General features: G+C 38.6%; 2 protein-coding genes across 8 annotated transcripts; one reads left to right on the top strand and one right to left on the bottom strand.

The window, feature by feature from the left end:
* Positions 1 to 16,572: 16,572 nt before the first annotated feature.
* gabra6b (gamma-aminobutyric acid type A receptor subunit alpha6b) lies at positions 16,573 to 43,559 on the bottom strand. 4 transcript variants are annotated; one of them, XM_051877820.1, is made up of 10 exons: positions 43,333 to 43,557; positions 43,111 to 43,229; positions 42,770 to 42,837; positions 42,017 to 42,237; positions 41,631 to 41,713; positions 41,403 to 41,546; positions 40,954 to 41,106; positions 30,097 to 30,344; positions 24,226 to 24,476; positions 16,573 to 16,927 (listed from the first exon to the last, which is right to left on the bottom strand). In XM_051877820.1, the coding sequence occupies exons 1-10, from the start codon at positions 43,365 to 43,367 to the stop codon at positions 16,918 to 16,920; spliced, it is 1,332 nt and encodes a 443-aa protein (XP_051733780.1). In that variant the 5' UTR covers positions 43,368 to 43,557; the 3' UTR covers positions 16,573 to 16,917. The 4 variants fall into 4 exon arrangements, with proteins under 4 accessions (XP_051733780.1, XP_051733782.1, XP_051733781.1 ...); XM_051877822.1 differs by lacking the exon at positions 42,017 to 42,237 and having other exon boundaries at positions 43,111 to 43,248; positions 43,333 to 43,559; XM_051877821.1 differs by lacking the exon at positions 42,017 to 42,237 and having other exon boundaries at positions 43,333 to 43,559.
* A 22,363-nt stretch (positions 43,560 to 65,922) lies between these two features.
* LOC127503994 (gamma-aminobutyric acid receptor subunit beta-2) lies at positions 65,923 to 183,050 on the top strand. 4 transcript variants are annotated; one of them, XM_051878290.1, is made up of 10 exons: positions 65,927 to 67,881; positions 68,031 to 68,122; positions 68,637 to 68,704; positions 110,003 to 110,223; positions 128,468 to 128,550; positions 160,170 to 160,307; positions 161,503 to 161,655; positions 164,040 to 164,284; positions 166,602 to 166,742; positions 167,901 to 168,186. In XM_051878290.1, the coding sequence occupies exons 1-10, from the start codon at positions 67,697 to 67,699 to the stop codon at positions 168,003 to 168,005; spliced, it is 1,431 nt and encodes a 476-aa protein (XP_051734250.1). In that variant the 5' UTR covers positions 65,927 to 67,696; the 3' UTR covers positions 168,006 to 168,186. The 4 variants fall into 4 exon arrangements, with proteins under 4 accessions (XP_051734251.1, XP_051734250.1, XP_051734249.1 ...); XM_051878288.1 differs by lacking the exon at positions 167,901 to 168,186 and adding an exon at positions 174,812 to 183,050 and having other exon boundaries at positions 65,949 to 67,881; XM_051878291.1 differs by lacking the exon at positions 166,602 to 166,742 and having other exon boundaries at positions 65,923 to 67,881.
* Positions 183,051 to 262,364: the final 79,314 nt, after the last annotated feature.

Genomic DNA, 262,364 nt, shown 5'->3' with positions numbered 1-262,364 from the left:
CCTTGCCATTGTAGATTATGGACAATAAGTATGAAGTTTCAATAAAACAAAGAAAGCTACACACCATTTATTAGGCAAACACTGTTGTAGTGATTGATACTCACGTCACCAATTACATTGTGATTTTTTGGATCATACATCACTTGAGGTACATCAGATTAGTATGACCTTTCCAACGTGATTATGTAATGCATGGCGCATCGCAGAGCAGTGCAAGACGATCATTTGTGGTTAAAAAGTATATAAATTTGTATTTTTTTAGGAAATGACCGATCGTTTCGCTAGATAAGACCCTTATTCCTCGTCTGGGATCATGTAGAGCTCTTTGAAGATGCATTGAAACTGACATTTGAACCTTCAACCCGTTGAACCCCAGTGAAGTCCACTATATGGAGAAAAATCCTGGAATGTTTTCCTCAAAAACCTTCATTTCTTTTCGACTGAAGAAAGAAAGACATGAACATCTTGGATGACATGGGGGAGAGGAAATTATCAGGAAATTTGAATTCTGAAGTGAACTAATCCTTTAATAGCCTACAATGTTCTCACATTTTAAGTAGGCTACAAAGAAACATTTTAATAAAAAAGTGATCAACAATTTCTTAATTCATGGACACTTTATTTTTCTGCATGTTATGCACTGAGCTCTGTGTTGTACGGGAATAAATGTTTCAATGTGCATGCCTGACCTGTTGAAAAAGATCAGTGAATTATCAAATGTAGTTTCAAACGTTTTGTCTGCCGTCACAATATTATTTCACTGTAACAGTAGTCAAATAGCTGGAACATTAAGCACTTATATGATAAATAATTAGCCACGATTAAATATTATATTATTATTATTACCAGCAATTTATTTCATTATTTTATCTTCATTTAAAAGTACAAATGTCACAGCAGCCTTACACAATGTTGCAAACGGGCCCTTTGCACCACCTGGTGGTGATTTTGTGACAAGTGTCACATGTCATTGGGTTGTATTTGACGCTCCGGCCTCGCGGCGGCGTTACATGCAGCAGTGATAGGCATTTTGGTTGATTACCTACTGTACATTTCAACATTGTATTACACGTTTAACCATGCACCCTGCTTTACACACTGATGTTACTGATGGATACAAAAACATTGTTATTTCCTTTAATTGTTTCTGTTCTATTATTTAGTGTTGCCCTAATTTTCTGATTTAATAAAGCATTACTTTTGAGCCTATAACTTGGTTTACATGTGTCCTTTGTTTTTGTTGCTTCCCTGTTCCAAGGGTCGTAACAGGCCTCATTTGATGTCGTCGTCCCCTCATCTTGTTGTTTCTATCGATGGAGTCCCTGTGCCCCGTCTGACTAAGATGTCAAAAGCTGTATTTTGCGTTACTTTGAACTTTGGGGTCAGGAGTGGGTTAGGTAATGTCAATTGTTACAACGGCATGCTTTCAATGGCCTCACTATCCTTTATATTGGGTATATGGAGCTAGATATTGAGCTCTGTGGGCGAATAGTTGCGGGCTACAGAGTGATTGTTGTTAAAGACCCTCCTGGTGGCCTGTGCAATCAGAACCCTGGATTATTATGGATGAATGTCTTGAGACAGTGTTACCTGATGTTTCAAAAGCCCCGTGTTTGGTGTCTCAGGTGTGGTAATTTATGCTGAAAATGGGCACCATAAATGTAAGGATTTGGTTGATATGGGCACCAAATTAATATTGTGAGTTTTGGTCACGTCACTTAAACCTCTGGGGTCGATGAACGCGCCGGCGCGTTTTTTGGTGGATTTTTTTGACATAGCAGCAAAATCGACTTAAAATACTGTCATTTATGGTCATACAGATAAAAGCAATACATCATTCGAAACTGTAGTCTACTTTTATATGTGTCCACGATTAAAACAAAACATTATGCTTTTGTAAAATAAAGAAAATAAGCAGGGTGTTCTTTCTGCTGTCTTGGTCTCTGTGAACATTTTTCTGGAGCTCGTCATAAAAATGAAACAAAACTCAGCGAATACTCGTCACACAGACCTGAACAATATATCTATAGAAACATTTAAGTATCTACTTTTAAATGATCTAATTCAAAACAAAAACAAATATTCTCTGTTTATGTAATCTGTATGAAAAGAGAGAGATGTCCAGTTGTTCTCGTGTAAGCTCATTACCGTTAATGTGAACACGCCTACGGACAGCTCGTGCTATTCATATGGTAATGATCTGAGGCGATCCATGCAAACAGAGTCAGCTTCCACATCAACTCGATAAAGCGCATCAAGTTTCATCAGATTTACTAACTTCACATAGTTTTGGGACATGGTGAGGAATAATCCTGGAAGAATTTACCTCAGAAGAAGAGCACGTCTGTGTTTTTGGTTTCACGTTTAGGAGGAACTTGGTCCAGCCGAGGATATGTGGATGTGGATCTTTCTATGGAGGCCTGTATTCTATAGTATTTATTTGTGCTATCATTTGCAAATTTGTTTATTTGTTCTTATTTTGTGACTGACTGTTTACTTGTTTTTTTTGTTGTTTTTTTTTGTTTTTTTGTAAATGTAGTTAAAAATAAGCCCTCAAATAAACCCTCCCTGTTCTGTGTGTAAGCTATTACAACAAAATTACACAAATTATCAAAAATTATAAGATAACAAAATATCTGTATGGCGTTATAAATATCAGTTTTCCATGTGGTATCGAAAATGGTATTCAATATCTTATTTTTCAAGGTATTATCAAAGTTGGAAATTCCAGTATCGTGACAACACTACACAAAAATGTCAAAATGCCAATTGCCAAGTATCCTCCTAAACACGGTTGTTTAAAGTGAATGTAAACAGTTCATTTGATTACTTTATTCAGTTTCTGTTGTAGGCTATTACTTATCTGAATACCATTGTTAGTACATCTTCCTGAAAAACTTGAAGCACTGTTTATTTATTTTATATTTTTGTTCTGTTTTATTTATTTGTACAGTTTGTTTGTAATTAGTTTATTTGTTCTTATTGCATTTTTGACTGTTTACTTGTCTACCTTTTACGTTGTTACATTAGTTAACCTAATATTAGTTTTTGCTGAAGTAGCCTATCGATTATTGTGACATTTTACTGTTATGTAAAATTACTCATATTATGAAATACGACTTTGATCATATTGCCCACCAATAATCATGTTAAATAATCATGATTTCAGCATTGACCAAAATAATCTTGATTATGATTTTTGCCATAATCTAGCAGATTATGGCGCCTTGGTGTGCAGAGCCAGAGCATTGTTAAAGGCATTGTCAGTGATGAGGAAGGTTGCCATGCCGTCAGACTTCAAGAAAGCCTGCAGAAACTCCATTATGACAATCTAGATATTGAATCATGCAAAGTGTTCTCTTATTGAAAGAGTCAGCTGATGCAGCTCATGAAGAGGCATGAGGACGAATTTTCCAAGCACAAACTGGATTGCGGCAAGGCCAATGAGTTTGTCCATCAAATTAATTTATCAGATGATGGATCCGTCAGGCTCACATGCTGCCGTGTTCCTCCAGCTCAGTATCAAAAGTTGAGAAGCACTCTCTCAGAGATGAACAGAAAATTATACTCAAGTCTTTTAGTGAGTGGGCTTCACCACATTGAAGAAGAATAGAGACCTTTACATGCATATAAACTACCATTGGTTAAAGGTTTGGACTGTTAACGATGCCTACCCATGGCCTCATCAGGCTGATTGGTTAACAGCTTTGGGAGATAATGCCATCATTAATGCAAAGGGCTTATCCTCCAGGTTTTATAACATCATCATGTCTGAAGAGGACAAGAAGTTTGCTACCTTTACGACTCCCATGGGCCTGTATGAATTCAATCATCTGCCACAAAGGCTCTGTCCAGCCAGCCTCATGACCAACATTTTCGGGGATCAGAATTTCAGTCATCAACTGCAAACATAAATTAGTAAGTTCAGTTCTTGTATACTCCAAGTTCAAGTAGTAGGCCAATGCCAGGCCTAATAGTTATGAATGAATGATGTGGCATTGAAGTCTTCCTTGTAGAACTTACGCTAAAGCTGACATTTCCAGGGAATGGTGGTGTGCAATCAAAAATTCATTCAAAACTGATCCAGCATTGCAAAATCATTGTTCACCTTGACAGCTGCACCCAAAGGAAAGACAACCCCTGTAAGAGGCGTTGCATCATTTAAGAAACTGAATCCTGGTGATTGGAAGCGTGAACGTAGTGAAACGCTCCAAACGCTGATGACAGCCCTGTTGGAGTCTGTTGTGCTGGCTCATCCCAATTCAAGTTGACCATTCATTCTATCTGGATGTGTCTACACTGTAAAACCCGATAAATTCAGATTACTCAAAATTATTGTAGACACTGATTACCTCAAAAAAAAAAATGTAAGTAAAGCAACTCAAATCTTTTAAGTAAAGAATTATTATTACAATATAAATTATTACAAACTGATTTTTTTTTTTTTAATTTTAGTTTTATTTAATGTTTAAGTCCACTATACTTAAAACTATTGTTTACCATACGTAATGTTTCTTATTTTTCAATTATTTTGATGCAGTGGTTGTAAAACCCAGTAAGTTCAGAATACTCAAAACATTTAAGTAAACAACTCAAAGATTATTTAAGTAGAACATAAAAAATATTATTTTATACTACACAAATTCAGTAATTACAATGTAATTGAAATATTGAATAAACTAACACCTAATCTCTATGGTTAAGTATTAGTTAGCACCAGCATGCACTAATATAACCATCAAAGAGACTATCACTATTTACTTGCATGAACTGTTAATCAACATGCAGTATTTGTAGCCTTGAAGTTTTACAGCCCATTCTCAACCTAACCACAATCACTACTCTTCACCATGATGGTAACCCTACAAAACTTTAACATCACAACAAAAAAAAAAAAAAATACAAAATAACACTCAATTTCAACATTTATTCTCCCTGACACAAAGCATGCTGGGAACTTGAAATCTGCTGCAACTCAGTTTAATGTTGAATGGACTCAGATAATGTTGGTTACGTCCCGGGCTTGACATTAACACCTGCCAACCCACCAAATGGGTGGATTTCAGCTGTGGCGGGTAAGACAGCCACTCCCACTAGCCACTTTGGCGGGTTGAATATAATTTCAGCTTACAGCCTAATCAAAGTTAGCCAAGTTCAACGTATCACAAAATTACATTTCAATCACAATTCTTTATTGATTAACTTGCTATTAGTGAAGGTGGGATACGGAATCACGCTGAATGACACACAACAGAAGTGCTCTCTTGCGTGCGCTCTCTCTCTCTCTGTCGTGCGCACGATCAGTTCTCCTTGCGCCTGAATGGTCAAATACACGCGCACACAGAGGTCAAAATGCCCATTGTGTGGAGTATCTCGCATGAATACAGTTGGTTATGACTTAAGTGGACGTAAACAGGTGGGTGAAAACTGGATATGTGTCAGTCTATTACGTCCATGCATTCAGCAGCCCAATTAAATAGGCCTACCTGTCTGTCATTAATGTTAATCAAACAACAAAAGATGTTAAATAAATATATACATGTTAAATAAACCTACTATATCTGACTTTTTTTTTTAAATTTACTATTGTATTGGTAATTTGCTAATTTGTTTCTTTGTTCTTTTTATATAGCCTAACAAAACTAACTTATAAAATGTATCATATTATGCTCATATTGCCCACCCCTTGCCCACCATACCAGCTGATATACAATGTAGGCCTAGTCTTGATTTTGGTGGTCAGTCTGCATTTGAAAGTTTGAAAGGGTTTTAAATCTTCTGAATCAAGTAAAATTACTCAAAATTAAGTAATTTTAGCATGTCAAAGTCAACTTTAATCATATAAAATGTAATTTCCCAACAGCAAAATTGTGGCCATTGAAAATGTTGAGTGGCTAGTAACTTTGGAAAAACCACTAGCCACAGTGGCTGGTGAGCAAGGTTTTGTCGGTAACATCGGCAACAACACGATATAGATGAGGTCACTTTATATCACTCAGTAAACTTAAAAATAATAATTTAAGTATAAGGTTTACTCAAAAATGTTGAGCTACACAAAAATAAAACTAAACTCTTTGTTCAGAAAATGTAATTGTTTTAAGTTGCATCAATGATTTAACAGACTTTAATTGCAGCGTACTCAATCTTTATAAGTTAGTAGTATTGTTCGGGTTTACAGTGTATGGATCGGTTAGGAGCTGTACAGTCGCAGGTACCAGAAGGGGAATCTAAGGTATGGCCCATTGCTTTTGCCAGTAAAGCTTTCACTCGTGCACAAGCCAAATACCCTGCTCATCATCAGAGTTTTTGGCTCTGAAGTGGTCCGTCTGCAACAAGTTCAGTCACCGGTTGAAAGGATACAACTTCACTGTCTGAACTGACAACAATCACTTAACATACATTTTAACAAAGCCCAAGCTTGGCGTGTGTGAGTGGAGGTGGGTGTCTAAGCTGGCCCTCTATAGCTTTAATATTCAAGGCAGTAGAAATGTGACTCTTCATCTGTGAGTGTGTCAGTCAAAGGCTGATGTCCGAGCCGTATATAGCACTGATGGAAGAGGTGGAACAAGACAGACTGAAAGCATCTTGGATGGCATTCTCTCTAAGCTCAACAATTGTAATGTTAAACACTTCCCCTGTCAGTATAAGAATCATACTTACTCACCACTATCAAAGTGTCAGTGATCCTTGATGTTCACACAGTGTCCCCAGGTCCCAGTCCGCTGCCAGTCCTGTCATTAAGGGAGCGTCAGGACAAACAGCAAGATAATGCGAGAGTCCTGTTCTATGTGAGCACAGGAAAGAAGCCATCTAGATGTGAGAGATCTGAAGAAACACTCAAGGTACTCAAAACTTTAATGCAGTGGGAGAAGCTAAAAATGCTTGATGGAATACTGTACCAAGTGTGCAAAGGCATCCTGATGGGAAAGAAGAGATTGCAGTATCTTGCCCCAGCTTATTTGGTGAAACAGGTTCTTCGAGGCATTCATGACGAAACTGGGCAGGGTAGGACTTTGTCTCTTGCGAGACAGAGGTTCTTCTGGATCAGTTTAGAGCGGGATGTGTATTAGCATGTTAAATGTGACAAGCATTGTGTAGTGACCAAAACACCAGAACCTGAAGGAAGAGCTCCAATGGAAAGCATCAAAACATAAAGCCTGCTGGAATTAGTCTGCATAGACTTTTGGCCTGCAGAGAATTGCAGTGGTCGCAGACAGTGTGGATGTCCTGGTTGTCACATACAGACTCAGACTAAAATGACCAGGAAACAAGGTAAAACTCAAACATGGTGTTTATTAACAGTTTTGGGCACTGGTCGTGATTGTGACACTGGTCATAACAGACCACTTTACTAAGATGGCCCATGCTTTCCACTGTAGTGGCCAATCCGCAAAGCAAGTTGCGAGGCTGTTGTGGGATAGATACTTTTGCGTATATGGCTTTCCAGAAAGGATACATTCAGATCAAGGTGCTAACTTCGAGAGCTTGCTGATTCATGAAATGGAATTCACGGAATGAAAAATTCAAGAACGACTGCATATCACCCCATAGGCAACGGTCATGCCGAGAGATTTAACAGAACTCTGGGTAACACGATCAGGCACGAACACGGCCACCCAGGAACTAGAAAAAATGGCTGCAGATGTTTCAAACTTTGACCTTTGCTTAAAACTACACAGCCCATGAGTCAACTGGTTTTGCTCCATTTTACTTGATGCAGAATTCCCAAGCTCCCGGTAGATCAGCAGTGTGTAGAGGGACAATGCCATTGCTGACTATGATAGATCCGTTAGGAGGTTGAGAATTGATTTGAAGGAAGCTTTGGCTCTTGCTTAAAAGAATACTGAAGCTAGTCATTAACGGCAGGTGGACCTATACAACAAGAGGAGAAAAGGATACAAAATTTAAGTTGGGGACCAAGTCTTATTGGCCAACAAAGGCGAATGGAAATGGAAAAAATTGACGGAGAAGTGGGAATCCATTTCATATACAGTTGTTTCCCTGAATCCTAAATGTCATACTTACCACATCTGCAACACCCTCACTGGTCAGGAAAAGACTGTTCATAGGAACTTCAAGCTCCTTCAGGCTTCTTGCAGATTGAGGTTGAATAACTTGAACCCTTATTCAGTGACAACAGTGAACCTGTCGATGACAGTTGTGGAAATATATGGAAATATATTTTTCACTTTTTATTATCATTAGTGAGAGTCATCAAAACTTATTTCTATGTGTTTTATAAAATTTTGTGTTTTGAGAGTTCATACAATAAGGCACAATATATATATTTTATTAGGAACCAAGCATGCAGATATTGGTTCTAATGGGACACAAATTAGTGGTACTCCTATAAGTCCTCATGTGGTGAACTATCTGTGCTATCTTCAGAAGTGTGTTGGCTGCTGACAGGGTCAGCATGTGCAGGGTGAAGGGGAGAGACATGCATGGGATGATCCATTGTGCTGTATATGCATTTCTATCTATCTATCTTTCTATCTATCTGTCTATCTGTCTGTCTATCTATCTGCAGTTTAAAACAGTAAAGCTAAAATGAGAACACATCAAACAAGGTCATTTTTAAGTGATTTTAGTAATATTTTTAGCTAAAACTCAAGAGGGCTTTAATTAGAACATGGCTTTCCTTCTAGAATGAAACAAACAAGATTTTTTTATTTTTTTTTATTAAAATGTTAAGACACAGGTAGGTTTTTACTTAATATTAGAAAGCAGTAATTTACATAAAAGTGAAAAGAAATAGCAAAATGACATGATATGTATGTATTATATGGTATGGCCATCAAATGGATATTTATGTGGTATGGACCACAGTACCTCAGTCATTGAATCGTTGATGGTCAATGGTCAAGATGGTCAATAGAAGCCAAATGTAAGTTTGAAGGATTTTGTCCATTCATAGTGTTGATTTATTATTATTAAAGTGCCCTTATGATGATTCACAAAAACAGTTGATACTGTGGATGAAAAACAGACTCACCAACTATCTCTGTTTAATGAGCTTTTGCAGTCTTACAGGCAATAAAATATTTGATGTTTTAGCAAAAAGAAATTGAAATATTTCGAAGTACCCCTGGAATGTGCCCAAATGCCCTCTAAGGGATATATACCCCTGGTTTCAATGCACTTTTCTATTTATTTCTGAAGGACATATGTCAACATAAATACCCACACATGCTCGAAACATGATTCAACAGTGCCATATTGTTAAAAACTAATGGATGAAAGCACGTTTAGTCGTAGTCTAGTGTGGATCTGGAGTGAGCTGGATTCCACTGTGATGCTTATTTAATGACAGCTTGGCATTTGAGGGACAAGAGTCTGCCGTGATTCTGCATGAGTAATTTTCTATTTATTCACGCCTCTCTCTCCCTTTAGTCTCTTTCTCTGCTTTTACTACGTCAGAATGCAGATTGAATCACGTGTCAGTCTGCTGTTGGAACAGAGCTGAGCTAATTTTGGCAGTTTTGAATAATAATTGAATTTATAACTGAATTTAATTTTTTTTAAGAAAAGAATGTTCTTTTTTATGGTAATATTTCATGCACAGAAGATTCTGAATCAAGCCATGGTGCCTTTTGAGCCTCTTTGTCAGCCATCTCTTCCTCAAAACACACTGCTCGTCATCCCTAAACAGCACAAACTGAGCATGGGACAAAAGTTTGTTAGTTGCATACCTGCTTGGTATTCACATGTTTATTCACACATCTGACTTGGCACTAGGCAGGTGGAGGTAGAAAGGAGGAGTAAGTGCATAGGGCAGGTTACAAGCTGTGTACCAATAGGTGGCACTCTCCCCTTTTTGACTAGAAAGGGCAACCCTGAGCATTTGGGCATCGGGAGGATATGGGTCTGTAATTGGATGGAGACTTGAGTGTTTATTTGGATAATCTCAAACCATTTGGCTGTAAGAGAGACATAAGTAGACATTACAGAGATACATAGAGTAAGTAGATATTGTTCTGGGCAATATTCTCTCAGTACAAAGTCACTAATTCTGAGACATGAACCCCAAGGACAATACATTCGAGAACTTCCAGATAATGCACATGATGCATGTATAATTAAAGTGAATGAGCATTTGAACTTTTTTAACTGATTAAAAAAAAAAAAAAGATCCAAGGATGCATTCACTTTCTTGGAAAACAGTATTAAAGCTAAAGTTGGCAAAATGTGCTTGCAAATAGTGATCATTTCTGTCCATAGACACTATTTCCGGCTCAGTGTTTAAATTAGTTTTATACCAGAGAATATTATTCCATCCGCAATTAATATCACAATTTTCATCCTAATCAAATGGATTTAATGGCACAATCATGAATTGCAGGTAAAGTCCACAATGCATTGTTTTTTTCTGTTTATCTTTAAGTTGCTGAATGAAACAGTCTTGTTGCAACTAGGTTCATGAAAAAATACAATGGAACAACAAACATCACAATTTCAGAATTTAAAGAAAAAAAGTTTCATGTTAAAATAAATTTAATCTTTTTACATACTGCAACAGCATGTACAATAACAGTCTACATGCTATGTAATCAGGGCTTGTCATAGAATACCTGTAACAAAAAGGCTTTAATATAATTAACATTTGACAACATATTACATAAGCATACTAAAATTTATTTTATTGTGAAAAGACAACAACTTTACAATCAATCAGAAAGGGAAAACACATTAAAAGCTCTCATTTATTAAATAACAAAATAAACATGTTTAGTGAAAAATAAAACTCTTAGCTCAAAGAGGGACAAAAAGCCAAAATAGCTGTCATAAAAGTCAAGCATCACATGGAGACATCAGTGATGTCATATGTTGTACAGAGGGATTAGTGTGTATATATAATGTTGTGCTTATAACGTTATTTCTGCATTTGCTTAATAGCGACAGGCTCAAAACTCAACAATGATTGCTTTAAGCAATGGGAGTGAGAAGGTGCATGTGTGAGCATGTTTCTGCATGTTTCTGCTTTTGTCTGTGTTTTTTGCTCTATTCTTGACTTTTATAGTTTATTGTTTGTAGAGATTAACATAGGGTTCTGTTAAGTAGCGTGTCTTGCTTTGCACGGTTCACCTGGCATTAGCTATGGTGTCCGCATTGCCAGGTGGAAGGACACCATTATCTCTCCACAATGGTTTCAGGTGCATGCCAGAGGCGAGTGCTACAATTGAAGATGTTCTGTTAGCGGTTTGTGAGCAGATAGAACATGAAAATATCCTTTCGGCTTCAAGAATGAACAAAGCTGTAGTTGTTTTTCTCCAAACAGAAACATTGGTCAACAAGGTTAATGAAAACGGTTTGTAGGTGAAAGAAACTTTAGTTAACTCTACTCTGCTGTTTGCACCGGCAACAAAAGTGATCATTTCAAACGTCACTCCGTTTATTAAAAATAAAGCTATAGTGAGAGAACTTGCAAGATTTGGAAAAGTTGTAAGCATGGTTAAAACATTATTTCTAGGATGAAAAAATCCTGTGCTTAGACATGTGATGTCTTTTAGGAGACACGTGTTCATGTTCCTGAACTCTCCGGATAAATTGTTGGATGTTGAATTGTTGGAACCTATTAGTAGTGAGGTGGGTGGATCATTGGTGCGTAAGGATATGGAGGTCAAACAGAAACCAGGAGAGGAGAAGTCAGGCTTGGATGGAGATCGAGAACGAGTAAGGACATTGGACTGGGGGTGAGTAACTTAAACAAAAAGCCTAGCTGTAGCAGCGTAAATGGTACTGATGTGGTAAAACAGCAACTTATAGCTAATGATGTAGGCCTACATGTCAGTGGTGTGCAAGCAAGAGGAGAATGATGAGGTTTCTGACATTATGACGCAGAGTCAGAATTAAATGAAGGATGACGAGAGTTTGTAAGATATGTCAGAACTCTATAGAGCTAATGATGACTTGTATTCTGTAGAACGGACAAATGATTTTTTGGACGAGACTAAAGGGAAAAATAAATATAGGAGAATTTTTTTCTTCTGTAGTGTGGGCACGTAAAACATACAATCATACTGTTATCACAGCAGAAACGGTTCAGACTTAAGAAGTTTATAATGGCAATAAGGCAGGGTAAAAAGAATGTGAATGAAAGGAAAACCAGAGGAAAAGCTAAATAAACATTATGGCTTTACGCATGTATCTGTGCATCGTTTTCCTTTTCTTCTGTTGTTCTTTCTATCTCATGGAGTATCTTTGAATACATTCTCTAACTGTGAATGGTCTGAGGGATATGAAAAAGCTTAAAATATTAATATTAAGAATACTGCAGTAGGTTTTCTTCAAGAAAATCATAGTATTATGAGCAATGAGTTTGAAAGGGGATTGTGGTGGAAGGGAGAATATGTTTATGTCGTGTTTAAGTGTAAGTCATGGCTCTAATGTGTAGGAGTTGCGATCTTGTTTAATTCAACTTTGAAAGCAAAAATCTTATGTAGATATGATGTAGGACCTGGGAGATTACGTTTAGTAAGAGCTGAAAGATATAATTTTCATTTTCTTTTTGTTAATATGTATGCCCCTAATGGGCCTGTAGAAATCCCTGAGCCAAGAGGCCTGTGTAGACCTTAATCCACCCTGCAGGTCAGCATTGGCCGAGACCAGCGGTACTTTACCTGCCTCTTCATGAAGGGGCCAAGGATTAATTGATAAAGGATGTAGGATTGCTGCTTTTAGGCTACAAGCTGCTCAGAGGCTTTTGTATGAGAAGGATGTTAGTTGGGCTGATGTGGCTTGTGGTCTTTTGAGGAGAGGAGGACTACTGAGACTGGATCGGCAATTGTTTTTAATGAATTTAAATGATGTAGAACGATGTTGAATTAACACCTTTTTATAAGGCAGTTCTAAAATCATGGAATGTTTTGGGAATTGTTCGAGAATAAGGTATTGTAAGTGGATCATGGATCAAAGAGGAACCTCTTCTTTACAATACTGCATTAACTATAAAAATCTTGAACTCTCATTCAATGCAGGCTGCTATGGTGGAAGCCCAGTTCAGAAAAGTCCCACATTTCTGGAGTAAAGGTGAATGGTTGTCTTTGAGGGATATTTTAGTAAACTTGGGTAGTAAGTCACTCCGTGTTGTAGAAAGATTAAAGGTATCTGTATACCATCAATATTTTCAGAGTTGTTGAATCAGGAAGAAACAAAACAATATTGTATTAATGAGATGAATGAGTTTCCGAGTTTAGGGGTAAGGGCAGCAGTGGAGACATGGCCTGGGGATGAAAGAAAGTTGTTGAGTTTTAAAACTCCAGAACTTAATTTGTTTTGTAATACTGGAAAGAGAGCACTGTAGTATACTTGTGATGCATTTTGAATCATTAAAATGTGTTTCAGACTCTAAATGGAAAGGATTAGTGGGGTTTGATGTATCTCCTAAAGGTAGCTGGATGACTTTGTATAAACTCCCTATTGATAAGAGAACTGGTGACCTCCAATGGCAGATAATACACTGAGCAATAACTATTAATAGACATAGGGCACACATTGATGCAACAGTAAGGGAAGTAGGTCCATTTTGTTTTTAGTTTGAAGATATGTATCTCTTTTTCTTACAGTGCAAAAGGTTGAAGCCAATTTTTCAATTATTGGATAGAGTTAAAAAAAAAAAAAGAAAATAATTTTGAATTTACATTAAATGTTTTTTTTTTTTTTTTTTTTTTTTTTTTTTTTTTTAATGGCCTGAAATATTAGTATCAAAATAGAAAAATAGATGCGTTCATTATTTTTTTATATGGTCAAGCAAAGCTATGTGGCTAAAGCAAAAATGAATGGGGGTGTTTCTACTGATGTTAATATGACTTTAAGATGTCTGAGATCTAAAATGTTCACATATTATTAGTTAACATATTATAAAATGGTTGGAGAACTTACTTTTAAAACTTACTTGGGGTTTGAATGATGTTTGTCAATTGGAAGATGGGATTTTACAAATTAATGTATTAGGTAAATCTTATGTGTATGTAATGTCTTTTTTAATGTTTGTTTAATGAGTATATGTTATGTGTATATTTATGTATATTTGTATATTAATATATTTTGATTAAGTTGTAAGTAAATAATTGTTAAAATAAAGAGATATTAAGTCAAGTCTCTTTCTCTCTCTCTCTCTCTATCTCTCTCTCTCTCTCTCTCTCTCTCTCTCTCTCTCTCTCTCTCTCTCTCTCTCTCGAGACTTTTGTTTCACTATATTAGTGAGGACATTGCATAGACTTCCATTGATTTTATATCAGGTTAGTGATATTTTCTATCGTCTAACCCAGCCAACCCCTACTCTTAAACCCACCCATCACAGAAACATGCAAAACACTAGATTTAAATAAAAACATATTTTGGCTGATTTATAAGCCTTTTTAACTAGTGAGCACCAGTAAAATTTCCTCACTAGTCAGTTATCACCCTCACAAGTATAACCAAATCTGTAAGCACACGCACACGCACACGCACACACACACGCACACACACACACACACACACACACACACACACACACACACACACAAGCACAAACCCTCTGTATGATTATGATTCTTTTCAAATATAACACTGCATAACGTCAAAGATAAGCAGGTCAGAGAACCTGCTAATCAGTGTGTTTGCATGAGAGGCCATGCAGTCCATAACAACAAAACAGTATGATTATGTATATAAATAACCCATAGTTACACATGTACATACAGCACATTAAGCTGCTTGCATTTGGCCAGAGAAAAATGTTATGGGTGAGTCCCCATCCTCACAGTTACCCCTGATGACAGCCTCCAAATTAGCTTTTTCTTTCTTGTCTAAACTGGAAATTGCATAAATTCTTTTCTGAATTGGATTAGTTGGATCTAGTTTTTTGACTCTGTAACTTTATTATTTATTTTTTTTTATTTTAAGTGTGTTATTAAGTGTTGATGTACTTGAATTTTAAAATGCAAAAAGTGCAGTCAATAATAAGATGAGAATTGAACATCGCTTCAAGCCCATTTATAAATACATATCAAAATGTGTTCTAAAAAACAACACAAATAAATGAACTCATTTTAGAGCAGATGGACTGTTGCCAGGAAACCCTCTTCAGATGTTGGTTTCTGCCAAAGCAGACTTGGGTGGTGATGTATTTAAATATACATTTTATAATATGCTTTGATGGAGGCTAACAAATAAATCATCTTCAGTTATAATAGCACCTTGTATAAGAACAACAATTTATCAATGCCAAAAAGGACAGTAGCACTGAATCTATCTACTCCTGCACTCTTGAAAAGAGTATATCCGTAGGACTAAGAACGTATCTGTGCGTTTTTTTTTTTTTTTTTTTTAACGTGTGAATAAAACAACGCATTTGAGACATACTGTTCATAGTAATAGCTGTCAACAAGGAGTGCTGCCTTTGTCTAAAACTGCAGAGAGTTCTTAAAAAACTCCCTCTTAAAAGACCCCCATGAAATCAACGAAGCAAAAAGAGTGGGAAAAAATGATTCAAGAAAATAGCTACTGTCTGAAAATAGCACACATTCTTTGCCCCAGGTGGACTCCAGTGTCTAGAAAGACTTTTGTAGAGAAAGTGGACCAATGGCACAATAAATAAAGCATCTTAACTCTGAAAATAAAACAAAACCTATAAACGCTGTTGCAAAGTTTAATGACATTAGGCTGACTGCCAATTAGCAGTATTTGTCAGTACAAAGATATAAAGATATTGCTGAAGAATGCTAATTAGTCAGTACCCAAATTGCAGGTGCATCAGTTGCTCAAACTACAAAATTATTCAATGTGCCAAGAGGAAAATCCAGCAGTACTGTTTCACATACATACACACTATGCTATTATTATATACAGTAAATTACAATAACTGTGTGATAATTAGTTACTAACCCAAAACCTACCCCTAAACTTAACCCTAACCCATGTGGTTAACTTATTTTATTCAGTACTTTCTTAAGTACTGTGCAGTAAGTGCACGTACTAGTGTCCCCTAGGCATAGAGGGACAAAACTGACAGCTGGCAGAATAGTTGCTATATTCCAAAAAGTACAATATCAGATCCTAAAATCCATAATGTATCTCATTACCATAATGCATATTTCATCACACTGGGGGATGTGTAAGGGTTTGGCAAAGAATTAGGTCCAATGATTGTCTGCAGAGTCGTAAAGCCAAGGGACAAACAACATGAGCCATTCACAAGACCAAGAGTAACCTATGAAAAAAATAATGAATGAATGAATGAATAACATGCATCCTTCATGATGTTTTAATATTCAATGATTATAATGCACCAATTCAACAATTGTCAGTAAGTACTCAATCAACAGATGCAAAGATTTTTTTTTTTTTTTATGTAGAATGGTACACTATCCCACTACACACCGTTCTGGACCTGTTAGCCTTCGAAAATGGACTCCGTTATAGCAAAGGATGGCCTTAATTCAATTTAGTATTGCACGATGCTTCTTTTCAAAGTAAAAGTAATATGGCTGCTATAAGGCTTGTGTTTGCTGCTTGTATTCCATCTTGGAATGCTTTACCTGCACATTACTGTGAGTGTCTGCTGAGTTTGTTTTTTTTTTGTGTGTGTGTGTGTGTGTTGCGATGGATGTGTGAAGAAAGAGTGTCATAACAAGAGTGCCATAAGTGCTACTGCAACTTGAACGTCTTTAGAGATTTAGGAAAATCATTCTGTAGTCAGAGAGTTTCATGCCAGAGCAATGAGAGGTCAATACATGCTATCAGACCGACAGAGAGGGACGGGGCAAAGGTGAAGAAGATTAACACTGAGCCCTCTGAGGACAATCACAGTTAAATCTTCAGCAGCTGACCCTTATTGTTTCTCTCATTCATCTGTCCGTCCGTCCATCCGTCCGTCTGTTTATTAGGTGGTCATTGTCTTCAGTCGCCTTTCTCCATTGTTTCTAAAGGAGCTCACACTTCCCTGAAACAGAGGAAAAATGGAAAATAAGCCAAAAGAGGAAATGCAAGAACTTCAAACAGCAGGTTTTTTTTAATGTATGTTTGAAGCTAATGGTTAACAAACCTTGCTAACCGATCATGGATGCATAAACATGACATGACACTGCAGTTTAATAGTCTAAAACCTGGTTTTCAACAACGTTTCACCTTTGATATGTCTTGAAAATGACTGTGTTGACAACTATTACTAAAACTAACTGAATGTCAGCTTTTATTCCATACACAATATCGATTTTGCATCACACTGTCTAGACTTCATCGACAGGCTAAAGGTCTATCCAGGCTGAGAAGGATCTGAATACAGCAAGATTTGCTTATTTGTGTTGACAGGTTTCGGATATATACCTTTTTTGTAGCAGGCCCGGTTCTTGCCAGCCATGGCAAGCGTGATACTAGATTAAAAACCTATGATGATGTTGTTGACTTCACTTCATTTCTGATTGGGTGGGCAATACAATATTTTGGAGCCATGATTTGTAGTTTAACTCTTTTTCATGCTAAAAAACCTGTTTACTTTTTACATGTAGCTGCATAAAGATGGCTTCCTCTCCTGGAGTTAAAATATGATTTAGTTCCTGTATTGATCCATTAAGATTAGGGGTGTGCAGCAGAGCCAATATCTGTATCTGTATCAATCTCAAAATTATTTGTTTCTGTATTCAGATAAATCTGAAAGTGGGTGGGGTTTAACTGGAAGTTCATGAAATTACATAAGAAATTTAATTATTTTCCCTTCATAGTTTTCAGTTAAAAATATGTCTTGTATTACTCAAAGTAATTCTTTTTGAATTATATAATTTTTTTGAAATATCTTCTAATTAAAACAATAATACTAAATGTTAACCTTTTTCCTATGCACTACGACGCTTTGCTCAAATTATGGAAGTAACTTTAGTTACCCTGTAAACAATCAGCGAAAGGTTCGCTATGAACACAATAATAAGCATTTTTTTTTAAAAATGGGGTACAATGAGATTACATTATTCTACTCACCCTTCAACCATCAAACATTAAAAGGGAATTTAAATGTGTAAAAGCATTAACAAATTTCTACAACAGACCATGAATAACCTCAAAAAAAATCGACATATATGTCTGTATATTGTATGTTGTCTTACTAAAAAATGTTCATTACCTGAAACATTGAGTGATAATATGTAAAAATGATTTCAGTCATTTTGACAGATTTACCTGCTTTAGAAAGATTCCAGTAAACACAGCTAATAGGGATCAAAAGTGAAAAGGGGAGACAATTCCATTTTAAAGCATTCGTGTGAAAACAAACCTGGAAAGAGAGACGTGAGGATTTGGGGAGAAAAATGAGAGATTCTTATGCATTCCGGTCAATTATTGGTGGGATATATCGTAAATTAAATCGGTAGAGAAGACCACAAATGTGCAATATATGTTGTCTTTTTTTCATATTGTTACAGCAGAATGCAAAGGATAAAAATAAAAATAAAAAAACAGAAGGAAAAGAATTCGACGACTGGAAAGAGCTCTTTGCTATAGGTATTCTTGTTATACCATGTCAAATTAAAATACCAAGTGTTATGTTATTCTCCTGACATCTGAAAATAGAACATAATGGAAATTTTACATGTCATCAAACTGTCGGATAAGGATTTTTTATAGTGCAGACTTATTGACTAACAGTAGTAAATAGACAATAAACTGTTTAACTGACAATAAAGTGAATGTATTTTAACATAAAAAGTCTTACATCACCGATTCTAGCTGAGTACAGATACATTTACAGATAATGGCTTTGCTGCATCCCCCTGCTTTGTGTATGAATGAATGAATGAATGAATGAATACATTCATTCATTCATTCATTCATTCAATGAAATACTCGGATGTCCTGGAGTGCTAAATGTAACAAATGCTACAACTGTGCTATGTGAGTGTGAATCCATAAAGATATGATAAATCTGGGTCTCACATCCAACATTTCCTGACATATCTTTGGGCAGTAATTGAATGATCATTACACCAAAGTTATGGCAAAGGCCTGCGTGAAGATGGGAAAATGGAGGATTTCAGGCTGTGCTGACATTCATTGCCTTTGATTTATGAGAAAAGCACTTTCTCTCACGTCAGGCACTCCAGTGGGCAATAAAGCGAAGAGCTAATCACCATCAGGTAGCTTCTGTGAAACTGTGCATACACGTGCATGTGCCTACAAGTCAACTCAGACAATCTGCTTCTTAATGTCTGGACCTGAATGGAACTGTTCATTAAAAAGCCACCAGCAGGCTGGTAGAGCCCACTATGATTTCTTTGTCAGGCACACACCGACATACTGAACGTGTATGTATGGGAGAGAGAAGATATCTCATATTTTCCTTTTGTCTCGTGGCAGCTCTTTCAAAGGCTTTAAGACCTTTTTTTCATTCTTTTTTTTTTTTTTTTTCCTTTGGGATTTGAAAAGAGAAGGGTGATACAAGGACATGCTAAACCTGTTCAGTTTGTGAATGAAAAGCTTAATTTCATGTAAATTAACTTGTTGGAACAAAAGTCCCTCAAATTTAGGACATTGCCAAAATAGACCATTTAATATTATTATTAATATTATTATGTCTAGAATATTTTAGGGTCTTTTAGTTGCTTATTAGCACGCATATTACTAGAATATTGGCTCTTTATTAGTGCTTATTAAGCACATATTAATGCCTTATTCTGCATGATCTTATTCTACATTCTTAATCCTACCCAATACCTAACTTAACAACTAACTTACTAACTATTTATAAGCAGTAAATTAAGAGTTTATTGAGGGAAAAGTCGTAGTTAATAGTGAATATGTGTTCCCTATACTAAAGTGTTACCCAATCAATAATTAAAATGATAACTGTAACAGTAACTGTAAATATGTTATGTAATGTTGTCTCACCGGTGAATGAGACATGAGGTCATTTGAAAGTGTTCCATTCCACCCTCCACCAATGACGTTTCTTGTGTATAGTATGAATATAATCCAGACGTACAGTACTACGTTCGCAATTACTGACTATAGTAATTATAGTAATTACTTACTATAGTAATAACAGTAAATTATGCTTAATTTCAATCAACTAATCATAAACCAAACCCTAAATGCCCATTCACACCAAGAACGATAACTATAAAGATAACGATAAAGATATAGTTCTAAAAATCGTTCTAAATATAAAAGAATAGCACTGTCCTCACCACAGCTATAATGATATAGAAAAACGATATTGTTGGGATCACTTTCAGAACGATTTTTTTCCAGCTGTTGAATGATAAAACACTGAACACAGCCAATCAGAATCCATTCTAATTTTAGGGCACGCGCATTTAAAATGGCAGACAACATTGCGGAGAAGTTAATGGCCGAGGTCCGGAAAAAGCCACCACTGTTTGACAAGTCAAACCCCTTTTTCAATGATACTTTAAAGAAAATGGATATATAGAAAACAATCAGTCATACAGCTAGACTGTAACAAGGGCACCTTAAAATAAAGTGTAACCTAAATTCTGAGTTGGAATCATTAAGTTTATTAAATATCTTTACAAAAAAACCACTTTCTGACCATTAGAAATAATTGTGACTTTATTTATTTATTTATTTATTGCCTTTGTGCCTTTCAAACTTCAATGTAATTACTTTCTTTGCATGGGCAATGAACGGTAAGGACTAATAGCTATTCTACTTCCTCCTCACAGACCCTTTCACATTTCCGGGGTTCTCAGAAGCGGAAGTCAATATAAGTGAGAAACTTCTATGGTGGTGAATGGAAACTACAACAAATATATTTTACATTTCCATTTGCTCCAATAGCATATAAAAAAAAAAAATCCATGACAGCATTTCTATGACTTTCCAAGAGGAAAAAAAAAAAAAAAGTATCGAGACATTTATTACTGTGACGATCAGTGGCAGGAGGAGCAAGGTGGGGAGCACAGCCAGGACGAAGGCCCATGGTGGAGCCATGGTGGAGACATTGCAGACGAAACCAGGGGGGCGACAGACTGAGACAGAGCTGATGGAAGTGGAGATCCAGGTAAAGCCGATGAGACAATTGACACTGATGGATCTGGAGACCGAGGCAGAGCAGCAGCGACGAGCGTCCGAGGTGGAGCCAGTGTACTAAAGGACTGAGCGGAGCCAGTGAGACTGGGTTCCAGGGTGAAGCCGGAGAGAAGGCGGTAGCCCGACTGATCTGAAGGGGTAAAGGGACAAAGTGCAGCTGAAGGCCCGTAAGTCCATGGTGCAGGCAGAGCGGTGTCTGACCAAGGCAGAGCCTGAGAGATGAGGGAGCCCAGTGGAGCCGTAAGAATGACAGCCCCAGGTGGAGCAAAGGGAGGGAGGACCCAAGGTGGAGCCGACTGGTCGACGAGCTGAGTGAATGGTTTAGCGACTGAAGGGGGAGCTGGAGACTGGAAGACTCGAGGCAGATCCACGCAGCAGGGTGGAGTCAACAGGCCAAGGACTGAAAGGAGCCAGCAGAAGCGGGGCCGAAGGACTGGCTGTCTTTGGTAGAGGAGGTGGGAGAGGGAGGGAGTGGGAGTGGCATCACTGGAAATGCAGGAGACTTGGAGCTGGGCGGAATCAGTGGAGAAGGAAGACTACGGGGATAATCCTCTTCCAAATCCTCATCATAAATTGCAGAGGCTAGCTGCAGCTCACCCTCAGCGGTGGGAGGGGCTTCATTCCACACCCTCAAAATCCACAAGGACCCCCACTGCCAAGGATGATGTTGCCGGCTCACTCACCTGGTCAGACTCTCTGTGGGACTTGGCATCTTGGGCGATGATAGGCTCAGGTGTTATCTCTGGCATCGTGGCAGGCTTGGGCTCCGTGTCTGTGGTGCGCACTGGCATAGGCTCCATGAAGGGTGTGGGAGGCGGCTGGCTGGGCTCTGGGTCTGGAGTTGGGCTGGAGCAGGGATGGTGAATGGAGATCCGTTATTCACAAGCGCCCACTCCACAAATGTGGCAAAGTGTCCCAGAGGACCATCCATGGGCAAGTATGCCTTGGACCGCTCACTGAGGCTGGCGTAATAAAAAATGCAAAGCGAGCAATCCGGGTAGTGGGTGAGGCATGACCAGATATAAAAATCCCCTCATATAGTCCTCAAGGTTTTGCTCCTTCTGCTCCAAGCAGAGCAGGTGAACTGCTGGTAAGTCCATTTTGTTCTGTCACAATCAGTGGCTGTAGTAAATCGCACGAAGAAGGATATAACAAAGAATAGGTTTTAATTCAATAATCCAAAGCAGGAATACACAGGAGATAACACTGGGAGAATAACAACCACTTTAAGACATGGATGACACGGAACAATGAACAGAGGAAACTGAGGAATTAAACATATAGATAGATAACGAGGAAACTCTATGAACAACAGGTGAATGTAATAAGTAACTAAGGAAACTAAGTAGCAAACAGAACTCAGTCAAAACATGAACAGGGAAAATGAAACCAAAACACAGTGAAACTAAAAAGAACTAAACATAAGCCTGATAATTACATTTGTCATAAGAGGGAAAGATATCAAATCTTTCTGTCACTCTCTCAGCCATTTTAGTAACACTCACACAGCAGCATTAACTAGTTTTCTGTAATTGAATGACAAGGTAATGTAAAACAAAGCACACTGATATAAATGTACAAAAAAAAAAAAAAAAAAAAAAAAAGAGATAGATTTATAATGTTAATAACTGTGGAAACTGTGGGGTTCAGTACCAAGTCTCTCAAGACTCAATAGGACATTCATCAAGAGTGGCATTGTTCTTTAGACCAGCAGACAGCACTCAGACGCACACTCCACCTCAGTCTGTGACCTGCTCTTCTCTCAGTGAAGTTACAAAACAAAAAGCAACCAACTGAGTCCTGTTCCTGATATACAGTACATCTACTGCTCTGATGTAGCAGTTTTGCTTGGTTTATTAAAAGTCGTACATGGGCCAGTTTTGAACCCCAGACCACCTGTGCCAAAAGATGTGTCCCTGAGAAATCAGAGCTTGTCAAGAGTAATAACAACTAAAATACTACATCATATACATTTTCTACCATTTGATGTGTCTTTTAAATGATTTAAGCTTTGTATGATAGGATACACAAGTGAATGAAATAAGCACAGCACGATTGCAAATCAAATTGCTGCGCCAGCGTTGCCATCTTTGCGCATCTCTCAGAAACCAGCTCTGTCAAGATTAGTATAAACTAAGATAGCTGAATCATACGCATTTTCTACTAGCTACTTGATCTGTCTATTTAGATTATTTATACCTCATACAATATGATAGGCTGCATGATATTTCTCAGTCGTCCTCTCTCTCAGAGATGGCAAGCATTTAATGTATTCTTTATAATTTGTACAGATTTGCATAGTAAAAGTTGTTTAAGCAATTTTCAACCAGCAAATATTTTCTTTCAACTTCCATGCTCTCTAATCAGCTATTTTATATTTGAATCCTCTTATTTGAGGTGGATGATTGTCCTGACATATCTTGTACACAAAGTTCCTCTGGAAAATAATAATAATGTTTTTTGTTTGTTTGTTTGTCTTTTATGTAACATTTAGTATTATTGTTTTAATCTCGAAGCACTGCATGCGAGGCTATCGGCTCCAACAATTAGAAGATATTTAAATAAATGTTATAATTGTAATAAAAATAATTATTTTATGAGTTATACAAGGCATATGAAATAATAACTACGCAGGGAACCAAATCTACATTTAAAACTGTCTTCTCAAGTAATTTTGTGAGCTTCCTGTTAAAGCCCCACCCACTTCTGTTTTATTCCGAATTCAATAGTTATGTCATGACAACTCTCGGAGAGTTTGGCATGATAATGAATATGTCAATGTTAATGTATTTGGTCTTGGCCGAATGGTTCTGCTATGCTACTGCTGCAGAGCAAGTGCAGAGACTTGCTACCACTAATACATTCACAGACATTGCTGTGAACATGTAAGATATGCTGCTGCTGCACATATAATATATATGAAATAACCCCTGTAGCAGATCTATACAGGTGGAGCTGGAGAAGGAGGACTGCTAACAGCAAACACTACCAGTATTTGAATGTTGAGCCATAGCTCATTGGCCACTAATGCAACAGCAACCAATCAGCTGTGCTATGTAGATAACGATGTGATCACTACCAAATTGAGTTAAGGACCTATCAGCCTGCGCCATCTAGAGTTTCATGACAGAACTAGATATTTCTTTCTTTATATTCTTAAAAATGAAAAGGCAAGTTCCACCAAACATAGCAGATCCCTACCTGGATTCCATAGTGTCTTTGGTGAGATATACAATCCAGTAGACCAAGTTGAAGGCCCCAAAGGACAGAGGAAAGAGGATCCGTGAGTACTTGTCAATAATACTAGTTCCTATCAGCATGTTGTTGGCAGGGACAGTGGAACCTTGCTGATGGAAATCACACTGAGGCGGCCTGGGGAACCTGTCAGTAGCATCTCTTTGGGAGAGGGAGTTCAGCCTTTTCTTCAGCACACCTCCAGGGTCTAGAGGATTCTAGACACAGAGAGATTAATTTGTGACATAAGAACAGGCAAACAGTTACATTAAGATTGGACAATAGAAAACAGGGGAAACATTGCAGCTGATGTAATATGAGAATATAGAAAATTCTATTACAGTGTTTTTGTTGTTGTTGTTGCTGCTGCTCCAGTGAAACAAACAAACAAACTGTAACGAAGCGGGACTCAGGCAGGGATCCAATTGCAAAGCTTTATTAAAAGTGAGCGTGGTTGTACAGGCAGGGTCAAACAGGGACAAACAGGAACAGCAAGGGACAGGCGGAATCGTGGTCAGGATACAGGCAGAGATCAAGACAGGCAGAAATCACTCACAGGTCGGGAAACAATATACAGTCCAAAGGCAGGCAGCAGGGAATCGTAAACGGTAAACAGACAGGATCGGTAACAGGCAGACAGGTAGACGGGATAATAATCAGTAATGTACACTAGGTGAAACAAGACTTCGCAATGAGGTGGTGTGTGAGTGAGTCTTAAATAGTCCAGATAACAAGCTACAGGTGTATGTGGCAAATGATGATTGGTGTGGAGTGTGCATGTGACATGCAGGGAGGATTATGGGAAGTGTAGTCCAGACAGAAATCGTGACACAAACAAATAATATCTAATATCTAATTTAATATGTATAGTATCTATTTATTTATTTATTAGGTATTCTCAGAAAAAATAGATAAGAGGAAAGTGACAAATTTACTGTCACTCCCTCATTAGCTGTATTTCAAACAGTTCGTAAAGATGATATACAGTAGCTGAAGAAAAAAAAAAAAACCTGAAGTTAATTTGTGTCAACACTAATAAACTGTCATGTTGTGGTTGGGAGTAGGTGAGGCAGGATCTAAGTGCAGCTTTTTTATTTAAGATAATAAACAGGAAACAGAAATCAGGAGTAATCCAGGGAATAAAACACAACAAAACAGCCTAGACAATAACCAACAAAGAACTGAAGAAACTAAGGGATATAAATACACATCAGGAAGGCAGAGGGAAGGACCAAGCAGGAGACACTGGAGGGAGGAACCAGGGAATAGATTTTGGAGGAAGGAGCCAGGGAGGATATGACAGAGGGATGAGCCAGGAAGCAACCCAGAGCAGAGGCATTAGGACAAAGGGCCACGGTGGAATCGATGGAGGAAGGAGCCATGATGGAGCCAGGAGCCTGTCCGACTGAGGTGGAGCTGTAAGTGGGAGAGACCCAGGTGGAGCAGAGGAGACGAAGACCTGGGGTTACTCCATAGGACAGGAAGGCCAAGGCAGAACCAGAGAGAAGGAGGAGCCCGGCAGAGCCAGAGGGGTGGAGGGCTGAGGTGTAACCGGAGACCCGGAAGTCCGAGTCAAAGCTAGAATGACAATGGACCAAGGCAGAGGCAGAAAGACGTGGGAGCCTGGTGCAGCCCGAGGGATGGCGGACCATGGTGGAACCGAGGGAGTGTGAATCCAAGCTGGAGCCGATGGGTCAGAGAGCTGAGTCCGGGGCTCGGCGGCTCGGGGTGAAACTAGGTGGGGTCTGACTCCAAACATTTAATCCAAAACAATCTGGGTTTGCAGTGGGCTTTTTGTAGTGGGTGTGGTGAAGGGCTGGATGGGTTCTGGGTCCATGGCAGGGGTGAGCTCTGGCTATGGGTCCGAGGAACACATCACCATCAGGTAGGCAGACTCCAAACAGGTGAGGACGTACTCCCTCCAAGTGAGACTTCCCATCTCTGGCAAGTCCACCCACTAGCTCTTCTGCATGCTGACCCAATAGATAGTCTTCAGACTGGCATCATTAAACTTGGAGAAATAAGCCAACTCACAAATGTGGATGGAGTATTCCCACAGACGAAGTCCCATGTGATGACGGCTAGTGACTGCTACTTCTAGATCCATTTGTTGGGTCGGTTATTCTGTCACGTTGTGGTAGGGAGTAGTTGAGACAGGATAAATAAAGAAGTACAGCTTCTTTATTCAAGATAATAAACAGGACACAGAAATCAGGAGAAATCCAGGGGATAAAACACAACAAAACAGCCTAGTGTAACTAAGACAATAACTGAAAAAGAACTGAAGAAACTAAGGGGAATAAATACACAAGGGAAACAAGATAATGAGCAACTCAACTAGAAAAATTTAATGAACATAATCAGTAACTATGGTAACAAATAATGATTGGAACATGAAACAGGAACAGAACACATGACAAGGTGAAACAAACTAAAAATCCATAAAACAGCATGAAAATCTTACATTAACAATTTAGCTTTGTGAGCAGCACACTGATATGCACTGTTGTCATGTCATGTTGTTCTTTCCGATTCCTGTCTACTATCAATACTAAATAAAGGTTGTTTGTTCATGTATTTAAAGGTATTTAAATTCTCCAGATGGGTGACAATTAATGATATCTGTAAAATGAGTTTAAATCAGTCTTTGCTTTGAGTGAATAAGGTTATTTATGGCTTTTATTTGCAGCGCCTTAGCCCTTTCCGGCTTTGGAACGTTTTGGCATTGAGCAACTGCTTTGACTCGGTTCCATCATTGAGCAGGTTTCCAAGCTGTGAGTGTCAGCTGCAGATCACTGTGTCGCCCCTACTGCAATGTGAAATCGCCCAGGGAGCACCTGGCTCACGCTGCCATAATACCGCAGCTATTTTTGACACCGCAACAGGCAACAGCTAACTCAGGCTAAATATCCAAGGCAATGGGACATTCACGCACTTGCATCATATCCCTGGCTCTCTATATGTATTTTATAAATGTGCACAGTTGCACTGTTCTCCAAAAGAGCCGTCATATATGCACATTTAAGATTTTTTACCCCAGAAATGCTTATAGGTGAGGTGTGTAATTTCTGCGCAGTAGCGACACCACAAAGAATTGCAAAAATAGTGACTGTTATCTCAAACACACCTTACTGCTCCTTTCCCTACTGCCTCCCATTCACATTTTTTTTTTCTAGTTATGACGTATTCTTACCCCAAACTGCTGCCATTGCTTGAGCAAGAAGGTGATATGTCTGTGTTTTAAAAAAGCCACAATGTTCAGCCTCAAGAGTTAAAGGTTCCCTTTGAAATGAAGTGAGACTGATCTATTATAGTGAGACTGAAGGATGTTGTTTTGCAGTTTTCTCATTCATATCTCATGACTCACTTTTCTTACAATGTTGCTCATTAGAAGCTACTCAAAAAGGTCATGATGCCTATCCACAGTAATGTATAAAAACTAATTCTTTGTTAATCAAGATGAAAGTATCAATCTTTATTGTAAAAAAAAAAAAAAAAAAAAAAATCATGAGCACAACCATAACTTGATGAGATATTAATAATGAAAATTTTAATTCCAATATTAGCTACCTGTGAACCTTATAGGGTGGAAACATGCAAACCATTTATTCATGAGTTATAAATGTTTGTAACTTGTGAAAGTGCACCTTAAAGTGGACATAAAGTGAAGCATTTATTTATAGGATATGTGAGATTAAAATTTTACTTCAGAGCACGCTGGAACAGTCCTAACAGCGTGGCTTTACTGGATTCTATATTTATATGTGTAATCGCTGTGTTACTTCTCTTCTCACTTCTTAAAGGCTGCCTATCTGTAATCTCATTACATCCTATTGCTCACCTGATCAACAGGCTCTATTTCTCTGGGTCTGTTCCTCTATCATTAAAAACTGCTGCTGTTACTCCTATTTTGAAGAAATCAGGACTAGATTCTTCTGCTATGAATAATTTCAGACCTGTATCCAATCTACCTTTCATTTCTTTCATTTCTAGAAAAAGTTGTTGCCTCTAAGCTACAATGTCATCTTTCTGTTAACAACCTTCTTGAACCCTATCAATCTGGTTTTTGATCAGGCCATAGCATTAAAACTGCATTGCTGAAAATTGCCAATGCCTTCTCCTATCTGCTGATTCTTGCTATCTTACTGTTCACATCATGCTTGATTTAACATCAGCTTTTGACACTGTATCCCATCACATACTTATCTCTCGTTTTTCAGCTATAGGTATCACATGTAGTGCCATTTTTTTTTTGTTGTTGTTTACATCCTATCTCACAATTATTCATTGCTGTCCATAACTTCAAATCTTCCACTCTCTTAAGGTGTCCCTCAAGGCTTTGTTCTTGGACCTCTTGGACCTCCTTTTTTAAAAAGTCTGAACTGAGTTTTTGATTGATGGGGCTTTAATTCTATCTCAAAATATTAAAAACCTATGTGTTACATTTGACCCTTCACTTACTTTTCAATCTCATCTAAACTCTACTTCCAAGGCTGTATTTTAACACCTTTGCGATATTGCCCGTCTGCTCTCAGCCCCAAAGACACTGAAACTCTAGTTCATGCTTTAATAACCTCACGTCTTGACTACTGTAACTCTCTTCTTATTGGACTGCCAATAAAACAATTGCTAGATTACAATATATTAAAAATTCTGCTGCTAGAGTCATTTCTCAAGTCAAGAAGTCTGAACACATTACCCATTTGCTCTATAATCTACATGTGTTGCCTTCTCCTTTTAACTTTTAAAGGCCTTCATGATCTTGCTCCCCACTATCTGTATGAACTGTTGCATTATTATTCACTCACTCGCGTTCTTTGGTCATCTGACTTAAAACTGCTTACTGTACCTCACTTTAGTGCATCAACAATAAAATACATTTCACAAGAAAAATACCATCTCTTCTGTGTGTGCAATAATAATTAATAAATAAATTATTTGTCTGTCCACTTTACATTAAGGTGCAATTTTACAGGTTATTCATGTTTATAACTCATGAGTAAATGGTTCATAGGTGTCCACCCTACATTAAATTTCACATGCATCTAATAATGGAATTACATTTTTAATTTTTTTATACACCTCATAAAGTTATGGTTATACTCTTATGCTTTTTTAACATAAAGATTGACACTTTCAACTTGATAAACAAGAAATTAGTTTTTATACATTGCTGTGGGTAGGCAACATAGTAAGAAAAGTGACATGAGTCATGAGATATTAATGAGAAAACAACAAATGCATCCTTCAATCTCACTATAATAGTCTGTTTTTGCTGCATCATGAAATAAATCAGGAATCTGGTTTTGAGTGAAATAAGTATGAATAAATATATTTATTAAGCATTTTTAACATGTGAGTTTAAAAACGGCTCACTATTTGACAGGCATTGCATTAAATGCAGTTATAGCTGCTTATCAACAACTGATAATGCTTTTGTAAATGAGTTATTATGAATTTGGAAGCAAACAAAACTGAGCCACAGACTTTGTCATTATGCCTGTGACATCAATGACATGCAATGGAAGTCTGACTGTGACTTTACACGTTAATTTATTTACTCATGGCAAGAGTACTAAGGCATTGTGTATACCCCTAGAGCAATCAAGACACAGAGGATAGATCCCCTCGCTTTGAGCCTGGCATGCTTTCGCTTGGATGTTTTGCTACATTTAACTGATTATATAATCTGCAGCAGCAAAATTGTTGGGGAGGCCACTGGCTGTCTCCTTTCGTCTAGTGTGCTTGTTATTAGCTAAAACAAGAGAGCGAGCCATGAAAGGCAGAGAGAAGAGAGGCTGGAATGAACAGAGAAACAAAGATGTATGTAAGAATTACCGAAACAACTTCTCCATCACTTCTGGCCGCTGCTGTGGCCGCAGCACAGGCCATATTGGCCCGCCGAAGTTCCTTATTGGCCTGCAAGGTGGAGAAATAGTTGACAGCAGCAAACTCGATAAGGGCAGAAAAGACAAATGCGAAGCAGACAGCGATGAACCAGTCCATGGCGGTGGCGTAGGAGACCTTTGGTAACGAATGACGGGCGCTAATGCTCAGTGTGGTCATGGTTAGAACTGTGGTGATGCCTGTTGAGAATACATAAAAACAAACAAACAGAAACAGTTAGCTTGATAAAGATCTCTGTTTTGTTTTCGGTTTTCAGATGAAGTTTTGGTAAACATCATTAGTTTAACTTAATCCTAAACAGTAATTAAAAACAGTGATTTAATGAATAGCTGAAACTGAAAATTCTTTAATTATTTATTCAACTGCATCTCACACCCAAAATCTGAGCTGTGAAAAGCTGTGAAAATGTAAAAATATGAAAATTTTCTATGAGCATATAAAATGTTTTCCTTAAACACTTTTCATCAGGCTAATGATACAGTCAAAACAAATTCAAGGAAAAAAAAAAGGTTAATTGTAGTTCTAAATAGAACCCGGTTCTTTAAAAATGGTACTTTATAGACCTTATGTAGCTCCACCCCTTTTCATCGCTGCGCTCGTTGTCTTTTGACTTCCGGTTTGTATTTCCACAGCGATCTTACGTATTTAGAATGAACTCCTCGTTTTAAAATCTTCTCGGTCTACTGACATTTGTCAAGACATCTGCTTTAAACATAACAATGCTCATGATAACTTTCATTAATTCTACAACAGGTAAATCCACTTCACCAGCTATTTATCCTTTGACAGCGATGCCATAGAAATGTACAGAGCTACCAGTTCAAAGACAATTTAATAAAGATGGCGGCGCGCTTGTTTCTCTGGCGCACAAGGTCTAAAAGGAGAAATGTCTTAAATGATAGCATAATACTTTCATGTTTAATGGGTTATTTCATTTCTTTTTCTTCTCTAGTGATAAAGTATGCTTATGAGCTGTTTAATTCATAAACCTTAAAAATGAATTAAAATGAAATTAATTAAAATAGTTAATTAATTAAAGCTAAATCCATACCATGATCCTATTATGGGAACCCCTAAAAGGTTCTATATAAGAAGCATCTGACTGAACCCTTTAAGGTTCTATATAGAATCTTTTCTTGTGGTTACAACAGTCTTGTTGTAAGACTGTTATGGTTTTATGACAGACAACAATGCTGTTAAAATGACGTACATATCCGTATGTAAAGCATGGATCCATTTAGTGGATTTTAACCATCCTGAAATGAGTATGAAATCTGCAGTATGAAATTGGTTTCATGCTAGTTCCTGTGATTTAACAACGCCTTGAGTCCAACAAGAGGAATGTCATGGTTCTGTGTCTTTAGCTATGTCTACAATAATCTGTCTGCACTGAGACAGCGTCATTGTCCTGCGAAAACGGAGCTATTTGAAGATGCTCTCCGAAGTGGATAAATTTGAAAACACCATTTTTGAGTTGTGGTGTGGACTGTGAAAATGGAGAAATTATAAAATGATGATACATTTACTCATGTGACGCATATTGTACCGATAGATATCTGTTTTTACTTGCACAATGTTGCTAAAGATAAACGATACTTTGTACAATCTTCATATTATATTCCTGTAAAGATGACGGAATATTTACTCATAATTGCTGTCCTGCGTCAAAACATGAGGGCAGTTATGTTTTATACCATACATGGAACGGCAAAAACGATTGTGCCAGAACAAGCAATAGAACTTTATTATTTCTGGTCTCTTTGTATCATCTTAGTGAGCTTTTATATATTTTACGCATGCACAGTACGATTTAAGCATTTTTTTCTGACATTTCAGAGTGAACGAGAATCTGGGAGAATGCTTAAAAACCCTGGATGAAGAGCTTTTTTTTTTTCTTTTTTTTATGTAAAGTCATTTTTAAATGTATCCTAATTAATGTATACGTAGCCTACGTCTTCTTGTTTTTCTATGTGGACTCAGTTTGTAGTTTTTCCTTGTGTTTCACTCATTATCCCGATTGTTTGCACATGTTCCTTGTTAATCTATACCCCTCCGTGTATAAATAGCCCTTGTGTTTCCTATGTTTCTGGTCAGGTCTTGTTCTTTAACCAACACAAAGGGGCTGATGGGAAAACTAGGGGGTGAAGAGAAGTGTACAGTTATTTCATAATGGATAATAGAGACCCATGGTCTGCTGGTGCGTGTTGGCTCTGTTGAGTAGGTCATTTACTCAAAGCTCTGCATGAACTCCCATGGAATAGCTGCAGGATAAATAGCCATTAGTTCAGTAAGGACTGAAAAGCCTTTGAGATTCAAAGTGATTTGTCCAAAAGATGACAGATAACATTATTTAACAAGCTTCGCGATATTGAAAAGTGTTGTTTCATTTAATAAAATATATTCATAGAATGGTAACCCAAAGGCAAGGGATTTTTATTTTATGAGCAAAGAATGGCCTTTCTATATTTCAATCAGTTCATGTTTCTTAATGTTTGGAACTATAAATCTTCTATTGTGTTGGATTTTTTCCCCCCTAATAATTTTCCTTTTTTTCTTCCCCACATAAATATTTCTTTAGTTTGCATATTGTTTATGTTTTCACCATACTATACTACAGACAAAACCATCAGAAATGTGATGAGATTTTCTATTAAAAGTTGTCTTTTGTTTTGTTTAATAAAGTGACAGCTGCATTCAGATCAGCTACGCTCACCTTGTCTTCTTAACAATTACTTTTTTGGGGGGGGGTTGGTGTTGTTAGAATATTGCAAAAATATGAATATAGTATATTAGTAAAATCAACATCAAGATTAATACTGTCAATCCTATTGTCATACAGTCCAGTGCAAAGTCTAGTCCAAAAAAAAAAAAAAAACTACAAAAAACCGAGCCTGACCAACTCAACACTGCACCAGTTATCCCCATAGCTGGTGAGATTACAGATTTCTTTCAATAACTCAGAGTGCTATTAATTTCATTACAATGTAAAACTATTTTGTCACAAAAATATAGTATCCACTCGACCGAATCTCTGCCATATCATGCTCACCACGTAAGGGATGCAACCTCTATTCTTCGAGCCTCAGCCCCTGCCTCAAGAGTAAATCTGACCACAGGTTCAGATGTCCTGGGACATGAATCACCCTGATGAACAAAAACTTGTTATGGGCCCAGAGTAGAATCAGCCTCGCAAGCCTGCACAGGGGGCGAGAGCAACCCTCCCTGATGATTCCGGTAAGAGACCACTGATGTATTGTCTGTCCTGACCAACACATGACAGCCTTGTAGGTACGGAAGGTAACTCCTGAGAGCCAATAATTATGCTAGTATCTCTAGACAATTTATGTGCCAATCGAGATGAGTGCACTTCAAAACCTCCAGCAGGACCACTAGATGATTTTATTCCGCCTGTGTCTCATGCTATCGTAGACCATGTTTGCTTTCTATGATTGGAGTGTGCTCAAGCGAGTGTGCTGTTTGGGGAGGACCCTACTGGCTGGTGGCTGGCGGTCGATCTTGCAGGTCAAGGTGCAGTCGGAGATCGGCTGGCACCTCTGGTGTGATGTTTGGCAGCATGGCAACTTCTGACGAATGTTTTTGCTGGGTTCTGCGACCTATCCAGCATGGTTATACCATCCAGTTTCAGCTTGGTCCACATCAATTCATTGTCTGCACCTCTCCAGTGAATAATCAAGTACACAAAGCCAAAAACTTTTTTTGTTTTTTGTACGCTTGCAAAAACTCACCAAGAGGAGATAGAAAAACTGCTCTAAAAAGTGACAGATGAACGCTAGATAATCTTCTGTACAGGTAACAGATAAACTGCTTCCTAAAGAAAGCTAAATTGGTGTGATTCTATACAGGCTTCAGACAATCGTCAGACCTGGAGGTGTTCCCATAGTGTCAGCTACTGACACAGCGTCAAGTGATTCTATGAAAGGGAAACAAAAGTTCCACTTTCTCAAACACTTAAACACTGAATTTGCACCTTGTGAGTTACTGATAGTTGCTTGTAAAATATTTATAATAAAATTCATTCAATAAACAAGTGAACATTTGGTACTCAAAGTTGATGTGTTAGAAGCAGGAAAAATGGGCAAGGGTAAGGATTTGAGTGAGTTTGACAAGGACCAAATTGTGATGGCTAGATGACTGGGTCAGAGCATCTCCAAAACTGCAGCTCTTGTGGGGTGTTCCCGGTCTGCAGTGGTCAGTATCTATCAAAAGTGGTCCAAGGAAGGAAAAGTGGTGAACCGGCGACAGGGTCATGGGCGGCCAAGGCTCATTGATGCACGTGGGGAGCGAAGGCTGGCCCGTGTGGTCTGATCCAACAGACGAGCTACTGTAGCTCAAATTGTTCAAGAAGTTAATGCTGGTTCTGATAGAAAGGTGTCAGAATACACAGTGCATCACAGTTTGTTGCGTATGGGGCTGCATAGATGCAGACCAGTCAGGGTGCCCATGCTGACCCCTGTCCACCGCTGAAAGCGCCAACAGTGAGCATCAGAACTGGACCTCGGAGCAATGGAAGAAGGTGGCCTGGTCTAATGAATCACGTTTTCTTTTACATCACGTGGATGGCCGGGTGCGTGTGCGTCTCTTACCTGGGGAACACATGGCACCAGGATGCACTATGGGAAGAAGGCAAACTGGCGGAGGCAGTGTGATGCTTTGGGCAATGTTCTGCTGGGAAACCTTGGGTCCTGCCATCCATGTGGATGTTACTTTGACACATACCACCTACCTAAGCATTGCTGCAGACCATGTACACCCTTTCATGGAAACGGTATTCCCTGGTGGCTGTGGCCTCTTTCAGCAGGATAATACGCTCTGCCACAAAGCAAAAATGGTTCAGGAATGGTTTGAGGAGCACAATAACGAGTTTGAGGTGATGACTTGGCCTCCAAATTCCCCAGATCTCAATCCAATCGAGCATCTGTGGGATGTGCTGAACAAACAAGTCCAATCCATGGAGGCTCCATCTCACAACTTACAGGACTTAAAGGATCTGCTGCTAACATCTTGGTGTCAGATACCACAGCACACCTTCAGGGGTCTAGTGGAGTCCATGCCTCGACGGGTCAGGGCTGTTTTGGCAGCAAAAGGGGGAAAAACATAATATTAGGAAGGCGGTCATAATGTTATGCCTGATCAGTGTATATATAAAATTTCAAGCTGCAGTTTTGAAAGTGAAATGTCCAATGAGTGGTGCTAAAAGGTGTTCAGTTTTATCTGAAACAGATTAACATAAATCTGGTAACGTTTTATTATTTTAGTTGTTGTACGTATTAGAGATGGTCAATACCATATTTTTTAATTCGATATGATACTGATACCTTTTGTTACAATTTTATAACTGATACTGATTATTTTTTAAATGGCAATGTGGTTTTTCAAAATAGTGTTCATTTTTTTTTAAGGCTTGCATGAAAAATGTAGTTACACTTTGTAAAAAGAACATTTAGCACTTTCTAATAGTTTCTATTTTTTTTTTTTCTGCAGGTGCAAATTAGCGCTACACCAAGCTACATTTCCTTTCTCCCATTCTCTCCATCTCTCTCAATTTAATGCAGTGTGAGTGTGAGGATGTGCGTGGCTGCACCCTTTCTTTTCAGTCATGTAACAAAGGCAAAAAAAAAAAAAAAAAAAAAAAGTCGCTGTTTGGATTTAAATAGGCAAATGCTTATGATCGGATCATTATTGCAGTGATTATTATGTTTTTTAGCATGTTATATGTTTAACCAAAAATCGATGCACCTCTTGATGGAAATAACAATTGGATGGAAATGACAATGCAAGAGGTGAGCACTCTGTAAAGTCTCCTCCAGCACATCTCAAAGACTTTCAGTGAAATTAAGGTCTGAACTCAGATGTGCCAATTCATGTGTGAAAATGATTCTTCATGCTCCCACACAACAATTCTTTCACAGTTTGAGCCTGATGAATCTTGACATTGTCATCCTGGAATATGGCCATAATGAATCTTCCTACATGGTTGTTTAAGAAATGAAAATCTACAGACTCCATCAATTAGGCTTAGAGGAACTGTTACCAATCATATAACATGCTAGAAACATAATAATCACTGCAATAATAATCCAGTCATAGACTCTTAAGCGTTTGCCTATTTAAATCCAAACAGCAACAAAGCTGAATTTTCAGCATCATTACTCCAGTCTTCAGTGTCACATGATCCTTCAGAAAAAAATTCTAATGTGCTGATTTGATGGACAGGTAACATTTCATATTATTATTATTATCAATGTTGAAAACATTGCAAAAAAAAAAGCAGCAAAAACTTTTTTCGACATTGATAATAATATGAAATGTTTCCTAAGCACCAAATATTAATGTTTTACTGTATTTTTGATTATATAAATGCAGCCTTGGTGAGCATAAGAGACTTCTTTCAAAAACATAAAAAAGAAGTTATATTTCCAAACTTTTGACAGGTACTACCAAACAAGTTTACTGTTAGAAAAAGCCATATATATGGAGCTGGTCTGCATTTCCCAAAAGCATCGCAAGCCAAAGTTGATCGTAGAACAATTGCCACCAATGGTCTCTACGATCAACTTAGGCTTACAATGCTTTTGGGAAACTCAGCCCTGGCTATCAGATGCAAATGTAAAAAATGTATTACTCTACAAATCATGTGCTGTGGTAAAAATGTTTTGAGATCAACAGAGTATATATAGTAGATATAGAGGCACGTATTTCCAATGAGTCTGGGTTGCAACTTTCATTATTTTCTATTAAAAACTTGATGACATGCCAAGTCATATGCTGTCACTTTACTTTCCATTTACCAATTATGTTTAAAAAATTCTGCAATGCAGCCTCAAATATTTTTATATTTAAAAAGTCAATGTCATGCCTGATACCATCAATTTAAGGACAATCATACAGACATCTCTTTTCAGTAAAACAATCTTTACTTTTTGCATTTTCACCACACTATGCCCCACCTTCTCAAAACCTGCTACTTTAATGGCAAAGGTGTTGCTGATAAAATCTGCCACCCTATCCACATCACGACTAGCTTGTTGTGTTCTTGTTGGAGTGCTGTGGGTGATCTATAGGGCAGCTCATGGTCAATGGGTTGAGCAGATTGAAATCAGATACGTTTTCTCATTCAAGATGAGACTACATTCGAGAGAGAATCTGCTATGAGGACAGCCCAGTATGATTCCTTACAGAAGGGTCATGAAACTATTAAACGTTATGTTCAAAAACAATGTACTTAATTAGGTCAATTGACTGAATCTGAATTTATAACTGACACTCATAACTACTGTATTAAATATCACATACATAGCTCAATCATAACTTCATGGCCCTACAAAATTGATACCTTCCACAGATAAATATAATTTAAGCTTTTTTCTTCAAAATCTAATTAAAAAAAAAATCATTGAATGTTCAACTGCGGTTTCAAATGAAAGTTTAATATTTAGACAGAGCTTATTTATACAAGAACCCATTTAACGGATCCTGAGCATGAATAGAAATGTAGTGAAGAAAGAAAAAGAAAGCAAAGGCACAAAAACGAATCCTAGGGGCAAAAGAATGCTTTTAAGGGCAAAAAGTCGGTCCAAATTAATCTCAGTCAATTACATCTTTGAACCATATGCTTTGGGTTATTTCAGCTCTTAGTGGTAAAACATTGTGATGTAGAGAAACTACAATAGATATGGACAGTGAGTGCACCTATTCATCTCTACTCTCTAAAGCAAGTCATTTGTCAGAACCTCTTACTCCTTTTCTTTTTTACACTGTATTAAGTTTTCTTTCACATCTATTTTCACAGGCATAGCACTCTCACCTCAGAACTGAGAAAGAACTGAGAAACATGCTGTAGGTTACTCACCTCTCCACATGAGCCGGTGTTTGCTTTGCAGAAACTAATCTCCTGACATGGTGTAAATAACACCTCACTCAGAGTAAGCCATTTTTATACTAAAGTTGTGACTTTATCAGCAAAAGATGAACATATACCAATTAACCCATTTAAGTCTGCAGGCAACTATAGCTGAAATACACCTGGCAACTTCACTGACTGGTGGGAAATCATCTTTAATATCTCAATCTTTGCATACGTTTCTATGAGAGTGTCCCTATCAAGACATATTTCGGCAGTGAAAATTCAAATGCTGATGTGTTTTTCATAAAGATAAATTCTACAGTTCTAGGTTATAGACTGATACACTCCTAATTGCCCCAAAACCCATTCTAATAGTCCCATTGAAACACAAGCGGGAGACCACAAAGAGGTTTGCTTGAAACATTTGTGCATAACAAATTAATCAGCTGAAAAAGCAATGAGGACAAAGTAAAAGTTAATACATTTTTTTTATATTAAGTAGCACTCTTTAGTATGCAGTAAAGATTAATGCAAGATATGTCCGTACTCTTTCCACAAGTGAAAATTTGAGTAATCTTTTCATGTACCCATGTTTCTGTTTTATATATGGAAAATAGGACAAACAGAGGAAGGCAAGGAAGAGGATCTCAAAATGCTTGCTTTTATATTACACCACCGCAGAACAAGGGCCAAGGCACTTTAAGTGATTTAGAACCATTGCCAACAGTTGCCAAGAAGAATGCATTAAGATAATGAAGCAGAATGTAGATCTACATAAAAAAGTAACAGAAAATGTGCATCATCTCATCAAGTTATTAGCAAATTTATCTGGCTTCTTTTTGTTTACGAAGAAAGACTTTGATGTATATTTATGCTGGCACAATTTTTGTGAGAACTTTCAGTATCACTTCACAACTCTTCACTTTAAATTGTGCTGTAGCTTTTCAGTGTTTTCATTTGTTTCATATCTGGTGTGCTTAAAATTCAAACACCTTCTGCTTTCTCTGGCTCAGTTCCAAAACTTAGTGAGCTGCTTTGCTCTCTACTGCCTATATAGGCTGCTGTCTTTTAAAACAGCATCCTACCTGACTGGAGCTTCAAGAGTGGCTGATTTGGAATACTCTAAATGGGTGGCAACCCAGAGTGCTTCTCATGTAAAGCACTCAAGTGACTCAACAAAAACTTAATTAGGGGACCTAATTGTAATCATTAGTGTCTTCTTCTTATTATTCTTCTTCCAGCATGCGAGTCAAAGCCAACCCATAGAATCACTTGAGGGAAAGTTTAGAAATTTGGCGCACAGCAAATTTGGAGTCTCTACCTCAAACCCTCTAGCGCCACCAACTGTCCAAATTTGCACTCACATTTATGTTAATAACTTTTGAACCATAAGGGCTAAAACATTTTTTCTCCCTCCAATTTCTTGGCTCAAGACAATTTGATTACCCCATATGACATCATTTCCTTTGTGAAAGTTGACTAGTCAAAGTTGACAAGTCAAATCGTCCTCGAATAACGCCAAAATGAATGTGAGGCTGTATCTCAGCAAAGCTTTAGCTTATTCAGTCCAAACTTGGTTTGTGTTATGACAACCATGACCTGAAGATACCTGCACAGTTTGTGCACAGTGCCATAGGTCAAGAGGTATGAAAAATAGCTATTTTTGTGTAGAAATTCTAAACAGTTTTCTAAACTCTTTAGATCTCTTTAGATTTGATTTCAGCATGCCAAGTCAAACAATACCCAATTTTCCCATATAGGCCATTTTGGGTCTAGATCATTTTGAATTTCTTTGAAAACCTACTTTTTCAAACTCCTAGACGATTGGTTCGATTTTCACCAAATTCGATTCAGATCATTTTCAGACCATGCCAGCAAAAAGTTATCGTGTTGATAGACAAAACCATTATTGTTTAACATATCAATTTCATTGAGGTCATGATGCCAAACTGACACCAAACTTTGTGTGTCACTGTCACCCCACACTGACCAGACCACATCAATGTTGTGATAACGCCACCTATTGGTCAAAAGTTATAAGCAATGAAATCATATTACATGTGAATGCATTTATATATATATATATATTAACCATTTTGCCTAAAATCATCTACAAATGTGTTGAATTAATCATTTTTACAGATAGTGCGCTTGGCCCCTTAATCACTGCTTGCAGCTATATTTTCAAATGAGTTTACCATTAGCAAGTTAACAATGAACATAGAATAAAAAGCACATACAAAAAGGTAAAATAGTCTAAATAATCCATAGTCTGTTTAATTAATACTTTTCAGTACTGAATTAATTATTATTATAGTAACACTTATTAGTATAGGGAACACATGTAAATTATTAACTATGACTTTTTCCTTAATAAACACCTAATTTACTGCTTATTAATAGTTAGTGAGTTAGTTGTTAAGTTTAGGTATTGGGTAGGATTAAGAATGTAGAATAAGACATTAATATGTGCTTAATGAGTACTAATAAATAGCCAATATTCTGGTAATATGCATACTAATAAGCAACTAGTTAAAAGACCCTAAAATAAAGCGTTACCATTATCATATCACTTTGTACATTGTTTGGATTTTTTTTTTCCACTGAGCTTGTTGCTATGCATTTTAGGATTGCATTCTATTTGAGGAATACATTGGAATTTGGCCAAAACAAGGTCATAATGATCTTAAAAGGCATAATGTTCCTGCCTACCTTTTAGAACAGCCTTCATGTCAGGTATCTATGATCTATTGTTCCTTAAAATGCTGCAGCCTTCTAGGCCTGAAATGCAATGTCTTATTTCAAAACTAATTTTTTATGCATAAAATGCCATGCACTCTACCATTTAGTATTATAATACTAATGCGTATGCAGTGAGCCCAACAGACAAACAATTAAATAGGAAGCAAAAAACAGAGGCTTACCAAACACAGTTCTGGCAGGTACTGACTCTTTGTCAATCCAGAAGGAGACCTGCGCTAAGATCACAGTCATAATGCAAGGGATGTATGTCTGGATCAAGAAGAAACCCATTTTCCTCTGCAGGTGGAAGTACACCGTCATGACTATGTATTCACCTGAAACAGATGGACATAGGACATCAGTGGCATGGGCAATCCTAAACAACTCTTCAAGAAACTGTAGATTCCATAGAAAAACATTAAAAACAAATAGAAATTCTAGTTCGAAAAATGTCACATTCAACATATATGTTTAAGATTTATTTAAATCAAGACAATGAACATTTAGTTGTTCTGAAAAAAACTGAAAAAAAAAATGTTGGCAAGAGGTTGGCATTATGAAAGCTCTCAGAACTGATGCTCAGCACACCAGAAAACAACAGTCACTAAATCATATGTCCCAAAGATCATACCTGTGTTTGATTTCAACCTCTCACTAGACACCGTCTGTCCAATGAGATCATACTGTAGTAGACTGGAACTCTCTTGAGGAACTTCCACTGAAAATAATGGTCCTTTCTTCCATGTGTAAACAATCTCACTCATTGGGTAGGCATCTATATTAGGCACAAATCAAAACTAAAGTCAGTCATACCAGTAAATCCATTTAAAGGGAATATGTGCCATTTTGACATACGTACAGCTGCCAAATTTCAAAGGGCATGAATGTCCATCCATTGGAAAATTTATCAATCGCATGGGGCACTCTGCATTGATGGTTAACCTGAAAACAATAAAAGTGTTACCTTTAATTTATGTGAAATAACAGATGATTTTGTTAAATTCTATACACAGTGGGGTTCAGTCTGAGTTTATAGGAAAATCCTTTGTATACAATATTGTATACAACACACTTATTTCTTTTATCATCATAAACAAATAAGAATACATTGTTTTACAGTTTTATTTTAAACAATTAACCAGTAGGACTGGTAAGAGAAATTGTTAAGTTTCTACTGCAATTTTAAAGAGCAAGTGTGCAGTCCATCTTTCACTTGGAGAGCAAATGTTCTGGCACGCAGGTTACCTCATGGTGTACAGAATAGTTCCGTTCTGCATGATGCGGAACAGCTTGTTGGGAGTGGTCATGTTGTGTGAAATAGAACGTTTGCCATTTCGGAAAAATGTATCCGGTGTCCAGATCTTGCTGACCATTAGGTTGTTGAGACGCAGGATCTCAATGGGGCCCTCAAATTTCAGCCGGTCATCAATCCATGTTTGCCGAAAAAACACATCCATTGTGTATTCCTAAGAAATTATTATTCTTTTTTATTGTTTTATTAAATATTCACATGTAGTTTCCATGACTACAGTTTTAAATAAACACAAATCTAAACTGTCAACAGCAACCCACAATACTTTTGTATGAGTGAACACATCACCAAAGTGTCATCGGGTGTGTATATGATTCAGGTTGGTATACATTCACCACCAGGAATGGTATTTTTATCTTTTTTTTCCCCCACTAATCTTGGCAGAGATTTATCTATACTGTCTTTCGGATTGTCACAGTGTATCACATGACAAGCGAGGTGGCTTTGGACACTGTAGAAAAATAGTGTAGTGTATAACAGAGGAAAGAAAGCTGAGCCGGGACCCTCACTGTCAGGGATTGTCAACCAGATTAAAATCCCTAAGCTGCTATAATGACATCCTGCCCAAATGTCAGAATAATGAAGCCAGGCCAACATGACTAGAGGCAGTGGACATAGAAAACATGCAATTACAGTGGATTTAGGTTTATATGCATGATTGCATGCAATTGTTTTTACTCACATACCATTTCCACATCAGAAACAGGACCAAAGCTGGTGACAAAGATGTCCGTTTTAACCTCTGTGAAAGGACCTACAGTTTTTCAAATATAAATAAGTAATAGAAAGAAAGAAAGAAAGAAAGAAAGAAAGAAAGACAGACAGACAGATGCTCCTTAGTTCACTCATTGCAAATATTTTAAACATAATGATCTTACAAAGCAGTAAGGCAGTTTCTAAAAATGAACTTGATGAAGCCTGACATGCAAAGTCCAGAATAATTTACAGTGAAAATTAAATAAAATGTATTTATTAAACTATCTTTAGTAACACTTTAATATGTTAAGTAATTCCAGCAGTTGCTTACCTCCAAATCCAGGTCGGAGTCTGTTGTCATATCCATCTAACAATCTATCCAAAATGCGCGTAATGTTATCCAAATATATCCTTGTCTCATTCGGTGGATTTGCCAACACCTGTCCAATACTGTAAACAGACTCAAAACCTAATTTCCATTTTCACACATGAATAAGCAAAGCAGAAAAATAAACACATGTGCAAAGTAAGATAAAAACACTTTGCTACTTACCAAGACAGGAAAAAACATGTGCGTATCCAAGCCATGCTTTACGCGCACTCTCTATCCAAGTGTCCCCTTGTCAACTGGTGTTAGTTGCACATCCCATAATTTATGTGTGCGAAAGGAGCTGGTGTGGTTGCGAGGCTTGTGTGCATATCCTAAAGCTTTTATGCTTGAAGTCTTACTGGAGTTCCTCACTGGAGTTCCTCTTCTCACTCACTCTGATGGAAAACTAAAGTGCTTTTAAAGAGGCAGAGGGATGTAACCAAAGGACATTGACAAAGATCGAATAAAGCATTATGAGAGACTAGAGGAGAAAGACTGCTGTTTGAATTTACACTATGATTGCCATTTTGTCTGCTTAAACTCTTACCAACTTTGATCATTAGTTATTGTACATTCAAATATTTAAAATCTCATGAAACTTCACTTAAAATCTTTATATTTATAATTAAATTCACCACCACTGATCTTTTTAAGCATTATATAATATTTGCCAATTACTTATTGATGAATGTTGTTTTAAAGTGTTATCAAAAGCATGTTGTCTTTGCTTACTGAAACATATACACTTATTTCAATAATAAATACTCCATTTTAGAGTTTTTCTCTTATGTAATATCCAAACATTTAAAATAGCTTTTAAGTTAGATTTCATCGGTTGTTGTGAAAATTTTCACTTTCAGCTTACAGTTAGGATGAGAATGTATAATATTAAGTAGAAAGATATTTTCGTTATTGTATTTTGTTGAAATTTGGATATTTTTATGAACTATGTATTTATTTATTTTTGTTTTGTGATTATTCGACACAAAATCTCTTATGGAATAAAATTTCTAGTCATTGACTGTCATGCAATGGTGATAACATGGCTCTTTCTATGCTGATACAGCCTTTTTCACACACTCAGAATTGATGGGATCACATCTGGACCATGATGGCTCTTTCCATAGGAGCTTATTCAAATGATGCTGTTTGAATCTGATGGCATAACCTGTATCACTCACATTGAAACAATACTAAGCCATTATCCTAATCCACAGTCATAGGGTTTTAATGCATCAAGCCATCATCCACCATTGGATTCATCTTACATTTTATGGCCATCCAGTGTGCTGTCAGTGAATGACAATTACATGGTGTTATGGGATCAGCAGCTTTTAAAATTCTGCCACAGTTTCATAAAAGACCTTGGATAAGTGAAGTTGTCATTAGGTTACTTCTTCTAGTTGCTGTCCACTATCAATAATTTCACTGTCATGAAATAAGGTGAGTTTGATCTATACCAAACCCAGACATGATAATCATGGAGCTTTCATGAAATATAATGATGGCAGAGGATGTTTTTGATACGACTGTTGAACAATGAAATTGTTGGAATGTGAAATACCAACAGAGGCAGGCCTGTTGACTACTGAAGCATAGCGAGAACTGGGAGGCAAAATCCAAGCGGAGCAGGTCACTGGAGCATGAACAGGGGGTAAAGGTGTGCCAGCAGACATTGATACTGTGCTTCTGGTCACAATAACACTACACCCAAACAAATGTTCTCTGTTCGGTCAATATGGCACTTTATAAATAACAGTGTAGCCATTGTCATTTACAGAGGGGGGAAATATGAACATGGCACTCAAGGTAGTTGCGTGAACATCAGACCAACTATTAATTCAAAGTTACGCAGACTGACATTGTATGTGACATTGTATTTATACTGATGACAGATGTGTACCTATCTACCTATCTGTGTACCTATCTACATAGATGTGTAAATATCTGTCTGTTAAATCACTAGACAAACAGTCTTTTTAAGGTTGCTGCTTTGCAATCAAGTAAATTTAATCAAACTGCTACATTATTTTAACCCTGGCACAGAAAGTTTGGGATTCATATAATTTGAATAAGACAGAGTTTTCACAGAAGGATCAGGATGATGGAGAAGACTGCCGTAAGAAATATTTATTAATCAGTCAATGGTAAATACACACATACACACAAGGTGAAACAACGAGGGAGGTGAGTAGCGCACAATAACATAGGGAACATTTAAAAGCTGGATCATCATTTGTGTTTGCCCCTGGACTTATGTTGAAGTGTTTCCTTCCTTTCCTTTGTTTGTCCTTTGTAGTCCTTTTGTTCTTTGGTTGCCCCTGTTCATTAGTCTTGATTGTTCCCAGGTGTGTCTTGCTAGATTGCTAGCTCTTGTGTATTTAAACCTCAGCGTTTCCTGTGTTCTTTGTCAGGTCTTGTACTTGTATGACTGTTTGTTTGGTGTTCTCAGTTCTGTTTTCAGTTTTGCACCTTGTGTTCCCTGGTGTTTTGTTATTATTTGTATTATTTTGAATTTTATATTCATTCAATCTTGCTCTGCATTTGGATCCAGCTCTACCTTATTTCTGAGTTTCACCAATGTTACAGAAGACCTGACCAGAATGGATCCAGCAGAGGAAATTTTATTCCTCAAGCAAGGTACCAAGTTCTGTGCCTGAACTGTAAGGATACCGTTTTGAAGGACTCTTATTGTTATGGCTTAAATGAACCCATAAAATGAGGTAAAAATGACTTTACTTTAGAACAGTATATATATATATATATATATATATATATATATATATATGTATATATATATATATATATATGTATATATTACACTTTACTCCAGTGTTCTTCGCCCTGCACTGTGGGCTATGATTCTGCTCCCACTGTGGTCTCAGCTGTGCTTTCTAGCCCACCGGTCTCAGCACTTCCAAGTCCAGTGTTCTCAGTGCTTCCAAGTCCAGTGGTCCCAAGCCCGGTGGTTATAGAGGTCCTTCCACTTTCATCGGTGCTGGCTATGATGGCAACCGATATCTAGTGTATTTGGGCCACACACACACACGTCTACATATACTCTTGAAATCCTATGTCTGCCTAGTTGCAGCCAAGTGAGGCTGTCTCTGAACCCTCTGCCTGTCCTGTTACAGCTAAGAAGGCCATCTTTGACACAACTGTACTCCTTGGTGGTCTTCAGCTCCACCTACTCTGCCTTGGTGGACTTCAGCTTCACCTTCTCTAGCTTGATGGTCTTCAGATCCATCTGTTCTGCCTTGGTAGTCTCCTGCACCTTGTGCTTCGCCTTGGTTGTCTCCTGTTCCATCAAGTCTACCCTGGTTCCCTGCCCTGCCGGCTCCACCCTGGCTCTTTGAACTGTCAGTTCCGCCTTGGTTTTCAGGCCCACCTTCACCTTGTCTGCCCTGGAACACCAAAGGCATTTTGGCCAGGCCATACGTCATCACCTGATATTCGTAGTGCCCATATGATGTTACAAACGTTGTCTTCCGGTTGTCTCACTTGCGGATGCGAATGCTCACTTGCTTTAATGACAACCGCAACCAAAACAACATGGAGCAACACAATACATTCGCTCAGCTCACGTCAGCGTGCTCATGTCAATTGACAGGAACCAATGTCACATTCCACATATGGCCACCACAATTTTTTCCTCAAGAACATACACCCTCTTCTCCAATAACTGCTGCAATGTGAAACACACAAAAAGGGGATAAACTCGAGAAACTGTGTTTGAATAATCTATGCAGTGCAAACAATATAGCAGACAGTTATGGAACCCAACAGAATTTAAATGCAACACATCAACACAATTTCCTAGATGACATAACAAGGATACAGGTCAAGACAGCTTGTCTACTGCAGCTGATAGTCCTTTAACTAGTCATGGAGCAAATCCTTTAACTTGGTCCTGCTACAGCTCCCAGGCTGACATGTCATGCCACTGGATACAGCGGTTTGACTGAGTGACAGCTACAAACAGAAGCAGAGGGAATGACAGCCCTACAGTGTGGTTCCAGGTGCAAAATCTTGCCCTGTAGCTCCTGAATGTCCGTTTCGGCAACATGATCTTTGTTGACATTTTTAGCATTGCCCACCTGTGTTCTGCAAACACCACGTCATTAGTCAATGCTGAGAAACCTGCTGCTGGATCAGTTGTAGCATCTGGAGCGGTCAAACGCACAATAGTATAAGTCAATCTTCACAGCATGCAGACTCCGTAAGGTATGCCCTTTCTGGATATTTTAAATACCTCCGTACAGATTGCACACTGCTTCTGGTTCTTTTCTTTGTTCCTGCTGATACTACGGATTGCTGTCACGTGAGATCCCACCCAGCCCCCAAGATTACAACTTCAGCACCATCAGACCGAACCACCAAGGATGAGCCTTCAGATCTGGATGCTCCTCAACAGCTAAGGCATTTGCAAGTATCTTATGAACACTAAATGGCGATTTAGTATTAAGATTGTGAACCCCTTTGTTAACAAATGTGATTTTATAGTATTAAAACTGATGGTCCTTCCAGCTTGTTTAATTTCATAGCTCCATTCCCCTGTTATGCTACGGTTCAAATTCATGTCCACTCTCTCATTTCCTGTATATATGCGTGAATTGGATGTCTGTGTGCGTTTAGTCTAGCTATGTGTTCGTGATTTTAGTTAAATAAAATTTGTGTGCAAGTTCTTGCAAGTTGATGCTTGTGAGTTGATTCTGATCTGCTTATAAAACCAATGTCCCTGATAACGATAAAGATCACAGCTACGAGCTAAGAAAGCATGATTTTTCTGTGACAATGGAAAATATCCTTTCTGAAAAGCTGATAGACGATTAATACTGAGTGTTCGCTGGCCGAACATGTTATTTGATTGTAATATTAATTCAGCTACATCAAATTAATTCAATTAACTGATTCAAATATTTATAATTAATTATAACGAGTTACACAGTCCTGACCATGGCAAATAGATCATTGAGTGGGCAATGGCCGATACACAAACATACGATACCATCCTGCATAACTCAAAGGCCTGCACATTCAAGGTCTCATCATCCCAGCACGCCTCATTGTACATCTGTAGGTAGCCCTCCACATATTCCTCCAGCGTCCGGCCAATCTTTGTTTTGGTTGTTTTTTCTGTCATGTCTGTCGTGTTGTTAATAAATGCATGATGCAAAAAAAGGGCATTATTCGGCCATCTACCTCACCATGTGTCCTTGTGCCAAAAAGAAGAAAAAAAAAAAAAAGAAAAAAGGATGGGAGTCTGAGATTTTGTGTTGATTATAGAGCTTTGAACAGAAAGACCCCACTTGATGGTTTCCCAATGCCACAAGTCCAGGATATTCTTCATCAAGTCCAGGATATTCTTCATCAAGTCCAGGATATTCAACATCTCTTTATGCAACAGTCTTTAGTAGCTTGGATTTGCAGAATGGATACTGGCAAGTCTGCATGGACTAGGACAACATCCCAAAGACTGATTGTGTCACTAAAAGGGCTAAAAAAAAAAGTGTCGCAGTTACATCCCAGTGTCTGATGAATACCATACTGCAAAATATCATTGATAAATTCTGCTTTGTCTATGTTGATGATATAATAGTTTATTCAGTCAGTATTCACGAACATTATGCAATTTGCTCCAGCGAATCCTCTCTTTCCTTGGGCATGTTATACGAAGGAGTACCAACTGAGCCCTTGAAAGTTGAAGCTGTACAAAACTTCCCTGTGCCCAAGACAGTCAAAGAAGTACAGCGCTTCCTTGGTCTTACAGGTTGATACCACCATTTTATTCCTTGTTTTTTTTTTTTTGTTTGTTTTAAATCATGCAGCTTAAAGGAAGCTCTCCAGAAAGCTCCAGTTTTGAGGCCTCCTGATTTCAGCAGACCTTTTAACATTCAAACTTTTGCAGGTAACGTGGCTTTAGGAGCGGTGCTGACTCAAGACTCAGGCGAAGGAGAAAATGTCATGCCCTACACTTGTAGACTCCTTTTGGGTGCAGAGAGATCATTATCTACAGCAGAGAAAGAGTGCTTGGCTGTTGTTTGGGCAGTAGAAAAGTGGCGAGAGTATCTAGAAGGACAACATTTTGAAGTAACCACAGACCATTTTGGATCATTTTTGGATAGTTTTGCTTTGCTTTACTTTTGCTGGGATTGTAGATTAAAACGGTGGCAACAAATAAATTGAGAGATTATATGGTATTAACTAATATCAGCTGTGCAAAATCTAATGCAAATTAGATTATCATATACTGACCATATACACTAATGTATATTGGTGATCTCACCTTAGGTAACGTGTGACCAAAAATGCAATATTAATATTACTATTAATATTTAAGACTATAAATCACTACAGGCGTCAGATAAAGGTAACTCTGTAACTCAAATTTTATTCTTTTCCTCAAATAAGCTCAAAACCCACCAGTTAAATAAAAAAATGAACAACAACAACGACAAAAAAAATAAATAAATAAATAAAAATGGAGCAAGCGTGGAATCACTGACCAAGTTTGAGCAGATCACAGGTTTACAGATGAGTGCTTTGAGATCAACATAGCATCTACCTGATGCAAATGCATCTGTATCAGCTGCGCCAACACGCTTAGACTGGAGTAGGCTTGTGTGGAACTTGTACATACAGGTACAAAACACCAATTCTCTTTTCCCCGACTCACTGGAGCATATCCAGAAGCAACAGGCTGGAACCACATGTCATATATCACTTGTCTATTCACACGTCATCCCGTTTGATTTTAATTGGTTTAGATGTTTGACCAGATCATATGAGGGTTCAGTAGGACAGAGACTAGAGCCTTGCAGCAGCCTATCCATGGGTCCATGCAACTTCCTACCTAGATGGAGTTCGGCTGGGGTCACTCCAATAGACTCTTTGGCCGCTGAATTGATTGCAAAACTCAATTCTGGTAAGTATTGTCCCATCTTTTATGATTGTCATCAACGTATGTTGAAATCATTTGCTTTAGGGTTTGATTCACTCGCTCAGTCGTGTTTGTTTGAGGATAAGCAGTGGTCATTTTCTGAGTCACACTCCATTTTGTGCACATCTTTTTGGTCTGTAACAATGGTGAACAATTTCGGTTCTAGATAGTGTTGCCACCTCTCTAAAGCCCAGACCACGCTGAAGCATTCCTTTTCAGTGGTGGAATAATGAGTTTCAGCTTTGTTCAAGGCTCAACTAGCGTAAGCAATAACCTCTTCCTGGCCGGGTCCTTTTCGTTAGGTTAACACTGCTCCAAGTCCAGTGTCACTGGCATCTGTATATACCACAAATGGGTGTTTAAGATCAGGATGATCCAGGATGGGTGGAGAAGTCAGGCTTTTAACTAATTAAAGCTTGCTGGCACTGAGATGTCCATTCAAACTTGTGTCCTTTTTTCTTCAGAGCATTGATGGGTTCAGCAATTTGAGGAAAATGGTGTACAAAGCAATGATACCATCCTGCCAACACCTGCCAGTAGCCACTATTTAAATCAATGGTGGAAAATATGGCTGCACCTAAAGGGACTCCAGTATTTCTGAGATATTCTTAAAAGAATATGCATCTCTCTCTGTGATGGTATTAACCTTACGGTAGCTAATCTATGCAGAATTTCAAGCTTCTATCTTTTTTGGGGACCAACACAACAGGTGATGCCCAGGCAGATTGTGATGGTTCCACAATGCCCTTTTCCAACATTTCTTTTAACTGTTCTCTGACAACAGCTTGTTTTTCAGGTGCCACATGATATGCCTGTTGCTTAATGGGTACAGGATGTGGTGAGTGGTATAGATGTTGGAGAAAAGTTGTCCTTCCAAGCTGGTGAGTACAAACATTTGGATTGGAGGATAGAAGGTACAATAACTACTGTTTCCCTTCTGGTGGTAAGTGTGCCTTCGATACCGCAACAGTTATCAAGGTTTGGTCATCCATAGTATCTAGTGAGTTGTAATGGAGTAATAGAACTGAGTAACAAAAGTGTCTGGTTTGAAAATTTGATGTGTTGTTTCAGATGATGGAGTTTTCCAACTGGAATGCTGGCTTATCCTGGTTGGATACTCTTTATTGGGAGTCGATTTGAATGAATATTTCCTGTCAGCTACATTTATCTGCAGTCCACTGGAAAAGATGAAGTCCAAACCTAAGACTACAGAGTACGCCAAGGCTTTGGAGGTGAGGATGACAGCACGTATAGGAAAGACTTTGTTGTGAAGTGTGATCTGGGTACTTGTCCATCCTATAGGTACTTCAGCCTCGCCATTGGCCAAATAGAGTGGACCAAAGGTCCAGGGTGGAGGTTGTCATGAGGACTGAGCTCCTTCCACAGGCTCTCGTGTAAAAGTGTATAACTTGCTCTCATATCTACAATGGCCTTTCCTTTCCAGGCTCCAATGTTGATGGGAACCACTAACTGTTGAAGTATGTGTCTTGTTTTCTGTTTGGGCACATGGCGGATCAGCATGTTTGTCTGCCATGTGCTCTTCTGTCCTGTGTGTTTGTTTGAGCACATGGCTTCTGTCATGTTTGTTTGCCATGTCCTCTTGTGTCAGTCTTTAGTCTTGGCCCCGCCCCCTTTGTTATCTGGTCTTTGGTTTATTTCCCCCATCTGTCCTCTCTCGTTGCCTTGTTTCCTTCCCTATTTTAAATCCCTGTGTTTTCTGTCCTGTGCTAGTTCATTGTGGTTTTTATCCAGCTTAGGTGCCAGTCCCAGTCCCAGATTATTTTGTATTAATCAGAATATCAGAAAAAGAATCACTTACAATCAATGTAAATATAGCCATTTTATTTATTTCTGATGGTCAAGCATGTATCTGACTGTGTGCAGAGGCCTGTGTAGGAATGGAATCTGCTTACATATGGTAAAGTTTCCTGTTTTGACACCAGAGAAAATATATGGTGATGTCCCTCAACAGACTGGATTCGCAGAACAAAATGGTAAAAAAAAATATGATAAATAATAGTGACATGTATGGAATGTATTAGCCATGCCTTGGTAGATCATATGTATATAAGCGGGTACAAACCCAGATGCTACAGTTGCTCTGCAGGCCAACTCAGGCTTTATATCTCTGATAATAAAGTCTATCTTTGTCACAGGTTCAGGGTGTGACACCGGCTCTTCCTGTTGTTTGTCTTGTCCTGTCATTTTTTTGCAGCTCGTGATTGGAGTATCAGCGCTACGGTGCTTAATCACGAGCTGATCTCCCACACCTGTCGCTCGTTCCCTCTACCCTTTATGTGCCCAGCTGTGTCTATCCCTTGTTGTCAGTTGATCACTTCATGTCGCGTGGACGTTACTTGTCGGTACTGCATTTTGGTTTGTGTTTTACCTGTTTGATTTTGTGTTCAGGACCCGTAGACGAGGAGTTTCTCAGCAAGTTAGATTCTCTTGTTGGGCTCGTGCTCGTCTTCCGCTGGGTCGTCCTGTCTCCTGCTTTCTCGGTGGTCTCTCCTGCCTGTGTGTCAGCTGTCGTGTGCGCAAGACACAGCGAGAGCCACCAAACAGTTTCCTCAAACTGTCACCAGTTACTTTGACTATTATTTTTGGTGTCTCAGGTTTCACCCTGAATAAACTTGTTCTTTTGTTCACCGCAACTTGAGTCCTCCTTTCATTCACCGTCCGACAATCTTCTGGCATCAAAACCCAAAGACTTTAAGTGTGACGCCACGTCAATTCCTTCTGTTCACCTGCCTGTGTTTTTTCCACTGTGGGGTGGTGTTTGTTTTTGTTTTTACCATAAATAGAGAAAAGCTTCTTCATTCTGCATTTTGAGTCCTTGCCATCTCTCTATATCCGCATCCGACAAAATGAACCAGCCAAAAAGTACTCAGCAGAGTAAGAGCTCCTTCTCTCTTTCATCTTCCACCACCTCAAGTCCCCTCTTCCTGTGCAGTTTTGACCGCTGAGTTCCCTTCATCAACGTAAGGCTGACGTAAGGGAATTTACTTCTGCTAAAAGCAGATTGGCTTGGTTACAATGATGCAGCGCTCAAGGACTTATTTAACTATGCTCTTGATGAGTCACTCAGCACATGGAAGATGAGAGGGATGAGGCATCTGTCTTTGCCCTCACTCATCATGGGCAGTCAGCAGCCACGTAGCAGACGGAGTCATCCCACATGGATTATTCCACATTTCTGCCCACAAACAACCAAGCCTCAATTCCTCTACTCTCCCTGTCATTCCTGCTATGGCCAAGAGGGCCGACTTCACCTTCCATGCTATGGACACCCTGCGTGCTTGGATCACACACACCTCCCTGCTGGTTTTCTCTGACCCTGGAGCACTCTGCCAGCTAGAGTCCACTTCCAGTCCAGAGGCCATCTTAGAGCAGCCGGCTCTCTCAGCCACAGCCATGGAGGCTCATTTTGAGGACTGGGCTCTGGCAGGCAGACTGGTCTGGCACGTTCGTCGACCTCAGATGATTAATATTAGTTCTTCAGTAAGGTAATGAGACAGTTATCCACAAACATTCCACCAGGAAGAACAGATTCTGATGGCTGTTCAAGTAAAGCCCATGTCTCCTCTCCCATCGAAACAGACTGTATCCCTCAAAACCTTTTGCCCTGCTGGAACGACTTCATTTATTTTCCCCTGAAGCTTCACTAAGCCTAAACTACCATCTTCACCTGTTTTTGCCTCTTGTCCAGTACTCTCCAGCCTTGATTATAACCATGATGAGAAGAATTTCTTTGCATGGGTGGCTAGTTGCTATACTGCTCATATATGGCGTCCAGCATGTTAGTGCCAATCAACAATACTTAACTGCTAGAACTGATATCTGGAATGACCAAAGCAATGGTAAAATGGATGGTTCTGAATGGATAAAATCTTTTTGGGAAACTTTGTGCGAACATCTACATACCCCAAATAAGGCACTAGTTGATTGTTGTCTCACTCTACAGAAAAAAGCAATTGATCAATAGGGTGTATGGATTGGTCAAAAAGACAATCATTGTAGAATGACTGTGCAACAATTGTAACTTGAGAACCAGTATCCAATAAACATTTGCAGTCTTCCCCAAATATTTGAATAACCTCAGTGCATTTTTCTCCGTAAGTTGTCTTGCCAGCTGTTCTGTGCATTCTAAATTTGTTGAGGTGGAGCATAATACTTTCACCAATGGTCTGTCATCAGCTTAGAGTCAAACTTAATGATCAGCTGGCTTTGGTTTGTCCTGTTTAGAAACATTTGCTTGAGCCTTTTTTCCATCACCAAGTGTCAAAAGCTTTGCAACCTGAGTTTGCAGATGAGCTATTTGATTCTGTAAAGTCTGTACTGTTGCCGAAGGTAAATAAATTCTACAAAATTGTCTCAACAACTGCTTATCTGACTCATTAGCAGCAAGGCCTTACAAAAGAACTCAATTCTGTCTGGAGACAATGGATATAATTAGATGGCTTCTCTCCAGCATTCTGATTAAGATTGAGAAATGCAGCGAAAAGTTAATCTCCATCTTCAATTACAGCAAAATCAGAATCAAGAAGATTGAGATAGGCTTTGGATGTGGCTAATGCACCTACGGACCTAAAGTTCTGATGATGTTGGCCGAATTCCAGAAGCTGGAAGTGAAAGTTTCTCTATGATGACTACTTGCACATCAATAACCATAGGGTCATTCATATAGATCAGGGATGGACAACTTTGGTCCTGGAGGGCCACTGTCCTGCAGGGTTTAGATCCAACTCTAATTAAAAACTCATCTGCCTGCAGCTTTATAGTTACTCTGAAGACCTTGATTAGCTGGTTCAGGTGTGTTTGATTAGGGTCGGAGCTAAACTCTGCAGGACAGTGGTCCTCCAGGACCAAAGATGCCCATCTCTGAAATAGATATTGACTGTTCAAACTCACAGGTACATGGAGTTGCGAGGCTAACTCCCCACTTCTGACTACATGCTCCACTATCACATGCTGAACATCTGGTTTATTGAAATGGCTGGATGCAAGCATGACATGTGGGCTCTTAACGTTTAAAGAGGTAATACTCTCAAGGGCCGCAGTCAGTTTGGATGTACAAAGACCTGTGCCCTCTGGAAGTCCATACGAGTTACTCTCGAACCCATCGACATTGACATTTCTGCTGGTTCACCAGGCAGAGAATGCTTTCCTGAATCTGAAGGTGAATCTAGGACATCAAGTACAGGCCAGTCTATAACAGAATCACTGATCCTATGGAGTTCATCTTTAGGGACATCTTCAAAGTATTTTCCGCTCAAATTTGTTAGCTGTTTAAGCTTTTAGAGTTAACCTCTTGTTGTGATGGTGCCAGAGGTTTCACTGTACATGCTTGCAAGGCTCTGAATATGTACTATATCAGGATCTCCATGACAGTGTCTGCGATGAGGGGTACCTAAGAACACACTTACCAAAGCACAATAAGACACTTTTCAATTTTCCTTAATTATCACATCCATGTTGTTTGTACATAATGAATGATATCAAGCACACAAAGACGGGAAAAAAATAGACCATAGGGTTTGCGTAATATCAAATGATCCTGGCTGGCTCGCCAAGTTTATTCTGTGTAACCCTAGTATGGTTAAGTAAACTGTAAATGGTTTAGTGCAAATGGGAATGAGAAAAAATAGCGAACCCCAAAGTCACCAATTTACATTAAACAGTTCAAAAGAGATTGCATTCATAAACATAACATGTATTAAATGCAATAATAACAAAATAAACAATTAAAATAAACCTGTATTTATCAGTGTATGTGTATAGTTTGCGGAATTAAGTTCACCAGTTCTTTCCAATGAAATCCAGATCACTGAGCTCAGATTCTCTTGATCCAATACTAGGAATGCAATTTCTTAAATCAATGTCAAGTCAAGGTTCCGTAAAGAGAAATGGATTCTGAGGTTATGTCCTACAATAGCGGAAAGCACAGAGTAGTAGTATATATATATATATATATATATCATTTAAAATTATCTCTCATTTAAACACTTCACAGCCTGTGGTATAAAGGACTTTTTCCCCCTATTTTTAAGAAACACCGGCATCCTGAATCTTCGTCCTGAAAGCAAAAATCTCAAACTCATTATGCAGTGGATGGATATAATCAGATATAATTTTCATAGCTTTACTACGGCATCTAGTCTGATAAATTTGTTCTAGGCCTATCAAAGGGATACCAAGTAATTTACTCACAGTGCCTAAGACTTTCCTGAGCGAATTCTTTTATTCCACCGTAACATTTCCAAAACAGCAAACAATACAAAAGGTCAGTACACTTTTAATAAAAGAATTATAAAACACTTTTAACAGTGGAAGACTTACATTAAATGACACCATCTTCCTAAAGAAGTATAGTCTTTGCTGACCCTTCTTGTTCACAGTGTCAGTCCATTTGTCCCACTTTAATTTATGATCTAAAACAACTCCAAGGTATTTATACTCTTCAACACTCTGAATCTTCTCCCCTTTAATAGTGGTCACACTCACAGAGGGCTCTTTCCTAAAATCAATACACATTTCTTTAGTGTTAAAAACACTTAACTTAAGATTTGATGCGTCACACCAAGAAATAAATTCATTTAAAAATGTCCATGACTGTCCTCATCCCCTGTAAGGAGACTAACCAATGCAGTGTCATCTGCAAATTTGATTAAATGTCTCCCTTGACAAGTGCTCCTGCAGAACATGCAGCACAAAACAGTCAATGATCACAGAAATCAAACTGGGTGGCTCGCCATCTTCTGTCCGGAAGAGAAAATTCAGGGAGCCAAAAAACCTGGCCTGCATTAATTAAAACAGGCACATATATACAGTTCTGATCTAAGCCACATGATGCAGGGTTAGCCCTCTGGTGTCTGAGGTGTTTTCTGGGCCCTGGAGGTGTTTTGACATGCCCTGACATATGTGCTTATTTATTTTACATATAGTATTTTCATGACTAAAGTTTGATTACACTATATTCAGAACAAACTCTGCTACAATAATATGTAAGCAGCATGTATGTAAAAGTTTGTAGTTTTGAGAAAATGACGTTTATGCGTGGTTAGTGATTAAAAAAAAAATAAAAAATTAAGTCACTGAAATAAGGCCATAAATCCTGAATATCTGTTTACAAGAACTGGATCTTGTAGCCTAGAGTATTTTCTTCAAAATTATGTGAAAATAATCCTGACCACTCATTCACATAAACAATGTATTGATTTAAAGGAGAGAGGATGCATGAATAATCATAAATATTGATGTGTTTCACATCTGGTAGGATCCTAGGAACTAGAAGAAAGAATGTAAGGAGATTAAAATAATGGCTTTTTTGATTTTTTGTATTTTATTAACAGCACAACATAATTCAAATATACATATTGAAGGTCAAAGGCACATTATTGAGCACACTGATCTAAACACAGAGACTTGAAGAGTCACACACCTTTGTGCCATTCTTGAAACAGTTCCTGTTCAACATACCAGTCAATCCCAAGGTGTTTGCTTTTTTCTTTTGCCATGCAGTGAGGAAGAGAGAAAAACATATGGATTATCATATGTTTACTACAAATTTCTTTAGAGAGAAGTATTATTTTTCATATTTTGCCCAGAATAGGGTGGTGTGAGCATTACTGAGCACTATAAGCACATGTAATGTCTGTTTAATTCATACTGGAAGCCAGAGGGTGTCCTCACGAAGAAATTCCAAATATGCCTCAAAGAAATAATATAACTTATGACGTTCCAGGAAATACCTAATGTAGACAAAGGCATCCAGCTATGATCACTGTAACTGAATAAAAAGAAGAAATAGAAATGCTTTGAATGAAGACAATAAACACGTGACTGCAACAATATATGGTTTATCTGTTCTTCAATCTCTGGTATTTTCATAAGAATAAAGTATATTTAATACAATGCTAACCGACATAGCATTAATTACAGTATAGATAATATACTGTCTGCCTCATTCTGTGATAAGAAGCCACTTCAGATCCCAAATGGAATTTATTTCACACTCGACTGACATAATGAAGTGAGTTTGGAGTAAAAACATGTAATGTTTGGCACATTTTGCTTTTCAAATGTACACTATATTGTCAAAGGTATTGGGACACCCCTCCAAATAATTGAATTCAAGTGTACCAATCACTTCCATGGCCACAGGTGTATAAAATCAATCACCTAGGCATGCAGACTGCTTCTACAAACATTTGTGAAAGAATGGGTCACTCTCAGGAGCTCAGTGAATTCAAGCGTGGTACCGTGATAGGTTGCCACCTGTGCAATAAGTCCATTCGTGAAATTTCCTCACTTCTAAATGTTCCACGGTCAACTGTTAGTGGTATTATAACAAAGTGGAAGCAATTGGGAACAACAGCAACTCAGCCACAAAGTGGTAGGCCATGTAAAATCACAGAGCGGGGTCAGTGCATGCTGAGGCGCACAGTGCACAGAAGTTGCCAACTTTCTGCAGAGTCAATAGCTACAGACCTCCAAACTTTGTGTGGCCTTCAGATTAGCTCAAGAACAGTGCGTAGAGAGCTTCATGGAATGGGTTTCCATGGCCGAGCAGCTGCATCCAAGCCTTACATCACCAAGTGCAATGCAAAGCATCGGATGCAGTGGTGTAAAGCACGCCGCCACTGGACTTAGAGCAGTGGAGACGTGTTCTCTAGAGTGACGACTCACGCTTCTCTGTCAAGCAATCCGATGGACGAGTCTGGGTTTGGCGGTTGCCAGGAGAATAGTACTTGCCTGACTGCATTGTGTCAAGTGTAAAGTTTGGTGGAGGGGGGATTATGGTGTGGGGTTGTTTTTCAGGGGTTGGGCTTGGCCCTTTAGTTCCAGTGAAAGGAACTCTTAATGCTTCAGCATACCAAGACATTTTGGACAATTTCATGTTCCCAATTTTGTGGGAACAGTTTGGGGATGGCCCCTTCCTGTTCCAACATGACTGCGCACCAGTGCACAAAGCAAGGTCCATAAAAACATAGATGAACGAGTTTGGTCTGGAGGAACTTGACTGGCCTGAATAAAGTCCTGACCTCAACCCGATAGAACACCTTTGGGATGAATTAGAGTGGAGACTGCGAGCCAGGCCTTCTCGTCCAACATCAGTGTCTGACCTCACAAATGCGCTTCTAGAAGAATGGTCAAAAATTCCCATAAACACTCCTAAACCTTGTGGAAAGCCTTCCCAGAAGAGTTGAAGCTGTTATAGCTGCAAAGGGTAGGCCAACTCCATATTAAACCCTACGGATTAAGAATGGGATGTCATTAAAGTTCATGTGCACGTAAAGGCAGGCGTCCCAAAACTTTTGGCAATATAGTGTACATCGTAAGTGGTTCAAACTCAATGCGCTTGCAGAGATGGAGCAGCATTTACGGAACCGATGAAGCCGCTCCTCACTATAAAACATTATTGTCTAACACATTATAAACATCTACGTTTGAGCAGATATTCACAAACAAGATATTTCACAGTACACACTGTTCTAAACATTCTAACATTCATCATGTTACAGTGTACACTTATATTACTTTTATATCGTACTTTGTTTTTTTTTATTATAGAGCATAAAAAAAAAAAACATCCTTGTATCGTATGACATTTAGATTTAGATAAACATTTAGACAAACATTTAACAATGAAAGTTTGCCTACTTGCCTATATATTTCATATTTCAACATGAAACAAAGAGGCTGGATATGAGAGGGACAACCAGAGTGGACAGTGTGTCGATTACTGAGACTCAAATAGATCCAATTCCGCCTGGCTGAATTCCCTCTCCATATGAGCTCCACCACCTTGGAGTGGAGTCTCCATTCCCCAGACCTCAGTCCCTGCCTTGACAGGATATCTGCTCCCTGAATTTGGTACCCAGGGATGTAGAGCCTGAGCCATTATCACCAGGCAATTAAGTGCCAAGAGAAATGATGAACCCTCCACAGACCCTGAGCAGAGCAACCGTCCATGATTGATTCCCAGCCCATGAGGGAAGCATCCATCGTAAGCGTTATGCGACGACAAGGGGCTCCGAGCACAGAACCCTGGGACAAGGACCAAAGCTATTTCCACATAACCAAAGTACGAAGCACCTGCGTGTAACCCTGATCATGGGGAACAGGTTGTCCCTCAGGGAAACCCTTGGTATTGCGCCACCATTATAAAGGTCTCATGTACAGCAGGCCAAAAGGTATCCGGTTGGATGCAGCTGCCATCAGTCCTAACAGTCTTGAAACTGTTTGACAGTGAGTGACTGGCCTAGCTTTATCTTGCTCATGGCTATGAGGATCGAACTGATATGAGCAGGAGACAGACGTGCCTATATCGGCGTCGAATCCCATGCCATGCCTAAAAAAGTGGTCCTCTTTAATGGAGAAATCACACTTTTCTTTGCGTTCAGTCTTAACCCCCATACTTCCATGTGGGCAAGGAGGATATCCCAATGCCAAACCGTCATCTGCTACACATTGAGCCAAAAATGACCAAATATTGATGTAATAAAAATACGGGGTGACAAGACTAGGCCAAAAGGAAGAACCAGATACTGGTACTGGTGCCCCTGAAAGCAAACCTGAGGAACTTCCTGAGTTGAGGAAGGATGAAATATGGAAATATGCATCCTAAATATCTATCATGACACAATTCACTTCAGCATGTAGTTCTAGAATTGGATGCAACCCCATCCTTCTTCAGAACAATAAAAAACCAGCTGTCAGGGGGAGGACATGTTCTATGATCTCGGTGCCCTGACCCAGCGAACCAGCAAGGAACAAGTGAACTGATTGCTCTGAGACCCTCCTCAGAGGGGGTGAACATCCCAGCACTGCTACGTTTACAGTATATTGTATAACTGATGTCAGTTAATACCAAATAATCATTCAGTTTATTTGTTGGATTCAGAATAAGATTTACTTTATTAGTCTCAGAGAAAAGTCTCGGTTACGTATGTAACCATCGTTTCCTGAAGGAGGGAACGGAGACGTTACGTCAGTTAGAGGTCTGCAACCTGAGTTTGGGTTAAGGTTTCATGAATAGCTTCGGGTTTGGGTCGGGTTCGGGTCTTTAACTGAGAAAAACTATATAGGCTGTTATATAAGTCTTGCGCGCCGTCTTCTGTGTTGTGCTCGAAAGAGCAGGCGAGAGTGGGAGCACATTTATAATTCACATTTATATATTAACTGTTTTGTGCATGTGATTCCCCTCTCTCGCACTCTTTCAGTCACAACGTGGCACATAACACTCAAACCTCTGACTATGAGTGCGATAAGGCAAACAATTACTGAGGGAAAACTTATTACAGTGCCAAATGATGCAGGGAAAGCAGCAAAACGAATTCTACCGAATAACAGGTAAGCCACAATTATACACAAGCCACTAAAATTGTTACACAATAATGTGTGTGTGATATGTATATTTAAATGTTTTTAACATTGTATGATATCATAGACGAATAAGTGTAAACTCTATGAATGAAATGAGCCAAGCACGTTCGTAATCAAATAGCTGCGTTTCTCTTGCGTCTCTCAGAAATCAGCTTTGTCAAGAGCAGGCTACTATCACCTAAAACACTACATCATACACATTTTGTATTATTTTATTTGATATGTGTATTTAAATGTTTAAAACATCGTACGATATGATAGGCAACATGACTGAGTGCAAACTATATGAATGAAATGAAGCGCGATAACATGTCAAATGGCCTCTGTTTGTCTTTTCTACTACTTAGCTTGATGTTTCTGTCTATTTAAACATTGTAAAATATGATCTTGTCATTCAATCAATAAGTAGCTCAGCAGTTACGTGCAGTGTAGGTCTTATAAAGCTGTCTTGGCTTATGATACCAAGAATGGTACATCTCTATAGCGACGGATTTTAGGTTCAGGTTGGGTCAAACGATCTCGGGTACGGGCCAGGTTCGGGCCTCAGTTTAAAGCCCGTGCAGACCTCTAACGTCAGTTCATTCTGATGAATGGGGTCTCGCCCAAGAGCCCAATCACCTTTGAGTGGTAACAAAACGAGCCAATGGTACGCCGAGTACCTTGGTATGCGGAATTTGCATAGCAATCTCCACCCCGCTCTGTGGGTATATAAGGAGCAGGAGCATACGGAGCATACTCGCATTCAAGTCTTCGCTGAGGAGCCGAGCCGTGTGACCCAGCCATTCAGCGGTACAGCTATTGTGGCAAAATTACGTCAGATCATTCTGATGAATGGGGTCCCTAAAAAACACCATAATGGCTGTCTTCCAGTGTTCTGCGTAAGTGATAGCACCTTGTCGTAAGACTTAGCACAAGTGAAGGGCTAGACTTAGCACAGAAGCACTGGGTAGGATATTTCAGCTGGAAGTATGCCAACAGGCTGCCTTCCCGTAGGAGGTCTTACAAGATGCACATATGAGCCGCATAGGCGGTAATACATATGGAAGCTCTCTGAAGCTCTCTCTCCAGCAGGGTGGATGTGTTTCAACCATAGAGTGTAAAAAATATGGACGTAGTGTCCATGACATCACCCGTAGATTTCTGAAGAGCATTTTTGAAGTGAAAAAGCGGCCGTTGCCATTTTGGCAGAGACAGGACGTGGTTGGAACTGAAACGGGACGTGGTTGGAACTGAGGTGCCTGGTTGCTGAAACCACACCCGCCTAGCGCGATCATCATGTTAGCAGGCTAAAGAAGCTATCTATCTATCTTAGACACTATCTAAAATATTAATTAAGATAACAAGTTATATCATTTTAAAGGTTTACTGTCAATCTATGGTGTCTTTTTTACGATATAGATGCTCCAGCAACAGTAATATTGTCCATTGTTTGCATCACATTTCTTCTGAATGATCTGCTCTCTATCATTGTTCTTCAAGAAATTATGCAACCTGAGCAGCGTTTATATGTTGTAAAACTGTATATGATCGTATACATTGGACTCTCACAAACAAATAAGCCCGCGTCCAAAGTATAATTTTTCAAAATAGTGCAGCAGTTTTAGTTATAATATCCCAGCAGTGCTGTTGGAGTTTGTGGTGTCTTGAGAGGCATGTTCTCCAGCCATTGTCACAGTAAATCTCACAAACAAAACTTTTAGCTAATGCCAATATGATCCAACAACATGTGTTCTGTTTATCTTCCGCATGTGTGCACATGTACACAGATGCACATCTGTCTCGACTATATAACCGCACAGCAAGCCATATTATTTGATAACTGTATAAAAGAATCCCGAAAAAAGCACAAACACGGCAGAGATGCCAAATTCAGTGGCTGGAATTAGCTGAGGTAACATGACGTCTCACAGACAGCAGCGGCAAACTACCTGTCACTCAAGTGACCACGCGCTTAATTATGCAGAACTGTAAGGCTTAATATAATTTAAACGGATGTGTTATAAAAAAAAAGCCCCCCCCCCCCCAAAACCACAATTTGTACCAGGCTGTAAACATGTGAAGTGACACAGAGCAGGTCCTGTCTACTGGCCCAAAGGGGTGAGTACATGGAAGGACATGGGCTCTACATGGAGATTACAGAATCTTGCAAATGTGTTAGGTGTCTACAAATGTCTGTTAGCGAGGCGCCCTGCACCAGCACCCAGGAGGAAGCAACACTACTGGTTGAGTGAGCTTTCACCCCTAGGGGGCGTGGCAGGTTTTGAGCCTGGTAAGCCAAGGCTATAGCATCCACTATCCAGTGGGATAACCTCTGTTTGGAGATAGCCTTTACCTTCTGCTGGCTCCCGTAACAGACAAAGAGCTGGTCTGAGGTTCCGAAGTGCTGTGTTCTGTCTACATAAGTGCGGAGAGCACATACTGGACAGAGCAGCGCCAGGGCTGGGTCTGCCTTCTCCGAAAGCAGCACTTGCAAGTTCACCACCTGATCTCTAAAACTTTGGACACATATCCAGGCCGGGGTCTCAAGATCACGTGAGAGTTGGCTGCCCGAATTCTAAGAAAGAAGGTCCTTCCTCAGAAGAATTGGCCAGGGAGGGGCTGTCGCGAGGAGTACAAGTTCGGAGAACCAGGTCCGGCCGGGCCAATAGGGTGCAACCATGAGGACCTGCACCTCGTCCTCCCTGATCTTGCACAATGTCTGTGTGAAAAGGCTCACTGGGGGAAACGCATACTTACGTAGGCCCCGTGGCCAGTTGTGTGCCAAAGGGAGTAAAACAACTGGCAGTGGGAATAGTCTGGAGAGGCAAACAGGTCTACCTGAGCGTTTCCGAAGTGTTCCCAAATCAGCTGAACCATCTGGGGATGGAGTCTCCATTCCCCGGGATGAGACTGCTGTCGTGAGAGCTCGTTGGCTGCATGATTGAGCTTGCCCGGGATGTGAATGGCTCAGATGCTTCTGACTCCATAGGAGGAGATGGCGAGTTGCGACATGCGGCGGGAGCGTAGACCACCTTGACGGTTGATTTACGCTATGGTCGCGGTGTTGTCCATGCAGACAAGAACGTGCTTGTCTTTCAGCAGAGCCTTGAAGCAGTGCAGAGCAAGCCGTACTGCTAGCAACTTGAGGCAATTCACATGCCACTGGAGTCAGGGTCCTGTCCAGGAGCCTGACGCAGCATGCCTGTTGCACATGGCACCCAAGCCCTTGGCAGAGGCATCTGTTGAGAAAACAACATGCCTGGAAATTCAATCTAGGGGAACACCTGCTCGTAGAAAGACCACGGGGGGAAGGTTTGGCAGCAGGCCACTTTGATTGTCACTTAGTGCGTGCCCTATTGCCATGCCCATCTCGGGACTTGGCTGTGAAGCCAGTGCTGAAGTGGTTTCATATGAAGTAACCCGAGCGGGTTGGACATCACCTGACCCAGGGACTGCGCAGTGACCTTCGTCACCCAGAGGGCGAGGTCGGTAGCAGGGCGTGCCTCCTGCATGAGTCCATGGTCAGCACTGCCCTCGCGCAACTGTTTAAGCAGAGCTGGTCTCACCCCCATTCGTCAGAATGATCTGACGTAACGTCGAACGTGACTGACTGAGAGGGAACAACAGTTTGTCAATCTTCAATCTTATGCACTTTATTTCTTTATCCATTCATGGTAATGTGATGCAGTAGGTCCTTGCAGACCCACTTCTGTCTGCCAACCTGTCAAAAATGGTAATACAAAGATAAATAAATGATGTCTCAACCCGCAAAAGCATATAAGTGGAAGGTGGTATTTATTTAGAGTGTGCCAATAAAAGGTAGAAAAATCCAGTTGTGAGAGTATGTACACAAGTGCTCAGTCCAAAAATAATAAAAAATAAATAAATAAATAAAAAAAAAATTATATATATATATATATATATATTGGCACTGCAGTTGCATGCTCACTTGACTTGGTAAACAAGCAAAAAATCTGAGTCTGGCCTCCCTTTTATAGGCCAGACTCCACCTCTTCTTTGGGATTTTACCATTAACAGGTACTGTAAGTATAACCTGTGTATATTACTATTATTATTATTATTATTATTATTAAGTACATCAATACTTATGCAATCCCATTTCCAGAAAATTTGTGACATTTTATGAAATACAATAAAATCAAGAATCTGTGATTTGTTTTTGTAATTTGTATATTTACAAAATACAATTAGGCTGGTTTAGCTGAATTAGATTTACCCCAGGCTTTGAGATCTTTGAGTTAATCCGTTCCTAAGGCCACAGGGCCTGTGTTTATGTATACTTCACAACATTGCTGGTCAAAGATTTTTCCAGTATAGCAACGTGGGTATTAATGTTACCATAGTGTCAACTTTGTGATGCAGCGTTGAGTTCCCACGAAAGGGAACATCTCAGGTTACGCAAGTAGCCCGGTTCTCTGAGAAGGGAACACAATGCTTCGTTTCTTTGCCATACTTCATTCAATGCCTGAAATGTCCTGTTTCAGACAATTAGAATCTGGTGATTTGCATTTCAGGCATCTATTTATGGTCTCAGTGACACGCTTATGCTACGTCACCTGACCACACTGTCACACCAATAGAATTAGTATGTTTCCATGCATGCTTAAGACTCCGGCTCACACAGGAGCTTTCCCATAACATCATTGTAATGTCACAGCATATCGTTCCCTGAGCGATCTCGATGCGAAGTGGAGGAACTTGCTGCAGCAAAAAAAAAAAAAAAAGGAAAAAAGTATAGTAAATAAAGAAAAAAAAAACAAAAAACGATAGATTCTATTTACACTAAGTGTATAGTAGTTAGATGCTATTTACACTTAGTGCAAATAGTGGTAGATACTTTTTGCACCTCAGTGTCTTGTATTATAAAACAGTATGAAATAACAAAGTATTCAGTGTATATGATTATATTAATTAAAACACATGCTGTGTAGGATGCTGCTTTATTGGGACATGACTTATACTTGACATCACCTTCTTTACACCTCTTAACCCTACCTGTTAAACACTTTATTCCCACTATTAAATACCCATTAGGCACTTTATTTCCACTTTTTGAATATTTTCCTTTTTTTTTTTTTTTTTTTTTTTTAATGATATGCAATAGGAAAATTGAGAAGAAGGAGTTTGATAAAAGGCAGATTCAAACTCAGGTTGGTAGCATCAAAAGTTAACACCACTGATCTTGTTATCAGCAGGATTTCTTTTGTTAATTTGTCTGGCTCAATCAGACAATGGTGGGTGGAGTTAGTGTAAATAGCCTCTGCCAACAAGATGAGCTATTTGCTGTTGGTGAGAGTAATGAGAATAAAACACTGTGATTGTTCAGGGTAAAAAATATTTCTTTGGGAAACAATGTAGAGTACATGTAAAAGTTTCAACATTTATCTAACCCTGACATATGAAATAATAGTCAGAAAAAAAAAAAAAAAAAAAAAAACTATTGTTTTTAAATGGAACAGATAGCAATATAATTGGAATTATTATATTATATCAAACATTTCACTTCCCTCTGTTAGTCTTTTATTTTGTATTTGGCAACATTTGTTGTTGATAAACAGCCCTCTGATTTTTTTTTTTTTTTTTTTTCCTGAAAATGTTATCTGAACAGACACAACCCACCAGTTGAAAACACGTTTTTTTTTTCTTTCTTTCTTTCTTTTTTTTTTTTTTTTTACTATGGCACATAAGTTTTAACAGCTGACATGTTAAATACATGAATGTCTGACTAATCATATGTCAATACAAATTAGGTGCACAACCTATTTTCAGCCTATGTTTGCTTTGGATTCCCCTTGTCGTGTTGGGGTGGTGTAATCTAGAGGTTTAGATTCCTATTGATCCTTTTAAACATTCAGTTTATCACCTCTACCTCCCCAAATGATGGACCAACTGAAGTCAACTATCATTTAAAGTCCTGTTTTGGTTTGTTTTTTTAACGGGTAAAACAAGCCTCCAACTCCACCTTGTGTGTAAGACTAATTACTTTTGCGCCTTACGTCAAATTTTAAGACAGATGAGAAAGAACTCTACAACAGCTCATGAAGTAGCTTTTAAAAGCCCAAGGCAGGGCTGCTTTTTTGCATGATGCACAAACAATGCAGTTGTTATACAGTCTATTTTACTGTCTGCTTTTGTGTTATCGTAGTTTTCCCTTAAATATTTTTCTGTCTCTGGTCGAGAAGTGCTATTCTAGCACCATCAGCGCCATACCGCTTCTGGATGCTGCGCTGGAGTACGCATGCGCACCACAGTGGAATTACTGCACAGCGCACTCTAAGTTGGATTTTTTCTGTCTTCACGGAAACCAGAAAACATAAAAGTATGGCGATCTTTAGAATAAGACAAAAGGGCTTTATGCGCGTCTGGACGTTCCCCGTGATAGTGGCCGTGGTGTGCGCGCAAAGGTAAGTCTGATCCAAAAGCTCTCCTCACTTCATATGGCTGTCTGTACTCCACACACACACGCACGCACACACACACACACACACACACACAACTAAAATGATCTCTAAGGATACATCTGAATCTAACGGTGTATTTTCCCTCTTTGCAGTGTCAATGATCCAAGCAATATGTCTCTCGTAAAAGAAACTGTTGATAGACTATTGAAAGGATATGACATTCGCTTGAGGCCAGATTTTGGAGGTAACGCACGTTTTTAATTAGGTTTATTATGTCAGCCTTTTAACATCACCTACAAACTTTCATATAGTAAAGTCATAAGCCGCGCCAATACATCCCAATTATGTCAGGTTTGGAGATGATCTGGACACTTGGCTTCACTTGTTTTAAAATAATCGCTTAAACTGCTTAACGCGATGTTTGATTAGTGGTGCTTAGCAAAGTTGACGAATTTATAACACGAATTTGGACAAATGCACGTCTTATCCAATGGTAGCTGCATGCGGTTCTTCTGATTTGTACCAGTTAATAAGTAACAGCAATGTCAGTAAACAGTGATGATCATGATGATGAAGATAAACTATGAACTTATCATCCTGAACGATCATATTGAAATCCTTGGTTAACTTTTCACCACATCCTGGATGTTATCAGGCTGATGTTGAGTTAATAATGCGTGATATGTCCATTAATCTCAATGTGCAAAACAAAATCAATTAGCTGTATAGTCATTGGTATGCTTTGGTTTGGTTTATAGGTCCTCCGGTGGGAGTGGGGATGAATATAGACATAGCCAGCATAGACATGGTATCAGAAGTGAATATGGTAAGTGTTATCATGCTGTTCTGCTTGAGACAAATGATATGAGCTCATTTAACCCCCCTTTTCCCCAGCTCTCTGTTCCAGGTGAGTTATGTTTCATTTGAAAATGTATAGTTTATAAATCCATTAGCTTTCATTAAATCATTTCAATGAACATCCGTGAGTGTGTACTTCATATCAGTGGTGCTTGTATGATAATTTTGCTGTAAATGTTCTGTAGTATTCATCAGAGATTGTGCATAACAAAACTTCTCAGAGCATGTATTAGCTTTTATTCTCAGTATTCACACATGGGCATAAATAATGTTCAGGAAGAGCTAATGTGGTTCCTATGGCAACATGTTTCCTTTTGCATATGAACTGAATGTTTTTGCTGGGATTTAAAAAATATCAAAACAAGTGGATGCCAGCAATAATTTATCCATCTTACTCTTTCTACCCTTAAGGTTATCTGGTAGGATTTTTCCCCCCTTAGATACAAGAGCATCCCCTAGTGATGGCTCTGAAGCACGACATGAAGTTTTGTGTTTGAGGTCTGGTTGAGTGAGGTGATATTCATAATAACTCAGAACTGATAGTGTATTTTCAATACAGCAGGACCTGGCTTCATTGTATTTTGGGTTATTTGTACTCTTAGCAGGATTTTGAGGATTTGTTTCTATTGTTCTCAAAATAGCCCAGCGATATTCACTATGAGTTACACATATTGATTTTATTTTTATTTTTTTCAAACCTTGTATTCAGAGAATACAAGGTTTGAGAAGTAAATGTGTGCTCATGTGCCGGCTTATAGTCTTTGCAATTCCATCACACAATAATTATTAGTACTGTCAAGATGTCTTTAGGAAAAAAATCAATGATTACATTTTATGTCTGAGTTTGTGTGTTTGTCTGAGTGAGTGCATTTGTGTGTGTGTGTCCGCAAGCTTAAATGATGTCATTACTAGGCCAAGAAAGCGAAAAAGCACAGATCACTGCTCTAAACCCTTTCACATTTTCCTGGCTGGGATCTTGCATGCATTCATCTGGATTAAACATTCTTTTGCACTGGATAAATAGCTAGAGCGAGTGTCCAAATCACCATGAACCTTCATGTCATGCAGCTCCCTGTGGCAATGGGGAATATTTGGTATTGGCACTTGAAGCAATGTGTCAGCCTATCTTCATAATGAGAGAAGAGGAGTTGGCCAGGCTTTCCTCGCTGAATAAAAAAGCTTCAATTCCACATATCCGCCGAGAATGAGAGATTACAATATTTTGCCTTTCTTTTAGAGAAATTTTAATGTTCTCTGACTATTTATATCTATCCCTTCTTATCTGTGAAGCCTGCTTTTATGTAATCTCTGCCTCTCCTATACACTGTAAACAATTCCAACCCACTAAAATTGAAAGTTTAATTGGTGCCTTGATCAAACTGGTTTTACAACCTGCAGTGATGAAATAATTGCACTTAACTACTTTGAATTTAAATACCGATGAAACCCATGAAACATAGTAGAAATGACAGAAATTATGCAGTTGAATAAATGGAAACAAAGATGTTGCTGAAACATTATGAAAACATTTTCACAGTATGTTGGTGCATTTTGTATTGCCATCAAAGTTCACTAGATTAAAATGTGATTTTTTAAGACATTAGATCATAAGACATTAATGTTTATTACATCACAGGCTCAAAGTCATTCCTGAACAGAATAACCAGCAGTGCTCTTATGCTCTTCTACCTTGTTCTCTATGTATCTGTGTTACAGGACAATATTAGAAATGCAATTCCTTAGAAGAGGCATATATTCATTCTCGCAAATGATCTTTACATCCTTCATGACATTACACCTTGAAGCGCATGAGACAGCTTATGTGTCAGAAACATTACTGTACTATTTACATGTTCAAGCATATACAGTTGCAAGAACAAGTATGTGAACCACTTGCAGAATCTGTGAAAATGTGCAGAATTTTAACAAAATAAGAGAGATCATACAAAATGCATGTTATTTTTTATTTAGTACTGTCCTGAGTAAGATATTTTACATAAAAGATGTTTACATATAATCCATAAGACAAAAAAATAGCTGAATTTATTAAAATGTCCCAGTTCAAAAGTATGTGAACCATTGATTCTGAATACTGTGTGTGGTTACCTGGATGATCTACGACTGTGTGTTTGTTTTGTGATGGTTGTTCATGAGTCTCTTGTTTATTCTGAGCAGTTAAACTGAGCTCTGTTCTTCAGAAAAATCCTCCAGGTCCCAAAATGTCTTCAGTTTTCCACCATCTTTTGCATATTTGAACCCTTTCCAGCAGTGACTGAATGATTTTGAGATCCATCGTTTCACATGGAGGACAACTGAGGGACTCAAACACAACTATTAAAAAAGGTTCAAACATTCACTGATGCTCCAGAAGAAAACACGATGCATTAAGAGTCGGGGGGTGAAAACTTTTGAACAGGATGAAGAGGTCGAAATTTTTCTTATTTCGCTTGAATATCTTTTTTTTTTTTTTTTTTTTACTTAGTACTGCCCTTCGGAAGCAACAGAAAATACTTGCATGTTTCCCAGAAGACAAATTAAATACAATTTGCCTTGATCTTCAAATTCCAAATGTTTTCACCCCCCATCTATTAATGCATCGTGTTTTTTTTTCTGGAGCATCAGTGAATGTTTGAACCTTTTTTAATAGTTGTGTTTGAGTCCCTCAGTTGTCCTCAGTGTGAAAAGATGGATCTCAAAATCATTCAGTCACTGCTGTAAAGGGTTCAAATATGCAGAAGATGCTGGAAAACTGAAGAATCTGCAGGAGCTGGAGGATTTTTCTGAAGAACAGAGCTCAGTTTAACTGCTCAGAACAAACAAGAGACTCATGAACAACCATCACACAACAAAAAAACAGCCTTCATCATCCAGGTAACCACACACAGTATTAAGAATCAATGGTTCACATACTTAAGAATGGGGTTATTTTAATAAATTCAGCTATTTTTTTTTGTCTTGTGGATTATATGTAAACATCTTTTATGTAAAATATCTTACTCAGGACAGTACTAAATAAAAAATAGCATGCATTTTGTATTATCTCTTATTTTGTTAAAATTATTAACATTTTCACATACTTTTTCTTGCAACTGTACATCATCACAAAACTGCTCACTAGTTCACACATTCACTATACTGTATGGTGCATGTGAGTGGAAATGAGTGAATTCAGACACGGCTGTAGGCACTATACTGTAGAATTACGTGAATGCAATGTCATGTACAAGAAGTCAAACTACTTCAGCCAAAGAGACACTCGTACATCAGCATGTTTAGATGAATTTTTACTTCTATTTGAAGTAAACTATGCATTTTTACTTCCATTTGAACTAGCACCCTAATCTTCTCCACTCCAGTTTTTCCCTTGTGAATCATAACTCTCGACTCTCTGAAGTTTGAAGTCGAGTTTTGAAATGTACCACTTCTGCCTGTGTTATTTTGTTAGCAGAGCAAACATTTCTTGAAATAAAGTTACCCTTTTCCCATAGAGCTCTCAGGACTGAGCTCCATTGCATTATTAAATTATATATGAACTTATATGAGGCTTGCTCGGAATTACCCCGCTGGAGCTGTGCCGAAGCAAAATGGCTCTATGCTTTCAACTTATAGCCCTAGTATTGCTTCTGACTCATTCAATTCTGTCCACGTACATGGTCACATGTCTCCATTATCAAAGGTCCACTGCTTCTCCCACAGTAGGTGTTAGATGGTATAGTAGGTCTGCCCAGAGAGGAGAGCAAAGGTCAGACATGACCGCAGGCAATATGACTCGCCGACATAGACTTGCAAAAGCTTCATGACATTAACAACCTGCCATTTTCTAGGAGGCAGTTAGGGGTGTGGTTGTAGGGAAGGTTGTGCTCCTCACAGTGCCTTGGGTGTGCATGATTCACAAAAGGACAGATGAATGCAAACAGTGGGTGAAACTGAGACTGAGTGCTAATGAATGGTCTTGCAGCTTCTAGGCTCAAGTGAAGCCTGATGCTTTTTGATCTTAGGTGCAGATTGATGTTTGCAGTGCAAACATGTTTGTTTTTTTTCTGTCTGTCTTCACTGCAGTCTTTGTTCTTACAATGACCTTGACCCATAGGAAAGAAAAATCACAAATGAGATCTTAATTATTTCACCTAGACAGCAATGAGATTGACTGTGAAGGCCCCTGTTTCAAAAGAAGTCTCAAGACTCTCAACAATATCTCAGATAGTGGCTTTATTTTCTAATATACCAAAATCAGAATCCGTATGAGCTTCTCACCAGATTCTTCCAAGACTATGCTATCCACATTAAGTTTATAGTTATTTCACTAATGCCCCTTGTTTACAACTATGTGATTCCAAAAACAGAATTTACTCCTGATAAAAGTTAAAAGAGAGCAAATGGACCCCATCAGTCCATAAAGGTTCCCAGAACAGGTTTATAGCATTATAAGCACATCAAAATATTCAGTAAACCAAGAAGCTGAAAGCTTAGCATGAGCGTTGGAGGATGTTGGAATCCATCCCAATCTTTTTTTAGTCTTTTCTTTTTTTTTTTTTTTTTCTTTTAAAAAAGGAACACATAAATCCTCAGATTTTCAAATGTTCAGATATTTGTATAGGAATGCTGATAATAATGTGCTAGATTGATGACATAATGTGCCACATATCCCGTCACCATGCCATTGTGGTGACCTCTGCCTTCTCTGATTGAAAAACATGATAATTTGTGAGCATGAAATGGGTGATGTTTTAGGATGAGTGGCGTATCTGTTCCAGCTTAAGCATGCACTGGTTTTGTGTGCTGTTGACTCAGCTGGACTGTCCTGTTTCTATACACATGAGATAAGGAGCATATTTGCCTCTCTAACATACAAACTGGAGGGCACTTCGTATGTTTTATTTTTTATTTGTTTAATTTATTTATGTATTTTATAAAATTAGATTAAGATAGCTGTTAACTAGACATACTTTAATGAGCTGCATTGTCCTGTGTTGTAATGAAAATAAATTAAATGCTCTTTTCAAGCACTTATAGAAGCAGCTTCAACCTCTCAGTTCTCGTAATTCTCTCTCTTTGATGGCCCAAGGTCAAGCACTAAATAACTTGAATTTTGGCTTTTAGCATTTAGTGGTTAGTAATTTATAATATACATGTTTGTTTTCTAAAAATAGAATGGCCATTGTGAAGACAATGGGCTTGCTATTTTAAGTAAGCATTGCATTTATTCTTGAAATATTTTTCATAAAGTTTGTTGTAATCTTCTAAACATGAGTATTAAACTTCTGTACTTAATTTTGTCAGAAACACAGAAGTATTCAAACCTAACGCCCAGTTTCACAGGCAAGGCTTAAGCCTAGTCTTAGACTAAAATGCACTGTAAAAAACAATAAGTAAAATTTACTTAATTTTTCTTTTGCAAGTTTTTGCACGCATATCTTTTTAAGTAAACTTCAAATATAGAATTAAGTAACTCTACTTAACTTAGTTAAAGAAAATAAGTCATTTTAAGTTGGCCAGTAAAAGGTTGAGTAATTTCTACTTAGTTGAAGTTTCTTTTGCAATACATTTTACTCATACAATATAACACTGAATTAAACCATGCTTTTAAAGTGTATGTTTTACTTAGAAACATCTAAGTAAATAATACAATAGATATTGTGTAGACACCATATCTACATATTAGAAGTAACACGGCACCTGGACACAGAGACCTCAATACTTGGTACAAAATACACAATGACGGTAACATTTGATGGATCGTTTTTGAGTTTGATTGTGGCATTTTGAGTAGAAAATTAACTCCAAATGTCACAAAATGGCAAGTTACTAAACATTAGGGGTGCAACGGTTCAAATTGCTCACGGTTCGGTTTGTATCACGGTTTTATGCTCACGGTTTTATGCTCACGGTTTCGGTACGGTTCGGTATATGCTATGTTCAGGGAAAAAAGGACTACTGTCAAATTAAAATAAAGAAAATAAGAACAAATAATCAAACTACAAGCAACAGCACAAATCAATACAATAGAGCAAAGATTCAAATAAAATAAACAGTGCTTTTCAGGTATCTAACAGTAGTTTTCAGGTACAGAAAATAAATAAAATAAATATAAAATAACACTGCATGTTATCTTTACTGTATAAATTAAATAAAGATTAATCATTATTTAGTTACAAAAGCTATTCAGTCAAGAGCAGTGACTGATTTCTTTGTCATTTGTTGTTTAATTAACATTAAAACACAGGCAGCAGGAATAGGCTTCTTTCACTTTAAGACATAATGCACGATTTTTTTCGACTGTTATACGTTCACTCAAGACATAACCGACTATGTTTGTTAGGATACTTGCCAAGACGGGCATGTTGACATAATTTTTTTGTGAATTTGTCCGTTCAAACGCATGACTTGAAAGAGAACTCCATATTTGCGCGCTGTCTGAGATAAAGGGCGTGCGCGCTTCAGATGAGCACACACACAAATCTTCTCACAGCGCGTGCGAGTTCTCTTTCGCGTCTTGCTCTTTAATGTTTAAATTAGCAAGGCTTAAATGAGTTTAGTTTAAACACAGATAGCAACATGTGCTGTTCAGGTCTTACCTGCGCTTGTGCGCCATCAACACCTGGGTGATGACGCCGTAAATGACGTACATGTTCATATTCGAGCATACGGCACTCGCAGTGAACCAAGTTTACAGAGAGTGACAGTTTTGTCCACGCTTTCATCATTGCTTTTGTAACGTTTTGGGAAGCCAGAATGCGTATTCATTGACTGAAACATACATTATCCGAACTCTGTCTGTTGTACACGTTGCTATTGTCAACAAACCTTGATGTGTCGTCGTTTGAAATGAACCGCGGTGCAAGTGCGTGCCGAACCGTAAAGGCCTTTGCACACTGAGTCCGAAATTCGCATGCGAAATTTTCACACATTAAAAAATAAATACGACCTCACGTTATGTCAATCACGTTTGCACACTGCCTCTGAAACTTTCGTCCGTCAAAAAAAATATTCGGATCAGGTTCGATTTTCTGCTGTTTTTCACATCCGTGGCACGCATTTTGAGAGACGTTTTGACAATTCAGAGCCACCGTACACGAACGCCAAAATCCCGAATGCCATCTGACAAGTTGATCCACGTCGTCTACAGCACAAAGCAGCAGCACTGAATGACAAAGTGTGGAATACAAAGAGACAGAATATAAAGACAGATTGTGCCAGTATCTCTCGGGATAATCCCGCAGCTCCTTGATGAGGTGAACTCTCCTTTCTCTCTATGCAATCTCGGGATTGGATGGACCCAGTATTTCCTCTTTCTTTTTCTCTTTTTAAGAAGAGAGAGGACAACTAAATCGTGCTCACTGCTTGAAGACTTCATTTTGTATTGTTTTGCAAATTTTTTCGCAACGGATTCATTAATACGCGTCGGACTCAGTGTGCAAGGTCTCTGTGCGTGACGAATTTTTAGGATCATGAATATGAAAAAACGCATGCGAAAATTTCGGACTCAGTGTGCAAAGGCCTTAAGTGGAGAACGGTATGGTTTGATTTTTTTTTTAACGAGAACCGTTGCACCCCTACTAAACATAACCATAAAAGCAATGATAAAATAGTGTAAAAACAGCTGGAAAACAGTGAAAAATCAACCTCATTAATTATTCAAGGCCCAGTGCATGATGGGAACACCAGTATCAGAAAAGTTGAGTAGTTTTAATTAATTTTATAATAATTTTTTTACGCTTTAATTTCTACAAGCTTAAATTGAGTACTACTATAGTATTTACTCAGTTTTTTAAAATTCTTGCCTGAACTAACTTTTTCATGTAAAAACTAAACTTTTTTTTTTCTGTAGTATTTACTTCACCATAAAATCATTGCATGTTTGAGCTCTTTTAACTGAAAGCAATTTGTACTGACATATCTTAAAAAAAGCCATTGCTTTGTCTCAAGATGCACACCAGTAATGTTTTTTTCTAAAGCACATTTATTTAATACTGTGTTTTCTGCCTTGCAAGCATGAGTGTTTCCTACAGGAAATTAAAATCTACTTAAGCAAGTGTTAATATGTTTGATAGCTGCAGCTGGTTGGTGCTGCCCAGCCCAACCCAGCCCACTCAAGTTACAACATCGCTAATTATTGTGGAAAAAAGGCAGAACACTAATGACTACCAACAAACCCAGAGGTGCACCATTGTAAAGTTCATCTTTTGACACCCTTTATGCTGCCTTGTGTGTTTTTGCCTTTAATGCTGTACTGAAAGTCTTTCCTTTTCAGCATTTCTACCATTCTCAATCTAGCTAAAATGTTATCAGTATATTAGACAGCATTAAAATTACTCATATTTCACTAGTGCTAACCTCTTTTGCTATTATTGATGTCATGAATATTTAGTTGCTATATATGACAGAATCGCTTTTGAACTGATCTGTGTATAACAGGGATTGTAAGATAACAGTTCAATGTTTGACATTTTCCAACATGGAACATGAACAGTTTTTTTTTTTTTTCTTTGGTATTTAGGTTTCAATTTATTTATTTTTATTTTTGACACTTCAACATTTTTTGTCTATGGACATTTCTGAAAAGTCTCAGTTGGCTCATCTATAGTCCATGTACATGTACAGCTAATACAGATAGGCACATAAAATTACGTAAACGGAGTAGAGAATACATAAAACATGACATGTACCATACAGACAAAGTTACATACACTACTGATGGCAGAGTCCATACATTATGATTATTCCACATATGCCACTTATGGCATTTGGTACACTTGATGTTAGATTGAATGCCTGTACTCAAGAAAATCTATAATCCATTTCAGGTGTCATATAACATCTACTTATAAATGTAATATATGATGAAATTGTGTGTTATATTATTTGAGTATACACTTTATATAACATACCCAAAGAGGTTTGCTGGCAATGCTTGTAGGTTTCAGGTACCAGTCTTGGCCTCTCAGACACGTTTTGGAATTGTACTCTAGACATTTATTGATGCCATCAGGTTCATGTAAGATCAGCATCAGTTTAAAAGATAAACACTTCTGTTCAAATCACCTAAATGGAGTACTGTTTTCTGAAATAATAGGCTTTAAACAGCACAAAAGCTATCTAGAGCCAAGTAGACATTGCGGATATTGTGAACTATGTGTTTTGTGGTTTTTGCTTCCCTGTATTATAAAGTAGCTTAATATGGTCATATAAGGGCTCCTTTCTGTATACTAATGTATTTTTAATTTAAACAATAATAGTGGTGGTTGGATTGTGTGATGGGCTGCTGGTGTTTGTGTCGGTGAGTAGGCGTTACAGAGAGAGAAATAGACTGGGGTGGACTGCTGAAGAACAATATATCGAGAACAGTAGTGAGTGAGGAAATTCAATTCCAGAGAAGAACCTGAAACTTGAATACTTTTATACCAGTTATACCATTTGGTATCTAATTACACTCTACTCTCAAGATCCAATATAGTCATGTAGTAGATTACTATAGCATTGAATATACTTTGAGCTTGTGAATCTGTTATGATATTATTCTTGTGATGGTCTTTTAGCTGGATGAAAAAGAAAGATCCATCTTCATAAGCACTAGGTTCAAGAAGGAACTCAATGTTGCTTCAGTTGCTGATGTTATGGGAACACCTTCAGCATGCACCGATGTCTGAAGCACGTATGAAATCACGCCAATATAATTGACTATGGCAGTCGCATGACCGATGTTGTGGGTAACGCATTAACATGAGTTACATAATCAGATTACTTTTTCAAGTAACTAGCAATGCATTACTTTTAAATTTACAGCAACATATCTTTGTTACTTTTTCATTAAGTACGACACAAGCCTTTCTCTTTAAATTATTATTATTATTATTATTATTTTTTTTTTTTTGTGGTACATGGACAGGGAGCTCGTTCTGCGGGCTGCCAGACTTCATGCCCCAGTGAAAACAAGCGACTGACCTTCTTTCCAGACTTTTCTTTCTAGACTCTCCATAAGATAAAGAAGATGCCAAAAAAAATTGTGTATTTTTTATGTCCCATCTAGGGGTTGGGACATAACATAAAGGCAACAAAGCATAGCTGTGCATCTTATATTTCGATTATTAATCCAAAATCATAATTTGGTTCAGTAAGACGGAGAAATAAATAAAAGATAAAAAAAACAAACAGAAACAATGGAATAAACTAACAGGAAGCAAAAACTGTGAAGGTGGGTTAAGGCTGAACATAACAAACAAAAGTCATCTGAACTAAAGCTGAAAAATAACTCTACATATCCTAACCAAAAAGAAAATAAATTTTCAATAAACTTCCCTCACTCCTTCACTAACAAAAACATGAGAGAAATGCACAAGAAAGAAAAGCAGCATCTGCCTCCTACAGCTTCCACTGTAGTCTTCTTTTAGGAACAAGTTAAGGTGTTTACCTACATCGGCGATTACACCAAAAGAACTACTCCTACTAAAAGAAAATGTCATACAACTGAATTTTCCACATTTTCAAGTAACAATAACATTTTGGACCAGCGAACACCAAACAGGCCAAACACACGGGTGCACACGACTCTCTCTTCTGGTCTGCATCAGCACCCTTTTAAGGAGGATAGGATCAACAATCAACCAGTCCTCAGCGTCAGTCACTCCAGCTCATCATCTCATTAATAAATCCTAAGAAAAGAGACTGAAGCAAATCAGACAGGAGTAAAGGGAGAGAAAAACACAGCCATCTTCATTTATCATATGATGTAAAAAAAAAAAAAAAAAAAAAAAAAAAAATATATATATATATATATATAATATTGGGAGTTTTTTGCAAATCCTGCAGAGAATATAACAAGTGTGTGGGGATTTAATTTGTTTGAAGACTGGAGCAGTTACATAAGGTGTGGAAGTTTCATTTGATTACTCATAACATGTGAGCTGTCATTACATTACTTCACAGTTCTAGCAGTGAAATGTCAGCTGGTACATGAGTATATGACTGAGACCAGATCAGACTTCTTGTACTTATGAGGTTTATGGTTGCTTGGAAACAAAATTGTTAGAAACAAGTGTCAGAGAGATTAAAAATTATGTTACATCTTCAGCTGCCATCCACTTAGTGTGGAATGATTTGTTAGAGAATCATTGTCTCGAGAATCTGAATTATAAGAGAAACACAAAAATAGACCTCAATTCTTTGTCTCCTTTAATAGCTGTTCTGAAAAAGCTATAAGCTACACATCATTTAATGTGTTCAAGCTACAATCAAGGTAATATATGGAAAAAGTTTTTTTCCCTTTCGAAGTGGAACTTTGATGCTGCCACATGAAGTTGATGCTATGGGGAACACCATCAGCATGACTGGTGTCTGAAGCACGTATACCAAACATGCCAATTTCATTTACTGACGACAGACATTGATGTCAAAAGTGAAGCACCCGTGAGTACTAAAGGGTGCCTGTAATACACGTCATCAGCTTTTTTTGTCTTCAAGAGCCGTTTATTTTTATAGCGTGTGGTGAAGGTGAACAAAATGGAATCAAGCAACAAATGTTTCAGGTAGTGTGTCTCTCCTTGTCCTCGTTTTCTGACACCTGAGGACAGACATAATCTGTGCATTGGGAGTGGAGTGGATCACGTGTGTTTAGCACTCGAGGGTGCTGGATGTGCCCATTGTGACAAGTTTACAATGAAGAAGCTCCACTTACGTTTAGCCCTCTTCTCGAGGGTACACAGCAGAGACTTAAGTCACGGGGATCACAGGTCGAGCTGGCCGAGGAAGAGAGACATCGTTCTTTCTCATTCCTCAGTTACTGGCTCAAGTGATCTGCTGGATCAGGAGGTCCTGTCTTTGGCATCTTCTGGTCCAATGGAGAGCATGCTGCTGGTAAAATCTCCTGCTGCTGAGCCCTCTCCTTCTGTTAGCCCCACATAAGGGGAACTGCTGGATATGGCCCGCACCACAGCTAGATTGGATCTGGCTTTGAGGCGTAAGAAACTGGGAGTCGCTCGGGGTAGACTCGATGAGTGATTCTTGTCAGGCCATAATTGACCCTCCCCCATGAGCCTTCCGTTTCTTCCAGAGCTTCACGCCAAAGTGGAGAAGTCTTAGAAGAAACTGTATTCAGCTAGTGTTTTTCCATTCCAACATTTGAATTGAAGAGGCACTGGTTAGCAGTTGAAGAGATACTGGCCAGCTATCTCTCGCAGGGAGAGACATCTTTTCTGAAGTCTCCAGTCTTGCCATCTAGGCCGCTATAGACTACCTTGCCCTTGATTGGCAAGGAGTATGCAGCAGCGGGTCAGGCTAGAGGTACCTTCCACACAATGGCTGTGTTGCAAGCATACCAGGCCGATCATACCAGAGATCTGGACCAGGGGCAGGGTTTGTCCGTCAAAAGACAGAGCCAGAAGGAGAGCTTGGCTACTCATGCTCCTCCACCTCTAGGGCACAGAGGAGGCGTGATGCTAGAAAGGAAGGTGATTAATAAGAAACTGTCAGGAGGGTGTGGCGGCACACAAGGTTGTTTGTTTTTTATCTCTCCCCAACTATTGTTGGGTATTAAAGCAGGGAAAAACCTCCCCTTTGCAAGAGTGCTTATTTGTGGTTTGGCAGTTCTAATAATTGGAAGAAGTTCGCTATAGCGTCTTATCTTGTTATCTGTCGCATACTATGGTCTAATGTTTAAAGGGAAGGATGCAGTGCTAGCCATTGTGGGACTTAGGTAGAGTGCTTTTACTCAAGGCAGGGTTGGAGCTGCTCTCCTGTTACATTGGGGTCTTTAAGTAGAGCCCAAGATCCCATGTGGCTCCCTTGGGATTAAGAGTCTGAGTGATGAGAGTTACTGGGCACGCTGCATTACCCTGGTCTCATTTTTCTCCTTTTCCTTAGTATAAGTAGGGATGTAGATTCTCCCTTGGAGAAGAGGCAACGTCGAAGGTTGTAGCCTGAAGAGCTAATTACTTTAGAATACCCCTTAGGGTTGAGTAAGGTGAACTGAAGTATGGCAGACAATTTGCATTCCCCTGTTTAATTATTTCCCTTCCCAACTGTCTTTTGCTCCACTTCGGTTGGGTAATGCGTAAATTCTTTCTAGTATAATTCATGTTCAAAGAACCTGACAAGTAGAGGTAGTTTGCCTGATAGCATCCCTCCTTGTTATTAAAACACTATATAACTTAGATGAGTAAATGGAGTCTTTTTGGATCCTGAAGAAGTATCTGCTCAAGCAGGACGTGAGCACTCTCCCTAACTGCTCTTGGGTATTTAAGTACAGCTGAAGCTCCCCTGCACTTTCCCTAGGGGTTGAGTTTTGATGGTGAGAGTCTTTGCCAGTTATATTATGCTGCTCTTGTGTTTGCATCCATTTTGATCAAGTTGAGGGTTATATTCTCCTCATGGATGTAGTGGTAATATGCTTTGTAAAGGTGCTGACATAGCTGAGCCATTTTGCCTTAGAGCTCTGCTCTTGGTCGCTATGTCTCATTGCCATGCCTAGGGCTTGCCTGCATGTCTCCTTCAGACAAAAGAGTTGATGACGTATATTACAGGTGCCCTTTTAATATTAAGGGCACTCCACTTGTGACATCATGGACTGTTGTCAGCCAGTGAAATTATCATGAAACTCCATGATGCAGTGTCTTGTTCCCCGTCTCAGTGAACTGTGGTTACATATATAACCTAGACATTATCTAGTATCTATCTAGTAACAATTGTTTCCCAAAATTCTAGTAAATTTGTCGCACATCCATTGTTTGAATGATGGTTCAACAATAAACTTAATGACGTCAAGTGGTGGTAATGAGGTGATGTAATAATAAGTTCTACTAATTAAATTGTATAAAATTTAATGAATTATAGCACCTTTATGTGGACAGATAGCACTCATTTTTTATCTTTTAGCACTTTTATATGCAATGTATTTGGCATATACTTTACTTCCATATATGCAGTTTGACCAGTAAGCAGTTTTCTGCATGTGATTCCGCTGTGAATAGCGAACATGGCATCTGAAGTCTACTTCGCTATTTTTTTTCTCCATCGTAATGCTATATTTCTGTATGTTTGAGTCCATCACAGGTTCCATTGTAGGTCAAACTCTGGGGTTCCCCCAGGGGTAGAGCATATACACACATGTGCACTTTAAAAATAGTGCTTTCGTTCTTTTGACAATGATTGTACTGCATGTTAGCTTGCTTAATTTGCTCAAGAGCATGATCTAAACATTCTAAATGTTTGTTAATAACATAATGTTTTCTGAAAAAAAAGAAGGCGGCAGTCAACTGCAAGAGCAGTGCAGCACCCGGACAGTGCTTAGGGTTTGCAACGGAGCATTATGAATGAAGCTTAATTGACAACAGTTCTATGCTGACCTCATTAAAACGATCCCACAGTGACACCCTAGTTGGCATTGTGAAATTGCAGTCCTTACTAATTGTCCTTCTAGAGTTGCCGTAGTTTAGTGTTGTGTCAGTAATTATACAGAACAATATATTTTCCTGCCATGCTGTTTGATGTAACGAAAGGCTTTGAAAACAAATGTCTGTGAGTATTTAGTTCAGTATTTTTCATTGTTAATAGTGTAAAATGTAATTTAAAGAAACCTTTAATTTTTTTAAAATGTTTAAAGGTGCAATATGTAAAATTTTCTGTCCGCTAGAGGTCGCTAGAGGCCTATTCAAAACAAAGGCGTAGCTTGATGACGGCAAGTTTGAGCGCGGAATCTTGGGACATGTGGTCTTCACCTCACAGCCGGTGGAAACAATCGGGATAGGACTCGGACAGAAATCATGTTCATGGATGCGATTATTAACGTTACTGTAGTATGAAGCAGAGCAGGACCGAGTGTTGTTGGAGCGATTGCGCAACACATGCCTCAAGCAGCAGAACTTTTATTATGCCACAGTCGCCGGCGCTGCTTCCGCTTTTCCGTTCAAGCGTATGAGGTAACACAGCTCTGTTTATCATATTAGATACATTTGAGTGTGTTGAAAATGATGTTATAGCGTTACTCTGTGCGTTCACTCGGCGGCTGCTGTGAGACACTTGTTTGAGACACACTGCAGTAAGATAGATCGATTTTAGATTATCATATTAAATGCTGGATGACTTGTGTTGATAAATGGCATGGAATTAATTTTAAAACGTATTGTATGATGGAGAACATGCTGTATTACTGTTACTAAAAATAAAGCTGCATCTGATTATGCTGTGTTAGCTACTTGACAAAATAGAGTTTTTCTCTGAGGCATGGTAATGCATGGTACTCGCAAAAAATCAAGAAAATTAGATTTAAACAATAAGACTAAACGTGTTGAGCTATATAACAATAATTATTTTTCTGTCTATAAATATATCAGAACAGTTGTTCCCTTGTCTATTAAAACATGTAATATATTAAAGCGTCTTTGGTGTTTCAATGGTTTCTACAAAATAAAACTGGAAACCGAGGGTAACGCGGGTATGACGCAATTGACAGGCGACTCCTCACACATCCCGCAGCCTTGGTTAAAATAATTTTTTTTTCAAGATTTACAAATAGTTGGAAACATTTGGGATATTGTAAGTACTCAAGTGAACAAAACATATACTGGCCTAGTGGTTTTTGGATATTTTACTGCAAAATTCTTACATATTGCACCTTTAAACGTATAATTGTATTTGTGAAAAGATTAAATCACAGAGCTGGTTTGTTTGACCATCTGTAGGGAAATTGTCATTTTGATTATGTTGTATGTAACAACTGAATTAAGACACATTATTTGACATTCTCTTTATTTGTATGTTCAGTTTATCAGTGCTTGTAATGCTTGTAAAGGCGAATGAACATATTCTGTATCTGAGGCTAAATCCCTAAATATCAAGAATGTAATAGCGCATATTATATTTTTCTAATTCCAAACAATTGGCCACTGATTGGAACCATCTGATAATCACTTCCTATGATTCGATACATCTCTCATCTTGATGCTCACATAAACCGATCACATTTTAATGATGCAAAAGGTGTGTGCGCACTCACGCCGTGAGGCGAATAAGAAAGGCTGAGCGGTGGCAGCAGAGTTTCATTTTTCACAGGGCTAGAGAAAAATAATAATGCGGTTACAAGGTGTGTATAATTTGAGGTACTGAAGTGGAAACTTACTGTGACAGGTGATTGATTTTGTGTTTGTTTTGGGTGGGTTTTACACTTGTTCTAGTTCTGTGTTTGTTCCCATGGTTTTTCTTTGACTTGATCATGATTTTCACCTGACGTTCATTTCCATTGAATGGTTTGCCATGATATTCAAACCCTGTGTTTGTTCAGTTGATTGTACATTCGCATCACATTTTACCCAGTTGTTCTTTTCCTGTTTTGCCCAGAATGTTTTGTTTCTGAGTTTAAAAGTTAAATTGTTTCAGCCAACAATTAGATCCTGTCCATCTCATCTTTACTGCAACCGACCATGAGACATACATAGTAAGGTCCCGAAATCTAGAATCATCAGAATACATTTCTAAAAAAAAAAAAAAGTATTTTTTTGTTGAATCCTCACTGACCCCCTATGAATTTAAAGTTTCTTCACAGTAAATAAAAATAGACATTGTCTATATTATGTTTGTCAAGTCTCTGAAATCATACAAGAGCTTTGTGTGAGAAACAGACAGAAGATGTAATCCTTTATTCCATCCGTTATAAAAATCTCCCCTTCCGTCATAGCTCTCAATTCTCATTTGAAGAGGTGTTGTGCCAATTTTGACAATGTTGGCTTGTAACTGAACAGAACATACTAGTCCGAATAATCAGAAGCTCAGATGAGATCTGAGAGATGTGGCTGAGGGTAAGATATTCAGTGAATGTCAAATATGTAATACTGTTCTGTGGCTTCAGAAGACTTAAATTATGCTGGAATAAGTTGTAAGGTTTACTTTTTTTTTTTTTTTTTTTTTTTTTTTTTGACATACAGCATTAATGACAGCATTTTCAGGTTAACTAACATTTCAAACATTTAGCAGAATGTATGACACTTTTAGAAAACATATTAAGCTATACATAATATGTTCAAACTTTTGTATTTTAAATGTGCCACCAATGTGAATACTTAAGCATCAGTGTGGGCAGTGTATGTTTTCCCTCTCCCCATGATGTTTTAGCCAAATGTTTGAATTTAGACAGCCGTTCACAGAGAACAGAAGTCAGGGGATTCGAGACACTCTGTTTGCTGAGACAGCAGACTAGAGACGTATGGGACATTGTCCAGAATCAAATATGTTCCTCTACTGGAACACAAAAGGAATGCTCTAATACAGAGGGATCTGCTAAAAAAATATTGCTTCTGCCTTTCACTGGTGTCTCATAAATCCTTGTTCTATCACAGGGGCAAACCAACATGTCGAATACTCCCTAATCCCAGATAGGCAACTAGTTTTCCACTGGGGTTGCATTCACACAACACAAACTAACAAAAGTCACTCTCAAAATTCAGTCGTGAGTCTTGAAATGTTTTTTTGGTTATAGATGTAGTTCTTGGGGAAAAAGAAGAAGAAAAAGAAGGAAAAAAAAAAGAAAGAAAAACAACTATGTATGCTATGAACAACCATATTTAGTGGAAAGTGACAACCATATTCTGCTGCTATGTGAAAGTTGCATTGGAGATTTTTGTCTTCACCACTGGCCTATCATCTGGTTTCCTCACAAGTAATTTTTGTCCTGAACTCTCTTTCTATTGCTTTCCTGTCTTCTGCATGTTTACCACACCCTGCTGTTTCTCTCATCACTTCCTCTGCCTCTGTCTTCCTCTCTCTCTTCATCATCCCCCTCAGTCCCAGTCTTGAGAGCTCTTTGATCAGCAGCATCTGAAAGCACTCATGGATTTTCAGCTGTGAAATTAAGCCGCCTTCCAAACCATGTCCAGGGTTTTTAATTAAAGATTTAAAATGAGTGACTTTTCCCCCCCACATCATTTGCAGGAAACATTGAAATGACTGTCATACTTTCAAAAACTTTGACTTCCTTTTACAGAGTGGAGTGACATAAAGAAAAGAGAATTCTTTTGATTTTATATTAAAGAACCAAGATGCAGGGGAAGCATACTATTGGATTTGGTTTATAATGTGTCAAGATTCATTCATACAATTTGGAATAATTTATTATTTGGCCACAGTTGATTAAATAATGTGCTATTTCTTTCTTTAAAATTTTAATCAGGTTAAATAATTGCATTGAGTTGTGACAACTCTTACAATGCAATAATTTAACCTGATTAGAAATCTGAAAGAAAGAAAGAAAGAAAGAAAGAAAGAAAGAAAGCACAATATATAAACAATTGTGGAAAAGAATGAAAGGAAATGGTGGATCCAAATACACTATAAAGTGTCTAACAGATTGGCTTATGTGGTTTAGCCTTCAAAATCACATGTGGGTTTCCACTCCCTTAAATCTTATGACATGAATGAGTATATTGTGAACACGAAGTGCACTAGCAAAGGCCTTGCTCCACTAAATCTACCATTCCAAGGGACATAGCCAAATTTGTCTTGTTTAAATATGCTGTGACTCAAACAAACCATAAAACACCACAAATGCACCATAAAAGTATCCATAAAGTAATAATATCATAAAAGTAATACTAAAATTGTAATATTCATTTGTAATAATACTACATCATAGTAATAATAAAAGTTTGAATAAGATATCCCTGACAGAGTAGATAAAGATAAGATTTTCAGCTATTAACAACTTAAATCTTACCCTGTACCTCATTATTGTATACTGACAGAGAGTTCTTCAAATGCAACACATCGTTGAACTCCTTCGGTACTGCTTTTTGCCACTTTTGCAATAATCTATTGTCATTTCACTGTCTTTTAAGGATTTATTAACAACATTAAAACATAATATGCCTTGACCATTCCAAAGGACATACAGTAATTTTTGCGGTTGTCTCCTTAATCTTGCAAGCCGGACTTGCATCCACGCTTTTGCTTCCTGTGTCTCTTTTGCATCTGATGCCTGAACAATTCTTGGAGAACCCAGTGTCCTGGCTATCTCCTCCGGTATATTGTGTGAGTGCTCAGACTCACTCGTTGTGGTCTGTTTAAACGATTATTTCACTTTCAATTGAAAATTACACCAAGCTTTGCCATCCTAGGTATATATGACTATCTTCTTTCTGATGAACACAGTCGGAGATATATTAATAAATATCCTGGTGCATCCGAGCTTTGTAATGACAGTGAACAGGGGTCACGAGTATGAGCTGAAGAAAGTGTCTCCATCCACATCCATCCATCATAAACATATTCAAGTTACGAAAAAAGTGTAAACTGGCATCGTGTCAGTTAAATTTTTTTCGTAAGTTGAATACAGAAGGCGTAGGATGTAGCGTAAGCTTTTTGAACTGCAAGAGTTTTGGCGGAAGCTAGATATTTTACTTCATAACTTGTTAAATATAAATATTTTTTTTTACACAAACGCAACGCTTCGCTTCAGAAGGCCTTTATTAACCCCCCGGAGCCGTGTGGAGTTCGTTTATAATGGATGGAGACACTTTCTTCAGCTCATACTCGTGATCCCTGTTCAGTGCTCAGATGTTTAGGGGATATTTATATTAATAGGATATTTATTAATATTTTTTAATATTTCTCCGATTGTGTTCATCAGAAAGAAGAAAGTCATATACACTTAGGATGGCTTGAGGGTGAGTAAACCTTGGGGTAATTTTTATTTGAAAGTGAACTAATCCTTTAAGCTGTAGTCCTATGATCAGAAGATCTTGGCGACTGTACATAGGATTTGCATAACTAAACTTAAAATTAACAAACATATAAACAAAAAGGGCACAGAAAGCTTGAAGCTGCTGTGTCTATGCACGCCACCATCTTGAAACATGAAACTAGCTAATAAATTGACTTACAGTCAAGTCTTTGTTTTTGTAAATACTTTATACTAGTTCCTGAGTTCTTTAGTTTTTATAAATAAAAGTTTTACTGCTGTCATTGGATCCACACCTCATCTCTCCTTGCCTACACACAGTGACAGCTACAATGTTTGGCTACCATAAACAGCTTACATTTACAGACATGAACAGCACATCACAATGTGTCTAAACTAAATTGCTTCCATTGTAATCAACAAAGCTCTATATACGCTGGAAGAATGTTGTCTGCAACATAGTATGCACGGTATATTTTTCTTGGTGTTGAATTTTTTTAATGCCTTTGCGAGACTATCACCTGACACATTTTCTGTCACATCATATATACTGTCATGCTGCTTAGATCTAGGATTCAGATTGTATTCAGGACATGTTAAATGGCTCCATTAGAGACCTTTTTTTTTTAAGCACGTCAACATTCTGATGTACATGTGGTACAAACTGGAGGCAGATGCCACAGTCACTTGATGACAAAACACTAACACCCTAACAAGGGTTTATGAGGCCTTATTACCAAATGATTCAAATGAGCCACTGCTTGTCAGTCAATTAGCTCTAAGCTCTTCCACCTTCCAGGCAGAGGGGTCCACAAATAAGCCCTAGAAACGGCATGTCGTTTGGCAGTGTGGTGTCTGCGTTTTGCTGACAGTGAAAGATGAGTACAATGTGCAGCCTTCAGCAGATCGTAGACTCAGGCTTGTTTGTTTGTCATGAGGGCAACTGCTGGGATTGACAGCATATTGTGGTGTGCTGCTTGTTATGCTATGTAAATCTCCCACCTGTCTGGTGGATTGCATGCAGTAATGGCACAATGTCTTAGCATAGTGTATAAAGTCCAGAATGACAAACAGATGTGGGTTATTTGACAACATCAGTGTTTGTTTTTGATCATTGGATCACTATTTTATTAAGGAATCCAGTATTACATCATTGCTTGACTATGTGCAAGGTTTTTTCTGCATTGGGAAAAAAAAAAAAAAAAAGCCCTGTAATATGTTTGTGCTTTCAAAAAAACAAACAAACAAAAAAAAAAAAAACTGAGCAATTATCTGTGCAACAAACCATACATTGCAATTCAATAGCACAAAGTATATCGCTTCCACAGCCACCGGATAGCATGGTACAGTACACAAATCTCATGCAACCCATTTGAATTCTACTGAGAATTTTTTTGCAAGCACTATGGAGGAATTCAAACATCTTAGATGGCTTATAAATGCCAATTATAAGGAAATGACATTACTTGAAAATACTTGTTTTGAAGTAGCTTCTGACCTGCATGTCTAAGGCTGAGACTTGCATGACTGCATGTCTAAGATTAGTGAGACATTTTTAGTTGTAGTTCCAATAATATTTCAAGACTTATTTTATAAAAAATATACCTCATAGAGGTAACATTTCCACATTGTTAATGAAGTATATCATATTTAATCAAAGGATGGCATACATCCACAAAAGTCTGGGCTTAGCCCTGACCTTCTACCACATGTACATTTACTTACGTTTGCATGGACGTTAAAATGTTCAATAAAACAACTAAAATGTAAATCGTTTGGTAACACTTTAGAATAATGGTCTGTCATTAGATAATTATGCAGGAAGACATGAGCAATTGTCTTTTTTACTCTGGATATGGCAATAAAATACATTACTAATTAAAGCAGCGATGAACAGGTCACCGCCACCTGGTGGCCTTACATCGTGTCTACACAAGATGCGAGCGGCACAATGTGATGTAACAAAAGCAAATAGTACCCATTATAATAGGTGATGCTGTCTACACTGGATACGGCGCGACATGACAAATTCCCCAAGGTAAATTGATGCCCTGTTTTATTTCTGACATACTTCAAGTGCTCACACTACTTTTGATACGAAGGATTTGCAGTGGTCGCTTTGTCGCGTCTGGTGTGATCAGCTTGTAGCTGTTGCGGCATGGAGCAGTATAGACAGTGTTAGGAAAACGGTGAACGGTGGGCAATATGCATTTAAAAGGGTAAATATAGGAGGATATATCCAAGTCATTTATTTGTGACTCAGTTCCTGCTAACATTTTTTTTTTTTTTATGTTATTATTATGTTGTTTACAATATGCTGCTTGGTTTTATCGTTAATGTATTTAACAATAATAATATGTTAATGCCTGTTTGTTATTTGGAATGATTTAATAAAGTTAAAAAAAAAAAAAAAAAATGTTCCTGCTACCAGCTAGTGGCACTATAACTATAACTGATATTGGCATGTAGATGTATTTAGGTCAAGACTTTTATCAAACATGTGAAGTTTGAGGCAGATTGTGTTGGACATTGTATTTTTGAGTTAAACAACTCCCTGTTTCATGGCATAAATAGCATGCTTTAACATTTAGCTAAGTGTTGTTAGCATGTTTAACACTTGTTGGCACATTTTAATATGACGCATAACAATTTTAAACATGTCATGTCCTGTTGCCAGTAGGTGGCACTATGACTATAACTGAACATTGGTATGTAGATGTCTTCAGGCCAGAACTCTCATCAAACATGGATGTTTGAGTTACAGCAACTTTACACTTTAAGGCAAACTTTTTCAGGCCGTCACAGACACAGCCTTCAACGAAAACTCAAGATTTTTGCAATTCAGCAAATTCATTTAGATGAGAGTGACCAAATATGATGTTGATCTGATTAAAACTCTATGAGGAGTTTGTTAAAGTAAGATGCCCAGAAATGGCAAAATCTGCACAAAAATTGCAGTGAAAATTCAAAATGGTGGACTTCCTGTTGGGTTTAGGGTTTGACTGTAAGAGACTTTTTTGTAGGTATTAGGATGTTACATGTGCCTACTGAATTTTGTACAAATGTACGTGAAACGTAGCATGAGAGGCACTAAGTTCAAATATTGTAGGTGGCCCTATTGAGCCATTTTGCCACACTGAATTCTGAAACCCATATCAGATGTAAACAATAAAAGTATACGTGCTATTTAACATATTCAATTATTGCAGGTTTGCATAATATTCTGAGTTTGCATTTGAATGTTTTTGTTCATTTTGAGGAATGCTGAATCTGTTTTTGAGTAAATGTTTGGTCACATTTAGTCTAGAATTACAATAATCATCACAAGAGGTGTCAGTTAATAAATGGGAAAATAAAGTAACTTTCGTTACTAATTTGAAAAAGTAACTCAGATATTTTGTTGTAAATTTAAAAGTAATGCATTACTTTACTCGTTAATTGAAAAAGTAATCTGATTACGTTCATGTAATGCGTTACCCCAACACTGATGATGGATTATTATTCTAAAGTGTTATTATTTTAACTTTTCATTCTGTTTTGTGTAACTTCTCATTCCAACTTGTTTATCAGTTTATCAAGATAAAACTTTCAGGTACTCAGTGCCTTACACATACCTATTGTACACTTCCAGAGAGTACAATATCTGTTAAAGGGATGGTTCACCCAAAAACGAAAATCCTGTCATTTATTCACCCTCAAGTAGTTCCAAACTTGTATGAATTTCTTTGTTCTGCTGTATACAAAAGAAGATATTTGAAAGAATGTCAGTAACTGAACAGATCTCGCCTCCCATTGACTACCATAGTAAACATAGTAAATATCTTCTTTTGTGTTCAACAGAACAAAGAAATTCATACAGGTTTGGAAATACTTGAGGGTGAGTAAATGATGACAGAATTTTTATTTTTGGGTGAACTGTCCCTTTAAGATTAGGAAATTATCAAACAATTTAAAAATCACATTTCTCAATGCAAGATTGCAAAGAATTTAAGTCTTTCACCATCAATCATACATGATATTGTGTGAAAGATATAGGGAATCCAGAGATATCTCAGGCTGTGTAGGGCAAGGCAGGAAACCTCTGTTGAATGTGCGTCACCTTCGAGCCCTCAGATGGCACTGCATGAGAAAACGTCATGCCACTGTTTTAAATATAGCCGCATGGGATTGGAGTGCTTTGGAAAACCGTTGTCACTTAACACAGTTTGCCCGCTGCCTCAAGAAATGTAACTTGAGAAACCTATACATCAATTCTATGTAGAGAAGTTATCTTGGCCCAATCTGATCTCAGATGGTCCAAAAGATAGTGGAGATGTGTGCTGTGGTCAGATGAGTCCACATTTCAGCTTGTTTTTGGGAAAACAGACATTGAGTTAGTAGATACTATACGCCATAGAGTAGATGTGCTTGACTGGCCAGCCTGCAGTCCAGGGCTGCGTTTCCCAAAAGCATTGTAAGTCTTAAGTTGATCGTAGAACCATTGTCATCAACGGTCTCTCTGATTAACATCGCTCACAATGTTTTGAGACAGCCCAGATCTGTCTCTTATTCAAAATTAATTCATAATGTCATGAAAAGGAGAAATAAGGTAATAATGACCACAGACGCTTGAGCAGCTGTTTTGTATAAGGTAAGATTGGGCAAAAATTCCATTGTCATTTTTGTGTTGTAGCACTGAGGAAACAAGCACCTATGACCCATGTCTCTGAATGACAACAGAGGCGAGAGAAGTGATACTTCCTCATGCATAATACCGCAGTTATAATCTTATGCGAGCTACAGCGCAGTGATTGGATTGAATGAGCTTTATGTCATGAATAAATGCAGAGAACCGCTTGAAACTGTTGACGTCAGCATGTTCGACCAGCCCATACTGGAGCCAATCAGCACTCCGGATCTTGCCGGTAGTACACGATGACGTCAGATTTTGTGACGTTGCTCCGACTTTGCTTTTCAAAGTGGAAGACAGAAATCGCTCTGAAAAATGCAAAAATAACTCATTTCAACTTTTAAATCAAATTAATTAATACCTTTAGTGTTTTCAATGATGTGCAGCCTATACATATCTGTTCACAGCTCAACAAATGTGTTCTGGGGTTTCATGACCCTTTAACATTAACAAATTGAGAACGAAGTATAACAATAATAATAATTTGCACAGTTTGACGTGATCCGAGCTAAACAATCGTTAGATTTAATCACCATTAGCGGCGCGATTTATTGTAATGCTTTTATTCTCAGTTGGTCAGAACAAAAGTGACAGACAAGGTACTTACTTGTTCAGATGACATTTTCTGGTAAAAGTACGTACTTTGGTCATATTTCTAAGACCACAATCTGTGATTCCGAAGTACAGTATCCACACCGGTGCGCCGATGCACAACCCACGTAAAGATAATTACTCAAATAACTGCAATCGCAGGTTTCAAACAGAGATGGTGACAAAGAGGCAAAACTTATGGACAGCAGCTTTAACAAATAATCTTTCAGTTATTTGTTTGATGCATAATAAGATTTTTCTTCTCATTATTTTCAGAGAAACAACAGTTTGTCTTTCTATAAGATAACGTAACTCTGCCATATCAACACCCAACTTCACTTGTATTTTATGCATCTTACACACTTTATTCCTTTATCATTCATTAAGTAGTTGATTAGTCTTATCTTTTTGTTAATAAAATGTATTCCTTGTCTTCCTTGTGTTGATACAGTAATACAGTAAGAGACTCTACAAATTATCCAATATTTCACAAACCCTTCAGATTGGTCAGATGACAAACTCTCTTCAATTTACATAATTTTTATTTTATTCAACAATCTTTGATTGTTCTTCATTGCCAAGGTGAAATTCCTGGCCTGTGCCCCGTGAGTCATTTGAAACTCTCACACTCACCGGAGACGTGTGACCAAAATGCAAAACATATTTAATGCCACGTGTGAGAACCCCTGCGTGACTGGTGCCTCATGAGGTTGAGTTAAACTGCTGCAGGCAGAATATTAGCCCTATATAAATCAGGTGCTAGTATGACTAATTATTTTTCACTTTTAAGTAGAAAATGTTACGTGTGATACAAAATGCTTCAGAGTCTTTGATAATCTCAAACATAATAAAGTAATTTTCTTAATTATTAAATAATTACGGTCATAATGAGCCAATTTCTTGCATATGAATTACTATATGTTAGATACAATCGAAGATACTTTTTGGCCCAGGAGAATGCAGGTCTGGATTTATTATAATATAATACTAAAAAAAAAAAAAAAAAAAAAAAGCGTGCTAATAACTCTCATTAGGACTGTGATATTCCACAGAATATTTAAATGATGATCTAATGGGGAGATGCTTGGCTAGCTTGTAGCTTAATAGGCTCATTTTAATGTTGATACTTTTAGTAATGGTTGTGATAAAAAGATAATGACACAAACAATTCAGAACAGCCTTTCACTTACTGCAAGCAGTGTATCTTAATGAGATATTGAGGTACGATTAAACATTAGTTTTGATTCAATTGCCACCTGTCTAATGGTGAAATGCCCTAAATCTGTATACACAGTCTGTTAATTTTGGTAAATTTAACATCCGAATATAATGGGTTTTAAGAATCTGTGATGTTTTCACATCCTTATAAATATGAATGGCTCAATCCTCTTGTGTGATGTAAACCTGGTTTACACAGTTACTGTGATGAGAAAATGAGAGGGACTGTTGACACAACACCATTTTCAACTAAAAAAAAAATATATATATGTGTTTTTGCCGTTCATTTACACGACAATGGTGTTTTGGTGGCCTGAAAACACATACTTTTAAAAAATGGGTTTCAAAGTGCAAGTTTTTGAAAATGATGCTGTTGTCATGCAAAAACGCGTATTTGTGAAAACGGACATCATGCACATTACATGTTTAATCTATCCACCTTATTTTTCAATGTGAAGGTAAGGTGTTTTCTGTGAATGTGTGAGACTTCTGATTTATTATAGCCACTATAAGGAAATAACAAGAAGAATATCAAAGTGCAGTAAACTGTAAATATAAGGTGGATCGGCATGCGCGTTTGGCTTGAGTTTTCTATAACAGAATGCGTGTATGCGCAGACACGTAGTTTTTCTTTACAAAGTGACATTGCCAATTACTTGTCTGGCTTGCATAATACAGCGTTTTTAATCATTTTTGTGGGTCCGTGTGAATGGGGATAGTTTTGATAACGTTTTCATCTGTACAAAGAAAAAAAAAACTTCTACGTTTTTAATACATCATTGTCGTGTAAACGTACCCTGAGACCCGTCACCATGTATCTTTTTTTTTAGACCAATAGAAGTTGGGAATTGTAACCATGGCTGTGTTTATTTTTAGCAGATTAATAATAGTTGCATGTGAGTGAGAAACAAAGCTCTCCGTTGATCTGTTCACACATCCTGATCGCATACACATTCACTTAATGCTGTTTTTCAGATCTTAAATGTGTTTTTGAGTGGCGTAAGTTAAAACGGTGGGAATTATGGTGTCATAGTAAAAAAAAAACTACTGTGTTATATTTCAAACCTCTGGGGGCTAGGATTTTAGTCCTGTCAATATTGTAAGTTTTGATGTCTGTGGAAATGTAGGTAAATGTAAAACCAGACTTTTAGTAAAAATACATGACACAATTTATGACACTTCACCCTATGAATGTCTAAAGTTAAATAGAAGTAAACAATGTCTCATCTTTGTTGAAGTAAACAAAGATCAAACTGTAATATCTCACAATAAAATACTTGTATTTATTTAGTTTTGCAGTGAAATCAGAACAGGCTAGCTAATTTTCTATTGTAATACAAAAATCTTGTTCTGTGTTCTGAGAGGTGATTCTTGTTCCATTTGGTTGGGAATTTGTCCGTTTACTTATAATTTTCTCCCAGGCAGTATAATATAACATAAATGAAATTATTGAATCTAAGTCAGATATAACTTGCAATCTGCAGTATATTTGGCAATATTATGCTACCAGAGGTTGGTAGTAACTTGCCACATTTACTCCATTACATTAACTTAAATAACTTTTTTTGGAAAATATGTACATTTAAAGATGGGTACTCTTTACTTATTTGTTTATTTTATTTATTTATTTTTTTGTACTTTTACTTTGTTACACTGGCCGATGGTTCTCACTCATAAAGGGAAACCGAAACATACCATAAAGTTTCTTGGTGGTATTGGTTAAAAACTAAAATCCACTGAAATCAAACTCTTGGTTTGGTGAAGCGTTTTCACTCTTTCTTCCTTGTGTGAGTGAAAACAGTTTGGAAGGACTTTGTGAGTACTGCAGATGTTGTCATTAGGTGCTCTGAGATTTTTATTTAATGCCCACAAATCAATCAATCTGTCTGTCTGTCTGTCTATACCACTTTGTTCTAAAAAAGCGTCTTTCTCCATTATACTAATCATTGCCCATATGCTGCCTTATTTATTGCTTTAGCACCCACTTAAATATGAACAATTATAACACTACATTTAAAAAAAAAAAAAACATCTAAAACTCCAAGATCCAAATCACTGTGAGGAGTAACGCCAACCCTATGAAACTTATGAGAATGCAAGTGTTAGCATCAGCAGTTATGTTAAAGCCCAAAAAACCCAAAGGCATTTAATTATTTAGTTCTACAAGCACAGTTAAGGGAGCTGACTGAAAAAGGGTAAAGAGAGGAGGGCAAAAATGCAAGGATAGAGAGATTTATGCACTAATGCCTTGGTGTCCGTGTGTCGGCTTTTCCTCACTCTCTCTCAATCATTGCCTGCCGTGAATACACCACAATATAACATTCCTCAAACAACTGTCATTTGTTCTGTGTTAATCTGTGCATGTTCACAGTGTACAGTATGATGCCATGCCTTTGACCGTCAGGATTTTAGCTACATTGAACGGTGCATAATTGCATCATTGCATGATATAACATTCTTTTTAACTCCAATATTGTACGGTTGAAGGGGAGAACTTAATATTAATAAAATATTTAAGAAGAGCTGGATGTTGTATTGCACACATACACAACCTTTGAAGCATCAAATGTAGTACTAAACACAAAGTATGCCAGCCTCTCTCGCCAGTTTCTTTGTTAATGGGCGAATAAAATAACAGACTTATTAAGAGACTTAACACTATTCCGCTTTCAGCACTTTAGCAAACAAAAGAAAAACTGGACATCGATGTTACAATTTACATATGAGTAATAATAGTCTGAAGAATTTTATTTGTGGGTGTTTTTAACCAAAGGCCATTTTAAGCAGTGTGTTTTTATAGAAATAGTGTTTAAAGACGACATTTAAAGGAATAATTCACCCAAAAATGAAACTTCTGCCATGTTGTTCGTCATTTTATGACTTGTTTATTTCATTAAACAGATAAAATAACAGATTTTAAAGAATGTTTGTAACTTTTTACTCAAGCATAATTACATGTACAATATATAACAGATAATCAAGATTTAAAAAAAAAAAAAAAGTATAATGGAAGGAAAGGTGGGCAGCATAATAATGGCTCCCAAGGACGACAGCTCGTCCAGGCAACAGCAGGGCCCAGAAATCGCCCACAGCGACATGTAGAACGCCCGCTGCTCAAAGCGCATGGTCATGAATACATCAACGCACATATTCCCTCATACCTGACACCCACTACATATAATAATAGACTGCACTGAGTGTGCATGCAAAAAGACATTAGTGGATGCTTCACACAGGCACAGAATGTAAGAGAGAAAGATGAGACATTGTTTACTTCTATTTAACTTTAGTCATTCATAGGGTGAAGTGTCATAAATGATGTCATGTATTTTTACTAAAAGTGTGGTTTTACGTTTACATTTACAGGCCTGCAAATGTGCACAAATCCTTATTTATGAATATTAAAATCATGGCATTAATATTTTGATTCTTTTCTATTCAGTTGTCACATCAATGACATTATGTTTTCAATTACATTTATAATGATAAACACAGTCTTATCATTTACTTAATTTAAAATAACATCTCACTCTGTTCTGTGTGACTTCTGCTGCAAACTCATTTCGAAGGATTACATATTGTTAAACAAGACTATACTTATAAAACCTTAACATTTCTGTAATACTTTAAAAGCAGTGCGTTTATCATGTAATATTTATTTTGTTTGCCGGGGGAGACAAAAGCTGTTTTCCCAGTATAGTCCTATGCTGTAACTGACAATAGAATAATAAAATACACTAAAAACGCATAAATTCACAAAAGTAATACATTTTATTTGTGCACTATAATCCAAATCTTTAGAATCCATATGATTGTGAACAGACCCAAATTCAAGCCTTTATTCAGCGATCTTAATCATCAAATAAACATCAAATCCCAGCACACGTTATAAATAAAAAAAAAAAAAACTGTGTTAGTGTTGCCACCTCAAGATATAAGTTTTAAGGCAGTGATATCAAACGCTTATTGGCTCTTGCCTGCTTCGTCACAGATTGTGACATGCCGTGTTTTGGGTGTCTTTTTTTCCCCCTCACTTCAGAGACATAACATTTGTGAAATGCACTGGGGAAACATATGGCATTTCATTATAGAGCCAAGGCATAGTGTGTACAATCTGCTCAAAGAGTGTCTAAACCGTGTGGTGGCCAGCTACATCTTTATCTACAGGGATACACTCTTCAGAACTGCACAGAGATCTAGTTTATATTCCTTCCCTGTTCTAGTGCTAATACAGCTCTGATTGTGTGTATTTTGAGTGTGATGCTCCATTCAATTGTACTGCTGTGAGTTCAAAAATATCTAGGGTAAATCTCAGCTGGTGTGTAAACATCTGGTCTTTTTCCATGAGCTGAATTTAAGGGGACAGAATGCTATCCTATGATAACATGAAGGCTGAAAAGCTGTCTGTCAATCAATCAATTAATCAATCATTGTTTATAAAATTAACAACATGATATGCTGAATAATTAAATGAAATTAATCTCATATATAAATATTAAGAAAACATCCTAACTGATTCAAAAACTTCACATTTTGTGTGAAACTAAAGCAACGAATGAATAAATAAAATGTGGTTTTACTATATATATATATGGGGTTCAGGTCAGGCGAGTTTGCTGGCCAATCAAGCACAGTAACACCATGGTCATTGAACCAGCTTTTGGTACCTTTGGCAGTGTGGGCAGGTGCCAAATCCTGCTGGAAAATGAAATCAGCATCTCCATAAAGCTTGTCAGCAGAAGGAAGCATGAAGTGCTCTAAAATGTCCTGGTAGATGGCTGTGTTGACTGTGGACTTCAGAAAACACAGTGGACCAACACCAGCAGATGACATGGCAGCCCAAATCATCACTGACTGTGGAAACTTCACACTGGACTTCAAGCAACATGGTTTCTGTGCCTCTCCACTCTTCCTCCAGACTCTGGGACCTTGATTTCCAAATGAAATGCAAAAATTACTTTCATCTGAAAAGAGGACTTTGGACCACTGAGCAACAGTCCAGTTCTTCTTCTCCTTAGCCCAGGTAAGACGCTTCTGACGTTGTCTTTGGTTCAGAAGTGGCTTGTTGTGACAGTTGTAGCCCATTTCCTGAAGACGTCCGTGTGTGGTGGCTCTTGATGCACTGACTCCAGCTTCAGTCCACTCCTTTTGAAGCTCTCCTAAGTTCTTAAATCGGCTTCGCCTGACAATCTTCTCAAGCCTGCAGTCATTCCTTTCACTTGTACACCTTTTCCTACCACAATTGTTCCTTCCAGTCAACTTTCCATGAATATGCTTTGGCACAGCTCTGCGAACAGCCAGCTCTTTCAGCAATGACCCTCTGTGGCTTACCCTCATTGTAGAGGGTCTTGATGATCGTCTTCTGGACAACTGTCAAGTCAGCAGACTTCCCCATGACTGCTGTTGGGATTACTGACCTAAACCTGGTATTTATACCCTGAGAATGGTAATTTAATAGAACTTGAAATTAAATATTCTAATAATTTGAGATACTGATTTTTTTATTTTGATGAGCAGCAAGCTGTAATCATCAAAATGAAAACAAAAAAGTCTGGAAATATTTTACTTTATGTGTAATAAATCTAGAATATATTTAAGTTTTACTTTTTGAATTAAATTACAGGAAAAAAACAAAAAACAAAAAAACTTCTTCATGATATTCTAATTTATTGAGATGCACCTGTTATAGAACGGCTGCATCTGAGGCAGAAAGTGTAACGCAATATGTTTTCATCAACTTACAGGTTATAAAGTTTACTGTAGCTCTGTGGGTGCTCAGTTTGTTCTGTCATTTGGCCGAAATCTCATGTTATAAAAGATGAAGTGCCTCACACAGGCTATTTCAGACCAGTATTGGTTATGACTCGATGACAAATGCTAGACTAAAACACTCTTCTCCACTCCTCAAATACATAAAACATTAGCCTTTATATATTTAGTGTTTCCTGAGTAAACGCTGTACTTATTCAAAGAACCAGTGGTCCATTCTTCATACCTCGCTTAATACATCTGAGATAATATGACATATGCAAGATCTTCTAAATTTTGTGATAACTGATTTCTGGCTAATTTGGTTCTTCAAATAAATTTGATTAAAATATCAGGATTAAGTTGTCTGAGATTACTGTGGCAACATTGGAAACACTCCCAATTATTTCAATTATTTCACAATTTCTAGTATTTGTAAAAGTAGCTGTATCTATATGACAGGTAAGTATATTTGCTGCATTCTCATTTTTTGATGTTTTATTAAAGTTCGGGAGGAGCATGTGCAGATGATCTACCTAATCAGTGCGATGAGGCCTGTATATAAATTGCCGACTCTCCTCTGTCATGCGACAGTTTTCCAAAACAGAGAAACTTTTCCTGCTTGAAAATGCAACCTCTTCATTGGCCAAGCCAAACTCAAGAGGTGTGACCTCTGCAGAAGTTAAAAGGGCACTACCTCAGTGACCCTCTCTTTTCTTGTTGCTGTTTGTGTGGAAAAGACTGGAGCCATCGGTTCCACCCGCGCCATCTGGTACAACAATCCATGTTGCTACTTTCAGTGTAGGAAATGAGAATTATCCCAATACCAACTGAGTTAGACTAACATCACTGTAGTTTGTAATTTTTCACTCATACCAGAAGAACCTGATTGCAACTTCACCACCATCAAACTACTGAACCATCAAGACTTTCTTCTGAGTCTGCATATCCGGAAGCTTATTTAACGACTAAAGCATTGTGCAAGTATCATACATTTAACTAACTAAACAGAGGTTTAGTGTAAGCTTTAGAGGCCTTGTTGCCAAGGTGCTTTAAATTAAGAAACTGATGGCTTTTTTCAGGTGGTTAACTGACACTTTCATTCCCATAGCTTCATTCCGCTGTTTCCGTTTCAGTTTCATTTATTCACTTTCACTTTCCATTTTACCCATGTATGCATGATTGTGTTTGTCTTTGTTTAGACTAGTTATGTGTTCATGATTTAGTGAAACTTTTATAAAACTTTTGTGCTCATTCTTGTGAGTGTTGATTCTGTGGTCATTGCTTGCAAAACAAAGTCCCTTTAATGATGTGATCACAGCAACATGCTTTGAATGGTACTGTACCCAGTAAAAAATAGCCTTTCTGAGAGTTTATAGATGATTATTACTGAGTGTTCGCTAGATGAACAGGTTAATTGATAGTAATATTAATACTGCTACATCAAATTAATTCTATTAACTGATCCAAATATTTATAATTTAATTATGATGAGTTATAATTAATTATTCATACTTCCCTTTTGAGCAAATTTGCTACACGTAACAGTAAACAGTAGCAATGTCATTATGTCTTGCGGTCCGGTTGGAAACAAGCCGAGGTCCAGAACCGAGGTTTGCTATTTGTGGATTCCTGGGCTATTGGATCAACATATTCTCACTTGCTGAACTGCAAGATCCATGCCAATGCATTATTACTGCAATAAAGCCATTAGGCTACTTTAATTTGCTGTCTCTCTACAATGCTTTGGCCTGTTGTGACAAACCTTGGTACCTGTCATCGCAAGCATGGCCTAAGGGTACTTGCACAGTTTAGACACAGCGCCACCTACTGAATGAATAATGTAAAATAATAATTTAACGTATTATTTACATGCTTTTTGTCTGTTTAAAGAAATTGGATTGGAATAGTTATTCTTTATTATGTGTTATGTAGCCGTGAAGAGAGATTTTTCACTTAGTACATACTTAGCACAGCGAATAATAAGTCCCAGTCTTGCACTTAGCAAACTGATTCTGCTGCTGCTGATGTTTAATAAATAGGAAGCCTTTTTTCTAAAAGCTTAGCAGAGAAGATTAGAGGCTTCACACTTTTCTCAGTAGTCACCAAGATGCTGTCATTTTCTTCCCCTGGTAAATGTACACAAATAAACAAAAACCTCCCTCAGAGAAAAAGACACAGTGAGACAGAAGAGCGAATAACAGTCATTTACATCACAGCCACTCTGAGCTTCCAGTGGCTTTCAAATTCTGGCCCCTTCAATTCACAGAGCACTGCCACGAAATGGAGACACAACTTCAAATGTAGACGCGAGGAAAAGATAAAATGGGCCTTTGCAGAGTTCAGCCTGCCCTGCTTTCATTCTGAAACTACAAAGGAAAATACCCACTAATGCATGTAGGCTGATTCCTATTGATTAATATGCCAAACAGACTCATTAAATTCTGGATGCATCTAAAATCCCACAGAATCACTGCATTTTAAACCATTACAAACACAAGAACTGAACCCGGGAAAAAGTCCCCTCAGGTCAACTGGTTCTGAGACTTACTAACCTGGGGTGTGTTTCCCAAAAGCATCGTTAGCCGACTCACACCGCAAGTTCCGTTGTTACTAACATAGTTAAATGATTTGGTGTTTTCTAAAACCATAGTTCAAACGAACATTCGTAAACTGCATTGCAAACTTGTGTGGTTGGAACGGCAGCTCGAGCTGTGGTTACAAGCATAGTTTCTTGTTTTTAGGACATGTGGACTTAAAAAATCATTATCTTAAGCAAAATAAGCAAGCTGACATTAAGTACAATGTATATCTTTTAAATGTCATTTACATATTTTAGTTTGTCAATAGATTTTAAGCAACATTGTTGAAGAGTACGCATGTGCTCTGGTACGTAAGAACGAGCCTATGACTGAATCTGGAAATAAAGCAAAATAACTGAGAAAAATGAGAATTAATCCTCAGATGTCTGTAATTTATAGCAGAAAATCTAGCATTAATTCGATCTCAAACGGGAAACAGTCGTGACTAGCTAGTTGATTTGTTCAACGATGCAGCGTACTATGGTAGTTCAGCAGCGACGGTTTGTTTGACTAGTGTGATTGCTCCGTTCTGCGCGGTTCCTTTAGCCGTCCCTGGCCGGCTTGGAAGAGGTGGGCCAGAGAAAGGTTCAGTTGGGCTCGAGCGCTGTACACATGCAGTGTGAGCACTAACCGTGCCGGAGCACGGAACAGCTACTACTTTTGTATGCACTACTGTTATCATTACGAAGGCAAACATCTTTATTACTTCTTTGATAGTACACTTTTCAATTAATGTAATTAATTCGAGTGTATTTGGGTTTATAACGGGTCTGGTTCTCACATTATTGATGAACAGGAATTGTAGTTTGTGAGTAAAGCTGCAAATTCCTCCATTAACGTCAGCTGCCTTCGTAATAATCCTCTGATACGTGCAAGTGAAAATCGCTGTGCGGCATAAATGATAAATCTATTATTAGGCAGTATCTTAGTGAAAGTGCATTTCTTTCTGTTTTCTTCCATACAAAAATTTGCATCGTATATGACGCAAGCGTGCTCTGGCCCGGAACATTAAGTGCAATATGAGTGCAGGCCAGCGGGGATTGGGGACAGAGGAACAATCGCGCTTGGGTTTGGTTCAAGGCAGCCGTGCCTAGTGTGAGTACACCCTAACTCTACTGACACTAACCACTATACACATTCCAAGCATTGGCAATATTGTATTATTTACAGTCATGCCAATAAAGCAATTCCCCTGTTTTGGTGTCTCTTGGACCTCTGCCTTTGGGCCACAGTCCTTCAGATAATAAGAGGTTAGCATGGTTCAGTATTTCATCAAAAATGACTTCAACCTGTGCAAAAATGTTCCAACCTGACAGAACAATTTTGTTTATAGCCTACTTTTTCAATTTTTGACACTTCATTTGAAATCTTAAGATGATAACAGATGTGGTGTGTGAAATAATCGTGCTCTTCCCTTCTGAGAAAACCAAATTAGACTGTTGTGAACTTTCATGCTGCTCCATTGAACTTGGCATCGTTGCTATTTTCACCTAGATTGGAACTGTCTGTGGATCAAAATAGATCAGGAAATATTCTAAAAGGATCTATCTTATTGTACCCAACTTTTGTTAATTGGATCTTGATTAGAACTTAATTTTTGGAACTGTGTTAAATTTATGGGACAAAAACATCTAAATAATAGAGATGCAAGAGCAACTCTAAATGAAATGGAAGTTAAAGTTATCCTAATAAAACATTCTGACGCTCAGGAAATGTTAGGGTGTGCCTACGGAATTCATTGGTAATGCATTTCTGCATCTCCTAAATATAAACTCAACAACTTAATGAGACTGAACTTCAGACAGCTCTAATTGTGTCTGGTAATTGTTGCACTCACGTGGTGACCCTCTCAATTTAACTCTCTTGAGTGGTGATCACCCATTGCAGAAAATCCAGATGAACTCTGAAGATGACGTCAACTCTCTGATTAGGTTGAATAACAGGTTCTGTCCCATTAGTTGATTCTTAAGAAGACACTTCCCAAAACCTCTTTCCAGAGCATGTTACTTACTGCTTAAACATATCTGTATTGTCCAAAACAGCCCGTTTGAAAGAATAGTACACACAAAAAATTAAATTCAGACCCACTTTATATTGTATGTGATAAAATGTACTTATTGTGTACATATTTTGTTACATTGTACTTACTTTTAATTACACGAGTAATTACACTTTTGACCCTAACCCTACATAACTAAACGTCAAATACAACAACACAGTACACAATGAGTATTTCTTCCATGAAATTCAACATTAGAATTTTAGATAAAGTTTTTAAATATAGAAAATTTTAAATAAACTGCTATTTTCCATAAAATGGCAGTTCATAACGACCATGTCTGTCAAGCTCATGTCTGACAGATGTAGTCCATACACCTTTCTTATTCCAAGTCTTCTGAAGCCATACAACAGTTTTGTTGGAGGAGCAGACCAAAATTTACCATGATCCTTCACCATAGCTCCATTCTGCATATTCAAACTGGCACACTGCATTCAATTAGGAAACACACAAGAAACAACTTTGCGTTTGTGTGCCATTTTTAAATCTAAATGTGAACACAAGTGAGATATCAGAACTTCACCAGAGGGAATTTGTGAATAACAACACATTTTAGTCTATTCCTCACAAAAGCTATTATTTGACTTGACTTGATTTATTTGATTCTAATGATTTAGTGTGGTGCTTTGTTGTCCTTTTTGGATCTTGACAGACATGGCCATATTTATTAATAATAATAATAATAATAATAGTTATATATAATTGTATACTAGCATTGCAAATAATTGTTTGATGATGATGATGATGATGATGATAATAATAATAATAATAATAATAATAATAGTTTTTATTATTATTATTATTAAACAATTATTTTCAATGCTAGTATACAATACCATTTTGGTAGCTTCCTCTCCAGTCAGAAGCACAACAGAAACATCATCCTTCCCCACCCACACTAGCTTACTGTACACCATGATGCTCATTAGCTCCTAGCATTTGACAGCCAGCTCCACTGAGAAAATGTAGGATAGCAATGGTGATGGCTATTTTTATTGTTGTTTGCTGCCTCATTGTAGTGTTTCTGATGGCACACAAGATGCATATAGCTTTCCCAGGTTATGAACCATACTAAAACTTATAGCCAGAGTAAATGGATTAGAAGGCAGCTCCTTCCAATATACCAATACCTGCCTTGATAAAAGAGCTGTGAGGAGAAGCTTAGAACCTTAAGAAGTCTTGCTGATCATATAAAACATACTCTCTAAATCTCAGAGACTCAATATCTTTTAAAACTTTCCAGAGTGGTAAGAGAAAGCCATAAAAGCCCATCTGGTGTTGCATGGTATTTCATAATAAGCTTTACAGCAAGAGAGCAAAACTGAGTTTGGGTTTATCAGCATGTAAACATAGAAAAATTTCATCATCACCTCAGAGGTAGTTTGGACTGACATTTAGCACCATGTGCCATAGACATATTTTTCACTCTCTTTTAATGGTGAATCAGCCATTAATTCATATATCTAATAATTTACTTACCTACTATGTCTTTAGACTGGTAAATTAACCATTAATTAACCATAAATTAACCACAAACAGAAAGGGGGAACAAAAAAAAAAAAAAAAGGATTTATACCATCATCTAACATTTCTAAAAAAGTGCATGTCTACTAGGTGGTAAAACAGAAATAATATTTGCCTATTGGGTTTTAATTAGGTTTAATTACAAACTAATTAGGACCTAATTAAATCTATTTCAGGGGAAATCAGTGGGGTTCCTGGACCCCAAACACACTTAAAGTTCTGCTACACAGCAGTGATGCTGTTGTGTACAAACCAGAGCCATGACCACCACTGAGGGTGACAGGTCCCCCTCCACTTCATTACGCACCGCTCTGTTGAGAGGATGAAAAAAGTTGAAAAAAGTTTCTTAAGCTGGTCTAGCAGCACTCATCAATGTCAAAATGATTGAGATGGCCAATTAAATCGGACTTTACTGTTAGCAGAAGCCGAATCCCAGTGCGACACTTCAGTTTTAATGATGAAAGATTGTGAGGTACAAGTGCATGAGTGCTTCCGCCATTTAATAATGAACATTAAAATAGCTGCTCACCTTTAAAATAATGTTTGTCCTGAAACTAATAAATGCCATGAAGACATTCACAAATTCTGTCCCTTAGTATATAATCCCTTTCTTTTCTTCTTTAGTGTTATTTGCCTAGTTTGAACAGCCCTGGTTGTGCTGGATATACACTGCTATTGCTGTTTGGATTTAAATAGGCAATTGCTTAAGAGTCTATGATTGGATCATTATTGCAGTGATTATTATGTTTCTAGCATGTTGTATGTTTGGCAACAGTTCTTCTAACCCTAATTGATGGCATGTGTAGTTTTTCATTTCTTAAAACATTTCTTCATTTCCATCTAGAGGTGCATCAATTTTTGTTCAAGATCTTGTATTGACAATGCAAGAGGTGAGCACTCTGTAAAGTCTCCTCCAGCACATCCCAAAGACTTTCAGTGAAATTAAGGTCTGAACTCAGAGGTGCCAATTCATGTGTGAAAATTATTCTTCATGCTCCCTCCCAAATGTTCTTTCACAGTTTCAGCCTGATGAAACATGGCGTTGTCATCCTGGCCGTGATGAGTCTTCTTACATGGTTAAAAAAAATGAAAAGCTACACACTCCATCAATTAGGTTTAGAAGAACTGTTGCCAAACATACAACATGCTAGAAACATAATAATCACAGCAATAATGATCCAGTCACAGACTCTTAAGAAGTTGCCTATTTAAATCCTATAACGGCATTTTTTTTTTTTTTTTTTTTTGCCGAGCAGTATATATTACTCTCATCCTAAAAAGCTGAACTTGATGACTGATGGGGCCTGGTTTGGAAAGACCTGCTCACCGGAGAAGCCAAAATTCTGCCACAATGTCACGATTTCCCCTGTGTTCTGTTTTAGGAATTTAAAATGAATTTAAAGTGTATTTTCTGTCTCCGTTGTGTTCACTTCCTGTGTTTAGTTCCTGTTTTACTTTGTTTCTATAGTAACCTTTGTTGGATTCCTTGGTTATTAATTACCTGCACATATGTCTTGATGTGTCTACCCTAATCCTTTACAAGTGTATTGTAAAGCTGTTGCATTTATGTTTGGATTATTGTCTCCTTCCATTCCTGTTTGGGTTATCTTATTGTTATCTTCTTCCCAGTTTGGATTATCTTTGTCTGTGTGTTTGTTTTATAAAACTGCTGCAACTAGATCATTGCTTCTCCTCCTCCCTGCTGTTACTGTATCACTGCATACTGTATGTGAAAGGAAGTACATCTTGTTACAAAACGATCAACAGGGAAGTTTTTACAGAGATACAGGAGCATATATCTTATGGATATATTTTAAAATTGCATTATCATTTTGCAAATTCATTTGTGGTGAACATTGCTGTAAGGTGCTTTTTGTTTTATAGACTTTTAGTTTGTATCACCTTGGTTTCCTGTTCTGCTTCCTGTTTCCTTTATTTGTTGCTATAGTTATTGATTTAACTGCACACCTGTTTTTAGTCTGCTTGTTATCCTGCATATTTAAGCCCTCAGTTTTTCTCAGTTCCTTGCCATGTATTGTCTTTGCTTTTGTGAAGCTGTTGTGTTTGTCCCGGCTCCTGCGTGTTTTGCTTAGTTTGGATTACCATAACTTATTTTGTTTGTATAATAAAGTTAAGCTGCATATTGGATGGATCCACATCTCATCTTCTTGCCTGCTCTGACTGTAACAATTACAGGGTACATTGCAGTATAATCCAGGGGTACACACACACACAAAAAGAAGAAACAAAGTGTAGAAACAATTTTTAAGTAAGAAACTGCTAGTAATTTTCACAAACAATTACTAAGAAACAGCTAGTACTACATTGAATTAAACATGAAATTCTGAAGTACAAAAACTGAAAAAGTATTTTCTTGTAAAATGTACTTGACTAATCTTTGCTAAACTTCATTTTTTTCCCCACAGTGTAAGACAGGGTCAGTTGTAATACCATCAGTTTTAACCACTCAGAAATTAGATACATGGATGAAATTTCTATAATTCATGACCACCACCAACACCAAGAAGAAAAAAAAAAATGCTAGAGTTAAAGAACAAAACTTTTTTGAGGTAAAATATATACATTTCACATCTGGTTTTGATTATATCAAAATTTGAATAAATTGTCCAAAAACACTGAGTTACAAACATTAAAAGCAAAATGTGTCACATCCATCCCCAGTCTTCCAAATTCTGTCACCTGCTTGGTACTTTCTCATATATGTTTGTAGCTTACTTATGCATGCTTTGCATTCTGAAATGCCTATGCAAAAAGTATCTTTGTCGTTTTGAATGTCAAGAAATTATTTGATAACCCAAAAAGTAACAGCATGCAGGCTTGGAATGACATGAGGGCTTTTTTAGGTGAACAGTGCCTTTAAAGAGTGATTGAAATGGTTCATTTAAATGCTGTTTTGTTCCGCAGAGTCCCAGTGTGCTCTCCTCTGTCATTATATCTGTACTAGTCTCTGGGGTTTTCCTTAGACCTCAGCTCCTTAACACTCATTTTTAACCTGATGTGCACTCTTGCTTTTAACGTTACATCATCAAATTTTAAAGCCAGTCATGTAATATTAACTCCCAAAAGATTTAAAAAAATATGCCCTAAAATATCTCATTCTTTCTTTCCTATCTTTCTTCTTTCTTTGACTGTCTTATATTGTCTTTAGACCTGGTAATTCATCTATCTTCTCTGTGTTTATGGTTTGTTTTTTTCAGGACTACACATTGACTATGTATTTCCAGCAAGCCTGGCGAGACAAACGTCTGTCCTATTCTGAGATTCCTCTTAACCTGACTCTGGATAACAGGGTAGCTGATCAGCTGTGGGTGCCGGACACATACTTCCTGAATGACAAGAAGTCTTTTGTACATGGTGTAACAGTGAAGAACAGAATGATCCGTCTCCATCCAGACGGCACTGTGCTTTATGGGCTCAGGTAACAATCAAAAAACATCTATTCATCACCTAATAGCAATTTATTTTAAAAATTACAAACATTTCATTTACTATTTTGCCAAAGCATCATAATCCCCATGACAGAATTCACACAGCAGATGCTTTTGATTTCGCTATAAATCAATGAATCTACAACAACCTTTTCTTTTGTTAACAATTCTGACAGTTGCTCTAGAAGTGCGCAACACCAAAATGATTGAAATAGACAAGACTTATATATGTGATACAATTACAACATCATGTGTATAATTAAAGGAACAAATTAATTAAGATGTGGATCATATCTGACACTGCTACTACAGTGACTGTTCTGAGCAGTCCATGATGGAAATCTCTTCATTGATTTACTTTAGGAAGGATAGGAGGCCAGCAGTACATGGAAGTTGGAAAAAAATATTGATTATAAAGGTGAACAGGATGTGAAAGTTAACTTCACTTACAATATTGTGGTCGAAATAAATTATGAGAAGGGTTGTGAAAAAATGCAATACTGCCATCACAGAAATTTCAGTTTCTCAGAGAATCCTTACGATTACCAGTTCCTTTTTGAGGGAACTCAACACTGTGTCGTGATGTTGACGCCATGGGAATGCTTCTGTTTGAGCTGGGGTCTTAAGCATGTGTGGAAACATGCCAATTTCATTGGCCAAAGTCAAGGTCAGGTGACGTAACATAAGCATATCATCAAGATAAATGTCATCCGCTTTTTTGTCTAAAGGAAGCTGCATGTCTGTTTTTTTTGTGGAAGATATTGCTTGTCTACCCTGTATTGTCTAGTATGAGTGAAATATGGCATATAGAAAAGAGTATAAGCAATATGTGCTGCCATGCCATGCCATGACCATATCTTATGAGGGATGACGCTCATGATTTGTTTGTTTAAAATTACATCAGGCCTGGTAGGTAAGGCCTATGAAGCTGCAAGTCAGGCTGGTATGTCCCTGCACATGATGGCGGTTTTGCTGGTGTACTAGGCTGACCTGCTAAAAGACCTGGACACTGGCAAGGGAATAGATATTGAGTTGGTGAAACTCCGCCTAGCCACAGACTTAGCCCTCTGTGCTACCAAGCAGACAGCCTGTGCCATCATTCAATGGCTGCATCTGTCGCCACCAAGAGACATCTGTGGCTATACCTCTCCAGCATTAAGGAAAAGAAAAAAACGTTCTTGCTGTATGCCCTGATTTCACCGTCTGGCCAATTCGGCAATGCAGTCAACCCTGTTCTCGATAGGTGGCATTCCGGCTGATTTTTCCCCTCGCCAGGTCCAGGAGCCGGTGGCTTCTACAGGAGTAGGGAGGAGAAAAAGGTCAGTGTGGCTGCCTGTACCCCCCCCCCCAGCCACCCTGGCTCCATTCCGGAATCAGTGTTGTTTTTGTCCACTTGAAGTGTTTAAATTTGAGATTGAACAAGAAGAAAAGCATGTTCTCTCCTAGACAGAGAACTTGGACTTAACTATGATACAGGCACATTTGTCTCCTGCTCTGGTCGAGTCCATCCTTATTGCCATGAAAGGACTCAGGCTAGGTCAGGATATTCCTATCAGCCAATATCAGAGGCTGCTGGGTCTTATGGCATCCGCTGCCAACGTGATTCCAATGGGGCTGCTGCACATGAGACCATTTCCAGTTGTGGCTCAAGAGCAGTGTGTTTCACTAATTAGTCAATCCTCTGAAATCAAAAAGGGTTATGCACAGATGTCTTCTTACACTTTCTATGTGTTGGAGAACGGTCTGGAATGGTCACCCAGCCCTGGGGGTTTGGGAGGGCCAACATCTGTATTGGCACATAAACTACCTAGAGAAGAATGCTGTATTTCTGACTCTGAAGTACTTCCTCCCAGACCTGAGGGGCTACCATGTGTTGGTCTGGATGGACAACACATCAATAGTCTCATGTTTCACAAGTTCACACTTACATATAATTAAGTAAAGGTTAAGCATATTTGGCATGCTGTCCAGGGGGAGGTCTCCGAGCTTGGAATTTTGGCCCGAACCCAGAGTTTACTGAATGCTCTCCACTCGTGTTAATTAGGTTAATTATCTGAACATGCTCATCCTGAACTTTGTTAATAAAACATCATATAAATCATCAGGTTGGACTGTGTTTGCACCCCCTGTTCAGGTTGGCTCAGCAGATCCTGCTCTGGGCTGAAAACAGACTGCTCTCACTGAGGGCAGTCTATATTCCAGGGCATTAGAATGTGGGAGTGGAAATCCTATCAAGGCTGGGACTGAGACTCTGGGAATGGAGACACCCGGACGTGGTGGAGTTGATTTGGCAGAGGTATGACAGAGCAGAAGTGGACCTGTTCGACCCACTGTCCCCTTAATTCATCCTCATATCTCCAGCTCCGTTAGGGCTGGATGTCATGGTGCAGATGTACGCATTTTACCCCATCGCTCCTCTCCTGGGAGTTCTAGCGAGGCTTCGCCAGAACAGAGTTCGCCTGTTGCTAGTGGGGTACAAACCGCATGCATCATAGGCAAGAGCAATTGCATCAGTAATCCAATGCAATAAATGATGCTTTTGCTGCGCACCCCATAGCAGCTTTGCAAGATGTGTCTGGTGCAGCAGGCTGGTCCTCTCCACACACATTCATAAGGTTTTACAGTTTGGTCACGGAATCAACCCTAGATTCTCAAGTCCTTCTGGGTTAATCCACAGGGTCTGTGGGTGTGCATACTTCACAACCTTGGTCTGGCATTTTTCAGTATGGTGACATAGATATTAACGTTAACCATAGTGTCAATATCCTCGAAAGGGAATGTCTCAGGTAACAAGATGCTGCATTGCTTTGCCATACTTCATGCATGCCTGAGCGTGTTCTTTCAGACAATTAGAATTTGATGACATTTATTTCAGGCACCACTTTATGATCTTGATGACGTGCTTATGCTACGTCACCTGACTTTATCTTTGGCCAATGAAATTGCCATGTTTCCAACAAAAAGATTGCCAGCCACAAACTGAATTAGACTCAGACTAAAAAACGTAAAGCAAAAATATATTTATTTTATAAATGCATAGTGCAAAAAAAGTGCAAGTGAATTAAAAATCTATACCAGCAAGAGCAAGCCCAATCAAACAGCACATTGCTTTCTTCAGTGCTCACATTGCAACAACCACTAGGCCTATTTTCTAGATTACTAGTTAGAGATACTCAGCTGGATTTGATTAAAAAAGGTAGAACTCAAAAAGAGTATGGCAATTAAACATAAACATTACAAATATAAAAAAGCAGAAAAATCATATAAATATTGTAAATATGAAGATGATACAAATAATCCAAACAATCACCACATATCAGTGAAAAAAAAAAAAAAGAAAAACAATAAAGTTCCATTTCTTTATTCATACCATTAGTGAATTATGGCCTGGTTTCACAGACAGGGCTTATATTAAGCCAGGATTAGGCCTTAGTTCAATAAGGACATTTAAGTAGCTTTTAAAAAAATGCCTTATAATAATAATTTACTGGTGTGCATTTTAAGACTAAACAATGGCAATGACATATTTTAAGATATGTCAGTGCCAGTTACTTTCAGTTAAAACAGCTCAAACCTGCATTTTAGTCTGGGATTAGGCTTAAGCCTTGTCTGTGAACCCGGGGGAAAGACTTAAGTTCAATAATCCAAAAGGACTTCCTTTCTAACTATTTCTTGTCTCTGTCTCCACCTCATCTATGAGGCAATATCCTCTCAATGCCAAAGAACGTCTAACAAATAATGTTTGGCGATCTTAAAATGACGATAAACTAGAGAAGTATCACCCTGTTTCCTAATGGTACTTGTGTGTTGAATAATTCTTCTGCTTAATGGATGTTTGGATTTGCCAACATACAGCAACGTACATAAACCGATGATCAATTGTCTGACTTTATATGTTTTAGATGTACGTGGATGTGTAAATGATTTGCATTTAACATATTTTGCACAATTGTAACATGGAAAATTACCCTGGGCATCAACAAGGGTAGTCGGAGAAGAGAAAAAGTTTATCCCTCAAGTTAGAGCTCCTAGAGAAAACACAAAGTGGTTGATCATTAAATACATTCAATTAATACTATTATACTGCCAGTTACTATTAATAATACTCTTAACACTTTCTTCGCCATTGACAGAATTTTCCTCCATTTATGGGACAATGCTGGCAACTTAAAAAAAAAAAAAAAAAAAAGAGAAAAAAAAACCCGCTGGCGGGGAAAGAGTTAATGTCAGTGCTCAATGGACTATGTAGATTTATGCATTAAATGCATGAATAGTTCGGCAATCATTATTACATATTTGGGTCTTTAGTGACCCGGATTGATTTTTCTTTAACTGCCGCAATAGTATACAAATCTCCTGATATTTAATAACAGATATAAAAGAATAAAATATAGCATATTTATTACCTTTTGGAACTTGGAAGGGTTCAATTTGAGCATATGCTTTTTACCATAATCACTCTCATCATCAGAGCTCATTTCCCCAGTTCATTAGCTTGTGCCGTTGTCACATAAGAAAAGATAATGTTAATACTTGGCTCACATTAATATCATGTATTTGCCCATGCTCTTATTATTATCCACAGGGCTATGTTTACTGTTATGTATGTGTTTTTTTTTTTTTTTTTTTTCCCCATCATTCTACTCTTGCAAGACTACTTTCGGGACTTGAGGTCATGTCACAAGGTGAAAGAAAGGCATGTTGTTGTTTTTACTAGAAATAGATCTGGTTTACCAGAGTTCGGAGGTGGCAGCAGTAGCAACTTTCCTCTCTCCCTCTCTCTCTCTCTCTCTCTCTCTCTCTTTTTTTTTTTGATTGTAGCATACGCTTCGTGCCGGCTTGTTTGGATTATTATTCTTTTGTCTCACTTTCTGTAGTATATTGGACATTTGGGGATGTTATATGTTACCTGTCTTGTGTGTGAACTTTATAGTTACTTACAGTATAGTTACGACAGTTGTGTTTTTATTCTGTTAATAAACTCTTTGCGTATGGATCTTAATCTCCCTCATTTCTGAGTTTACCCAACATTACAGGGCATTACTCTCTTTACAGCTCTGCATGGATTTGAGCTTGCGGTCTTTTCATCTCTGCCAGTGAGATCGATCTAAACTCTCAGGCATATAGACAATACGCCATCAGAGACATTACACACACACTCACACGCTACACACTATGTATGGTACTCAGTTATATTTGTTGTGCACTATTTGATTAACCCCTTTACGCACCCCTGTACGGTCGCCGACGGCCCCAGATTATTGTTGTTCAGCATTCACTGCACGTTAAAACATCACACTCTTACTTGATCTGGACAAACTGATTATCATTAGAAAGATTAAGGACTGCAGCTTCGATATTTGACCATTGTTTGTGATAAAGGTCTAGGTTGCAGTGACATTAATTTCTTAATTTATGTCAGGAGTGCAAAATAATCAGTCTGTAATGTTTGATATTTTGAATAGAATAATTTAGTTTAGTTGGTTTAGTTGTGTTCATGTAGATGCACTAGACAGCGTTCATTAAGGCTCTTAGTCCAAAAGTGCGCATATTTAGATAAATATTGATTTATTCTCACATGTTTGAAAAATATTTTGTCATACAGAATACCATTTCTATTCATTTCCCACTGAATTATGCAACCTGAAGAGCTGAAAGAGCGTACACAACGTGCTCTCTCCTGTTTTGCGCAAGTTTAAAGTGAGTTTTAAGTAAAAGCGTAATATTAATCTTTTAAATTTTGTTGTTTAATGCTAATTGTAGCTCTAATGCACCTGCCATGCCAGGAGCTATTCTATTTCATAATCTAATTTGTTAAAAGAATTCACATAAAGGTACCAAGAATATGCTTTTTATCTAGAAAGACTTCAGATAATGGGTGGATTAATGTATAGTGGGATCAAAGTGTTGATGGGCAAGCTGTGTAATGCCAGAATAAAGGCTAATAATGGCTGAATACAAATAAAAGAATAATGAAGATTAAGTCTCATTCACAGCAGAAGTCTGAAAGGTTCGTCGAGTGAGAACAATAGAACATGAGTGGAGCAGTTCACCTCGCCAGACATTAGACAATAGACTGCAAGTATGTGTTTACAGAGCAATGAAATATTTTATTAGCATCTTATCAGCCTTCTCTAAAAATGAAATGGTCTTGGGAAATGTTTCATAACATTCATAGTTTTAGAGATATCATCCTCAGATTTTAAATAAAGCATGAGCATGCTCGAAAACTCTTGAAACTTTGCACACACGTAAGAATCGTCGGCCATCATGACCGGGCACAAGTTGTCATGGGGGGTATGGCTGTATTTGAGGAGCTCTGTAATGCACCACTTCATACAGTTCTAGATCTCATCAGGCCGAACAACTTTCACACTCTAAGGCTGTTTAGGGTTGTTTGAAAACCACATGCTCTGGAATTTGATATACTTCTCCTAAGGAATTTATCCGATCACCAAACAGCATAAAGACAAGATATTGAGGCTGCAAAATTGTGAGCAGATTTTTGATATTTCGAATGGTTTGGCCATGGTGTTGAAACAAATTTATGGCTAGAAAAGGGAAACAGGAAGTGTTATAACTTCTGCATACATTGACTGATTTTGATGAAACTCTCTTGTTTGTCCTGAGCAGTTAAACTGAGCTCTGTTCTTCAGAAAAATCTCCAGGTCCCAAAAATTCTTCAGTTTTCCACCATCTTGTGCATATTTGAACCCTTTACAACAGTGACTAAATGATTTTGAGATCCATCTTTTCACATGTAGGACAACTGAGGGACTCAAACACAACTATTAAAAAAGGTTCAAACATTCACTGATGCTTTAGAAGAAAACACGATGCATTAAGAGTCGGGGGGTGAAAACTTTTGAACAGGATGAAGAGGTCCAAATTTTTCTTATTTCGCTTGAATATCACTTTTTTTTCATTTAGTACTGCCCTTCGGAAGCAACAGAAAATACTTGCATGTTTCCCGGAAGACAAATTAAATACAATTTACCTTGATCTTCAAATTCCAAATGTTTTCACCCCCCACCTATTAATGCATCGTGTTTCCTTCTGGAGCATGTGTGGGTTTGAATCCAGCTTGGATCTTGTCTTTTTTTTAAGTGATGGAATTTTAGGAGAAACATCTGAGAACAAATATTTAAATGAGCAATAACTGAGAACTCTGAGAACTGAGACTGTCATGGAGGGTCAGGCAAGGAGAAGGAGAAGTGGATCCCAATGCAGCCTTTTCACTTTATTAAACCAAATTAATGAATATAGTAACAGGCTAAAATGCAGAGACTGATTACAGATTACAGATTACTGATTACAGAAAATAAACACATTAGTTTTACATCCACATACTAGTGGGTTACCATGATCTTCACTTTAGAATAAATTATACATTATGCATTATTCACATTAATTATGAACCTGTATATAGTTCTTAGTAGTTCTCTGGGAGGTATGACAAATAATAGTTACTGATTAGGTAACTACCATATCCGTTAATCAGAGTTTATTTTTAATAATAGTTACTAGATTGTTAATAGTGCATTACTCATTTGTTTCTTTGTAGTTAATGACGGAACAGTATTCTTGTGTTACCCAAAATTTGACCCAGCTGGCAACAGATTTGCCTTTGACATGAAAATGTAACCATTAAAGAGAAACTAATAAGGTTTTATTGAAATACTGCATGCCTCTTGGGCTGCCTGTGGAAAGAAGTTGAATAATTTTATAGCCCCTCTCTCTCATCCCCTTTAGATGGACTTCAGGATCTTTTAGCACATGCTTTGTTGGCTGTGCAGTAGTAGTTGGCATCACATAACCTCTCGTGTCCTTTCTCTGGAGCAAAGAGCAATTAGCCAATTGTTTCAAATCTGCCAATTGTTATTACAAATCTGGCATATTATTGCAGAGGCCATTTAGCTCTTCAGTCATTAGAGTGCTAGTGTCCAGTGCAATCTCATCTGTCACTAAACTGTAGTTTGATCAAAGGAGTTCAGCTCATTATTCTCTCTGAGCTGTTTGGTTGTTCTCAGTTTGTCATGTTTGAAGAATATCCTCTCAGGTTTTGTGTAACCCTACTGCATCAGCTGCCATTCATTCTAAGACCCATCACATTTTCATCCCAGTAGTTGGAACTTGCACTTTGAAACCCATTTTCAAAAGTTTGCATTTTCAGGCCCCCAAAACGGCGTTGACGTGTAAATGAACGGCCAAAGCACATAAAGAAGTTTTCTGTATTTAGTTGTGGTGTCAGACTCAGTTCCTGGATGGCCACTGTCCTTGCAGAGTTTAGCTCCAAACCTTGAAACCTTCACCTGTTCAAGAACTATGAGTGAGTTTTCTTCATCTTTGCTGCTCAACCTTTACGAACTTTATGAAAGATTATTTTACAGAAGGTTTGAGTGGTGTGTGTGTTTGTGTGAGGAATTGGATGCAAGCAGAATACGGGTGCTTCTAAAGCACACTCAGAGTCATTGCGCATCTGGTTAAAAACTAAGCTCAGAATCGATACAGAATCGTTGGAGAGAGAATAGCGATGCATCGATGGATCGATTTTCTTTTTTCTCCCACCCCTAATAAACACCCTGCCTGAAACTTAAGTTAAGGCCCTATATGTCAGACATAAAATCACCTTTTTTGAGCATTGTCCTCATTATTATCATGCAAAATCCACCGGTTCATTAGTGAGGTAACTTTCTGGAGTCTGTTGTTGATTTTTGTTATTCTCTGCGGTCTGTCTGTTAATTGCAGCAGAAAAGGACTCCACAGACTGCTAGATGCTGTGAACTAGAGCAACAGTATGTCTAATATTATGTTTGTGGGAAAAAAAAAAAACAGCAAATTACTTAGCATGCATTTATTAAACGTGTATTTATTAAACTAGGCTACTAGGAGCTAATAAGCTCCTAGCAAAGTAAAGACAATACAGGACAACCAACATAATAAAACAGGGCTAAAATACACAGACAATAGCAAACTGAACAAGAAACAGGTGCACAACGCAATCAGTTACCATGACAGCAAATGAGGACATGAACACAGGGAACTGAAATGAACATGTCACAAACACAGAAGGGAACTAATGGACCAAAATAAAACAGAAACAGACTCTGACCCTGACATAACACTGCATTCACACGGGGTGTCGGCGTCAATACTTGAAGCTTGGTGCTGACGCGACCTTCATAGTGACAACAGCCAATCGCATTACTTTCCAGTGTTGTATTTGCATAAAGTGATCTGATTGGCTGACGCCTGCGTTGGCGCTTGAAAAGTTGTGAAATTTTCAACTTCTGCCACGAGCAACGTGAACCCACAGTTCAGTTCGGCAACACGTGACGTCACCCATTCGAAGTACATGAGAAGCGTTAACGCCTACGCCCGTGTGAATGCAGCGTAAGAGTTAATTTGTGATAAACACTTGGCAAAGCCTTAACCTTATTTAGATAATTGTATGGAATTATCAGATTGTTCTCATATGAGCTCTAGTGAAATGAACAAACAGTCAAATGACATTTACACCAAGAGGACATGGAACAAAATTTTTGGCATCTGTTGAAGTTATGGCAGCAAAGTGAATATTTATACTGTCTCTAAAATAAACCACATTATATATCCACGGAGATGACATTCAGAGATTTAGAGTTTTAGGGGAAAATAGATAAAAATTGAAACTGCTGTCTGTGTGCATAAGAGATTACCTGTAACGTGTATGTTGGCTCAATCCACAACAAGGGCATTTTCAAATAGATTAAGATAGGATAATGTTGTGACTAATAGGCACAGTCCTCAAACATTTTCTCATGAATAATTTATTTCCCATTGAATTGCCAATTTATCCCGCAGTTTGTAATGCTGTACCTCGAACACGTTTAGCATGTGCTAGACAGAGAATGTAAATTGTCCACTAGTAACATTTCACTGCACCTCAAGGTGACGGATACTTATGGAGGCCAATCTCATTTGTCTTACTCACAGGCTCTCTGCATAACAAGAGAACGAAGTCTATAAAAGTTCAGATGTGCAGCAGCAGGAGTGTGAAGTTATGGCAACCAGACACACCGCACGCGGATTTCCTATAAGTGCTGCTCTAAAAAGGTCACAGAAATATGCAAGTAGAAGCTGCATTTGTTAAGGTGTACATATTAGGATATTCTCAACATCAGTTCTCAGCCATCAATTGTTTCAGCCATCAGAATTCAATGTACTGTACTGTTTCATTGGATCTATTTAAACTGGCATTGGATCTGTTTTTCAGTGGCTTTCAAAATATGGTGGAGACAAAATCACGATTTGGCAGAAGAATGGTGGCTTTTTGACAAACTTCTGGTTACACCTGGCTCACATCTGATTTTATCTGAATAAAGACACAAATAATTTTGCCATTTATACAAATACAGATATTGGCTTCGCTGCAAACCCATAGTGGTAACTTCATTCTGTTCTCTAGTAAAACGATCTAAACATCCTTACAACAACATAGATTTACATTGGAAGCAAAATTGAGTAACTTTATTTAAATGCATCCTTGTTACATGTGTTTACTACAGTAATAACAGTAAATCAAACACAATTACAAGTAGCCTAGTTAACAATAAACCAAACCCTAAACCTTTAGTAAGTGCATTTTGTTAAAGCTGCAGTCTGCAAGTTTTGCCTCTTTGTCGCCATCTCTGTTTGAAACCTGCAATTGCAGTTATTTGCGGAATTATCATCTTTACGGAGGCTCCTAAAATCCAAAAGCCAATTGAAAAATCATATTAGGTTTGTGTTGAGGAAACCAGATGCTAACTGCTGGTTGGTCTACAAATTTACGTCATACCTTCACCAGAGTCCAGACCTTCCAGTTATGTGAGACTATAGGGAGACTGTAGTGTACACTGTATGTTTTTAAATGCTTAGCTTAAATGTGTAACAAGCACCAACATATGTTATGAATGATTCTTAAATGTCTTTTAGTTGTAAATACATAATAATGTTTACCTTTTAGATGCTGTCAATACATCCATATTGTATGTTTCAGCATCTAAAAATTGGTATCAAGGACCATGCAGTTTCACTGGTATTGGTATAAGTTGACTGACATTGTCATGAGCACTGACCTTTCATAAAGCAACTGACCTCTAACAAAATGCGAGTGAGAGCATTTGACTTCACTGACACATTTTGCCTCTTTACATGTAAGATCTTAAGCTATTATATGCACTCATGCTTGATTATATGAATATGCATGAGCGCATCTACTAATTAGATTGAGATATGCTCTTTATGTATAACTAATTATAGTATAATTAGCCTTACATTAGTTGAACTGTCTTGCTGAAGTAAAGAAATGCATCATTAAAATTATATGATGAGTTACCAAGTGCCTCATAAATCTGCATTAACAACAGACTGAGTATAATATTGTATGACTTTCTGCTCAAGTACATCAGAGTTTGCTGTTTTTTTTTTCTGTTACTTCAGGTCAAATTCATCATTTATGATAAAATTTAGAATTAAATATATAATTTTTTAGTTTTTTGTTCTTCTGAACTAAGCTTGGGTACACCAGTCAAAAGTTTTTGCGCATGAAAGTAATAATTTAGTTGTTGCCTTGTTTACTTGGCAGTCAGTTTGCCATTATATATAATCTGCACTGTTAATTAAAGATTGTTTGACTTGCATTGTTGTAGCCCTGCAGTAAAACAGATGGCTTTGTTGTCTAATGGGGTTTTCATAAAAAAATAAATAATAATAAAAAAAAAAAAATCAAAGTTTTTATCTGAATGATGCAGTGACAATTAAAGTCTCATGAAAGACTTCATGAATACAATAGCATAGAAAGTGTCCACTTTCCAGCATTTTTGCATTTTTTTCCTCCTTCATACAGTTTGTCTTAACACTTTCTGAAACACTTCATTATTGGACATTTCACTCCACCTCAAAGCTTAAAACAGCCATTAAACAGCCTATTTTAGTTATTTTTGAAGCGTAACTGCACAGATTTTCAACCCATTTTGTCGGTAGTATATGTAAATGAACAATTTTTACTCTTCCTCCGTGTTACTTGGACCATTTATTTGTCAGTTTTGTGTCATCTGGCGGACGTTTGACAGCTCCAGGGCTTTTGTAAAAAGTACAGATTGTACTTCTTCATTTTTTGTATCCCTGCCCATGCCACAGACATTGAGATTGACAGAGGGTTATTAACAAAATGGTTATTGTAAGAGTAGGTTTATAACTGAACATTTTGTTATACATATTGTACCAAAGAACTACTGGTATGTAAAGCTCCTGTTCAAATACAGTTTTATTTTTATAACCTAAAGGGAACCTTCTCAGAATGTTCCCTGCAGATTATTTTTAGGTTTTATTTTTTTATAAAACTAATTAAAACATTGCAGATGTTTGTGTGATGACAAATACAGAGATTATTATAATACTGAATTAAATGTCTGAAATTTGTTTAATACAGCTTTTAATAAAATGTACAAATTAGATCAGTCAAAACACGTTATAATGATCAGATAAATCCAATTTTATACCTAAAAATATTAAGCCAGTGTTAAGCATGGTGTGAAAAGAATACAAATCATAAATACGTGGGTTTGTTTGCCCTTATTTTATTTTCATTAAAATGTCTTAGGTTGCTACATCTTGGTGTTGACACTATGGGGAAATGCCCTTTGGAGTGACTGTTGTCTGAGCATGTGTAACCTGACCTCTAACTCACCGTCATCTTGTTCCCTTTCGAAAGGGAACTCGCACTGCGTCTAGTGTTATAGGGAAGGCCTCCGTGGGAAATGGTGTCTGAAACGCTATCAAATCACGCCAATCGTATTGGCCGGCAACAGCCTATGACGTCACTACTAGTGCGACCTGAACGCACATAAGGGGTGCCTAAAGAACAAGTCAACCTCTTTTGGTCTTCAGGGACTGTTTTGTCTAAATGCTGTTCAAAACGGTGTTTTAGGTAAGAATTACTTAAAACTTCAGTAATATATATATATACTTATATATTGGGGCTTGACATTACCCTGTGGTGAGTGAGCTGGCTTCCTCTCGTTTGAGAGTCTCTATTCGAAGCCACCACTTCATTGAGCTCCAGGTGGTGAGTTCACCTGTGTGTTGTGAGCCGGCCTCCTTTCTTTAGAGTTGTTAGGCTGAAGTCTCCACTCCATTGAGCTCCAGGAAAGTCATGAGTGCGTGTGTATCGGCCCTTCTTTTTGGGCCGCCCCTATATCTGGCCTAGGTTAGTACTCTGGGAGTGTCTTTTAGACAGAGGCGGTTATGCTGTAGCTTTTCCGCCTCCTAGCATGCCGTAGCTCGGAGTAGGCTACTCCTAGGAGAGCCTCTCCAGCTTAGGACTGGCAGCTAGTGATCCTAGTATGCCTCCTCTCTTTGTGAGAGTCGTCCCTGGTGTGGTTTCGCCTTCTGCATTAGGCGAGTAGCAGGCTTTACGGCCTCCTTAATTTGCCTAGGTTGAGCTGGGGCTCCTCTTGATATTAGAGTAAAAGCGCTATGCTGAGCTTTAGTTCCCTATTGGTGTTAGGCACAGACAGATAGCCAGGTGTTGTAGGCTTTCGTAGTATGCCTCCACGGTGGTTATCCTTAAGAACTGTTAGACTTCCTCTCATTTAGAGAGTGGAAAGCACTATGCTGAAGTCTCCGCTCTCTAGAGCTTTGGTAGTAGCTTAATCTGGTTCGAGCTTAGAGCAATCTCTCAGCCATAAGCTCCTTGATTATTATCAAGTCGCGAGGTCGAGTGTTGCAGGCCCCTCCTGTGGAATTTCTTCCTGTTGAGGCCTCCATTCCTCCAGAGCTGAGCTCAGATGGTCGTTCTTGTCTTGGAGCAAGAGGTTTGCTCAGGCTTTCACCCTTGAGCCCTTTTTCGGGTTTAGCTCACTTCGCTCTCAGAGCTCTGTGCCCCATATTGCCCATCACCAGTGATGCTCAGGTTGATCGTATCAAGTACTCCCTCCTTTCAGGGTGAGGTGAGCATGCTCCCTTAGAGCTCGAGCATTAGCCCCGTGCCTGTGGCTGTGTTAAGCCAGAGTGGTAGGCCCTATCTGAGGCCTCCTCGTAAGCCCGGTCGCATAGATTTGTACTCCTCTTGTTTTAAGGGTAGAAAGCTTTATGCTGAGTACACGGCTCGTTATGGCAATGTAAACGAGTATTCCAAGCCTGCAATACCTCTAGTGGCTGTTTCTGCTGGAGTTTGATTTGCGACCATGTAGTTGGCCCTCCTTAGGTCTCCTTGGGAGCGATCCTCCAGGTTGAGCTAGGTTCCTGAGTGTCCTAGTTGAGCAGATGGTTATCAGGTAGCCCAGGCTCCAGTGGAGCCTCCCTGATACTAGCCCTGGAATTCTAGATCTGCTAGCAAGTAGTTGGCCCTCGAGCGGGCCAGCTGGAAGGCGATCCTCTGGGTCGAGTAGGTCCTTAGCACTTCCAGCTAAGTTTGTATCCTAACTCCCTAGAGTTATATCAGAGTGTAGGCTCTTCAGGAGTCTCCCTGGCACTTGCGTTGAGCTTGGTCAATACTTGTCTCGGTTGAGTCTAGTTTGTACCCCCCTCGCACTGAGGGTCGTTCCTTAGAGTACAGCGCTCCCGAGTTCTGGTCTGAAGGTCGAAGGTCTCTTGTGAGACCTCCCTGGTAGATCAGTATTTTAGGGTGTAGGTACTCCCCTCTCTTGTGTGGGTCGTCATATAGAGGACCTTGCTCCCTGAGTTGGTCTTAAAGGTTTAAGAGATTCTTTTAGTAAGAACTCCCTTGGTAGATCAGCTCTGGTTGGAGCTGGAGGTATGCCTCTCTTTAGGGACCCTATGTAGAGTACTCAGCCTCCAGAGTGCCTTGTTTTAGAAGCGCTCTGTAGATCCTAGGTTGAACGGAGGAACTCCCCTCGATTGCAAGGGTTTTAAGTGCTATGCTGAGTCCTGCTCCCCAGGATGACCGTCTCTACGATCCGGTCTGAGTTGGTTACTGCCAGTTTGCAGTCCCTCTTTCTGGACGCCTCCTCTGGAGGCAAGTGCTTTAGAGACTCTGTTTAGGTAACAGACAGGTTGCTGGCCAGACTAGGTTACTAAAGTAGGACCAGGTCAGCCTCCCTGGTGGCATTAGGGGTAGACTATGCTCCACTGAGAAGTGACTGGTCGGGGCGCCCTTTGGCTCCCTGGCCACATTCCCTTAAAAGGACCCCTTCTGTTTGAAGTTGTTGGTTCCAAACCTTTGAGCGGCCTTGTTAGGCCCCTGGATATTTCTTGTGGGCCTCTTTGAGGCTTATAGACCCATAGGAGGAGTGATTTTGACATTTCTGTTGAAATTGTCAATCTGTTTCTTGTCAGCCATTCTTTTGCATGCACTCCTCTCAGCATGACGGTGTTGGTATTTTGTTCCTCATAGCGCTAGATGCAGTGCGAGTTCCCATTCGAAAGGTAACGTCTCAGGTTACGCATGTAACCATGGTTCCCTGAGAACAGGGAACGAGACACTGCGTCTCCCTGCCATGCCTCGGGGCCGCCTGCTGAACAGTCCCTTCAGACGATAAGTGGTCGACTTGTTCTCTAGGTGCCCCTTATGTGCGTTCTGGTCGCACTAGTAGTGACGTCATAGGCTGTCGCCGGCCAATATGATTGCCGTGATTTGATAGCGCTTCAGACACCGGTTCCCATGGAGGCGTTCCCCATAGCGCTAGATGCAGTGTCTCGTTCCCTGTTCTCAGGGAACCATGGTTACATGTGTAATCTGAGACGTTGTCTCCCTGTATACAGACACTTTAAGCATGGCAACTATCTTTTCTTTCACATCTGTATATAAATGGTATCACACGCTAGGAATACAGTTCACTTGAAGTCAATTTCAAGAAAATAAATCAACATGCTCAATTTTGTCAGACAATTGCAATAGTATGACCCAGTTTAAGCACTGGTTCGAATTACATCATAGAATATACTAACTGTACTAAGTTTTATGTTGAAATGTAACATAAAATTAAAGTCAATAAGTGCTTTTTAAGACTCCACCTCACCCAGGGCCACTTTAAACATATGTGTCCTGGAGGGATACCATGCAGTAATGTACCATCCTCAAATGCTTTGAAAAAGGAAGAGAGCCTCAAGATCCTGATCACATGACCAAGGAACACAGCCAGCTGCAAGCTTTAGTCTCTGCTGAATTTATCATTGCACTCTCACCCGATCAGTACCAAACTTGGTGCTTATAATTTCTCAATTTTGGAGAAATTTGTATTCATGCAAGTCAGCTAACTTTGTTTTGATGCACTTTATTCTGGGGGGAAGTACTGCTGATGGAGTCTTATATGTTTGGTAGTTTTTACCACACTCTTACCTTGAATCACTCTCACTAACACCATTTTCTACCTTAACAACAGCTGCCAGCTCTGGTAGCAAATTTAGCAATCTGAACAAGCTCTCCCTGAGGAATTCATATCATTCTTTTCCCTCTTAGTTCTCACCGAGGCTTGCCAGTCAGCTAACACACCCCGGGCCCTTATTCTGCTTGAGTGATTTTGGCAGGTTATAACTTTGAAAGGTGAAAGAGTACAGTCCTAGACATGGCCAGCTGCCTGTCATTGCCGTTTCCTTTCCAAAATGGATGTAATGTTAATTATCTCACCATCCAAAACCAGAACATACTTTATTTTGAAAAAAAAAACAAAAAACAAATAGCTTTTCAGTATTAATAAGCAGACCGCAGGAGCCTTTATAACTCAGAAGAAATGTATCTCTTTGTTTCTACTTTCAATTACATAAATAATGTTGGAGTAATTATTTCGGCCTCTATAGAGTTTTGAACTGAGCATGAGTTCTGTATTCAGTAGTCAGTGGCCAGGCTGGAACATGATCTGACACTGGTTAGATTGGCTCTTTTACTGCTCTGGTATTCTTTTTTTTTTTTTTCCTCTTAAAGTTTCAGATTTATCAGCATTTTTAAAGAAACCTTGATATTAAAGTGAGCAATAGACTAGCCCCCTACTAGAAGCTGAAGGCAAGTCTTTCTCAGATGCTCCTGGACTATTACCAGTGTAATATACTGTAGCGTATACATCAAAGCAGATATTAATACCCCTCTTGCTTGCCCTCTTTTCTTTGGTATTCCCACTTAGCTACGACATGGAGGCAAGGTGATTCTGGTATGACTGGAAACTAGGGCACAGATTTTCTCTCATCTATCAATTCCTACAAGAGGATTTCTCTTGCACCTACCATAGCAGTAAATATCTGTAGTACTGAAAACGCCTTTACTTAGTTTAAACCCGAGCTCTTTACTGCTCATTTCAGATGCTTTCTATGTTGAAGAGGAAAACAAGGACTATTTAATTCACTAAAAGTAAAAACTTTTTAGACTTGACTTTACAGTCATAAACATCAAAAGGAAGTGTATTAATTTAGAGTAATTCTCTACACAGCTATAAATAAAGCACAATTTAGTACTCTAAAACACCAAATGTGTGTGTGTGTGTATATATATATATATATATATATATATATATATATATATATATATATATATATATACTCAGCAATTCAACAAATTAACAAATAATCAATATCGGGTTGATTTTATCCTGCAGTAATCGGATTGGATGTGCAAGGCTGTTAGCGAAGAGTTTTTGATCTTTGATGGTTAATTTGCTGCATGATCATGTTATTCGGGTAGCATGCTTGTGATTTACTCTGAACCTTGTGTTTATTTATCCTACTTTGGGATTTTAAAACCCTTAGTTGTTCTCGTGCACCTAATATAAATCTGAATGACATAAATTTGAATGACATAATGGAATTTACATAAATTTGGCCACAGCAATCTTAACAGCTGAAAACATGAATTTTGCAGTTATAATTAAGGTAACCTTATGCAGAATGCTTCAGGCAAGCAAGTTTTAAACAGAAATGCCTTGCACCCTTCAGAATACTTTAAGTGTCCTTCAGCTGGAGCAGGCCACACTGATTCTCCCTTTAAAATGTAATTTGTCGTTTATGACAGGTGGTTTGGGGGGCTCAGGAAACTGATCTTTAAAACCATCATTAAATAATTCCCTTTTTTCAATTTACCTTAAAATACATTACAGGAATAAAGTACGAAATGGGTAAAGATGAAAAAAAAAAAAAAAAAAAAAGGAATGTGAAAGAATATGCTGGAAGTAATTGGCTCCAGCATGGACATGTTGACTCTATGAAGAGGATTATAGAGAAATAGTTGCTTGTGACTAATAGTTTCACTCTCTGTGTGCACAGGATTACCACCACAGCCGCCTGCATGATGGACTTGCGCAGATACCCACTAGATGAGCAGAACTGCACACTGGAAATCGAGAGCTGTGAGTGTCCCGTGAGAATATCTCTCCACTAATTAATCATATTCATGTGATTTAAAAAAAAAAAAAAAAAAAAATGCATATATGTAATATACGTGTGTGTGTGTGTGTGTGTGTGTGTATATATATATATATATATATATATATATATATATATATATAATATATATTCGAAAAGAGGAAAAATGAGTACACCCGATGGAAATTGTCTGCTTTTTTTTTTTTTTACATATTTGGACAAGCAAACATTTGAATACATTGATCCTCTTTGAATCAGGACCTATTAATAAAGTTGATATACTTGAACACAACCACTTGAAAAAAAAATTGCTTTTTCAATCATTTATTCAACAGAAATATCTGTAGATGTGAATTTCTTCTGTGGGAAAAATAAGTACATCCTTGGCTTCTGTAGCTAGTATTGCCCCCTTTAGCAGAAATGACTTCTTGTAGATGTTTTGCATAATTGTCCACCAGTCTCTGACATCGGCTTGCTGGCCTTTTTGACCACACTTCCATGCAGTATTCTTACAGTTGCAAGGTGTTTGAGGGTTTTCTTGTATGTACTGCCCATTTCAAATCCCCCCACAACATTTCAATGGGATTCAGATCTGGGTTTTGACTGGGCCATTCCATAACTCTCCATTTCTTCTTTTTGAGCCATTCTTTGGTGGATTTTCTTGCATGTTTAGGATCGTTATCCTGGGTAATAGGTCCACTTTCAATTCAATTTCAACTGTTGGACAGATGGCCTCATGTTATCTTCAAGCACTCATTGCTATGATGCTGAATTCATTGTTGAATCAATGAATGCAAGCCGTCCAGTCCTTGAGGCAGCAAAGCAACCCCAAATTATAACATTTCCATCACCATGCTTCTCAGTTGTTATGAGGTTGGTATGAGGTTCTTCTCCTGAAAAGCTGTCTTTGGTCTGTGCCAAACATGTCTGCTGTTACTGTGGCCAAACAACTTGTCTGTCCAGAGCACATTACTCCAGTAGGTCTGGTCTTTGCCTATATGCTCATTGGCAAACTGTAGTCTTGCTTTAATGTTTTTTAGACAGCAAAGGCTTTTTCCTAGGATGCCTCCCATGCAGGTCAATTTTGTGCAGTCTCTTTCTGATTGTAGATGCATGCACTTTGACACCAACAGTTGCAAAACTTATAAGCAGATCCTGTGATTAAATTTCGGGGTTCTTGGAGACATCAGACTGTCTGCTCTTGGGCTGAATTTGCTAGTTGTTTGAGATCTGCACCACTTGTAGATGATTTTCCTTACAATGGAATTATATATTGCAAATAATTTGGAGATCTTTTTAAATCCATTGCCAGACTCATAGGCATCCACAACCTTTTTTTTTTTTTCTTTCTCTGAAGGCCTCACAGAACTCTTTAGATCGTGGCATTTAGGGAATACCAGACACTAGATATGAGAGGTTTAAATAGGACAGGTTCCACCTGCACTCCCTAAGCAGGTTCATATTTCACATTGCATAAGTATTCAGACCCTTAACTCAGTACTTAGTTGAAGCGCTTTTTAACAGTGATTACAGCCTTTTAGTATAAAGTTTTTTTTGGTATAATGTGACATACTTTACACACCCGGATTTGGGAGGTTTCTGCTATTATTCCCTGCAGATCCTCTTAAGCTCTGTCAGGTTGGATGGGGACTGTCGGTGGACAGCAATTTTTGGGTTTCTCAAGAGATGTTTGATTAAATTTGTGTCCAGGCTCTGGCTGGGTCACTCAAGAATATTCACATCCCTAATCCACTCTTATGTTGTCTTGACTGTGCGCTTAGGGTTATTGTCCTTTTGGAAGGTAAACCCTCAGCCCAATCGGAAGTCCTGAGCGCTCTGGATATCTCTGTATTTTGTTGCGTATAGCTTTCCTTCTACCATGAACAGTCCCTCAAGTCCTGCTTCTGAAAAACATGCTTCTCTGTCTGGGCACTGTGTTTGTAGTCTTCCCCTGATCCGTGCCTTGACACAATCCTGTCTCTGAGCTCTGCAGGCAGTGCCTTTGACTTCATGGCTTAACTGTGAAAATGCCTGTCAGAGCAACTACTATCACAAATATGTTATCACAAATATGTTTTTTTGCCTTTTTATTAAGAGGTATGAAGTGCATATCGATGTGAACAAAAATAAAACATTTAGCATGAGGTTGCAACATAAGAGGGTTTAGTTACTTTCGCAAGGCACTGTATGTATATATAGTATTGTCTGGACAGGATGGCTTTCGTAGTGTGCTAAGAAGCAAAAATTGAAAAAAAGAAGCATAAATTATAATATACAGATGTAATTTACAATATAAATAATATAATTCTATTGTTTTCCACATTAGTATGAGAACAGCATTTTTTTTTTTTTTTTTTTTTTTGCATTACAGTAATGAGAATTTGTTATTGATCAGTCAACATACTCTAATGAGACTCTTTATTTTTTATTTTTTGTAGCTATTGACTCTGTAGTCATTTTTGGAATCATAGTTGGAACATTCAGGCCTGGTTTCACAAACAGGGTTTAGATTAAGCCAAGATTAGGCCTTAGTTCAGTTAGGATATTTAAGTAGCTTGGCACTGACATAATTTAAGATATGCCAGTAAGTTTATTTCAGATAAAACAGCTCAAACTTCCATATTAGTCTGGGACTAGGCTTAAGCCTTGTCTGTAAAACCGGCAAGGCTTAAGCTAGTCCTAGACTAAAATGCATGTTTGAGCTGTTGTAACTGAAAATAACTTGTACTGACAGATCTTAAAATATGTCAGTGCCATTGATTTTGTCTCAAGATGCACACCAGTAATGTTTTTTTTTTTTTTTTTTTCCTAGTGAACGTTTATAAAAGCTACTTAAATGCCCTAATTGAACTAAGGCTTAATCCTGGCTTAGGCTAAACCCTGTCTGTGAAACCGGGTCCAGGAGTCAGAAAACTGTGTGGGCTAAAAGTAGTACATACAATGTGTGCGCTATATACCAAATTTCTAAAGTCATATGATATTGTGTGGAACAGACCATAATGTATGTAGAGGGTTTTTACCGATAATCATCCTCTTTCCCATAGCCATGGAATCTTGCACACATTAGAAATTGCCATGATGTGTTGATTCAGGTTTGACATCAATGATATCAAATGTCCAGCCCAGGCTCATTAGAAAAACGTACCTGTGTCAACATTTTTGCAAAATATGTTGCATTGTGTACGTTTCGCGACAGTTTCACAGTGAAATGTCCAGTGAGTGGTTCTAAAAGCGTGTTTAGTTTTTTTTCCAGAACAGATGAACATGAATAGCAACATTTTATTACATTGGAGTTTGTACGTATCACCGCAGTTCTTGAATTGAAATGTCCAGTGAGTGGCGCTAAAAGCTTAATGCTCCATCACGTTTAATAATGTACACCTACACTAACAAATGTGACATAAAAATGCAATCAAAACCATGGCATTTTAGCTTGTTTTTGAACTCTTGTCTTTGAGTGAGCTCTTTTACCGTGACTCGTCTTTCACGGGATTCGTACCCGAGCTCTTCGCATCGCAAGCTTATTACATCAGTAAAACTGAACATCTAGAGCTGGGTAAGTGATGCAAACTCCAAAATATATACGTTTACAAATCATCCACTATGGTAAAAAAAAAAAAGTGTTTTAGGTCATAACATCATTGTGCAGGGAGCCGCGTGAAAACAAGTCTTTATTAATCCATAATCTGGCCCTGTAATCATAATTGTGTATGAAAACCATTAAAAGTGCTTGCTGTTTTACTGCCTCTAGTGTTCATTTCTGCTAGAAACTGCACTGATATGTACGTATTGGTACGTATTTTGCGTCTTGCAAAAATGTTGACACAGGTACGTTTTTCCAATGAGCCTGTTTTGTAAATGTCATTGGCTTTTGCATGTCTTGTGACTGACTGTGGCACTCCAAGTTTGATGTTTGTACTGACATATCTTCTGCACGGAGGTGGGAATGTCACGAGATTGATATTTAGGTGCAGTATAAAAGGTCACAACAGCAATGTTTCCCTTATGAGACGCCTTTGGATGAGTTCTGATCAGTACTATTACAGAATATCATTATCTGAATTGACTTCAAACAAAGTAAGAACATATATTTGAAAGTAATGAAAGTGACATGTGAACCCATACTCGGAATTTGTCCTCTGCATTTAACCCATCCAGTTAGTGCACACATATTAGGAGTAGTGAACACACACACACTGCAAACTGTGGACACACACACCCGGAGCAGTTGGCAGCCATTAGCCGCTTTTCCACTGTCGGGCCAGTGCGAGCCAGGGCTTTCAGCGGGCCAGGCTAGGCTAATAGCCCCGGACTTGTAGCACGAGCCCAAAATCACGCTGCATTTCCACCGTCGGGCCAGAAGCTCCGCAGCGCTTCACTAAAACCCGCCCGTAACACGCCTCTCTGGAACAATGTCACACAAACCCATCATTTCACAAACAAATGGAAGTTTCATCAGAAAAATAATCAGAAAGAAATCACTGGAAACTAGCGAGATCGTAAAGCGAACATGATAAAAGCAGGCGTTTGTTGGCATTTTGTTGTTTACTTAAAGATTTCAAAACCCAAGGTTTGATGTTTTACCAAACAAATTGATCATAATGAATTAATTTGTGTCAAGATAACATTAATCACAGAAATAAAGTGGTATTTACTATTATTTCACAAAAGAAAGAGGACACACCTTATTCAGTCGTGTCTGTTTCTGTTTATTTGTAGTCGTGGGGCAGTATGTTTACATCGTATTTACAAAGAATGATAATTTCTACAAATTTTCCAAAAATACTTTGCTTTATAGTTGCTTTATTTTATGAAATATGCGGAGCTAAATATGGATTTCAGACAGTCCGTTAAGAGATGAGACATGCTGACAGATAAAATAAATACATGATTGTGATATGATTTGTCTGATTTCTTCAAGCTGTCGTATTTACCATGTTTACTATGGTAATAGCGTGCATAGTCCTGGTGATCAGAATCCACATCGAATCACAAACAGAAGTTATTTCAAACACTTGCTGCTGTCTGAAAGTGAGTTTTGAGCTAAAATGTTTTAAAAGTCTTTAATGCTGATGTTAGCTGGTCACCTACATGTAATCATCCATGGCACCTCCGTCTCCACACACAGATTAACTCCGCCTTTGTTCGTAACCACTCCCTCAAGCCCGAGCTGTGACAGTGGAAACGCGACTGGCCCTGGCATGCACTAGCACGCCCGCTTTAGGCCCGACAGTGGAAACGCGGCTAATGTTGCTGTGGCGCCCAGGGAGCGATTGGGGGTTAGGTGCCTTGCTCAAGGGCGTCTCACTCATTTCCTGCTGGTATTGAGAATCAAACTTGCAACCTTTGGGTTACCAGTCTGATCCTCTGACTGTTAGGCCACGACTGGTTTCAAGTATTAGATATTTAAAACAAATCGACTGCAGTGCAAATAACATTGTCTAAAAGGATGTCATAGCATTAAAATCTTGATCATTTTGATTGGCAATCATCAGCAATTCATACTGAGTTCTTAGGGTTCTTTGTTTCTAGGAGAAACACATTTTCGGTTTGAGCACAGTGTGTGTGTGTAAAAAGCCAGCCGTACTCCACCGTTACCTTAATTAGGATGACCTTCATCTCATAAAGCCAAGAGATAAAGAGAGCCAGTCAGCATTCATGCTACACAGCGCCATGAGCAGAAAAGGCCTAATCAAATCTAATTGTGACTCTATATATGCGGCGTACGCTGGGAAATCAGTGGAGATCCAGCAGTAATCCTCCGGCATCTGCTGTTACGCATGGCCCATTGGCTGCTGTCATTAAAGCAGGAAGATAGAAAGCTGAGAGCTAGAGGAGATCAGGAGAGGGCATGTGTACACACTTGCTAATTGTGCTCCTGTGAACTCCAACACATTGTAGAGAAGAGCTAATGGTTAGCGCTAATATAAATTGAAAACGCAAGAAGCCTTCCTTGTTTTACTTTGGTTTCCAGTATAAGAGCCTGTGGAACTGCATTATGATGTCCAAGTCCATGGTTTCTCAACTGGGAAATTCTTTCTTTCTTCCTTTCTTCCTTCCTTTCTTTCCTTCCTTCCTTCCTTCTTTCTAGTGTGAAATGTCATTCTGTATTGACATGTATTGACATCCTGTCAGTGAGCATAATGTGTCTATAACCTCAAATCCTGGGAGAATCCTATGAACTTTTGCCTAATTGGTTTTGCCTTTTTCTTTCACAAACTCTGTCCGAGTTTTTTTACAAGTTTTACTTTCTTTCAAGTAAGCTCCACAGAGGTTTCTGAGAACACAGTGTGTTCTGAGAGCGTCTGCTGAACTGCAACATTACCTATAGCAATGCCAAGGTCATGGGTTCATTTCCCAGTGAGCACATATTGATGAATGTATACTGAATGCATAGCAAGTCATTTTGCAAAAATGGTTAGTGGGGTCAGGTGGCCAGGTCATCCTCTAATGGGACTCCCAGCAGGCTATTTATGCACCATCTGATGCATCTCGCACACACAATAGAGCTAGCTGAATTTGTCAGTTGCAGTCTTACTAGTTGGTGCTAATCAACTTTCAGAGTATGCAAGATTTTACCAACACACAGGATTATTAGATTTCAAGGTTTTTTTTTTTTTTTCTGCTTTCTAACAATATATTTGATTCTACTCAAAACCATTGTCAAGATATGTTTAAATGGTGGCTGTCATTAAAACTAGAGAAAATGGACTCTAAAGATGTCAAACAATTTTGAGACAAATCAGATTATAAGATTTATTCATATAAACATAAATTAAAGGGGGGGGGGGGGATAATACTGCATTATAGAGTAATACTGCATCCTTCATATCTCCGAAAAGTCTTTAATAAAAGGAAATAATACTGCATTATAGAGTAATACTGCATCCTTCATATCTCCGAAAAGTCTTTAGTTTTATTATATTTATAAAAGATACATAAGCTGTACAGAGTCTTTCCGAAAAAAGCCGAGCTCCTGGAGGCGTGCCTGCTGTCGGGGCCGTGGGCGGCGCTAAAGAGTCACGAGCATGTCCAGCTTTTGCGTAGAGATCGTCTGCAAGCTGTGACATCATTATAAATAAAAAGGGAACAAAAATGTTTGTGTTGTTTACATTATATGCACTTGCTCGCTGATTGCCAACAAAACACAGACATCCGATGCAGCTTTACTCACCACCCGTGATCTGCAAATCCAGCGCTGAACTGGGACTTGTTTACAAAGCATTCCTCACTGAAATCCCGGGAACAAACAAACATACGTGCACAACTCCGTTGCTGCCCCAGAAAAACAAACTTCATCCACTGTTCCCTTAACGCTGGGTTCTTTGGGAAGCTGAAAAGGGTAATCATTCCCTCATAACCAAAAACACACTCCTTTGGTGACAGGAGCTGCGTCTCATTTCGGAGGCTGCATCCTCCGGAGGTCGCATTTGAAGGCTGAATACGTCACCAAGGATGTCATATTTAAGAAAAGTAACCGTAATAAAATTGACTGATATTCACTGTGAGGTTTAAAATACTGTAATTTCTTTCTTACTTTGCAATCTAACGGTTATTTTTCTTAAATGAGACTGCCTCGATGACGTATGCAGCCTTCGAAGGGTGCAGCTCCTGAATTGGGACACAGCCATTGTTGAAAAATCTCTCGGCTTCCGTATCCCGAACGAAGTGCATTGATGGGCGGCTCTTGCTCTTTCTCTGGGTGTTGTGTGTGCGCACGCTTATCAGGGAGAAGTGCCTATACAAGGAATTCCGCCCTTTATTATGTGATACAGGCCATACTCGAAAAAATTTGGCAAAACATGTCCACAACAGGAAGTAGTATATTTGGCACAAAAATACTGTCATACGTCCAACTCGTGTTTTGAAACTTTGGCCATGTTTAGCATGAGAATGCAACTCTTTAACAGTGTAAATAAGTCAGAATACATGAAATGTTTAAGAATATATTTATGAATATTAGTAATATGCTCTTTTCTAAAGTGTTTTTTTTTTTTTTTTTTTTTTTTTCAACTCAACCTGGTCATTATGCTTTATTACTAAATCTTACTTAAAGAGCCCCTAACTTTAAACATTTCAGTACATTCTATAGGTATTACCTTCCGAACATCACATTCATACATGTCACATTTTTTAAACATTGAATGAACTCATATTGGCATGAATTTATAACAGAAATATAAATACACATCTCTGTGAAAACATGACACAAGCTTGATATTGAATGACTTTCCCATGCTCAAAGCAACATTTTTTGTTTGAATTTCATAATAAAATTGACTTTTGATTATTTTCAAGCCAAGACTTATCAAAAATAACATAAAACACAAGAGTCCAAATGCAATCTTCATTTTCCCTATAACCACTTTTCTTCATTTTCAGCATTTGACAGTTTTGTTAGCACTTAGCAGAAGGTACACTAGATATCCTCAAGCATAAATTTATGTCATGATTTGTTTTCTGTTTTGTTAGTTTTGCAGGTACAGAATATCTCATCATATAGTCCGGACATTTTATTTTTTTGCAGTACTATGCTCTTTTTCCAAGCAACCTGCCACTTAAATGCATATAAAAATGCAATAAATTTGGCAGATTTATATTATGTCTAAATAGGCAGTTCTTAGCCAGATTGAGCTGGAATGTGGACCAGATTTTATGATGATTGTAAAAAGTCTGGCCATGTGAAACTAGGTGGCCACTGGATGTATGGCAGTCCAGCTACAGCATGGCTCGCTGTGTGTTACAGACACCTAGTGCATTCATGGAGAAACTTAAAACCAGAAAATTCAATGCTAAATTTCTGACAGCTGTGAAGAAGTTAACATCAGGTGTTTCTCACCAAGCACTGTCAGTAGAGTTTTGTTGTGCCTTCCCTCGTTGTCATGAGCCTGTCGTTGAGCTCAGATGTGGTCCTGTGGGATGAGATGACACTGATATGAAGGGAGGCAGATCCTCAGCCAACAACACTGGTTAAACTCTATGAGAAAGATTATGTGCTAACGTTACAACAAAAGCTAATGTTCCATCTAATGGTTGTAAAATTGTATGGATAAAAAATTAAGCACCTAATAATTTTATTTAAATTCAGGAAGTCATGATCCAATTCTAGTACTATTGTTTTTTAGTAATGGCTTTGATCTACTGTAAGATCACTTTACAGTAGTGTAATGAAAATTATTTTTTCCTAAAGCTCACTGTTGTATTTTACAGTATCTGCACTCTTTTCATTTATGTTGTATACTGTAATAGAAATCCAATTAGAGGTTTTTATTACAGTGAACTGATCTCGCTAGTGAAAGTAGTCTGTGTATTTGTTAGGTTTTGTATGCTATCTGAAGCTAAAGTTTGATTCTGACAAAAGAAAATGTTTTTTGACTAAAATACATGATTTTAATGTGATATTTTGAGGTTTGTATAAGTTGGTGTGTAGTTCTGAGATTGTGTTTATAGTTTTTTGAGAAAATCGTTTCATGTGTTAGCAATAGAGAAAAACTTTAACAAATCTTTGCTCATTATAGTTTACACGGAAATAGGAAATCACCTCAAAAGGGCATGAAATGCATCATCATTAGTGTAAACAGGAAGCCCAAAAGTTGCAGCATACACATTTTTCCTTCGACTCTAATTGGAAAGTTGAGGTGCAGTGCAGATGTTTGCAAAACAATTTGTAGGTCACAATAAATAGATGGCCAAGATTACGCATTCTGTGTTTATAGGAATTTCTGTGCAATTCCTACTCCATCATAGAATTTTACTGTGCTGCCGTACAGCTGTTGGCTGCTCTGTATATGCCTTGAGAAAATGTCATGCATGGAAAAATGAACTGCGACTTAGCCCCGAGGAGAGCTATAAAACGAATATCTGCCATGACGTATAACCGGATGTAACTCTAATAAAGGTACAATAATAAAGGAGCTGGCACACAAATCTATCCACATACCCACTAGGTCACAGAAGAAAGATGCAGATATCGTAGCAGCATCGGTATTATAAGTCAATGCTGAGAACTCCAATGACGCATAAATACACAGTCAAGATTAGAACAACAAAGACAAAGGCAAATAGTCCTTCAGTGTCATTCACAAAAGTCAAGATGTAAGTTCATCTATAAATCCTAAATCTCTAGCACATTGGTTCACAACCACAACCACAGTGATATTCCCTAATTTTGTTTTCAAAACATATTTTGATCTATGGGCACCTCCTAGTTCCTGAAAGCAAAAAAAAGAAGAAGAAAAAAATTAAAATAATTATAATTAATTGTACTAATTAATTTAATTGAAAATGAATAAATTCAAGCAAGCAGGATCCAGATTTAGGAGCTGAATGTTCTTCTGAATGTCCTTTTTACTAATTAATCTACTTCGGTGGTTTTCACCCTCTGTCTAAACGCTCTGTTTTAGTTTTGTTTCTTTAAAACCCGGCTTCCAGAAAGCGTATAGTCTGCTCTGATTGCTCAGCCGGCCCTTGTCTGTTGTGATTAGTCTACCACTTAGAGCATGTGATGCTGTAAATATACTGTAACTATGCTAACTATGGCATATGTTTTATCAGTTTTATCAGAGCCCGAGTCCAACAATGACAGTCAAGAAGAATGATCTAATTGACCCGAACCACCTTCACAAGCAAGACTTGTGCAGGATGTTTACAGAGGTTTTTCATTTTTATTTTTTTTATTTATTTTTTTAATACCTCTTGCATTTCAGATGTGATGTTATAAATGTGTAATTTCTCTACATCATGGCACCAAACTGCAAGGTTCAGGAAGCAATCATTAGAAAAAAAAAAAAGTGAGAATAAAAGGTTTTGTTTGTACTGCTGAGGAATAGTGTTAAAATACATTTTAATTACTTATTCTTCAATTCTTCTGCCTTTGGAAGTCCATGTAATTATATTTTGCCTTTGCAGTGGGGAAAAAAGTGTGAAATGTGTAAAATGGTGAAGTAGCTGCTTTCTAGAAACAATGGCAATATAAAAAAAATGATGCATTTAAGGCAGTTGTTTTCTGTTGGAGAGATGAACTCCCTTTGGCGTGGACTTTGTGCTATCTAACTTTGTAGATTGTTTACATGCACAAACAGCTATATTACATACAAAAGGCAAGGCAAAAAAAAAAAAAAAAAAAAGCATATTTTAAAGTCCCCTTTCAAATATTTTTACATTTTCTACATAAAATATTTTAAAGCTTGGCATAACTATATGTGAATATTCAATTTAGATTTGCATTAATTTACTTGATTTTCCCAGTGTCTTTCACTTTCAAAATGAAGCTACCTCATATATCCAGGTTTTCTAAGATTGTGGGAACCTCTCAGTTGCATATGTAACCCTGGTTCCCTAAATAGGGAACAAGATTCTGCATTAGGAGCTGACACTATGGGAACACCCCCCAGGCCCATAAAAACATGCCAGTTCAATGGCTGATGGCGCTAGCACCACCCCATGAGGTGTCACTTAATGATATGCACATATCATCAATCCTGAGATTTCGATGAAGGAAGCAGAAGAGTAAATAAAGAGAAAGGCAGAGTTACGCAGTGTCTCATTTCATACTCAGGGAACCAGGATTATACACATAAAACATTATTACACCTGTGTATTGAACGTTGTATTAAATCACTGTAAAAAAAAAAAAAAAAAAAAAACATTTTCATAAAAATTATTATCATAAGTTTTTTTCTTTTGTCAAATTCACTTAGATAATTAATGTGGTGCGGATAACATAATATTTTGAGTTTCTATTTATTAATACAATGAAGGAGATTGGTTTATCTTAATTTCAGTGAACTCAAAATTTTAAGGCAACCAGGTAACTTACTTTATTTTTAAGTTAAATCAACAATATTTTTTTACCATGTATAACAAATGCAACTCTTCAAATAAAGGTTGATTCATTATCACAAGGGGAGTTTGAATTGCACTGTATTGTTCCCTTTTACTAATTTGTCAAAACACAACAAAACAACAACAACAAAAAAAGTTTGAATATGAACCGATCACAACCCCACAAACCACTCTGTATTCACAATATTAATGCAACTTTTTAAACAAAAGTAAGCAAAATACTCAATAAACTCTTGATTTCTTTTATAAAACCAAATGAAATACTCCAAGCGGTGAAAGTCCATGGATTACCTCAATGCAAACAACACAACAGTCCATAGTACATGACTAGAAAAATAATAGCAAAATGTACTACTCACCAGTCCATGAACATTTTTTTTTTTTTTTTCTCTGGGGCTGGTTGCAACATTTGAATGTTCCGATGAAGAAAGACCTCCAACAGTAAAGAGTCTTCAGAGCATAGTCCAAACGCTTGTATCCAGACAAGAGCGTGCACTTATTAAACACCTCTAACATCTATTACATGATTTCTCCATCCTCAGAGGCCGATTGGACTCAGAATCTACTGTAGATTTAAACTCTGTAGTCTTCCAATGCCAACTTACCAAACACTCTTTTTAAAATGTCTGCCCTGCCCTTACTATCGGCAGGCCCGTCATTATAGGAGTCCAGGTTACCTACACAAATGACCAAAACAAACTAAATACATGCAGATAACCAAAATAAACATTCTGACATGGCATATTTGATGACCTTTAAAACATTGTAACACTAGTTACATTATAAACCTTGACCGCTGTCATCTCTAAATACCCCTGATCTACTAAACCAGAAATAGTGGTGAAGTCAGAGGTAGCAGGGTTTGTCACATGCGTTGAGAAAGGCTGCTTCTAAGACCTCAAGAGCAGACTTGCAGTACAGCCAGCTATAACATGCTTGTCTAGTCTAGACTCAGCATCATAATGTTCTGTGTCAGGCCAACTTATAAAACAGTGAAGACCATGCCTCCTGACTGCTTAGGGGGAGAGCATCGGTCTGTCCCCTGCCAAACTCCACAGCGTCCAAAGAGGCAGAACATAAAATGTCCTCAAGGCCAAAAGAGATCATCATGAGAGCATCATGAGCTTCTAGGCTCGGGCACAACTCCTTACATGCAAAATTGACTGAAGACTTGCATATGCATTCCAACGAGAGAGAGAGAGTCTGCTCACTCTCCATAGCCTTGAGGTCATCATCAGATCATGGAGCAGTACTAGCACCATCAGCCAATGATTTGGTGTGTTTTTAAGGGGCTTCAGACAATCATCACACCTGGGGGTGTTCCCATATCTTCAGCTGCTGGTGCAGCTTCTGGTGAAGCAATAAAAGGGAACCCTGTTCCTTCAAAGAAAGCAAACAGGGTAAATCCAAATAATAAATATCTTGATTTTTAGTTGCTTTATATTATTTTAATGTGTTTTTCTTATTTTAAATAATTTTAAATTCATCTTGCAAATTTACTGACGCCCCCGTGATTGAGAACCAATTTTCTAGCAGAAAGACCTTTTACATTTTCCTCTTCCAGGAAAATGGACCAAAAATATCATCACTCCCAACCCATTCTCTGTCCAAATGTGTCTAATTCTGCCACATGTCCAAGAGCTTTGTGTGCCATTATATAGATGCCAACAGTTCCCTTTAGCATTTTCAGATGGGGCTGGTGATCAAATTTGTGTCTTTTCCTCACAAAAAGCAAATGTTTGGCTTTGGAAGACTTGAAATATTTCTATGTATATATGCATTTATTTCTTTATTAGGTTTTTGGGTAAGATTCAATTTAGGTGTAAAAAATAGGAATCACAACCTAGGACAATGAATATACTGTATACTCTAGTTTTCTCAATTGTTCAGACACATTTTTTTTTTTTTTTTTTTATCTTCCCACAATTTTAAAAACTCACACCTAAAGTTACAGACATCTAACTTGTGGTGTTCTGTTTTGTTCAAAAACCTGACCTTTGAAATGTCACATTGATAAAACATGTAATGAATAGTCCATGCACAGTAAAACAGCCAATTTCCTAAAGCTTTATTTCCAAATTCAGCAAATGTACATTTTACTCAGCAACAGCATCCGCATTCTCATTATCTCGTCTCAGGTCTGGGTCAGGCCATAATATCTCATCAATGTCACATTATTTTTGCTCTTGTCAGGCAGCATGGGAAAAATTCCCTTGTGTTCCTCAGATAACCCTGGATAGACTCCACACCACAGGCATCTGCTATTGCCTCCAGGAGTCATACAGTCCACTGCCATGCTGAGGAAAAAATCCTTAGTCAGATTCAGAAATGGGGAATATGTTAGCCAAAAAAAAAAAAAAAAACGGTGAACCTGGTGTGGTCATTGAACCAGGTGCGAACCAGAGTAGGCAGCCTGATTGAATTTCACATTTTCCCAAATGACAACATATTGGACTTGCTCTAGTTGCCATGTTGAAGATGTGTAGCTGATCTAGAAATTGAAGGAGTTGTGCCATGTTGTATGGACTCACTTTGACGTTGCAGTGATGTTGCCTACTCTCTGGCCAGGAACTTGTGTGATGGCACTTTATACAAGATTGTTGTGCCCCTTTTTGCGTCTTTTTGTTAGATTGAACCTTTCCTTGTCTATGATGATGTACTCACGTGGGTCAGCCATGTCGTCCAGCTCAAAGATCCTCTAAAGAAGTCAAAAAAAAAAAAAAAAAAAACACATTTTACTGTACCTCAAATACAATACAGTGGTGTACCACTGTACTGGCTGTACTGGAATGAAAGATTGTGTAGTGCAGTTACTGTAACACATTACTATACAGTACTGTATTGATATGCTGGAGAAATGTACCATACTCCACATACTCTAAAAATTCTGTAAAGTACAGCAATTACCTGCACATATTGGAATCATTGCTCCTCTACTGTTTTCATAAGACACTTCTGCTTTGTCCTTATATGGTTCTTCATCAGCATTCCACCAGAATCATTCAGCTGTCATTTCCTTGGAAGACTACCTGGTCTTCAACTATCTGGGTTTGAATTTCTCTCAAATGTATGCCATTATTGGCAATCACCATATTCACCAGGGCAGTCTTGCTCAGCTGTAAGAAGTCTCTGCCTACCTCCAATAGATGGATGCCTGCAAAAATGAAATGTAACTTGTGAAGTGAAGAGTAAACAAGATGGATGAAGTTTGCTACTCATGTCTCATGTGCTTTATTGCTGTTTAATAACTCCTGACAGATACCACAAATCGGCGACAAGGATTAGGCATTTTTTTTCTCGCAAACGTTGGTCACGAAGATGGCTGTTGCTAATGTGCCTTGCCCAAGTTTTTTTCCTGCCTAGCCCTGGTGAGCCTGCAGATTTTTGAAAATGATCTACGAGTTATTGATGCTACAGGGGATGCCTGGCCAGACGAAAGATGGAGAGCTGTACTGTTTTGGCACACAGGGGCAATGGATTTTCTACTCATTGCCTAACACAGGTACAATGTATAAGGATGCAGAGGATGTATTGAAAGCCTACTTTGTGGTAGCAGCATAGTAGCTGAACACCACGCCTTCCATAAACGCTGTCAGGCGCCTCACAAGACAGTTATACAGTACGCTGTTGCTTTGCGAGAGCTTGTTGTTTCATGTGAGTTCGGAAATGATTCACAATCAGTTAGTGGAGAATGTGCTTAGCCCACAAGTTTGTGAGAGACTTTTACTAGAAACTGATCTTAAACTGAATAGAGTTGGTACAATAGCAAGCTAGATCGAATCTGCTGCCGATCAGGCTAAATCCATTTCAAATTCCCACCAAGTTACCGTCCCTGTGCCAGCGGTTCAGCACACAGTAAATTGCAGAACAACAGGGAAACTGTTACATTCACCTCTTAATTCTGCTCAGGTGGGGAAGAGGAAGTCATGCTTTCACTGTGGATCAGAGGCACACTTAGCTAATGCTATTAACTGCCAGGCTGCAACTGCAACATGCAGGAAGTCTAAAAAGATTGGACATTATGCTAAACTGTGACAATCAGTGCAATCAAATACACGCAAGGTGCATGAAATTGAATATTACGGAATATTCAGCTACTGCCAGCATTACAAGTATGCTCTGATTACCCTTTACGGTTCTGAATGATATATTGCTCATTTCTGTATGACAAAAATGACAGAGTATTGTAAGTTGTTTCCGCTGTTATGAGAAAAAAAAAAATCCAGCAGGACGTCCCGGAGCCTCTATCGACAATTTAGGACCCTAAACTAAAGTGTGACCAAAAAGTCTAATAGAAATGTATATAAAATATGTTTGATAGATTATGACAACTAGTTCAACCATTCTGCATTTAATGACTTGCAACGAACTGAATGCCTAAATGTTTTGGGGGGTAAGACTACTCAGCAGAGATCCCTTTCTTTTGCTCTTTCTACTGACTCTGAAGGTCCTGCTCTGGATTTGGAAGCTCACTCTGCGATTTCTTCAATTTTGCCGTCGCAAGACTATTACGACTGATGCTTTGCTTACGGGCTCAGGGGCCTTCCTAAACGGTCGTCCAGCTCAAGTTCATTGAGAAGGCACTCTTCTCTTGTGGCAGATAAATTACGAGTAGATGAGAGCTGTAGTTCTTGCTCTGAAACACTTCCTCCCTGACCTGAGAGGCTACCATATGTTGGTGTGTATGGACAACACATTGGTGGTCTCTTGCATAAATCACTAGGGCAGGCTGCTTTTTTGTCCCTTATTCAGGTTGGCACAGCTGATCCTGCCCTGGGCCAAGGACAAACTGCTCTCCCTGAGGGCACTTTACTTCCCCAGACACTCAGATTTGAAGCAGACATCCTGCTGAGGCAGGGGCTGAGGCCTGGGGAATGGAGACTCCTCAGGTGGTGGAGTTAATATGACAGAGATACTGCCAAGCGGAAGTGGGCTTGTTTACCTCAGCCAAGTCAAACCACTGTCCCCTCTGGTTTTCCCTCATACCTCCAGCTCCATTAGAGCTGGATGCCATGGTGGAGACGTAGACGAGGCTGCGTCTGTATACCTTTACCCCAATCACTCTGCTCCCGGGAGTTCTAGCCAGGGTACGCCAGGACAGAGTATGCCTGCTACTTATTTGGGTGAGCTCCGGTGTGGTTTTCGGACCTAGTCTCACTCCTGAAAGGCTCTCCTTGGGAGATTCTGACCAGGACGGAACTTTTGTCTAAGGTACGAGGGTCGATCATTCACCCCCAACCCAAGATTTGTAAACTGCGGTTCTGTCCCCTGAAATGTACCAGCTCATAGATTCCGGTCCATCCTAAATGCTAGAGCTCCCTCTACAAATAAACTTTATGCTCTGAAGTGATGTCTCTTTGACATTACTAACACAATAAAACTCTTACTTTCTATTCTGTTTGTTTTTTAAAGACTGAAATGGAGCACCAGTACACATGCACAATTCCTGTTTATCACATTTCTTTGTGTTCTTTGTGTTTCATAAATGTTAGGAGTCTTTTCCTGTATTTATAAAAAAAAAAAAAAAAAAGTACAATCAATGAATCAAACACACTAGTAATTAACTAAAAGGCCATCAGTTGACTACTGCAAGCCAATGGCAAAAATGTATTTTCTTTATTAATCAGGAATTACTACATTTGGAAAGGAAATTATATTTATTCTTGTCTGTTACTCAAGAAAAATATAAAATGTATATTATAAGATTATAAGATTAAGATTTCAGTTTAGCCTCCATTATGCATTGGAGGATAAATTGAAATTAACTTAATTCAATATAAGATGCATGTGCTTGTTCATAGCCGTGGCCTTTATAGATGTTCAAGAGTTTCAGTTCAAGGATCAATGTAAAGTGTGTGAACTGTCATTCTGCCTGGCACTGATCGTTACATAGACTGATGGCGACCAGTAGCACCGGGGCACAAGAGACAGACAGGTTAAGCTCCTTATTGAAAACTGATGCCTCTGTTCAGTTGTGCTTGTCTGCCTAGACATCAGCTTAATTGGAGACGTTGTTGGCAGAGAATGTCCCGGCAATCTGATCTCACTTTCTTGTTGTCAAGTTGAGGTTACAATTAAAGCAATAATAGATAAATATATCAGACAACTACACAGAATACCAGAGATGAGAGTGATAAGAGTACATGCTTGGATGTATACTGATCTAACACATCTGTAGCGTCAAATTAAGTACAGTGATCCGACATTTATGCCATTTTTTTTTTTTTTTTTTTTTTTTTTTTTTAACACAATAAATATTGAGTTTGTTTACATTGGCGTACTTCTATATATAGAATAAATCATATTTTATGGTGAATTATTTTTTTTTAAGATTGAAATCCTTATAGAAGTTATATTTTGTGACTTTGATTGTTTGACTGTACTGTAATTGGCCCAACAATGGAATCCAATGGTATGGGTGAAGGAATAATGCAAATTATAGTCTTTAATGTGCACTTCTGTGCACTTCCATGCTTAATGCGACTCCAATTTAAAATTATTTTAAAATTTAGCCTGAGATTATTATTTAGTTCTGTTTTAATTTGGATATTTGATTACTCTTGTATTCTCTTACTCTTCAATTCACAAGTTTACTTGATCGTATAATCATAGGGCAAAAAAAAAAGTATAGGTTTGGCATGCTGTCCATGTAAAGTTTGTTCTTAAATTGAGAATTAGATTCACTTTCTTTAATATCTTCTCTTCAGATTAGTGGGTTTATTGCTTTATTGCATATTGTCTGTTTTGTGAGAACTCTTTTGTGTTCTGTCTTATCAGGAATTCAAACCAGCCTTATAGTACTTTATCTCGCTTTATACATGGCTGCTTGCTAAATAAATCAAATGAATTGGACATTGGAATTGTTTGAGTTATGTGAAATGAAAGTAGCTCCAGCGCCTAGATTGATCTTAAATAGTTTTGTAATACAGAGTATATTTTACAAATAGGGGATGGGGAAAGCATGTCCTTTTCATAGAGGTGACTTAACATATTGTTTGACTTTTATTTTTACTTTTGATGGCCTAATCTCATTTTACCAGGCCTCTGCATATTACTCAAATTTTCTGCACTGCTGAAGCACAGCATATAGAGCCAGGTAGCTGTCAGAACCAATTCTTGGACTGCATATCTCCTCTGGTGTATCAAGAGGTTTGCTTATATAGGTGTCTTGTTATGACTTAGATTCTCCTGCTCTGTGTTAGATAGATATGGAGATGATAATACCATGTGTGAATTTAGGGACACTTTTATTTGCACACTAGAAATATGATTAAAATAGCTTTGAACCATCTGTGTCAAACGTTCTGTAGAGGCACACGTTGATTACTGGAGACATTCCCCATCTAGATTGGTTTTATTTTTTGTTGAATGCACTAGTAGACGATTACAAATAAGAATTGGAAAATACAACTAGAGGGCCTTTTGCTTCTCCAGTCTCATCCTGCCACTCAAGGGTGAGGGTTTATCCTTTTTTTTTTTTTTTTTTTTTTTTTTTTCTGGAAGGCCAGCCCTTACTATTGCAGTTCCTCCTAACTTCTTCAGGTTATTTATTTTTTAATCCTTATACATTTCCATAATGCTTTCATGAGAGGCAATTTTTATGCAAACATATTAAATTTAAGCACATTTTAGAGCAGGACTGTTTGTCGATCTTACAAATCTCCATAAAACTTTGTGGGCATTTAGGCATTATACTATAGGCACAAAGGATGCAAAAATGTGCTAAAATACATTTTTTTTTTTTTTTTTTTTTTTTTTTTTTAAAGTAGAAGGTATATAAATATAAATATAATTTTATTTTTATTTTTTTCAATACTGAGTTTTAAAACAGCTAAGACTAAATACAAATTTTACCCATCATTTGGGTGACCATTAATGTGCACTATGTATTTTTATTCTTATTAGATTATTGTATTAACTTAGCAATATTATTGATTTGACTGCAGTGACACCTTTAAATGAGAACAAAACTTGAACTGACTTGAGCTGAATAACAATACTGTGATCCTTTTAGAGCTGCTTTACAGCAGAAAATTTTATTTGTCTCATATCTGATGAACTTTGCGTCATTGATTCTGTTATTTTCCTATTTATTACTGTGGAGATGCTTTAAAGCAATCTATATTGTATAAAGCACTAAAGGTGAGTTTACTTGACTTTGTAACATAATAACAGCAAACTATATTGAAATCAATTTTGAGTTGAGCCTTCTATGTCCTTTGCAAAGTATTTGTATGATGCACAAAGTTACAGCCTTCAAAATCAGCCTCTTAAGAGTTTTTTTCATTTCAGTTCAGAAGCTGTCTAAGGCAACAAAACAGCTCACTGGGTTTTGTAACAGATCCCTGTGGAATTAGTTTAACACTATTCCTCTTCCTCCTTTTCATCCTGGAGTTCCTGTGCATGTGGGTTCACAGCTAGCGGAGCGATTCAAATACAGTGATGTAAGAGCCCTGACAGGAATGTCGGCAAAAGCTAATTTGCAAAGTCAGGCTCAATGACATAGAAACAATGGAGTTAAGTGGCTTTGAATGGCCCAACCAACCACACAAATGCCATTATTCCCTGAAAAATAATATGATGTTATGTTTGTATGATGTAATGTTTGTTTTAACAGAAAAGAGTAATGCAAAGAAAGCTAAACCAATCAGGATTTTCTTGTATGGATATCTTTAAGTGATCCTTAAATGAATTCCAATTTTTTTTTTTTTTTTTTCTTCCATTGTAAAAGAGAAATTGTTAATATTTGTCCACAACAACAATCAACAATTATTTTTCCAATTTAGGTTTGATAGTGTGCTAAACTTTTTCACACATGCACAGACCTACAAACAATTTTGCAGTTCCAGTTCACCTAACTTGTATGTCATTGGGTTTTGAAGGAAACCAAAGGATCTAGAAGAAATGTCTAGGGTTATGTATATAACCCTGGTTCCCCGAGAAGGGAATGAGAAGCTGCGTCATTATCTTAATGCTAAAGCATGTGTGCTACACACCAATTCGGATTGGCTATGACAGTAGGATGACGTGCACATTTCTGACGTGTCTGCTGGTGCACTGGAAAGCACTATAAAGGGCGCCCAAACAATACGTCATCAGCTTCAGGTTGCCTGGAGTATGACAATGAGTCGCAGTGTCTTGTTCCCTTCACAGTGAACCGGGGTTCACTGGGAACATAACCCTATGTACATAACTCTAGATGTTCCTTTTTGAGAGAACTCTAAGCTGCATCATTACAATGACACTATGGGAACATTAATACCCATTGTGTACCCACTACAAAATCATGCCTACTCACTGCGTTGCTCCACCAAGCGAGTCAGGCTGTAGCCAAAAAGCTGCCCCTTACTATTACCTAGTATACTGTAAAGATTTACACATTCAGCCCAAAGGACTAGAAGAGGCATCAAGAAAGAGCAGCACCATCTTAACCGTCCACTCACTCTCAAATTCCCACCAAAGGGGATAGCAGAGGATAGCAGAGTGGGCCTCTAAGGGGACAATGTCCACTTTTAATGCTCCATCATATAAATAAACCTTCACACGCCTAGGGCACATTAGACATAGACCAATATTATTTCACTAGCATCAACATCCAGCCAACTGCAGGGGTGACCGAGGACAAAAAACTGGCTACCTTTAAAGCATGTTGTTATTCCTCTAAATCAGCCCATTCATACTGACTTAAGAAAGGAAGCTCACCAGCGCACCGTCAGATACCTAATGTATCGACAAAGAGAGACGAGTGGGGACACTACCACTGTTTTTTTTTTAATCCTGGGAGATATTCCACTTTCTGCTGTCATATGAATGTGATATCTAATGGGGCTCTCACACCCGCACCCAATTTTAGAGAGAATCATAGCTAAGGAGGCACAGCACCCCTCTAACATTATACGTAAATGAGTTTAGTGTCACATGAACATAGCATTGTTCACTGCACACCTCTTCTAAAGAGAATCCCAACAGCACTGATAATAGAGGGAGGCTGAGAATACCTCTACCTCGTACCTAAAAAAAGGGCCGGCCAATGAAAGAGAAGGAATGCAAAATATTTGCTAAAATAGGAAACGTATCCCCCAATCTTTTACTGGGGAAAGCTGCTGACAAGAAAGTCTCTAATTACTATACTTTCTGTCTAAGACAGCTCGCATTAAGCGCTGTCACTCTTGAACTCTCATACTAGGAAGAGCGGAAGAAAAGAGCAATATGCGAGCAACTTGAGATATCCTGACTCTTCTCCACACTCCTACACCTGTTGCTAGGTGGTAGGGAGGATGTCACAGACCGTGCCTCAACCTCACGTTCCCTATACAGAAACGTGAGAGAAACGCATCAACATAAACGTCCCCCTCCTCAAAAAATATATGGGGCAACTGATGAGAAAAAGGTTAACAGAGACGCAGGTGAAATGAGGGGACGCAATAAGGTGGCACCTAACTGCCCAGCTGCAGTTTAATGTGAAACAAGAAATGAGCACATCACCACTGCTACAGCATACAAGTCAAACTTGAAACAGCTTGACTCACACACTGGAGTGACACAAAGCGCTCATTCGTGTATCAAGAGCTTATAGATAACAGGACAGGGGCGCTCAAACGCAAAACAGCTTCACTATTAGAAAAGCCCTTTACACCAATCCAGTCTCTATTCACAAAAAAAGAGAAAATATAGGAAGAGAGAAAAAAATATATTTAAGCTAATAGCCCTGATGGATGTTCTTTTGTCAAAGGTAATGACTCCGTTTTTCATATTCATAACTCCTGACGCATATTAACAAATTACGGTCACTATAAGATTTTAAGAGTAAAACAGAGGTCAAAATGTGAAGCTTGAGTCTTAGATCTTTTTAATGATGTGTAGTTTGTCAACTGCGCATTAACAAAGTATATTAAAATAGAAAACCATTATTTGGTTAGAGACTTGAGACTTCTTTTAAAAACATTATAATAGGCTAATGCGTCCAATCTTTTGACTGGTACTGTAATTTAAACTATAATAGGCCTATACAAAATTTTCTTCACATGTGCAATAATATGTGCATGCATGAGATCACAAAAATCATGTAATGTCATGACATTATATTTGCGTTAATACAGCTGGGTTTTTCCACATAGCCTACCTGACTGAAAGGGCTCATTATGCGGGTCATTATGCAGGTCATTATGTGGGTCTTTGTCTTCTCAGGTGTGAATCACAGCATTATTCATGAAGATTCACACCTCCATGCATACTGTGTTTCTTGACAAAAAGTGTCTTACAAAATTTAAATCAACATATTGTTTTATATGAACGAGTAGGCAGGATAATTTTTACATCATTTTGAAGCAAAAACTCTAGTCTACAACCTCCAATACCCAGAAGTCTTGTGAACACATATTTTGTATTTATTTTGTGGCCTTATTTCAGTGACTTAAGTTTTTTTTGTTTGTTTGTTTTTTCAATAACCACACATACATGTTACTCCTTCAAAAATGCAAACATGTACATACATGTTCCTCACATATTATGGTAGCCTAGTTTGTGCTGAATACAGTGCAATGACACCTTTTCCATTAATATGTTTATGAACAACTGAAAAAAGCACAAATGTCAGGGCATGTCAAAACTTCTCCAGGGCCCCAAAAATTAGAGGGTTAATTCCTTCCACACTCAGGTGTGATTATGGGGAGAATGCACCACAACTTTCAACCCAGTTTCAGGAAAGTTTGGGGCATTTTGTAAAATGCATTAAAATTTAGAATCTGTGATTTGTTAATTCTGTTTAACCTTTATTTAACTGACAAAAGTACAAAAAGTTTTCCACTGATTTCACTGACCAACTTAATTGTATTTTGTAAATATATACACATTTTGATTTTGATGGCTGCAACACACAAAAGTTGGGACAGAGGCATGTTTACCAATGTGTCACATCACCTTTCCTTTTAATTACATTTTTTAATCATTTGGGAATTGAGGATATAAATTGTTGCATTTTTTCAAGTGGAAATTTTGCCCAATCTCACCTAATGCAAGACAGCTGCTCAACAATCCTTGGCCATCTTTGTCTGATTCTCCTTTTCTTGATGGACCATACATTTTCAGTAGGAGACAGATCTGGACTGCAGGCACGTCAGTCAAGCACACTCACTTTACAGTGTAGAGTGCCTAAAAAAACACTCTGTTGTAGCACATGCAGAATGAGGCTTGGCATTGTCTTGCCTCCTAGGAAAGATATCATCTTGATGCTGTTATATGTCTCTGTACAGTCCCAATATACACCTCCACATCAATGATACCTTCACACATATCCAAGTCACCTATACAGTTTGCACTGATGCACAAGCCCAAACCATGACAGATGTTTGCTTTTGCACCTGTCACTGATGAAATGATGTGACTCTTTGAGCAGGGCCGGTTCTAGACGTTTGGAGGCCCTAGGCAAACCATTTTTTTTTTTTTTTTACTTAGTGTGAAGAACAGTCTAAAACGTATGTAAGGAATGTACAATGTAATGGAACTAAAGGTTCTGTAAAGTTTCTTCATGTAACCACAGAAGAGTGTATGGCTACATAAATCAACTACTAAATAGTAAAAGTGAATGAGACAAACTACTAAGCATAAATACTTAATTACTTTATAAAACTGTACGCTTATTTCAATAAATATAACTATATTTATGTTTTGAAAACTGAAAGTAAGTATTGCGGTAGAACAGTAATGTAAACAGCAGAATTTAAAAGATACAGACAGTTGAGGTAGTTTTTGAAACATTAAAAAAAGTAATCAAGTACTGTAATAGCCTACTCTAGCTCTTTGACTTTGAATACGAACTTTGCTCTTCAGTTTCGTAGTCCGCTCCCGACACGATGTCATTCATTGCGCACAAATTTAAAGTGTCTAACAGTCTGGATGCATTAACGGTGCTCGCGCTCTTTTAAACTAATAAACCGGCAAATGATCTATCCAGAAATAACGGCGATCGACAGAACACGTTTATTTTTAGAACACATTACAATCAATCCAAAAGATATGCTGACAACTCGCACACCTACATTACAAACTGCACTTCTTTGAGCGCTGTTGAGCTGATTTGTGAACACCTCTGATTGGCCAATGTGTTCACACACCCATCAGATATCTGTGATTGGCTACAATGATCAACGCTTCAAAAACATGTTGTAAATACACATCAATGACACTCTTCACTGATACACAAGGGAGCATTTGAAAGAAGGCAGCTATCAGCAGACCGATGCCTACTTTCAAACCCTCCCGCTTTCAAAATGCTTTCAAACCCTTCCATGCGTTGATCATTGTAGCAAATCACAGACACATATGTTGAGGGCGTGAACACAACGGCTAATCACAGGCGTCTCAACAGCGCTCAAAGTGTCACATTTTTAAAATATCAGTACCGACTTGGTTTCGAAGTTGGTACTTTTGACAACACTACACAGCACACATTTCCACTGTCTTTGGACCATCTGAGATGAGTTTGGGCCCAGAGAGCTCACTGGCATCTCTGCATAGATTGATGTATAGGTATAGCTTTCTCTTTGCATGACAGAGATTCAAGTTGCATTTTTTGATGCAGCGGCAAACTGCTTTAAGTGACAGTGGTTTTCCAAAGCACTCAGAGCCCATGCGGCTATATTTAACACAGCAGCATGATGGTTTCTCATGCAATGCCATCTGAGGGCTCAAAGGTGACGCATATTCAACGGAGTTTTCCTGCCTTGCCCTACACAGACTGGGATATCTCTGGATTCCTGGAATCTTTTCAGAATATTATGGACGGTAGATTCTATTATCTTTTCACTTTTATTTTGCCTCTGTCCCAACTTTTTTTAAATGTGTTGCAGCCATTAAAATCAAAATTTGTTGATTTTTTTTTTTTTCTTTTTCTTTTTTCTTTCTAAAATACAATTCAGTTGGCCAATAAAATAAATAAATAATAATAATAATAAAAACTAAAAATCTTTTCTTTGTACTCTTGTCAGTTAAATAAAGGTTACACAGAATTAACACATCACAAAGTATTGATTGTATTGCATTTTATATCCCTGAAAGCCACTGAATATAGCATATGAATTATCAAGTTTGGTTCATATTTAATTAATCTCACGATGCTGGAGAGTCTCACTATAATCACCACTGAACTCAGATACAATTCCTTATTAGAGTGTAGCTCCCCAGTTTTTTTAATACATACAGGCTATTGCAGTTTGACAAGCCAAGAAGGGCCTCAGGGGTTTGACTTAGATTGCTGTCTGGCCATAATTACATCCCTAAAGTCCTCCTTAGGCTTAGTCAGAAGAGGGGACTGAAGTGTCCTGACCACAGTGGGGATGTAATGCACCTCCTCTATGACAGCGCCAGAAAGTCTGGAAGGCGAAATTGGGGCAAACATGAGAAAGGCTCTGCCCTTCTCCTTCAACCCTGACAGATCAAGCCACAGATGCTGCTCCGTGGCAATCATGGCAGCAAGTGAGCTGCTGATGGCATGGGCCGCCTGCTTGGTGGCACAGAGGGCAAAATCTGTGGTGTGGCGAAGCTTTATTACTGCCTCTGGGGACAGTCCCTCACTGCAGTTGAGGTCTCTTAACAGGTCGGCCTGGTTAGCTTGAAGCACACCCATAGTGTACAGCTCCCCACCAGCCTGGCCTGCCACCACATACACCTTGCCCACTAGTTTAGATGTTAAATGGCAAGGCTTAGTAGGCAAGGTGGGAGCCTTCTGCGAGGACACCGCTCCAGGGGAAAGGTAACTCACAAGTGCCTCTTCCACCTGGGGCATCCTCATGCACCCATGCTCATCCAACCCCTTCACATCGCAGTAGCTTGTGTTAGGGCCGAATAAACATGAGCCGAGTAATGTTTTTTTCAGGACTTCACCATTTCATTGTGAAGCTCTGGAAGAAATGGAAGGCTTACAAACTGAGGTTGTTTATGACCCAGTAGAAACCACTTATCCAGCCTGCCAGGAGCAGGCTCCTCCCATTCCATGGACCAGTCCAGCTTCAGTCTGGCCTTGGCGCGATTTATAACTTCCACCATTTCGCTGTCTGTGGGAGTGAGGGAGGAGACAGGCTTGCTCCGTTCATCCGCCTCAAGTCCTAACACATATAGGTCCTCAGAACTAGAGCGGACCAATAATATACTCTCAGGCAGATCTGAAGAATCTGCCAAGCATGCCTCCTGATCCAGCCTGAGGAGAATAGAGCTCGCGAGTGAGGCTGAAGAAAGGGCTAGGCCCGTCTTGAGCTCATCAGTGAGGTCCCGAAACAGGACCCGCCTGGCTCCCGTCCCCCCTAAACAGAGTGGAGCTTCCTCACTAAATGTTTCACAGTGAGGACCGCAAGCTCCCTCAAGAGCTGATTCAGCATGCTCCATACAAGGCATATTAAACACAATTTATGTGTATCCTCAGGATTTAAAAACCTCCTGCATAGCGCCACACATTTCCTGAACATTTTCTCCATTTCGTCAGGTGCGCACACAGACGATAGCGTTCTTACTGAAGACAACAAAGATGATGATGTATTGTTTGGCCACCCTTCAATAGTGCATGTCAGTGCACCAGTGACGAATTGGCGTGTAGCACACGTGCTTCAAACACTGGTCACACTGGGGGCATTCCCATAGCGTCAACGTAATGACTCAGCGTAGAGTTCCCTCAAAAAGGAAACATGCAAACTAGAGATGAAACGATATGAAAATTTCATATCATAATTATAGTGACCAAAATAATCACATTTATCAATATTATCATGGTATTGTTGAAATGTGCTGGATGTGTTAAAAAGGTAGGGAACAAAGTTTTATAATATGATAAACCTCACATTTCAGCCTTTAAAGCATTTTTTAAGAAAAGGAATGTCAAAATGATAAATGACTTTTTTTACTATTCAATGCCTTTTTTTTTAATAAAATGATTCTTTTGTTTTTATGCATTGATTCTGAATCATTCACATCAGCATCGCGATGCATAGAAAAAACGGTTATATTCCACAGCACTAGCTGACACTATGGGAACGCCTTCAAGCATGTGCCAGTGTCTAAAACAAGTGTGAAATCACACCAATCTTAGTTTGTGTGTTTTTAGGAGCGGAGTATGTTTGGTCAGCTCTCGAAGGAGCAGGCTGCCCTCACTTGTAATTGTTTCACAGTGAGGAAGCTCCACTCTTGCCTGGTTCTTTTTTAGATGTCCACACCCCACGGTTCAGGTCTTGAGTCTGCTGAGGCAGTGTGGTGACTTTGATTGTGAGGATCACAGGTGGAGGAATTCGAGACAGATTTTTCCCTTTCTCAGGGTTTCACCCGCTAACTCCAATGCTCTCAGGCTGGAACTGGAGGCCCACTCTGAGGGTTTTTCTGATCTGAGAGAATATTAGTAGCAGTTCTAGCTCTGAGGAGCTAGATGTGATGGCAGTTGAGGCAGAGGTTTCCAGCGACACTGCATCTTCCCTTGATCCTGGTCCCCACATTGAGGTGTTGAAACTGAAGTTGGGGTTGGCACCTCATAAGACCTGTTTTAAAAAGGTGTTTTCGTATGGAGGAGTGGAGAGGCGGATTAGGAAGGGGAGTAGTGTTGTCCTATGCTTTCAGTTCTGTCACCCTCTCCAGCCCTTTTAGGTTGTGAAGACTGATGAACGGACATAGATTATGTTCGCTTCTCTAGGAGAATACTGATTATGGTTACTGCAGGTGCTTAGTCCCAGGGAATGGGTAGACTGGCTGACCAGGGACTGAATTGTCATTAAGTTTAAGTGCAAGTTTAATGGGTAAGGATGACAGAGCAGAAGATGGACTAAGTTGCCATTGTGAGAACGCATTTGCTATGAAAGACACGAGAGTGAAAAAAAAAAAATACATCATTTTTATTTTTGGGTAATTGTTTTTTTTTTTTTCTTTTTTTTTTTTTTGCACACAAACATTAATAGCAGTGGCAATCAACATATCTCATTAAGTAAAATGATAAACACTAATGATCAATTAACTAACACTGATTATATAAACAACAACGGAACAATATATATATGGTTACACTTTATTTTGATAGTCCACTTTAGACATTGCACTGACTATAAGTATCTTTGCATCTACATGTCAACTACCAGTCATTAGAGTATTAGTAGACTGTCTGCTTAATATCTGCTAACACTTTGGATATTTTTTTCTCTAATATATAATACTTTTGCATTTTGGCCCTCAGTCTGATAACTCAACAATCGCTCAGGGGATCATCCATGGGTGGATTATGCAAGACCCAAGTTTTCTGGTCTGATGCAGAGTGCTGTTTGCTCCGATACAATAAGATGTTTCTCAATCTTTTATGGCTAGATGGGCTGGCTGTTCGTGTTTCTGTCAGTTTCAGCACAGAGAGCACTGAAGCAAACAAAATATCTCATGTTTTGTTTGAATATTTATGATGGCTTTTTTCTGCAGCTGAGGTCAGAAATGGAGTGCCGGATGATTTGACTTGACAATGAGTTTGACCCAGGGCTTGCATGTGCTTATCCTCCGCTCTCTAATAACACAGGTTCAGCTCGACCAGGGCTGGACTGGTAATCTGGCATACTGGACATTTTCCTGGTGGGATGACACACTTTGGGGCCAATACAATACTATCCCTCATTTTAGGTGCTGTTTTTTTTTGTTTGTTTGTTTGTTTTTGTTTTTTGAGCGTATGGGAAACTGCAAAAGCAGATCGTGATCAGTCTCACCCTCACCCTCACAGCTGCCACTGATAAGTGTACTTCTGCCACTCTATGAAATGATAAACAGCACAAGTCGCTTGATCCACTGAGATTTGACTCAGAATTTTGTCTTATACAGTCATGTGTTATGGGAACAATACAGGTTCTGTGGTGAATCTAGCTGAAAAAACCCACGACCATGTAAATACACGATGAGGTAAATTGGAAAACACCAGTACACACAACTACAAGCTTGTCAAGCTCCAACACCTTTATAGTAATTTACCTTGCTTCAACGAAATATGGTATTTTGGCAGAAATGTATTTGTTAAAAATGTTTCTGTTATTACTTACATTAAATATTGCGTAATATACATGACTTTTATAAAGGTTGTTTTCATATGTTCTACATGTGTTTACAATATTTTTATTACAAATTATGCAGTTTATTATTATTTATTTATTTTAGAAATCATATACCCATGGTAATAAGGAACATGGTTTTACCATGATCTTACAGGTAAATAGAACTACAGGTGAACTCTGGATTATATGCAAGAACTAATGGTAGATTTCATTAGGACAGTTAAAAGATAATTTAACAAAACAGCTTTAAAGCCTGAATACCTTGATTTAAGGACAAAGCTCTCTCTCTCTCTCTCTCTCTCTGTCTCTCTCTCTCTCTCTTTAAATATGCTTTATGAACTTTTTTAATGAATTTTAATTGAAGTAAAATGTTAATTCAAAGAGAGCCTGATGAAAGATAGATATCAGTGTCTTGCATAAATTAGGTGTTAACTCTTTACAAATGTTTTGTTTTTAAAGAAATAGTTCAACCCAAAATTGCATCATTTACTCACCTTAATGCCATTCTAAACCTGAATGTCTTTCTTTCTGTGGAACATAAACGAAAATCATTTGAGTCTATTTATTATTATTATTATTATTATTATTATTATTATTATTCCCTTTACAGTAGAAGTCAAGGATAGCCTAACCAAAATATCTTCTTTTGTGTTTCATAGAAGAGAGAAAGTCATACAGGTTTGGAACAGCGTGAGGGTGAGTAAATGATGACAGAATTTAATAGCAGTAAATTTACTTTACGGCATCCTATCTCAAAATGAATGCATTTCTGTGTGACAAGAATGCAATATTAAATTTGTTAACTGCATTTGCAGTAAATTCAATAATATCTATCATTATTTGTCCCTGTCCAAGTTGTATTTATTCATTTATGTACTTATGTAATTTAAGGCCTTAACCCCAGCAAAAATATTCATGGGGGAACTTGTGGGCCGGGTGGGCTGGCTTTGTCTAAGGGCGAATTTTAGCCCCATGTCCATCCCTGAGCTTGACCCCAACTCCACAATAAAATAATGATTCAGGCAACAACATGTGGCACATGTCATGCACATTCTTCTGTTGTTATTAGATAGGAGAGAATATCTCATATCATGACCCATATTACAGGTCCATTTCAGAGCTCCCCTCAGATGGAGTAAATGTTCACAGCTGAACTTGATCACATGTTTCATCATTTATAATTCTTCACATCTTAGCAAGCCTTGAATGATTTAACATGTTAAATTATGGATATGCAAGGTTTATAATGAATAAAGACACTGTTTGCTGTAGCTGACGGTTCATAACTTGGCAAAGTTAAATTCATCCAACCATTTAAGAACAAATAATTCATTTCTTATAATGCAAGAACTATTTTCCCCAGAATGTATTACTTTATTTTGTGGCATCTGTCCATAATTTTTTTTTTTTTTTTTTTTTTTTTTGGGTCACTAGCTAATCAACTTATGTTAGCTTTGCAAGTGTGTGTTCATTTGTGTAATGGGCTGGGATTTGCAATTTATGCAGATTGTCATAAGCTGGAACAGTAAGCTGTATCATTTCTTTCTTTCTTTTTATTTATTTATTTATATATTTGTATTTCTTATGCACTTGTAGTGATGCCAGAATATGACCCATTTATATATTTAAGACTTCAGAACAACCAATGAGACCTCAATCACATGACCACCATCCATATATGTTTTAATATGTGTCTGTTTCTCCCTCAGATGGCTACACCACAGATGATATTGAGTTTTACTGGCGAGGTGGCGACCATGCAGTAACGGGGGTTGAAAGGATAGAGCTTCCTCAGTTCTCTATAGTGGACTACAAACTCATCTCTAAAAACGTGGTGTTTTCTACAGGTAATACAACCAGACTACAGAACACTATAGGAACAAGCCAAATAACTATATGATTAGATAAAGCAAAGGTAAAGTCTTTACATTACCTAACTGCACCACTTATTAGGACACTTTGAGGTCGAAAACTCTCTCCCATTTAGACCCATTTATTACATTTACACATATGCAGCTGGCTCTAGTAGGCAGTTTCTGCTTCAGGAAGCAGTTTCCGTTAGAGTAAGTAAGCAAGTCATTCATGGAAGACCCTAGGTGGGGTTTATGAACTTACTCAGTTTGGCGTGGCTAGTGGTATGCCAGGCCCCAGCGGTTATATGAATTCACCCTGGTCTAAGAATGAAAAACACATACATTAAAAACAAGACACACTGTGTTCTTATAAGTTATTTAACAAAACGTTGTGTGACCACTTGATTTATTCATTGACTACATTTTCATATTCATGAATTTGTCATGTAAGTCAGGAGGTTAGCTGTAGATGCAGTCTTTGAAAATGACGTTTGTTCAGCATGTCAAAGAGGATGAAGACAGTCGTATTCCAACGTATCGGAACGATTCCAACCAGAACGCAATTTCAACCCCCTGATTTGATGGCCCTTTTTAAGCCATAGTATAGTCTAAATTGCTACTCCATTGCATTTGTAGTGTAATAAAACATTTTTATTATTATTATTATTTTTTTTTTATGGTACTTTATCATCATGCAGTAACACACTGTTATAACAAATTATGGATCTGTCGAAACATAGTCACATGGGCCCTACTCTGACATATGGCACGATTTTTTTTTTTGTGTGATATCCTTTCCCGATCCCATCTCCTGCTCTCCTTCATCGTCTTTCCCTTTCTCTCCCTCCCTATACTGTCCCATTAAATGTGATATATATAGAGAGAGATATAAATATATTTAATAAATATAAATTATCTCAATAAACTGTATTTGTTAATTATCTGCATATATGTTTACGAATCACTTTTATCCTATGGGCTTACAAAGCACCATGCACAAATGTGAGTATTACATATATTACAGTGTCTAGTACACAATATGATACTTAATTAATATTACCAGAGGAGTTTTGAGTGGGACTTGGTCTGATCCTATGACAAAATATACAGAACCATTAAACTGTACAAAAAGCGTTTTATAAATGTATCTTATGGATTGTGATCTTTTTGCTGGGTTATTTTCATCCAGGTTCATATCCTCGCCTCTCCCTGAGCTTCAAGCTCAAGAGAAACATTGGCTACTTCATTCTGCAGACCTACATGCCTTCAATCCTAATCACCATCCTATCTTGGGTATCCTTCTGGATCAACTATGATGCCTCGGCTGCCAGGGTTGCTTTAGGTAGGCGCGCACAGCTGGTGACATTCATTTTAAATACTGTATATACACTCACCTCTCCCTATCCACCAACTGTTCTTCTGTGTCTTCGGTTGAGGATCCTGTTATAGTGCAGCAGTGTTCTCTCCTGCTTTTCTGCTCTGCCCTTCTCATATTCTCCTCAGTATCTTTGTTTGTTTTCATTTCACCATTTGCCCGAGTTCTAGTTCTTTCAATAGTTGTCATGGTCCCTGATTACTGTCTCACCTGTTCCCTGTTCTGTTAATGATCTTCCCTTGCATATATAAACCCTCTGTAGTCTTCTCGCTCTCTCTGTTTAATAAATATTATCATTATTCGTCATTCTGTGTCATGCATCTGTCTTTGTTTGGATTACGCTACAGTTAACCGTGACAGTAAAACGATGATCTTTTATGTTATTGCATATTTCGCATTTTGGATGAAATATGACTGGGACATGTTTTTAGAACAGGTTCACCCCAAGTACCCTCTAAGATCCTTTTGTGAAAGTCTTTAATCAAGCATAGTGACAGACGTTTATACTGATCTTTTTTTTTTTTTTTTTTTCTTTTACACCACACATTCTCTCCATCTCTCTCTTGTAAGCCTCCACTTTTTTCCTGTCATCACTGATTATGCAAGGCTGAGGTAGCAAGCATGCAGGCTTCTCAGTGTGAATAAAAGAGCACTCTTTGTGATTGCCGTCTGGCCTGGCCTCATTCATCCACACAAGTGCAAACCACTGTTGCATTTAACAGAAGGCTGGGTAATTGTGGATGTATAGGATGAACAGATATGAGTGAAGCTCATACTGATTAGAATCATAAAATATTTGGATACAAATGTGCATCTGCATGGATAGACCTTGAAAGAGGTAGGATCACTGACACTGACACTGAATGGATATTTCAATGCATAAAATGACAGAACTATTTCTTAATCACTGTTGAGAAGCAGGAAGGCTTTGTGTTTCACCAATTAAGGTGCCTAACTCCCACTCTGCCAGCTGAGAGCATAAAAATCATACAATTTTAAGATTCTGAATCATCAACTGAAAGGAAACAATTCAGATAAAGCTCCCTCACACACGCACATGTTTTTCTAACTTTCTAAATGAGGACATGCTTAGGGTGATCTCATTTAGTTTTCATAGAATGCAGTTGTCACGCACTGGCTAGACATGATAATCCACAAAAGATGCTTGACACAGAAAAGCAGTAAAAATACATTTAATAAACACCAGGAAAGATACAGAGAAAAACCAGCACAAAACTTCAGCACAAGACACTTGCTGCATCTAATTTCAAAGGCTGTGTCCTCCGGAGGTCACATTTGAAGGCTGGATACGTCATCGAGGCGGTCTCATTTAAGAAAAGTAACCGTTAGACTGCAAAGTAAGAATGAAATTATGGTATTTTACACCTCACGAGGAATAACAATCAATTTTATTATGGTTACTTTTCTTAAATAAGACGTCCTTGATGTCGCATGCAGCCTTCAAATGCAACCTCCAGAGGACACAGCTAATGACCAGACGATGACTGAGGGTTTAAATACATAAAGGTAACAAGAGACTAAGTGAAGGACAGGTGTAGGTGATCAGTTGACATGGTAACAAACAAGGGTTTCTGTGAAAACAAACAAGATGACAATGGAAACCAGAATTAAATGCCAGAGGAACTGAACACAAGACAAAAGAATGTCAAAATAAGAGTCCCTGAAACAGAGACATAGGGAATCGTGTACTCAACAATGTACACATATTTTTATTTCTTGGAATAAAATGGTCACATAATATCACTATATTCACTAAAAGTGATTATATAATGAATTAATTAAATACACAAAAAAATTCCTAAAACTATGTAAAATTATTTAAACAATTTCAAAGCTAAGAAACAAGGTGTAGAAAGAAAAGGTTTTGTCTTGTCTCCCATTTGGACTTTTATTTTTAGTTTATATTTGGTTATTTCCTGTTTCCAGTTGCCATTTTGTAGTCCCCTTGTAGTTTTTCTGTTGGTTAGATCATTATCATTCCCAGGTGTTTTCTAGTTTTCTCATTAGCCATTGTGTATAAGTACACCTATGTTTTCTTTTGTGTTTTGTTGTTTTTACCCATGTTTTGTTCCCCTTTTGAGTTCCTGGTTTTTGGACATGTTTTTGTTTCATTTAAGTTACCTGACTTTTAGTTTTGCTCTTTTCACTCATTAAAACCCTTGCACTTTGAGCCACTAGCTTCTGCCTTCCTTTCTTAATCCTACCTGCCCATTTGTTCCTGGCTTGGACTATCAGTATTTATAAATATTTGTTTCCAAGTATTATGGTACCTCATTAGAATCCACTTTTTGACATTTGCACTCTTAACAATAATTCCCTCTTGAATGTAGGCATCACCACTGTGCTGACCATGACCACCATCAACACACATTTGCGGGAGACTCTTCCAAAGATTCCGTATGTCAAAGCCATTGACATGTACCTGATGGGCTGTTTCGTCTTCGTCTTCCTGGCTCTGCTGGAGTATGCGCTGGTCAACTACATCTTCTTCGGCAGGGGACCGCAGCGGCAGAAGAGAGCTGCAGAGAAAGCCTCCACAGCCAACAATGAAAAAATGAGAATGGATCCCAACAAAGTATGTTTGAAATTCAAACGTTACCAAAGGTTATAGTAGCTGCACAGTAACTTTAACAGTAATTATACATTTAATGTTGAAAAAAGTGAATTATAAAAATTGTGGTGACACTTTACAATAAGGTTCCATTTGATAACATTTGTAAAAGTTAATTCACCAGTGGCAAGATGGGCTTTTATTATAAGTTGGCTGTATATGCAGTAGAAAGGCATATATATATATATATATGAAGCTCTCAAAAGTATGGTTTATGCCATCCAGCGGACTTTTGCTGGCAAATATACTACTGACATTATAACAATACAAATCTGGTTGAAAATCAGTGGTTACCCTTTATCTATGTTAGTTAACATGAACTAACAATGAAAACTACTTTTAAAACATTTATTAATTAAATAGTTAATGTTAATTTCAACATTTACTAATACATTAAAAAAATCAAACGTTATATTTGTTAGTTGTTAGTAATGATAGCTATCACATTAACTAATGTGCCCTTATTGTAAAGTGTTACCAAAATATTAAATTATTATACTGAAGTAGTTCTTCTGCTCAGAATGTTTTTGCAAATTGCTGTGATTCCTACACTCTAAAAAATGCTGGGTTGAAAATGGACAACTGTTGGGTTAAATGTTTGCCAACCTGCTGGGTAGTTTTATTTAACTCAACTATTGTTTAAAAATGATTGTATTGCTTGCTTAAAATGAACCCAAAGTATGTTGGAAATGAACATTTCTTAATAAGTTTAATGAATAATAATTAAAGAATAAACATTTATTAAATTGCTTATTAATAAATGTTCACCTTTTGATTATTATTGTTGCCTCTAGTAATTATGTGTCTGATTTTTAATTTCCAACCTATTTTGGGTTCATTTTAAGCCAGACATACAGTAATTTTTAAACAATAGTTGGGTTAAATAAAAATGCCCAGCACGTTGGGTCAAACGTTGGGTTAAAACAACCCAATTGCTTGGTTTGTCCATTTTCAACCCAACTTGGGTTGTTTTTAACCCAGCATTTTTTAGAGTGTATGTTAAAGGGTGTTCACAAATACAATGTTTAAATCGTATTGCGTCACTACTGAGTTTTATAAAACTGAAAACTGTCACTGACACTTATGTTGCCGGAAATCGCCAGCTCTGAATTTAAATAGGCCTAATTGACTCCAGGTGGCTTTGTCACTGCAAATCGATGTCAGTGTCAATGCCCGTTACTTGTGAATGGTTGTTTTGATTGTTCTGTCTAGTCTGTATTCATATCTTCACTGTAATTTCAATGTCTGACTTGATTGTAACCAACATGAGACTGCCCTATAAAAGACCGCAGACCCTATAAAATCTGTACATTTAGAGTAGTTTATTTGTTTGACAATGAAAGCAGTGTTTCTTCTTATTTTATGACTTTTGTTTGTAGTCATATTTGAAGGCTGTTTGGCTGTTACAGACATCAGTGTGGTTTTATGTTGAGGCAGAATTTAAGTCAAGCTTTTTGCTTTATTTTCCAACTAAATGCACCGAATGCTACCACCAGTACATTACTATATGGTATTTAATATATTGTCTGCAGGTATTCACATAACTTCTAATGCAATAATCCATCATCGCAATAACCTGTTAACTTTTGTTTTACCCTCCTTTATGACATCATGACATCAGGTCAAAATAATAAAAAACAGCACTTGCATGTTATAAGAGGGCCTATTACTTTTACCCCCCTTTTTTTTCCTAGTCCGCAGTATCTGTAATATGTTTAGGCAACAAAATATTCCAGATTGGACTAGCAGTATTTTAGGAAAAAACTGATTGCTTGTATCAGGATAATGCTGGCTAGTAATGTACTATATTTAGAGGATGAAATAATAGCAGTGATACTGTAGTTGTTTAGCTGTTTATGTATTTTACATAATTATAAAGACATAAATCAAGACATAAATCAGTAGATCTCAGCTGGTTTTGGTTCTGGACCGAGATATTTATATTTATATTTTGGGGGTTTTAATATTGGCATTTAGTATTGTTTTCCCCATGCTCTCTGAGACCCTATTAGTAGCTACAGATCTGTGACCTACTTTTGGGTACTAACCCTAACACTTGAAAACCACTGATATACAGTTGATCGAGCAATAACAGCACTCAGGGAACTTGTCAAGACTCTTGTTGTTTAAAATTTTGAAGATGTTTCGCTGGTGCTCAGATGTAGTGGAACTTATTGAAGGATGCTCTTGGGTTTAGAGCTGTGGTTGCCAGCATTGCCTCACACTTCTAAATTTCTTGAAAAGTGACTGCTTTGATGGTAATGATTTTGTATGCTTTCAGTGGATGGTGGGAAATGTAGTTCAGAGAGACGATGCTCTGTATGCCAGAATGAAACAGAGGGATATTGACGCACATGACTCCATGTGGGAACCAATCTTTGTGGACGATGCAGCATTAGGACTAGGCGATTCAAAAAATAAGGTACTGAAAACGTTCATCAAGAGAGTTATGGCATATAGTGCGGCAAATTTATTTGAGACCCAGCCCTTTTTTTACAACATGTTCTCACTTCCAACTTGTCACATATGGACGCTTGGTCAAGACCACTTGGCATCACTTTCAAATGTGCAGGGTACCCCTTTAGCATCACTTTTCAATGTGTAGGGTACTCCATTGCTTTCTGTTGTTTGCCTTATGCATCAGATCAAGACACATTTAATTTTTTGCATGCATTTGTAAAAGTAGAGATGATTTCATAAATATTCATACTTTGATAGATATTTTGGAGCACCTAGCCCCACCCTCCCCTAAACCTTCCCACTTCCTCAACAATATAAAACATGTAACAGGCAAATAAAAGTACAGTCACAGGTATTGCAAAAACCGACCAAAAAAAAGTATTAAAAACGTTGTGTTGCATTCCAAGTCTTCTGAAGCCATACAATATCTTTATGTGAAGAACAGAGTGGAATCGGTCACGAGGCACACAAAAGCCAATGGCATTTTTTCAATCAAAGCTGACGTAACATTTCTTCTGGCATTATTATTTGAATGTGTGCACACAGGATCTGATAGGGGTGTTCAGGTTCCAGGTTTTCCGGCGTTGACACTGATTCCCGACTCCCACCTTAGTCAATGGAATAGACTCCCGGAATCTTCATTTGCTCCATTTACTTTAAGTTAAATCAGGTTCAGCAATAAGAAGACAAGATTGCTATCATTATTACACACTAAATGTATGCTATTCTTTTTTTTGTTGTTGTTTTTTTTTTTTGACACGAAGCCTAAAACTTTACTGTGACTGGCTAAATTAGTCCAGTTTTACTCCAAAAAGCTTCTTAGACAGAAGAGTTTAAGATACTAGAAATAATGTCTAGCCTAAATACATACAATAATGTACACATATTAATGCATTTATCTTTGTTGTTGTTGTTTTATTATATTTAAATTAATTAGTTTACTCATTATGAATGAAAATTAGGATAACCATGGCAAACCAAATTAATATTTATTGTATTAATAAAACTTCTGGCATGGAGGTATGTATGATTACAATGTAAGTGGCTATTTTTTATTATTTTGTAAAGTAAGCTAAATGTAGGATAAAAGTATGTGACTGTGATGTTGTTTCTGTGACAGCTCCAGCTTTCTGATGCACGAGCGAATGATTTCAGACACAGCAACGGAGTCGACAACCAGAGTCGATTCCTATGCTGGAGTCAACTCCAACACAAGGGTTATTAAGAGTCGAGGAATCGACTCTTTTGGAGTCGACTCCCCATCACTAGGAAATGAGCTTTACGGCGGATAGAGATGGTGATCATTTTTTGGGTCTGCTCCTCACGTAAATCAATCGTTTGTCTACAGAACACTTCGGATATGTACATCTTGTTTAAATTGTGACTGTAGTTGTATCTGCCTGTTATATCCTGTGTTTTATATTAAATAATATACAAATGGGATAGTTTAGGGGTTGGGTTATGTGTGCAAAAATGTTTAAATAGTGTAATGTAAATAAAATTATTATGGCTGTTTAAATTGAAAATCATACCTTAACATATACACAGATCAGGCATAACATTATGACCACCTTCCTAATATTGTGTTGGTCCCTCTTTTGCTGCCAAAACAGCCCTGACCCATTGAGGCATGGACTCCACTAGACCCCTGAAGGTGTGCTGTGGTATCTGGCACCAAGATGTTAGCAGCAGATCCTTTAAGTCCTGTAATTTGCAAGGTGGAGCCTCCATAGATCAGACTTGTTTGTTCAGCACATCCCACAGATGCTCGATTGGATTGAGATCTGGAGAATTTGAGGCCAAGTCAACACCTCAAACTTGTTGTTGTGCTCCTCAAACCATTCCTGAACCATTTTTGCTTTGTGGCAGGATGCATTATCCTGCTGAAAGAGGCCACAGCCACCAGAGATTACCGTTTCCATGAAAGGGTGTACATGGTCTGCAACAATGCTTCGGTAGGTTGTACGTGTCAAAGTAGCATCCACATGGATGGCAGGACCGTCTCGGTTACATAGGTAACCCTCGTTCCCTGAAGGAGGGAACGGAGACGTACGTCGGACAGAATAACGACGAATAGGAATTTCGCTAGAGAGGCCAATCTGCTTCGAGTGTATCAGCTGCTCACCTCGCAGCGCGGGTATTTAATGAGCAGCAGGAGCGTTGCATCTTCAGGTTTTCGCTGAGGAGCCAAACAGGTTAGCCGGTAGCATCAGCGGGGTACAGCAACTGTGGTGATGGGACGTACGTCTCCATTCCCTCCTTCAGGGAACGAGGGTTACCTATGTAACCGAGATGTTCCCATTCAGTCGGTCACGTTCGACGTACGTCGGACAGACCGATGAATAGGAATCTCTACCAAAGCGCCACAGGAGCTACCCCCTTCCAGCACTCTGTTGCAAGGCACCTGAACCCCCTTGCCTAAAGACGGTGGGACAGGGCTAGCACAGAGAGTGTCGATCATTGCTGTTCCCCAAAACCCACTCAGTGAGACTATTGGATAACACTGGGAAAGCACCCTTTCGCTGGGAAAGGAATGCTGCAGAAGCCACATCCTTCCCAGAAGGAGTTATGTGGAGAAGTACATATGGACTAACCCCATAGGGCTGTACTACATACGGAAGAACTGGGGTGACTCCAACCCAATTCTGCTGGCCTCCGTAACAGATAAAGAGCTGGTCTGAGGTCCTGAAGCTTTGAGTTCTGTCTATGTATAGTCGCAAAGCGCGAACTGGACAGAGCAAAGCCAGGGCTGGGTCTGCCTCCTCCGGGGGCAGCACTTGCAGGCTCACTACCTGGTCCCTGAAGGGAGCTGTGGGAACCATGGGCACATAGCCAGGCCGGGGTCTCAGTACCACGTGGCCGTTGCCCGGCCCAAACTCTAGGCACAATTTGTCGAACGAAAATGCCTGCAGGTCCCCTACCCTTTTGATGGAGGCCAATGCAACCAGCAGCAAAGTCTTCATAGACAGAATCTTTAAGTCTGCTAACTGCAAGGGCTCACAGGGAGCATCCTGGAGTGCTCGAAGCACCAGAGCAAGGTCCCAACAGGGTGTGGAGGTGGGTCGAGGAGGATTTAATCTTCTTGCCCCCCTAAGGAACCTGATGACCAGGTCGTGCTTACCAACAGACTTGCCATCGATGTGGTCGTGGTATGCGGAAATTGCGGCAGCATGAACTTTGAGGGTGGAGGGGGACAACCTAAGCTCCGACCCTTGCTGCAAGAATGAAAGCACGACTCTGATCGAACATCTTTGGGGGTCTTCTCGGCGAGAAGAGCACCACTCGACGAACAGGTTCCACTTCAAGGCGTAAGCACGTCTCGTAGACGGTGCATGTGCCAAAGTGATGGTGTTAAGTACCTCGGGTGGTAAGTTACCTAGAACCTCCATGTCCCGTCCAGGGACCAGACATGGAGTTTCCAGAGGTCTAGACGTGGGTGCCAAAGAGTGTCTTGTCTCTGAGAAAGAAGGTCTTTCCTCAGAGGGATGCACCAGGGAGGGGCTTTCGCGAGGAGCGAGAGTTCCGGGAACCAGGTTTCACTGGGGGAAACGCATATTTGCGAAGGCCCCGGGGTCAGCTGTGTCCCAGTGCATCTGTCCCGAGTGTTCCCTCGGACAGGGAGTAAAATAACTGGCAGTGGGAGGTTTCTGGTGAGGCAAACAGGTCTACCTGAACCTCTCCGAACTCTCTCCAAATCAGCTGGACCACCTGGGGGTGGAGTCACCACTCTCCCGGCAGCGCAGCTCGTGAGAGCTCGTTGGCCACACGGTTGAGCACACCAGGGACATGAATGGCGTGAAGCGACCTCAGAAGCTTCTGACTCGAAAGGAGGAGATGGCGGGCGAGTTGCGACACGCGACGGGATCGTAGACCACCTTGACGGTTGATGTACGCAACGGTAGCAGTGTTGTCTGTGCGGACCAGCACATGCTTGCCCTATAACGGCCCTTTCAGGTGGCTCAGGGCAAGGCCGGGACACCTGCTCTAGGGGCACTCCTGCCTGAAGAAACAAGGGGTCCGACCACGGGCTGAAGGCGTGGCGGCATTCTGGAGTGATTGCTACCCGGAACGTGCCGCGTTGCCATGCCCATCTCGGGACTCGGCCATGAAGCCAGTGCTGAAGCAGTCTCATATGAAGCAAAGTTACTGCCGCTGCGGCTGCCATATGCCCCAGGAGCCTCTGAAAGAATTTCAGTGGGACCGCTGTCCTGCCTTTGAACATATTCAAGTAGTTCAACACCGACTGAGCACGTTCCTCTCTGAGGCGTGCTGTCTGTTCGACCGAATCCAACTCCATACCGAGAAAAGAGATCCTCTGCACAGGGGAGAGTTTGCTCTTTTCCCAGGACCTTGTACTGATATGCTCAACCCTCGAATGCAAAGCGCAGGAACGGCCTGTTTCGAGGGAGAATCGAGACATGAAAGTATGTGTCCTTCAGGTCGATCGCTGCAAACCAATCTTGGGGACGGATGCACTCGAAAATGCGTTTCTGCGTGAGCATTTTGAATGGTAGCTTGTGCAGGTCCAAGATCGGTCGTAACCCACCGCTTTTCTTGGGTACAATGAAGTAGGGACTGTAGAACCCTGACCTCATATTGGCTGGAGGGACCGGCTCTATCGCGACATTCGCCAGTAGGACCGCGATCTCCGCACACAAGACATAGGCATCGACAGCTTTCACTGCAGTGAGGTAGACGCCCCTGAACTTGGGAGGACGCTGGGCGAACTGAATCACATAGCTGAGCCTGACGGTCCGAATGAGATAGCAAGATGGATTGGGGAGCACTAACCAGGCTCGCAGAGACCGTACAAGCGGGATCAAAGGAACTGTAGGCGTACCCAAGGCTCTCTTAGCAAGGCGGCCCGTAGTGGGGTCTGAGTGTGCTGCGCAACACTTACATGGTTCCATGGTCAGGCAGGGGGCACAGGAGAGGCTTTGGCTGCCTTCTCGAACTGCACGCTGCTGCCCTATGGCGAAGGAAGAGGGGGATGAGAGTGGAGAGGATCTTGCCCTCCCACTACTCTCCGAGCCCTCTTTGGACCCGGAGATGAAGGAAACGGCTCTTTTTTTGAAAATTTGGGAACAGAAACAAAATGAAACAAAGGATTTACCACCCGGCCCTCCTCCGGGGGAATGAGTGGTGCGGTCACCATCTCCTGAAGAGCAGTCCCAACCATCTCCGGGTCGCCCGTCCTAGGGCCTCTTGCTCTTGGCTTTACCACCCTTCTTGGCGGGGGCCTGGACGGGCTGGGCACCCCGCTTGCGACTGGCTCCATGGCGCCGCTTGGATGCTGCTGCGGCACGGGAGCGGGGGCAGCTGCAGGGGGGCGCCCTCGGCGATGAGCAGGCTGAGGTGCTGCCGACGGCGGATGGGTGGACGCAGCAGCTGACCGCTGCACATGAGGATGTGACTGATGGCCTCAGACTGCTTCTGTACAGCCGAGAACTGCTGGGCAAAGTTCTCAACTGTGTCGCCGAAGAGGCCGGTCTGGGACACGGGGGAATTAAGGAACCTGACTTTGTCGGTATCCCTCATGTCGGCCAGACACAGCCAGAGATGGCGTTCCTGGACCACCATAGTGGACATCGCACGACCCACTGACCGCGCCGTAACCTTCGTTGCACGAAGCACGAGGTCCGTCGCGGCACGAAGTTCCTGGAGAACTTGTGGATCGTGTAAGGCGGAAGCGGCTTCCCCGCAAGCCTGGTAAGCCCTGACGGTAAGATCCGACGAGTGCTTACAGGTCCGGGAATGGAGAGACGGCTCCCCCTGCCAGGTGGAGTTAGGGAATAGTTGCATAGCATACGGATGATGCACACCTTTGAGATGGCCCACCGCGCTCCCCCCGGCAGCTCTACTGGCTGCGGAGTGCAGGAGGAGTGAGAGTTCCTAGGAGGTGGGTTCCCCGAAGGAAGCGCGCTCAATGTAATCCTCAGATCACCAGTGCCGTTACCCGAAGCAACCCTCTGAGGAGACAGGGATTGTGTGCAGCCTGTCGTGTGCTGCTCTCTCTTTGAAGACGCTGCTCTTACCAGCTGTGAGAACAGCTATTCAGCGCTCAAAAGTGCACCATTACCGGCCGTGAAAACAGCCTTTACAGCTGGGAACAGCTTTGCTCAAATAAAGCAAAAAAGAAAAATAATCAAAAGAAAGAGAGGATTCGACCCCGCTGCTATGCTGTCCGCCCGCACTGAGAAGAAGAGCAGTGTGAAGAGCTGGACTCATCTAGAAGACACTTGCTTGCAGAAACACAGACACATATGTTCGGCTCCGAAGCGAAAAGCTGAAGATGCAATGCACCTGCTGCTCATTAAATACCCACGCTGCGAGGCTAGCAGCTGATGCATATGATTGCATGCCAATGTGCATTGGCTCGTTTAGTCACACTCGAAGCAGACTGGCCTCTCTAGCGAGATTCCTATTCGTCGGTCTGTCCGACGTACGTTGAACGTGACCGACTGAATGCGAACCAAGATTTCCCAGCAGAACATTGCCCAAAGCATCACACTGCCTCCATCGGCTTGCCTTCTTCCCATAGTGCATCCTGGTGTCATGTGTTCCCCAGGTAAGAGACACACACGCACCCGGCCATCCACGTGATTTAAAAGGAAACGTGACTCATCAGACTAGGCCACCTTCTTCCATTGCTCCATTGCTTTTTTCTGCTTCTAACACATCAACTTTGAGGACAAAATGTTCACTTGCTGCCTAATACATCCTAACAGGTGCCCTGATGAAGAGATGATCAGTGTTATTCACTTCACCTTTCAGTGGTCATAATGTTATGCCTGATCGGTGTATGTCATAATGGAAAAATTATACCCCATTACATATTTTCATCATGATGATAAAATTCCCATGGCTATTGTATCTGTGTATTGACATCAAAGGTTTCTCATTGAAAGCAAAGGAGTACATTGCATGTCTTAAAATGTGGTACCCTGTCTGTTAATGTGTACCCTGTTCATATGTGACAAGTTGGGAGTAAGAATGTGGTGTTGTTTTTTTATAATTTCTTGTTTCCTCTTAAAAAATGTTGACCCAAATACAAAATTCTGTCATCATTTAAACACTCTTATGTTGTCCAAACTCATATGACTTTCTTCTAAAGGGAAGATTTTCCGTGGTCTGTTACTCACAAAAGTTATTGTGCAGCTTCAGATGACTTTGCAAAAGTCACATAAAGCACACAAGTCATACTTTTATGGTACTTTTTTGTCACATTGGAACTCGTCCAGGTCTCTTTCAATATATGGAAAAAGAGCGGGCAGAATATTTTTCAAAACTCTTTTTGTGTTTCAAGGGAGAAAGAAAGTCAGTTTTTGAATGACATGTGGGTGAGTAAATCATAACAGAATTTTTTTATTTATTTTTTTTCACCATTGCCATCATCACCTCTCTTTTCCCTCCAAACCACTCACCAAAACAAATGTTTACTATTTTAGATAGTATTTATTAATATAGGATTGAAAGTACAATTCAGAAAGGAAAAGGAAACAATTGAACATTTATTGATTTTTTTTTTTTTTTTTTTTTTTTTTTTTTTTTTTTTTTGTTATTAGATATTTCTACATATCAGTTCAGCATCCTACAGGATGCCCTATTATTTGTCATGAAAAGATCATAATTTTGTAGAATATATCATAAATACTATCACGTGTACAACCATGCCTTACCTTACTTTGCTTTACATCTCTATGTGCACCAACCCATTTCCATAAGACTGTGTTACTGGCAATTTGTTGGTTTTGTCTCAGTCTATGTTAAATACTGTGTTACAATGCCAAAAAGTTTAAAGAATAATTCACGAAAACCAGTAGGTAAGTTAGCATTTGTTTTCTTATTTTCACGTTGTTTTATGTAAATGTGATTAATTTTATTGGAAATTCATTAAAAAAAAAAAAAAATACAGATAAAGAAAAAAGTTGACCTTCAGAAATTGTTTACAATGCATAACAAAATTCTGGAGAAAATAAAAAAAGAACACTGTTACCATTACTAACCTGTTCATCTGTATTTATGTCTTAGATGGACCCACATGAAAACATCCTTCTCAGTCCTCTGGAGATCAAGAATGAAATGGGCACATCAGAGTTAACCCTGGGTTTGGGCGACCCCCGTACCACCATGCTGGCCTTTGACAGCACCACGCTGCAGTATCGGAAAGCCGGTCTGGCCAGGCACAACTTTGGACGCAATGCCCTGGAACGGCATGTTGCTCAGAAGAAAAGCCGGCTACGACGGCGCACTTCACAGCTTAAAATCACTATCCCTGACTTAACTGATGTCAATTCAATCGACAAATGGTCGAGAATGATCTTCCCCACCGTATTTTCTTTCTTCAATGTCGTCTATTGGCTTTATTATGTCAACTAACTGGATTGCGGGGCCGTCCAAGAAGCGCCACTTATTTTTATGTCAGTATATTCTTCCGTTTTCCTGCGTCTGATTTTGCAATACAAGCAGGACTTATGTTGACAGATTAAAATCAGGACTATCTCTCTTTAACCTTGGGTTCACCTTAATTGCTGGCTGACACCGATACTCAAAAGAGGTTAAGAACAAATGGTGCCTATTCCAAAAATCAGTAGTTTTTAGTGCGTTTGAGTGTTTTGTTCAATATTTGGTTTGATTCAATTAAGATTTCTATTAAGACAAGGTGTATCTGTTTTGTTGCCAAATTATCAAATCAGTTATTGCTGCAAATTAGTTATCTTTTTACCAACAAAAAATTCAAAGACTGAAAGATTGGACATCCACAGCATTTCACTGTCAGTTCTTTCCTCCTTTAGCAATTGTTAAGGAAGCAGCACTCAGTAATTTAATATTTCTATACCTTTATTTGTAAAGTTAATTGTTTTCACAGCCTTTTGAGTAAGGAGATAATATGAATAGTTTTATCATAAGGTTGTATTTTCTACTTTACACACAGATGATAGTTTATTTATTCAAGAGAATTTATTATACACTTTTACTTAACCTCATTTATTTTGATGAAACACGTCTCTCAGATCCTGTACTCCAAATTTTATTGACACTTTGGTAAGCTTTATATTTCCAAAATGCTTATATTATGTTTAATTTCGATGTTCAGCATGCTATGGAAGTTGAAGGCATTACTATTACTAACACAAATAACTCAACTCGGCTGCTAACTCTAATAATTTTTATAGCTCCCATCAATCTTGCGTAATGCTAGTCTATCCGTTAGCATTCCCATCATTCATCTCAATAGCAGTTGTTCTACTGATGTTTGAAAGTATGTGACCTGAATGCTGCCATCATTGTTCATGATAGTGAAAATGCAATATGACTCATTGTTATTCAGCAGGAAATGACAATGCTTATTGGCTGATAGCATCAGAGGAACAAACCTAAATCCAAACCCTTCAGCAGCGATAATCCTGAGCTGTGATGTGAATGGCAGCAGACAAGGAAAAATATAAGCCTTTTTTTCCGTTCATAAGAGCACTCCAAAAACCATGCCACTGGCACAAAAAAAAAAAAAAAAAAAAAAATTAAATATTTTATTCTTCAGACTATATGATTGCTTTTGAATAGCAAAATTATGTAGTTACAACATCTAGTGACCAGCCAAACCTTGACACCTTGTGTGTAGTCTCAAACTGTTCTCACTCCGAAGCCATTTAAAACATCATACATTGTCCAGTGCCTTGCCACTATTAAGACGCTAAAGGCACACATTTGGTTAGTTTGGATTTTAATAGACAAATACTTAAGAGTTTATGAATGGATCACTATTACAGTGATTATTATTTTTCTAGCATTATATGTTTGACAACAGTTCTTTTAACTCTAAAAGATGGAGTGTGCAGCTTTTCATTTCTTAAACAACCATGTAGGAAGACATATCATGGACATATTCCAGGATGACAATGTCAAGATTCATCATGCTCAAATTGTGTGGGGGGGGGGGGCATGAAGAATCATTTTCACACATGAATTGGCACCCCTGAGTCCTGACCTTAATTTCATGGAAATTCTTTGGGGTGTGCTGAAGGACACTTTACAGAGTGCTTGACTCTTGCATTGTCTTGCACCAAAAAATTGATGCACCTCTTGATGGAAATAAATGTTGTGATGTTATTTCCATCAAGAGGTGCATACATTTTTGGTCAAGATCTTGTATTGACAATGCAAGAGCAAAGAGCTTCAGTTTTTAATGCCTTGGGAGTGAGAATAGAATAAAAATCTTGTTCACAAAGTTTATTCTGGGCAAGCACTGCATGCTTAAAAAGAAAGAGACTGAGATGTAAAATGACCAACTACAGTTTGCTTGTTTATTGTGTGATGTTTAAGAGGTAAATCTGACATTGATGGCACAGACGTTTCGGTGAATAGTTGTACAGAAACACTGAAGAGATTAATGCGAATTGTGCAGAGACCACAATGTGAACAGAGCGTCTTGGGTTACGACTGTAACCCTGGCTACCTGAGAACAGGGAACGAGACACTGCATCCTGAGACACTTTGGGAAACGCCTCTGCTTGACTGGTATCTGAAGCAACTGTAAAATCACGGCAATCCTATTGGCCGGTGACAGCCTATGACATACTAGTGCAACCAGAAAGTATGTAAGTGGCGCCTAGAGAACATGTAATCCACTTCTTTGTCCGAAGGGACTGAACAGGCAGCCCGGAGACATGGATATGAGATGCAGTGTCTCGTTCCCTGTTCTCAGGGAACCAGGGTTACAGTCATAACCCGAGACATTCCATTTTGAAAGGGAACTTGCACTGCGCCCTGTCAAAAGCCGCTCAAAGGCTTGGAACCAGCATCTTCACTGGGAAGAGATTCTTTTAAGGGAGTATGGCCAGGGGCCAAAAGGAGACACCAGGGAGGCTAACCCGGTCTGACTTGTGACCTAGTCTAGCCAACAACCTGTCTGTTTCCTAAACAGAGCCTCCTACCATACTTGCCTCATGAGAGGCAACCAGTGAGAGGGACTGCAGAAGAGGTAGTAGCCAGCTCACTCTGGACAAAGAGACGGGCATCCTGGGGAGCAGGACTCGCTTTCCAAACTCTTACAAATGAGGGAAGTTACTCTGCTCGACCCTGGACCTACAGAGCGCTTCTTTTTCAAAGCACTATGGATGCTGGGTACTCTACATAGGGTCCCCAATGAGAGGAGTATCTCTAGCTCTATCAAGAGCTGATCTACCAAGGGGGTTCACAAGAATCTCTCGACCTTTCAGACTAAACTCAGGGAGCGAGGCTCTCTATAGGACGATCCTCTCAAACGAGGGAGTACCTACAGCTCTAAAAAAAAAAGCTGATCTACCAGGGAGGTCTCACGTGAGTCATTCGACCTTCTGACCAGACTCAGGGAGCGAGGTACTCTACAGAATGACCCTCTAACACGAAGGGAGTACTACCTATGCTCGACCAAGTAGAACATCAACCAAGCTCTGGGGCTAGAATCAGGGAGGCTCCTGTGGAGCCTGCAACATAAACTCAATCTGTGTACTAGCTAGAAGTGCTAGGAGTGTAGTTCGACCCGGAGGGTCACCATCAAGGCGGCCCGAGGAGGGTAAACTACTTGAAAAACGAGCCACCAGAGGTGTGTAGGCTTGGAATACTCATTCACATTGCCACAAAGCGATGTACTCAGCTTATCACTTTCTACCCTTTAAACAAGGGGAGTGCAGATCTCATGCAACCAGACTGTTGAGGAGGCCTCTTAATAGGGCCTACTACTACAGAATATCACGGGCATGGGCTCAGGGCTAATGCTTGAGTTCTAAGGGGGTGTACTCAACACCATCCTGAATAGGAGGGAGTACTTAATTGGCTTGACCTGAGCATCATTGGTGTTGAACACAATGTTGAGCACTATTAGAGGATCCTGAACAAGGGGACTTAATATCAACTTGACCCAAGAGAAAGCTCAACGAACAATGACTCTTGCTCAGAGACAGGTTGCTGTCTGAGCTAAGCTCTGGAGGAGTGGAGGCCTCAACGGGATAAATTTTCACGGAAGGGGCCTAGGACGCTCGTAGACCCGGACCTGCACTTCTTTTTATTTATTTTTTTTTTTTGTAAACAAGTTTTGAATACTGGTCCAGTCTTTCAGCAGGTCACTCGGTATGCTTAAAGCACTGCCATAGTGTGCAGCACAGCATGACCTGCTGCCGTGTATGTCCTGCCATATAAGGGCAGAGCCAAAGCTTTTGAGTCGATTTATTTATTTATTTTTTTCGCAAGATATTACGGAAATGTCTCGAGAGCTCATGGAAGCTGGGGGTTATGGCTGGAAAGAAACCGTTCGTGTTTCCAATCTTACAGGAGCGGTCTCTACACTAACACGCTCTCATGGCAGCAGACGGCTGCTTAACACACGCTCCATAACACCCAACAACTCATCATACGTGGGGCAGAGCGGCTGCGAGGGCTCGGATGTCTTGCCTTCTTCGCCCTCAACAGCCATCTTTTGCTCTTTCTGCATGATGCCAGCGAAGCACTGTCTGTTGATCCTGAGGATGCAAGAGAAAATGTGTCCTCACTCTTGTCAGTCCCTGAAGTGTGCGAAAGATTAACTTCAACGAGCTCCCTCTGTGAGCCCTATGATCTCAGTCTCCTCTCCACCTCAGCATGAGCCACCGGGCACAGAAGCCCTTGAGAAGAGAGACAAACAAGAGTGGAACTTCCACAGCCAGAAATGCTCACAGTGCATACCAACAGCTCCCTCAGGAACTGAGTGTGCATGCTCTAACAAAGAACGCACAAGTCATGTGTGTTATTGAGTGTCAAATATGTATGACATGGATCGTGCACACAGCTTGAAACATTTGCTTTAACAAGTCATTTTTACGTAGATTTGAACAGCGTGCTTCAAACAAACAGTCCCTGAAGACGAAAATAGGATGACGTTCTCTAGGCGCCCCTTACATACTTCGTCATAGGCTGTTGCCGGCCAATAGGATTGCCGTGATTCTACAGTTGCTTCAGGTACCAGTCACGCGGAGGCGTTCCCCAAAGTGTCTCAGGACGCAGTGCAAGTTCCTTTTTGAAAGGGAACTTCAACTGTCTAAATACAATAACATATTCCTCTGGTTTCACAAACGAGGCTTAAGCTAGTCCCAGACTGAAATGCATGTTTGAGCTCTTTTAACTGAAAGCAGCTTGCACTGACATATCTGTTTTGTCTCAAGATACACACCAGTAATGTTTTCTTCTAAAGCACGTTTATAAAAGCTTCTTAAATGCCCTAATTGAACTAAGGCTTAATCCTGGTTTAATCTAAGCGCTGTCTGTAAAACTGGGCCATTATTTCACACACATATAACTAAAATCAAAGCAGACTATACGACTGGGTTACACTTTATTTCGATGGTCCACTTTAGACATTCTACTAACTATAAATAATCTGCCAAGTACATGTCAACTAACTCTCATTAGAGTATTAGAGTATGTAGTAGACTGTTAGTAGACTGTTCTTGTTAGGTTCAGATTAGTAGAATAAGTTGACGTACTTGCAAGGTTACTTATAGTCAATAAAACCATCGAAGTAAAGTGTTAGTAGATATTAAGAAGACAGTCTACTAATATTCTAATGACTGCTAGTTGACAAGTAGTTGCAAAGTTACTTATAGTTAGTAGAATGACAAAAGTGGACTATCAAAATAAAGTGTTACCTACAGTTGCACTGGAAGATGTCTCGTTTACCAGCTGCACATTGCCTCAAACAAAACATTTACTGTATTCCAAAGATTGAAGTCTATGAACCTCAAAATCTTTGGCAAATCTAGTGACAAGCATCTTGAAGGATTAAACATATTCATACTGATTTTGTTTTAAAAAGCCAGCAGTTAAGGAATCTCTTGGCTTTGTCAATGAAAAATAGTAAACAAATATTAATTCCTTTGTGTTATGTATTGTAAATATCACTTGTACAGAATTGTTAAAAAACTCTTTGTATTCAGAAAAAGAGAGTAGCTCTGTGTTTACATGAAATGAATTGAAAATGGTGGATTATTGAGATGGTGGAAGGGCTCATGGTGTAAAACCAATACTGTAATTTCATCATGACACGTGATGAATTCCATCTAAAAGAGCCAGTCAGAGCCCATCATCCTCCACCTGTGAGAAGGGCATATGAATATAGTTTAGCCTTACAATGCTTGAAAAGAAAAATTAAAAGCACAACACTGACCAGATTTAATCGAGGAAAGTATATACTCATCTTTATTTATACATTTACTTTTCATTACATATTTTCACACTAATTTATTATTGAAATTACATTTTTTTTTTTTTTTTTTTTTTTTAAATGGTACAGTACATCGGTCATAATCAATTAATTTTTAAATATGTGTAATCATGATGGACCTGCATGCAAGACATTTTCCATCAAGGTATGCAATTTCAATTTTTATCAAGTCATAGAGATAAAATAAAACAATACGTATCATGCTCACCAAGATTTCTTTGTAGTTTGGCATTTCATATCTCAATATATCAATCTATTTTCTTGACCTTTTTTTAAGATCAAAACACAACAGGGTTGAAACAACACAGAATAAGTTAAAAGCTCAAGGAAATGATAATTAACATTGATTTGGTTTGATTTGATTTGATTTTCTTATCTCCCAGCCCCTTTGATGTTGAGTAATATCGAATGAAACACTAACTAAATCTTACGAAACACTAGTCTATTCATAACCAGGGAATTGTGGACTTATAAGCATGCAGGAAATCAAGCAACACATACTTATTACCCATGTTTAATAATGCATCTCTAACTCACATCTTTACTGCATGCAATACTGGCACCATACATTCAAAAACATATTTTGCAATTCATACTGCTAAACTGATCTAAAAAGTCAAATGACAAATTAGTAGTATTTTACTTATATATAAGCATAGCTTCTTCACTGAAGGATCAGAAATGTATGAATGCATTTAATTACAAGCCTGTGGACAAGGAAATTAACAGTTATTAACAGTGATTGTATATTTATAGTGATGGTAAGTGATTATGTAACAATTAAGTGTAACAATGTGATATTTTAGGCACTGATTCTGCTGTCCATTTGTCACAATTACTTTTTTTCTCCAAGATCAATGCTTAAAACATCTGTATATTTCGTTGAGATTCATATAATTCACATGTATTCATGCACACAGAAATGGTTTTCTTTGCCCATTCTTTACAAGTTGTTACAAACTTCAGAGTTATTCAATTCTGATTTGTTTATGTTAGTCTCAGCTGCAGAAGATATCTCGGTGGTGTACATTATTAAAGGAAATAATGGAAGGAGAACCTGGGCATTAGGACTTATTTTAATAAATTCCAAAAACTATTTCTAGATGTAAATATGAACTATAGTACTAAACATCCAATTGGAGCAGGGTGTTCATGTAAATACAAAATTATTTCTAACAATGTGTAATGTAATATTTCTAAGCTTTCTGGTTTGTACTTTACTGGTTAATGCAAAGCTTACTACAAAGCAATGTTATGGAAAATACTTGATGACAAATCAATAATGTAAACAATTTGAAACTGGCTCTCCTTAGTAAACCAATATTTCTTGTTTTCACATCTTTTTTGCCTAGCGTAAAGTCTATAAGTCAATACTCAGCATTGTTTATTGTGTAGTCCTTTCTCTTTCTGTTGCTTTCTAGCATTCTTTATCAAAAACACACTGGCGTTCAAAAAAAACGACAATGGTTTATTTATTTTTTTTCTTTGTTATATTTCTCAATTGTATTTTCCCTCTCATGTCCTAAAAATTACTAGATACCACAATTAGGCCTTTTTAGCTGTTTTAACAGAACATTGTGTGTGATTGTGTTGGGGGAGACCCAGAAACAAAGAAAAGGGTCTATGAATGTGTGTGAGCACAAGTTTCTGAGAAAATGCACAAATGTCAAACACTTGGTAACTGCTTTGCTTTTTGTTTGTGCCTCTCATTATTTTACTTTTTTAATTAATATTTTTTATATATTTGTACTCCAACAAAATACTCCAACAAAAGCAGAAACTCATTTGAAAATGATAAAGATGGCAAACTGACTATGTTTTTTGCACATGTTCACAGATTAAGCCTTAGCTTCCATTCACAGAGGAGATGTAACAATATCTCAAAACATCAGAAATCAACAAGCCCTCTCTGACGCCAACCAGAGGGTCATCAGATGCATATGGACTGACAGAAAAAAAAAGAAAAAAGAAAAAAAAATCTGTTATAATCTTTGAAAATCTATGAACCCTCAATAAATACTGTATAAAACTCTAAAAGTGTTCGGATTCACAGTTTATGATGATTTTATTTTCTCTTTGTTCCTTTCTGAACTTCACAGAAATTCATGTCCTCAAGTCTACCTCACACATTCACTCACCCACATACAGTGCCATTATTGGTGGTCTGAATCTGTTTGATGTTATTAAAATATCAGTTACATATAGGCAACCTATCTGAGCCTGTTAATGTCCTACACTCTAATTCTCACTTTCCAAAATTAAAAATATCATTACACTGAGAAACAAACAATTGGGCAATAACTAAATTGTAATACTGAATCTGTAAAATTGGTCTCAAAATTATAGTTAGGCTACAATTGCAAGATATAGCTCTGATTGTTTGTAGTTGTTCAAGATCATCCTTTCAATTCATGAGTGTGAATTTGAACTGAATTGACACCCCACAGGATGTTGAATTGAAATTTGAACTGTAATGACAAGAAAATGGTTTTAAATTACAATTCAAATAAATTCAAGTCACACAAGAGAATAAAAATAATGAAACAATAAAATACATAATTTATAGCCTGATATACTCCATTTATAACTTTAACAGACACATTTTAATTTTATAAAACAATTAACACAATCATCAAAACAGACGTATTATACTGTAATATTATGTCTGTACATAAAAACACATTTCTGCAAGTGACATTTCCAAACTTAAAGGTACGATTATGTAACTTTAATTAAAGTGTAAATGAGTCAATACATCATATACTTCTTCCAAAACTTGTTTTTCTGATATAAGTGTTTAAATTTTAGACCTGGCGGTATGGTTTTTGCTGAAAATTGCGTACATTCCATAAAATAAGGCATTTGGTTATATTCAGTGGAGTTCGAGGGCTGTTTATGGTACTGCAGAAATTGTATTTTGTCCCTCTTCTCTTGCCGTACCGCAGCAGATTCCAGTCACGCTAATGTGGATATGTGCAGCTATCGTGCAACTCTTTAACAAATTAAATGTGATAATATGTTTTAAGTAAATCTTTTTTGATGCAATAGCTTGCATACATACATTTGAACATATATATTATGCATTTAACACTTTAACACAGTTGTCAAGATCGTTATAAATGTATTGAATTTCCTTGTGCATCACACTTGTGGGAACGAGTTAATTTCTTGTGGTCATTCTGTCAATAGTCTTGTGTAGCCAGACTGTCAGACTGACAGCAGAAGGTCTGGACTCAATAGCAGCTTTCCTTGGCCAAGGACCACCCAAAGGGCGCCTGACTGACATGCAAAGCAACCAATCACAGTTTGATTTGTTCCGTATCATGTTTAGGGGCATGAAAATATAATGTTGATGTCCCTACAATAACAGACCAGTGTGTAAAACTCTTGGATGTATTTTAAAGTCTATGCCGCAAACTTTACATACTTCACATACTTTTGAAAATCCAGCGTTTAGTTGATCATGATAAGCACTCAATGTCACAGTTGTAAACATGGCGGCTTTCTTTTTCCATGAGGGGGTTTGGCATCATGGTATTTTAGTTTCCAGGCCGACAGTTAAAGAATGCAACACACACGTCTCCCGGAAATCATGTCGAATTCAACCATTCAGATGATGACTTCAAAACCTGCTGTTTCCATTTTTGTGTGCCATATGCATCGGATGTTCAGCCAACCATTTGTGGGCGTGACGTCTGAGGCTGAGACTATTGTGTCAATATGTATTGAACCCACATGTCTATCCACATCTGTTGAGACTGTACTCCTCCAAAAAACGACCCTGTAGGTCGTTTTTTCAAGCACCTTATTACGACCTATATTTATGTTTTAAAGTCATGCGCCGCTCGCTGGCGTAAAAATAATGACAGTGTCGTGTTGTGTCTGTCGTCATGATCCTACTGTCGTATGACCGTCGTTACCAATCAAAATGCATGTTCATTTAAATGTAATGTGTGGACTTTTTACATGGTCCCTTACCCGCCATTTGTCCTATTTCCATTTAGCAAAACTCATTTTTTTATTAACAACTACACCTACCCCAACCCTAAACCTACCCTTAGTGATTTATAATGCATATACACTTTATGAGCACATGCGTTCCCTGGGATCGAGCCCACGATCACATGATCACATATTGTTGTATATTGCAATGCTCTACCAACTGAGCTATGTGAAACTCAAACTATGACGCAGATAAAAGGGTACAATGCATTAAAATGAAAGTGTCCTGCTGTCGATAGGGGCGCAACTTTAGCAAACGCTCCTATGGGTCATATTTCAGAGAAGTGACAAACAACCTATATGGGCATATTGGTTGGAGGACATGTTGCATCTGTTACACGTTATGGTGTGGGAGTGGCATAGGATAGTTGTCACAGCAAGCGAGAAAGGTTGATATAGAGCAGCTAAATCTCAATCCCCCGGGGAATCACCCATTTAAAAAAAAAATTCAGGAGAGTCTGCTGGGAAAAATATAATGCATCAGAGCTCATAAAAAAATGAGCTTAAACATTGACTAGGCTTTTTGGAGATGGCGAGAACTATGGGATTTTAAATGTTGTAAAAGTGATGCAGAGATGGTGTTTTATACTCAACAAGTGAGTATGGTATTTTATTGAATAGATAAACTGTCATATGTAGCTCTAACAGAGTTCACTGTAAAGCATCATCTATTGTAAAGGGTCATTTTATTACGGGTTGTTTTAGCACTGTGCTGGAATTTATTTCCAACGAAATACCGTGTCTATTAATGGGTAAAGCTACAATGATGTCTTCAGATAGTCGGCTTGAAATCCTTTCCATCTAAACTGGCTATATCTGATAAGCCTAGTAGTGAATGTTTTATGAGCAGTAGGATAATCTCTCTCTCTCTTTAGTTATGAGAAAGAACCATATTCATCCAGCCAAGAGGTTTGATGTTAAACGTCTGAAGATATCTGTCTGAAGAGTCATGCAAAGAGAATTTTCCTCAGGTATATAGTGCCAGAAAAAAGACAGATTGTGATGTAGATGGCAACCTGGGGACAAATGAAAAAAGCAGTAATGACTTTGAATTGAACTGTAATTCATTCTCAGTTTAGTTGTGAATGGCTCATAGTTCTGATAATGGTCTTAATGGTTTATATAAAAAAGAACAACCAACAAAAAAGACTGAAGTTATTTGAAAGAGAAAGTATACAAAGTATTATTTGCAGTGGACCTTCTATAATGTGTGTGGTCTCATGCAGCAACGCAATAATCCCTCCGGGAACCTTCATGTCAGTTGACAAGAAATGCAATCTGTACAGTTTTGGTATGAATGTAGCGACTGGGTTCATTTATATTTAAAAAGATGCTTGAAGGTACAGCGAGGCATAATCCTGAAGGAAGTTAGTCTGTGCAGCGCGAGCTGATGATATGCTGGCAATGTGCTAAAAAATTCTGTCATAAAACTGAGATATATATTCATTTAAACTGTCAAAATTCATTACTATTACGTAATATAGAATTTTGAAGCTGTGGCTATACTCTCTATACACTGGCTATTAACTTTCAGGTCATCTACTTCAGGTATTCTATTGTACCAGTTTGAAATGTAGACAACAAACAGAAACCATAGATATACATGAAAACAAAAAAGTATTTGGTCCCAATTTATATTAGGTGTCTTTAATTACTATGCTTTAATGCTTTACAAAATCCAAAATCACATACTTCCCTACTATATAGTAGGCGAAAAACAGTATGTGACAAAAGAAGTATGTCTGAATTCACAGTATTCATAAAAGAGTAGGCAAAAAGTACTTGGATGACCTACTACTTCCAATAAGATTCTGAAGTGTGCATACGATAGACAATTAACTATCCCATGAGTCTACAGGAGAGGATTTGCAATTGACACCTGGTGCAATTCGACACCAGGTGCAACCCAAGTGTTTTTTGTTAGTTTCAGCCCGACGCAGTTATCATTTTCACGTCCAGCGCCACGTTGTTTAAATAGCAATCTGTTAGGCCATCTGTTCATCCATGGGCGTGATGGTCTGAAAACGAGTTGTGTTCAGGTGCATTGTTGGCGTGTTGCTATTTTGAGGCAACTGAAAACGACTGTGCCATTGACCGACTGAAACCTGGTATAAAGTCAATGGCACAGTATTTATTTACTTATTCTTTGTTATTTAAAGGGCGGGTGCACAACACATGTACACTCTGCTTATTACACACACAGGGACACGCAGCAGCACACAAACATTTTCAATTATTAAAAATAAAAGGATTCCTCTCTGGAGAAGCGTTCAGTTTTTCTGCTTGCAACGTCCGCCATGTAAATAGTGAATCCGCCATGGTGCAAGCGCATCTGGCTTTTAAAGCGAATGGGAGATGACACTCTGATTGGTTTATTGCACGTTACGCCCAAAACACACCCATGACTCATTAAGAGACTATGTACAACCCTTTTAGGCCATGCACCGGGCGCGCGGACCATTTTTTCCGTCCTCAAACTAGCAAAAGACAATTCGGACACGCCCTAAGTGCACCTGTGCCATGCGCTTTAGACCATGTGCTTAGATTGTTAAAATAGGGCCCATAGCGTCCTTAATGACAGTAAAACGGACACAGGTGTGTCTAATTAGCATTCCGGGGAATGTGAATGGAGGCAAGGAGCCGAGGCATCTGGCGTGTTTGTGACAATACTTATTGTGTACATAAATTTTGTTCTGCACTTGCCAGATTTTCATTTGCTGCTGTTGAGCTTGGTATATGGGTAGGGAATACAGTGAACAGTGAAATTACACATGCATCAATATACTTTAAATATAAGTGCAATGTTGTTATTTTGTATGTATTTTAGCATTTTATACATGAATACATATTAGTAGTAGATACCCAAAATGTGGGTCCAAGTAAAAATGAGATAAACATGCCCATAATCATTGTGGTGAACTACATCTGTACTTCACTCAGGTCACTCACCTGTTAAGAAAAATAAAAAATAATAAAATAAAAATAAATAACTTCTTTATTAGTTTTTTTTTTTTTTCTGAAATTATATTTATGAACTGGTTCAAACCTTAGATTTTGATTTATCACTCTCTCTAAACCCCTATTAACACTTGAATGTACAAAAACATGCACATGGTTTTAGATTAGGTCATGGAAAATTAGAAAATGTCCAATGTAAAAGTTGTGTCCTGAAGCAAGACCAGCTGAGAACCACTGCCCCAGAGTATGCAACAAGTACTGAAACAGAGTTTAACCTTTAAAACCTTTCAAATTCAATTGACAGTCCCAAAATGATGTTTTTAAAGCTATGCTTTTCCTTCCATTATTATTTTTTTTTACCTTCTTTTTTGAAACCCGTGCTTGCATGAACATTTATCTGCCCTGCTTTGATGTTCAAATACTTTGATTCACCTGGTGCGGAAAGACAAATTTGCAGTGCAGTGAAAATAAAAAGCCATGCATTATTCAACAGCTGGGGCAGACCAGGAGCAGTGCCATCGAACACCATACACAAGCTAGGTTTAGATATATCCAAATACGCATGCACATAGAAATGGAGATACGCACGCACTGGAAGTCCATTGTATCTGGTTTGCTTTCTAATTACTTTTTAAAGCTTTTCACTTTTCCATTCTCCCAAAAGACATAACAACAACAGTTTTTTTTACACTGTTCTCATGACAAAAAATTGAGTAACTGAATTGATAAAATCTTCATACTGTACAAGAGTACAAACATTATCAAAATCTAGTGTACGGCCTTGATGTCTACTACTTTGATAGATACTTTCTCAGGCATTCTTGCTATATTTGTCCCTCATAAGTGACCAATTTGTAACACTCTTCATAGGTAGTAACACTGCATTAAATAACGTTCCTCACACAAAATGCTCAGGAGACTCAACAAACATTTATTTTCAATAGAATTTGATGTTGACAAAACCTATTAATGTAAACTACCCTTGATTTTGAGGCCATTTTCACATACACACACTATTCTCAGTATATACAAACACATCTATATGTGAGGAGCATAAATGCATAGAAAAGTAAAGTGAACCTTGAGAGCCATGTGTTCGCAATGAGTTTGTGTGGTGCATGCACATTTTAAGGTGATCTGAGAATGCTAAAAACAGTGTGTCATTAAATTGGATCCTTTTGTGGTTTAATAATCATACAAGGCCAGGGTCAAAGTTCCAAGAGGTCTAGTCTCTAATGGTTTGTACAGAAAGGGCAACATTTCCCCCCTTATCCTACTAATATAAATTTAGTTTAGTCAGTACAGCAAAAAAAAAAAAAAAAAAAATGTTGACTGTCTGAATAAAGCTTTAGAGACTAGACCTGACTAACCTTTGACATTGACCTATTATGATTATTAAATCACAAAAGGCTTCAGTTTAATTAAATCAACTCTAAAATCGTACTATATATGAAATCTTACAAATTCATTCCAAACCACATTCTAAAAATCAGATTTGAAAAAATGTATGTGCAGTGTGAACAACATCTAAATTTTCTCCTTAGCAAAGGCCAGAACAATCATAACTTGCACTGTTTTAAGAGGTGTGACTGAAATGTACAATTCAAAATATTAACTGAAAGGGGTGATTATAGAACATAGTAGAGAATATTCATTGCTGATGCGATTTTAGCCTCTGGGAACTCTGGCCATTTTCATAAGTCCATTTGCAAAAACTTTTTTAGATTTCAGTGTGAGAGGTTACAAGTTTAAACCTAGCACAAATAATGATTAAAAATAAAAAAAATGCTAAACAATTGCAATTTTATGTTAGTGTGTAGAGTGTTTTGTAACTTCAGTAACACTTTATTTTAGGGTCTTTTAACTAGTTGCTTATAGTATGCATATTAATTGGATATTGGCTGTTTATGAGAACTTATAAAGCAAATATTACATCCCATAATCCTACCCAATACCTAAACTTAACAACTAACTTACTACTTACTTACTATTAATAAGCAGTAAAGGAGTTTAATGAGGCAAAAGTCGTAGTTAATAGTTTGTTAATAGTGAGAATTGGACTGCTGGTTTACATATTTCTGACATTGCACAGCATTAATAAGTCAGTGAAAACACTTATGATTTATGTTGTTTTAATTGCAGCTTCTTCTTTGCAGTCTATATTATTAGTTGTTCCATCTTAGTTGAAAAAAAAAAAAAAAATATATATATATATATATATATAAAATTTTATTAATTTCAGAGGAAAAATGTTCTGAATGAAGCCAACTCTGCACCATGGTCACTAATAGGTGACTTCTGCACTAGGTTGATTTGTTTAGATTAAAGGGTTAGTTCACCCAAAAATGAAAATTCTGTCATTAATTACTCACCCTCATGTCGTTCCACACCTGTAAGCCCTTCGTTCATCTTCAGAACACCAATTAAGATATTTTTGATCAAATCTTATGGCTCAGTGAGGCCTCCATTGCCAGCAAGATAATTAACACTTTCAAACACCCAGAAAGCTACTAAAGACATATTTAAAACAGTTCATGTGACTACAGTGGTTCAACCTTAATGTTATGAAGCGACGAGAATACTTTTTTGTGTGCCAAAAAAACAAAATACGACTTTATTGAACAATATCTAGTGATGGGCGATTTCAAAACACTGCTTTATTGAAGCTTCGAAGCTTTATTAATCTTTTGTTTCGAATCAGTGGTTCGGAGCGTGAATCAAACTGCCAGAGTCACGCCCCCCAGTGGTGAACCATTGAAATTTCGAAACACTTATCATGTATCGAAGTCTTGTTTACTGAAATCACGTGACTTTGGGAGTTTAAAACATGCTCTGAACCACTGATTCAAAACAAAAGATTCGTAAAGCTTTGAAGCTTCATGAAGCAGTGTTTTGAAATCACCCATCACTAGATATTGTTGAATAAAGTCATTATTTTTTTTTTTTTTTTTGTACACAAAAAGTATTCTCGTCACTTCATAACATTAAGATTGAACCACTGTAGTCACATGAACTGTTTTAAATACATCTTTAGTAACTTTCTGGGCATTGAAAGTGTTAATTGTTTTGCTGGCAATGCAGGCCTTACTGAGCCATCGGATTTCATCAAAAATATCTTAATTTGTGTTCCAAAGATGAACGAAGGTCTTACGGTGTGGAACGGCATGAGGATGAGTAATTAATGACAGAATTTTCATTTTTTGGGTGAACTAACCCTTTAATCGTGCAGCCCTGTTGGACACGCTGTTGGAGTATTAGTGGAATTATAGAAAGTATCAAAGAAATGAAAACTCCCTGCTGTGAGAACTACAGAGGTGAGGCTAGAGGAGTTTACTGGATAATCTCAGACACAAGTTACCATCACTTAAACGTGTTCATGCACGTGCCAATCTTTCGGGTTTGCAAATGTTTTGGAGAGGAAAGAGAAAAAGAAGAAAATGCAGGCAGAACATTACAAGTACAGCTCAGTTTTCTGTCTTTCTCTCATTGTCCTTTGTCTAGTCACTGTTGCTGTTCACAACTCTCAAACATCTACAACAGAAAACCTTTTGATTTCAGCTCCAGTGCAAGAAAATGTGATCTGCCTGCACATTGCATTCTGCCTTTGCCAATGTGACACCCTCCCATGCCATGTGACTTAGGTAGGAGCACCGTATTGAACCACAGAGCCGTCCCACTGTCTCCAGTGTTCAATGAATTTCTTACATAATCCTGCGTAGATTCATAGCTAGTCAAAATGCCACCTGCTCCTCAGACTGTTGAATCAAAGCTATTTGTGAAGAAGCTGAAAATGCTTTATCAGTTTTATCCATTTCTTGAGCTGCTGTCTAATTTTCACACCGTTAACCTTTTAAAAGAGAAATAAAACTTTTTTTAGGAAAACGGGAGTAAACGGAGTAAATGTTATTTTCCTTGCTTAAATGCCAATGCCCTTTATGAGAAGAAATAACCAATCTTCTTAATTATTCTGAATATTCTGCTGTGGAGTAAAATATCTAATTATTCTTCTTGCAACATCTAATTAACAAGCATTTGTTTTAATTAGCATTTGAATATGTGTTTGGCTGTTTGTTTGTTTTGTTTTTTTTGTGTTTTTTTTTTTTTTTTTTTTGTAGAAACAGAACAAACAGTTCAAAACAGAGATTATCCCTGTTAACCACATAATAATCTTCCTGGTCTAATTAAACATGCTCTTATAGACATCTAGGTGATATTCCCGTCTGGGAAATAAATTTGTTCAAACAGATTAAGGATTTCAAATTGTGATAAAATGTATCCTAAACTTGCTATTTGTCCGAGGGAGAACCACACAAGGACAGACAGCGTGTTATCTGTGTGAAATGGAAAATGGGACTGAGGGATCAGAAGTCCAGGGAAAGAGAGCGAAGTGTTGAAGGTGAGGAAGAGCCTGGTGGAGGTGTGAATATATTGTTAACCCTTTCACATAAGTTAAAATATTCTAGCTAGCTGAGGTAAGTCAACCATTATTTTATAATGCATCACCTTATTATTACCATGGGATGCGTCAAACTTGTCATGTGACAGCAGGCTCTATAGCACTGTATGACTGATGTATCAGTTTGTTTGTTTTTTTTTTTTTACATTTCGTTCAAAAAATTCACAAACTTCTTAAAGGGGGATCTAATGCTATTTCATGCATTCTGACTTATTTACACTGTTAAAGAGTGGGATTCTCTTGCTAATTATGGCCAAAGTTTCAAAAAGGAGTTGGACGTGTAACTGAGTATTTCTGTGCCAAATACACTCCTTCAGAGTTCGTACAAGTTTCGGAAAGTTTTTTTTCGAGTATGGCCCTGTATTATGCAATAAAGGGTGGAATTCCATGTATGGGCACTTCTCCGGTAAAAGTGCACGCACACATCAACCAGAGTGAGAGCAAGAGCACGCCCATCAACTTCGTTCGAGTTACGGAAGTCGTCGGCAGCGCTGCGCAGGACTTGCTCGAGAAGGATTTATCACTTTGTTTTTAGACCACGAAATCAACAATGTCACCAAAGAAGTGTGTTTTTGGTTGTGAAGGAAAGATAACCTTGCTTCTTCTAAATGAGTCAGAACCGCAGGTGATAAGTACAACTCCATCAAATGTCTGTTTTGTTGGCAGTCGGCATGTAATTGCATATAATGTAAACAACACGAATGTATAATGAATCAAAAGTTATCAAGGGATAATGCAATGGTGTATTGTGTGTGTTTAAATACATTTAGCTGACCATCGATAGCTTCGCTACGCAAAAGCTGCTCAGCTCGTCACTTTTTAGCTTCGACCACGGCACGCCTCTGGGAGCTCGGCTGTTTTCGGAAAGACTCGGTACAGCGTATCTGTCTTTTATAAATCTGATAAAACTAAAGACTTTTCAGAGATATGAAGGATGCTCTACTATTCTATAGGTATTCAAGATTAACATGAGAACTGTGTGTGTTATGTACCCTTTAACTATATTGTGAAATATGTGATATTATGATTCTCAAATACCTGTAAGTAAATGTATTTTGTCGTTTAAACACCTTTATAATGATTTTGTTGATCTGTAATGGGCGATGGGTGCTGCCATGATAGTTTGCGCAGCAATGCTTAGAATCAGAGCTGAATTCATCCACTTCCTCTGAAAGACATAAAAGTAAGTGGCTGGTGAACTGTGAGAAGAATAGATTCAATTCAATTCACATTCATTTGTATAGTGCTTTTTACAATACACATCCTTTCAAAGCAGCTTTACAGAAAATGCATGTGTCTACATTACAATTTCGCATGATCTGTTATCAGAGGTGACTCTGTGCAAGTTATGTATTTCAGACTTGTACATATACAAATCATGCAGTTAGCAATGTACAATGTATTATTTTAAACAATGTATTAATTTAAAGCAGAAACAATGAGCTCAATGAAGTAAAGAATACATGTTGTTAACAAATGATTAGGATATGTAGAAAAATTTAGTATTGGTGCATGTTGAACATTATCAGGAAGGCTATTCCAGAGTTTAGGAGCCAAATGCAAAAACGCTGTCCCTCCTTTAGTGGACTTAGATGTCCTAGGTACAACCAGAAGCCCAGAGTTTTGTGATCTTAAAGAGAGTGATGGATTGTAGGGCGATAGAAGATCAGTTAAATACACAGGAGCTAAACCATTTAGGACCTTATAGGTCAGTAGCAATACTTTATAATTGATCTGGAACTTAATAAGTAACCAGTGTAGAGATCATATTTTTGGATAATCATATTTTCTTGACCTAGTAAGAACTCTAGCAGCTGCATTTTGGACTAATTGTAGCTTGTTTATTGAGGATGTAGACCAGCTAGTAATGCATTACAGTAATCCAGTCTAGATGTCATGAATGCATGAACTAACTTTTCTGCATCAGAATTGAATGTGTGAATGTAAGGATTTGCCACAATTGTACAATGAGCAGAAACAGATTTTGAAATGTGATATAAGTCTTAAAGAACTTACAAATGCAGTTAAAAAGCTTTCATTGGGACATTCACCTGGAATTGATGGACTGACTATGGATTTTTATCATCATTTTTGGGACATTATAGGAGAGGACTTCTTTGAAGTGGCAAAAGAGTGCTTTGAAATCGGCATTCTGCCAGGTAGTTGCAGAAGAGCAGTTCTATCGCTGTTACCCAAAAAGGGAGATTTGCAACTTTGGTTATACTTTATTTTACAGTGCCGTAGTTACATTGTAACTACTCAAATAAGGACTGAGTACTATTAATTAACTACATGTACTTACTATAGAGTTACAGTTAGGGTTAGTATTTGGTTTAGGGTTAGTTACTTGTAAATATGCATAATTTACTGTTCTTACTATAGTAAGTACATGTAGTAACATGTAACTACGGCACTGTAAAATAAAGTGTTACCTCTCTCTCTCTGACAGTATGTTCTGATGTTCTGACTATAAAATATTGGTGTGTAGCAAACACACTGAAAATATATCTGGATACAAATATCCACAGTGATCAAATATACTGTGTCCCTGAAAGGACAACCTTTTTCCTTTGATAAGATATATCACTGATTTAAGCATGAAAGAAAATGTCAATCTTGTGTTGTTATCCATAGATCAAGAAAAAGCCTTTGACAAGGTTGATCATGAATATCTTTTGAAGAGTCTATTAGCTTTTGGATTTGGAGAAAATGTTATTTCATGGGTAAATTTGTTATATTGCAATGTTTCTGTCTTGGTGAAGGTGGGAGGAGGGTTGAGTGCTCCAGTTCCTGTAAAGAGAGGAATCAGGCAAGGTTGCCCACTTTCTGATCAGTTATATATCATTGCCATCGAGCCATTATTGAAAAGAATAAGGGGAAGCCTTATAAGTTACACAGTACCAGATCAGGCCAGATGCAATAAAATTGTACTGTCTGCATATGCAGATGACGTAATAGTGTTTTTAAATGAACAAGAGGATATAAATAGCATTCAAAATTGTCTGGAAACGTATGAGAATGCATATACTGCTATGGTTAATTGGAATAAAAGTGTAGGTTTTGCAGTAGGTCAATGGGTATGTGAAGGGTTACCAGGAGGAATAAAATGGGAGAGTAAAGATATCAAAGTTTTGGAGTCTTTTTAGGTACCTCTAGGTTTCAAAAAAAAAATTGTGAGGAACTACTGGAAAAGGTTGAGGCATAATTGTCACGGTGAATTTGGTTATCTTACAAAGTTTTGAATAAACATGCTGCCTCTACTTTGTGGCACAGGTTAATGGTAATTTAGCCACCAGAAAGCCTAGTTGCCAAAATACAAAAAAGACTGATAGATTTTTTTTTTTTTTTTTTGGAATGGTAAGCACTGGGTCTGAGCCACACAGCTGGTTTTACCTCTTTGTGACGGAGGGCATGGTCTGAAGGACATAAGGAGCAAGATTCAAGCTTTTCATCTCCAAAGTGTGCAGATACTTATATACTGAACAGACTTGATGTGGAACAAGAATGCAGGTGCAATCTTAAGGAGAATAGGTGAATTGAATTATGATGTACAGCTCTTCTGGATAAAACTTCAAGAAGTGGACTTAGCAGAGAGTACTCAATTTTATCATGCCCTCTTACAAGCATGGATAAAGACGTTCAATACTAGAAGATATTTTTTTGAGGATTCTAAATACTGGGTTATAGATGAAACTACAATCCAGTGATTCAAGGTGTGCTGATATCTTCAAAAAGTGTTCAAATTAATATGTTGAGGAACAAGTGCACAAAATTAAGGGATCTGATGAACTATGATGGTTGGAATTAACTGGATTACATTCTAAATGGTTGGCAACAAGAGTTTTAGAAGAAGTTCAAAATGCACTGCCAGGGCATTATAGACAAGTGATTCAGATGAGTACTTTGAATGAACAGATTGACGTTATTCATCAAAAACTGTCAGTCTTTCCTGTTCGTGAATCTGAAGACTTGCAAAAACTACTCCTTTGAGATATGGACACTTAAAGAAGTATCTAAGAAAGTACTGTACACAGTATGTATTAAAACTGTTCACAAGGAAGCACCAAAAGAGCTGCAGCCATTGAGGTTGACAAGGTGGTTCGGGATGAATTTCCCTTTGAGAGATCAATGGAGAATCCTGTATAATTCTCCAGTAGAGAACTGAACCGCAGATCTGCAATGGGGAATCATTAACTGGGCAATAGCTACAAACAAATATGGCTTACCTTAATCCAGCAGTACGGGGAGAATGTAATTTCTGTGATCAAGAATAAACTGTGGAACATCTATTTTTGCATTGTAAACATTTAGAAGGGCTGTTTAGACTGTTAACAGAATGATTTAGAGGGTTAGGTGAAGACTTCTCTGAATGTGTTTTTGTGTAAAATATAAGGTCTTTTAAATTATGTTTTGTGTCCCCCAAAATTGTCAAATTGGAAAACAAGGAAAAACAAATTGTTGGGTATAGGTGGAGTAAACCCTGAAGAGATGATGAAAGGTTTAATCGCAAGTATTTAAAATTGAATTTGCTCACTACAGGTTTGTGAGAGATTTGATAACCTTTATAGAAAAATGTGTATAGGAGAAATGTTATGTAGTATATATGAAGAGCAACTTGTGGTGAATTTTTAATTTGGGTGTTTTAAAGAATTAAGTGTGGGTTGTATGACGTTTTATTTTTTATTATTTATATGATTAAGAATGTAATATAATTGTAATGAATTGCTTTTATATTAAAGATGTGTTAAACTTCTCTTCTCTGATGACGTGTTTACTGGCATAAAGGCAGGACAACCTTTCACTCACATGAGATCACAGCAATAGCAAATCAACTATCCAATCAATTACCAATGGACAAAGTCCAGCCTTACATTTTTTTTTTTTTTTCCTTGTTTGAGAAGCTGTTTCATTCAAACATATGTCACAATTGTAACACACTTCAGTCACATCATCCAAGAAGTATTGCACTAAGTTTGCATGAGCAATCATCAATCCTATTTGTCTTCTGAAAAAATAAATAAATAAATAAATAAAATTAAACAGACTGTGTTAGTCTGATTTGATTGTGTTTGATCTGATTTTAAGCGTCAAAACTATAGGGCTGTGAATCGATTACTATTTTCATAATTTGCATGCTGTTGCTGAGACTCTCATAAACATACATACTTTCTGACATGTACATTACAAAACATACATGTCAGGGGGCCTGATAATAAATAATTGCCTTAGTAAAAACTATTTGATGTTATTGAGGGAAAATTAACAGCATCACAATCTCACACAAATACTATGAAGTATTTGCTACAGGTGAAGATTAATCTATGTTGGCCTTTGTTGAAATAACTGCCACTTTGCTGTCATTTTCATTTTTGAATGACTCATTCCACAGCGTGTGTCAATGTTATCTGGGTCCACCAAGCATACTTCATTACATCTAAAATGGCACCTTCATCCAAAAACACAGGCTGAATGGCACAAGTAGGCCACATCCTCACCATTCTTTGTGGCCCTGCCAAGAGAACCCACATCAAGACTGTGTGACTCACTGTGTATCTCCTGTGCAGATAAACAGAATTCATTTTAAGGAGAATTAAAGGACAGTATTATAAGTCTATTGCTGTATGTGTTTTTAATGTGTCACTCTCAGGTGTCTGTTAGAACATAGGAACCAGGCCAAGTACTTAACTTGGGGTATTTTTATTAAACCATTGTAGCAGGTAGAGCATACAATCTCCAAACAAGTCTTTCACCTCGAAACAATTGGTAAATATGGGTGTGGTTCTGAAACAGAAATGAAGAGCGAATGTAAAGCTTAGGTATTATAATGCACAGATTTATATTACATATACATATATATATATATATATATATATATATATATACACACACACACACAGGTGCTGGTCATATAATTAGAATATCATCAAAAAGTTCATTTTTTTTATTATAAATATTTTTAAAAATGAAACTTTCATATATTCTAGATTCCCTACATGTAAAGTAAAACATTTCAAAAGTTTTTTTTTTTTTAAATTTTGATGATTAGAGCGTACAGCTCATGAAAGTCCAGTATTTCAAAATATTAGAATATTTCCTAAGATCAATTAAAAAATGGATTTGCAAAACAGAAAAGTTCAAGTTCTTTAAAGTATGTTCTTTTGTGCACTCAATACTTGATCGGCAGGACATATTACAGCAAATGACTTGCTCCTAGCACAAATTACTGCATCAGTGAAGTGTGGCATGGAAGTGATCAGCCTGTGGCACTGCTGAGGCACTATTGAGCCTTCAGATCATCTGTATATTGTTGGATCGACTGTTTCTCATCTTTCTCTTGAAAATATCCCATAGATGCAGGTCAGGCATATTGGCTGGCCAATAAAGCACAGTAATATCATGGTCAGCAAACCACTTGGAAGTGGTTTTTGCACTGTGGGCAGATGCTAAAGTCCTGCTGGAAAAGGAAATCAGCATCTCCATAAAGCTTGTCAGCAGATGGAAGCATAAAGTGCTCCAAAATCTCCTGGAAGATGGCTGCATTGACTTTGCACTTGATAAAACACAATGGACCAACACCAGCAGATGTCACAGCCCCCCCAAATCATTATTGACTTCAGAAACTTCACACTAGACTTCAAGCAGCTTGGATTCTGTGCCTCTCCAGTCTTCCTTCAGACTCTGGGACCATGATTTCAACATGAAATGCAAAATTTACTTTTATCTGAAAAGAGGACTTTCGACCACTGTTCACTGTCCAGTTCTTTTTCTCCTTAGCCCAGGTAAGATGCTTCTGACGTTGTCTCTGGTTCAGAAGTGGCTTGGTAGTCCTTTTCCTGAAGATGTCTGAGTGTGGTGACTCTTGATGTGCTGACTCCGGCTTCATTCTACTCATTGTGAAGCTCTCCCAAGTGTTTGAATCGGCTTTACTTGACAGTATTCTCAAGCTTGGGGTCATCCCTGTTGCTTGTGCACCTTTGCCTACCCAATTTCTTCCTTCCAGTCAACTTTGCATTTAATATGCTTTGATACATCACTCTGTAAACAGCCACCCCATTCAGTAATGACCTTCCGTGACCTCCTCTCTTTGTGGAGGGTGTCAATGATTGTCTCCTGGACCATTGCCAAGTCAGCAGTCTTCCCCATTAGTGTGGTTTCAAAGAACAAAAGATACCCAGAATTTATACTGTAGGGATGGTCATATAATGAAACTCAAATGTAAATATTCTAATATTTTGAGATACTGGATTTTGGACTTTCATTAGCTGTACGCTCTAATCAACAAATTAAAAAAAAAAAAAAAAAAAAAAAAACTTTTGAAATGTTTTACTTTACATGTAGGGAATCTAGAATATATGAAAGTTTCATTTTTTAAAATAATTTACAATAAAAAAATGAACTTTTTCACGATATTCTAATTATATGACCAGCACCTGTATATATATATATATATGTTTAGATAATCAATGTGTAATTATCTTTATAAAGCTATATATAGACATATATTACATAATGATTATCCAAAAAAAAAACAAAAAAAACAAAAACATACATAATATAAATCTGTGCATTATAATACCTAACTAAACACTGAACTGAAGGTACTGTCAAGTGTGTCAGGGTGAGTGGAGAGAGATGGACCCTAATGCAGTAGGACAGTCACAAAAATCCAACATTTATTAGCATGAATGAACAACCAAACAAATGGCATTGAAGAGCTGGTTGCAAACATCCATGCCAAGTAGAGATGATCTGGAGACAAACAGAACACATGAGGAGTTTATATAGGTCAGAGGTTCTCAATTCTTCAAGATCCATTTTCCTTCAGATGTTATGTCCAACCCTGATCAAACTTCTGGCCAATATAACCATTCCACATAAATCCAACCTGGTTTAGAGCAGGTTCGAAGAGCTCTCAACGCTCGGTATAAACCTTCTCTGTCAGAAGAGATTATTATAAAAAAAGTATCATGAAATTAAATCCATTTTCAAGGCAGGAATAAACACTCCTGCTGCAGCTAAAGTTTGAGAAGGCAGTTGAAAGAAAATATCTGACTATATCAATGCAAGTGAATCAAACAAATCGGCCTTATAATTTATATAGTTTCACAAAGAGCTCAAAAGAATACATGTAAACTTTGATTGATTGTATTATTATAATTAATTGTAAATTAATTTAATAATTATATGAATATATTATATGAATTATACATAATTACAATTACAATTAATTACAATTCATACAGACCACAGGTCTCTAGAAAGAGGTTTGGTAAGTTTATATTTACGTTCCATACCGCATCCATACGTCTTCCACTGGTGATGTGGATTGCAGTAGTCGTCGTCATGCTTTTTTTTTTTCACAACCAACATCACTTTATAACGTTAATTAAATTCAGTTGAATTCAGTGTTTCAATGGTTGCTTGCTATCTGGGGTATGCCAAGTGTAAAAGTGAATATTGAGTTTTAAAATTAGTAGTTTATTTTATTATTCATTATATTCTTCAAAATGTGATTTAAAACTAAGATATGTGAAAGAATATCACTATATCATGTGTTTATTTTTTATATATATTGACATTTTGTCATTCATTTTGCTATGTGGAGGAGCTAAGATATAAATGGTTTGCACTCTGCTTTTAACCCTTTGAGTATAACAGACACATTACAACATCTTAAAGAGTAATATCTGTGATTAGCTTGAATTCATGCATAATTCAATATTTTTGTCATACTGAAAATGTTAGCAAAATAATTTAGCTTGCATTGAATACAAAGGTTGTTATTTTAAGGGGCGTTATCTCACAAAAGAATAAGCTACAGTATTAGGGTGATTTTTTTAGAACTTTATATTCAGATGATGCAATAACTAAATCATTTTACTGTAGATGGTCTAGAAGATTTTAAACAAATGGCTTGTCAAAACTCACAATTACATGGTTCATTTACACAATTACATGGCTATGAGGATAAATGAATTTGCATGGAAGTAGACTTACCTAAATATGTGCATGCAGTGTAGTAATAAATCATGCAAATGTCAAAAAATGCCTTCTCCTTATACATTTTAAACACATGTGCTGTAAAATGTGCATCATACGCGCACGCAGGCATGCATGAATGTAACAGCATGTGACCTCATAACACATGCATCCCTTCATATTATTAGGCATCTCTCAACACGCATGTCCTGTTTTTAAAACAGCTAGCTGAGGTCATAGTATGAGGTGGTGGATTTGGACATCCCTTCTCCTCATGTGTTTATCTCACACTGGCTTTAAGATCACTACTTGGCACTAGTGAAGCGCTTGCCATCTGGTAGAATACTTGCTGGGTCTCCACAGGACAACTTCATGCTTTTGCAAGCCAGTTTTAGTCTTTGGCCTGAGCCCATGCCAGGTGTTCTGTCAAACTGTAGCTTGAAAGACGACAGCAACCTCAGAGATAATTATACTGATCTTACATATCACAATGCCATTGGACCTAAAACGGCTCCAAACAAGGGACAAGGGGACGTTGAAAGGGGTATTTAACGTTTTTACTGAGTGAAAATAGAAAGCCAACCACTGTATGAGAAATCCAAAGTGCTCTTAAAAAGGAATATCTTTTTTAATACATTGCCACAGTTGTTGATTTTATCATTACAAGGCAAATTACTGTTTGTGCGTTATTATTTACCTCAAATTACTGTTTGTGCGTTATTATTTACCTCAAATTACTGTTTGTGGATTAAAAACAATTGTTCACATGAGCAGATTTTTGATGCAGTCTTGTGCATTTAATTTTATTTATCGTACATTAATTTCACAGCAAGTACCTCATGATGGATGGAAAAAACTATGGCAAGAACAACTGTTCCTAACATAATATGTCACGACACATCTTAATACAGGAGTGTAAAAACTGTGTGATAGCAGGGTGAAGTCATTGTTGGGTCTGTTCATGGACATCCTGTTGAGAGCATGTGCTAAAAAAAAGAAGCTGCTCATCTTCTCAGTGGATGACTCATTGTCCAGCAAGAGCTATATTGTACACTTGCTGTGCACAAATGTTGTGTAATTATGTGTTAATCTGGCATAATCTGGTCTAACGCCAATTTCAATTTCTTTTAATGACCTATTAACCATTAAATAAATAAATAAAAACTGCTTTACAATACTCTACAGGCTAGTGTTTTTCATGTTTCACGTTAAATACCACATTAGCGCAAATGTGTGTGTGTCTTTTAATTGTCTGTCTGTGATCAGAGAATCCCCAACCCACATCCACCAACATAATCATCTTATTCACACATGTACTACACATTTGCCTTTAAAGGATCAGTGACTCCTTGCGTAACTAATGCACATAACTCCCACAGATGTTTGTATATATAGCAATTTCTTTTCTGGCGTAAAAAGAATAATAAATGGATAATGTGAGCAGAGACCATAGGTTTTCAAGTGTGGGCAGGCATCTATATTCAGATTTTTCTCTATACGCCACATTAAGTGATGTCATATTTAACATTAGAAAGGGCTAAATGTGGTCTGTTTAAATTACAAACAGCATTTACATCCCTTATGTCTTTATTGTCTAACTCCATAGAGATGTTGCAATCTGGCATTGTTTATGAGCTATGGTAAGAGATGTTACTGTCTCGGACAGTGTGGATATGTATATATATATATATATAGACCGATCAGGCATAACCTTATGAGCACTGACAGGTGAAGTGAATAACACTGATTATCTCTTCATCACGGCACCTGTTAGTGGGTGGATATATTAGGCAGCAAGTGAACATTTTGTCCTCAAAGTTGATGTGTTAGAAGCAGGAAAAATGGGCAAGCGTAAGGATTTGAGCAAGTTTGACAAGGACCAAATTGTGATGGCTAGACGACTGGGTCAGAGCATCTCCAAAACTGCAGCTCTTGTGGGGTGTTCCCGGTCTGCAGTGGTCAGTATCTATCAAAAGTGCTCCAAGGAAGGAACAGTGGTGAACCGGCGACAGGGTCATGGGCGGCCGAGGCTCATTGATGCACGTGGGGTGCGAAGGCTGACCTATGTGGTCCGATCCAACAGACGAGCTACTGTAGCTCAAATTGCTCAAGAAGTTAATGCTGGTTCTGATAGAAAGGTGTCAGAATACACAGAGCATCACAGTTTGTTGCTTATGGGGCTGCAGAGCCGCAGACCAGTCAGGGTGCCCATGCTGACCCCTGTCCACCACCGATAGTGGGCACTTAAGCATCAGAACTGGACCACGGAGCAATGGAAGAAGGTGGCCTGGACTGATGAATAACGTTTTTTTTCACATCACGTGGATGGCTGGGTGAGTGTGCCTCTCTTACCTGGGGAACACATGACACCAGGATGCACTATGGGAAAAAGGCAAGTCGGCGGAGGCAGTGTGATGTTTTGGAATTAAGGAAGTAGTATTTATGGAGATAAATTGTAGCGTGTGTCTCACAGGGCAAACGTAAATGTCAAAAGTGGCACATGCTGCTCGTAGTCCATGTACTAGAAAGTCATCCACATAGAAATTGTTCCGAATGCTAAGAACTAAGATCAGCCTTTCGCTTCATTATCATCAGCTGTGTTTCTGAGACCAAAATTAGCACAACTGTTAAGACTGCCCCAAAAAGATGTACAGTCATCCTAGACTCAAATAACGGACGACTCATGTTACCATTAGGCCTCCATAGAAATCTCAGGAAGGCCATATCCTCTTTAGGGACCTTGACCTTCCTGTCGGAATCAGAGAAGTACACCCAAAACCGTGTTCGTGAAATCTGGCCCTTGCAACAGCTCTGAATTGAAAGAGGTGCTCTGAAAGGTATACAATCAAAGATAACTCGGATCTTTCCTCTCCTCTTATGATAGACCCCATGGTGTGGGATATACCACAGTCTTCCAACCTTTCAATGAAGCTGCTCATCAGGCACCTTTTCAGCATATTTCTTTTCTAGGATATTCATGAAGCCTTTGTAATCTTTTAGAAATGACTCATCCCTTCTAAATCTTTTAAGGAGGTTAAGTGTTCTCTGCACGGTCAATTCTCTGTTATTTGGCAGGCATATTTTCCCTCTTAAATGGGAGTAGCAACTCATAATGACCCTCTTGCATCTTAAAAGAATAATTGGAAATGATCAAAAACTGCTTATCCTCAAAGGAAAGTTCCTTCTTTTCATTGTAGGTTTGTTCTGAGAAATCCTGATTGTATTGATTAAACACACCTGATCCAGCTAATCAAGTCCCTCAGGCTTATTTGAAAACTACAGGTATGTGTTGGAGCAAATCTCTGCAGGGCTGTGGCTCTCCAGGAACTCAGTTTTGCACACATAGCCTACGCTAAGTCATGCCAAGTCTGTGCCCAATCCAAGACCCCAAGACAGCTCTCAGCAGGCCTGCTAGAACCATTACCAGTTCCACACCATCCCTGGTCCCATCTGGCAGTTGATTTTATCACTGATCTACCCGATTCCAATTGCTATACTACCATCCTTTTCATCATAGATCGATATTCTAAACACTATTCAACCAGGTCTCCTGGGTTTTTGGGCTTCCAGGGGACATTGTTTCTCACCATGGACCTCAGTTTACTTCTAGGGTGTGGGACAGTGCTCACATCAGGTTGCAAACAGCTAACAGGTCCCAGAGAATCCAAGCTGATCGTAGAAGACATCCACACCCTAACTACTAACCAGGCCAACGGGTTTGACTCTCAACAAGAGATCTTTTTTTTTTACGGTTACCCAGCAGGAAGCTCAGTCCAAGGTACGTAGGTCCATTCAGAATCATCAGACAGATTAATCCTGTGACCTAGAGACTTGAACTTCCTGCTAACTACCATATCTCCCTCCTTCCATGAGTCCCTGTTGAAACTGCTCCACTCTGCATCTGGCCCTGAGGCAGCCGAATCACTACCTTCCCCACTGCTGAAACTGCTTTGATAGATCCCCTGCTTACCTTGTCTGGGGATTCTGGATTCCAGAATATTGATGCACTTCATGTTTGTTAAACCATGTTGTTGCACTCCCTCATTGCGAAGCATTGACAGTTCTACTGCCTTACCGAGCATTTATATCATGTTTATTGCACTGACTGTTGTTTATGATTTCCCTTGCCTGTTCTCTGGATTTATGTCCTCGGATTGATGTTTTGGATTTGTTTGCTGTTGGACCATCTTATTGTGTTTTCAACCTCTGCTTAACTCTGCCTAACTTTGACTGTTTGTAGCTTAATTGTGAATAAACATCTGCAAATGGATTCTCATTCACTTCTGGATACGAGTTCATCAAACTGGTCACCCATTCTTTGCTTATTCTGAGTCTCAGAGGAAGATTTCTTCAGAGTTACAACATTTCAATCTAATTGATAGACAGCAATATAACCACCACTTTCAAGGTCCAGAAAGGTAGTAAAGACATTGTTAAAAAAAAAAAAGTCAACGTGTCTACAGTGGTTCAATCTTAATTTTATGAAGCAACAAGAATATTTTTTTGTGCACAAAAAAAAAAAATAAAGAAAATAACGACTTTATTCAACAATATCTTCTCTTCTGTGTTATTCTTCTACGTTGTTTATGTCCAGCGCTTTCAGGTTCTACGACAGAATGGCAACTCATTATTGCCCGGCTCCTACGTTAGCATCACATGCATGCGTTTTGCTGCTCACGTAAACAGCGTCAGCCAATACTGAGCCGGCGTTCTGACGTAAAACGAAAGTCATTATTTTTGTTTTGTTTTTGCATACAAAAAGTATTCTCGTCGCTTCATAAAATTAAGGTTGAACCACTGCAGTCACATGAACTATTTTGACGATGTCTTGAAAGTGACCTTGAAAGTGGTGGTTATATTGCTGTCTATGGGGGATAAAAAATTGAGTTCATCAAAAATGTCTTAATTTGTGTTCTGAAGATGAACAAAGGTCTTGCAAGTTTGGAAAGACATTAGCTTGAGTAATAAATGACAGAATTTTAATTTTTTGGTGAACTAACCCTTTAAGTCTCGTTAAATGTCTCTTAAAATATGGCTTAATGGAAAGAGAAATTACTGCATTTATATAATTTCAGAGATCTCAAACAAACCCTTTAAACTTGGTTGTGATTTGACTGTACATTTATGGTCAAAAAAGATATGAAAAAGTGAAAAATGCAAAAAAGAAGCACATTCTAAAAATGAAAAAGAAAGACACTAAATGTGAGATAAAAGCCACTGCTTTACTGGAAAAACTGCAAACGTTTTAGACCTCTCAGTTCTTTTTTTTTTTTTTTTTATCTATTTTGATTGTTTCAGTCTATCCACCCTTCTTTCTTTCTTTCTTTTTGAAACTGTTAAATCCATCAGATTTACTATATATTATATTTACTAAATTTTTAGGTGATCCTTTGTTCTATGTTGTGTTATTTCATTCACAAGTTCATTTAATCTGCCATGTAAAGCAAAACTGTGTGGGGAAAACTTGTCAAAATCTTGATTGATGGAGGGGAGAAGTGGTTAGCAAGCTTGAATTTAGATGAACTGGTTTGAAGTGGCGCCTTTGCTGATTCTTTCTGACTTACACTAATGGAATGAAAATCAGTTCTGAGTAGATCAGGCCTATCCTAATTTCCTATTGTCACAAGCCTTTATGAGAAAAAGGTGACCTTCAGCACCACAAGAACTCTTATTGTCCTTTTCATTCCTCTGGCAGAAGATAACTCATCCAGTGTCCCATGACACACTATAGCAATGGTGTTAATTTACTCATTTATTCAGGATGTCAATTGGGGTAGAACACTCTATCAAAAGCTTATTTGGTTGATAGAAATATTTCACTAGAGTTACATTTTAGTGTTTTGTTGATGATGACAAAATTGACAGTGCATAATGTTAATTACTGTATGTGTACATGATGGGTGATCTTAGATGAAAGAGTTCAATGAAAAGCCTATATGCATAATGTGTATATGAACATACTACTGGCACTTACCAAGTGAGTAAGATGTTAACTATACAATTGGTTTTTCCTTTTTCAGTTTGACCTGTTCAGGCCAGTTTACAAACCTGTTGTAAACATAATAGACACCCATTACCCAATACTAATTGGTCAATCATTTTCATCCACCTCCGTTGGCAAAGTATATGAAGGTAGAAAGGCAACAAGGCATATCCAAATCCAATGATCGTCACATCTTGTGTACTGAAATGCCTTCATCTGATCACTTTTTAAGGCAGCGCAGATGTATCCTTCACTGTCTATGATGTCTTAAAATCCTGTTTGTTCAGTTCTGTAGCAGTTGCGATAAAGCTTTGAGTTTATTAAAAGTGAGCTAATAAAATATTTCATCACAAATGAGTATTTTGTGGCTTATTGTTTACTTATGGTATGTGGCAAGTAGACATGTTACAAGCAGGATAATGTAGAGCCGGACGATTTTTATCGCAAAATAAACCACTTGAGGGTGATACAAGACTCACGTCAGGAGTCTGGCTGTACATTATCCCTTCCTTATTGAACTGACTGAGTGATCATCCAGTTACAATAACATGGAGGCACTGCCTTCTCTGATATGTTTTCATTTCACTTGTATTTCATTGTTTTTGACAAGACACTGCCTCCCTTTCCATCTCGAAAAAAAAAAAAAAAAAAAGGCCCTGATAAGAACAACTGCAAATACACTTTGAGTGTCACTACCCTTCATAGGATTGTGGTATAATTGTACTTAATAATCTCCTCTGAGACCAAATTACTATGCAAGCAGAAGCTAAGTTCATAGGATGCAAAATAGCATATGAAATAGCAATTAGAGATCAAGACACCATGTTAAAAGTGCCAGTAGAAAACCATGTATAAAAGTAACGCATGAGGAATCTCGTTAATGAATCCAAAGGTGCCAAGCAACTCATAAATCATTAAAAAGCAGCTACCTTTGATTAATTATTAACAACAAAGTTAACTGTAATTGGATCATTCAAGGCCTGCAGGAATAAATCATACAACCATGGAGGTATACCCTGGGAATTTGTCATGCCCACATAAAGTTGTGTTGTGTGAGGATGAAGAGATACTGTATAGATCACCTTGATTAGTTACGTGTAAACACTCAGAGGGAATTATCACCTTTAAGCGAGAAAAGTGGGGAACTGGTCCCATTATATGTATACATATATTTATTTATAAACAGGGAACATATGAAAATATTTTTATATGTTAACTTGAGGTATGTGAAGAGAAGAGAGCATGGGAAAACACATGGGACACCAACAAAGTGATGCTTAGCATAATGAAATATGCATAAAAAACTCATCGGATGGGATCTAATGAAGGTGTGAGATGAGATGAGACAGAATATGACAGCGTAGAATAGGATAGGATGGAATGGCATTGGATGAGATACTATAGGACAGGACAGGATGGGTAAGATAGCATGGGATGGGACATGACACAAAAAGCTAGGATAAGATACAATCGGACATGATAGGATGGAATGAGAGAGGATACACCACTACAGTGCTGTTGTTTCCAATCAAAAGATCACCGTAAAACCAGTCAAATTTATTAAATTAAACAAGTTCATTTCACTCAAATATTACTATAACTTAAAGGTGCAATATGTAAGAATTTTGCAATAAAATATCCAAAAACGACTAGGCCAGTGTTGTGAACAATATATATATATATATATATATATATATATATATATATATATATATAATATATATATTGTTCACTTGAGTACTTACAATATCCCAAATGTTTGCGTCATACCCGCGTTACCCTCGGTTTCCAGTTTTATTTTGTAAAAACCATGGAAACACCAAAGACGCTTTAATATTTACATGTTTTAATAGACAAGGGAACAACTGTTTTGATATACTTATAGACAGAAAACTAAGCTCAATACATTTAGTCTTATTGTTTAAATCTAATTTTCTTGATTTTTTGCGAAAAAGTTTACTTAATACATGATTAGGCTATATTAAATGGGTCATATAATGCTATTTTCTTTACTGGGTATAATAGAATAGTTTAATATGCGTTAGTGTTCAAAAAACACATTATTTTTCACATACTGCACATTATTGCTGTACCTCTATTCCCAGTCTGTCTGCAACATTCTGATTTCTACAAAGCCCCTCCTTACGAAAAGCCCAGAGTGCTCTGATTGGCCAGTTGACCCAGTGCATTGTGATTGGACAAAAACCTTGGCTTGAGCAGAACGTTTCACAGTGGTAAGTTTTTATTTTGTAACTCTCTTACCTTATAGATACGATGCTAAAGTTTAAATTTGTCTTCTTCACTGAAACAACTTTATTTCCTGAAGTGACAACATAAAATACATTTTAGAAAACATACTGATATGTACACCGATCAGGCATAACATTATGAGCACTGACCGGTGAAGTGAATAACACTGTTTATCTCTTCATCACGGCACCTGTTAATGGGTGGGATATATTAGGCAGCAAATGAACATTTTGTTCTGCTGGGAAACCCTGCTGCTAACATCTTGGTGCAGATACCACAGCACACCTTCAGGGGTCTAGTGGAGTCCATGCCTCGACGGGTCAGGGCAGCAAAAGCGGGACCAACACAATATTAGGAAGGTGGTCATAATGTTATGCCTGATTGGTGTATATTTCTAATTTATTTAAGTGAGTATAGCCTGATGTTTTACTCTTCCAGGTTCAGCTCTCCTCCTAGCTTTTGCATTGTACTGCTCAGGGACAGCATTATGAATAAATCTTAACCACTGATTCCTAATTTCATCCATTTTTGGAAGGCCAAACAAAGGGGTTTTGCTTTCGCATCCAAACACACAGCATCTCCACGATGTAATGACAACAGAACAATTCTTGTCTTCTTTCTTTGTATATGCCTTTAGGTGGGCATTATGCTAATATGTCAGAAATTTAGTGTTATTTTATGTATTTTTGCACAAGATTAATATAGGAGGAGATGTGTTAGTGTTTAGTGATAAATACATTGATATTTAAAAGGGTTTCTGTTATGATCAAGTTTTTATATTTGGGGGTTATTATCATGGTGAAGAATGGCTAATAAGAATCAAGATAATAAGAATGTTATTATCTGTGGCTTGCTGAGTGATAGTCTCTTGGCTAGCTTTGCTGGCTAATTAGCACATGCATGCGTGCTATTGATAGCTAGCAGTTAATGACAGTTAATTAATTAATTTGCTGTTTCTAATTGTAGTGGTTTTACTCAGCTCCATGAAGTTTCAGCAACACAAAGTCTTTCAGTAGAGTTAATAGTTTAAATTAATATCAAGAAATATTCTTTTTTATTTATTTATTTATTTTTTAGTGTACTTAAATGAAATGTGTTCACAGGCACAATGTTATAGCACTTAAGTAAAACAGGAAAAATGCATGGTTACATACAATACATCCATAACCTGAGTGAAGCCACATACCCATATGTGTATTTATCATCCAATGGATTTCCACCTATGGCATAATGGAAATTATGCCTTGTCAACTTTTATGGTATTAACATGTCAATGCGGCATTATTATTCCCCATCTCATTTATTACTAATGTTGTTTATTATTTTTTATCACTAATATAAATACAGCATTGTTTTTCACCGTCTCTTTTATTACTAATATTATTGTTGTTGTGTTAAGTAGTCCAAAAACTATTTAAGTAAAAATGTCCTTTCAAATATTTCTAAGTATTCAATTTTTCATGAAGATTTAGAAATTGTCTGGATTTTATTTCAAGACAAGTGTGAGAATGAAAATTGATAAACCAGTGTCCAGTCATCATTTTTTATTCTGGCTCTTCAAACCAAAATTGAGGTTTGTGATTAATTAACTGATAGAGACGTTGCGTTCACCAGTCTATTCTAAGAGATTCTGCTTACGTGCACAGATTTCTTCAGGTTGTCATTGAGTGTGTGTGTGTGTGTACGCGCGCACATGCGTATGTGTTTTTGTGGCCTCATGCCACCTGCACATATGCCATGATATGCTGTGAAGGAAATTGTATGCTGTAAAGTTTCCATTTCTGTCTCTCTCACTTTGCTATATACCGTCATCCATGTCTAAGACACATCCTAAAGCTGCTGACATCAACATTGTCACACATTGAGCAGGGCCTGAGCACAAAGACAAGGTGAATTAGTCCCCATATTGAATTTCCAGCATGTTGCACAAGGCTGGAATACCAAACTCTCTGGAAATGATCCAGTTTAGGACCTCAGGAGCTTATTCTTTTTGGCCAAATGCACTTAATTAAAACTTATGATAAATCATCCAGACCTTGAACCTGGAGCCACAAATATGCTTATTAAACCATGATAAAAGTATGATTTAATTGTAGTGTGAGATAGTGTCCTGCACCTATTGTTTTTATGGTGGCACCAATGCCATGGAGATTCCCAAGATGCAGATTTTTTTTTAACTTAAGACGTTCCTCTTAAACTACACTCTTTGATCAAGCAACCTACACAAATAACTTTTAAAGGAAACATAACATAGCATAAGTAAATAACATGACACATGAGGATGAGAAAAAAAAAAAGCCAACATAGATTATTTAAATCCACCAACAGATGGAAGATACAACTTGTGAAGTCATGAACAAAGAAAATAAAATTTCCTTATAACAATTGTAGCGAATCAGTACAGGTATTTAATTAATTTATGGGTGAAATATATGAATATAATAAATCATAAAGCTTTATGATTAATTATAATACATATACCGACCCGAGAGGGAATTATACATATATTGTGAATTAATTACAACGAATTATAATCAATCACATATATGATTAGTTCTGGTTTGATAATAATTTAGAGAAACTATTAGTTTGTCCAGCAAACCGTTAGCTCCTCATAGCCGATTATAAAAGGAAGGTTTTTCTCTGGCCACGAGAAAGACTTCCTATTCTAGCATCAATGCGTAAAGCAAGGATACTGGATCGAAACGTTAAAGTGACCTGGGTTTGTTGCATGAGCAAAAAAAACAATCGAGCATGAATATAATGTATTTAATATATGAAACTACGGATACAGAGACTATACTACTAGACATACACAAACAATACACATATATGGAAAACGAAAGTAAAGTCAAGAAAACAGAGGTGATCAAAGGAATGGCAACTTACTAACAGTTAAAACCTTTGAGAGCCAGCAAGGAAACTCAGCTTACACATCGAGCTTAAAACGCTTTGGAAAGAATGGTTCTATACTTGCATAGGTTCAGGTGCTGTGGTCGTTTCGTGTTTCTGCAGGAGTTTCGGTGCGTGCGGCTGAAGCGATTGGTCCTTTTCCGAGAAGGTGTTCTTCGGCGGGATTTTCAAACAAGGGTTTAACTTAAGAGTAAGATAACCGGAAAAGAAAGAAAAAGAGTCCGTCTCCTAGGCGATGAAGAGTGAAGACTTAGGGCGACGGATGAAGAGGGTTTGACAAAGAAACTTGTTGCCAAAAGATGGTCGTCCCGAAGAGAGGGGGCGCGTGATGGAAGCGCGGTCGCCGAGACGTCCGGGAGAGACGTGTGTTAAATGGCGAGAGACAATCGAGAGACAATGAGAGATGCGTGTCGTTGTGTTTTAAGGACAACAGGCCAGAACGCCTCCTGGGATACATCAGCCAATGATGAGGGTGCGATTCTGGCGGGCAAACTCTTTCTTTGTCTCCATTTATGACCTAATTTGCATGGTTTGCGAAGTGTCCGATCTGAGTACATTTTCTTCAAAGTACCATTAAAAATAGAAGAATGCATTTTACAGTCATGTGACATACATTTTCAATTAGAGCATAACGAAAGCTTTACAATGAGACCAAACTTGTCAGATGGCAAAGACATAAAAGGTGAGATACAGTTTATACTTGAGTTTTATCGTTTAGAAGAAAACTAATACAACTACAGTCATAGCTAAGCTTATATACTAGGGATAAATACATGCACCTTTAAATACAGCGACGGGTACATATTGGCACAGTCATATTTGGAGGATAAATGTACATTCACAATCTCCATGCGTGTTTGTGAGTGTCTGTATGTGTGTGTGTATTGGGGTTGTGGCCAGTGTCTGTGACCATATCACCTTTAGTCCCACCAGGGTGACTCTTTGAAGTCTCTGGAGCTGGTGAGAATATGTTCTGTTTTTCTTTACTGGGGTAACAAAGGTGCCAATGGGGCAATTGGTCCCGGACTTGCCGGAGCCGATTCGTGATTTACATGCACAGTTCAGGAGGCTAAAAGCATTCTGAAATGTCCAACGTTGATTGACTAGCCGGATCTATCCAGACGCTACAATCCCCCTTTCGGCCAACGAAGTTCCTGTGCGGACTTCGTTGGACGGTAACAAGGTTCGATGGCACATGGATCCGGATGGTCAAGCAGCAGGTGGTTCCTACTGGTTCTCTGTCCATCTCGATGAGGCTGGGCATTTTCTTTGCCTTGAAACTTCCTCTCCTCTGTCTCCTTTTGAAGCCTTGAGGAAGGGCAGATAGGCACTTGTCCATGGACTCTTGCATCCCTTTGGTCCCTTCGGATAGGATGGAGGCCAGGCCCAGGGTGAGTGCGTACTTGATTGCTATGGAGAGGCAGAGGGCTGTGTCAGCAGCTGTCCAAGCCTGGGCTATAGGTGAGCCGGTCAGGATGGGCAGTCGGGAGAGTGCTTGGAGGGCTGTATCAACGGGAGTAATGTCAATTAGCTGGGACCCCCTTTTCTCAATCCTCAGTTCCAGTTTTGGATCTAAGGTGTGGTTGTGATTTCCGGAGGAGGATGAGATTTCCAGTTCTGATGGGTCCTCTTCGCTTGAGAGACAGTACACTGCCAGATTGTTGAGGTGAAGGATGGGACTCAGGGGTACCTGGATCCACATACCTTGATTGGGCAGGCTGACACGAGTGGCCGTGTCGTGCTGATTGTAGGTTAGGGTGTTGATGCGAGTGGGGGTGTGGACGAGCAGTCGATCGCCCACAATCTTGGCTTGTGTTCCGATGACTGGGGTGTGAGGCTTGGCCTCGGCGGGGCAGCGTGTGTCGCTGATCACGGGCTGCAACCGGCAGATTCCTTCAGTGTGTTCTCTGAGGGAAGGCTTGTTAGAGCCGAAGCAGTGAATGTCTGTGGTCAAAATGCACCTGCTCAAATGGGGAGCCAGATACAGCTGTGGGTCGCTGTAGTGGTAGACTACCACATCTGAGGTATGTATCTTGGGATGGATGTTACCTTGCCACCACCTGACATTGACCTTGTCTTTGGGTCTGTAGATGTTATCTGGTTCACCGATGGGTGGATTGAGAAGGACGCCCACCTCATTCTGCTCTGGGTTGGCGCGCAGTAGGATGGCAGCACCCAGAGAGTCAGCGATGTGGGCTGGAACAGTCTTGGTGTGTCTGCCAGTAGCAAAGTCCAGCATAGTTTGTACAGGGTACTGAGGAATCCTATTTACAGCCACGCTCTCCATAGAGAAGCTAACTTCTCGCAGCAGGTATGTTATCAGAGCTATACCCAGCTGACTTTGGGCAAAGTCATTTTGGAAGACTGTAAACAGTTGCTTCATTGAGTTCACCGTTTGGGTCAGCAGGAAACTGTGAGTACCGAGAACCACCACAATACCTTCCCAGGATTTGCCGATGGTTTGCAGGGTTTGACACTGCTTTGCGAGTTGTTTTCTCAGCTGTGGGCGGAGCTCGTCGAGGTGCTGGTGAGTGGAGTAGGCTGTAATGATGCTGGGGTCTCCTGGTTGGTACAGGTGCACCGGCAGCGTCACCTGCCGCGCCGTCATTAGTTCAGTGGGGGACACCCGAGTTGACCCCGGTATGGTGTCCGTGGTGGCTATGAACCCCAGAGGAAGTTTTACATTCCAGTCTTTCTGGTTGACTGACCATGAGATTGTGACTCCTCTGCGTTGCAGTGGGGTTCTGGGATTTGTGTTTGCAGTTTGGACTTGACAGCAAACCTGACATCCTCTGACATCCTCTGCCACATCTTGCTGCATGCTGGGCCAGTACGCCACTTGTTTTAATGTCTCATCAGTGGTTCTGGTGCCATGGTGTCTGGCATATGGTGTGTCGTGGGCGTATATCAGTTCACCCCCCTTTTGGCCTTGTGGCATTACAAGCTTTGGCGCCGTGAGGTCGTCAAGGACGTGTTTTAGGATGTTTAGTCCCACACGCAGCATGTGGTTAATCCCATGCAGCCGTTTGTGGCTAGGGGTCGCCGTGGGACCAGATGCCGTGATCGGGAGGTTGGAGGGGTTTGAGTGGTGGTTTAAAATAGTTCGTAAGGAAGTGTTGGTAATTTTGGTTGTCAGTGGCAGTGGCCGTAAGGCGGGAAATGTTGCAGGAACAGAACGCTGGCTGCAGGTTGCTGCTGCTACACTAAGGGTGGGTGACTGGGGTGGGGGTGACCGTAGATTGTTATGCAGCGTGCCAGTCTTGGCACGGGCAGTAGTTTGGTCGTTTGCACCTTTGCCACGCCCTGGTTGTTTTGAATGTCTGTTCACCTTTTCCCAGTAAACGATCATGTCATGTGTTTGGGTGATGTCATCACGTGTTTGGAACAGGTGTTGATGTTTCACCGACATGTTGTATTCAGTCCTGAAATTAGTTTGTTTCCAGCCTGGAAGATGGCATGTGAAACTAGGTCTGGCATTGCATGAGTCTGTGCAAATGAGGAGTTCTTTGATGTTATGGGCTGAGGCAACTTGAAGGGTTATGAGAGTAGCTGCTACTTCAACATATTGACGTGACTGGGGACCCCACCTGAAGTTCTGTGGTTGGCAGGGTTGGTTGTTTAACCATCGCACCCCTGCACCTGCCTGTAGGATGCCCTCATGGTTGTAGGAATGTCCATCGACGTAGGCCGTGGGCATACCTTGGCACGCATTCTCTTCGAAGTACTTGTGACAGGTTGGTTGTTGTTGTTGGGGTACTTCTACCTCAAATGTCAAAGCTGGTGTGTTGTTTAGGGTTTGACCACGTCTCATGTTGAGCCGAACAGCACCCCCTTTGGTGTAAGCTGGTACTACAGCTTCCTGTATGTTGAGCAGGATGCAGACCTCTGGGATGGTCTGGCCTGACAGGAAATTGGCAGTGTCGACAGGAACACCAGGGGGCTGTACAGTCATTGGGGCCCACACCAACTCATTAGCACTGTCCATATGAGCCTTAGGGTGCATCAGGGAGTCCGGAAAGACCAGGAAGTGATGGGTTAGACGCAGGTCATTCCATTTCAAGTTCAAAACGCAGATGTTTTTGGCAGTCGTCATGGTTGGCAGACGAAAGTCCAATGGGAAGTGTGTGTGCTTGTTGACACATGGGAGGTTCGGTGTTCCCTCAATAAGAGCACTTAACAGCGTGTGGCTGAAGGCTGAGTTGTCTGCCCACAGTGTGCGAATAATGTCTGTTGTAGTCACATCATTCAGCTGTGAGTCTGTGGTGACCTTGGAACAGAAGGAGTTAAAGTCTATGGTGAGTTTGCGTGTGCAGGGTAGCGAACTTGAACTTTGCCCTGAGACGGGGTTCCCGCGGCTAGCTGCAAGATTTCCCGTGACCTCTGTGACCTGACAGTCTGGCTCAGGTGACCTGGGTGACCGGAAGGGCAACGGTTCTCGTACTTGAGCCCAAATTTTCAGCTGTCTGAAGTCCAATAAGGGCTCAAAGCGATCTAGCAAGTCTTTGCCAATGAGCAAGGGAAACGTGTCCATTGGTGAAATGTATACGGGGTGTACCAAGCTCATTGGCCCAATGGTTAGATGAATGGGAGCTATTTGTTCAAGTTGGACCTCATTTTGGCTGTACGACTGCACATTTAGCTCACATCTTTGTGGTTTGAGAGTTCGATTTTGTCTCTTGGCTTTATCTCTGAGTATTTCAAAGAGGTTAGTTGACATCAAAGTGAGATCTGCTCCGGTGTCTACGAGCGCTTCAATTCTCACATCATTTTCCACAGTGATGGCTATGTACAGCTTTCGGGCCACCCCCTTTTCGATAAGGTTCCCCAGGAGTCTTGGTACCGGGGCTTGGGTGCTGACCGGTAAGCAAGTGGGGCTGGTGTCATGTGGTTCGTTAGGGAGGCAGACAACCAGAACAGCACTTTCTGGTAACTTGGAGTCTTGGTCATCGGTGTGATGATGTGAGTTGGTTGGCTCTGGATGTGCAGTTGTCAGCTGAGGTGGCTGGGTGGCGCGGTCACTTAGTGATGCGTTAACTGATTCTGTGGTTAGTGGCTGGTCAGCAGTGATTTGGGTGTGAGGTTCTGTCGGGGGTTTGTCAGGGCAGACGTTGGGGGTAGGTTTCCGTCCTAGTCATAAGGAGTCTGGCTTGTCTTTCTGGTCTTCCTTGCGGTGCTTTTCCTGAATCAGCTCTTTTAGGGCCTTCAGGATCTCTGCAGACTCAGACATAGCTGCACTGTTCTGCTCCTGTGAACGCTCGGACTTGGGCTTGTTCGGTGCATGTCGAGAGGCATTCTGTCTTTGGCGGTCGGGGCTTGAGGTTCTGGCCGATGAAGATCTGCCATTTCTGGGTCGCCGGCTGGCCTCCCATGTGGCACCGCCCTTTGGGTTGCTGGGTAACCGGGACTTGTCCCAGACTCTTTCAGAACGCCCAGTCTGGTGCTTGGGACGGACACCCTCGTAGTGAGGCTGCCCTCTGTTGGCCGGGAACTGTCTTGACTCTCTGTTAAACGGTCTGTCACTGTGGTGCGTGTGTGCGCCCTCTAGGGCCAGTTCTGGACAGTGATCAGAGACCGGGTAAATGGTTGGATTTTTAACAGTCTTTTCAGATGCAGCCTTTTGCTTAGAGTAAGCCTTGTGGGCTAAATCTCGCAGCTGTTGAGTAGACATACTCCGTGGGCAGGCCAAGACTCCCAGATGATGACTCACCGCAGGATGCAGATTTCGGAGAAACAAAGTCTTAAAGTTAAAATCTTCCTCCATTCCTGGCTCGTTACGTGCGCCGAAGTAGGCCCTTCGTAGTCTGTTGTAGTACGCTTGTGGGGTTTCCAGTCGGCCCTGTTTAAGGTCCATGGCTGCGAGGAGCCCTTGGTCCGATTCAGGGTCAGAAAACTCTTTGATCAGAGCCTGTCGCAGCTGCTGGTAGTCTGATTTGACAGCTTCTGGCTGCCGATCTAGAAAGCTGCGCACATCACGGCTAGACGTGATTCGGAGTAGGTACAACCTGTCCCAGGCATTCACGTTGGCCACATTTTGCAGCAGAAAGTCAATGTCCTGTAAATACGCGTGCACGTCAACGCCCCCTGCTGGGTCTGGGGTGAAAGTGGGGATATTCTTTGCTAGCTTGTCCAGCTCTTTGGGAGCCATGCCATAGCTAGTGGCACAGGTTTTCTGGAGAGGCTCCCAACCTTTTGCTGTTGAAGAAGGTTCTTGGCCGCTCGTGAGTGGCATCTTGGGCAGTGGACTTTCAACACCCTTTTGAACTAGGGATTCTTGACTGGGCCTACTGGCCAGGAGAAACTCTGTGAAGTGTGCTTCCCCTCCCAAGTCACCTTGCAGTTTATAAAAATGTTTCAGTTCTCTGTGAACAGTGTCCAATTCATCTCTTAAATAGTCTCTTTGCTGTTTCAAAGCAAGGATCTCACTTCGGGCCTGTTTAAGATGATTTTCGCAGGCCCGGGCCTTAGCGTCCCTTTCTTTCAGTTCGATCTCTGCTCTTGCTAGGAGAGTTTCACCTTGTTGGAGTTTTCCAGTTAGTTCCTCCCTGGATTCCTTTTCCAACTGCTCTTTACACTCCGCCTCCAGGTGGAGCTCTGCAAGGGCTTTTTGGAGTCTCTCTACCTCCTCTTGCAGCTCGGGGTCGGGTTCATCCGCTGTCCCACGCTGGTCCTGGGTCTCGAGGAGTAGCTGATCGAGGTGATGTTGAGTCTGGGCCTGATTTCTTCTGGCCTCCCCGGCCTGAAGCTTGAGCGCCGCTGCTTCCTGCTCCAGGAGAGCGTTGCTCCTTTCGCTAAGTCTCACTTGGGCAATGAGGTTGTGGGCAAGTCCGCCAATGAGCTTGGCCCATTCTTTGTGGTTGTAGCTCTGCGTCGGATCGTGGGCCATTAGTCGATTTAGGTCCCCGTCCAACTGCTCACGGCTCAGGTGCTGGAGGTCACCGGCGGCGTTGGGCAGGAATGCGTTGGTCATGACGCCCAACCAGGTCTCGAGATGATCCCAGTGGGTGTCAGGGCTGGATGCTCGCGACATAGTGGCTTTACTGTTGACGAGAGAAAGACAGCACAAAAGAACCAATGCAAGCTCGCGCAGGACTAGCGCGTTACGTAATACGTAATTAGCTAAACTTTGTGTGTGATTCCAGTTAACTGGTGCAGACAGTTAGTGGAATATAGGCCAGACACTTATTGTCGATGGCCAGGAACGACCACGTGGGTTAATTTGTGTCGGCGAGTGCTGGATTTAAATAAAGATCTTGACAGGCGGAGGCTCTACGAGTCTACTAATGACTTTGGCTGCTCGGCCGTCTATCTATTATTCAGCTTCCGTGATGGCTCTCACAGGCTCTGCCTTTATGTGAAATAAAAGAGACAAACAGTAGAAAAACAGAACAGAACAGGATGGCTGCAATTTATGAGAAATAGAACAGTAAACAAATAGGAAAGAATGAAAATAGAATAGCAATAAAATACCACAAGAAGGGCTAGAGGGGAGAAGTGAAACTTCAGCTTATTACCACAGTAAGGGTTTATGACCGGGCCTGACGAGGGCGCTGTCGCGTCATAAGACCTAGAAGGATGGTATGGCTTAAGAGCAAAAGGGGTTTTGCCAACACTTCTGATTGGAGAATATCAAATATTCTGTGGCTTTCACTGAGCGAAGGGACTGTATGTCCTTAATCTCGGCCTGGGGTGATTTGTGATTGCTCAGACAAGAACTCAGTGGCGGGGGCAACCTCTCCTAGACGTTCCAACACTTGGCTGCCGTGTTCCTCGGCACCCTGTACCTTGCACTGCGATGCAACCTCTCAAACAGGGACTTTCAGCACAATTGCGTGTTTGGGCAAGGTGTTTGCGCCAACGGCCAGATTGGCGGCCAAAATTGTATTTTTCCCAACCCCAGAGTCTGACCCCGCAGGCAGTTACTCAAAGGGCGGTTCTGTCGTGCAGAACAGGGAAATTAAACAAAATTGCCTTTGTTGCCAACCTGGACTCGTTGCCTCCTTGCACCTGACACACCCAACCTGCTGATGTCCCTGCGTGTTGCCCGCGGTACGAGGTCAGAAGTGACCGAGGTTCACCCACAGCCAGTGAGAGATCCGCCAGGCTAGTTTACTCCGCTCACTGGAACTCACTGGAACAAACGTCAACTCACCACCGGTCGCTAGAGGGCCCTATTTGCAAATACACAAGTGGTCACGCAAACACAGCTTACTTGTAAATTTAAATCTTAATTTAAATCTTGTTTAAACTGAATTTAAATAATCAAGTGTGTAGGACGAAAGAATAGGGGTCTAGAATGATAGTCAGAATGAATTAGCTGAAAGCACAAAGAAAAAAAAAATAAGGCAAAGTAAAAAAACAATTCAGAGGCACTTGATTCAAATTTGAATTAAACTCTGTTCAATTGAATTTAAATAAGTGCGTAGAATAACAGAATGGGAAAAAGAAAGGAGAAGGTCTTCCCTATTGGAGAATTCCCTAAAGGGAATTGCTTCTTGAGCAAAATGCCAACTGATTGACACTACTTAATTTTAAATCTCAATTAAATGTTGTTTAATTAAATTTAAAAATAAGTGTATAAAATAAGGGAAACTTGGATGTGAGAATGCTGTTACCAGCAAATCACAAACAGGACACAGACCTAAGAGTGGATAAAAAAATAAAAAGTAAGTAATAACAAGAAAGGAATTTCCAAAGTAAAAACTCAAGAGAGAAAGAGAGTATAATGAAAGAAAATCAAGTAGAATAATAAAATAACATAGAGCAGAGAAAATCTGTGAACACAGGAACAGCAGGAAAGGGGACAAATACTCAGAGACGGGAACTAACTTATGTGGGAGTGTCCACCAGGGGGAGCACTTTCAGAAAGTGAATTCTCTGGTTGGAAGGGAAACTTAATTTAAATTAAAAATTTAAACGTATTTAAATCAAATTTAAATCGGTAAACCACATTCCAAACACGATTGAAAAGCATAACCATCAACAAACATTTATAGCGGCAAGCTAGATTAAAGTAGCCAAAAGGAATTTGGAAACACTTCAGCTCAACGTATGGAGAGCAGAGTTAACCCAGAACGTCCACACGATGGCGTTAGTGAGTCCACACAACAATGAAGTAGGGAGGGGTGCCGCACACCTGAACAGATTGCCTTCTGGCGTCTGGTCAGAGGTACTGCATCCACCTACTTTAATTCGTGATATTTTAAATTAGCGCGTCTGTGGGGTTCTGATTCCCTCACGGCTGATTTAACTGCACTATCACGGTTACAAACTTTAGAATCTCGGCGGATTCTTTGGTGCCAGGTTACTGGGCACTAATATACAACTTTTAACCACGGGTACACAACTTTGGAATCTCGGCGGATTCTTTGGTGCCAGGTTACTGGACACTAATATGCCCCTTTAATACGGGTACACAATTTTGGGGATTAGTGGACCCCTGTTTGTGCAAACTTAGTGCACACGAATATGTAACTTTGCAGGATTTCTTCGCTGCTGTTACGAGTCACGCTGGATTAGGTCGTGACTGCTCCAATTTTTTACACATCAATCGGATTTCAGATAAACTGTTTTCAGATTAGATTTGCAAGAGGTAACGTGATTGGTTAGCTATGCCAATGACGTTACCCAGGGAGCGAGACGCTATTTTGAATTATTGGACGACACAGTAATTCAAATTTAATAGCGCTACAATTATGAGGCCTTCAGAAAGAGTCTGTAAGAAACTCGTCACAGCTCCTTTTCAAAAAAACTACGCTGAATACGATTCAATTCGTTTATTCAAGCGGAAATTAATATTAACTGTATATTGCAAAAAGATTGTCGCCTTTTGCAGATACGAGTTTGAAATATTAATTGGACTGCAGTTTACTTTACGGTCAACAATTGACTACAGTGTTTTTAGGCACAAATAGCTTGTTAACGTTTTTTCAGAATGAGGGACGCGTTGTCGGCTCACTCAGTAAGGCGCGCATATACACATTAAATCACACAAAATTATTCTAGGTTGCTCATACACAAAACCAAGTTTAAAACGTTGCCCGCATTCTCCACCAAATAATCTGTAGCGAATCAGTACAGGTATTTAATTAATTTATGGGTGAAATATATGAATATAATAAATCATAAAGCTTTATGATTAATTATAATACATATACCGACCCGAGAGGGAATTATACATATATTGTGAATTAATTACAACGAATTATAATCAATCACATATATGATTAGTTCTGGTTTGATAATAATTTAGAGAAACTATTAGTTTGTCCAGCAAACCGTTAGCTCCTCATAGCCGATTATAAAAGGAAGGTTTTTCTCTGGCCACGAGAAAGACTTCCTATTCTAGCATCAATGCGTAAAGCAAGGATACTGGATCGAAACGTTAAAGTGACCTGGGTTTGTTGCATGAGCAAAAAAAACAATCGAGCATGAATATAATGTATTTAATATATGAAACTACGGATACAGAGACTATACTACTAGACATACACAAACAATACACATATATGGAAAACGAAAGTAAAGTCAAGAAAACAGAGGTGATCAAAGGAATGGCAACTTACTAACAGTTAAAACCTTTGAGAGCCAGCAAGGAAACTCAGCTTACACATCGAGCTTAAAACGCTTTGGAAAGAATGGTTCTATACTTGCATAGGTTCAGGTGCTGTGGTCGTTTCGTGTTTCTGCAGGAGTTTCGGTGCGTGCGGCTGAAGCGATTGGTCCTTTTCCGAGAAGGTGTTCTTCGGCGGGATTTTCAAACAAGGGTTTAACTTAAGAGTAAGATAACCGGAAAGGAAAGAAAAAGAGTCCGTCTCCTAGGCGATGAAGAGTGAAGACTTAGGGCGACGGATGAAGAGGGTTTGACAAAGAAACTTGTTGCCAAAGGATGGTCGTCCCGAAGAGAGGGGGCGCGTGATGGAAGCGCGGTCGCCGAGACGTCCGGGAGAGACGTGTGTTAAATGGCGAGAGACAATCGAGAGACAATGAGAGATGCGTGTCGTTGTGTTTTAAGGACAACAGGCCAGAACGCCTCCTGGGATACATCAGCCAATGATGAGGGTGCGATTCTGGCGGGCAAACTCTTTCTTTGTCTCCATTTATGACCTAATTTGCATGGTTTGCGAAGTGTCCGATCTGAGTACATTTTCTTCAAAGTACCATTAAAAATAGAAGAATGCATTTTACAGTCATGTGACATACATTTTCAATTAGAGCATAACGAAAGCTTTACAATGAGACCAAACTTGTCAGATGGCAAAGACATAAAAGGTGAGATACAGTTTATACTTGAGTTTTATCGTTTAGAAGAAAACTAATACAACTACAGTCATAGCTAAGCTTATATACTAGGGATAAATACATGCACCTTTAAATACAGCGACGGGTACATATTGGCACAGTCATATTTGGAGGATAAATGTACATTCACAATCTCCATGCGTGTTTGTGAGTGTCTGTATGTGTGTGTGTATTGGGGTTGTGGCCAGTGTCTGTGACCATATCACCTTTAGTCCCACCAGGGTGACTCTTTGAAGTCTCTGGAGCTGGTGAGAATATGTTCTGTTTTTCTTTACTGGGGTAACAAAGGTGCCAATGGGGCAATTGGTCCCGGACTTGCCGGAGCCGATTCGTGATTTACATGCACAGTTCAGGAGGCTAAAAGCATTCTGAAATGTCCAACGTTGATTGACTAGCCGGATCTATCCAGACGCTACACAATTTAATAATTATGTTTAAGATTTGAAGGATACAATTCCTCCCTCAATTTGAATGGGGATGACAGTTTTGACACAAGCCATACCTATCCAGTTTTGTAAATCTTGACTTTTAGGATTATAACTTTGATTGATTAATAAGTATTCATACAGCAAGTTATTCAGATTTATATCTGTGAGGTGCTCTTTATCTCAAGGACATGAAAATTGGACCCAGAGAATACCACACAGGCATTTGCACATGGGGTAAAACAAGGTGAACACGATATTACAGTAAATTTCTTTAGTGTAATTATTCAGAAGTATTTTTCTCTGTAATGTCAACTGGACATACCAAAAAAAAAAAAAAAAAAAAAAAAAAAAAAAGGATTACTCCACAGATTCTCCTTTGGCAGTTTGTAGCTCTCTTGGGGTTGGATCCGAGCCCTCAGTCATGATGTAATTCTGCAAAGTCTATTTCCTACAAAGTGCTAAAGAGAAAGGGAGTGAGTCAACTATTTGCAACATGGAAAATCTGCAGTAAAACTGCCAAAATAACACAGCCCTCTGTGCAGATTTCTGGCTAAGTTTTCGGTCATTCTGCATTCAGTCTTATTTGCATATATTTCTCTCTTGATAACTTCTCACCTCTTTGTGTTCTATAAATGACCTAGAATTACATTACTGTGTTCTGCAGTACAACTGCTTCAATGTGGAGTGTAATTCAAATGGAGCAGAGAAAGTATTATTCAATTGAGGCATATGATGCATAATAATGATGGAATATAGATGAATTTCAGAGGTCTCTCTTTTGAGAATTGATTGTTATTATAGATCTTTTCCCCTTAGTGCAGTGTATGCAGGGGTGCTTTAATAGGCGTATTATTTAACCTTAGTGGGTGAGGGTAAGGGTAAACTGTGGGTGGAAGGTGTACAGGGAAACAGCTGTTTAAGATGCACATCATCTGCCCCCTGTTCTCAGTGCAACCACAAAGGCAGTAGTCTGTTAAACAGAGCAATCAGCAATCCTTTTACAGCCGATCTAAGATTAGGTACATACTATAATACACAGATTATTGTATTGCATATAGGGCTAATGGCAGCTAAACAGTGTTTCATTGATCTTCATGAAGGTGTCAAATTTCATACATTTTAGCAGATTTCAAAAGTAAATTGTTTTTAGTAAGTCTAATGGTTGATTATTCTAGTAAACTGTATGTGTTGTAACCACACATCAAAGTGGCTGCATCAGATTACATCTAGCAACTGTTATCCTCTACAAACAAAATATCACTCTATTATATATAACTATATTTAAATGTCACTTTGATTATATTGTAGTCAAGAGCACATGGCCCTTTAAGGCTTTTAACTACCTCTACTGTTTTCTAGTCGCTTATTGGTTGTTCAGTTATGCACTCCTTAGTATAGAGCATGAAGCTACATTTCTACATTCAGTTTTGTTTTGGGGGTTGCTCGCACGCTCATTGCACATTGGAAAACAATAGGTCACCTGTGTAACTCTGGTTCTCTGATAGCATTAAGTGAGGGATACGCCCTTTCCACGCCAGAATAAGAATGCACCAAAAGTGCGTGAATTTCACTTACGCGCTTCACCGAAGCCAAGGCTAACAGCAGTGCCATCTTAAACGACAATATTCTGAAATCAATCTTTACCAGTGGCTTAAATGGGGACATTGAAAGAGCATCAAGTACCATACCAAACCCCATCTGGGAGAAACTAGTTCTGAGACTAGTAAAGTCTAAAAGGTGCTGCTCAACAGTTTTGAGCATTCTCAAGATGCAGAACTGAGCATTGTCCTGGGACACAAACCGGTCCACTGTTGCTCTGCCGTATGTGCTCCAAATCTGTTCGACCACTTCCTTGTTCAATTTCTACTCCCTGTAAAGGGGATTGCCCATGGATAGCAGGTCCGCACCCCAGTTCATGACCCCCTGTACGTGTGTCGCCCTCAGGGATAAAAGATTGGCAGTGCTCCACAAAATCAGTTTGCGTGCCAACATGTGCAAGGGGAGTGGTCTGAGATGGTCCCTGTCGGTTTATGTAAGCCACAACTGTAGTGTTATCTGTTCTCTTGAGAACATGATGCCCTTTCAGAGAAGGGAGGAAATGCTTTAACATCAGAAACATGGCTAGCATTTCCAGATGAAGATGAAAGTTGATCAGATGATGACCCCATCTTTCATTCACTACCCTGCCCTCGTGAACTACCCTGCCCAAAGGTCTGCCAAGATGGTGGAGGGTTTGCAGCCTGTGTCTTTCTAGGCATACAGAGTTTCAAAGCCTCATCAGCCCTCTTCTTTTCCTCGCATCTCTTCATAGACGATCATAGTCTGCATTGCTGCAGCCATAGTTGAGGTACTGAATAATACTTGCAATGAGCTGGAATGCAAATTGAAGGAGCCAGGCCAGCAGTTCGTCTAGAAGATTAGTACCAGAATGACTAGCCAATAACTAGTGAGGAAGGTTTCTGCTCCGGTACTCCGCTTTGACCCACTAAATTGTATGAAGGTCTGCCGAGGTGGTGGAAGGCATGCAGTCTGTGTCTTTCTAGGCATACAGAGTTTCAAAGTATTCTTCATCATCAAGGTAGCAATTGACCCTTTGCCGGGAGTTTGATTGACAAGCGATCTAACCAGTCATAACGCCGAAAACACATTAAAGAAAAAAAATACACAATTTGAAATCTGGGACTTTGTTTAATATCATAAGTAACCTGCTTTGTCTTGTCTGTCGCCGTGTTCTCAGTGTCCTCTTTGCTCCGTGATGTATTTTTCACTCTGTGTGGCATGACAGCGCCAGGGCTTGTCGGACAAAGCAACAGTAACTAAGTGGGGCGGGTCTTTGCGAAGGGTCAATTAAGTATGTCTGTTCACTTCCTGAGCATATTCGAGAGAAATACAATCTTCTTAAAGAGCAGCTAACTCAACGTTTTTTTTTTTTAGCGAAACCCCCTAACCACAATTCGAAGGAAGCTGGGAGAACTCCGCCAGTTCAACGAGTCGGCAACAGAGCTTGCAGAAGGGATACAATGCTTAGTCACCTTAGCCTACCATCTGCAGGATCAACTTGCTAAATATTTCTTTCTCTTTCTTCTTAGCAGATGTCATGCACAGGATAAACACTGGAGCTGCTAGGCCAGTACGCCAAGGGGAAGAGGAGAGGCATCTCAAAGATATGCTGGAAGCAGGAATCATTACACCTTCTTCCTCAGAGTGGGTGTCACCTGTGGTGTTACTCCGTAAAAAGGATGGTGGAGTCTGCTGGTAGGTTGACTACTGACGTCTAATCAGCCTGACAACCAAGGATGCTTACCCTCTCCCCAAGATTGAGGAATGCCTCAATGTCCTTGGTGGTGCTTGTGCCTTTTCTACCCTAGACCTCCAGTCTAGTTACTGGCAAATTGCAGTAGATTAAATGGACAGAGCGAAGGCAGCATTCATCACTCGCATGGCCTTTACGACTCTGTTTAACTCTGTTAAAGAATAACAAGGGTTATGGCCCATTCCACCCATGTTTCCATATGCATCAACCCAAATCAACGGCATGACAATATACCGACATATTCAATTAACACTGTGTCTACACCAGACGCGAGCAGTGTGAAGCGACAAAAGTAAATATAATCCATTATAATCAGTGTTGTTGTCTACACTGGATGCGCCTAAGCGCAACACGAAAAATTCCAGACAGTAAACTGATGTTCCTTTCTATTTCTGACTCCAAGCAATCATGTTCCTTCTGACATGAAGAGCAAATAGATTTGCAATGGTCGCTTTGTTGCATTCGCTGAAGGCAGCCAAGCTGTTGCAGTGAGGTGCGACGCAACAACTGTTGCATCCGGTGTAGACGTGGTGTAAGATGAAAGTTTTACAATGTGTCTACATCGGATGCGACCATTGTCGCGTTGCAACAGCTAGAATCTGTCCCACTGGATGCAACAAAGTGACCACTGCAAATCCATTTGTCCTTCATATCAGAAGTAGCACAAGTTCTTGGAATATGTCAGAAATAGAATGGGGCATCAGTTTACAGGTGCGTACAGGTGTGTACAAAACAATCTTTAATCAAGATTGTTGGAGATTAAAGTAACACAACCACTTTCTACATAGGCAATTACAAACAAATAAATTAGGCAAACTCAGGGCTCATGTACACTAGGAACTATGGAAACTAATTAACAAACAGGGACTAAGGAACTAAGAAGAACGAGAACAGAGCAAACAGAGTGAAAACGAAACTAAAACAACATACACGTTGCATATAAAAAATGAAGGGGTCTGAAAAATTCCCTTGCTTGTTTATTTTTTGCATTTGACACACCAGTTAAAAATTAGTGACTCACAAAGCAGAAAACCAGGGAGAGTGTGTTTTAAAAGATCCCAACAAATGACGCTGGAAACTTTATGTTGGTGTGATGAAACATGGAAAGGTATGGAAGCGTTCATACAGCGAACAAGCCTCTCACTTAAACTCAATTTCCACTAGTAATACAACAGGGACATGTCACTAGCATCAGAACTAATAAGAAAGCTAAGAAGTAATTTGTTCTTTTCCCCAAGAGGTGAATATTCTCATACATATTTTTTTTTTTTTTCTTATACTTGTTGGATACTATTTAACATCTAACCTCAAAAAAAATTCCCAGAAGTGATTATTCGTATGCTTATTAAAGAGTTAGGGAATGTCTTATGAAAGGTCAATAGTTTGATTGTTACAATGCACATAGACATTTCCCCCTCCTGTTAGCCACATATTTCTCTGTAATATACAAGCAAAAGCATATTGCATAGTGTTCAGTTACAATAATAACATATGCATGTTGATACAAATACATTATTCAAGCATCATACCATGTATGCATATGTTTATTTTTATTTATCATTTGTTTATCAGTCTTGTACCTGCAAAACCAAGATGTCTTGTTGTGTTGATTGTGTCTATTTCTCGACTAATGTGCTTTCATGTTCCTATATGAAACTGAAATCCATTAGCATGCACTACTCTGATGCGTTTAGAGAGTAGGGAACAACATTGATTTTTCCTCACCCACGTATTGGCTCCATAGTGACGCATGATGTTCTGCTAATGTATCACTCATTATGGAGACTGAGGCATATCACAGGGTACAGACAATGCAACTCACAGCACCAATAAATAATGAATCCTGAAATTGAACCCCAACACTTTCCCTGTGTTTTAATTCACAGTGACAGTTAGACATGCATATATATTTGGTTTCGTTTATGGTCATTGCTTTTCATATTTATACATTATTTTTTAGCAGGTAATTGTTCGAATGCTGTGCTTGATTTTGACTGCAGGGGCCATGAAGCCGGTTTAGGTGGATAGCAAGGTATGTTTCAGTTTAGTTTGTGCCAACCCTGGGTTTTAAACACCATGAAAGTGGCTCAGCTTTTAGTGGTGTTCATCACCATAGCACCTTACATTCCACTCTAATCTGCTTACCTAGGTGATGTTCTAGGTAAGAGATCTCAAACCGAAATTGGACCAATCAGCTGTGAGCAAAGTAACATATCTGAAGCAATAAAGTCACTCCCCCAGTTATCTTACTCCAAATTAAACCTCTCGATGGAAATAAATGTTGTGATTTTATTTCCATCAAGAGGTGCATCATTTTTTGGTCAAGATCTTGTGTTGACAATGCAAGAGGTGAGCACTCTGTAAAGTCTACTCCAGCACATCCCAAAGACAATGAAATTATGGTCTGGACTCAGAGGTGCCAATTCATGTGTGAAAATGATTCTTCATGCTCTCTGAACCATTCTTTCACAATTTTAACCCTGGTGAATCTTAACATTGTCATCCTGGAATATGGCCATGATGTGACTTCCTATGGTTGTTTAAGAAATGAAAAAGCTACTACTCCATCTTTAAGGGTTAAAAGAACCGTTGCCAAACATATAACATGCTAGAACGCTGTGGGGTTGAGGTCTTCTTCCTGCTGTCTTCGACTTCACTGCAGCCCTCTCCCCTTCCCCCCGCCTCACCTGCCACCACTCATCGCCATCCTCATCCTCCTGTGCAGACTTCTCTCCCTTTTACTGGCTGGGCGTTACCATCCCTTTGACTCTGTTTATGCTCCCTGAGGTCTTATCAGACAATGTCTAGCCTGACATCCTGTCTAGCCTTTGATTCTGTTTGTTTTGCCCCTTGTATTCTTGTTTTCCCAATAAACATTGTATTACCCTGCAAACTGAATCGTCCTCTTTCTGAACCCTGACAGTGCTATACTATGAGCAATCCACACAACAAAACTAGATCTCTGCCAACAAACTATGAGAGGCCATGCATTACAGTAATTGTATACAGTGTTTACTAAAATGCTGCATAGCAGAATGACTCTAATGCACAGTCTAAAGTGGGTTACTCCTATAAAATTGCAGCAATATGTAATGCTGTTGCCACCAGGGCTGTTTCTAGGTGGTCGCCTATGGCTCCATCAGCTTAGACCTTTTGAGGAAATTAACTTATTAATGGCTTCTTGTACAGTAGTCAACTATGCATAACTGGGAAGAAAATACTTTAATATCTAAAAATTACAAACTTCGCCTTTGTATGAGATTCAAGTAAAGTCTGCTTTAGAAACGAGAGACCTCGAATGGCATTGGCAGTCGATCGTACTGTACTTCTCAAATTGCAAAAACTGTTTGCCTTGCAGTGTGCATCATGGAAGTCTAGATTAGAAAGAAATTAAGTTGGCACCCTTTGGGAAAACAAAGGACAGCATCTGAATTAAACATGAACAGAAAGCATTAACACAATGCAATATGAATTAAATGTATAAATTATTTATTTCATGTTTTCATGGATTTTTAGGCATATTTACAGATTTTAGGCAAGTTTCCTGTAATGTTTTCACCAGAATTCAGCCCTGTTATTTATTTATTTTTTCTTCCCCCAAGCAGTGTGTAAAGCACCTATTTATGTTGGTTAGTTAGTTTGTTGGTTAGTTGTTTTATTTTAAGCATAAATTGTTTTATTTTGATAGGACTGAATAATGTGACTTGTTTGATGTGACTTTGTGATTTTAACAAACAATATGTTGATTTAAAATATTATGTAACTACATAAATAATGTCTTGGTTACCGTCGTAACACTGCAAGGGGGCCTGGTGTCAGAGGTATCCCGCCAGGGCAGGAAGTGCTTAATGGCCTCTGTCTGCTTCTGGACTGCCGAGAACTGCTGGGCGAAGTCCACGACAGTGTCGCCGAAGAGGCCACCTTGTGAGATGGGGGCATCAAGAAAGCATCAGCATTCAACATCTCCGCAAGGTTTAGCCAGAGATGGAGCTCCTGGACCACCATGGTGGACATCGTCTGGCTGAGGAACCAATCATCGACCCACGAGCATTCAGGACAAGGTGGTTTCACTCAAGTCTGATGCCCACGGCAGCCCGGCCAAGCATGGTCCTCAACTCTGAGTTCGATTCGGCATGAGCAATCAATAGTTGGGTCCCTCGTGAGAAGGACCCGCGCCATCACCTGGCAGCTCGACGGCACACGAGCAGGAGGTCCGGCGAAAGCACTCCCATTGTAACCCTCAGGTTTCCCAGAGTGTTAACCACCCCGGCTTTGCTTTGAGCAGAGGAACCGGGCTGGGTAACAGCCTTCACAAGGAAGGAGAGTCACTGCAGTGTTGACATGGTCATGTTCTCACAATGAGGACATGAACCATCCAGAAACACCTTCTCAGCATGCTCTCAGCCCAGACATGTGAGACAGAGATTGTGGCTGTCAGATAAAGACAGGAAACAACCGCATCAAGAAACACATGGACGGAAAGTCATCTTTAAAAAGACGCTCGCCATCCGTTTTGCTCTTTTAGGGAAACTGCTCTTTAATGCTGAAACGTCCAGGGGGGAAACGCTTAAATGTGCACCGCTGACATGCGCCGTAACACCAGCAAGAGGGCTTCCGCTTTCCTTGTAGTAGGTGGAAGAGTGATTGCTCATTCAGGAACAAACACTCACTCCGAAGCAAAAATATGAATGAGTGGATGCATGCTGCCATCTTGTATACCCGGATGTATGGGGGAGTGGCTGGGCATGCAAATCAGTTTTCTAAAACTCAGAGGTTATTGGGGCTCCCAAGTGAGACCTCATTTGTCAGTCTTTCGACATAACGTTGAGCGTGACTGAAAGATACAGATTTTTTTTTTTTTTTTTTTTTCTTAATGATGGTGTAATTCCATTTTCCTTCTCAATTCAGAAGACCACCACATGTCTTTTATCCACCACATGTGATTTTATCTGACCTTCTTCAAAGCCTTTATCTAGATTTCAGCTCTGCACACTCTTCCACACTTATTTCATGAGGTATAGACTGCATTGAAAGTATTTAATTTAGTTATTTAGTTAGTTTTGTAAATAAATTGAACATGCAAATATACATGCAGATTGAATATGCAGTTTATATTTGTCTACAAAATTCATTTTAAGCATTTAAAAATAGGCCTTTGGAACAAAAGGTGCAGGTTAATAAGAAACACAGTGTATAAATGGATTTCATTCATGGATGAATGTATTTTTGAATTAATAAAATTATCTAGACAATAAATTAATGCATTAATTAAACTCCATGTCACTGACCCAAATTCTGTCAAGTAAAAATAAATCTGTCTAATAAAATAAACCCATGACGCATTCCAGAATGACTGCCCCATTTTGACATGGTAACAGAGGGAGGAAAAAACAAACAAACAAACAGGATGCTCGTCCTGCTCATTCTTTGGTTTAAGGAAACACATTGGTATGGCTGTGAATATTACAGCATTATATATAAGTAACAAAGGTTAAAATAAATAAAGCTCACCAAATTATATATCAAATATTTTGAAAATGCTGTCTTTGCAGAGAGCATAAGAAGGTAGAAAGGCATGATGCATAATGTTTGTGTAAAACCCTGTCAACTAAGATTCCTACATTGGGATGGTTTTTGAAGGCAGCAAAGATGTATCTTTCATGTCTATAATATCACACAATCCTGTGTGTTCAGTTCGTTGGTTGGTTAAAAAGAATAAAAGTGCCTAATCTAATGGAGTGGGTGAAAGCAATACATTATTAGATACATGTCCGTTTTTTCCTACTAATAATTATTCTTCTTTTGTTTTATTCATTAAATATTTGCTTGGTTATGTCTAAAGCTCAATCGACTTCGTTTTAGATCATTAGTCACAATGTTAATGTGTCTTTCAGTTTCCTTAGGAGATGCCTTTGTACAAAAACACTATCTGGCTGGGCAGCAAGGCAGCTGCCTTCATGTTTTGACACAGCCTTTAGGTGTATCACCACTAATCTGACACATAAAATTCAGGTCATGCTGCCTTTACTAACGAGCTGAGCAGAAACACTTATGTCATATCCAATGTGCAATACTGGGAGCAGAGTTGAAGAACAGAGGGAGACTGACAGCATTTACGTGCATCATTTTATCATTATGGTCCATATTTTGGTCAAGACTTTATTCTAAAAAATAAAATAATATATATCCATAGTGATTATCAGGGTCCAAGCACCATAGCTTGTGTAGCAACAAATCACAAATAGTTACAACTGCAACTATCTTTACAAATATTATTTGTCTGTTTTGCAAAGTCAACAGTCTTGAATATCCATTGATACTGCAAAGTTTAGTTTGAGGAAAGAGCATCAGAAAATCTAGTTCCAAAAGAGATAACTAACTTCAAAAAGAAATCAGGAAATATTTAGCCATTCAAACTGATGGGAAAAGATTTATTTTTTCAGTTTCTTATCCTCCCTTACTGGACCTTATTAGCATCACAGCCGTCATCTGTCATTCGCATTGAGATAAATGCTAAAATTTGATTGGCTGATGGTGGCCATGTTTGTTGATTTGTCCAAATTATGTTAGCACATGTATCAAAGATAATGTACTGTATACTAATTTTCAACTTCATGGATTGAATTGTTATGGAGTTATAGTAGTCACAGTTACAGATTTAGCACCCTCATATAGGCAGAATTTAACTAAACTTAGTGCGTGTCAGAATGTCCAGGTGTTTATGGATATCAGGTTTCTTAAGCATGGACATTACGTTCATCAGATATAGGTCAATTCGTAAAAATGGGCATCGCCTAAACAATTATTTTACTTATATCTTCGTAACTTGATTACTTTTTGTCATGAATCTCTGTGGATGATGTGTGCCAAATGTCATGCGAACTGAACAAAAAAGGAGTTCAAAAAAGTAGGTTTATCAGAAAATTCACACTGGAATTTGTTTGTTTGTTTGTTTTGTTTTGTTTTTCTCAGGCAAAGGGATTCAGAGAAAATCTGTTCCAGAGTTGAACCGAACACAACGTGTTATTTATAGCACAGCACTGTCCTATGGATGTGTGTCTGTGCTTAAGAGTAGCGGTGGGAGTGCTGATCATCCTGCCAAGTTTGGGATCTCTACGACTTGCTGTCTCTTACAACCAGATAGTTTTAGTGCAGAAAAAGAATAGTAATAATAAAAATATCCCATAAAGTTAAAAAGTTGTTTAGATAAAGATAAAGTTGCATATCACCTGCATAACAATGAACAGATATGCTATACTTTCTAAAAATGGACCCTAAAGGAAACATGTATATGGAAAACAAGATAGGTCAGAGAATAGAGCCCTGAGGGAGAGGTGCAGAGGAAGATATAAAGTCCCCAAAGTGCACAGAAAACTTCTGTCAGACAAATATCTAGTTTAGTCATGAAACTTTAGAGGGCGCAGGCTGGTCTTTTACGTTCAATCTGCAAGCATTCGCATCATTACCACATGGCACAAGCTGATTGGCCTCTGCTGATCCTGCAGCCAGTGGGATTGCTTGCTCAACATTCAGTGTTTGCTCTAGGCTAGTTCCTCTGAAATTCAACCACTTAAAATGATATTCGTGGGCGGGGCCTGTGGCTAAAGTGATGTCACATTGCCAGGGATCTGGAAACGGCTTGTTCTGAGACACTGCTTATGATTTATGGGGATTAAAAAAAAGGAGTGATTGGATTTTTATCATTATAGGGAGGTTGTGTACACACACTGCCAACACACATTTATAGCCATAATATGTCCCCTTTAAAGTCTATTATTATCGTTCATTCTGCGTCATGCATCATCCTTTGGATTTAACTACACGCAACCCCTGACATGAATGTTGTTTGATTAGGCTTAATTGGTGTAAGATTCTTCATGCAAATGCATTCATTGTTAATTAGCAGTATCTTTCAGCTATAAAAGATATCAGTTAGCACTTTGATCTGTGCAATTTCAGAACAACATAAGGCAACTAGTCTCATGTGAATAATAAGGTCTGATGATTGCACTGCAGGGCCAAGTTAAGCTTAGTTTAGCTCAGTGAACCTACTGTAGGTTGAACAAATGTAAGTGCATATTTTATTACAGGTCATTATGACAGGATCCTGTTATTAAACTGGGGCTATGCCTGCAGGCAATATTTAATGACTCAAACTCACAAACCTGTTATAATGCAGATCTAGCTAGAACTATAGCATGGATGAAAATTACCTTTGTCCAGCTGAAGGGTAGATTGCAACTGGTCAAAGACCCTGGGGTGAGGGTGAGGTTGGAAAGTTTGGATGGCTAGCTTTTTGCCGCACTGGGAGATACAGCACGGAATGATATCAAGTAGCCAGGAATTCTTGTATTCTTTATAGTGCCATTAATACAATTAAAGTTTTCAGGATGTAATTTTCCTGCAGTGTACAGCAGTAGAAAATGGTGTTTGGAACATTTGGCCTGGTGTTTTTTTTTTTTTCCTATGTAAATGTATGTATGTATGCACATCTTTGTCATCAACCAATCCCTTTGTTGCTGATCATGGATTTCAGTCTTGATCTAAATGCCATTTTTAAACAGCACAGAAATGTGCACTTGTCTCAAGTCAATCCAGCTATTCTCATCAAATTTGCATGCGTGTTCAATTAGCAAGATAGGAATTGGCAAATTTAGAAGATATTGCATAATTAATTTGATCTCACATTTGTTAAGCAATGTACAAAGAAGAGGACTAAGGTTAGGCTCAGTTGGGTTGTTGTGTTATGATGTTATGCATCTACAATGCTGACCTACTTTGAAGAAAGCGCTGAAGGAATGTGAAGTGAATTTCCTCTCCCTTTCGGAAGCCATTTTAACCATTGATGAAAGCTAAGGTTGGATTAGGTTGTTGTGTTATTTTGGGATGTATGGTGTTATGTTATGAAGTTAATCTAGTTTGAGTTTTTTTCTGGGCCAAGAAAGATCATTTTCTGCTACCATTCTAACTATTAACATCTCTCTCACTTTCTTTTAATTGATTTTTTGTTAAAGCCCCTTGGTGAGCAGCCTCTTTGAAGTGACCTTTTGCAAATTGGACGTGACTGGGAAAATGTTTCTTGTCAAAATCTATAGACCTTTCATGGATGGAAAGATAGCAAAAGAGATTTTTTAAGTGTTCTTTATTACAATATTTAAACCAATCTGGCCATTTTACACAGGAAAATTGTGGAGGGCTATCATGAACCCCATGCAGTCTGGGAGACAGGGTCAAACTAGGAAAGGGGTCTTTAGATTTCGGACTGCATACCCTTCCACAGTAATCAATCAGCATATTTGTCTCCACAGCTGTCAGACTGTCATTTCACCAATGGCTGGGCAACTAAACAGATGCAAGCAGATCCCCTGAGATGCGAGGCTTCTTTTGCATTATGAAAGTCTGTCAGCAAGGTTTGGCAAATGTCTCAGAGCAGTAATTCTGGAGTCAAGTAGTAATGTAATGAAGGGAAGAACTATTGTATGCTTTATCTAAAGATGTTGTGTCCCATGAGTAAAAACTCAAGTAACTACTGCATATTGTTTGTGCTCCACAATGAAATGACTGTACGCTATATTATGTTATGAAAAAAAGTTAAGAAAAAAAAAAAAGAAAAGGCTGGGAGAACAGACACAAAACAGTTATAAGGCTCAGTTAAAAGTGTCTGTTTAAACTATACAGGTGCTGGTCATATAATTAGAATATCATCAAAAAGTTGATTTATTTCACTAATTCTATTCAAAAAGTGAAACTTGTATATTATATTCATTCATTACACACAGACTGATATATTTCAAATGTTTATTTCTTTTAATTTTGATGATTATAACTGACAACTAAGGAAAATCCCAAATTCAGTATCTCAGAAAATTAGAATATTGTGAAAAGGTTCAATATTGAAGACACCTGGTGCCAAACTCTAATCAGCTAATTAACTCAAAAACACCTGCAAAGGCCTTTAAATGGTCTCTCAGTCTAGTTCTGTAGGCTACACAGTCATGGGGAAGACTGCTGACTTGACAGTTGTCCAAAAGACGACCACTGACACCTTGCAGGAGGGCAAGACACAAAAGGTCATTGCAAAAGAGGCTGGCTGTTCACAGAGCTCTGTGTCCAAGCACATTAATAGAGAGGCGAAGGGAAGGAAAAGATGTGGTAGAAAAAAGTGTACAAGCAATAGGGATAACCGCACCCTGGAGAGGATTGTGAAACAAAACCCATTCAAAAATGTTTTGGAGATTCACAAAGAGTGGACTGCAGCTGGAGTCAGTGCTTCAAGAACCACTACGCACAGACGTATGCAAGACATGGGTTTCAGCTGTCGTATTCCTTGTGTCAAGCCACTCTTGAACAACAGACAGCGTCAGAAGCGTCTCGCCTGGGCTAAAGACAAAAAGGACTGGACTGCTGCTGAGCGGTCCAAAGTTATGTTCTCGGATGAAAGTAAATTTTGCATTTCCTTTGGAAATCAGGGTCCCAGAGTCTGGAGGAAGAGAGGAGAGGCACACAATCCATGTTGCTTGAGGTCCAGTGTAAAGTTTCCACAGTCAGTGATGGTTTGGGGTGCCATGCCATCTGCTGGTGTTGGTCCACTGTGTTTTCTGAGGTCCAAGGTCAACGCAGCCGTATACCAGGAAGTTTTAGAGCACTTCATGCTTCCTGCTGCTGACCAACTTTATGGAGATGCAGATTTCATTTTCCAACAGGACTTGGCACCTGCACACAGTGCCAAAGCTACCAGTACCTGGTTTAAGGTCCATGGTATCCCTGTTCTTAATTGGCCAGCAAACTCGCCTGACCTTAACCCCATAGAAAATCTATGGGGTATTGTGAAGAGGAAGATACGATATGCCAGACCCAACAATGCAGAAGAGCTGAAAGCCACTATCAGAGCAACCTGGGCTCTTATAACACCTGAGCAGTGCCACAGACTGATCGACTCCATGCCACGCCGCATTGCTGCAGTAATTCAGGCAAAAGGAGCCCCAACTAAGTTTTGAGCGCTGTACATGTTCATACTTTTCATGTTCATACTTTTCAGTTGGCCAAGATTTCTAAAAATCCTTTCTTTGTATTGGTCTTAAGTAATATTCTAATTTTCTGAGATACTGAATTTGGGATTTTCCTTAGTTGTCAGTTATAATCATCAAAATTAAAAGAAATAAACATTTGAAATATATCAGTCTGTGTGTAATGAATGAATATAATATACAAGTTTCACTTTTTGAATGGAATTAGTGAAATAAATCAACTTTTTGATGATATTCTAATTATATGACCAGCACCTGTATTATATTATATAGGTCCATAAATTTATAAATCTATATATTATATAGGTCCATAAATTTACTGGCCAATCAGAGATTCTAGCCAAAACAAAATAATCAGATTATCAAAATCACAGTTTAAAATAAAAATATATTTATAACAAAATTTGATTCTGAATCATTCAGTCACTTTTAGTTGTACAAGTTTTACGACAGTCATTGTTTGCGGGAACCATAATGAAAGTGTAGTCCATAAACTGAATCTTACCTGTCACAAAATCCTCTGTGACTTCTCTCTTAAAACAATAATAGACTTTGCTGTGGTCTCCATCAATATCCATGCACACAAAAAATCACTCTCACTCCCAAGGCATCCGATAACGATACTGAAAATAATGGCCTAAAACATCATGCCGTCACTGTTCGGCATAGTGGCTCACAAAAGTCTTCAATATGCAGAGGAATCGCATAGGAAGTGAGAACAGGTTGAGAAGAGTGACCTTGTCTCCTCTCCAGTGTACTGCAGTGTTACGTTTTGTTTTGCTAATGTTGGAGGCTCATCCTAAGGCATGGGCTCTGATAGATGGCAAGCAAAGTGAATATATGAATCATAACCCACTAAATTGGCGAGTATGTATGTGTTTATTTACATATTTAGCAAGTAGACTGGGTACTGCCTCCTTTGCCTTCTTGTGATATTGTTCTGTTGTCAGAGTTCAGGGTGAAATGAAATATAAAGAAACTATGTCTAAGGCATATGTTACCAAATTTAGCTGGAATTAAGGATTTTTTTTTTTTTTTTTGTCCTTATTACATATAATAATAATAATAACATAACATTTATTGCATCTATAGAAGCTTTGCATGTGCTGTTAGACTTGTTTTACATGAGGAGTGCCCACTTTGAACCTTAATGAAAAACTGTTGAGTAGTCACAGCCAAAAATGAAAATTATCATACGTCATATGTTGGATCAGCCAGTGATTAATTTTTTTAAGTTTTAAATATGGATATTTTTCTTACAAAAAAACATTGCTTTGCTTCAAAAGGCATTTATTAAACCACTGGAGTCGTATGGATTACGTATGGTATGAAGAATGGATGCGTTTTTTTGGAGCTTAAAAAGCTCAGGCTATATTTAATGCCATTACAAATCTGGGAAGAGGCAGGATATTATGTAATAATGTTCAGCTGAAAGAAGAACTATACACCTAGGATGGCTTGAGGGTGAGAAAATTATGGGATAATTTTCATTTTGGGGGGAACTATCCCTTTAAGGCCAGCAAGCTTCTTCTGCTCAGATCATGTGTGTGACTGCCGAGTAACGTTGCTACTCACACAAATGGAAACCTGCAGACATCTGCGAGCCCCAACCAATCTGGTTTGACCCAGACAAAAAGCACAGGGTCAGAAACGATCAAACTCCCTGCTGCAGCTTGTGTGTAAATCCTGTTTACTTGCTAATGGAGAATCAGTCCAACCATTCAAAGAGCTGTAACCAGGGACATGAGCAAAACAAATATAAATACAAGTCTCAGAAAGACCAACGGGTGGTTCACTGGCAGTTTTTAAACGGTTATCGATCAGAGATGCATTTAGTCTGAGGAGAAACATTTGTGCTTCTTGATTGTAAATGACTAGGAAATTTTCTCCAGTTTTTCTGCAGGTAAACACAATAGAAAATATGTACTGTATGCTTGCCATCTTTATGGCAAAATGGTAAAAACAACAACAAAAGTAATGGCTTTATCTTTTTTTTTTTTTTTTTTTTTTTTCTGTGTCAACTTACGTCTTTTCAGCAGCATCAGATACAGCCCAATTCAACTTCAACCACTGAAATCCGAACCATTAAAGAAGGATTTCTCAAGGAGGATTAGTTTATTGATCAGAGAGAGTCTGAGGCTCAGAAACGAATACTTATCAGACCAGAAAATATCTTCTTGAAGAAATAGTTTCGAATGAGACTTTAGTAGCATCGGGAACACAAGATACTGAGATTTCTAAAGACCACAGTTTGACTGAATATGATATATCAGCTTTTATGCAGTGAACTGGAAGCTATGTTTTTCTGGTCCTTCCCACAGATATGACCCACAGACCTGGACTGTCAGTGTGAGCATGGAAGTGTTTCGGTGTGTGTGGGATATAAACTTCTCTGGCTTGCTAATATTTTGATAAGCCTTTAGAAGTGATGCCAGTTGGAACACAAACTGCAAAGACCATCTGCTTATGGACTCATTCAGGAGAAGCAAATCATACAGCATGAGATGACAAAGACAGTGATGTGTGAGTGAGAGCAAAAGAAATCTCACCGAATGACAGTGAGTGGGTGTCATGCTTTGAAACTCTTTTGACGATGTGTGTTAGTGTCTGCCCACGAGCTCTGCGTGATTGTTCTTCACGATTCTTTGATAAAAAGAACAAGATACTGTAGGGATTGGATGTGCTAAAGACTAATCTTGGGCTAGAGCAGTTTTATGTCACCAGTATTTACAATGATTGTGAGGCAACAGAACATTGCATTAAATGCATTAAAGGGGTGGTTAATTATGATTTCACTCTTTTAACTTTAGTTAGTGTGTAATGTTGCTGTTTGAGCATAAACAACATCTGCAAAGTTACGACGCTCAAAATTCAATGCAAAGGGAGATATTTTCTTTTACAGAAATCGCTTTTAAGGACTACAACAAACGGCTGGTAGGGACTACAACAATCTTCTTCCCGGGTTAGTGACATCACAAACCCTAAAATTTACATAAACCCCGCCCCCAAGAACACACAACAAAGGGGGTGAGGCCATATTGGGCTGCTTTAGAGAAGAGGAAGAGTTGTTGTTGACATGCAGTCATTTTATGCCGGACTGCTTCACAAACGAGGGTCAATTCAACACAAAAGATTAACATGACGGCACATGCTAGTGGATGAGTTGAATCAACTCCACAGCAACTACATAAATTTATCCACTAACCATTCAGAAATGTCCAGTTTCATTCTAAAAGTTGTAACTTCTTCCTGAGTCTCTCCATCAGTGTCGACTCCGATATTATAAACATTTGAATCAAATGGGAACTACAAATTAAAACAAGCAAGTATTTTCTCTCTGAAGAGGTGAAGCATGTGTTGAAAGCCATAGCTGATTTAGAGTGTTGTAGAAAGAAACACTATTAACATCACTGACATTACATGCGTCACAATAGGTTGTTTGCGAAATGAGGATGGAGGGCAGGAAGTGATTTTCTACATAGGGAAGCACTATAAAATTATGTTTTGCATTGTTTATTGTTGCTCTAATCAATCAAACCGAAAAACCACAAGGAGCTTTTATTGTGTACCAAAAGTTGTTGTTCATCAGGGGGAAAAATGCAAGAAATTGACTGAAAAATGCAGTAAAAAGTGGCTTGTAATCCTGCGTCTGCGGTCGGGAGGAGCCGAGTCGGATAATGCTGGTAAAAAGTTAATACAACTTGCATATGCAACCACTAACAAAAACGTAGAATGCCTCCATAGTTTTGTATGCTTTCATTTGTTTTCTGGGAGAGAAGGATGACCGTTGCATAAAGGCATTGCTTTTCCTTAGTATAACATATTTTTTGGAAAACTTTACCTTAAGTGTTACATGGAGCGAGCAGGTTCAATCCAAGTCTTCTAACGAGACATGATTGGCTGCTTTATATGATAAACATTTTAATTTAAGCGATTATTCACATAAACATTGAGCACATTACATATGTAGCATACCCTATCTGTATTAACAAATAACGTGTCCATGGCAACAAAAGAATTTTATAACGGCAAAATCTGGGTTGCTGTCGTGATACACTTAGCGGTTTAAGGGATTATATCAAAGACTTTATATGCTACACCCTTACGTCATTCCCATAGGTCAGGGGAAATCACACCTTAAGTCTCACACTTAAGGGAAAAACTTGAGGTGCTTTACACTACTGGGCACTGGAGAAGTTGCTTACTGTCTTGATGACAGGCAAATATTCCAATTCAGTAGAAAAAAAAAAGAAAAATCACTCCTCTTTATAATGTAAGGATCGCGTCCAACATATGTTGTCATTTTCTGTTTTTACCCCTCTTGTAATAGTGTCTAAACCAGTACATTAAGGACTTTCCTCCATCTTGTCCATTCTGCTTTTCAATTCCTGCCCTCCATCTGAATTTTGCACGTCATCAAAATCACGTGATTGCAAACAAACTATATCGGTAGCAATCCAACACAGCAAAAAAAAAAAAAATAAATAAATAAATAAAAAAAAAAAAATCTGTAATAATATGTAATTACTTATCAAGATTTTGTTTATTAGATTATTTCATTTGAAAAGACAATTCTATATTTGCAAAATATATTACATTTATTTGAATTATTTTATTTTTTTAATTATTTTATTATTTTTTTTTTAGTATAATAATAATTGAAATAATAATAAAATAATACCAATATATTTAAAATATTTTGGAAATATAGAATTGTACAGTGTTACATTGTTACGTACAGAAGGGGACGGAGACACAGATACGAGGTTTAACAGGTTTATTGATGGTAATGCAGAGCGTGAGCAGGATGCAGGTAAGTGGATGCAGATAGACAGCAGAATGATGAAGAGCTGGCACTGATACTTGGCTGGATGTTTCTTACAGATAGCGTGGATGTCAGGAGACGAGGGAGCGAAGACACACTGGAGGAACACTGGAGACGAGGAGACACAGGGAATCACGGAGAACGCTGGAGACAGGTAAACGGAGAGCAAGGGAGTCCAGGAGGTAAGTTTAACACAAGGTAAGTGTAAACGAGACCGGACAGTGACTGTGTGAACTGGTGTGTCTTTTATGTGGCTGTAGTGATGACTGTGGATTGGTGTCAGGTGAGGCTTGTTAGTATTCAGGAGAGGGAGTGCGATGTGATTGGGTGACTGTGGAGCCTGGCGTGTCTGTGACATACATACAGTATTAAGATATTTCAAACTATCTTATTTATGTATTTATTTATTTATTAGGTGAACAAATAAACATTGCAGAAACCAAAATTTTTTTTTAAAAATAATTTCTGAAAATAAAATGAAAAACAGGATGCTATTTGGAAGGAAATCATTGGAGGCATTTTTTTTTTCTTTTCTTTTTTTTCTTTTTTTTCACTCTAGGTTCAAATTAGCAATAATAATTATTTTGTATAATAAGGCAAAATAACCATAAATATTTTAGTAACGGTACAATAATTTGTTCAAGAGAGTGAAGGGACTGCACATGAAAGAAGAAAAAAAAAAATGTATGTGTATAATATATATTTTTAATATATTATTGAGTATTTAATATATAATATATTATTATTGAGTTTTAATATATTATCATGTATAATACTGAGTAACACACACACACAAAGAAAAATGAACAGGGAGGTAGATGGCACAAAAAAAAAAAAAAAACTGTTAGATGTTAGCTAACATTATTACATAGAAAATAGTTTAGAGTTTAGAAAATGAAAATCCTCAGCGTCCAAGTGTGTCTAATACATGAATCCTGGATGTTGAATCATGCATGTGTTTTCATTTTATTTTGATTAATTGTGCAATCCTGGGATTTAAAGATTTCCGAAGAGAAAACAATTTAAACCAAGACTTGTTTAAGCCTGCTCACTAGATTTTTTGCTGACCAAATGCAGCTTTCTAAGTACTTTTTTATGGCAATATTGGTGTAAAGTGCTAAAGTTTCCTGTTTTGTGTCAACATTATTTCAACTGATTAAGAATCTGTGTGTCCCGGTGCACTCGGAAAACATTAAAGTTAGATCTTTTCCAAGCTGTTGGCTGGAGTTGAGCTGGAGTGATCTATGGGGCCTGCCAGCGTCTGTGACATCGTGTCCCGAGCTGTAATTTTCTAGGTTCTCTGGGGACACATTACACAGATATAATTACCAGCTTGAAGACGCGCACTACTGTTTGTACCTATGCTAAGCATTCATCATGCTGCCGTTCGCCTGCGTTGACTTCCTGCGGCGGCAGGAAGCATGCAGCGTTAGTAATGGGATTGAGCTGGTTGACAGAGGTTTGGTTCATAATTCCTCGCCCCACTGCACCCAGTCTCATGTTTTGTGAACCTTGCCTCTATTATTTAGCTCAAGGGTGGATGCCACACTTTAGCATTTTATCTTTTGCAGCTGATGATTTTATACTGGTGTTTGGCAGACCATCCAGTCCAATAATAGGTAATGCATCATGTTATGGACTACCTTTTGAATTATCTAACTTTCAACAAACTGATTATGCTTGTGTTGAAACTGAAGGATTTCTATAAACTTTGGTCAAGCTCAGGCACTTTACTGGATTTATTTACACAATGGTAAGCAAATTATAAAAATGCCAAGCATGGCAATAAAGTGAGGAATTTGTTTACATGAGGGTGATAATATGAAGGTAGCCTTAATTTTTTCTTTTTCTTTCTTTTTTATCTTTTCAGATCGGAAGGTAATATTTGCTGATGGCTGTACTATTGTGTCCTCACCAAAAAATGATGTAACTTCCTGGACGAAGATTATGGCCATTAAGAAGTTCGTTCGTAATATTGCAAATGTAGCAACGAAATAATGTTTACATGCAACCAAACAATCCATTAGTAACTGGATTGATGTAATGATGTCTGTTAGAAACAGTTCAATTAGAGAAAGGGGAAAAGCTTGAGGGGGGAAATGCCATTGCCATATTCACCCTATGTTTTCTTGTGATATTGTGGTAAAACATAACTAATATGATATCCACTCTGAAACTTGAGATTAATACCATATCCAAAATATTAAGATGCATGATGGATATATGAAAATATTCTGTATAGTAGGAATGACCCTACCTTACTATTACTGAAAGTTTGGATACTATAGTGACAGGGAGGAGACATGTTTGGTTCACTTAGTTTTGTCGTAACGACAGGTAACAACATCCTGATGTTGTGGCCACGCGATGTGAAGTCATGACCTAGAGATCCTATGTTTGTCCATATTTGACCCAAATTTGGGCTGAAACAACCCAGCATTTTTTTTAAGTGTATATAGGCCTTTATATCCTATTATACTATGGGGCTGTTGAATGCTCGAATCTGATTGGCTGACCAACATTCTAAGGTGTGCAATTATTTTCAGGGAAAAGCACATAAGTAGTTCTAGGCAGGTCTTGACCACATTACAGTTCCATATCACTTCGCCAAATGATTTCAGTTATTTCAAAGGTCCTTACAGCCTACATCCGCAAAAGAAACAAAACCCACAACAACACCAACCAAGCAAATAAATATAGTAAACAATAGGATAAAAACGACAAATTATTGTCATGGTTTTTGCCACAAAATATGTTTTATTGTGTCCTGAAAGAGCATACTCTATCCCACTCTCTCTCTCTCTCTCTCTCTCTCTCTCTCTCTCTCTCTCTCTTTTTCAGACGTATACACACACACAGTCAGCACTGCTCTGACGAATTAATCAGTAAAATAGTTTAGCAACTTAAAAGCTACATGATATTTCTCACCAGCGAGGTAATAACTGTGCAGTTCTTGAGATAAACTTATGGATTCGCTATTAGTAGAGACACTGCTGCTGTGAGAGACGCACAGACACAGGTAGGCTAATTCACATATGCTTATTCTCTCTCTCTCTCTCTCTCTCTCTCTCTCTCTCTTTCTCTCTTTCTCTTTCCGTGTGTGCGCATGCGCTGAGTGAGTGAGGAGCGTGGATGGAGAGTGCGTGATGGCGGTGTGAGGTACGAGTGTTTGAAAACGTACTTGGTTGCGAACGTAAACTCGTTTCCCTGAGATACGGAACGAGTACTGCGCGCGGGGGAAAAACTCCTTTTTCCTCGATACTGAAGCCTTATACAACTACACAGTATAACTGCACGGCCATTGGTTCAAACTGGAAAACTTTTTAAACCAATGACGGCGCGGCAGAGCTGCTCGAGCCTATGGCGAAGCAGCGCGCCAAAGCCCGCCAAAATGGGCGGGGCGGCTAGCTATATAAGCGGGCGCTTCGCCATAGGATTTCAGGTCAATCGACTGAAGCGACGACTCTGAGTCGTGCAGCCCCATGGCACAGCAATAAACGCAGTACTCATTCTGTATCTCAGGGAACCGAGGTTACGTTCGTAACCGAGTACATTCCCTTTCGATACTTCACTCATATTGCGTGTGGGGAACGAATTCAACCATGCCGTGCCATGGAAGGGAACGACTGAACCTATCTTGGGCACCAAGGGGGTCCAGAGGATAAGGATAAGTCCAGAGGACAGATGTCTTTGATAGAGACACCACCAGACCAGGCCCACGAGGAGGCCATGCCTCTAGTGGAGTGGGCTCTTACTCCTATGGGGCAATCTAGGCCCATAGACAAGTAGCATAGAGCAATAGCGTCGACTATCCAACGCGAGAGTCGTTGCTTTGTGACCGGAAGCCCTTTGGTGCGGCCGCCAAAGCAGATGAAGAGCTGGCCAGACTGCCGAAAGGTCCTCAACGCCCTAACTGGGCAGAGTAAATTCAACTCTTGCTCGTCTGTTGAGAGAGGTAGCGCTGAGAGGGAAATGACCTGTGCTCTGAACGGAGTCAAGAGCACTTTGGGGACACAGCCATGCCTGGGTTTTAGAATGACCTTCAAGTCGTTAGGCCCAAACTCAAGGCATGCCGGGCTCACTTAGAGGGCCTGCAGATCGCCTACACGCTTTACTGATGCTAGAGCAAGTAGCAGAGCGGTTTTAAGCGTCAGGGGCCGGAGGTCAGCTGACCGCAGCGGCTCAAAGGGGGCCCCTTTGAGCGCTCTGAGGACCGTGGAAAGGTCCCAAGCGGGAACAGTGAGAGGACGGGGGGGGATTCAGAACCTCTTAAGAAACGCACTACAAGGCTGTTTCGTCCCACTGACTGGCCAGCGATAGGTGTGTGGAACGCTGCTATGGCTGCTACGTATACCTTGAACGTGGAAGGTGTGAGGCCCTTGTCCAGAAGCTCCTGGAGAAATGACAATATTGGAGATATGTCACACTCCACAGAGTCTTCGTTTCGACCTGCACACCAGTTGGTATGCTCTCTAGGTATGGAAAACTGGTCTTAATTTTAGTCACAATTTAATTATGTGATATATGCCACAACAAACACAATGAAGTGCTTCGGTTGCGGTGAAAATGGACACCTAATTCGTGGTTGTCCAAAAAGAGTGGAAAATGCAACTGTACCAATTGTTGTTTTAGAAAATGTAGCCGAAGTGCAGAATGATATCGCTGCAGTTGTTGAGGAGATGCCGGGTCCAAGTAGGGCATCAGTCGTTGCAGAATCTGTGAAAAATAGTGCAGAGTGTCTGGAAGGAAAAATGGTTGAGAAAGACAGAGATAGAAAAGGTGAGAAGTTCTCCGAGAACAGAACAAACAGCAGGTGAATAAGAAGGTCGCAATAGTGAAGATGAGGCTATGGTAAATCCAGAAGATGAAGGTTCCATGTTGGGAGACAAAGGATGTTTCTTTAAAATCCCCCAAAAAAGAAAGTTGTTGGAATGCCATACTGACAAACAAGCAAAAAGAACAGATGGTATTCATATAAGCCAGACCGACACAGAGAGCGAAAGTGACATTTCAGAGTGTACTGTCACTGCTAGTCTGCCCCAAAGTGGTTTCTCTAGCCGATCATATACTGCTGGTGACATCAAGTCTTTTTGAAAGTGACGAAAAATTTGAAAAAGGTAAAAATAGGAGAGTATTTTCCAGACATTGTACAGTTTATTGAAAAGGTAAAGATTTTCAGAAGTGAAAGTTGTTTCACTAATCAAGAGGTTTACTGTCTGAAGAAAATTCTTACGAAGTTAAGTAGTCAGTCAGGTGTGCCCAGCGAAAAACAGCCAGAATGGATCATTTGAGACATCCTTTGTGTTTTTTTTTTTTTGTTTTTGTTTTTTTTGCTCTTTTCTTTTATCCTTAATGGGGGAAATAAATCTGGCTTCTGTGAATGCTAATGGAGCAAGATATTTAAAAAAAAAAAAAAAAAAAAAAAAAAGAGCTCAAGTATATGAATTAATGAAACAAAAGAAAATTGATGTATTATTTATACAAGAGACTCATAGCGATGTATCTAATGCTGTAGAATGGGCTAAGGAATTTGATGGTTTAGTGATTTTAAGCCATTATACCTCCTTGAGTGGTGGAGTTGCTGTGTTATTTTCAAAGTTAAAGCTGTATTTGAAAAGAGCTCTTTTGTTTTATCTGTGTATATGCTCCAACTATGGCAATTGAAAGAATAATTTTTTGAACACTTTGGATGATGTTTTAAATGATTGTAACAATGATGATTTCTTAATGTTAGGAGGAGATTTTAATTGCACTGAAAATATTATGGGCCGAAATCATGTTGAACCACACATGCAATCAAGGAAGAGGTTAATTCAAATGATAAAGTCTCATAGCATTACGGATATATGGAGAAATTTCCATGGTACACTTGGACTCATGCTCATAATAATAAGATATCGTTGGCAAGGCTTGATTGATTCTATGGTTTTAAGCATCAACTAAGCATGTTTAGAGAATGTTTTTCTGATCACAGTTTGATAAAATGTGTTGTGGCAAAAAATTATGTAAAATCAAAAAGAGCCTATTGGCAATTTAATAATAATCTACTGTGAGATTCTCTTTTTAGAGAAGTTTTTAAAGAGTTCTGGATAAATGCTAAAGTCATGAAATCTTCTTTTTTAACATTACAGCAGTGGTGGGATTTTGTGAAGGTACAAATAAAACAATTGTGTCTGCAATATACTCACAACGCCACAAGAGACATTAATAGCTCAATGAGGGTGTTGGAAGAAGATTTAATGAAGTTACAAGAGTTAGCAGAGTCCACAAAAGATGCAACCTATATGGAGAACATAAAAAAGAAAAAGAATTTATTAGCTGATATGCTAGGTTTCACAACGAGAGGGGCTATAATTAGATCCGTTTTCAAAATGCAGAATTAATGGATGCTCCTTCAAAATTCTTTTTCAGTTTAGAAAAAATATTTAATGCCTTGCGGTCTGAAAAAGGGGATTTTTTTGACTAACCCCTTAGATATCAGAAAAAAGAGCTGTACAGTTTTATAAGAATTTGTACCAAAGTGAAATTTCAGGTGAAAAAGATGGTAATTTTGTTTTTTTTGAAAATTTACCACAGATAACTAAAGATGCTAATGAAAAAATTAGTAAAACCTTGAGCTTAGGTGAACTTGAAGAAGCACTTATAAAAATGGAAAATGGAAGAGCACCAGGTATTGATGGTTTCACGATTGAATTTTATAAATCTATTTGGGTAGAAGTGGGTCCTTAATTAGTATCTGTTTTTAATGAGAGTCTGGTAAATGGACAAATTGCCCAGAAGTTGTCGGAGAGCAATCATCACTTTATTGCCAAAAAAAAGGAGATTTAAACTAAATAAAAAAACTGGAGACTAGTAAGTTTATTATGTAATGATTATAAAATACTGTCTAAAGCCTTAGCAATTAGATTGGGTGAAGTCCTTGAATCTATTATTCATCCAGATCAGTCATATTGTGTACCAGGAAGAAGAATCTTTGATAATGTCTCTTGTATTAGATACATTTTAGACTGTGGAAGACATTTTGATTTGGATTTTGGGCTCATATCAGTTGATCAAGAGAAGGCTTTTGACAGAATTGAATATATGTATTTATGGAGTATTTTAAAAGCTTTTGGATTTATTTCTGATTTTATTTCAATGATAAAAGTTATGTACTGTGGCTTTGAGAGTATATTAACGATTATGCTCTCCATTTAACCCCTGTTGAATAAGTTAAGAAATGATGTGTGTGGATTATATATGCCAAATTGTGCTAAAACTTTTAAGTTATCAGCATATGCTGATTATGTTATTATTATAATCAGTGAACTCAATGATGTCAATGTGATGTTAAAGATTTTAGATGATTTTAAAACTCTTTCGTCAGCAAAGGTAAACTGGAAAAAGATTGAAGCCATTTTAGTTGGAAAATGGTTAAATGGTGAACCAAGGCTTCCTGATGGTCTAAAATGGACCAGAGATGGTTTTAAATATCTAGGCATTTTTTTTTTAGGAAATGAAAATGTTGTAAAAAAACAATTTTGAAGGCACTGTTGAAAAAGTAAAAGGGTGACTGGATAAGTGGAGGTTTTTACTTCCTAAAATGTCTTACAAAGGACGTATTCTGATCATTAATAATCTAGTAGCCTCTGCACTTTGGCACCGTTTAGCCTGCATTAGGGCTGCACAATTAATCGAATTTCTAATCGCGATTGCGATTACGGATGCCACGATTTTGTAATCGTTTAAAGGCGCGATTATAAGGAAAAATATCCACTTACATTATGCTGCGTGTTGTTTAGAGCATGTTACATCGCGAGAGGTGAATCACGACTACTTCAGAATGTAAAAGGTCGAAACCAGCACAAAAGGAGCTACCAGTGACATAGGTGTACGCTAATATGTCAAACACACGCGAAACTCCAGCACCTGCCATTTTTAAAAAGCCGTGTACACAGCCTATGGCTGTGTCCGAAATCGCCCCCTATACCCTTAAATAGGGCACTATTTGAGGGGACAGCCATTTGTAGTGGTGTCCGAAACCATAGTGGACGATGTTGAGTGCACTCATTCAATCCCACAATGCACCGCAATAATGAATGTACAACCGATGCACGCTCAACGGCTAGAGAATACCCATAATGCACTGTGAGAGTTGCACGCTGAATGAATTCCCGCGTCTCGCCAGGAGATGGCGCCCACAGCTGAATCAATCATCCATTCATTTTCCAAACCGCGCTGGTCCAGCATTATTATACAGGTATAAATTCCTTTTTAATTAATCATTAAATCGTTTAAAAGGTTTGAACATGCTAGTTCAACATAAATGTTCGTTACTACTGGAGCTGCCAGTTTGCTACATTTCAAAAGATTATTAAACAGCAGCACAAACTATGCGAAATCGGCAGCCCTTCCGGTGCGCTCAGTGTCCGAATTCACTCACTCGTTTCATTCACTCCTTCTAGTGGACTATATTAGTGGAGTAATGTAGGGAATAGTGAATGAGGATATAGGGGGCGATTTCGAACACAGCATATGTATTTACTCCACGAACTAACTAACTCTACAATCATAAAAAACAGCGATAGGACCTCTCAACCTTACGCTAAGGAGAAAATCCAGCGCGACTTTGAGCAGACCAAGCAAAACATGATTAAGTATTTCTGCTAAGCTAGCGACATTGGGCATCAACCACACGGCAAAAGCTAATACTTTTTTTATATACTGTCTACTTTCTTTGTATAACAGTTCTAAATAATAATGTATTAGATGGGACTGTTAAACAGATCGTAAACTAAAGAAGACAGAGAATGCGAGCTCTGTGCGCTCAGGATCTGTCTGAACTGTTCTCAGCGCCGTCAAAATAAAAGTAACAACAACAAGCGCAATTTACATCACTTCAGGCCCTATGGGAACATTAGTTCTTGGGCAACCACGCTGGTGGCTAGGTTCTATATCTACGTTCCAAGAACAACCTGATGCAAAACCCCCTATTATTATACCATGACTTTTTATTATTATTTAAAGAAGAAACCAAACCAATGTATAGTTGACATTTGAGGTTTAATGCTATGGAAAAACAATAAAACATTTCAGGAAGAGTGTTTTCAGTTTTTTTTTTGTTTTTTTTTAATACAAAAATATGGCATGCAGATGCTTCAAACAATGGTGTAAAGCTATTCAATACATCATTCAATGTAAATTGTGATAATCGTAATTAATAATCACAATTACAATTTCAAGAGAATAATCGTCAATTATGATTTTTGTCATAATCGTGCAGCCCTAGCCTGCATAGATCCTCCATTTGATGTTCTAATGAAAATCCAGTCAATTTTAATAATTTTTTTTTCTGGGACAAATTGCACTGGGTGCCAAAAAGTGTTTTGTATTTGCCAAAAGATGAAGGAGGACTTGGATTGGTACACTTGCACAGCAGAACGGCTGCGTTTCGTCTGCAGTATGTTCAAAGACCTTTAAGGTGCTCTGCAGAGTCAAGTTGGATGAGCGCAGCTTGTGCAATTCTTTGACGTATTGAAGGCTTGGGACTAGACAAATCCTTATTTTGGTTGGACCTTCAAAGATTAAAACTGTGTGATTCTACAGTTTTTTTTTTTTTTTTTTTTTTTTTTTTTATCGTAACCTGTTTAAAGTCTGGTCTTTATTTAAGACAAATAGGGAAAGTAATACTTCCCTCTTTCGGTTATTACAGGAGCCATTGATTATTGGCTCACGACTGGACTTATCAAGCGAGATGTCTTTTGCCATACTGGAAAGGACTTTGCGTAATGCCCAGCTGATAACAATCGGTCATCTACATAAAATACAAGGAACTGCTTTTAAAAATGTGACCGCGATTGCTGAGGGGTTAGAAATTAAATCATACCGCGAAGTGGCAAAAGCACTGGAAAAATTCAGCCCTTACTGGCGAAGGAACAGAGTTGCTGGATCAGTACTCGAACGGGTCTATTAATTTTGACTGTAAAGACCCTTTTCCAAACTTGAGTATAACCCACTTTTTGGGTGAGTGTTATGGTATGTTGTTGGATTGTAAAGAATTGATGTTTGTGGGTTCAAATTCTGTATGTGGCAAGGATTTGTATAAGAGTTGTGTAAAAGCCTTTAACAAGAAATCTTCGAATAATAAGTGTGACACACCATGGCGAAGTGTACTTAATCTTGATGTCAATGAAAAACCAGAATGGAGAGCTTTGTACAAGTCACCATTGGTCCAAAAAACTGGGGATTTACAGTGGAGAGTGTTGCATGGTGCCAAATGATGATTTTTAACTCCAACCGTTGCGGTCTGTCAGTTGTATAATGCATGTCAATGGGAACTTTGTCTATAAGAGTAAAAACAAACAAGCACAGACAAATCCAAATTAAACCCTGCGGCTCGTGACGACACATTGATGTCCTAAGACACGAAACAATCAGGTTTGTGCGAGAAACCGAACATTATTGATATAATTTTTTACCTCTAATACACGACTATGTCCAACTGCCTTGAGCATCCGGTGTGTGAGGTCTAAAAACACGTTCTGATGACGGAAGTGATCTCTCGCGCTTATACTTCAGTGAGTGCGAGAGATCACTTCCGTTGTCAGAGCGCGTTCAGACCTCACACACCGGTTGAAGTTAAAAATCATCATTTGTGTTCTACTGAAGAAACAAAGTCACCTACATCTTGGATGCCCTGGGGGTAAGCAGATAAACATCAAATTTTCATTTTTGGGTGTACTATCCCTTTAATGCATTTGTCTCTTTGAGAAATTCTGACATCACTGAAAATTGTCCTTTTTGTTTGCATAAAGAGACTCTTTTTCATGCTTCATGCACTGTGAGAGGTTAAAACCTTTATTTGATATCTTGAAGATTTTTAATTCTTTTGATGTGATTTTTTTCAATGAAAATGTTTATTTGTGGTTTTAGATATTTAAAAAAAACGTCGACAAAAGTCTCAATTGTTGAACTTCTTATTAGGTCAAGCAAAAATGTCAATTTATGCTACAAGAAAAGAAAAAGTTGAGCAAAATGTTTGTAGTAGTTTAGAAGTTGTTTTTGTTAAATTAGTAAAATCTAGGATTTTGATTGATTATCATTTTTTATAGATTAATGCATGATCTTGTATCTTTTGAAGTAACTTGGTGTTTAAGTGGGATTCTTTGTGAAATTGTTGAAGAAGAGTTGTATTTTTCTTTTTTGTTGAGATGATTTTTTTTATTGAATTTTAATATTTAATTAGTGTTTGGTAATTTGTTGTATTGGGTTTTGGCATAAATTGTAATAAAAGGGGTTTTGAAAATCAATAATCTCTCTCAGAAGTACACACGCACAGAAACGTTTTGTCAGCACTGCTCTGATGAATTAATCAGTAAAATAGTTTAGCAACTTAAAAGCTACATGATATTTCTCACCAGCGAGGTAATAACTGTGCAGTTCTTGAGATAAACTTATAGATTCGCTATTAGTAGAGACACTGCTGCTGTGAGAGATGCACAGACACAGGTAGGCTAATTCACATATGCTTATTCTCTCTCTCTCTGTGTGTGTCAACTGCGTTAATAACTGTATCAACTGTATTATTCTGCTATCAATGGCTCAAGTTCTGAAATGACGTTTTGGAATTATCAGTGGAGGCTTGGGGTGAGATGCGTAAGAAATTTGTCCCACACACAAGAGTGTTTTAAGGACAAAAACCTGACAAATGTCCGCTTTGAAGAAGTCAACAGCCCGTCATCAGTTATTCCTTACATAATTAATAGCCAAAATAAAGTGAAATAAATAGCCTTAAATTCCTGTAATAGGAACTTCCCGTAAAATTCCTGTACAGAAGTTTTACCTTTTGCATCAAAGTATCAATACTTCCTGTTCATTTTCCTGCCACGGAAAATAGCTTAAAGTCTTTAATCTTTTTAAAGGATTATGGAAAAAATATTTACCATGTTTAAAGCTGGCCATGGTTGATGGTAATTGGTTGGAGTTAGCTTTGCCTGGGAAGAACCTCAAAGTTCAAGCAGCTAAAGAGGATGTGACACCAGCAAACAGTTCCCTCTTTGCTCTTTTCCTGGAGGCATGGCCATCAGGTGTCCACCTCCATAAACACTGATGCATAAACCACTTCTTCCTAGAAGAAAACTCTGCTTCAATCCATTTTACGTCAAGTTGGGACAACAGCCCCATTTATTTTCTTACCACTCTCTGTTTCTCTTTATTCTGTGTGCCTGCCTCACTTTCTTTTCCACGTTTGGTAGCAAGTAATCTAAAAACTAGGAGTGTAATGAGTCTACGAGATCTTGCGATATCAAAACGTGAAAAGTCTCGCAAGCATGACAGAGTTGAGTTTGTGGCAGAACCTTTTACAGAGCTTGCATTATTTTGTTCTCTTTTACTGCATATGATAACTTATACTCAAAAGTGACATTGTGATACACTATATTTAGGGTACATGCGTGTGCAGGTTACGTGTTTCTTCCAGAATCTCAGAGCGGCTCAATATTGATATGAGAGCTTAGTGAAGCAATATTTTCTTGCAATATTTGAACCTCTTTTTAACCAGTATATCTTTAACACCATAGTACACCACGCACCTCAGTTCAGACAGAGCACTTTATTGTTAAAACACTTTACCTTTTTTCCTCACATTCTCTATCAAAGTTTTCAGCCACTTTGTTTTAAGAGGTCTTGCAGGAGCTTTTGTTCTTACATTAACCAATTAGAGTATTAGTCATGGCTCATATTCCAGCTCTGCTCGGAACAGGCACAGAAAGCAGCTGAAGTGCCAATTCAGCCACGTATTACTGGAGCTAAATGATTGGTCAGTGGAGACAGATGAAGATGAATGTCTTCCTTAGTCAAGATTGAAAGTAAAGAGATTGTATTTCATATCAATACAATAGTGCTAGTCTGACTTGCCCTTTGTTCAGCAAGCCGGATGATTTCATTTAACAAGCACAGAACATAGAAATGGAAGAATGACACTTAAAGGGTTAGCCCTCCTAAAAATGAAAATTCTGTCATTAATTACTCACCCTCATGTCGTTCCAAACCCGATCCAAAAAAGATCTTTTTGATGAAATCTGAGAGATTTCTGCCACTCCATAGACAGCTACGCAACTAAAACTTTGACGCTTCAAAAAGTTCATAAAGAGATAAAACTAATCCATATGAATTTAGTGGTTTAGTCCAAATTTTCAGAAGAGACTTGACCACTTTATATGATGAGCAGATTGAATTTAGGCTTTTATTCATATATAAACATTGATCAGCGAACAAGAACAGAAGCTCAACCAAACCTGCTTGACCCGTGAGAACAAACCTCGTTATTGGGTGAGTAATTAATGACAGAATTTTTATTTTTGGGTGAACTAACCCTTTAAATCCTTTTGTATGTGAAGTATGTGACTTCTGTAAACTAAAATGATTAAAAGTGTCTAATTACACAGGACTGAATGTACAACTTTCACTTACTTTCCATGAAGATATAGTGGGCAGACAGTGAAAAAATAAGAGACAAATTAGAGCATTTAAATAAGATGGCTGAGAAGTCTGAAGTCTACTACCATTTAGTATCCCATAAAGGAGATTGTTTATTATCTAATAAGGTTTAAGAGCACTCAATAACTGAGTACAGGAGAGGCACAATGCTCATTAAACCTCTGAACCCTTTAGCATGAAATAGGAGTGCAAAAATCAGTCCACATTTTCGGAAGTACGGGCCACATCCATTTCGTCTACATGAAAATCTATTGATGTAAAAAGCATCCAAGGCTGCTATATGCTGTTTGGCATGCGGGTAATAGATGTACTTGCATAGCTCAATTGATTTTTGAAAGCACTGAAAGAAACAAAAAGCATTTGCCTGTTCTCACATTAGGCTTCAACAACAAGCCGAAAATGGAAGGAAGTTCTCTGGAGCTTGTTCCAGCATGCCTTTAAAATGTTCTCACCTTGTTTGGCTCATATCTATGTCTCTTGGCAGTGTCTAAAAGTGTTTATCTCACTGGAAATTCTGTGTTATTGGAGAGGACGCCAGTTTTCTTATCACCCTTAATCAGACTGGAATGACGTGCCTGCTGTGCAACTGACACGCCAGAACACGTTTCAGGTGTGTGAGTAACGGTCTCATCTGCCGCTAGACCACTTGTGGAGACCAAGAGGACACATAAAGAGGACAAACTAATGCTGCTACACTGGTCCCTTTGGTGCCTGTCTGCTTTTCAGACTGAAGGACAGTCCTTTACACAGAAAAAAAAAAAAAATAATAAAATTTAAAGACAGGCATTGTGACAGGACAGCCGTGCCTCAGACGTGTCATGCATTCTCATGCAATGGTTGAGCTAAACAATAGCATTGAGCTTTCACACTGACTGGGTTTCAGTTTGTAGCTTTATACAGAAAGGGAGGAAATGATTATCAGGAATGAGCCATTAATAATTATTATAAACTTAATCATCAAATTTAAATGATGATCAGGACACCATTTACGTCCAAATGGTAATTTATTTACACAAAATTCAAAACTCAAACTGTAGCTTAAATCGACTAGATTCAGTCAGTTTTACTGAATAGAAACTGTGGAACTTGCATCAAGCCTGAAGGCCATCCAGCACGCTAGATTTGATAACTAAATTTGGTCGTGTAAACACAGCAATGACTGCTTGTGCTGCACGGTACATCATAGGTAAACACTGACTTGCCAACAAGTTGACTAGATTTCTGGATAACTAAACGACTAGTACATCCAACTTCTACATTTTCTTCAAATTCTGAACGGATTATTGCCTAGAAAGCTGGCATAAAAGCTGTCACTTTTATAATCGATAAGCTATCACTCATCTTAATTAATTGCAATCTCACAGAGTTCTGATAATCGATTAAGCTGACTGTACAATAAATATCTTATAATGTCTACACTTTTTGTTACAAGTTAAATTATAATGAGAGGATCTGAGTGTGCAGATCTCAGCACTGGACAAAAACTCCGCCGTTTTGAGTGGTGAGTGGATTCTAACTTAAAGGGGGGGTATAATGCTATTTCATGAATTCTGACTTATTTACATTGTTAAAGAGTTGGATTCTCATGCTAAACATGGCCAAAGTTTCAAAACACGAGTTGGACGTATAGCTGAGTATTTCTGTGCCAAAAATTCTCTTCCGATTCCTCACAAACTTCACACTTTTTTTTTGAGTATGGCCCTTTATTATGTAATAAAGGGCGGAATTCCTTGCAGGGGCACTTCTCTCAGAAAAGCGCGCACGCACACATTGACCAGAGCGAGAGAGCAAGAGCACGCCCATCAACTCGCTTTGTTCAGCTTTATGGAAGTCGTCGGCAGCCCTGCACAGGACTTGAGAAAGATTTGTCACTTTGTTTTTAGACCACGAAATCAACAATGTCACCAAAGAAGTGTGTTTTTGGTTGTGAGGGAAAGATAACCTTGCTTCCCAAAGATCCCAGCGTTCAGTGGAGCTGAGAGTTTTGTGCTCACGCATTACATTGATGCGCTCTCGATATTTGTCATTAAAATAACCATAGAAACCGCCTTAAATTAACAAACAAAATAAGGATAAAGTCGTGTCTTATAGTTGCAATCACTTTTTTATTGGTTAAAATGAATGGAGAATATCTCGTGGCTGTTCGAGCCCTCAGGATCGGCGTTTATGGTTTCATAAACAAGGTCCAGTTCTACGCTCGATTTACAGATCGTTTGAAACTGAAAGATGGAGCGGTCACAGCGATAATGATCCCGGTCGTGAGTCGGAACCACAGGTGGTGAATAAAACTGCATCAAATGTCTGTTTTGTTGGCATTAGGCGCCTAAGTGCATATAATGTAAACAACACAAACGTAGTGAATTCATAAATTCATTATTCATCATTCACTATACGCTATATTCATTATAGTGATTCAAAAGTTATCCAGGGATAATGCGATGGTGTATTGTGTTTAAATACAGTTGTTTAGCTGACCATTGATAGCTTGCAGACGATCTCTACGCAAAAGATGCACGTGCTCTTCACTCTTTAGCTCCGCTCACACGACACGCCTTCAAGCGCTCGGCTGTTTTCAGAAAGACTCGGTATGGCGTATGTATCTTTTATAAATATGATAAAAGTAAAAACTTTTTGGAGATATGAAGGATGCACTACTACACTATAGGTACTCAAGATTAACATGAGATTGGCAGAAACTGTGTGTGATACCCCCCCTTTAAACTGATTGGCCATTGCATTCAAGAAATCATCAGATATTTTTGTGATTGGCTAATGGCTACATTGTTCAATGCTGCAAAAATACATTGTGAATAGAAAAACCTATTTATATTAGTTTCAACACTCTCAAGAGCAAACACCAAATCTGTTCATGTTTGTCAGTTTATGATGAGAGTATTCGCGAGAGTGCAGAATTCAGAGTTCACTTTGCGCACTGAATAAAACTCTGGTGTTTCAGCGATTACTAATCTTAACGTCTCTGATTGGCCATTGCAATCTAAATTTTATGCCACAGTCAGCACTTTTCATTTAATTTTCATTTCCATTTTATTACTAGATTTAGTTTAAATGTGCAGGTGCATTTTTGGCCAAAGCCCCCATTAATTTTTTACCCATGGCCAGGGGAAGGCTAAGCCTATGGATGAGCATATGAGCATGCAACTTTCTGTGGCTTTTTTTCACTTATCATTAGAACATTTTTGGTAATACAAAAGAAAAGCAATAAGGGAATGGATTTAGTTGTACAAAAAAAAAAAAAAAAAAGCCAGATGTTTCAATTTCTAAATAATATCTAGGTCAAAACCTAGTCAACAACAGGCCTACAGCATATCATTTTGTAAAGTCACTTGTTTTAATGAATGCTTACAACCTCCAACTCAAAACCGTAACAGTAAAACATTATTAGCCACAGCTATTGGTCTTTGAGTTGGAACTGTGTTTTCACAGGGTTAGAATATGAAAGGAAAAAGGAAAAGAAGTAATGGAGATGTTAAAGACATCGCTGACAGCAGGTTTGTCCTCATCCTGGCACCCTCAACAGTGTCTTTGTTTTTCTCTGACACCAACGCAGTCAACCCAGACTGTCTCTTTGGCTACGGGTTCTTGAGTAATTAAAGTTTAAACTATACTTGTCAACCTGTATGACGCTTATTGTGACTGACAGAAGACCACTAGAACAAATTGCTCTAGCAGGGTGACTTTGTTTCAGATCCAAACTGAGGCTTGGCTAAACCCCCTCCCATCCAGAGACCCCTGCTTTCAGTCTCTTTGCTGCAGAGAGCTAATCCATCCAGGGAGAATGCTGTGAAATGTCTCTTGTCATTCCTCTCAGTGCTGCAGTAACACTGCATGCCTGTTAACTCACATTGCAGTGGAGAGAACCATTTGTGTCCTTATACCAGATAGAAGGACATCACAAGCATCATTGCACCATTCTAATTGAGGTTCCCTTTTCTAAATTAGGTTTAAATGAAGACCAGTCATTTTATTTATTTATTTATTTATTTTCTTTGAAGAAAATGCGGATTGGAACTTGCCCATGCAAAACAATGCTAATGTTTAGTGGGGGTTTTCAGGGTGTTTCTTTGTGGTTTGTAATTATTTTAGTGTATTGCTATATGGTTGCTACGGTGTTCTGAATTGCTAACATCATTTACTGACCATCCTGGCTATTTGCATATACACTGAATATTAATTTCAAACATGAATCGGCACTTAAACCAGACCTTAAATTCAAAAAAGAAAAAGTCTAAAGAAAGTCTTTGGGATGTGCTGAAGTAGACTTTACAGAGTGCACACCTCTTGCATTGTCAATACAAGATCTTGATCAAAGATCTTGCATCATTTTTTGTTCAAGATCTTGTATTGACAATGCAAGAGGTGAGCACTCTGTAAAGTCTCCTCCAGCACATCCCAAAGACTTTCAATGAATTTAAGGTCTGGACTCAGAGGTGCCAATTCATGTGTGAAAATGATTCTTCATGCTCCCTCTTAACCATTCTTTCACAGTTTGAAGCTGATGAATCTTGGCTTTGTCATACTGGAATTTGACCATGATAAGTCTTCCTACGTGTTTGTTTAAAGGATTAGTTCACTTCAGAATTAAAATTTCCTGATAATTTACTCACCCCCATGTCATCCAAGATGTTTATGTCCTTCTTTCTTCAGTCATAAAGAAATTAAGGTTTTTGAGGAACCTTCCAGGATTTTTCTCCCTATAGTGGACTTCACTGGGGTTCAACGGGTTGAAGGTCCAAATGTCAGTTTCAGTGCAGCTTCAAAGAGCTCTACATGATCCCAGACGGCGAATAAGGGTCTTATCTAGCAAAACAAATTGGTCATTTTCTAAAAAAAAAATAAAAAGTATATACTTTTTAACCACAAATGCTTGTCTTGCACTGCTCTGCGATGCTCCACGCATTACGTAATCATGTTGGAAAGGTCATGCGTGACGTAGACAGAAGTACCGATCCAGTGTTTACAAAGTGAACATGCAGAGACTAAGTCAAATGGCCATTACAAAAAAAAAAAAAAAAAAAAAGGTAAAACAACGATGTCGGATGATTTTGAAGTTTTTCACCCTAGCGCGATATTTCCACCTACGTCACGCGTGACCTTTCCAATGTGATTATGTAATGCATGGAGCATCACCGAGCAGTGCAAGACGAGCATTTGTGGTTAAAAAGTATGTAATTTTTTATTTTTTTTAGAAAATGACTGATGGTTTCTCTAGATAAGACTCTTATTCCTCGTCTGGGATCATGTAGAGCTCTTTGAAGCTGCACTGAAACTGACATTTGGACCTTCAACCCGTTGAACCCCAGTGAAGTCCACTATATGGAGAAAAATCCTGGAATGTTTTCCTCAAAAACCTTCATTTCTCTTCGAATGAAGAAAGAAAGACATAAACATCTTGGATGACATGAGGGAGAGGAAATTTTCATTC

The sequence above is a fragment of the Ctenopharyngodon idella genome, chromosome 21, assembly GCF_019924925.1.
Source record: "Ctenopharyngodon idella isolate HZGC_01 chromosome 21, HZGC01, whole genome shotgun sequence".
In the NCBI taxonomy this organism is placed as follows: Eukaryota; Metazoa; Chordata; class Actinopteri; order Cypriniformes; family Xenocyprididae; genus Ctenopharyngodon; species Ctenopharyngodon idella.
Note: the sequence above shows the minus strand (reverse complement) of the source record. Positions and strands in the feature narration are given on the sequence as shown.

Coding starts and splice junctions, on each gene's coding strand:
- LOC127503994 (XM_051878288.1), top strand. CDS start 67,697: ATGCTGCGCTGGAGTACGCATGCGCACCACAGTGGAATTACTGCACAG. Junction 68,123..68,636: donor CTTGAGGCCAGATTTTGGAG/GTAACGCACGTT, acceptor TTTGGTTTATAG/GTCCTCCGGTGGGAGTGGGG. Junction 68,705..110,002: donor TGGTATCAGAAGTGAATATG/GTAAGTGTTATC, acceptor TGTTTTTTTCAG/GACTACACATTGACTATGTA.
- gabra6b (XM_051877820.1), bottom strand. CDS start 43,367: ATGGCTTGGATACGCACATGTTTTTTCCTGTCTTG. Junction 42,838..43,110: donor ACTCCGACCTGGATTTGGAG/GTAAGCAACTGC, acceptor GAAAAACTGTAG/GTCCTTTCACAGAGGTTAAA. Junction 41,547..41,630: donor CCCTTTGAAATTTGGCAGCT/GTACGTATGTCA, acceptor TGCCTAATATAG/ATGCCTACCCAATGAGTGAG.